This window comes from Eleutherodactylus coqui, chromosome 3 (assembly GCF_035609145.1).
Source record: "Eleutherodactylus coqui strain aEleCoq1 chromosome 3, aEleCoq1.hap1, whole genome shotgun sequence".
NCBI classification, from domain to species: Eukaryota; Metazoa; Chordata; class Amphibia; order Anura; family Eleutherodactylidae; genus Eleutherodactylus; species Eleutherodactylus coqui.
The window spans coordinates 136,683,324-136,946,439 of NC_089839.1; the positions used below are offsets into that span (position 1 = coordinate 136,683,324).

Sequence of the window (263,116 nt, forward strand, 5' to 3'; positions counted from 1 at the left end):
TGGGTCTGTGTGTGCTGGGTGTAGTAGTTCTACAAATAAATACGCAGCCAGCTAAGTGTTACAGCAGGCTTGCGCCAAATTATTTCCTGGCTGTGAAATCACCGCTCTGTTGCAGTTAATAACAGTGCAACACTCTGCAGTTCTGTGACACACTCCAGGGACAGAATTGTGGAGGCAGGGCCAGAAGACATATATTATTGATTGAATATACGCAGTGGGCCTTTTCTAAAAAATATTGGGCAAAAAATCTATTTGGCCTGCCTGTCACTGTGCTCAGTGTTCTGGGTCCGTGTGTGCTGGGTGTAGTACTTCAACAAAATCATACGCAGCCAGCTAAGTGTTACAGCAGGCTTGCGCCAAATTATTTCCTGGCTGTGAAAGCACCGCTCTGTTGCAGTTAATAACAGTGCAACACTCTGCAGTTCTGTGACACACACATCAGGGACAGAATTGTGTAGGCAGGGACAGAAGACATATATTATAGATTGAATATACGCAGTGGGCCTTTTCTAAAAAATATTGGGCAAAAAATCTATTTGGCCTGCCTGTCACTGTGCTCAGTGTTCTGGGTCTGTGTGTGCTGGGTGTAGTAGTTCTACAAATAAATACGCAGCCAGCTAAGTGTTACAGCAGGCTTGCGCCAAATTATTTCCTGGCGTTCCGTAAGCGAAGTCAGCCTCCAACCACAGGCCAATAAGCGGCACATTTAATTACAGCGTTCTGTTTCTGCATTACTGGTAATACAGCATGCTGAGGGGTAGGGGTAGGCCTAGAGGACATGGGCGCGGCCGAGGACGCGGAGGCCCTAGTCCGGGTGTGGGCACAGGCCGAGCTCCTGATCCAGGTGTATCGCAGCCGACTGCTGCGGGATTAGGAGAGAGGCACGTTTCTGGCGTCCCCACATTCATAGCACATTTAATGGGTCCACGCGGTAGACCTTTATTAGAAAATGAGCAGTGTGAGCAGGTCCTGTCGTGGATGGCAGAAAGTGCTTCCAGCAACCTATCGTCCACCCACAGTTCTGCGCCGTCCACTGCTGCAACTCAGAATCCTCTGGCTGCTGCTCCTCCTTCCTCCCAGCCTCCTCACTCCATGAAAATGAGACATTCTGAGGAGCGGGCAGACTCCCAGGAACTGTTCTCGGGCCCCTGCTCAGATTGGGCAGCAGTGGTTCCTCTCCCACCAGAGGAGTTTATCGTGACTGATGCCCAAACATTGCAAAGTTCCCGGGGTCCGGGGGATGAGGCTGGGGACTTCCGGCAACTGTCTCAAGACCTTTCAGTGGGTGAGGAGGCCGATGACGATGAGACACAGTTGTCTATCAGTGAGGTAGTAGTAAGGGCATTAAGTCCGAGGGAGAAGTGCACCGAGGATTCGGAGGAAGAGCAGCAGGACAATGAGGTGACTGACTCCACCTGGTTAGCTACGCCTACTGAGGACAGGTCTTCAGAGGGGGAGGCAAGGGCAGCAGCAGGGCAGGTTGCAAGAGGTAGTGCGGTGGCCAGGGGTAGAGGCAGGGCCAGACCGAATAATCCACCAACTGTTTCCCAAAGCGCCCCCTCGCGCCATGCCACCCTGCAGAGGCCGAGGTGCTCAAAGGTCTGGCAGTTTTTCACTGAGAGTGCAGACGACCGACGAACAGTGGTGTGCAACCTTTGTCGCGCCAAGATCAGCCAGGGAGCCACCACCACCAGCCTCACCACCACCAGCATGCGCAGACATATGATGGCCAAACACCTCACAAGGTGGGACGAAGGCTGTTCAGCGCCTCCGGTTTGCACCGCTGCCTCTCCCCCTGTTCCCCAACCTGCCACTGAGATCCAACCCCGCTCTGAGGACACAGGCACTACCGTCTCCTGGCCTGCACCCACACCCTCACCTCCGCTGTCCTCGGCCCCATCCACCAATGTCTCTCAGCGCACCGTCCAGCCATCGCTAGCGCAAGTGTTTGAGCGCAAGCGCAAGTACGCCGCCACGCACCCGCACGCTCAAGCGTTAAACGTGCACGTAGCCAAATTTATCAGCCTGGAGATGCTGCCGTATAGGGTTGTGGAAAAGGAGTCCTTCAAAAGTATGATGGCGGCGGCGGCCCCGCGCTACTCAGTTCCCAGTCGCCACTATTTTTCCCGATGTGCCGTCCCAGCCCTGCACGACCACGTCTCCCGCAACATTGTACGCGCCCTCACCAACGCGGTTACTGCCAAGGTCCACTTAACAACGGACACGTGGACAAGCACAGGCGGGCAGGGCCACTACATCTCCCTGACGGCACATTGGGTGAATTTAGTGGAGGCTGGGACAGAGTCAGAGCCTGGGACCGCTCACGTCCTACCCACCCCCCGAATTGCGGGCCACAGCTCGGTGGTGGTATCTGCGGTGGTGTATGCTTCCTCCACTAAAGCACCCTCCTCCTCCTCCAACGCAACCTCTGTCTCGCAATCAAGATGTGTCAGCAGCAGCAGCACGTCGCCAGCAGTCGGTGTCGCGCGGCGTGGCAGCACAGCGGTGGGCAAGCGTCAGCAAGCCGTGCTGAAACTACTCAGCTTAGGAGATAAGAGGCACACGGCCCACGAACTGCTGCAGGGTCTGACAGAGCAGATCGACCGCTGGCTTGCGCCGCTGAGCCTCCAACCGGGCATGGTCGTGTGTGACAATGGCCGTAACCTGGTGGCGGCTCTGCAGCTTGGCAGCCTCACGCACGTGCCATGCCTGGCCCACGTCTTTAATTTGGTGGTTCAGCGCTTTCTGAAAAGCTACCCACGCTTGTCAGACCTGCTCGGAAAGGTGCGCCGGCTCTGCGCACATTTCTGCAAGTCCCACACGGACGCTGCCACCCTGCGCACCCTGCAACATCGGTTTAATCTGCCAGTGCACCGACTGCTGTGCGACGTGCCCACACGGTGGAACTCTACGCTCCACATGTTGGCTAGGCTCTATGAGCAGCGTAGAGCTATAGTGGAATACCAACTCCAACATGGGCGGCGCAGTGGGAGTCAGCCTCCTCAATTATTTTCAGAAGAGTGGGCCTGGTTGGCAGACATCTGCCAGGTCCTTGGAAAGTTTGAGGAGTCTACCCAGGTGGTGAGCGGCGATGCTGCAATCATTAGCGTCACCATTCCTCTGCTATGCCTCTTGAGAAGTTCCCTGCAAAGCATAAAGGCAGACGCTTTGCGCTCGGAAACAGAGCCGGGGGAAGACAGTATGTCACTGGATAGTCAGAGCACCCTCCTGTCTATATCTCAGCGCGGTGAGGAGGAGGAGGAGGAAGATGAGGAGGAGGGGGAAGAGACAGCTTGGCCCACTGGTGAGGGTACACATGCTGCTGGCCTGTCATCCTTTCAGCGTGTATGGCCTGAGGAGGAGGAGGAGGAGGAGGATCCTGAAAGTGATCTTCCTAGTGAGGACAGTCATGTGTTGCGTACGGGTACCCTGGCACACATGGCTGACTTCATGTTAGAATGCCTTTCTCGTGACCCTCGCGTTACACGCATTCTGGCCACTACGGATTACTGGGTGTACACACTGCTCGACCCACGGTATAAGGAGAACCTTTCCACTCTCATACCCGAAGAGGAAAGGGGTTCGAGAGTGTTGCTATACCACAGGTATAAACTGGCGGACAAACTGATGGTAAAATTCCCATACGACAGCGCTAGTGGCCGAAGGCGCAGTTCCGAGGGCCAGGTAGCAGGGGAGGCGCGGAGATCAGGCAGCATGTACAGCACAGGCAGTGCAACACTCTTTAAGGCCCTTGACTGCTTTATGGCTCCCCAGCAAGACTGTGTCACCGCTCCCCAGTCACGGCTGAGTCGGCGGGAGCACTGTAAAAGGATGGTGAGGGAGTACGTAGCCGATCGCACGACCGTCCTCCGTGACGCCTCTGCCCCCTACAACTACTGGGTGTCGAAGCTGGACACGTGGCCTGAACTCGCGCTGTATGCCCTGGAGGTGCTTGCTTGTCCTGCGGCTAGCGTCTTGTCAGAGAGGGTGTTTAGTGCGGCTCGGGGAATCATCACAGATAAGCGTACCCGCCTGTCAACCGACAGTGCCGACAGGCTAACACTCATCAAGATGAACAAAGCCTGGATTTCCCCAGACTTCTCTTCTCCACCAGCGGACAGCAGCGATACCTAAACAATACGTAGGCTGCACCCGCGGATGGAAGCATCGTTCTGTATCCCCATCAAAAACGGGGACCTTTTCGCTTCATCAATCTGTGTATAATATTCCTCCTCCTCCTCCTGCTCCTCCTCCTGAAACCTCACATAATCACGCCGAACGGGCAATTTTTCTTGGGCCCACAAGGCTCAGTCATATAATTTTTCTAAACAATTTTTATACGTTTCAATGCTCATCAAAGCGTTGAAACTTTCACCTCAACCAATTTTTATTTTAACTGGGCTGCCTCCTGGCCTAGTTACCAATTAAGTCACATTAACCAAAGCGATTAATGGGTTTCACCTGCCCTCTTGGTTGGGCATGGGCAATTTTTCTGATGTACATTTGTACTGTTGATACACCAATTTTTGGGGGCCCTCGTCTACAGTGTAATCAAATTAATTTTTAGCCCACCTGCATTACAGCTGACGTTACATCAGCTGTGTTGGGCACTGCAATGGGATGTATTTATGTACCGCCGGTGGGTTCCAGGGAGCCACCCATGCTGTGGGTCCACAGGGAGTTGTAAATGCATCTGTGTCCACTTCTAAAGAACCCCAGTCTGACTGGGGCATGCAGTGTGGGCCGAAGCCCACCTGCATTAAACATGACATTATTACCTCAGCTGTGATGGGCAATGCAATGGGATATTTTTATGTACCGCCGGTGGCTTCCTGGCACCCACCCATGCTGTGGGTCCACAGGGAGTTGTAAATGCATCTGTGTCCACTTCTAAAGAACCCCAGTCTGACTGGGGCATGCAGTGTGGGCCGAAGCCCACCTGCATTAAACATGACATTATTACCTCAGCTGTGATGGGCAATGCAATGGGATATTTTTATGTACTGCCGGTGGGTTCCAGGGAGCCACCCATGCTGTGGGTCCACAGGGAGTTGTAAATGCATTTGTGTCCACTTCTAAAGAACCCCAGTCTGACTGGGGCATGCAGTGTGGGCCAAAGCCCACCTGCATTAAACATGACATTATTACCTCAGCTGTGATGGGCAATGCAATGGGATATTTTTATGTACCGCCGGTGGCTTCCTGGCACCCACCCATGCTGTGGGTCCACAGGGAGTTGTAAATGCATCTGTGTCCACTTCTAAAGAACCCCAGTCTGACTGGGGCATGCAGTGTGGGCCGAAGCCCACCTGCATTAAACATGACATTATTACCTCAGCTGTGATGGGCAATGCAATGGGATATTTTTATGTACCGCCGGTGGGTTCCAGGGAGCCACCCATGCTGTGGGTCCACAGGGAGTTGTAAATGCATCTGTGTCCACTTCTAAAGAACCCCAGTCTGACTGGGGCATGCAGTGTGGGCCGAAGCCCACCTGCATTAAACATGACATTATTACCTCAGCTGTGATGGGCAATGCAATGGGATATTTTTATGTACCGCCGGTGGCTTCCTGGCACCCACCCATGCTGTGGGTCCACAGGGAGTTGTAAATGCATCTGTGTCCACTTCTAAAGAACCCCAGTGTGACTGGGGCATGCAGTGTGGGCCGAAGCCCACCTGCATTTAATCGGACGTTACCTCAGCTGTGATGGGCAATGCAATGGGATATTTTTATGTACCGCCGGTGGGTTCCAGGGAGCCACCCATGCTGTGGGTCCACAGGGAGTTGTAAATGCATCTGTGTCCACTTCTAAAGAACCCCAGTCTGACTGGGGCATGCAGTGTGGGCCGAAGCCCACCTGCATTAAGCATGACATTATTACCTCAGCTGTGATGGGCAATGCAATGGGATATTTTTATGTACCGCCGGTGGCTTCCTGGCACCCACCCATGCTGTGGGTCCACAGGGAGTTGTAAATGCATCTGTGTCCACTTCTAAAGAACCCCAGTCTGACTGGGGCATGCAGTGTGGGCCGAAGCCCACCTGCATTAAACATGACATTATTACCTCAGCTGTGATGGGCAATGCAATGGGATACATTAATGTACAGCCGGTGGGTTCCAGGGAGCCACCCATGCTGTGGGTGCACACGGAATTCCCATTGCGGAGTTGTACCTGCCTGTGACTATTTATAAAAAACCGCGGTCTGACTGGAGCATGCAGACACCTTGACAGAATGAATAGTGTGTGGCACATAGGTTCCCCATTGCTATGCCCACGTGTGCAGCTCCAGATGGAGGTGGCACAGGATTGGATTTCTCATTGCTTCTGTATAGCATTGTGGACTATCGCCCCGCCACTTTTAAAGAGGGTCGCTGCCTAGCCGTGCCAACCCTCTGCAGTGTGTGCCTGCGGTTCCTCATGGCAGATGCACTTATAAATAGACATGAGTGTGGCGTGGCATGAGGGCAGCTGAAGGCTGCGCAGGGACAATTTGGTGTGCGCTGTGGACACTGGGTCGTGCGGGGGGGTTGGGCAGCATGTAACCCAGGAGAAGTGGCAGCGGAGTGTCATGCAGGCAGTGATTGTGCTTTGTTGGAGGTTGTGTGGTGCTTAGCTAAGGTATCCATTGCTAATGAGGGCTTTTCAGAAGTAAAAGTTGTTGGGGGGGCGGGGCCCACTCTTGCCGCTATTGTGGCTTAATAGTGGGACCTGTGAACTTGAGATGCAGCCCAACATGTAGCCCCTCGCCTGCCCTATCCATTGCTGTGTTGTTCCCATCACTTTCTTGAATTGCCCAGATTTTCACAAATGAAAACCTTAGCGAGCATCGGCGATATACAAAAATGCTCGGGTCGCCCATTGACTTCAATGGGGTTCGTTACTTGAAACGAACCCTCGAGCATCGCGAAAAGTTCGTCTCGAGTAACGAGTACCCGAGCATTTTGGTGCTCGCTCATCTCTAATATATATATATATATATATACATACACACACACACTTATGACAAGGCACAGACATGGATGTGACTAATTTGCACTTAAAAGAATACGACAATAGGATGAGTTGAGAAATAAATAGATTCTTAAATATTCCACTAAATGTGAAGGTTTTATTGTCCCAGAATTAGTGTTAGGTGGTCACTAGGCCAGAGTATTAATTCTACTATAGATTTCTCATACTTCCCAGTCACGCATGAATTGAAGAATTTAGGCTTATGTTGAAAGTGTCAAAAGTTGTTAAAGGTTTGTACTCCCAAATTCTTCTATAGCTTTGTGATTTGAAATTGCCTTTTAATATGGCAACCTGCCTATGTTCTATGTTGTGTCCGCGACTAGAGAAATGTTCAGCCACAGGTAATTCTGTCTTTCTCTCTTTAATTGTGTAGCAATGAGATCTCCTGGCTTTCCATTTTTCTCCTGTTTCTACAACATAAAGCCCCGCCAACAGGACATTTACTGCACATGATCAGGTACACAACATTGGACGAGGAACATGTAAATGTCCCTGGGATCTTATAGTCCTGCTGTGTGTTGGGGATTTGTATCCTGTCCTCAGTCAGTTCATGTGAGCAGGTCTTGCAGCACCTTACATTGCAGGGATAGATTCCTTTTTTTGTGTCGGAGGGCAATGCACTCCTGATTATAAAGTTCCTCAAATTTGGAGGTTGCCTGTAAAACAGAAGGGCATGGTCCTGGAATATAGTTTTCAGACGGTCATAGTTGTGAAGAAAGAATGTATCGGCTCTTTCATCCTATTTCTTTTTGGAGATTTTTCCTCTCTACAAATCGGTGGCATTGAAAGAGTTAACCCCCATTACGGGTTGGAGATCATCATCACAAGCTTCTTGATAGAGAGGCATTTTGGAGGCATATTTTGAAAACCTATGAACCTCATGGTATGAACGACCGACTAGACTTTTTATTGCACTATTAGTTATTTATTTTTCTTTTGTTTCCTTGTAATTGTATTTTGCCCCTGGTGTCATGTGTTCTTCTTTCAAGTACCCCATTAGTTGTCTATTGTGATATATGTGTTACTCACATGTGCCTTTATTTCCATGATTAAGGGCAACATGCTTGCCTGAAACATGTAAGACGGCACATGCTGTCTGTTTAATAAAGACTGAAAGTTTTTAACCCAACGCTGGACTTTCTCCATTTTCCTGTGTAACTTAGCCAATAGGAATGTTCCGGAGAGAAGAGAGCAGAGGAAAGCTAAGGCTCTTTTCACATCTACTTCGGAAGCTCCATTCAGAGCCTCTTGGGTAGATACCGTATGAAGTGTTGGACAAAAAATTCATGCATACAGGACTTTTGCATCCGGTAAAAATGCCAGACATGAGCAGGAACCAAATGGTTCCTATTATAGTCAATGGGGTCTATTCAGCACAGTTTAGTTCCATTACAAGATGGGCCTGTTCATCTAGGGGATTCTGCTTTCCTGCTTGCATAATGTAATCTCAAGCACAAAAGTAAATTTAGCCTAAGTTGTCACTGTCAGATCTGAATGAAAAGTAATTCTACAGCTTACTATATATAGTGATATGTAGAAGCAGCAGAACCCAAACGCTACAAAATTTTTAATTAATCGTAACGCAAAAATTATTTTCAGTCCAAAATACATACATTTAAATTTTAAAAAATGCCCCCAAAGGTGTCCACAGCCTTTAAAGGGGTTGTCCCGCGGCAGCAAGTGGGTCTATACACTTCTGTATGGCCATATTAATGCACTTTGTAATGTACATTGTGCATTAATTATGAGCCATACAGAAGTTATAAAAAGTTTTTTACTTACCTGCTCCGTTGCTAGCGTCCTCGTTCCCATGGAGCCGACTAATTTTCGCCCTCCGATGGCCAAATTAGCCGCGCTTGCGCAGTCCGGGTCTTCTGCTCTCTTCAATGGAGCCGCTCGTGCAGAATGCCGGCTCCGTGTAGCTCCGCCCCGTCACGTGCCGATTCCAGCCAATCAGGAGGCTGGAATCGGCAATGGACCGCACAGAAGAGCTGCGGTCCACGGAGGGAGCAGACCCCGGCGGCCATCTTCAGCAGGTAAGTATGAAGACGCCGGACCGCCGGGATTCAGGTAAGCACTCTCCGTTTGTTTTTTTTAACCCCTGCATCGGGGTTGTCTCGCGCCGAACGGGGGGGGGGGGGTTAAAAAAAAAAAAAACCCGTTTCGGCGCGGGACAACCCCTTTAAGTCATATTGAAAATTATCTTGACTTAAAAAAATCTCTGTGTTTACACTTCCTATACAATATGTCTCCAAGGTTACAAATTTGTTGTCTTCACCTACAGAACTGGCAAAGACTGAATATTTTGCACACAATTATCTGCAAACTGCAGAACATTATGCCAGAAAATCGCAGGAGACCAGACATTTCTCAGATACTCATCCATCTCAAACAGCATGGAAAATTATTAGTCAGATTGTATTCTTTCCTAATTCTGTTCTTTGATCTAAACAATAACTGAACTACTTGCCAAAGTCTGTATGTTTTAAGCATTTACATGATTGGCTAAGAAGATATTTTAATTAACAAGTAGGTTTACAAGGGTCCACAACATAGTGACAGCTAGTAGGTAGAGTTTTATTAGATGCGTACAAGATAGTTCTCAGCATTTGTGTATCTTGAACAGGAAAGTCCAGCTCCTGGATATAATTTCTTACCAGAACATGTTTCTTCTTAAATCACTATATTATATTTCTGATACTACTATAATCAAGTAAAATGCACAAACTAATTGTAAATTATTTCATGATCATTTACCCAGGAGACAACTATGTCCCACTAGGTGGCTGGAGATAATAAGATTATTGTTGCAGCAGTGCTGGGATCGCTGCTGGGTTGACGGAGTCTGGTGCGGGTTTTAGACATGGTTCTGCACCTTCTGGCTTAGTAAGTGTGACGCAATGTGCTCACATCTGTGGATGATTAGCTGGCTATTTAGCTGGGATAGAGAGGAAGCTAAGGTGCTGTAAATTGTCATTTGCTCGTGCAGGCCCGCATCTATTGACGCAATCAGTCTGCCGTGTTAGGCAGGGCTCTCTTCCTCGTTCATTACGTATTTAGGGAAAGACTTCCCATTTATTATTTGTCATTTTGTTTTGGCCGCCGCACTGTGAGCAAGTATTGTGCACATCCGCAGTTGCTGGTCCAGCACACCCTATGCAGATGTAACAGAATTTACAGCCATACTTACTCGGTGGGATATTGTGTACCTTTGTGAGGACGAATCCCATTGAGGTGTTAACTAGTCAGCTGAAGGTGCTGACACTGGAGGTTGCTAAAATAAAACAGCAGCAACCCATTTTGAGGGCTTCTATTAAAGAGCCTAAGATCGATCTTCCGGATTTTTTTCCTGGAGATACGATAAAATTTGTTTGCTTCAAAGAGTCCTGCAAACTTTATTTCAGGTTACGCCCCCTGTCCTCGGGTGACGAGCTTCAGAGAGTGGGAATCATTATTTCTAGGTTGAAGGGTGCCCCCCAGGCATGGGCTTTTTCTTTGCTCCCCTCCTCTGAAGCTTTGTCCTTTGTGGATCATTTTTTTGAGGCCTTGTGATGACCCCGATAGGGTCTCACTGGCAGAAGGGAAGCTCAGAGGCTTGCGTCAGGGAGATTCTCCTATTGAGGAGTTCTGCGACGAATTTCGCTGCTGGGCGACAGAGACTAATTGGAATGACCCAGCGTTGCGGAGTCAGTTTTATTGCAATTTAGCGAACGATATTAAGGACCTTTTGGTGGGGGATCGCGTGCCTCAAAGCCTTGATGCAGCAATGTCTTTAGCTAATACGGTAGGAAGATGAATTAGGGAAAGGCATAAGGAGCTTTCCCATACCCTTGCTTCCTGGCCTATGGCTGGGAAAGAACCCATGTAACGGGGTTCATCAGTTGACAAAGTGGAAAAGGGGTCAAGGCAGAGGGCAGTGTTTCCACTGCAACCAGACTGAACATTTCCTACAAAATTGTCCTCTCCATAACTCTCAGCCAGGAAGACTAGGTAGTCTGAAGGTTAGAGGTGAGACCCCACTAGATCCAATGATTGCTCTGATGTCGTCCTCCAGGCTGGTTCTTTCTGCTGAGATTCTCACTGAGGGTGGTATTGATCCAATCAAGGTCTTCTTGGATTGTGGAGCTGGTGTCAACCTTATTCATTAAAAGACAGGCAAGCGTTGAGGGTTGGAGGTAAAACCTCTAAATTACCCCATCCCCGTCTCTGGTATTGATGCCTCTCCATTGTCCCAGGGTTGTCTGAGGTTTTGTGTCCTAAACCTTTGTCTGAAGTTAAACAATTTTTACAGACAGATACGGAGATGCCAGAGAGACAAAAAAAAAAATTATTTTAGAAGGAATACAATTCATTAAAAAAAAAATTATTTTACTTATAATAATCAATTTTTTATTTTAAAAAAAGGGACCGCTATGGGGACCAGATTTGCCGCAGCGTACGCAAATTTATTTATGGGAGCTTTTGAGAAAAACATTTTAACTCCTGAATATAAAATTTCATTGTAGGTTTATAGATGACATCTTTTTAATATGGAAAGGAGATGAAAAAGGATTGGTGAATTTTATAACAGATTTAAATACAAATAATTGGGGTTTAGAATTTTCAGGGAAACATGATTCCTCTAAAGCTATTTTTTTAGATGTAGAAGTTAACATCAGGGGAGGAAAGATTAAGACTAGAGATGAGCGAACGTACTCGTCCGAGCTTGATATTCGTGCGAATATTAGGGTGTTCGGGATGCTCGTTACTCGTAACGAGTACCACGCGGTGTTCTGGTTACTTTCAGTTTCCTCTCTGAGACGTTAGCGCGCTTTTCTGGCCAATTGAAAGACAGGGAAGGCATTACAACTTCCCCCTGTGACGTTCAAGCCCTATACCACCCCCCTGCTGTGAGTGGCTGGGGCGATCAGATGTCACCCGAGTATAAAAGTCGGCCCCTCCCGCGGCTCGCCTCAGATGCCGTGTGAGTTAGTGAGGGAAAGTGCTGTTCTATTGGAGTTGCTGTAGGGAGAGTGTTTGTAGTGAGTGTAGGCTTCAAGAACCCCAACGGTCCTTCTTAGGGCCACATCTACGTGTGTGCAAGCTGCTGTTAGCAGAGCATTGCACCCGGTATTAGGGACAGAAGTGGTGCTTAGGCAGGGAGAGTGTTAGGAGTGAGTGTAGCCTTCAAGAACCTCAACGGTCCTTTCTAGGGCCAAATTTAACCGTGTGCAGTACTGTGCTGGCTGCTGTTAGCAGTGTTGCATATTTTTTTTTTTTCAAAAAATCGTCTGTGCAGAGCATTGCACCCTCCATTGATACTACAGGGACAGAATTGTGTAGGCAGGGCCACAACACAGTTATTGTTCATTGAATATCCGCAGTGGGGCCCTCCCTTTGCAAAAAAGCGAAAAAATTATATTTGGCCTGCCTGTGTCAGTCCTAAGGTCTCCGTGTACGTGTGTGCTGCGTGGAGAACGTACAAAAATCAAACGCAACCAGCTACGGTTTACTGCAGGCTTGCGCCATTGTCTTTCCTGACTGGCAAATACCTGCTCTGCCAGAGTTAATAACTCTGCTACACTAAAGTTGTGTGACACTTTTTCAGGGCCACACCACAGTTATTAAACGTATTGTTCATTGAATATCCGCAGTGGGGCCCTCCCTTTGCAAAAAAGCGAAAAAATTATATTTGGCCTGCCTGTGTCAGTCCTAAGGTCTCCGTGTACGTGTGTGCTGCGTGGAGAACGTACAAAAATCAAACGCAACCAGCTACGGTTTACTGCAGGCTTGCGCCATTGTCTTTCCTGACTGGCAAATACCTGCTCTGCCAGAGTTAATAACTCTGCTACACTAAAGTTGTGTGACACTTTTTCAGGGCCACACCACAGTTATTAAACGTATTGTTCATTGAATATCCGCAGTGGGGCCCTCCCTTTGCAAAAAAGCGAAAAAATTATATTTGGCCTGCCTGTGTCAGTCCTAAGGTCTCCGTGTACGTGTGTGCTGCGTGGAGAACGTACAAAAATCAAACGCAACCAGCTACGGTTTACTGCAGGCTTGCGCCATTGTCTTTCCTGACTGGCAAATACCTGCTCTGCCAGAGTTAATAACTCTGCTACACTAAAGTTGTGTGACACTTTTTCAGGGCCACACCACAGTTATAAAACTTATTGTTCATTGAATATACGCAGTAGGGCCTTCCCTTTGCAAAAAAGCGAAAAAATTATATTTCGCTTGCCTGTGTCAGTCCTAAGGTCTCCGTGTACGTGTGTGCTGCGTGGAGAACGTACAAAAATCAAACGCAACCAGCTACGGTTTACTGCAGGCTTGCGCCATTGTCTTTCCTGACTGGCAAATACCTGCTCTGCCAGAGTTAATAACTCTGCTACACTAAAGTTGTGTGACACTTTTTCAGGGCCACACCACAGTTATAAAAGTTATTGTTCATTGAATATACGCAGTAGGGCCTTTCCTTTGCAAAAAAGCGAAAAAATTATATTTGGCCCGCAGGCTTGCGCCAATTTATTTCCTGCCTGGGAAATCAAATCACTGGTAATACAGCATGCTGAGGGGTAGGGGTAGGCCTAGAGGACGTGGACGCGGCCGAGGACGCGGAGGGCCAAGTGAGGGTGTGGGCACAGGCCGAGCTTCTGATCCAGGTGTGTCGCAGCCGACTGCTGCGCAATTAGGAGAGAGGCACGTTTCTGGCGTCCCCACATTCATCGCCCAATTAATGGGTCCACGCGGGAGACCTTTATTAGAAAATGAGCAGTGTGAGCAGGTCCTGTCCTGGATGGCAGAAAGTGCTTCGAGCAAGCTATCATCCACCCACAGTTCTGCGCCGTCCAGTGCTGCAAATCCGAATCCTCTGTCTGCTGCTCCTCCTTCCTCCCAGCCTCCTCACTCCACTACAATGACACATGCTCAGGAGCGGGAACACTCCCAGGAACTTTTCTCGGGCCCCTGCTCAGATTGGGCAGCAGTGGTTCCTCTACCACCAGAGGAGTTTATCGTCACTGATGCCCAACCATTGGAAAGTTCCCGGGGTCCGGGGGATGAGGCTGGGGACTTCCGGCAACTGTCTCAAGACCTTTCAGTGGGTGAGGAGGACGATGACGATGAGACACAGTTGTCTTGCAGTGAGGTAGTAGTAAGGGCAGTAAGTCCGAGGGAGCAGCGCACAGAGGATTCGGAGGAAGAGCAGCAGGACGATGAGGTGACTGACCCCACCTGGTGTGCAACGCCTACACAGGACAGGTCTTCAGAGGGGGAGGCACGGGCAGCAGCAGGGCAGGTTGCAAGAGGCAGTGCGGTGGCCAGGGGTAGAGGCAGGGCCAGATCGAATAATCCACCAAGTATTTCCCAAAGCGCCCCCTCGCGCCATGCCACCCTGCAGAGGCCGAGGTGCTCTAAGGTCTGGCAGTTTTTCACAGAGACGCCTGACGACCGACGAACAGTGGTGTGCAACCTTTGTCGCACCAAGATCAGCCGGGGAGCCACCACCAACAGCCTGACCACCATCAGCATGCGCAGACATATGATGGCCAAGCACCCCACAAGGTGGGACGAAGGCCGTTCACCGCCTCCGGTTTGCACCGCTGCCTCTCCCCCTGTGCCCCAACCTGCCACTGAGATACAACCCCCCTCTCAGGACACAGGCACGACCGTCTCATGGCCTGCACCCACACCCTCACCTCCGCTGTCCTCGGCCCAATCCAGCAATGTCTCGCACCGTCCAGCCGTCGATAGCGCAACTGTTGGAGCGCAAGCGCAAGTACGCCGCCACGCACCCGCACGCTCAATCGTTAACCGTCCACATAGCCAAATTTATCAGCCTTGAGATGCTGCCGTATAGGGTTGTGGAAACGGAGTCCTTCAAAGCTATGATGGCGGCGGCGGCCCCGCGCTACTCAGTTCCCAGTCGCCACTACTTTTCCCGATGTGCCGTCCCAGCCCTGCACGACCACGTCTCCCGCAACATTGTACGCGCCCTCACCAATGCGGTTAGTGGCAAGGTCCACTTAACTACGGACACGTGGACAAGCACAGGCGGCCAGGGCGACTACATCTCCCTGACGGCACATTGGGTGAATTTAGTGGAGGCTGGGACAGAGTCAGAGCCTGGGACCGCTCACGTCCTACCCACCCCCAGAATTGCGGGCCCCAGCTCGGTGGTGGTATGTTCGGCGGTGTATGCTTCTTCCACTAAAGCACCCTCCTCCTCCTCCTCCTCAACCTCTGTCTCGCAATCTAGATGTGTCAGCAGCAGCAGGACGTCGCCAGCAGTCGGTGTCGCACGGCGTGGCAGCACAGCGGTGGGCAAGCGTCAGCAGGCCATGCTGAAACTACTCAGCTTAGGAGATAGGAGGCACACGGCCCACGAACTGCTGCAGGGTCTGACAGAGCAGACCGACCGTTGGCTTGCGCCGCTGAGCCTCCAACCGGGCATGGTCGTGTGTGACAACGGCCGTAACCTGGTGGCGGCTCTGCAGCTCGGCAGCCTCACGCACGTGCCATGCCTGGCCCACGTCTTTAATTTGGTGGTTCAGCGCTTTCTGAAAAGCTACCCACGCTTGTCAGACCTGCTCGTAAAGGTGCGCCGGCTCTGCGCACATTTCCGCAAGTCCCACACGGACGCTGCCACCCTGCGCACCCTGCAACATCGGTTTAATCTGCCAGTGCACCGACTGCTGTGCGACGTGCCCACACGGTGGAACTCTATGCTCCACATGTTGGCTAGGCTCTATGAGCAGCGTAGAGCTATAGTGGAATACCAACTCCAACATGGGCGGCGCAGTGGGAGTCAGCCTCCTCAATTCTTTTCAGAAGAGTGGGACTGGTTGGCAGACATCTGCCAGGTCCTTCGAAACTTTGAGCAGTCTACCCAGGTGGTGAGCGGCGATGCTGCAATCATTAGCGTCACCATTCCTCTGCTATGCCTCTTGAGAAGTTCCCTGCAAACCATAAAGGCAGCCGCTTTGCGCTCGGAAACCGAGCCGGGGGAAGACAGTATGTCACTGGATAGTCAGAGCACCCTCCTGTCTATATCTCAGCGCGTTCAGGAGGAGGAGGAGGAGCATGAGGAGGATGAGGAGGAGGGGGAAGAGACAGCTTGGCCCACTGCTAACGGTACCCATGCTGCTTGCCTGTCATCATTTCAGCGTGTATGGCCTGAGGAGGAGGAGGAGGAGGAGGATCCTGAAAGTGATCTTCCTAGTGCGGACAGCCATGTGTTGCGTACAGGTACCCTGGCACACATGGCTGACTTCATGTTAGGATGCCTTTCTCGTGACCCTCGCATTCAACGCATTCTGGCCACTACGGATTACTGGGTGTACACACTGCTCGACCCACGCTATAAGGAGAACCTTCCCACTCTCATTCCCGAAGAGGAAAGGGGTTCGAGAGTGTTGCTATACCACAGGACCCTGGTGGACAAGCTGATGGAAAAATTCCCATCCGACAGCGCTAGTGGCAGAAGGTGCAGTTCCGAGGGCCAGGTAGCAGGGGAGGTGCGTAGATCGAGCAGCATGTACAGCCCAGGCAGTGCAACAGTCTTTAAGGGCCTGGCCAGCTTTATGGCTCCCCAGCAAGACTGTGTCACCGCTCCCCAGTCAAGGCTGAGTCGGCGGGAGCACTGTAAAAGGATGGTGAGGGAGTACGTAGCCGATCGCACGACCATCCTCGGTGACGCCTCTGCCCCCTACAACTACTGGGTGTCGAAGCTGGACACGTGGCCTGAACTAGCGCTGTATGCCCTGGAGGTGCTTGCTTGTCCTGCGGCTAGCGTCTTGTCGGAGAGGGTGTTTAGTGCGGCTGGGGGAATCATCACAGATAAGCGTACCCGCCTGTCAACCGACAGTGCCGACAGGCTAACACTCATCAAGATGAACAAAGCCTGGATTTCCGCAGACTTCTGTTCTCCACCAGCGGACAGCAGCGATACGTAAGCAATACGTAGGCTGCACCCGCGGATGGAAGCTACGTTCTCTCTCACCATCCAAAACGGGGACATTTCTGCTTCATCAATCTGTGTCTAATATTCCTCCTCCTCCTCCTGCTCCTCCTCCTGAAACCTCACGTAATCACGCTGAACGGGCAATTTTTCTTAGGGCCACAAGGCTCACTCATCTAATTTTTCTAAACAATTTTTATATGTTTCAATGCTCTTAAAAGCGTTGAAACTTTAACTTGAACCAATTTTTCGTTAAACTGGGCTGCCTCCAGGCCTAGTTACCACTTAAGCCACATTAACCAAAGCGATTAATGGGTTTCACCTGTCATCTTGGTTGGGCATGGCCAATTTTTACTGAGGTACATTAGTACTGTTGGTACACCAATTTTTTGGGGCCCTCACCTACAGTGTAATCATAGCAATTTGTATGTTCTTCGCCTGCACTCATGGTACAGAAGTGTGTGTGGGGTTGGCCTACACTTTAGCTACATAAATGTAACTTGGGCCTTGCCTATACTAAGGCTACTGAAATGGAACTAAGACTGCGCTCCCACTATACTGCTGCTTCAGAATTGTTACTGGGGCCTCTCTTGAGTGCTACTATTGCTGACATGGAACGAAGACTGCGCTCCCGCTATACTGCTGCTTCGGAATTGTTACTGGGGCCTGTCTTGAGTGCTACTATTGCTGACATGGAACGAAGACTGCGCTCCTCCTATAATGCTGCTAGTGATATGTTAGTGGGGCCTGTCCTAATGCTACGGCTGAAATGTTACGAATTCTGGGCTCTGCCTATACCGCTGCTAATGGTATGTCTCTGGGGTGTGGAAACAGAGGCTTCCCAAAGACATGATGGCGGCGAGGCCATTTCCCACCAACGCGGTTACTGTTAAGGTGCATATAACCACGGACACGTGGAGAGGACACGTAGTGCCTCAAAAACATCCCCCTCCTCCTCCAACAGGGAAAACATTCTTGGCAAATGCCTTTGCATTGGTTCGTCTGGTGGCAGTCCAAGAATTTCACCTTTACCGACACTACAAGAGAGCCCCCCCACCATCCCCCCGCCACGGCCCACTTAATCCTGGCCACATTCCGAAAACCAACAAAATAAAACCGCGCTACTAGGTCCGCAGTCACCACCACATTACCACCAACGCGGTTACTGTTAAGGTGCATATAACCACGGACACGTGGAGAGGACACGTAGTGCCTCAAAAACATCCCCCTCCTCCTCCAACAGGGAAAACATTCTTGGCAAATGCCTTTGCATTGGTTCGTCTGGTGGCAGTCCAAGAATTTCACCTTTACCGACACTACAAGAGAGCCCCCCCACCATCCCCCCGCCACGGCCCACTTAATCCTGGCCACATTCCGAAAACCAACAAAATAAAACCGCGCTACTAGGTCCGCAGTCACCACCACATTACCACCAACGCGGTTACTGTTAAGGTGCATATAACCACGGACACGTGGAGAGGACACGTAGTGCCTCAAAAACATCCCCCTCCTCCTCCAACAGGGAAAACATTCTTGGCAAATGCCTTTGCATTGGTTCGTCTGGTGGCAGTCCAAGAATTTCACCTTTACCGACACTACAAGAGAGCCCCCCCACCATCCCCCCGCCACGGCCCACTTAATCCTGGCCACATTCCGAAAACCAACAAAATAAAACCGCGCTACTAGGTCCGCAGTCACCACCACATTACCACCAACGCGGTTACTGTTAAGGTACATATTACCAGTCTGACTGGGGCATGCAGACACCTTGACAGAATGAATAGTGTGTGGCACATAGGTTCCCCATTGCTATGCCCACGTGTGCAGCTCCTGATGGCGGTGGAACAGGATTCTATTTCTCATTGCTTCTGTACAGCATTGTGGGCTATCGCCCCGCCCCTTTTAAAGAGGGTCGCTGCCTAGCCGTGCCAACCCCTCTGCAGTGTGTGCCTGCGGTTCCTCCTCATGGCAGACGCACTTCTAAATAGACATGAGGGTGGTGTGGCATGAGGGCAGCTGAAGGCTGCGCAGGGACACTTTGGTGTGCGCTGTGGGGGGCAGGGGGGGCGGTTGGTCAGCATGTAACCCAGGAGAAGTGGCAGTGGAGTGTCATCCAGGCAGTGATTGTGCTTTGTTGTAGCTAGTGTGGTGCTTAGCAAAGGTATGCCATGCTAATGAGGGCTTTTCAGAAGTAAAAGTTTTTGGGAGGGGGGGGGGCCCACTCTTGCCGCTATTGTGGCTTAATAGTGGGACCTGTGAACTTGAGATGCAGCCCAACACGTAGCCCCTCGCCTGCCCTATCCGTTGCTGTGTCGTTCCCATCACTTTGTTGAATTGCCTAGATTTTCACACATGAAAACCTTAGCGAGCATCGGCGAAATACAAAAATGCTCGGGTCGCCCATTGACTTCAATGGGGTTCGTTATTCGAAACGAACCCTCGAGCATCGCGAAAAGTTCGTTCCGAGTAACGAGCACCCGAGCATTTTGGTGCTCGCTCATCTCTAATTAAGACTCAAACATTTTTTAAAAAAACTGATACGAACAGTTCTGTTAATTTTAAAAGCTGCCATGCAAGATGTTGGAAAACCAACATCCCCTATGGACAATTCGCTAATTTTAAACAAAATTGCACGGATATAGAGACATATAAAAAACAGGCTCTGGTTCTAAAGAAACGATTTAAAGAAAAACAATATCCATTTCACCTAGTTGAAGCAGCTTATCAGAAGGCACTCCAAAACATCGAAAAAGGACAATTGAAAGAAAAAAAGAAAGAGATGCTGATAGAATCTAGGTTCATAACCAAGTATAATTCTCAACATAAAGAAATAAAAAACATTATTAATAGACATTGGAATATTATTAAAGAAGATCCTTTTTTGAAGGCTACCCTACCGCAGAATCCGATTATCACTTTTAGAAGAAATAAAAACATCAAGGATTATGTAGCTTAGAGATGAGCGAGCACTAAAATGCTCGGGTGCTCGTTACTCGGGACGAAATTATCGCGATGCTCGAGGGTTCGTTTCGAGTAACGAACCCCATTGAAGTCAATGGGCGACCCGAGCATTTTTGTATATCGCCGATGCTCGCTAAGGTTTTCATTTGTGAAAATCTGGGCAATTCAAGAAAGTGATGGGAACGACACAGCAATGGATAGGGCAGGCGAGGGGCTACATGTTGGGCTGCATCTCAAGTTCCCAGCTCCCACTATTAAGCCACAATAGCGGCAAGAGTGGGCCCCCCCCCTCCCAACAATTTTTACTTCTGAAAAGCCCTCATTAGCAATGCATACCTTAGCTAAGCACCACACTACCTCCAACAAAGCACAATCACTGCCTGCATGACACTCCACTGCCACTTCTCCTGGGTTACATGCTGCCCAACCCCCCCCCCCCCCCGCGCAAGCGCGATGCAGTGTCCACAGCGCACACCAAAGTGTCCCTGCGCAGCCTTCAGCTGCACTCATGCCACACCACCCTCATGTCTATTTATAAGTGCGTCTGCCATGAGGAGGAACCGCAGGCACACACTGCAGAGGGTTGGCACGGCTAGGCAGCGACCCTCTTTAAAAGGGGCGGGGCGATAGCCCACAATGCTGTACAGAAGCAATGAGAAATAGAATCCTGTGCCACCGCCATCAGGAGCTACACACATGGGCATAGCAATGGGAAACCTATGTGCCACACACTATTCATTCTGTCAACGTGTCTGCATGCCCCAGTCAGACCGCGGTTTTTTATAAATAGTCACAGGCAGGTACAACTCCGCAATGGGAATTCCGTGTGCACCCACAGCATGGGTGGCTCCCTGGAACCCACAGGCGGTACATAATTGTATCCCATTGCATTGCCCATCACAGCTGAGGTAATGTCGTGCTTAATGCAGGTGGGCTTCGGCCCACACTGCATGCCCCAGTCAGACTGGGGTTCTTTAGTAGTGGACACATGCAGTTACAACTCCGTGTGGACCGACAGCATGGGTGGGTGCCTGGAAGCCACCGGTGGTACATAAATATATCCCATTGCATTGCCCATCACAGCTGAGGTAATGTCGTGCTTAATGCAGGTGGGCTTCGGCCCACACTGCATGCCCCAGTCAGACTGGGGTTCTTTAGAAGTGGACACATGCAGTTACAACCCCCTGTGGACCCACGGCATGGGTGGCTCCCTGGAACCCACCGGCGGTACATAAATATATCCCATTGCAGTGCCCAACACAGCTGATGTAATGTCAGCTGTAATGCAGGTGGGCTAAAAATTAATTTGATTACACTGTAGGCGAGGGCCCCCAAAAATTGGTGTACCAACAGTACTAATGTACCTGAGAAAAATTGCCCATGCCCAACCAAGAGGGCAGGTGAAACCCATTAATCGCTTTGGTTAATGTGGCTTAATTGGTAACTAGGCCTGGAGGCAGCCCAGTTAAAATAAAAATTGGTTCAGGTGAAAGTTTCAACGCTTTAATGAGCATTGATACGTATAAAAATTGTTTACTAAAATTATAAGACTGAGCCTTGTGGGCCTAAGAAAAATTGCCCGTTCGGCGTGATTACGTGAGGTTTCAGGAGGAGGAGCAGGAGGAGGAGGATGAATAGAATACACAGATTGATGAAGCTAAAAGGTCCATGTTTTTGATGGTGAGAGAGAACACTGCTTCCATCTGCGGGTGCAGCCTACGTATTGTTTAGGTATCGCTGCTGTCCGCTGGTGGAGAAGAGAAGTCTGGGGCAATCCAGGCTTTGTTCATCTTGATGAGTGTAAGCCTGTTGGCACTGTCGGTTGACAGGTGGGTACGCTTATCCGTGATGATTTCCCCAGCCACACTAAACACACTCTCTGACGAGACGCTAGCCGCAGGACAAGCAAGCACCTCCAGAGCATACAGCGCGAGTTCAGGCCACGTGTCCAGCTTCGACACCCAGTAGTTGTAGGGGGCAGAGGCATCACCAAGGACGGTCGTGCGATCGGCTACGTTCTCCCTCACCATCCTTTTACAGTGCTCCCGCCAACTCAGCCTTGACTGGGGACCGGTGACACAGTCTTGCTGGGGAGCTTGAAAGCTGGCAAAGGCCTTGGATAATGGTCCCCTGCCTGCGCTGTACATGCTGCCTGATCTCTGCGCCTCCCCTGCTACCTGGCCCTCTGAAGTGCGCCTTCGGCCACTAGCTCTGTCGGATGGAAAGTTTACCATCAGTTTGTCCACCAGCGCCCTGTGGTATAGCATCATTCTCAAACCCCTTTCCTCTTCGGGAATGAGAGTGGAAAGGTTCTCCTTATACCGTGGGTCGAGCAGTGTGTACACCCAGTAATCCGTAGTGGCCAGAATGCGTGTAACGCGAGGGTCACGAGAAAGGCATACTAACATGAAGTCAGCCATGTGTGCCAGGGTACCTGTACGCAACACATGGCTGTCCTCACTAGGAAGATCACTTTCAGGATCCTCCTCCTCCTCCTCCTACTCCTCCTCTGGCCATACACGCTGAAAGGATGACAGGCAAGCAGCATGTGTATCCTCAGCAGTGGGCCAAGCTGTCTCTTCCCCCTCGTCCTCATGCTCCTCCCCCTCCTCCTCCTCCTCCTCCTCTAGCCATACACGCTGAAAGGATGACAGGCAAGCAGCATGTGTACCCTCAGCAGTGGGCCAAGCTGTCTCTTCCCCCTCCTCCTCCTCCTCCTCAACGCACTGAGATATAGACATGAGGGTGCTCTGACTATCCAGCGACATACTGTCTTCCCCCGCCTCCGTTTCCGAGTGCAAAGCGTCTGCCTTTATGCTTTGCAGGGAACTTCTCAAGAGGCATAGCAGAGGAATGGTGACGCTAATGATTGCAGCATCCCCGCTCAGCATGTGGGTAGACTCCTCAAAGTTTCCAAGGACCTGGCAGATGTCTGCCAACCAGGCCCACTCTTCTGTAAATAATTGAGGAGGCTGACTCCCACTACGCCGTCCATGTTGGAGTTGGTATTCCGCAATAGCTCTACTCTGCTCATAGAGCCTGGCCAACATGTGGAGCATAGAGTTGCAGGGTACGCAGGGTGGCAGCGTCCGTCTTGGAGTTGCGGAAATGTGCGCTGACCCGGCGCACCTTTCCGAGCAGGTATGACAAGTGTGGGTAGCTTTTCAGAAAGCGCTAAACCACCAAATTAAAGACATGGGCCAGGCATGGCACGTGCGTGAGGCTGCCGAGCTGCAGAGTCTCCACCAGATTACGGCCGTTGTCACACACGACCATGCCCGGTTGGAGGCTCAGCGGCGCAAGCCAGCGGTCGGTCTGCTCTGTCAGACCCTGCAGCAGTTCGTGGGCCGTGTGCCTCTTCTCTCCTAAGCTGAGTAGTTTCAGCACGGCCTGCTGACGCTTGCCCACCCCTGTGCTGTGCTGCCGTGCCGCGCGACACCGACTGCTGGCGACATGCTGCTGCTGACACATCTTGATTGCGAGACAGAGGTTGCGTAGGAGGAGGGTGGTTTAGTGGAGGAAGCATACACCGCCACAGATACCACCACCGAGCTGGGGCACGCAATTCGGGGGGTGGGTAGGACGTGAGCGGTCCCAGGCTCTGACTCTGTCCCAGCCTCCACTAAATTCACCCAATGTGCCGTCAGGGAGATATAGTGGCCCTGCCCGCCTGTGCTTGTCCACGTGTCTGTTGTTAAGTGGACCTTGGCAGTAACCGCGTTGGTGAGGGCGCGTACAATGTTGCGGGAGACGTGGTCGTGCAGGGCTGGGACGGCACATCGGGAAAAGTAGTGGCAACTGGGAACCGAGTAGCGTGGGGCCGCCGCCGCCATCATGCTTTTGAAAGCCTCCGTTTCCACAAGCCTATACGGCAGCATCTCCAGGCTGATGAATTTGGCAATGTGCACATTTAACGCTTGAGCGTGCGGGTGCGTGGCGGCGTACTTGCGCTCGCGCTCAAACAGTGGCGCTAGCGACGTCTGGACGCTGCGCTGAGAGACATTGCTGGATGGGGCCGAGGACAGCGGAGGTGAGGGTGTGGGTGCAGGCCAGGAGACGGTAGTGCCTGTGTCCTCAGAGGGGGGATGGATTTCAGTGGCAGGTTGGGGCACAGGGGGAGAGGCAGTGGTGCAAACCGGAGGTGGTGAACGGCCTTCGTCCCACCTTGTGGGGTGCTTGGCCATCATATGCCTGCGCATGCTGGTGGTGGTGGCTCCCCAGCTGATCTTGGCGCGACAAAGGTCATCTCTGTGAAAAACTGCCACACTGTAGAGCATCTTGACCTCTGCAGGGTGGCATGGCGCGAGGGAGCGCTTTGGGAAACAGTTGGTGGATTATTCGGTCTGGCCCTGCCTCTACCCCTGGCCACCGCACTGGCTCGGCCTGTGCCCACACCCTGACTTGGGCCTCCGCGTCCTCGCCCGTGTCCACGTCCTATAGGCCTACCCCTACCCCTCAGCATGGTGTATTACCAGTAGTGCAGAAACAGAACGCTGTAATTAAATGTGCCGCTTATTGGCCTGTGGTTGGAGGCTGACTTCGCTTATGGAACGCCAGGAAATAATTTTGCGCAAGCCTGCTGTAACACTTAGCTGGCTGCGTATGAATTAGGAGGACTACTACACCCAGCAGAGACCCAGAACACTGAGGACAGTCACAGGCAGCCCAAATAGATTTTTTTCCCCAAATGTTTTTGCAAAGGCCCACTGCCTATATTCAATAAATATATCTCTTCTCTCTCTGCGTCACCGCTGCTGGCCCTGGAGTATGTCAAATAACTGCAGAGTGTTGCACTGTGGACTGGAATACAGCGGTGATTTAACAGCCAACACAGAGCCAGGAAAGAATTTTGCGCAAGCCTGCTGTAACACTTAGCTGGCTGCGTATGAATTAGGAGGACAACTACCCCCAGCAGAGACCCAGTACACTGAGGACAGTCACAGGCAGCCCAAATAGATTTTTGTTTCCTCAAATGTTTTTGCAAAGGCCCACTGCCTATATTCAATAAATATATCTCTTCTCTCTCTGCGTCACCGCTACTGGCCCTGGAGTATGTCAAATAACTGCAGAGTGTTGCACTGTGGACTGGAATACAGCGGTGATTTAACAGCCAACACAGAGCCAGGAAAGAATTTTGCGCAAGCCTGCTGTAATACTTAGCTGGCTGCATATGAATTAGGAGGACAACTACCCCCAGCAGAGACCCAGTACACTGAGGACAGTCACAGGCGGCCAAATAGATTTTTTTCTCCAAATGTTTTTGCAAAGGCCCACTGCCTATATTCAATAAATATGTCTTCTGTCCCTGCCTCACAATATATGTCTTCTGTCCCTGCCTAACCACCACTTCTGGCCCTGGAGTATTACTGCAGGGCGCAATGCTCTGCACGGCCGATATACAAAAAAAAAAAAAAGTGCAACACTGCAAAAAGCAGCCTCCACAGTACTGCACACGGTTAGATGTGGCCCTAAGAAGGACCGTTGGGGTTCTTGAAGCCTAAAATACTCCTAACGCTCTCCCTATAGCAACTCCACCAAGACAGCACTTTCCCTAAAGTATGTCAGAACGCATCTGTGACGAGCCGCGGGAGGGGCCGATTTTTATACTCGGGTGACACCTGATCTCGCCAGCCACTCACTGCAGGGGGGTGGTATAGGGCTTGAACGTCGCAGGGGGAAGTTGTAATGCCTTCCCTGTCTTTCTATTGGCCAGAAAAGCGCGCTAACGTCTCAGAGATGAAAGTGAAAGTAACTCGAACATCGCGTGGTACTCGTCACGAGTAACGAGCATCTCGAACACGCTAATACTCGAACGAGTATCAAGCTCAGACGAGTACGTTCGCTAATCTCTAATGCAGCTCCATCTCGTCCACATTCCAAAATTATAGGATGCTCAGGAGAAAGAAAGGGAGGTAATTTTTTGACAAAAAAACCTTTACGAGGTTCATATAGATGCGGTATTGGGACCTGTAAATGTTGTCAAAACATTGTCCATGGCAGAAAAGAAATAGATATGGGGAAGGGAAGAACACCACATATTTTAAAAAAATATATGAATTGTAGTACCACCTACATAATATATCTTATAGAGTGTCCTTGCGGACTTAGATATGTGGGCCGCACGATTAATGCACTGAGAACCAGCTTAAATAAATATAGAACTAATATAAAAAATGGATTTTTAAACCATAGTGTGGCGAAACATTTTTTAAATTATCATAACAAAGATTTTACATTGTTGAAAATTACACCGCTAGAAAATGTACAATCAGGGCTATTTTCAGTTTTAAAAAATCGGGAGATGTACTGGATATTTAAATTGGGAACCTTGAGACCGAGTGGTTTGAATGAAACTTTAGAGAAAATTTAAAATTATGTGTATGTATATGAATCATTTATGTATATTATTGATGTTATAACAGTATCTATTGAATTGTATATTAATTTGGATAGAAATTTTAAAAGTTTAATTAGCTAATTTTTAATACATACCGTATATACCGGCGTATAAGACGACTTTTGAACCCCGAAAAATCTGCTCTGCAGTCGGGGGTCGTCTTATGCGCCGGTAATACAAAAAAAAAAAGTGTAAAAAAAAAAAATTTTATTACTCACCTCCCACGGCGTTCTGTCGCGCTCCGGCAGGATGTCGCTCGCTCCGGCAGGCTGTCGCTCGCTCCTCGTCCCCGCCGCAGCATAGCTTTCTGAATGCGGGGCTTGAAATCCCCGCTTCCAGAAAGCTAATACACACGCCGGCAGCCATGACAGCATTGAATGGCTGTGATTGGCTAAAGCACACGTGGCTTCAGCCAATCACACTATTCAATGACATCATTGAATGGCTGTGATTGGCTGAAGGCGCACGTGTTAGCAATCACACCCATTCAATGATGTCATTGAATAGTGTGATTGGCTGAAGCCACGTGTGCTTTAGCCAATCACAGCCATTCAATGATGTCATGGCTGCCGGCGTGTGTATTAGCTTTCTGGAAGCGGGGATTTCAAGCCCCACATTCAGAAAGCTATGCTGCGGCGGGGACGAGGAGCGAGCGACAGCCCGCCGGAGCGAGCGACATCCTGCCGGAGCGCGACAGAACGCCGTGGGAGGTGAGTAATAAAATTTTTTTTTTTTTCTCCACTGAATACCGGCGTATAAGGTGACAGTTGGGGGGTCGTCTTATACGCCCCGTCGCCTTATACGCCGGTATATACGGTATGTAATTAGCACATAAGATCAATTATTTTAGTTTGCTAGGATTAAATATTAGTTTAGATTAGGACTTTGGGGATATGTTAGAATAGAAGATAGGAGAGAGCAATATATAATTATTTTAATGAGTTTATTCAAATAAGATTAATGGATGTTGTTATTAATATAGCGGAGTTTATAAAAAATCATATTTTAAGTATATATTATAGGTGGAAGTTTTATAAGATCCTGTTAATACATGGTAGGGCGAAGCTGCACTGTACGATCCAACGTAGCGTTCCAGAGTGATAGGCACCGGCTGGACCTACACTATAAGAAGCGTGATGGCGTGGAGACGCAGGGATGTATCCCAGAGTTCCGTACATCACGTGATGTGATGACGGTAACTGGGAGCGCCGATGCGGCACGCCGGGACGCTCCGCTTCACACGTAATGACGTATCTGGGATTTCAAAACGTAGCGATGTGCATCCAGATGGGATGACGTCGCACGTAGTACTAACCGGAGTCGCATTCTATGACGATGAGAATGCGCCGATAATCCACCGCTCCCTCCTCCCCCTAAGGGGATTGAGAAGGAGGAACACCGGGATTTACCAGGTAAAGACACTATATATATCCACTGTTTTAACTGTTTTATATGACTTGATAAGGGTACATTGTGTACCGAAACGCGTTGTCATATTGCTGGCTTGAATAAATACAAAAGAAGAAACCTTTTGGGCTGAAAGGAAAATTCTTTGGTGGCTGCATAGAGGTGTTGGAATTAGGACAGGGAACATTGGATACCATAACCCCCTCCTCCAAAGTAAGTCTCCTTTATTTGGAGGAATATTTTTACGTCTTTTAAGTAGGCTCTGTGAGCGCAGGAAAGAATTTTTACTAAATAACCATTTCTTTGTCTAAAGATTGGATTATTTCACACTGAAGTTATCACCTTGTATGTGATGGAATCCCGGCGCAAATAGTCTTTGGTTTGCCCTCGTTGTGGTTGCATATTCCTATGGTAGACTTGGAGAGGGAAGACATTGTTAAGGGGAGCTCTTACTGTAGTGAGTGCTGTATTTCGGTAGAAGTATCTTCTGTACAAGCCAATTTACCTGAATATTTGTCTGACTTTGCTGATGTGCTTTCACAAGAAGGGGCAGACAAATTACCATGTCACAGAAAAGGGGACTGTTCTATTGAACTCATTCTGGACTGTAAATTGCCCAAAAGTCGCATATACAGTCTAAGCGCACCCGAGAGACAGTCCGTAAAGGATTATATTCAGGGCAGTTTAAAGAAAAGACATATTCATCCCTCAAATTCTCTGTTAGCCACTGAGTTTTTCTATGTTACGAAAAAGGATGGGGGTTTGCAACCCTGTCTGGATTTTAGAGAGCTAAACAAGATCACTAAGCGTAAACCATAACCCATTGCCTCTTATTCCTGATCTGTTTGCCCAGTTGAATGGTGCCAACTGGTTTTCCAAGTTATATCTACGAGGGGCATATAACTTGATTCGGATCAAGGAGGGAGATGAATGGAAAACAGCATTTAACACCCCAGAGGGGCATTTTAAGAGCTTGGTGATGCCGTTTGGGTTAACAAATGCGCCTGCCGTTTTTCAGTCTTTCATTAATGAAGTCCTGTATAAATTTATTGGGCGCTTCGTCCTTGTATATCTTGCCGATATTTAAAAAATTTTTTGCGGATTTGGAGACACACATTGCCCATGTTTGTCAGGTCCTTCAGGCTATATGTGATAACAGTTTGTTCGTGAAAAGGGGAAAATGTGTTTTTTCCATTAAGGAGATCGCCTTTCTAGGACACAATATTACCCCGAGTGGTTTCAGGATGGACCTGGAGAAGGTCCGGGAGATATAAGACTGGGTGTTACCTGAGAATGTGAAGGTGCTCAAGAGGTTTTTGGGGTTCACAAATTATTATCTGAAGTTTATCAAAGGATTTTCGGTTTTGGTTAAACCATTGACAGATATGACTAGCTTCCTGCAGTCCTCAGGAGATCACTTCCTGGTCATGGGATTCATAAATCCCACCTCCACAAAGCGATGGCTGTGATTGGTTCTTTGAGCGCTGCATTGATTGGCTGAGCCAAAGCATTTGAAGAACCAATCACAGCCATCATGTCGTTGATGCGGGATTTATGAATTGGCTGAGCCGTGGCTCAGCCAATTCAAAAATCCCGCCTCCATTACACGATGGCTGTGATTGGTTCTTCGAGCGCTGCTCAGCCAATCAATGCAGCGCTCAAAGAACCAATGGGATGGCTGTGATTGGTTCTTTGAGCACTACATTGATTGGCTAATCAGTGCTCAAAGAACCAATCCTAGTTCTTGCTTCATAGAGGTGGGATTTATGTATTGGCAGTATTGTAGGGCTCATCATCTCTAGTGAGGTACTACAGCGGGCAGTACTGGAGTGGTCACCATTACTAGTGGAGTACCACAGGGGTCAGTATTGGAGGGGTTACCATTACTAGTGGGGTACCACAGGGGGCAGTATTGGATGGCTCACCATTACTAGTGGGGTACCACAGGGAGCAGTATTGGAGATGTCACCGTTATTAGTGGGATACCACAGGGGACAGTATTGGGCCCTATTCTTTTTAATATATTTATTAATGACATGGTAGAAGGATTGTGCAGTAAAATATCAATATCTGCAGATGATACAAAACTATGTAAAGATATTAATACTAGAGAGGATGCAATGAGATTGCAAGAGGATCTAGATAAGTTGAGGGCAGAAAAGTGGTAAATGAGCTACACGCTGAGCCCGCAATGCCATTGGGCCTCCCCTCCCTCTCAGCTGTTTGCAATGGGAGGGGGCGGGATGGGGTTGTAGCTAAGCTCCACCCCGCCCCCTCCCATTGCAAACAGCTGAAATGGAGGAGGGAGGAGGAGAAAAGAGGGAGGGAGTTTAGCAGTCACGCTGCTAAATTCCCTCCCACCTCCCTTACCCTGGAGCTGTCATTGGCTCCCATAGGAGCCCATACAGGGGCCGACGTATTCCGGCCCGAAAAATAGTTCCAGGACTACCCTTGCGGGTCGGCGTGAAAGCGCTTGGCGCTATAATGGCCCGCCCGACTGCTTTCAAGCCGTGGTAATGTGGCCATGTGATGTGATGCATTAGAATCCAGTGCATCAGATCGTAGTGTATATTGGTGGCTGTGAAAACGGCGGGCAATATACGGTCGTGTGAAAGAGGCCTAAATGGGAAATTACTGACATGGAAAATGGGGAACACTGACATGGAAAAGGACTTGAGGATTTTAATTAACTGTATACTTAACTGACGCAACCAGTGTCAGGCAGCTGCTGCCAAGGCAAATAGGATAATGGGGTGCATCAAAAGAGGTCTAGGGACACATGATGAGAATGAGTACAAAGATGGGCAACTAAAGTAATACATAGAATGGGCGGACTACAATACCCAGAGAGGTTATCAAAATTGGGATTATTTAGTTTAAAAAAAAAAATGTCTGAGGGGCACTCTAATAACCATAATTAGATATATCAGGGGTCTGTACAGAGATCTCTCCCATCATCTATTTATACCCAGGACTGTAACAAGGGGGCAGTCTCATAACTATGTATAGATATATCAGGGGTCAGTGCAGAGATCTCTCCCATCATCTATTATACCCAGGACTGTAACAAGGGGACACTCTAATAACTATGTATAGATATATCAGGGGTCTGTACAGAGATCTCTCCCATCATCTATTTATACCCAGGATAAGCTGGTCTCACATGACCGGATTTGAATTGCGGATTCCACGAGCATATGATCTGCGGTAATACGCAGATAAATCAAATGCATTGAATTACACAGTTCCACTCACATTAGTGTGTCGGAACTGTGTAAACCACTGGGGGAAAATAAGACGCAGCATGTTCTATTTTACCACGGATATTCATGGCATAGAGCCCATTGTTCTCTATGGTCGTCATGGATATACCTTCAGCTCATATGCAATTACATTACGCTTTGGCGGCGAGTATCCGTGTCATCGTTAAGCGACGGCATGGAAAATATAAACCATAAAAAAGGTGTACTGCGCATGACTGCCTGTGTGAGTACGCAGTCATACGCAGTACAATCTTGCGGCTGTGCTTGTGGTCACGGCTAGGCTTATAGCTGGAATCCACTGCAGGCCTCCACAAGCAGATTCCGCTTACAGCCGTGTGAACCCAGTCTTATTGAGAGTTGTTAAAATCCCAACAGGAAAGACATACAATGGAGCAACAATCTGACGCAGCAGCTCTTAGTCATAGCATATAAAACATTGCGCACTCATTTGCTTATACAGAAACAGACAACCAATAAACAAACAAAAAGTAATTATGTGACTAAGCAGAAAAACGGGAGAAAAAAGAGAGAAATCCCCTGGCAATTAACCCTCAGTAGTGCAAAATCAGCTTAGATCTTTTGTTTAAACCAAAAGGGGTGCTGATTTTCAACTGAAAACTCCAGTATGTTTCTGTAACCTTAGATGGTGGTCACCTCCCCTGATGGTACGACTGACCCGTTCAGCGTGCATAGATGAAAAATTGCCAGCATGTGTGTTGAAAAAAATGTGTGATTTTTTTTTCTTGCTGTCTTCTGCAATTGATTCCAGTTAAGGGCTCCTGCACACTTGCGTTTTTCTTGCGCGTTTTTTTCACGCGATTTTCAATGGGACTTTCTAATGTTAAAAACGCATCGCAAGTTGGTGCTTTGCAATTGTTGTGTGTTGCGTTTCTAACATTAGAAAGTCTTATTGACAGTCGCGTGAAAAAAAAAGCAGCGATATCGCGTGAAAAAATGTACAAGAAAAACGCAAGTGTGCAGGAGCCCTTAGCCTGTGCATCCTGCTGGTAAACTGGTTCATTTTCTCTATACTATTCAGATGATGTTGCAGAACTTGAAGAGGGCTATGTACGCATGGCATCCCAGAAATATTGCTATAGTAAAATGCATTTACATGGAGAAATGGTCTAAAAGTTCTCCTCAATGTTAGGCCAATCTTGTATGCAGCTGCAGAAAATATTTGGTGGAGGAAATTACTGCTAAAGGCGGATATACATGCTATTAAATTTAAAGGTTCACTTACGTATTTCCCTCCTCTGTGGAAGTTTACTGTTCCTGTTTTATTAGTGTAGTTGGATTGTGGTTATCTATAATGACTAAATGGTGACTTTGATAACAATCAGACCACATTTTATTAGTTAGCAATGGAGAAATCCAGGTAGTTCTAGAGGATTCACTGAATTTCTCTTGCATCTATTGTTAATACTTTAACACTGTATATCCTGACAACCTCTGTTACCAATTTATGCATAATTTTAAATTACATAAAATGGTCTGGTGTCACAATGCCGGTCCAAGCCACATGATCACAGTAATTCGGCACAGGTGTCTTGTCACTGCAGTAATTACCTTTTGTGTCATATGTCTGATATTCCTCAGAGTTCCCTGTCATTGCAGGGGTTCCTAGGGTGTCCTATGTTGGAGATCCTTTAGTGTTTTATTCACCCTGGTTGGCCAATCAACCGTAATGGAAATTTATATATTCCAGTCTTTCTCTTGCAGAGTGCTGATTATACATCTGATGTTGGTGAAGTTTGGTCTGGTTCATGTCCTCCTTGGTTCAATCATCCTGTCAGATAAGTTGCTGGTGTACTTCTTTTATATGGTGGTGTTATATCTGCCATATATACTGTAAACCGAGATTATACAAATGATATACCAAAAAGAAAATGGTGAACACATTCCTGTACTTTACTTTAATGTAGATAAAATAGTTTTAAAAATAAAGAGCTATACTTTTTTTTCCTTTTTCCTTTTTGTACACACATTAAATGGTGAAAAAGGGTATTAAAAAATCGCCCTATACGTGACGGAAAAAATGCAGGAAAAATCTTTTTGACAGGCCAGAAAAAATTAACACAGCTACTACATGAGTAAAATCGCTAAAAAGTGTCCGATTCTTTAGGACCAAAAAACACTGGTCTTTAAAGGGTTAAGATGACTTCCCCAGTCTACTAATTAATAGTAATAAATCAGAAGCTGTGACATAAGCTAGTGTAAAATTTGTGTTTTGCTCAACAGCTGTGTCATAAAAACACTTACATCTGGTTTTCCATAAGTTAGGTAAATTGGCAGTGTGAGACCATACTGTGTTTTAAGTGTGGAACATATGAGGCATGTTTATGGTTTGAACTGTTTCTTTCATTTCCAGTTGACAAAACACAATTATTACACTGAAGATAAAAATTAATAAAAGATTCTTTTTTTAAAGATTATTTGCACCACTGATGATAATATTTTTTGTAACTTCATCAATGTAGTACGGGACAGTGCTGTAAAAGGGCTTGGACCACCACCGACCTCCAACATTTCCTAAACTCAAGGCACTATAGTAAGCAAAACAGAAAATGACTTCACATCAAGGTAAAAGGAAATCTCTACCATTATTGTTATTATTAAAGGGGTTTTCCAGGGAAATACTATAGATGACCTGTCCTTGGAAAACCCCTTTAAGATTCTTTTCATTTGGTTTACTGATGTCTTCCTTTTGTTTGTAACTGTGTTTGATATAATAAAAAGCTAAAAATATATATTTTTAAAACCATATTGATAGAATGGTGTTGCACAACACAACCTGAAAAAGTTCAAGGGGTGCATAAATAAAGTTTACAACATTTCCAAATTTATCCAAACCTACACCACATTAGAAAAAAGAATTGACAATGAAATAATATCAGTTTCTCTCTGCCAAGAAATTTGTTGAGACTTTTCTAGTGATTTACACTGTATGAGTGCATACACAACATATTTGGTACACCACAAATATTTAGTAAAAATGAATATTTAATAACTATTGCAATCACTGCACTATGGAAGAGGCAACTGAAAAATATTGTTTGTAAAACACATTCATTAGATAAGCCCATATGTACACTGAATGGTCACTTTATTGTGGACACCCATCTGGTAGCAGGTCACACCTTCAATGCAGGCAGCTTGGATATGGACTTCCCAAACCTAAGGTGGTGTTTATTTTGTTGAACTTATAGTGCAGCTGTGATGGAAGCATGCCATGACAGTACCCTCTTCCAGACCCTCTACTATTAGAGGGATAACATTTATTGATCAGTTAGGGAACACTGATGTTTTCTTGTGGTTCCCATGATCTGTCCTCAAGAAAAAATCTTGCCCCTTTTCTTTTTAACATCAAGAATCTCTTGAATTAGATATTCTTCTTCAGTGACAGTAGACAGAGATGAGGAAACAGATGGTTTGGGATAGCAGTTGAGAATTAGAGGCTTGAGGAGAGATACATGGAAGAAGTTAGGGAAAGTGGGGGCTGAATTTAAAAGAGGCTATCTTGAGTCGGATGTTCTTAGAGGAAAGTCATATATGATCTCCAGGTGAGTATTTCTTGTCTGTGGTCCTTTTCATACGGTCTGAAGCAGAAGAGAGCAAAGCCCTGGTTTGGTGCAAAATCTTAAAAAACTATGATGTCAGTGATTGGCAGCGGGCTTATCTGCAGAAGCGATAATAGGCAAAGGTATACAAGGGTGCTGAGTTTATATGATGTAAATCACATGTGTAGAGCCAGTAGATTGGTTGGTGTGGTTGTTATGGGAAAACTCAGCCCAAGGAAGGAGAGTGATCCAATTGTCCTGCTGAGAGGATGCAACATGACAGAGATATAATTCCAGAAAAATTAGTGCGCTCGATCTGACCATTAAACTGATGGTGGTAAGCTGAGGAGAAATCAAGCTTGACATCCAATAGATGACAAAGGACTCACAAGAAGCACAAAGTAAATTGTACTATTCTATCCGAAACAAGGCCCTGTATTACAGTGAGCTCAACAAAATAACCGTCCGAAACCAGTACGCTCTTCCTCTCATCCCCGACCTCCTCAATCAGGTTTCCGGGGTCCAGTGATTCTCTAAGCTCGACCGGTGGGGAGTTTATAATCTAATCCATATACGGGAAGGGGATGAGTGGAAGACAGCCTTTATTACACCTCTTGACCACTTTGAATACCTTGTTATTCCTCTTGGGTTATGTAATGCACCAGCTATTTTCCAAGGGTTTATGAATTCCATTTTCCAGGATATCATGGGCCTGTTCATAGTGGTATACCTGACTGACATCCTGAGTTTCTTTCCTGACTGGGAGACACACGGTGTCTATTTACAAACCGTGCTGACCCACCTTAGGGCTAACAAATTTTTCGCTAAATTTGAGGAATGTGTTTTCGGTGTCCAGAGAATAGTGTTCTTGGGGTACATCTTTACACTATGCGATATTCAGATGGATCTGGTAAAGGTGAAAGCAATCACGGAATGGGCTCAGTCAGTCACCTTAAAAGCCCTACAGCACTTCCTTGTGTTCTTTAACTACTATCGCAAGTTTATTAAGAACTTCTCTGTGGTAGCTAAGCCTTTAACGGATCTCACCAGAAAGAGGGCTGATGTGAGTAACTGGTCTCCTGATGCGCTTGCGGCCTTCTCTACCCTGAAGGCTGCCTTCTCTTCTGCGCCCGTCCTCGTCCAGTCTGAACTGTTCTGTCCGTTTGTGGTGGAGGTAGACACCTCTGAGTGTGGAGTTGGTGCGGTACTGTCTCAAGGTCCCTCCACATTCACGAACCTTAGGCTTTGTGCCTACTTTTCCAAGAAGTTCTTGTCTATCAAACAAATTTACGACATAGGCAACCGAGGATTACTAGCTATTAAGTGGGTGTTTGAGGAATGGAGACACTTTTTGGAAGGAGCATTCCATCAGATCACTGTTCTCACAGATCATAAAAACCTCATTTATCTAGACTCTGTTAAAAGGTTGAATGCTCTGCAAGCCCACTGGGCCTTGTTCTTTTCTTGGTTCAACTTTGTGATGACTTACAGACTCGGCTCTAAAAATGTTAAGGCGGATGCCTTGTCTAGGAGTTTTGGTACCCCAGAACCGTCAGAGTCTGAGCCTGAGAGTATTCTCTCCCCCGGGGTGGTTCTCGCTCCTGTCTCCTCTGATCTTTCACCTCTTATACATGCTGCTCAATAATCGGCCCCTGAAGCCCTTCCGAAAGGCAAACTGTTTGTCCCTTTGTCCTTGAGATTGAAGGTGTTAGAGAAGATGCATAGTTCAGTCCCAGCTGGTCACCCCCGTATCAGGGGTACCCAGGAACTACTATTCAGGATTTATTGGTGGCCTCGTATGGCCAGGGATGTCCAGTCATTTGTGTCGACATGTCTGGTTTGCGCCAGGGGTAAGAGTCTCAGGAAATGTCCTGAGGGTCCTCTTCTCCCTGTGCCCGTTTGCTCTAGGCCATGGTCCCATCTGTCCATGGACTTTATAACAGATCTACCCCTCTCGCAGGGGAACATGACCATTTGGGTCATAGTTGATCGTTTTTCTAAGATGGCACATTTTGTTCCTCTATGCAAATTACCTGATGCCAAGCAATTATCTGAACTGTTTATTAGGGAAATTGTTCGGCTACACGGAATTCCCAGTGGCTTATAAATTATCCCTTTCTGGGTCTTGAAAGTTGCATAATGTCCTCCACAAAAGTTTACTGAAAAAATATGTGACCCCGATATTGCCCGCCCGTAACCTGCCCCCTCCTATGCTGGTGCAAGGGAAATTGGAGTACCAAATAGAAAAGATTATTGATGCCAAACGGGGTTTGGTTTAGTATTTGGTCCACTGGAGAGGGTTTGCCCTGAGGATAGGATGTGGGTCCCTGCCAGGGACGTTCATGCTCCACGTCTGGTCTGACTATTCCACAGGGGCTTCCCTCTCAAGCCTGCTCCTGGGCATGGGAGTCCAGTGTCCCCTTGTAGAAGGGGGGAAATACTGTCAGCACCGGCAGATCTCAGATCTCTAGGGCTCTGTGTCTGCACCACTGGTCCTGTCACCCTGGCTGCCGGGGTACGGTGCAGTCGAGTCCTGGTCCTTTTGACTCCCCCTGGGCGCACACTCCCGTGCTCAGGGGGCAGCGTCTAGGTAATCGGGTTGCTGGGGATGCGGCGGATGCCGTGCTGCACCGCTTCCCTGTTGCCATGACACCCTGATTAGCATGCTCTGCACTTGCTGCTGAATGTTTGGTCTCCAGCTACCCCTGCATTATTTGGAATGTTGCCCTGATTCTGACTTGCTTGTCTTGGACTTGATTTCGCCTGACCCCTTGTACTGCGTTTCTTCCTGTTGCAGACCCAGATTATCTGACCTGCCTTTGTGTTTGTTTGTCCTCAGTATTTGTCTGTGAGTCTGACTCCTGCCCCGCATCCCTAGTTAGGCTAGGGACTGTCGCCCAGTTGTCGCCCTGGGGCTTAGCCTTGGGGGGCAAGTAGGTAGGGACAGGGGTTGCGGGTAGTTTCAGGGACTTCCACCCACCCGGACCCCAGTTCCCTGACAAAAGGTACAACAAATGCAATGCATTTTGGCAACTGGTGGTCACCTTTTTCAAGTATAACCAATAATAGCACTGAGTACAATGTAAATAGATACATCAACTACATTGCACAGATAAGGTGGGAGGAGTTAAAGGGGGAGGAGAAAATTTACAATCCAATCAGTACCTTTATCAAATAAACTCAGGGAGGAGTCTTGTCATGGTGCCCAAGTGACGTGCTTTTCTATTATAGATGGAGTCTCGCATGTTGTCCAAAAAAAAGTACTTAGGACAGTGCAGGCATGTGTAGGAGAGATCTACACGAATCTCCTGTGATATGCTGGCATCACGCTGCCGGATATCATAGGGCGATGACATCCATAGGTTATAGACATTTGTTGTACCTTTACTTCCCTTTTATGAAATAAATCTTTCATTACTATAATTCTCTGGTGAAGCCGCTGTTGGTACTTCCAAGGACGGGGTTTCTAGGTGTAGCTCCCCCTTCTTTTCTAGTAAGTACTTTTCTTTATTTTTATACGTATTTTACGAGCGCAGGTATTTTTAATTACTACTTCATTTGACTATAGGTTATTGAATGGATTAAGCAAACATTCCAACAAATGCCTCCATTCTTCCAGGGTGAGTTTGATAGCAAGTAATACTCTATTACCTATCAGATAATTTCACTCAGTGGAGGTGAAAAATGTAGAAAAGAAACCACAGGTAATATTTTTTTCCTTTCGCCTTCTTTTGGTACAAGAGAGCTCCTGCTCCCAGGGAGAAAGTGTCAACTTCAAGGTAAAAAGGTTTTAAGGTATTTGTGTGGTGAAGAATGGGAGTTTAAGTTGGATAAAGGCCTCTACATCCTCATGTGACTGCTTCTTGGGTTTGGCCTCCAGACAAGTCATAGTAGAAAATAAAGCAATCAGGGTGGAGAAATGTGGAATAAATTGACAATAGTAGTTTATAAAACCCAGAAAACACTGAATGGCTTTTAGACTGAGAGGTTTTGGCCAACTCAAAACGAATGATAACTTCTCTTGATCCATGGTGAGACCTTGGAACCAAGATGTATCCTAAAAAAGGCAGATTAGTCTGTTCAAAGAGTCATTTTTCCAATTTGGAATAGAGGTTGTTCTGACGAAGTCACTGCAGAATAGTCTTCATATGCTTGCAGTCAGAGGTGATGTCACTGGAAAAGACCAGGGTGCCATCCAGGTAGACTATAACTGAAGAATAAAGAAGAATTCGAAACACATCATTCACAAATTCCTGGAATACGAATGGAGCATTAAATAGTCCAAAAGACATTATCGTATACTCATGCTGTCCACCCCTAGTATTAAAAACAATCTTCCATTCATCTCCTTCTCACATCCTAATGATGTTATAGGCTTCGCAAAGGTCTAACTTTGTGAATATGATAGCACCTTGAAGTCTATCAAACAGTTCAGATGTTATTGGTAGCAGATTGTTATTGTTTATTGTAACAGCATTTATGTCTTTGTAATCAATGCATAACCAAAGTGTTACATCTTTCTATTTCATGAAGAAGAACTCCACATCTGCTGGAGAAGAAGATTTCAGTATAAAACCACATTCATAGTAACAAAGTACATTAGGAGAAAAAAACAAAACATATGTCTGTCCCATTCAGCCGGTTCCCTTCCCACCCCCCCAGTGTTGCTCCAGAGGAGGGCAAAAAAACCCCCAATGAGGTAGAAGCCAATTTTTCTGATTTTAAAGGGAAAAAATTCTTTCCCGACACCAAACTAGTGATCAGAATAATCCCCAGATCACCGACCCTTCTGAATAACCAATGATATCACATGTAATATTATAACACTCAAGAAAGGCATCCAGACCGCTCTAGTACTCTTTTATCAAGTTCATCATCAGTACGTCCTCAGGCAGAGAGTTCCATAGTCTCACTGCTCTTAGAGTAAAGAATAGAAATGAGCGGGCATACACGTTAAGGGCAGATACTCGAGCGAGTACCTTTTCGAGTACCTGCCTGCTCGTTAGAAAAGATTCGGGTGCCAGCGGGGAAGAGCGGGGGGCAACGGGGGGGAGATCTCTCTCTCTTCCCCCCTCCCCTCTGCTCCCCCCTGCTCACCCCCGCAACCCACCGCTCACCCCCGCCGGCACCCGAATCTTTTCTGACAAGAAGGCAGGTACTCGAAAAGGACGATACTCGCTCGAGTATCTGCCCTTAAAGAGTATGCTCGCTCATCTCTAGTAAAGAACCTCCTTCTGTGTCAGTGTAGAACCATTTTTAAATGTAGTCTGACATGGCTTGGGTCTCTGACAGAGATAACAGGTTTACTGGATCTTTGGATGGTAATGCTTCAAGAAGCAGGTTGATGGACCAGTCATACATTCAATGTGGAGGCAGAGTCTCAGCCTCCCTTTTATTACGAAACATGTTTGCCACATGGCATATTGAGAAAGAAGGCCTGGAAGTTCAGAAGGAACTGTTAACCTCAGGATTTGAGCTACAGTATGTAGACAGTGGGCGTAGCTATAAGTACTCCAACGATGCAGTGGCAACCTGATAACATCAGACAGGAGGCCCCCATCAACAAAAGTAAAGAACAATGGCTTTTTCAAGGGTAGTGTATGTATCCTGTACTTGTCGACTGAGGATTGGTGGATGAAGCCTCCAGCAGCACTGAAGTCCAGGTAAGCCTTCATGGAAAACTGTGAGTCTCCACATGTCAGAGATTCAGGGAGTAGAAACTTTGGAGAGGACTCAGTGTCACCTAGGGCAGCCTCTCCCACTGATCCTAAGTGGTGGAGTTTCCTGGCTTCTTTTCGCATGATGCCTCACGTTGATGTTCCCTGAAGCGAATGTTGATTCTGGAGGCTAGGATCATGAGGCCCTTCAGAGATGAGGGTTGTTCTCTGCCTGCTAATCCATCCTTAATTCTGCTGTTGACCCCTCATAAAATGCAGCTTGGAGTGCCTGGTCATTCCATTCTAATTCTGCGGTCAGCGAACGTTACTGTATAGCATACTGGCTTATGGTCAGAGATTCCTGGCGGAGACAAAGTGCAGAGGCAGCAGAAGAAACTCGACTAGGTTCCTCAAAAACAGTCTGGAATGAGGTCAGGAAAGACTGGAGGCTGGAGGTTGTGGAACTGTTGGACTTCCATAATGGTGTTGCCTAGATCTTCACCGGATAGCAGGGAGATGATAAATGCGTTTTTGCTACGTTCATTAGGAAAGTGGGCTGGCTTAAGATCAAGATGTATCAAACATTGATTCAGAAATTCTCAGCAGGACTTGGAATCTTCATAATGGCGTGATGGTAGCAGTAACTGTAGTTCAGTGTTTGGGGCAGAAGACAGAGACGTACTCAGATGAGTAGATAGCTGGCTGGAAAGCTGGGTGACTAATTGTGTTGCAACTTTGCTAGCAGCTTTAATTGCAGCTTCAGTAGACTGCATAGATTCCAGAGCATCCAAACGAGTTGCAAGATTCAGGGAACTTGATCCAGGAATGCGCAATCGCAGCTGGATCAAGTGTGGTACTTGCAACACCAGCAGGATTCATGGCCTAAACAAATTGTCAGACAGACAGATGTGGATCCACCTTGTTGCCCACTGCTTTAGCTTTGGGCTCTTTGAGGTGGCAGCACCTGTGGAATCCCAGTTTGTACTCTTGGCACCTCCAGGGGGGATTCTGGCTTTGCTACAGGGTCCCCAAGCCGTTACACACGGTCCCGGGTAATGTGGCTGCTGACACTGCACTGGGTCAAGGCACGATACTTGAAGGTCTGAACAGGAGCATAGTGGAGAAACAGGCTGGAGTCATGCCTGGCAGCGCAGGTGCAGTAATGAGGTCCAGGCTGAAAGTCAGGGTATGTAGCAGGCAATAATGAAGTCCAGAATACAGAGCTGAGGTCAGGGACCACAGAAGTCAGAATAGTCAAAGTCAGACAAGAGTTAGAACCAGAACAAACACAAACTGGGGCTTTGGCACAAATGACAGTATGAGACCTAAAGCTTATGCTTAGGCCTAATAGGCAAAGTAACATGTCAGACATGGAGGCCTTTGTCAGGCTTCTGGCTGCCTTCTGGCTTACCTTGCAATCACACTATGGGGTAGTGATGGGTGACACAGGGATCCCTTTCCACCTGTAATCTGCTTAAATGCTGTAGTTGCTATTGATTGTGGCATATAAGGGGTTAAACTGCGAGGATCTGAAGTTTCTCCGCCACTGGCGGTTAGAGCAGGAGCCTGGCTGTCAGTAGTCATTAAAAAGAGTTCTTAAAAAGCATTGCCTTAAAAGGATGTATATTCAGATTAAAAGCCGATTAGTGAGGACAGTAAAGACATATTGGCTGTCACTAAGGGGTTAAGGCAGTGTTCAGGGGTCACTGGATCTATCAGACCCCCCTGCCTCTGGATGATAAGGCACAGACATCTTCCAGCAAGATTTTATTTCACTGAAAACTGCATCTTTTAGTCCAAAAAATACAGTAGTCCTTCTTGGCTATAATCCTTTTTTGCTGTCCTACTCAGACATCTATTCTAGAAATATCCCAGGAGAGTAACAGAGAGTCTATTCAAGGTTAATTTGTGAGTGATTCATTCTCTGTCTACATGTACATTACAATTTTGTACAGAGGCATTTATAATAGCTTTTCAAGCAGAGTATTAATATTTTGTGGAATTATGCTTTTGGGGATTTCAAACTTTTGGCAACTTTTATTGAGAATTATTTATCCAAGAATTAGACTGATCATGCATTAGCTGGAGACCAGGGCATCATAGCTAGCGTGTGATGCTAGAAACATGTTCTATTTTTCACAGCCTTGGCTAATACTACAGATTTCTCAATCATTAGGCAATGACAACCTTTGAATGTCTCTTGGCTGCTATATTTGTTAGAAACCGTATATATTCTTTGCATACTTTTCACTTTCACTACTAGCAATTGGTATATAAAACAATTGATACTGAACTGCCTTCATCCATTTTATTATACAGTATGTTCTGATGGATCCCCAGCTGTAAGATCTGATGTACATCAAAGTCAGGTGCTCGTTTTATTGAACACATCATATAATTGGTACATAGGCATATACCATACATCATTGGTATATAATGACAATTGGTCTAGTTTCAGGATGCAAACTCGTCTCATAACTCCGTTTACAGTTCTTATTGTCCATTTTGCACTCTTCAAACATCTTTGAGACATCAACAAAATGTTTTCCAAACAATAAACCTGTCTGCGTTAGTTTTTATTTAGATTGCATGGTTAATATATATAATTAGATATATTGCAAAGTGGTGTAGACATCCAACCATGGACCCCATATTTTGCTAAATTTAGTTGGCCATCCTTTGTTTTGGTAGATTACCTTTTCATAAGGTATCGATTATTTTTTTCCATCCCGTAATGGAAGGGTATTCGGTGGCCATCCATTTTAGAGCAAACGCCTTCCGAGCTAAAAATAATACCTCCCTCATAAAGATTCGTAGGTGGTGAGGCCATTGTTCTCCATCTAATAAGCTAAATAATGCTGCTTTAGGATCTAGAGTGAGTTTGTATGGGGAAGGCAAGAGCGTAGACAAATGTTACCACTGCAGCCCAGAAATCTCTGATATGCGTGCAGTCCCATATCATGTGCCAAAAGTCAACATTAGGCTGATGACATCTATACACTCTGATGTCGGGGTTCTGCCCATTTTATGTAGTCGTATGGCTGTAAGGTAAGATTGGTGTATTATATACAGTTGTATCAGTCTGTTATTCACTGCCGGGTATACTTTTAGATGGGATTCCAGTATATCTTGCCAATCATCCGGTGTTTGCTCTGGAATGAGAGCTTGCCATTTATTTTGAATTGGTAATGAATTATAGCCAATTTTAGTTGATAACAGATGTGTATATCGCACAGATATCAATCCTTTTGGGCGTTGGGATCGAAAAATTTCTATGATGGAATATTTAGAGACCTGGATTGTAGTGGCAGGAAATTGGGCGCTTGCTGCATGTCGCAATTGGAAATACCTAAACAGCTGCAAGTGAGATGTTTGCAATTCATCTCATAGTTGCGTGTAAGAGATAAACATATTAGCCCTATACGTTAGGGTTATGACTTTTTTCAAATGTTTTCAAATTTGAAAGCCTGTGGTGGCAAATGATGACTTTTAGCATATAACGCTCAGACAATTTTTTTATTTTGTTAAATTGTAAAAAAACCTGTACACCTAACGAGATGTTGTTTTAGCCTGAAGCATGAAATCTGAAAATAAAATACATATCATTAGACATGAGAATTGTGAGTTGACGATGCTAACAATATTTACACCAATTTTACATAATAAACTGAATTTAGAGTATCACTATCCAGCACTTATCCATTTTCCGTGACTCATTATTTAAACTTTGCACATGACCTAGTAACCTTGCTGACAGAAATTCTTGTATTCAAGCTTGCATTAACCATTTCCTAGTGAATAGGCTTCTTTTCTTTATTATGTTTTACAATTTATAAACTATTATTTGTTGTGATTTGCCGTATATGGCAAAAATTAAATGATATTGGGTGCAGGAGGTTTTTACATGACCAAAAGAAAAAAACACTGGAAAACTAACATATGGGCAAAAGTTCATGAAATGCAACATCAGGAAAATTAATATTTTGAAAAAAGTTAAAAAGTCAAAACCCTACTATACATGTCTCCTAATGTTGTTAATCCAAGTCTTATCTAGTAATGAGGATCTGGCACTAAGCCAATCACCGGGAGTGTGGGATTATTCCATATTGGGGTTCCGCCATAGCACCCTCAAAGCGTTGATTGGATTTGGCCAGTCGCCAAACAACAATGGCTAATTTATGTAATGGGAGTAGATCTGCGGCTTTAGTGTATTCCAGTTTTTTTTAGGTAGCTTATTAAATTTTTTCCATTTACCATTTCAGCTAGGTAGTAATCTGTTATGGAAAGTTCTTCATTTAAGAACCATGACCTCCGGTTCCTCAACTGTCCTGTGCTGTAATTGAGTTTGAGATCTGGGAGGGCCATGCCTGTCTCGTCCCTGGGTTTCTGCAAGTTAGATAGTTTCACCTTTGCATGGGATGAGCCCTAAATAAAGTGGTGAGTATACAGTTGTTAGATTAGAAAAAATGTAGCGTGATCTTGACTGGCATATGCTGCATGATGTATAAGCATTTGGGCTGTATTACCATTTTGATGAGATTTATTCTCGCCACAGAGAGGGGTAATCTAGACCAGAGTTTAAGGTTAGTTTTAATTAGATCTTGTAGTGGGTCAATGGTTTCAGCCAAGATATGTTCGTGATCACGTACCATCATTATACCTAGATATTTAAATTTGGATACCACTGGCAATTTGTATCAGTTAAAGGAGATGTCCCGAGGCAGCAAGTGGGTCTATACACTTCTGTATGGCCATATTAATGCACTTTGTAATGTACATTGTGCATTAATTATGAGCCATACAGAAGTTATAAAAAGTTTTATACTTACCTGCTCCGTTGCTGGCGTCCTCGTCTCCATGGTGCCGACTAATTTTTGCCCTCCGATGGCCAAATTAGCCGCGCTTGCGCAGTCCGGGTCTTCTCCTCTTCTCTATGGGGCTCCGTGTAGCTCCGTGTAGCTCCGCCCCGTCACGTGCCGATTCCAGCCAATCAGGAGGCTGGAATCGGCAATGGACCGCACAGAAGCCCTGCGGTCCATGAAGACAGAGGATCCCGGCGGCCATCTTCAGCAGGTGAGTATGAAGACGCCGGACCGCCGGGATTCAGGTAAGCGCTGTGCGGGTGGTTTTTTTAACCCCTGCATCGGGGTTGTCTCGCGCCGAACGCGGGGGGGGGTTTAAAAAAAAAAAACCCGTTTCGGCGCGGGACATCTCCTTTAATGCAAGGGTCTATTAATGGGTCTTGGGCGGTAAACAATATTGCAGATTTTTGCCAGTTGATGTACAGGCTAGAGTATTGGGTGAATGCGTTAATAATATTCATGGCGTGGGGAAGGGATTTGTCTGGGTTCTGAAGAAAAAGAATCATACCATCTGCATATAGTTCTATTACACCCTGCTGTCCTCCCCATTCGATACCCATGACAGCAGGGGTTTTCCTTAGTCGGATAGCCAAGGCTTCAATAGCCAGTGAAAACAAGGCAGGGGATAATGGGCATCCCTGTCTAGTAGCCCTTGAGAGAGGAAAATTGTTAGAGGGGATGCTATTTACTTTAATGTTAGCTTTGGGGGATTTATATATAAGTTTGATCCATTTTTGGAACTGTGGGTCGAGTCCGAAGTGATGAAGGGAAGGTTCTACAAAGCTCCATTCCAGGGAGTCAAATGCTTTCTTGATATCCAGTGAGGCTAGGGCCCATGGCATATCATACTTCCTGCCAATTTGGATGGCTGTCTGTACTCTGCGTATGTTAATAGTTGTAGACTTGCCAGGCATGAAGCTTGTTTGATCTGGATGGATAAGTGCTAGAATAACTTGTTTGAGCCTGGTGGCTAGAATCTTAGTTTGTATTTTGTAGTCTACATTGACTAGGGATATTGGGCGGTATGTGCCGCAATCCAGAGGGTCTTTGACTGGCTTTTGTAGTACTATAATAGTGGCGTCATAATAGGAGGAGGGAAGGGATTTTTTTTTCCCAAAGCCTGTTGCAGAGTATCACATAATAGAGAGGAGAGTTGTTCTATGTATTTTTGATAAATTTCTATCGGGAGACAGCCTGGTCCCGGGGACTTGTTTGTAGACAAATCTAGAATTGCTTGCCGTACTTCCTCTAATGTAATTGCTGCATCTAAAAGATTTATTTGGTCTGTTGGAAATGTTGGAAATGAGAGATCGGCTAGGTATTCAAGAACCTCAGATACATAATTTTTGCTAATAGATCTGTACAGGTCAGAATAGTATTCTTGAAATCTGTCTATAATGGCCTACTCCTCCGGGAGTTCTATACCTTGTATGTTTTGGATTTTAAGGACTGTATTAGTCTGATTGTCTTGTTCGATTAAATTGATGGCTCGATTGATTCCCAATTCAAAGTATCGTTGCTTATTAAAGAATAGTTTCCGTTTAGTTTTGGTGTATATCTGGTGTTTATATAGTTTCGTTAGACAAAGCCAGCTTATTTTATTGACTTCAGTGGGATGAGATATGTACTATTTTTCAGCTTCTGCCACTTTTAATAAGGAGTCTGCCTGAGATGTACTTTTTTGATATATGATATAGTAGATCTAAGGCAACCCCAAAGGTATGCTTTGAGAGAGTCCCATTTGAGGGTATGTGGGATCATGTCCCTATTAATTTAAGCCAAAAGGGATGCAACTTCCAAATAGGTATTATGGTTTGTATCGAATTGTATATGCAGTCTGATAGGAGTATGATCTGAAATGTCCCATGGACCATGAGCAATGGATGCTACATGAATAGCCAATGCTGGTGTACTAAATATATAATCTAGCTGTGACAAAGAGTCTTTCTCAATGGTGTGGCAGGTATATTCTCTGGCCTCAGGGTGTTTTAGATGCCGTAGGTCAATCCACCCCACTCTGTCCACAAGCTGTCGCAACATAGAGACGCATCCCCCGGTAGGCCGCAAACTGTTTTGAAATCTGTCCACAAGTGGATCCATTACATTGTTGAAATCTCCCATACAGAGCATATCCGCTAGGGGACATTAGTGCGCAAACGCAATGGCTGCTTGCAGAACATACGTGCCACCGTTTTGCAGGTTATATATACATAGGACAACCTGTGGCCTAGTATTCACCCCCGCATATATAAATATAAATTTACCTTCCTGGTCTCTGAGGGTAATGATAGGATTCCACTTCACTGATCTATGGACCAGTAGCGAGATCCCCTTGGAAAATAAGGTGTAGATTGAGTGGCAGGACCATTGCTCCTAGGGTTATTTTGAGAAGAACCACCCTATCTACCGTGAGAAGCGTCTCCTGCAACCCAATGATATGTGAGCCAGGTGCAGACGCTTTTAGTATAACAAATAACTTTATTTTGATACTCACACTGATGCACATCAAGCTTGATGCTTGCTGTCACTTTTAGGGGCACACAACGCTTGGTGGTTACAAGCACACTAGTTGGAATATTGCAATTAAATGGATTGCGATTACAGAACATCAACTCTTATCAGAGCCTGAAGAACAGTGTGCCACACTACTAGTACTCCAAAGGACAAGTTTATGCCTAAGATGACTTCTGACTGTCACATGAACGTTCTACGCCACTGTGGTTCTTTTGGTTACTGCTATTTTCCCTTCCACAGACTACCCCATCTAGCAATTACTTATGGCAGTGTTTCCTAATGCCAGTTCTTAAGACACCCCAACAGATCATGTTGCAGGATATATTCTATAGTAAGAACACCTATGGCAATATCGGAGGCACTGACAATAATTACATCACCTGTACAATACTGAGGAAATCGTGAATACATGACCTGTTGGGTGGCTGTGAGGACTGGAGTTGAGAACAACTGACTTATGGGGTTACACTAGCCACTCGTTTATGATGTCTTACGTCACAGTGGGTTCCAGTGTCCACTAGGCTGCTACCATTCACTGAATTACTTCCTGACCACCCAAACGGTATGAGTCTTTATAATATTGTGACACCGTGTCTTTGAGAGCACTCCTTACACACACAAACTGTAGCAACAACTGTACTGGCACTTTCCTTGACTTGGCGCTTAAATTGCATATCTCTTCACAGCATAGTGCTACAGCTCTCGTCATCACAGTAGGGGTTAGGCTCTTAGCACAATGGCCCTCACTGACATCTTATTCTTCTGCAAGCTGGCATCCTGGAAACCATATTCGTAATGTCAACTACTCTGACACAGTACAGTGGCACAACCGCGTGCCATCGTCCATCAGCTCATAGCAAAAACTGGATAACCGCTGCGCGTACTCTGAGAGGTACATTCTCATACTGTATGAACATAAGAGAGCAACATAAAAACAGCATAAGCATTTCTTAAAGGCACATATGTACAATATTATGTATGAGCGGGTAGTTTAGGTTGATGATTTGACCCTCTTACACTGTTCCTTGTATCGAAGTATCTTTGATAGACAGTAAAACATGAATGCTTGAATCTGGGTATTTCTGTAGGCTGGTGGCACTTTGTTCTAACTAAGCCTAGTATTGAAAGATAAGATGACATCTGTCTGACAATATGCACAGCTGCATGTTGAAGAAATCAAACAACATGTATAAATTGCACTTCAAAAATAAATTGAGACACTGCCTAATGATTCCTGGGCGCTAACAACCATTCTTAGCAGCACAGCTGTTAAAATTGCAGTGGGGGAGGAGGAAGACATAATTCCTGGTGGCCATCTTGAATTCAGAGTGACCTACTCCTTCTATGCCACTGCAGACACATGAACCACTGTAAGGAAACTGGGAGCTAAGCTGCCTGTAGCCACCACTGTACAAGATCTCTGTGACGCTCTTTGTTGTTGTGGAGTGGGACCCAACCATGAAGCTGTGCGCCTCTCATTACTCTTGGCTTTGAGCCTTGAAGCTCTGGGACTCAATGCAGAGGGAATACTCTGTGTCACCACTAATTCTCCAATTGTGCTTACTGGAACCTTCTGAGGTATAAAGTATTCAGAATTTCACTGTTTTGTTCCAGTCTGGGACCATTTTGCTGACATTTACCTAGCTGCTTGCAGCTCTCTTTTACTTCAAATTCCCCATAAGAGGCGCTCCTAAAAGTGAAAAACCCTGGGACCAGCAATGAACCCCTTTAAGGCTATCTCTGCAGCAGAAAAGCTGAAAGAACTTGCTCGTGAAAGGCCACCTCAGGAACATGTCCTTCAGCCGGTGGCTTAGAGGAGCTCTCTAGCAGGGAATACAAAAGGTTTGCCCTGATTTGAACACCAAACCTGAGATGATTCTTAAACACGTCTCAGACCAACTTCTTCATGGTATATCTACATGTCACATTTCTCTGACTGAAAAATTAGAAGAGGTTCGAATTGATGTTGGTCTCCTACGTCAAGACTAGAGATGAGCGAGCACCAAAATGCTCGGGTGCTCGTTACTCGAGTCGAACTTTCAGTGATGCTCGAGAGTTCGTTTCGAGTAACGAACCCCATTGAAGTCAATGGGCAACTCGAGCATTTTTGTATATCGCCGATGCTCGCTAAGGTTTTCATTTGTGAAAACCTGGGAAATTCAAGAAAGTGATGGGAACGACACAGAAACGGATAGGGCAGGCGAGGGGCTACATGTTGGGCTGCATCTCAAGTTGCCACAATAGTGGCAAGAGTGAGACCCCCCCCCCCCGCACTGTCAGCATAAAGATCGTTCTCCTCTGCCACAGCTGTTACAGCTGTGGCAGAGAAGAACGATGTTAGCCCATTGAATTCAATGGAGCCGGCAATACAGCTTGCTCCATTGAAAGCAATGGGCTGCCGGCGATCGCGGGATGAATTGTCGGGAAGGGGTTAAATATATAAGCCCTTCCCTGCAATTCATCCAGAAATGTGTAAAAATTAAAAAAATATATACTTACCTTGTCCCGGCAGAACGATGTTAGCCCATTGAATTCAATGGAGCTGGCAATACAGCTGGCTCCATTGAAAGCAATGGGGTGCCGGCGATCGCGGGATGAATTGTCGGGAAGGGGTTAAATATATAAGCCCTTCCCTGCAATTCATCCAGAAATGTGTAAAAATAAAAAATATATATATACTCACCTGGTCCCGGCAGACGGAGTTCAGCGCGGCCAGCGGCAGTCATCCTGAACTGCTCTGAACAGCTGTGAGTAGTATTCAGCAGCCGGGGATTTAAAATCCCCGCCTGCTGAATAAGCTGCCTCTAATTGGTCACAGCCTGACCAATCAGAGGCAGATTCCACTCACACACCCATTCATGAATTTATGAATGGGTGAGTGACTGCTGCCTCTCATCTGATTGGTCCCGCTGGCTCATAAATTGGCAGAACTCATATTTTACGCCCTTGTCTCTAGGTGGTGGAATAATTGGAGATGTACTTCTATACCTTAAAATAGCAATAATACAACATATCTTGTTGTAGGGTGCTGATGAGCTTATAGAAACGGCACTTTCTCTATGTCAACACCTTAGATGCCATGGTCACTATTGACACTGGCACCTAAGGTTTTTCTGTTGGGATCACATGATAAGAGGTCAACTTTATTCATTATCAATCAGTCTCTTAGTGCCTAAGACAAGCAACCCTCTAGGCATCAGGAATGAACAGTGCATAGTGCAGCAATCTTCCTCAGAAGTGTCATTATTTGGCTATTAATTGTTTATTCTCGTACTATAGCTGATGGTTACTGTATCTACCTGTCCATTCAATGGATCAAATTATTAAACTAATAGCCCATTTAGACACGATTATCGCTCAAAATTAGTTCAAAATAAGACATCAGAACCCTAGAACCTGTGACACTAGAACCCTAGAACCAGCGACTCTAGAACCTGCAACTCTAGAACCTGCGACTCTAGAACCCTAGAACCTGCGACTCTAGAACCCTAGAACCTACGGCTCTAGAACTTGCGACTTTACAACCTGCGACTTTAGAACCCTAGAACCTGCGACTCTAGAACCCTAGAACCTGCAACTCTAGAACCCTAGAAACCGCGACTCTAGAACCCTAGAACCTGCGACTCTAGAACCCTAGAACCTGCGACTCTAGAACTTGCGACTTTAGAACCTGCGACTTTAGAACCCTAGAACCTGCGACTTTAGAACTCTAGAACCTGCGACTCTAGAACCCTAGAACCTGCGACTCTAGAACCTGCGACTCTAGAACCCTAGAACCTGCGACTCTAGAACCCTAGAACCTGCGACTCTAGAACCCTAGAACCTGCGACTCTAGAACCCTAGAACCTGCGACTCTAGAACTCTAGAGCCTGCGACTCTAGAACTTGCGACTCTAGAGCCTTTGAACCTGCGACTCTAGAACCCTAGAAACTGTGACTCTAGAACCTGCGACTCTAGAACTTGCGACTTTAGAACCTGCGACTTTAGAACCCTAGAACCTGCGACTCTAGAACCCTAGAAACTGTGACTCTAGAACCTGCGACTCTAGAACCTGCGACTATAGAACCCTAGAACCTGCGACTCTAGAACCTGCGACTCTAGAACCTTTGAACCTGCGACTCTAGAACCCTAGAACCTGCGACTCTAGAGCCTGCGACTCTAGAACTTGCGACTTTAGAACCTGCGACTTTAGAACCCTAGAACCTGCGACTCTAGAACCCTAGAACCTGCGACTCTAGAACCCTAGAAACTGCGGCTCTAGAATCCTAGAACCTGCGACTAGAACCTGCGACTCTAGAACCCTAGAACCTGCTACTCTAGAACCCTAGAACATGCTACTCTAGAACCTGCGACTCTAGAGCCTTTGAACCTGCGACTCTAGAACCCTAGAAACTGTGACTCTAGAACCCTAGAACCTGCGACTCTAGTACCCTAGAACCTGCTACTCTAGAACCTGCGACTCTAGAACCTTTGAACCTGCGACTCTAGAACCCTAGAACCTGCGACTCTAGAACCTGCGACTCTAGAACCTGCAACTCTGGAACCTGTGATTCTAGAACCCTAAAACCTGCGATTCTAGAACCTGCGACTTTAGTACTTGCGACTCTAGAACCCTAGAACCTGTGACTTTAGAACCTTAGAGCCAGCAACTCTAGAACCAGCGACTCTAGAACCCTAGAACCTGCGACTCTAGAACCCTAGAACCTGTGACTCTAGAACTCTAGAACCTGCAACACTAGAACCCGCGACTCTAGAACCATAGAACCGGCAACTCTAGTACTTGCGATTCTAAAACCTGCGACTCTAGAAACTGCAACTCCAGAACACTAGAACCTGTGACTCTAGAACCTTAGAACCTATGACTCTAGTTACTATGACTCTAGAACATACAACTCTAAAACCCTAGAACCTGCGACAATAGAACCCTAGACCTTGTGACTCTAGAACCCTAGAACCTTCGACTCTAGAACCTATGACTTCAGAACCTGCGACTCTAGAACTCCAGAACCTATGACTCTAAAGCTCCAGAACCTATGGCTCTAGAGTACTAGAGCCTATGACTCTAGAACCTACGACTCTAGAACCCTTGAACCTGCAACTCTAGAACCTACGATTCTAGAACCTGCAACCTTAGAACATGCAACTCTAGAACCCTAGAACCTACAATTCAAGAACCCTAGAACCCGCAACTCTAGAACTTTAGAACCCGCAATCCTAGAACACACAACTCTAGAACCCTAGAACCTGCGACTCTAGAACCTACAGCTCCTAGAACCTGTGACTCTAGAACCCTTAAACCTATGACTCTATAATGAATCCAGAGCCTTAGAACATAGGACTCTAGAACCCACGACTCTAGATCCTGCGACTCTAGAACCCTAGTGATTGGATTAAGTATGATGATTTTATTTATTTATTTTCCTATACATGTAGACACTTGTCATCAGGATTCCTGCCCTCAGCCAACAAAATAGTGAAGCATTTCTCCTGACAAGTCTCAGAGTTGTCAGTGCCGGTTGTCAGTGCCAGGATAGACCGAGGTTGAAGCGGAAGCTGCTGCTATGACCCCTGTTTAGTGGCAGGTGCTTGTAATTGCTGGCACAGCTCTCACTGAAATCAATTGGAGCTGTGCTTGTAATGCCCGCTGCCTTGGGGTCACACTGGACTCTGCCCTCTCCTTTACCCCCCCCCCCCACATCCAATCTCTGGCCCGAACATACCACCTGCACCTCAGAAATATTGCTAAAATCCAGCGGTTACTCACCCCGGACATGCTAAAGACACTCGAGGTTGCCCTCATCCACTCCCGACTCAGCTATTGCAACTCCCTATTCATCGGCCTTCCCTGCACCAGACTTGCTCCACTCCAATCCATACTAAATGTGGCAGCTAGGCTAATTTTTCTATCCAGACATTACTCAAATACCTCTGCACTATGCCAGTTACTGCATTGGCTGCCAATCCACCACAGAACTAAATTTAAACTCCTTAACCTCACCCACAAAGCTCTGCATGGCGCTGCGCCACCATACACCTTCTGTCCGTACACCACCCAGCCCACTCACTACGATCCGCTAACACATTCAGACTAAACACCCCTCTAATATGAACCTCACATGCTCGCCTACAGGACTTCACCAGAGCAGCACCCATCCTCTGGAACGCTCTACCCCAAGGCATCCGGACAATTCCCAATGCACAAAATTTCAGACACGCCTTAAAAACGCCCCTCTTCAGGGAGGCATACCAAATCCCCTGACCTAGTCCCCTACCCCTCCCTATGGCTCCCCACCCTGCCTAACACATAGAATGCCTACCCCTGCACCCTCCTACTGCCCCACCCTGTTTGCTTTCTAATAACTGATTTCCACATGTTATTCCCTACTGCCTGTGTTCCCCATGCCTCGATCCCCCTCCTTTGTACCTCCTGTACCACTCCCACCCCATTTGTTTCAAACTGATTGTACCTCACATTGTAATTGTTGTATTGTTTGCATTTCTACCATGCTTGAGAGGGCAGTGGAATAAGTTGGCACTATACAAATAAATATTATTATTATTAATTGCTGGCTGGGCTTACATTGATTTCAATTGCGTCTGCAATTATGAGTCTCGGCCACTACACAGGGGTCGGAGCAGCTGCTTCCACTCCAACCTCGGTGTAGCCCAGCACTAACAACCGACGATGCCTAGAGGGTTAAGTTGTATTTAGGTGATAATGTAAGGGAATGAAAACTAGACATGGAAATAAAGTAATAAAAAAACTATTTAATATAAAATCAAATTAAAAATGTTTTAGAGGGCTGGTAAGGGACATGTGAATCTTTTTGCCCAGTGGTCCAGACCATTTTCAGTTACAATCAGCGAGAAAATGAATTATAGAAAAAATAATCAAAGAAATCTTCAGAAACACTCATATTTATTCTGTTAATAGTGAGTACTGTAAAAGATTTAGGATTGATTGCCAAAGAAAAATAAGCCTTGATGGAATTGTTTTGTATTGCTTCATTTAATGTTCTTACCTAAAAGTACATTGTATACAGTTCATTCTTTAACATGTTGTACTATGAAAAAAATGTTCTTAAATTACACAAAATTAGTCTGGTTAATTTAGGAAGAAGTATTATAAGACAGTGACTTAACACAGGACTCTTCTGCTCTGAGAAAAATGCTGAATTATATTCTTGCTAAAATATTTAATTAATTCATTATAATTAGAGATGAGCGAGCACCAAAATGCTCGGGTGCTCGTTACTCAGAACGAACTTTTCGCGATGCTCGAGGGTTCGTTTCGAATAACGAACCCCATTGAAGTCAATGGGCGACCTGAGCATTTTTGTATTTCGCCGATGCTCGCTAAGGTTTTCATGTGTGAAAATCTGGGCAATTCAAGAAAGTGATGGGAACGACACAGCAACGGATAGGGCAGGCGAGGGGCTACGTGTTGGGCTGCATCTCAAGTTCACAGGTCCCACTATTAAGCCACAATAGCGGCAAGAGTGGGGCCACCCCCCTCCCAAAAACTTTTACTTCTGAAAAGCCCTCATTAGCATGGCATACCTTTGCTAAGCACCACACTAGCTACAACAAAGCACAATCACTGCCTGGATGACACTCCGCTGCCACTTCTCCTGGCTTACATGCTGACCAACCGCCCCCCTCCCCCCCACAGCGCACACCAAAGTGTCCCTGCGCAGCCTTCAGCTGCCCTAATGCCACACCACCCTCATGTCTATTTAGAAGTGCGTCTGCCATGAGGAGGAACCGCAGGCACACACTGCAGAGGGGTTGGCACGGCTAGGCAGCGACCCTCTTTAAAAGGGGCGGGGCGATAGCCCACAATGCTGTACAGAAGCAATGAGAAATAGAATCCTGTGCCACCGCCATCAGGAGCTGCACACGTGGGCATAGCAATGGGGAACCTATGTGCCACACACTATTCATTCTGTCAAGGTGTCTGCATGCCCCAGTCAGACTGGTAATATGTACCTTAACAGTAACCGCGTTGGTGGTAATGTGGTGGTGACTGCGGACCTAGTAGCACGGTTTTATTTTGTTGGTTTTCGGAATGTGGCCAGGATTAAGTGGGCCGTGGCGGGGGGATGATGGGGGGGCTCTCTTGTAGTGTCGGTAAGGGTGAAATTCTTGGACTGGCACCAGACGAACCAATGCAAAGGCATTTGCCAAGAATGTTTTCCCTGTTGGAGGAGGAGGGGGATGTTTTTGAGGCACTACGTGTCCTCTCCACGTGTCTGTGGTTATATGCACCTTAACAGTAACCGCGTTGGTGGTAATGTGGTGGTGACTGCGGACCTAGTAGCGCGGTTTTATTTTGTTGGTTTTCGGAATGTGGCCAGGATTAAGTGGGCCGTGGCGGGGGGATGGTGGGGGGGCTCTCTTGTAGTGTCGGTAAAGGTGAAATTCTTGGACTGGCACCAGACGAACCAATGCAAAGGCATTTGCCAAGAATGTTTTCCCTGTTGGAGGAGGAGGGGGATGTTTTTGAGGCACTACGTGTCCTCTCCACGTGTCTGTGGTTATATGCACCTTAACAGTAACCGCGTTGGTGGTAATGTGGTGGTGACTGCGGACCTAGTAGCGCAATTTTATTTTGTTGGTTTTCGGAATGTGGCCAGGATTAAGTGGGCCGTGGCGGGGGGATGGTGGGGGGGCTCTCTTGTAGTGTCGGTAAAGGTGAAATTCTTGGACTGGCACCAGACGAACCAATGCAAAGGCATTTGCCAAGAATGTTTTCCCTGTTGGAGGAGGAGGAGGATGTTTTTGAGGCACTACGTGTCCTCTCCACATGTCCGTGGTTATATGCAGCTTAACAGTAACCGCGTTGGTGGGAAATGGCCTCGCCGCCATCATGTCTTTGGGAAGCCTCTGTTTCCACACCCCAGAGACATACCATTAGCAGCGGTATAGGCAGAGCCCAGAATTCGTAACATTTCAGCCGTAGCATTAGGACAGGCCCCACTAACATATCACTAGCAGCATTATAGCGGGAGCGCAGTCTTCGTTCCATGTCAGCAATAGTAGCACTCAAGACAGGCCCCAGTAACAATTCCGAAGCAGCAGTATAGCGGGAGCGCAGTCTTCGTTCCATGTCAGTAATAGTAGCACTCAAGACAGGCCCCAGTAACAATTCCGAAGCAGCAGTATAGTGGGAGCGCAGTCTTAGTTCCATTTCAGTAGCTGCAGTATAGCCAAGGCCCAAGTTACATTTATGTAGCTAAAGTGTAGGCCAACCCCACACACACTTCTGTACCATGAGTGCAGGCGAAGAACATACAAATTGCTATGATTACACTGTAGGTGAGGGCCCCCAAAAATTGGTGTACCAACAGTACTAATGTACCTCAGTAAAAATTGGCCATGCCCAACCAAGATGGCAGGTGAAACCCATTAATCGCTTTGGTTAATGTGGCTTAAGTGGTAACTAGGCCTGGAGGCAGCCCAGTTTAACGAAAAATTGGTTCAAGTTAAAGTTTCAACGCTTTTAAGAGCATTGAAACATATAAAAATTGTTTCGAAAAATTAGATGAGTGAGCCTTGTGGCCCTAAGAAAAATTGCCCGTTCAGCGTGATTACGTGAGGTTTCAGGAGGAGGAGCAGGAGGAGGAGGAGGAATATTAGACACAGATTGATGAAGCAGAAATGTCCCCGTTTTGGATGGTGAGAGAGAACGCAGCTTCCATCCGCGGGTGCAGCCTACGTATTGCTTACGTATCGCTGCTGTCCGCTGGTGGAGAAGAGAAGTCTGGGGAAATCCAGGCTTTGTTCATCTTGATGAGTGTTAGCCTGTCGGCACTGTCGGTTGACAGGCGGGTACGCTTATCTGTGATGATTCCCCCAGCTGCACTAAACACCCTCTCCGACAAGACGCTAGCCGCAGGACAAGCAAGCACCTCCAGGGCATACAGCGCGAGTTCAGGCCACGTGTCCAGCTTCGAGACCCAGTAGTTGTAGGTGGCAGAGGCGTCACGGAGGACGGTCGTGCGATCCGCTACGTACTCCCTCACCATCCTTTTACAGTGCTCCCGCCGACTCAGCCTTGACTGGGGAGCGGTGACACAGTCTTGGTGGGGAGCCATAAAGCTGTCCAGGCCCTTAAAGACTGTTGCACTGCCTGGGCTGTACATGCTGCTCGATCTCCGCACCTCCCCTGCTACCTGGCCCTCGGAACTGCGCCTTCTGCCACTAGCGCTGTCAGATGGGAATTTTACCATCAGCTTGTCCGCCAGGGTCCTGTGGTATAGCAACACTCTCGAACCCCTTTCCTCCTCGGGAATGAGACTGGGAAGGTTCTCCTTATAGCGTGGGTCGAGCAGTGTGTACACCCAGTAATCCGTAGTGGCCAGAATGCGTGCAACGCGAGGGTCACGAGAAAGGCATCCTAACATGAAGTCAGCCATGTGTGCCAGGGTACCCGTACGCAACACATGGCTGTCTTCACTAGGAAGATCACTTTCAGGATCCTCCTCCTCCTCATCCTCCTCAGGCCATACACGCTGAAAGGATGACAGGCAAGCAGCAGGGGCTCCGTCAGCAGTGGGCCAAGCTGTCTATTCCACCTCCTCCTCATCCTCCTCATGCTCCTCCTCCTCCTCCTCCTGAATGCGCTGAGATATAGACAGGAGGGTGCTCTGACTATCCAGCGGCATACTGTCTTCCCCCGCCTCCGTTTCTGAGCGCAAAGCGGCTGCCTTTATGGTTTGCAGGGAACTTCTCAAGATGCATAGCAGAGGAATGGTGACGCTAATGATTGCAGCATCGCCGCTCACCACCTGGGTAGACTGCTCAAAGTTTCGAAGGACCTAGCAGATGTCTGCCAACCAGGCCCACTCTTCTGAAAAGAATTGAGGAGGCTGACTCCCACTGCGCCGCCCATGTTGGAGTTGGTATTCCACGATAGCTCTACGCTGCTCATAGAGCCTGGCCAACATGTGGAGCGTAGAGTTCCACCGTGTGGGCACGTCGCACAGCAGTCGGTGCACTGGCAGATTAAACCGATGTTGCAGGGTGCGCAGGGTGGCAGCGTCCGTGTGGGACTTGCGGAAATGTGCGCAGAGCCGGCGCACCTTTACGAGCAGGTCTGACAAGCATGGGTAGCTTTTCAGAAAGCGCTGAACCACCAAATTAAAGACATGGGCCAGGCATGGCACGTGCGTGAGGCTGCCGAGCTGCAGAGCCGCCACCAGGTTACGGCCGTTGTCACACACGACCATGCCCGGTTGGAGGCTCAGCGGCGCAAGCCAACGGTCGGTCTGCTCTGTCAGACCCTGCAGCAGTTCGTGGGCCGTGTGCCTCCTATCTCCTAAGCTGAGTAGTTTCAGCACGGCCTGCTGACGCTTGCCCACCGCTGTGCTGCCACGCCGCGCGACACTGACTGCTGGCGACGTTCTGCTGCTGCTGACACATCTAGATTGCGAGACAGAGGTTGAGGAGGAGGAGGAGGAGGAGGGTGCTTTAGTGGACAAAGCATACACCGCCGAACATACCAGCACCGAGCTGGGGCCCGCAATTCTGGGGGTGGGTAGGACGTGAGCGGTCCCAGGCTCTGACTCTGTCCCAGCCTCCACTAAATTCACCCAATGTGCCGTCAGGGAGATGTAGTGGCCCTGCCCGCCTGTGCTTGTCCACGTGTCCGTAGTTAAGTGGACCTTGCCACTAACCGCATTGGTGAGGGCGCGTACAATGTTGCGGGAGACGTGGTCGTGCAAGGCTGGGACGGCACATGGGGAAAAGTAGTGGCGACTGGGAACTGAGTAGCGCGGGGCCGCCGCCGCCATCATAGCTTTGAAAGCCTCCGTTTCCACAACCCTATACGGCAGCATCTCAAGGCTGATAAATTTGGCGATGTGGACGGTTAACGATTGAGCGTGCGGGTGCGTGGCGGCGTACTTGCGCTTGCGCTCCAACACTTGCGCTAGCGACGGCTGGACTGTGCGGTGCGAGACATTGCTGGATGGGGCCGAGGACAGCGGAGGTGAGGGTGTGGGTGCAGGCCAGGAGACGGTAGTGCCTGTGTCCTGAGAGGGGGGTTGGATCTCAGTGGCAGGTTGGGGCACAGGGGGAGAGGCAGCGGTGCAAACCGGAGGCGGTGAACAGCCTTCGTCCCACCTTGTGGGGTGCTTGGCCATCATATGTCTGCGCATGCTGGTGGTGGTGAGGCTGTTGGTGGTGGCTCCCCGGCTGATCTTGGCGCGACAAAGGTTGCACACCACTGTTCGTCGGTCCTCAGGCGTCTCTGTGAAAAATTGCCAGACCTTTGAGCACCTCGGCCTCTGCAGGGTGGCATGGCGCGAGGGGGCGCTTTGGGAAACAGTTGGTGGATTATTCAGTCTGGCCCTGCCTCTACCCCTGGACACCGCACTGCCTCTTGCAACCTGCCCTGCTGCTGCCTCCCCCTCTGAAGACCTGTCCTGAGTAGGCGTTGCACACCAGGTGGGGTCAGTCACCTCATCGTCCAGCTGCTCTTCCTCCGAATCCTCTGTGTGCTCCTCCCTCGCACTTACTGCCCTTACTACTACCTCACTGCAAGACAACTGTGTCTCATCGTCATCGTCCTCCTCACCCACTGAAAGGTCTTGAGACAGTTGGCAGAAGTCCCCAGCCTCATCCCCCGGACCCCGGGAACTTTCCAATGGTTGGGCATCAGTGACGATAAACTCCTCTGGTGGGAGAGGAACCACTGCTGCCCAATCTGAGCAGGGGCCCGAGAACAGTTCCTGAGAGTCTTCCCGCTCCTGAGCATGTGTCATTGTAGTGGAGTGAGGAGGCTGGGAGGAAGGAGGAGCAGCAGACAGAGGATTCAGATTTGCAGCACTGGACGGCGCAGAACTCTGGCTGGATGATAGCTTGCTGGAAGCACTTTCTGCCATCCAGGACAGGACCTGCTCACACTGCTCATTTTCTAATAAAGGTCTCCCGCGTGGACCCATTAATTGTGCGATGAATGTGGGGACGCCAGAAACGTGCCTCTCTCCTAATCACGCAGCAGTCGGCTGCGACACACCTGGATCAGGAGCTCGGCCTGTGCCCACACCCTCACTTGGGCCTACGCGTCCTCGGCCGCGTCCAAGTCCTCTAGCCCTACCCCTACCCCTCAGCATGCTGTATTACCAGTGATTTCACAGCCAGGAAATAAATTGGCGCAAGCCTGCAGGCCAAATAGAATTTTTTCCCTGCTTTTTACAAGGAACACCCACACTGCGTGTATTCAATGAATACTAAGTTTAATAACTGTGTTGTGGCCCTGCCAATTTGTCCCAGAACTGCAGTGATGCAAAGTAATTCGCTACCTACAGCAGATCAGGGATTTCCCATGCAGGAAAAAAATTGCCGCACGCCTGCGCTTAAACGTAGCTGACTGCGTCTGATTTTTTCTGAACGTTCAGCGCACAGCACACACGTACACAGAGCCCTGAGTACTGTAAGAGGCAGGCCAAATAGAATTTTTTTCCTGCTTTTTACAAGGAACACCCACACTGCGTGTATTCAATGAATACTAAGTTTAATAACTGTGTTGTGGCCCTGCCAATTTGTCCCAGAACTGCAGTGATGCAAAGTAATTCGCTACCTACAGCAGATCAGGGATTTCCCATGCAGGAAAAAAATTGCCGCACGCCTGCGATAAAACGTAGCTGACTGCGTCTGATTTTTTCTGAACGTTCAGCGCACAGCACACACGTACACAGAGCCCTGAGTACTGTAAGAGGCAGGCCAAATAGAATTTTTTCCCTGCTTTTTACAAGGAACACCCACACTGCGTGTATTCAATGAATACTAAGTTTAATAACTGTGTTGTGGCCCTGCCAATTTGTCCCAGAACTGCAGCGATGCAAAGTAATTCGCTACCTACAGCAGATCAGGGATTTCCCATGCAGGAAAAAAATTGCCGCACGCCTGCGGTAAAATGTAGCTGACTGCGTCTGATTTTTTCTGAACGTTCAGCGCACAGCACACACGTACACAGAGCCCTGAGTACTGTAAGAGGCAGGCCAAATAGAATTTTTTCCCTGCTTTTTACAAGGAACACCCACACTGCGTGTATTCAATGAATACTAAGTTTAATAACTGTGTTGTGGCCCTGCCAATTTGTCCCAGAACTGCAGTGATGCAAAGTAATTCGCTACCTACAGCAGATCAGGGATTTCCCATGCAGGAAAAAAATTGCCGCACGCCTGCGGTAAAACGTAGCTGACTGCGTCTGATTTTTTCTGAACGTTCAGCGCACAGCACACACGTACACAGAGCCCTGAGTACTGTAAGAGGCAGGCCAAATAGAATTTTTTCCCTGCTTTTTACAAGGAACACCCACACTGCGTGTATTCAATGAATACTAAGTTTAATAACTGTGTTGTGGCCCTGCCAATCTGTCCCAGAACTGCAGTGATGCAAAGTAATTCGCTACCTACAGCAGATCAGGGATTTCCCATGCAGGAAAAAAATTGCCGCACGCCTGCGGTTAAACGTAGCTGACTGCGTCTGATTTTTTCTGAACGTTCAGCGCACAGCACACACGTACACAGAGCCCTGAGTACTGTAAGAGGCAGGCCAAATAGAATTTTTTCCCTGCTTTTTACAAGGAACACCCACACTGCGTGTATTCAATGAATAATGTATGTCTTCTGGCCCTGCCTACACAATTCTATCCCTGTAGTATTAATGCCGGGTGCAATGCTCTGCACAGCCGGTTTTGAGAAGAAAAAAAAAAAAAAAGCAACACTGCTAACAGCAGCCTGGACAGTACTGCACACGGATAGATGTGGCCCTAGAAAGGACCGTTGGGGTTCTTGAAGCCTACACTAACTCCTAACACTCTCCCTGCCTAACCCCCACTTCTGTCCCTATTGCAGGGCGCAATGCTCTGCAGATCCAATTTTGGAAAAAAAAAAAAGAAAAATACTGTGCTAACACAGTACTGCACACTAGTAGATGTGGCCCTAAGAAGGGCCGTTGGGGTTCTTGAAGCCTACACTAACTCCTAACGCTCTCCCTACAGCAGCTCCAGCACGATAGTACTTTCCCTCAGCTAAGTCACAAGGCATGTGTGGCGAGCCGCGGGAGGGGCCGATTTTTATACTCGGGTGACATCAGATCTCCCCAGCCACTCACAGCAGGGGGGTGGTATAGGGCTTGAACGTCACAGGGGGAAGTTGTAATGCCTTCCCTGTCTTTCAATTGGCCAGAAAAGCGCGCTAACGTCTCAGAGAGGAAACTGAAAGTAACCGGAACACCGCGTGGTACTCATTACGAGTAACGAGCATCCCGAACACCCTAATATTCGCACGAATATCAAGCTCGGACGAGTACGTTCGCTCATCTCTAATTATAATTTAAACCTTACCGCAAGGTTTAGACTGGATTTTCACTACCTTACAGCGCTGTATTTGGCTGCTATAATGCCAATAGCATATAACTTTAATTTAATGCCATACTTCAGCACCAAGAAAACTTGATATATGGCAATAGTGTCTGTAACCAACATGTGCAACAAAAGAGGTCTAGGGGCACATGACGAGAGCATTGTTCTTCCTCTTTACAAGTCACTGTTCAGACCACACAGGAAATATTGTAGATTGTTTGGGGCGCCGGTACTCAAGAAGGACATATCAGAACTTGAGCAGGCTCAAAGGTGGGCAACTAAAGTAATAAATGGAATTGGTGGACTACAATACCCAAAGATGCTATCCAAATTGACGTTATTTAGTTAAGAAAAAAGACATCTGAGGGGCAACCTAATGACTATGTACTGTATGAATAAATCAGGGGTCAGAGATCTCTGCATCATTTACTTATACCCCAGACTGTAACCGGGGGGGGGGGGGGGGGCGCTCTAATAACTATGTACAGAAGTATCAGGGGACAATACAGAGATCTCTCCCATCATCTATTATATCCAGGACTGTAGCAAGGGGGCATTCTAATAACTATGTATAGATATATCAGTACAGAGATCTCTTTCATCATCTATAATACACAGGACTGTAACAAGGGGATGCTCTAATAACTATGTATAAATATATCAGGGGTCAGTACAGAGATCTCTCCCATCGTCTATATATACCCAGGACTGTAACAAAGTGGTGCTCTAATAACTATGCATAGATCTATCAGGGGATATCAGAGGACAATACAGAGATCTCTCCTATGATCATAGGAGAGATCTCTGTAGTGTATCTCTGTATTGTATATATACCCAAGACTGTAACAAGGGGGCGTTCTAATAACTATGTATAAAGATATCAGGAGTAAGTAGATAGATCTCTCTCATCAACTATTTATACCCGGGACTGTAACAAGGGGGCACTCTAATAACTATGTATAAATATATCAGCGGTCAGTACAGAGATCTCTCCCATCATCTATTTGTACCCCGGACAGTGACTGTAACAAGGAGGCGCTCTAATAACTATGTATAGATATATCATGGGTCAATACAGAGATCTCTCCCATCATCTGTTTAAACCCTGGACTGTGACTGTAACAAGTGGGCATCCTCTACGTCTAGAGGGAAAAAAGTTTCTGCACCAACATAATGGGGGGTTCTTTACTGTAAGAGCAATGAGACTTTGGAACTCTCTGCCTGAGGACGTGGTGATGGTGAATCCGATAATAGGGTATAAGAGGGGCCTGGATGACTTTCTTGACCATTACAATATTACATGTTATATCACTGATTACTGCAGAAGGGTCCGTGATCTGGGGATTATTGTGATTGCCAGATTAGAGTTGGGAAGGAATTTTTTTCGCTTAGAGGGTGAAAAATGGCTTCTACATAAGGCCTCATGTCCACAGGGAAAATCAGGCCCACTACGGATTCTTCATGGAGAATCCATAGCGGGTCCCTCCTGCCCCGCGGACATGAGCGCTGAAAATAAGAATAAACTTACCCGCAGCGGACCGGGCAGGTCTTCTCTTCTTCACGGCCGGATCTTCTTTCTTCGGCCGGCGAATGTACTCGGCACGCCGGCAGCGGGTAAGTTATTCTTATTTTAGGTCTCCCGCGGATCTGAACGGCTTCCATAGGCTTCAATAGAAGCCTGCGGGAGCCGTCCCCGCGGGAGACCCGCACGAAAATGGAGCATGTCACGTTTTTTTTTCATGCTCCATTTTTAAAATTCACTTTTATTGACCATCCGCGGGTATTTACCCGCGGGTGGTCAATGCATCCCTATGGGATGCGGATCCGCATGCGGGTGATCCGCTGCGGATTTAAAATCCTATTTTGCCCGGGGACATGAGGCCTAAGGATTTTTTTACCTTCCTCTGGATCTACATTGAGGTGGGGGATAATAGGCTGAAATGGACGGACTGGACATATGTCTTTTTTCATCCTTACGTGTTATGTTAATATGAGTGTTTTGTGTCTCCTGAATATAATCTGAGTATTTAGAGTTGTCCAATGCCTGGTGCATAGATATAATATTGCTGGTACCTATATTATATTAAGTAGTTATTGAACTGTCTGATGATTTAGGTTCATTCTATTTTTTAGAATGAGCTGAATTTATTTCGATCTTGGCTCAGTATTTTTCAGTACTTTCCTTTAGTACTGTAGCTTGTTCCCAATATGTTAATATAGAATAATAATTGCTTTGGCTTTTTGTGAACTGGCTGAATGCTAAACGACACACTTAAAACTATTTATTTTATAACGAGCCCTGATGAAATACAGATTTTAGCTTCCATTTTGAAACTTTTCAAACAACACATCAGATGATTAAAAAATCTTTGAAGGGTTAGCCTGAGATAAAATAATCTTCTAAAACCTTACTTCATAATCCATGGACGAGATGAGAGGACAGTCCTGCAAAATTTTATATTACCAGTAGCTGATAATACCCAGGTTCGCCTGAGTCAATTTGATAAAGGTGGTTTACGTGTTGTTCGCACGGAAAATTTTATGCAGTCATGGTTGCTTTAGAGAAACCAAGGAATAAAATATGCATACACATAGAATCTCCTCAGGCTGCATGTACCGATGTCCCTCTGCAGAATGTGCCAATCCTCTCACTCTACTCACTTTTTACCCTTAAAGGTAAATCCCCTTTTTATTCAAAATTACCCCCTGACTGGAGGTTGCAGCCCCTTCTTAGCCTTAAAATAATGCTCCATTCCTGAGGTTCATGCCTGCTTTCTTCTGCTCAGTAAATGCACATAGAGGTGACTTAGCTTCTTTTTAGTATACACACATAGAGGAGCATTAAATTATCCTCAGTATACGCACGTAGAGGTGAGGTAGATTCTACTCAGTATACAAATCATTTCCTTAGGCTTTAAGGTTTCTGAGAAAAGAACTCTCTCATGTTTCACAGATTTTTTCACACTTAGAATTGATTATTGAAGTTGTGACACTTTTACTTTTCTTATTTAGAATGTAAAGAATGGACGTGGCAAATTTCATGTTTGTGAGGTTCAGATGTGTGTTATTAGTTACATTACATAGGGGGTCACTTACTTTTGCACTTAGAATTGAATAATCAAGTTGTGACCCCTTTACTTTTCCTATTTAGGACTTAAAGAATGCTTGTGCCAAATTTCAAGATTGTACGACACAGGGGAGGATACATAACATAGGGTCTCCTTTACTTTTCCTATTTAGTACCTAAAGAATGGCTGTGCCAAATTTAACTTTGTACGACATCGGGAAGTTAGAGAATTAGATTAGATACATTAGGGGTGCACTTACTTTTGCACTTAGCATTGAATAATCAAGTTGTGACCTCTTTACTTTTCCTAGTTAGGACCTAAAGAATGGTTGTGATAAATGTCATGTTTGTACAACACCGGGGAGTTCAGGAATTAGATTAAGTACAGTACATAGGGGTGCTAATACTTTTACACATAGCATTGAATAATTGAGTTGCGACCCCTTTACTTTTCCTATTTTGGACATAATCTATGCTTGTGCCAAATTTCATGTTTGTATAACACCAGGAAGTTAGAGAATTAGTGGCGAGTCAGTGAGTCAGTCAATCAGTCAATTGCCTTTAGATATATATAGATTTGTGTTATAGTGAATGGTAACTGAGCACCTCTTATTTACAATACTTCTAGAAAAAAAAAACAGTTAGCCAGAATATTTTCACACTTTGATTTTTATTATTTGCATTACAACTAATCAAATTATCTCAATCACTTATTCATTCTTGAAAACCTTTCTGATCCCTTCAGGTTTGCAGCTAAGCACTTGCTGATCTTGCAACTTTATTGATATGGTTTTTGCTTTAAACAAATGCATTTTGTGCATATAAATGACAAGCTTTATGCTGTTCTGCAATTTATGCTACAAATGAACAAAGAGAATCTATGTATTAGCTGTATTACCTGCTTCTGTGATCCTTTTGGCCAGTCATCATGGCAGTCTACTACAAACAGGAGATAAGCTACCTATTATTTAGGCAAATCACCCTCTGTCCCATCAGCACATATTGCTAATTGACAGAGGTTCCTTCTGAAAACAGTGCTGTTGGGACTAGTTTGTTCTATATTTACAAGTTATATGGATCTCATTTATTACTCTTTACTCTAGCTCTCCATTAAAAAGATTTTTAGCTCATACCAAACTTAAAAATGGGCCCTATTCTGGTGCTGGATTTTGCCAGTGACACACAGTAAGAGTCTGGTGTTGGTTCTCACCTCCACAGTTTTCCATTTCCATTGGGCCAGTTCCTAAGTTCCTCGTTTCTTCACAAGGCAGCGCTCATGGAGAGGAGAATCCGGCATAGCTCTCTCACATGGTCTGTCTCTATAGTAAGTATGTTCTTGGGTGCAGAGTTTGTCCCATACTACATGGTAGAAGGCTGAACTACAATAACTACAATGTAGTGGTGTAATATTATCACATCATTCGAAACCATAGAGGGCATAAAAACCCTAAACAGAGTAATGTCACATATAGCAGATTGTAAAATCATCTATCAGTCATGGTTGGCTTACTGAAAATTTTGCAGCAGTGCCCCAAAATTGCAAGCTACACCTCAGCAGCATATTTACTACAATCTTTACAAAACTAAGATTGAACTAATCTTGTGTGGAGATTGTACAGAAGCAGAAGAGCCCTCTGTCTTTTATACTAATTTTGCTACATTGATATATTTCATATATGCATTAAAATTCAGATCAGCAAACTGTTTGCTACAGTGTAAAACAGGCATAGGTCTGCCAGTATAAACTATGTTTATTTCCATTGACTTCTAAAACAAATTAAATGTTATTTATTTCCAAAGTCATTCAGTGAAATCCGTCATTAACGTTTTTTACCCCAGGGGTAAACCTCTAAAAGACATACACTGATCCAAGATATTTAAAGACTGAATTCTAAAATATAACGACTTATTTCTAAAGTTCACCATAGATATAATTATCCAGCCATAAATGGAGAAGTCTAAAACTACTAATTATACACTTTATTGTAAAAAATTTTACCCAGCCAATTAAAATTTGCTCCATTAGGCAGAACAAGCATGCAATTTGCTTTACATTATATGTAGGCTTCTCTATGGTTTTTAACAAAGAGAAATGTAAAGTACTACATCTGGGCAAGAAAAATTTAAAAACCGCACACAGAATGGGAGAAATTCAGCTACGCAGCAGCACATGTGAAAAAGACTTGGGTATACTAATAGATCACAGACTTAACATGAGTCAACAGTGTGATGCAGCAGCAAAAAAGGCAAACACAATTCTGGGATGTATTAAGATAAGCATTGAGTCTAGATCATGTGAGGTAATTATCCCCCTCTACTCTTCCTTAGTCAGACCTCATCTGGAATACTGTGTACAATTCTGGTAACCCCAATTTAAATAAGACATAGACAAACTGGAGCAAGCTCAGAGAAGAGCTACCAGGATGGTGAGCGGTCTGCAAACCATCTCCTTTGAGGAACAATTAAAGGATCTGGGGATGTTTAGCCTGCAAAAAAGAAGGCTGGGAGGATATTTAATAGCTGTCTACAAATATGTGAAGGGCTGTCACAGTGCAGAGGGAGCAGCCCTATTCTCATCTGCACAAGGAAAGACTAGAAGCAATGGGATGAAACTGAAAGGGATGAGACACAGACTAGATATTAGTGAGGGTGACCAATAAGTAAACAGGTTGCCACGGGAGGGTGAGTTTCTTCAATGGAGATCTTCAGAGGCTGGACAGACATCTGTCTGGGATGATTTAGTGATCCTGCATTGAGGAGGAATTTGGTCTCGATGACTCTGGAGGTCCCTTCCAACTCTACCATTCTATGATTCTTTAACAACTAGTATCCCTTAGGGAATAATATTAATATTCTGGTTCCTGGAGGACAAATCTTTTAGTGCATGGCCATATGACATGCTTGGAACATACAATCCTACCCCCAGTTTATGGCTCTAAGGGTATTGTAGAGGATTAGAAAAACATGACTGTTCTCTTATGGAAACACTGCTACACCTCTCAGTGGGTTATGAATGTATTGCAAATCAGCTGCATTGCAGTAAAAGGAGCTTAGCTGCAACACCGCACAACCTATGGACACATGTGGCGCTGGTCTTGGTAAAAGCAGCTTTTTCAGTCATGTACAAATATTTTAATTAAATTGCAGTATCAGATTTCACAACTTGCTGAATTAGACATTACTAGGAACCAATCACCACTGAGTTATTGGCTGAGTTGTAATACCACAAACAACCTGTGGACAGTTGTAGCAACATTTTTGGAAGCAGGTGCCACACATGTATTTCCAATCCTTTGAATATAGGTGCTGTGCCAGATTTTACAACTAGCTTAAATATCCCTAAGAACTAATCATTATTGAGGTATTGACAACCTTCATTAATGCATTAGGCTTGAATCGGGCAATAATACAATGCTGTAGCATTCATACTGCATTATGTACTGCATACTTAAAACAAGGAGAACCTACATTGATTGTGAGGTAAATAAGTGTATACTATATCTACAGGTTTACATGTTACCATTGAAGTTAAGATGTTCATTCTATAATCAGTAATTTACCGCCTTTCACAAATCATGTTGCATCTCGATGTTCATTCTTCTTACTTTATCTTAGAAGCTGTAAGGTGACACAAATACAGTGATCTTTGAGACATGTTTCGCTTGGAACATGCGGTCTAAGTACTCAGACATGTCCACGTCTACTTCTATTGTTTGGGGTCCTTGAAGGCTTTGAACAAGTATTAGTTCTCCTGTCTGTCGATCTGATCTTTGCATGACAAAGTTCCCTCTGCTGTTTCCTCCTACTATTCCAAATCTCAGGCTGTCCGGTCCGGGTCTTCCTGGCGCTGATGCTGTTGCCATACGGAAAAGTGAGACCGGTGTGGGAATATTTGAAGGCAAGGACAGATAATGGAAAGAAATTGTCTTTGGTACATGATGACATGACCTGCTGTCCATTGGACAAGGATTTCGTTCACATTGGCTGTAAAGGAAAAATTAAGCTCTATTAAAATGATTCAATAATATCAAATGAGCAAAAATATCTAAATGAGGGGAACTGTATATCTATCAGAAATGGGTACACAACACCTAAAAACAAGAGACAATTAACTCTTGGACAGAAATCCATAGAGAGCATGAACGCCATCTGAAAAAGTAAGGATATCAGTACTGCAACTAAAGCCAGACTAGTCAAAGCAATGACTGTGTCTTGCCCACAGATACCTATGCTGCAAGACTTAGGTAATCAAGAATACAGACAAAAGAAAGATCAATGCCTTGGAGAAGACGGTTGCACAGCCCACGGACAGCAAGAATCGTCAACAAAAGTCAAAGCCAAAGACCTCGCTAGAAGCCAAAATTACCAAGCAAGAACTATCCTACTTTGGCCGCATCATAAACACAGCAATACAGTTGAGAAGACACTCATGTGAGGAATGGTCAGTAAAAGTAGGATGAAAGGCTGCCAAAGAACTTATTGGATTCACAGTGTCAAATCTTACACCAAAATGAGCACGAGTGAGGGAGAATGCTCTGTATATTGGAGAATGAACGACAAAATTACATCAAATGGCTCTTGATTAAATGAACAACTGAATTGATATATATATAATCTTGAAGAATCCGCAGCATTCCCAAATAGATCAGATGCAACAGTGTTTATTCACCAAAAGTGACATTTCAGTCCTCTTCCTTGGACTTTTGTCAAACTAGTGTTTGCTGGAAAGCAACCACACCCTTATTAATAATTGCAGTGCAAAAGCCATAAACCAGTAAAACCTTGGTCACAAATTGAGGATATATAGTGATAGACAAATAGGAAAGAGAGAAAGAGTGGGTGTGGCAATAAGGGTCAAAACAAGCCACTAAATAATTTAAGGTAAAAAAAAACTATCACATCAACTATGTGGACAAGGTCTACCACCTCTCTAACTGCAACGGATGTCCCTGTGAGTGTTCAAAGAGCCAGAGTGCATCAGGGAGGCTACAACTATGAATACAGAGCACATTGCAATTAAAATACATCTTTTGGATAGCCAATAATACCAAATATTGTAGTACTCATGAAGAATAAAATATACTTGTATCTCCACTCAATGTTAATGATGTCAGTGGTAACTGCTTGCAGGATCACCCTTGTCAGGGCAGGAGTCCTGCTGGTCAGACAGGGTCTGTATGAACCACAGTGTGATAACAGGGTTAATTTTCTATTGTGCCTCTTTCCTCACATGGACCTGCTCCACATCCTTGCCGTTTACCCGTGATTGTTTTCTCCTGTGTTGCTGACATTTTTTCAGATTTCTCTTATTAAATGACTAAGGCCAGCTTCACACGGACGTAAGCGCAATTACGTGTCTCTTAGCGCAATGTTTTTGTGCTATGAACGAGGCTTTTTTTGCATGTATATTGGCGTATTTTACTGTACTTTTTTTGCCCCCAAGTCATGTTCATTTGCATACTGCAAACAAACGCCCCAAAGGAATTGGCTAATTGGTTCCAGATGTGTTCTTTTTCCAGCACAATTACGCAGTGTTTCACACATTTCCTTGCATATTGCGTGTGGATTTGCACCCCCCTCCCCCACCAATTGACTTGTATGTGGACCTCTGGTGTACAAATAAGCAGAAAAATAGAACATGTTCTATAGTTTTTTGTGCGGCTGAAAATGCGCACATAAAATATGTCCATGAGGACAAAACTATTGAAATCAATGGGCTCTATTTACTGCGTAGTGCATGTGCAAACACGTCTCTGTGAAGCCGGCTTTAAGGAGTTTTTTATGTACTTCTATTAGTTATATTTAATGGTAATTAGTCTGTGATTTCATCTACTAATATGAGATTCTGCATTATATTGCTTAGTTATTTTATAGCTCTTATAAGATGCCCCATTTTGCACTTGTATTTTATATTCCTTATTGATGGGTATAATATTCTATAACATGGGGTTTCATGGCTACACATGTACTTAGTATGTAATTTATGTTACATGCCTTGACATGTCACTTATATGCACTAAGAATGTGCCCTTTGCACACATCTATTTGATAACACCTAATCCTAGTGTTTTGGATTCCTCTCTTTCAAGCTTCCATTATGTATTGCTTTTATTAACTTTTTCAGTGTCAATACAAAATCAGTGTTTTATATTAGTTACGGTCGTATCTTACTCCATGTTTTATGTATGTTAGGAGATTTAGGCATTGTATGTTGGTTATAGCTGTTGTTTACAATGTGCCTAGTCATATTATTGCAATATTGCATTCTTTATCTTGGATTTCCAATGTTCTGCTTCTTTTCCCAACAGTTTCTGTAGCCCCATCATTCTGCAACAATAGTGTCTATGTGACATTAGAGTAACTCTAATCTGCAGTAATATTACAGGTTTCTGGTATTTTAGGATTCCATGAGAATTAATGACCTTCTGCTTAGTCATGTTAAGCTTTCTGTACTTACATGGACGATGTCTTCACATAGCTGATATTCCCGTTGGGTTTTGGACACTCAGGGAAGACACACTGAAATCCACCGGCAGTGTTTATGCACATGGAGTGCCTGGAGCAGTTGTGCAGTACTAAAGTACACTCATCTATATCTAAAAGAGTAGAGCGAAAATATACTGTCATGTTAAAGTAAGTTTAAAATATTGATCATTACAGTAAGAAATTAAGATCTAATAATGAAAACTCAGGAAGTTAAACATACTATAGCATTAACCCATTTACTGCCAAAGATGTAAGAGATTTCATTATTTTAAAGGTTTGTCTCCACCAGAGCTTAGATCTAATAAAAAGCATAAAGTGATCTTCCAGGCCTGGAGAAACAAAGATGGTCACACCAGCTTCTCTGACTGCCTGATGCACACTGTTCACTAGTATTCATCATTAGTCTGAGACACTACACCTGCTTTGATTAAACAGTGCTGACCAGTCAGAGCAGCATGTTGTGTCATAGACTACTATTACATGCTGTGCACAATGTTCATCAGGTAGTCAAAGAAGCAGTTTGGCCATCTTTGTTTCTCCTGGATTGGAGGGTTGCTTCAATAGTCTAACTGCAATATTCAGGTCACAGAATTCATTTGAATTTGGGTAGCAGACTTAAAAGTTTTGCTTCCTGGCTCCATTTCTGTAAGTCTCCAGTGACTCCAGGGAAAGACAATAACCCTATTTTATCAATCTGGTAATACTGTATTTGTCCTCTGATTGTGACATTTAAGGGATCTTTTTACCTACTACAGGGGGAGAATGTGAGCAGTTCCAGATCTAATCACCTCCCTGTGCCTAATCAGGACATTTGTCAGAATGGATGTTTACCAGCATCTGGATCCCTGATACTTTTGGTCTATACAGTTCAGATGATTTTGGTGAAGATATATTCAATGGAAGGATACACTGCACTCTGACGTGTGATGAAGGATTAAAGGGGTATTCCCATCTCAGAATTCCTATTTCAATATGTTTGAAATAGCAAAACAATGCCCTCACCCATAATGGGTTCATTTCTTAAATGCTCCGTTCTCCAAATATTGTAAATATTGATTCTAGAGATGAGCGAGCACCAAAATGCTCGGGTGCTCGTTACTCGAGACGAACTTTTCGCGATGCTCGAGGGTTCGTTTCGAGTAATGAACCCCATTGAAGTCAATGGGCGACCCGAGCATTTTTGTATATCGCCGATGCTCGCTAAGGTTTTCGTTTGTGAAAATCTGGGCAATTCAAGAAAGTGATGGGAACGACACAGCAACGGATAGGGCAGGCGAGGGGCTACATGTTGGGCTGCATCAGTGCTGAGCCAATCAGGGGGCAGGTCTGACTCACACCCCCTTCACACCCACTGCAGGACGGCCACGCGGAACTCTGGCTGCCGGGAGCAGGTCAGTATATATATATTTTTTAGTTTAACACTTTTCTGGATGAATTGCAGGGAAGGGCTTATATATTTAAGCCCTTCCTGACAATTCATCCCGCGCACGCCGGCAGCCCATTGCTTTCAATGGAGTCGGCTGTATTGCCGGCTCCATTGAATTCAATGGGCAAACATCGTTCTTCTCTGCCACAGCTGCTACAGCTGTGGCAGAGAAGAATGATTTGTCTTCTATATGTTCTCAATGGGGTCGGCGCTGCTGCCGCCGGCCCCATTGAGCGCATATAGAGAAGAAGGACCGTTGGGGTTCTTGAAGCCTAAAATCACTCCTAACACTCTCCCTATAGCAGCTCCGGCATCAACAGCACTTTCCCTGAACTATGTCAGAATGCATCTGTGGCGAGCCGCGGGCCGGCAGATTTTAATACTCGGGTGACACCTAATCTCGCCAGCCACTCACTGCAGGGGGGTGGTATAGGGCTTGAACGTCGCAGGGGGAAGTTGTAGTGCCTTCCCTGTCTTTCTATTGGCCAGAAAAGCGCGCAAATTTCTCAGGGAAGAAAATGAAAGTAACTCGAACATCGCGTGGTACTCGTTACGAGTAACGAGCATCTCGAACACCCTAATACTCGAACGAGTATCAAGCTCGGACGAGTATGCTCGCTCATCTCTAATTGATTCCTCTGCCCTTGGGTTGTTTTCTGCCTGTTGCAAGGGAAACAGACCACCTCTTCTATGGAAGGAAATAGCAGAGGAGGCAGGCGCTTGCACACTTCTTTCATCTAAATCTGATATCTGGGATCTCAGGAGCACATGTGCAATAGCTTTTAATCCGACCATCAGCAACTGTTATGCTCTGCTTCTTCTTTCCATAGAAGAGATGGTCAGTTTTCCTGACAGGAAGAAGTAGACAAGAAGAGGACTGAGGAATCAACAGCTGCAATATCTGGGGAACGGAGCACTTTTGAAATAGATATCTTATGCGTGAATACATTGTTTTGTGATTTCAAACTCATTGAAATAGGATTCCAGAAATAGGAAAATCCCTTTCAGATCCCCATGATGACCTCAATAAGAAAGAAGGACTCTGTTGGAAGCACTGGACAATCAGAGCAAAGTGTAATTCATTAGTCTAACGATGCACCACCAGTGCTCATTGGGCACAGGGTAGTCGAAGAATAGCTGCAGCCATGTTGAAGAAATGAAAAGGGGCCCAGGAAGCAATGGATTGGCTGTTAAGAGAAAAAAGGGCAGCAGCTAATATAACTCCACCCCGCATTAGTTTGAACTAAAAATTGGTGCAATATAAATATATATATGTTTAGATGTTTTTTTGTTTTTTTTTAGAAATCTGACGTAACTGTAAGTGCCAAAATCTGCATTTAATTATAATTGAGATAGTGAATCAAGGCTTACCGAGTGAAAAGATGGCACCTGGATAGCATATGGGAAAAAGGCAAGCTGGCAAAGGCAGTGTGCTGTTCAGAGCAATGTACTGTGGGGAAATCTTGGGTCCTGGCATTCATGTAGATGTTACTTTGACATGTACCAAATTCTTAAATATTGTAACTGTCCAAGTACGCCTCTTCATGACAAACAGTATACCCCCATCACAATGGCCTCTGTCAGCAGGATAATGCACCCTGTCACACCAGTGGTTTGAGAAACCTGAAAAGACTTCAAGGAGCTAACTTAGATTCCAAATTCCCTAGACCTCATTCCAATCAGGCATCTGTGAAATGTACTGGAAAAACAAGTCCAATCCATGGAGACCCCACCGTGCAACTTATAGGACTTCAGGAAGCCACTGCTAATGTCTTGGTGCCAGATGCCACAGAGCACCTTCATAGATCTTGTGGAGTCAAAACATTAACAGGTCACAGCTGTTTTGGTGGCACAAGGGGAACCCACACAATATCAGGCAGGTGCTTCTAATGCTATTGGTAATCGATTTAAGTCTCAGCACACTTGAAATAAAGCTTCTACTCAGGATAACAATTACTAAATACACTGTGCATACTTAATGTAATATTTTAAGAGTTAGGTGGGGTGGAGTAGTGAATTCTTTTATGTTGGTTCCCCATGTTTATTGGGTTCATATTGAACAATCTTTTGTTTAAGAGTGGTACCTTTAAGGAGGGGTCAGATTTTGTTGAGCACATGCTGAAGAGTACCACATGCTAAGGGCGGGGCCTAGAGCTCTAGGAAGCCGCAGTGAAGCAGAGAAAGTGCATTGTGAGGTTGAACTTAGACAGTTCTGGGATTGAGTATGAAAGAGAGTCCCCGATTTCAGTGAACTTTTGCTACATGAGAAATAGTAAGCCTCTGCAGTATTAGCTCGGAGGACTGTTGGAATTATACGAAGAATAAGCGTAAAAGTGAATGCAGTACCGAGACTATTTTCAGCCAGAGCATCACCACCCCGAGACCCCCCTGAAGTAAAGAGACTGTGTTATTTTATTTGCTCTGTGTTACCCTGCTGGAATTTGAGAGTAAAGAGCAAGTTCTACAGGAAACATGTGGTCCTCAGGTATTTGACCTGGAAGTTACAAGAGCTGCAACTCCACTGTGTACCAGGTAGGATGTACTATGGGCCTACCACATCCTCCCCACTGGACTCCGGTCTAGACAGCTTTCTTGTTAACCCTCTCAGAGAGCTGCCCTTGGGTATAGTAATGCCCAATCTAGCTAAGAAGGCCCTCCGATAGGAAGCCTTCGGTATCGATCATCGGTACCTGTTCTAAACTTTCCAAAAGCAAAAGGTCAGACTGTTCTGAATGGGCTCTGGGTCTAATTAATTTACATCTTAATACTGCCTGCCATCTGGTTGATACTTATAACTACATGCAAAGTAGCCCAGTTTATGCAGTAGTGTCACATAGCTAAGTTACTGAAAAAATGCATATCTGCTACTTGTAGTATATTTATAAAATGGCTATTAAAGCTATTTTTTGATGCTCCAAGATGTGGTCATACTCTAATTCCAAAACTAACAAGTATGAACCAGAAAAAGTACACAACTATCTGTGAATACAGTCTCTCATGAAATGTTTCACCTCCAGTAATAGAAGAGACTGTGTAGACCTGCCAAGTGCAGTAATGAAATTATAAAATAATGTTAATTCACAATAATCATTTACGCCAGAGGCACATTTGACATTATTAAATTGTGAGTGCAGGTATTCCTATCTGAGGTTAATGAAATCATCCATGGCAATGTCAACTGGAAACTTTTCATATTAATTTAATTATACGATTCAGATAATTGTTTACAGGATGGACAAGTTAAAACTAGAGACTGTAACATCGGGTAATAACTTTTGTTGACTGCAGCGTTCCAAATTATACATTTTGGATAACTTTTCAACATTGACTTAATCTTTAGGTTCAACTTTGGCAATTCCCTAATATAGTATTACTATAGGAATTCACATGATGGATTTTGCTGATGATTTAATGTGGAATTTGCGTTGATTCCATGCAGATTCCATAACGAAATCCAATCAAATATATTGATTCACATTCATTCTCGGATCTCAAGAAGAAAAGGATGTTCTGGATTTTTCGTTTGAACACCTTGACCCCAATGAGTTAAACAAAGTTCAGGAGAAAATATGATATTTATTATAGTTTCCATGTTCATTCCCTCTGCATCATATCTGGATCCTTGTTGGTTCATACAACTAAAACATATGTACTAGGTATTATACAAGAAGTTCTAGAAAGCCCAATAACCGCACGGCATTATATCTAGCATATACACAAATATTGTATATTATATTTAATCTATTTATCATGTTGTTTATATATTGTACCATTATTTAATTGATCCGGTTATATATGATTCTAGTTCTGTATATATATATGAGACACTAACTACTCAGTAGTGTAATTTATTCCAATTCAATAAGAGGTATCCTTTATTTTTTATTTTCTGATGAATTTACGTAACAACTTGATTATACCAAATTATATATTCGTGAGAGGTCGAGACAGTGATCCTGTCAATTTTCCACCTGCATGAAGAAGATTGTTCATATAAGAACTAAACCATTTACAGTACATTGCAGTAGCTAAGATTATATGTACCCATGAAATATTAAGATATTAAATATTTTAGCCTAAATACTATCTCTTAACAAGCATATTTTTAACTATTATAGGTATTATATCACATTATATCACTACTGTAACGATTTATTTCATTACCCTGTTAGATTCCATATTATTCATAGAAATTGTATATGTGGCATTGGAGTGAGGTACTAAGTGCTTAACACTAATAAAGTTGTAAAAATCCTGTTCATCAGCATATGGAATGCATGTTAGCGTTCCATTGATGAGTATCAATTTTAAATCCGTGTAATAGAAAACAGAAGTGACGTCACATTTTGGCTTGTGTTCCTCGTTAATAGAGATGAGCGAGCCTACTCGGCCATGCCCCTTTTTCGCGCAAGTACCGCAATTTTCGAGTACTTCCGTACTCGGGGGAAAAGATTCGGGGGGCGCCGTGGGTGAGTGGGGGGTTGCAGCGGGGAGTGGGGGGGGGGGAGGGAGAGAGAGAGGGCTCCCCCCTGTTCCCCGCTGCTACCCCCCGCGCCACCACGCCTCCCCCCGCCCCCCGAATCTTTTCACCTGAGTACTGAAGTACTCGAAAATCGCGGTGCTCGATCGAGTAAATACTCAAAATGAGTAGATTCGCTCATCTCTACTCGTTAAGTTTACTACATGCAGGATAGCCCGATTACATTGCACATCTACATGCGTATTGGTGGCAGCAGAAGTGAAAATCTCGAGCAGAAATCTGCATTAAGTGCTTATTTACACGAGCATATATTGGCCGTCCTTTTCACGACCGGCTGATATATGATTCTATCTTTGCAGTCCCCCCCTTCCCTCCCCCTCACCAGCTCTCTGCTTCTCTCCTCTCCTCCGAGCGGTTTGCAATGGGATTGGGCAGGATAGGGGCTTCTTTCCCACGAGCGTATATTAGCCCCCCACTTTCACGACCGGCCAATATACGCTGTGATCTGATACATTGGATTCCAATGCATCAGATCACATAACCGTATTCTTGTGACATAAAAGCGCCCAACCGGCCAATATAGCATCGGGTGTTTTTACGTCGGGCCCAAAAGATAGTCCTGGAACTATCTTTTGGGCCAGAATACGTTGACCGCTGCATGGGCTCCTATGGGAGCTCATGACAGTAGCCAGAGGTGGAAGGGAGTTTAGCAGCGTGGCTACTAAACTCCCTCCCTGTGCTCTTCTCCCCGCTCGCATTTTGCAATGGAAGGGGGCAGGATGGAGCTAGGCACCACCCTGTCCCACCTCCCATTGCTGGCTGTGGACAAGGGGTGGGGCAGGGGCAGAGCTAGGCTCCCACCCCCGCCCCTTGTCCGCAGCCAGAAATGGGAGGAGGTGGGATGGGGTGGCACTGGCCTGCCCCCTCCCACTGCAAAGAGTGAGTGGGGAGGAGAGCAGAGATGAGCCTGCAAGGGGGAGGGAGGGGAAAGGGTGACGGCATGGTAGTCTCGGCGTGTGAACGGGCGCACAAACGTTAGATTTGTGCGCCCGTTCAGGAGCTTTAATGCCAAAGATGGTAGCATATATCGACCGACCATGAAAACGGCAGCCGATATACGCTCATGGGAAAGAAGCCTCAAGGTGTGAATTTCTGCTGTGGTTTTCCATTGCAATCCACAATGCTAAAAGAAGCAATTTTGATAATGTTATTTTAAGTGATTTCCTAATACATGCTAGAATTCACCAAATAGGATCCAATCCTTAAACAGTTCACAAACTTGATAGATCTTACATCCAAGAAATGATTCATTGTAGAAACTGGCAAAAGAGCTTATGAATAATTACCTAAGGTTCCATATTTTCAAAGGAAAAATTCAAGCAAAAATTCATGGAAATGAATTTCCGCTCAACTTTTTGTCACTTCTGCCCATAAACACAGATATGTACGCCGCTCTTACCTTCACAATTTCTCCCATCACTAAGGGTCTTATATCCTGTAGGGCAGGTGCAGCGGTAAGATCCAGGAGTGTTAATGCAAGCATGGACACAAAGGCGGATTGTTCCTTCTGCCTTGTACAGCTCGCATTCATTAACATCTACAAGAAAGCACATTCAGAAATGCTAACATATCTCAACTGTCTGTACTGCAATTTATAGTATGCAGACCTATACTGTAAGGAACAATTAAATTGCACATGTAGTTTATAAGTAATGATTACATGCTTGATTCTATAGCAAAAAATATTGTTTGTAGTTAAAGAGACTGTTGCCATCTTTTTGTAACTGGCTCTGAGGGCAGCACAAGGTAGTGCCAATCTTAGTCTACAGTAGTCCTAGATATTCATTAGTTGCAGGCTAGCCACATCCACCCTGTCCTTTGACCAATGATTGACAGCTCTCTGCTTATTAGGCCCCCTGTCCATGGGCGTCGCGGTATCCTGCGGCGAATCACAGCCGCGGGAGCCGCCGCCCAGGAGCAGGAGCCGGCAGACGGTTCTCCGCAGGTCAGCCTATCTGACAGATAGGCTGATGACGGAGAATCAGGGCAATTTGCAGCATGCTGCGAATTGCCGGCCTTGAGTGGAGAATCGCAATGATTCTCCGCTCGTGGATACGGGGCCAGCGCTTTCTATAGCAACGCTATGGAAAGCTTCAGCCGGAGTGATTCGCTGGCGATTTACCACCGGCGAAATCACTGCCGTGGACAGGGGGCCTTACTGTGCATGGAGAGAGAGCTGTCAATAATTGGGTGGAGGGTGGGGTGGGTGGGGTTAGGCTGCAGCTCATAAATATGCAGGACTACTTCTGCGTCCGGCTGCTGCTTATAAAATGCAAGTTTCTCCAAAACTCCTGCACAGATCTACACAGCGCACATATCACTGGAATCAGTGTGACAGGCGTTACCCTATGCTGCTCTCAGTAAGGGCTGCAAAAAGATGGTGACAGCCTCTTTAAATAGAGCCCATAATTAGAAACATTTTTGTATTTACACTTATTAAAAAAATGATTATATCCTCAGATGTTCCAGGACTAATATTAGAATAGCGCCACCTGCCAAGAATCCAACTATGATGGGTGCATAGGATGTAGTCGCACCTGGGCTATGCAACCTCAGAGGTCCCATAAGGTTTCTCTTCCTTATATAAGGAGACCAGTATTATGAACAAAGCTAATAGTTGGGGGGCCCGGTTACAGAATTTGCATTGGGGTCCAGCAGCTTCATGTTATGAGGTTCTGCGCTGGCATTTCATGCACATGGAAAAAAGTAGGCTCTGCTCTATTTTTCTTCATTTTTGTGTAGCAAAAGTCCCATAGAAGTTTATGGGAGATGTGAAAATACACAAGGGAAAGGATGTGACACACTGCCAAACACAGGGAAAAGAACACGACTGGATCTCATTATGTTTAAATAGATGACCTATGAAATCCACGGAAAAGATGTGTCATGTGCATGTGTGAACTGGTCATGCCTGTGCAAAAAGTACAGTACTATGCGCAGACACATGCGCAACACACAGATTATGTACCTCTTCAAACCTCGTTCATCCACAAATACGCTGCGCTGTGAAGCCATTATTACACACACAAAAAAACTAAAAAAGGTCCAATAGATTTCTAATTTCTTCCTGCGTAGATACGCAGTGCATGTGCATGTACTGTATAATGCGGATTTACTGATTCCCATTGGCTTCAATGGGCTATTTCAGTCTGTGATGTGGACCAAAATAGGAAATACTGCATTTTTTTTCACATGTGTAAATACACACGTGAAAAACACCAGTCTAAATACCCCAAGGCAAATCAATGAGGTTTCAGCACTGCACGTTACGTGCATAAAAAATAAGCGCTCAATACGCTGCATTAATACACCCATGTGTTCTTAGACAAATTAAGTTAGCATTTTAAAAGGGTTTGCTGGGACAAAAACAAAAAGTTAAAAGGGTTTTAAGTGAATAGAAATTGAATACTCACCTATCTCTGCCACTCCCTCTCCAGCGCTGCAGATCCAGTGCCCACCACATGGAACCCGGAAAAAGCGCCGAGTGGTCATGTACTGATCACTGTACACATGACCACTCAACCACTCACAGGCTTCACTGCTGATTCTTTGATGGCCATTGATGTATGTTAGTGGCTGAGCAGTCATGTGTACAACTAACAGCACATGACTGCCTGCTGCTTCTTCCAGGTTCCATGCTGTGGGCATCGGGGCTGCAGTGTTGGATGGGGAGAGGCCAGGATAGGTGAGTATTCAATTTTTATTAATTTTAAACCCTTTTAATACTTTTTTTTACTCCCAGAAAAACCCTTTAATGAGATATGTGAAAGAGGCTCATTTGTCTGTGGTCCAGAAATTCAATCTTCTGCCAGTGGGGCACATATGTTGAACCCACTGGTGGATTAACTAGATCACAGACACTGGACTGTTCACACAAATGTGCCATAACTATAGTTAGCAGCATCAATTTTCTGTGTCCAGCGTCGCTGCTCCAACTCTCCCTGCTCATCTATGCACACCTAGTGCCCATGACAAGAAATGTCCCCTTTTATGTTCCACAGTAATAATGCCCTCATTTATCCCCACACAGTAATCATTCCCCTATCACCCCTCACAAGGTAGTAATGCCCACTTCATGCCCTGGATACATAATAGAGCCCCATCCATGCCCCCACAAATTAATAGGGCCTCCTTTGTCCCCACGCCAGGTAACAGTGCTCTCTTTATGACCCCACAAAGTAATAGAGTCCACTCTGTTCCTTCTCAAATGCAGCCTCCTCTATGCCTCCAAAGCATTATACAGCCCCCTCTGAGCCCGCAAAGTAAAAGAGCCCCCGTCTGGTTAGTCACACAGCAGAAGCTGTATTCCAGGCATTGCAGCCTCCCCCTTTACTGCATTCACTATACTGAGAGCAGGAGAGGACAGAAGAAGGCATGTGCAGGAAGGGCTGTGATGATGATACAATGTCAGAAATAATTGTTTCCCTGCATACATGACTGGCAACCTGTAAACATGGTACGGTGGTTTGGGCGGCCATGGGTTTATCAGCAGCTTTGGGTTCCAAGTGGCCACTGAAGCTATTATAATCCGCCACTGGCTGCACCTCTAGTTGTCCAGTATTAACAGATAGACGTCTTCATTAAGATTCCCTGTGTAAAGTAGTGACAAACACCCTAATTATAGCAGTCTGTCATTGGTTTTCTTGCGGTAATTTCCATAAAGTCACAATTTGTTAGGTGCAGCATGAGACAAACATAGAGTCCTCAGACATGAACAGCTTCTCCCACTACTGATTGACAGCTTTCCCCCTTTTACTGTCCATAGGGAGAAAGCTGTCAATCAATAGCAGGGGAAGCATATAATTGAGATTACTTCTCTACTCACACTACACCTATTAAAGTGTGATTTTATGGAAATTACTGCAAGAGAAGCCATAAGTGACACACCTCTATAATCAGGGTGTTTGTTGCTACTTTCTGTTGCCCTCAGAAAGAATATAAACCTGGCTGGTTGAATCCCTGTAAAGAAGAACTGTACATTTTTTTCTTCTGACATGCTATATATAGCTGTACCTTTATACATGCATTTTCTTTTCATTTTGTAGATATACTAAAATGTTTTAATTACCTTGACATAAACTGTTTTCTGGAGTGCCACTCATCTGAAAGCCAGGGTCACAACTACAGTGCTGACTGTTGTCTACTCTGGTACAGCTGGCTTTGCGGCTTAATGCAGCATCATTGACTACTGGCCCATCGGATGGTACTAAAAAGAAAAGTGGAAAGAAAAATTAATTTTAAAGGATTGCATACGATTAGAAAAACATGGCATCTTTCTTCTAAAAACAGATCCACTCTTGTCCCTGGGTTGTGTTTGGTATTGCAGCTCAGCCACATTCAAGTGAATGGTACTGAGCTGCAATACTAGATATAGTTTGAGGACAAGAGTGAAGCTGTTTCTGGAAGAAAGCAACCATATTTTTTATCTTGTAATCCCTTCTCGGGATACATTGGGGTCGGGCCAGAAGCCACTGCTCTAACCATTGTGTTACTGCAGGCACGACTCAGCTGAGCTGCAGACCCCTGCCAATCAACTATGGGTGATCTATCCTGAGGATAGGGCATCAGTAGCATTTTCCCCACAAAACCCCTTGAAGAACAGAGTAATCCAAGTGAATAATAGTATAATTCCAAATAAGCAATGTTCCTTTCCAGTAAACGCCCATAATGCTAGCTCCGGCTAACTAAATCCTAGATTGTTAATGCTTAAACTACAATAAGTAATGATTATAGAATCATAGAATGGTAGAGTTGGAAGGGACCTCCAGAGTCATCTGGTCAAACCCCCTGCTCAGTGCAGGATTCACTAAATCATCCCAGACATATTTGTCCAGCCTTTGTTTGAACACTTCCATTGAAGGAGAACTCACCACCTCCCGTGGTAACCTGTTCCACTCATTGATCACCCTCACTGTCAGAAAGTTTTTTCTAATATCTAATATGTGTCTCCTCCCTTTCATCCCATTGCTTTTAGTCTTTACTTGTGCAAATGAGAATAGGGCTGATCCTTCTGTACTGTGACAGACAGCTATTAAGTCTCCTCTCAGCCTTCTCTTCTGCAAGCTAAACATTCCCAGATCCTTTAACCGTTCCTCATAGGACATGATTTGCAGACCGCTCACCATCTTGGTTACTCTTCTCTGAACTTGCTCCAGTTTGTCTATGTCTTTTTTTAAAGTGGGGTGCCCAGAACTGGACATAGTATTCCAGATGAGATCTGACTAAGGAAGAGTAGAGGGGGATAATTACCTCACGTGATCTAGACTCTATGCTTTTCTTAATACATCCAGGAATTGAGTTTGCCTTTTTGGCTGCTACATCACATTGTTGACTCATGTTCAGTCTATGATCTATTAGTATACCCAAGTCTTTTTCACATGTGCTGCTGCTTAGCCCAATCCCTTCCTTTTTGTATGTGTTTTTTTTTTTTCATTTTTCTTCCCCAGATGTAGGACTTTGCATTTCTCCTTGTTAAATACCAATCTGTTAGCCGCCACCCACTCTTCAAGCTTTTCTACATCTTTTTGAACACTCTCACTCTATTCCCTAGTGTTAGCTATCCCTCCTAGCTTTGTGTCATCAGCAAATGTAATCAGTTTCCCATCAATTCCCTCCTCCAGATCATTTTTAAAATTGTTGAGCAACACTGGGCCTAGGACAGAGCCTTGAGGTACCCCACTTGATACATTCTACCACTTGGATGTGCAGCCATTAATGACCACTCTTTGAGTATGATCACTGAGCCAGTTGTGAATCCACCTAACAGTTGCCTTGTCAATCCCATATTTGTTCATTTTTTCAATAAGTATTGTGTTTCCCCAAAAATAAGACCTAGTAGAGGTTTTGCTGCAGTGCTAAATATAAGGCCTCCCCGAAAGTAAGACCTAGCTCTTTCCCTGCTGTGTGAGTCTGCTGTGATGAGCTCCCCTTGGTGGTCGGAAGCTGCAATACCGTCCCTGCTGTACAAGTGGTCCATGAACTGCTGTGGGTGATCGTTACAGTCTCAAGACAGTGTGTGGTAGCCAGGTACTTTACAGCCCTTATTTTTTGCGGTCCTGTGTGTAAGTCAGCCAACCAGTGAGTCACTTTGATTCTTTAGGGGGTGATCGTTACAGTATCCAGACAGTGTGTACATGGAAATAATGGTAGTAACAACAAACTCTTGATAGGATTCACAGTGTATCTGGTTATGCTGGTTTGTGATGATAACTACTGTACAGTATATAATAAACGTTCATTTTTTTTTGTTCAACAATAAATGTGAATTCTTCTTCATGGAAAAATAAGACATCCCCTGAAAATAAGACCTAGCACATCTTTGGAAGCAAAAATTAATATAAGACACTGTCTTATTTTCTGGGAAACGGTAGATACTTTGTCAAATGCTTTACTAAAGTCAAGGTATACTAAATCCACCACATTTCCCTGATCAATCCAGTTGGTGATTTTGTCATAGAAGGAAATTAGATTAGTCTGGCATGACTTGTTTGTAACAAACCCATGCTGGCTCTGGTTAATTACTCCATTTTTATCCAAGTACTTGCATACATGCTGTTTAATAATTTGTTCAAAAATCTTTCCCGGTATAGAAGTCGGGTTCACAGGCCTGTAGTTTCCTGGATCCACTTTCTTCCCTTTTTTGAAGATAGGGACAACATTTGCCCTTTTCCAATCTTCTGGTACTTCTCCTGTTCTCCAGAAATTTTGAAAGATTATGGCGAGTGGTTCAGGGAAGATCAGTTGATGTTACATCTACTTTATGTTTCATGATAACAATGTTAGGAAAATGGTCTTAAAGATATTGTGCAGCAATCAGCTCTGTTGCACCCAAAGAACAGACAAGTAATGTTACAGAAAGTAACCTCAAAAGTTAGCACTACAGATGAGCGAGCATACTCGCTAAGGACAATTGCTCGATCGAGCATTATCCTTAGCGAGTATCTCCCCGCTCGGGAGAAAAGGTTCGGCTGCCAGCGCAGGTGACAGGTGAGTTGCGGCAGTCAGCAGGGGGGAGCGGGAAGGGGGAGAGAGGAAGAGAGAGATCTCCCCTCCGTTCCTCCCCGCTCTTCCCCGCAGCTCCCCGCCCGCCGCCGGCAGCTGAATCTTTGCTCCCGAGCGGGCAGGTACTCGCTAAGGGCAATGCTCGATCGAGCAATTGCCCTTAGCGAGTATACTCGCTCATCTCTAGTTAGCACTCTTATATGGTATACTCTCAGAATGTCTCTTTTAATCAGTACAGTCCATAAACCGGACTCGTATACCCAGAGTTTGCACAAGGCTCAATGTTGTATGGCGCAGAGTGCTAAGGCAGCAGAAATGCAGTCCTAAGCTCTTGCTCACGACCTGAAGGTTGCAAATTCAATCCCTACATGTTAATCCTAACTCTTCCTTGGGCAGCCAGTATTTGTTTCCGCAGCACAACATCCCCAGATTTTCTCTTGTAATGACTCCTTCATCCACCATCCTGAGCTGGCAGCTCCTTACCAAATATTCCAAACCTGGCCAGCAGTTGTCGAGGGTGGTGCGACAACAGGCTGAAGATGGCACAGTGGTGAACAGACGGCGATGCAGGCCAGATAATTTAATCAAAATATACTTTTATTGATGTGACACCGGTTTACTATTTCTGTTCTGCTGGGAGCTCGGTACTTGAACATTGCATAAAACTTTAACCAGCATTCCACGATAAGAAAATGTGTCAACTCTCAGAACAGCAATGCAGCTCCATCTTTCTGGTCACTGTCCTTCAAACTTGTGTTGCATACTTCATTTCCGGAAGTCCGCAGCACACACTAACATCGCGGCCTCAATCCACAATACATGCCATCTGCATGTACTGCAGACCATCATCTACACATACTTTCAGAGCTCTACCTACTCAAGGACTCTACACATCATGGCTGCATAAGGTACATTAAATGAACCCACACTAAAGCGATCCTTCACCATATTATAGCTTTTCTATTGCGCCTAGTGCCTCCATAATGTGCCCTGCCATACTGGTGCATAGCATTAACCCCACAAAAGCAGTACACCATGTTAACCCCCACATTACCAGTGCACATATCAGCACATAATCACCAGTCACGTACATCCTTTTTATTTCTCCATAGTCTTTATAAAATGGTAGGCTACGTTTCGGGCCATAATGAGCCTTTATAAAGCTTGATAAAGGCTCATTATGGTCTGAAACGTAGCCTACCATTTTATAAAGACTATGGAGGAATAAAAACGGTTGCTTTTTTAATATTTACTCCGGTTTATGCTGCCACTACTTCTAATTTCTTCTGGACTGCATGAGGTCGTTTGACTCTAACCTACTATATTGGCGGTCATCTGCTTTCCACCTCACTCTGAGGAGGTATATCTTGTGAGTGCTGCTGTATACCTTTTCTTTCTCACGTACATCCGTCACAGTACATAAATGATGTCAAGTGTAGGCACACTTAGTCACTAAAGGCCGTCTCACACATCTGGTAGCTTTCGATCTTCCGGATCTAATTCACCATCATCTACTTCAGGACTGTGTCTCTGCAGGAAGGGAGCCTCCCTCTCCTTCTACGTTGTCTGTGTCTTTTTTTGTCACTCTCAATTCACCTGCTTTGGCTCCATCATCCGAGCCCTTTTGACGCCTCTTATTACTGTGCTGCTCCCGCAGCATGGGGAGAGCGCACCAGTCACACTGCTCTCATGTTCTCCCTTATGTCTGCTAGGCCTCTGCTGAGTGCTGCGAAGCACACGCTACTCTTATGTCCACTCTTATGTATGCTGGGCATCTGCTGGGTGCTGCAGGGCACACACTGCTCTCATGTTCTCCCTTATGTCTGCTAGGCCTCTGCTGAGTGCTGTGGAGCACATGTTGCTCTTATGTATGTTGAGCCTCTGCTGGGTGCAGTGGAGCACATAGTGCTCTTATGTCCACTCTTCTGTCTGCTAGGCCTCTGCTGGGTGCAGCGGAGCACACACTGCTCTCATGTCCTCTCTTATGCCTGCTAGGCCTCTCCTGGGTGCAGCGTAGCACATGCTGCTCTCATATACTCTCTTATGTCTGCTAGGCCCCTTTTTGTTCCAGTAATGCAGTTTTGCCTTTTTATATTAGGCCCACAGACCCGCTAGTAACCTTACATAACCAGGCAATGTGGGTGGGTTTAGTCCAGCATTATTGCGTATGGAGGAGGCTGCTCAAATGTCTTTCTCCACATACACAGCCTCTAGGAGGCTTCTACAAAGTGGTGCTGCACAGCATCTGCATCACGTGGCTGTCAGCCATAGAATCTGGGCGGCTGTGCTGTTTACATTCTATAAGTTTATTATTATTATTATTATCTGGCTGAGCGCTGTGACTAATCACAGACAGCCCTCAGCTATCATTTAATGGCTAATGGCTGCCTGTGATGGGCTGAGCGCACAGCCAATGAGACCAGCGCTTTCTGGAGGCGGGGATTTTTCAATCCCCGGCCTCCAGAACACAGAAGACAACTGCCTGGGCAGGAGAGAAGAGCCAGACGGTTCTTCTAGCTGAGTATATATATCTTTTTTTTTTTACCGTGGGGATGAAGGAATCCTCTGCCATAGCTGTCACAGCTGTGGCAGAAGTCCGCGATGCACTCCCTATGTCATCAATGGGGCTGGGGCTGCTGCCGCCGGCCCCTTTAAAACACTGAGCGATATCGCAGATTTATTCTCTCTCTTCCTTGCGACACTTCTGGTAGGCACTAACCACTTCATACCAGCAACACTCCATAAGACCTGTTGTTTTGGAGATAGTCTGCCTAGTTGTTTAGTCATTAAACAATGAAGTTGAAAAGCATAATTAAGTTGATGAACTGACTGTTCGTTGACTTTCTTCTATACCCTAACCTATGACACATGCCATTGTTGCGAGATAATCAATGTTATTCACTTCAACTATTACTAATGTTATTACTGATTGGTGTATATTACTTCATTGTATATCCATAAATATTTTATACCTGTTGGTATTTTAATCTGGCAGTTGGTTCCTCTCCAATCTGGAGGACAATTGCATTTGTATTGACTGGTTGCTTCCACACATGAACCTCCATTTAGACAGGGTTGGCTACTGCAAGGCCTGATATCTAAAAAATATGAGTCAGTGTCATGTTAGTAAAGAGGTCAGCAGAGACACACTAATGAGTATTGGAATGCTGTGCTTATTTTGATTCTTATTCATGTACATATTTCACAATGGAGAATATAAGAAGCATCAATGTTACAATAAAAGACATAACAAAAACATAGTGCTGGAATGAAAGAGGAACTGTCATGAGAAAGGATCATCGTGAATGGCTACTTGGCTCTGCTACCAGGCCCTAACTCTATCCCCGTGTTTTTGTATACTCAAGTTTCTTCTCTCTGACATTTTTTACATAGTTGCTGGTCACGGTGCACTCAATGTGCCAAGTAGACAATCCCCACCGCTCACTCTCAGTTGGTGACGTCAGAATGTCAACCAGGCTTGTTGAGCTTGCTTTAAGTGTTTTAACTTAAGAGAGCCACAATTAAAAGCAAAAAGTGAACAGACAAGTGGAGAACAGTATATTGTAATCCATGGACTATCTCCCTCCATTTAAGAGGCAAAAAGGAACACAGTATGTTTGCCTTCTGATAAGCTCACTCTACATATGAACTCTGTAAATCCATTGGCATATATACTAGACTATGCTCTTCTTTCCTTGTTGTCCAAGATGATGGGTATTTTGACTTCAAATATTCTTCTCATTGGTAAAGTTGTCAAATTTTAGAGATTGTAGTTTATGGATATTATTAAATAATAAGCAATAATTGATTCTAGCACTTTATTTGCACATACCCTACTACAGAGTAAGAGAAGCAACAGTAGACATTTATAGAGATAAAATCAAGACTGTGGAAAAAGGGGATGGGACTTGTTATTTGTGTCGTGACGCCTCAAATGGCTGTTGTGCCAGCCCAAAGCACTATCGTGATGCCACAAAGCACTATGGTGAGCTCTAATTTTCTCTGTATTTCCTTGTATTTATATCTCCCTTTCTTCATATTTACATCTCTTTTAATTTATTTTTTTTATTCACTGTCAAAGCGGTCTCTCCTTCTCAATTACTCATAATTTTCTCAGATTTCTCTCTTTCTCTTTGTCTTTGTCACGACTGATCTCTGTCTCTTTTCACTTCTCTCTCCTGCCTGGCACTTTCTTTTCTCCTGTGGGGCGCTACTTTCTTTCTGGCGCTCTCTCTTTGCCTGGTGTGTCTCACTGGCTCATCCACCAACTGACTCCCGTCACCTAACCAGTTTGTCTGCATTTTTTCTATCTTGTGCAGCTGGCTAGTAAACTAACTGTAAATTACCTGTTGCTAGATTACCTGTTGTGCAAACTGATTAAACCCTATTATATTACCAGTCCCCATAACTAAACAGGGCTATGTAGTTTCCAGACCACATCTGTATAGCACAATGCTATATTCTGCAGTGCTTTCAGTTAGTTTGTTTATTACCCCCCCAGCAAGCTGGGTACTCATTTTATCAACCTTCAAGGATGGAAGTCAGCCTTGAGCCGGCTACCTGAACCACGTGGGGATTTAATCCACAACCTTCAGGTGAGTGAGAGTTTAGGACTGCATTCTGCTGCCTTGACACTCTGTGCCACACAAGGCACCATATTTGGATATTTCAATTACAACACAGGAGTTTGGCTTCACTAAAAGCAAAGTCTGGTTAACTTGAAAATGGAACAAGTGGCTTGCTGGGATTGTAATCATTGCTTGATTCCAGACACTAGAGAAATGTCTTGTAACTTAAATTGACTTTGAGACAATAAAATAAAAAAAAGCATATACAGTACTATACTAAAGTATAATAGATTCCACAGATGAGCCCAATAAAATTATGCAGAATTTAGAAGGATTTACATTTGACATTAGAGCGGTAATAAATATATTTATAAGACCCTATTCTACCCTTAAATTGAATTTTATTTGATTGTAAAATTTAAAGTACACACTACACTACCAGTCAAAAGTTTTAATACACCTCACTTTTTCCAGTTTATATTGATATTTATACAGTTTAATGTCTCAAATGTACTTTGAAATGAAAGCATAGAACAATTGAACAAGTTAAGATGAATAAAAATAATGGAATAACTTTGTTTCACCAAATTAAATCCAGATTTCTGACTCTTCCCAACCGCCGCCTCTAGCTGATATAACAGCTTTACACCATCGAGGCTTTCATTCTACAACTGCATACAGATATTGTTCAGAAATTTCTTCCCAACCTTGTTGCAGAAGTTCTCACAAAAGTGTTGCACTTGTAGATTGATTTGCTTTTACCCTTCTGTTCAGTTTGTCCCAAACAAGCTCAATGGGGTTTAAGTTTGGAGCTTGTGCAGGCCATTCCATTCTTTGAAGCCTGCCGACTTCTTCTTGTCTTCTTTAGTAGTTCTGACATAACCTTGAAGTATGTTTGGAATCATTGCTTTGCTGTAATATGAACCACTGACCAGCTAAACGTACACCAGAGGGTATTGCATGGCATATCAAAATGACATAGTAGCCTTTCTTGTCCAGTGTGCCAGCCACGCTGTGCAAGTTGCCAACTCTGGATCCAGGGAAAGAGTCCCAGACCATTACGCTTCTTCCTTCATGTTTGACAGTTGGTGTGACATACTCAACGGCACACAAAAATCCTGAGTGATGCACCAAAGATGTCAAATTTTAATTCTTCAGTCCATAAGACCTTCCTCCACTCTTCAGTAGTCCACTGGAGGTGCTGCTTGGCCCAGGCAAATCTTTTATTACGTTTTGCAATCTTAGCAGTGGCTTTCTTACTGATACTTTATCTGTCAGACCTGCAGTTAGAACTCTTCTCTTCCCAGTTGAAATGGAAACTTGTTTATTTTTTGCTGCATTAACTTGTGCTTGAAGATTTTGTGCTGTGAGGCGCCAATCAAGCAAACTGTTGACTCTCAAAAACTTGTCAACAGATTATGAAGTCAACTTTAGTCTACCAGACTCTGTCAGAGTTTCCTCCAGTTTCCAAGTGCCTTCTTTCCACCAGTTTCCTAAGAAACTGTACTGACTGCCACCTTGGCTTCTTTGGTAACTTCTCTGTAGGACAGGCCTACACTTCTAAGGATTATAATTGTCTGTGTGTCTGTCTTCTTTGGTTAATTGCCATTTTCTTGCCATTATAATAGCAATGTGATCTGTTCTGAAGAACAAAACTGTCCAAATTCCAGTTCGTTTTGTAATGCAGTCTGTTCCAACACTGGTTAAAATCAGAGGGTTTGAACGTAATCTACAAAAGTTGAGACATCTGTGGGAATAGTTAGCACCCAATTTCAAACCATAATTTGTGTTCTGTGCTGCAGAGAAGCCATCCTTGATGTGTTCCCTGAGAAAAGCCCTTTGGTTAAAATCATAAATTCAGACTATTTGCGTTTTAGTTTACAATTTCATAATATTTTTTGTTTTTAATTTACTTTCAACCTGTCAACCATTTCACATTATTTGAACTGTGTTAATGTAAAAAATAACTGGAAAAAAAATTGAGTTGTATTTAAACCTTTGATTGGTAGTGTACAAGCAACACATTGGAAATACAGTAAAAATCAGCCGAGTTACTAAACTTTGTGATTTGTAGATTACATTCTGGTATTAGTCTCATTGGCATACTAACTCACCTAAGCAAAAGTCAACAGTGGATAAAAACATGGTAGTTAGTAATCCCTGGAAATAAAAATGCAAATAGCTCTCTGTCAGAACCAGCAATTCTCGCGGCCGCCGTGCCCGCACCACAGGTCATGCCACCCGGGTTACAGGAGTGCGGCGTAGGGGAGCCCCGGTTCTAGTAATCTCCCCGGGCCGCTGTAAAACTGGTCACCGCCGGGTTGCTAGGGAGGCAGCAGGTGCTTTTCTATTTACTTGACTACCAAGCTGCTTCCTTGGTAACTCTTTTCAGCAAGGCGGGGGCGTGTCCCCAGTACCTCCTTGATTGCCCTGCTGCTGTCAGGCTCCCCGCCCCAATCAGCTGCTGGGGCGGGAGCTCTGACAGCATTTAAAAGTGTGTGTTTTCCTTCCAGCCCTTGCCAGTGTTAGTTTGGTTCTCCAGCTGCACCCACGTTTATTTTGACTGCTCTTGTTACCCCGGCTTTTCTGACTTCTGCTTTTGGACTTTTACTACGTTTTGCCTTCCCCTCTGTACTGCGTACCCTCCTGTTGCCGACCCGGATTGTCTGACCATTCTACTGTTTGTTTGTCTTCAGTGTCTGTTTGTCTTCCCGTGTCCCGCTTCCCTAGTGAGGGTAGGGACCGCCGCCCAGTTGTCGCCCTGGGGGTTAGCCCAGGGGGGCAAGTAGGCAGGGACAGGGGTTGCAGGATTTCTCAGGGACCCCCATATCCCGGACACTGTCCTGACAGTAACACTGGCCGAAGGAAGGTCAGACCCTTGTATCCACCCGGCAACTTTGAACCCCTCGATGGAGGCTGTGGCGCCCTTAGCAAACCAGGTCCAGGTCCTTACGAACCTTGCCCAGGACCTAACTGCCCGCTTGCAGCTACAGGAACAAGTGGCGGCTGCAGGTCCCATGCAGCCCCCTTCCGCTCCAGGAGCGATGTCAGAACCTCGAGCCACGCTTCCGGATTGCTTCTCCGGAGAGAGGGATCAGTTTTTTGCATTTAGAGAGAGCTGCAAGCTCTACTTTGATCTCCGACCCCACTCCTCTGGTACTGAGTACCAGAAAGTGGGAATTGTAATTACCCGCCTGAGGGGAGAGCCCCAAAATTGGGCCTTCTCGTTACCAGCTGGCTCTCCCGCCCAACTATCCCTTGCCGCCTTTTTTTCCGCCTTGGGCCAAATTTATGACGAACCCGACCGGGCCGGCTACGCAGTCTCCAAGCTTCTGGCCCTGCGCCAGGGTTGCAATATGGTGGAGGACTACTGTTCCCAATTCCGCCAACATTGTACGGAATCCGGGTGGAATGATGCCGCCTAAAAAGACTTATTTTTGGGGGCGTGGCTTGGAGAGGCACAGAGACGGCAGTAATTCTTTAATCTCCTCTCGGTAACAGGCACTTCCAGCTACCCACAGCAAATACCGGAGAGAAAAAAGCAAAAGAACAGTTAGGGGAACTAACCAGGATGTCAGCGATGTCCAGGAGGAGAGCTTCCAAGCCGGCGCTGACAAGATTAGAGACATTCTTTGCAGCGTGCGGGCCCCCCTCTGTAATGGCCACGGAGGAGTCACTGCCTGCTGACCTCTCAGACACGGAGCAGAACGCCGGCGGCTGGGCTGCACAGGAGGGAGGAATGAATGGAATTTTCACCAGAAGCTCAGATAAAACAAGCAGCAGCCCTCAGAGAGACACAACTACACCAAGACCAACAAAAGAAAGGTCAGTGTACAGGGGGAGAGATGCAGGCAATGGAACCCCTGCTCCTAAGATGGTGCCGAGCACGTTATCAGAAAAAGGCAGATCTCCCACTGGTAGTCCAGAAAAGCAGAAACAAAAAATGTCCCAAGCTGAGGAAAATGAATCAGAGGCTGAATATACATATGAGAAAGGGGGAGAAGGAGGTCTGGATAATCTTGCAGCCTCAAACAAGCCAGTGACTGAGCTATATATAAAAGAGGCAGTTATGGCATTGAGAGATACCATACAAGCTGACATTCTAACATTAACCTCAAAAGTCAATTCTTCAATTCAGGAAATCAACAATAAAATAGAAAAAAATAGCCAAAAAATGGAGGAGATGGTGGGTTCGCACAACTCGCTAATTGACGCCCACTACGAGTTGGAAGAAAAAGTCACCAAATTACAACTCAAGTTAACTGATTTAAAAGACAGAAATAGACGCAACAACGTCAAAATACGGGGAATACCCGAAAACATTCCCAACGCAGAAATTTCAAACTACATCACACGTTTTATGCAAACTCTGCTTCCTAATACGCCAATTCAAGATCTTAAAATAGACAGAGCTTACAGACTGCCGTGTCCGAAGTTTCTTAAAGAAGAATATCCTAGAGACGTCATAGCACGTATTCATTATTTCAGCACTAAAGAATCCCTAATGAATGCAGCAAGAAAATTACAACCCCTGCCAAGCCCATACTCTGAGCTGCACCTTTTTGTTGACCTGTCACAAGCTACCCTAGAAATAAGAAGAAGCTTTGCAGCAATCACTACCTCCCTAAGAAAAGCTAACATTCCTTATAAATGGGGATTCCCTACAAAGATTATCGTCATTAAAGATGGCGTACACCACATCCTCCAAGACCCCAAATCTGCAATTGGCGTCCTGAAGTCCTGGGGAATCACACCTCAAGAACCGCCCCCTGCAAGCATGAATACAGAAGCAAGAAAACGCCAACAAAAAGCTAACCGCGGGTCTCCCCCCTGGAATGATCCACAAGAGACCCTCTCCGCTGAACATAAAATATAACCACATGAAGTGCCTGCTCGAGATAGCCGGACTTTCCCCCCCACTGAATATGCAAGTTCCATCTTGCCTTGTCTTTTTCAAAATGTTCGTTTTTTCTACCCTCTTTAAATCGAACTTTGTGTCCAAAGCACTACTGCCTATCAGCTTAGCACAAAAAGAGGACTTTGTTTGTTTCTTCTGTTGTTTTGTTTCCACAGGCACCTACGTATATCAAGTTCTCCCAAGCCCACAACATTACCGCTACCCTTCATCAACATGGCGGTGAAGTTCTTATCGATCAACGCCAACGGCTTGAACTCGCCATTTAAAAGACGCTCCGCATGGAGGGAGGCAATTCTACACAATGCGGACATTGTATGTATGCAGGAGACTCATTTATTAGAGGAAGATAGGAATAGAATGTCTCATAGAATGTTTCCACAGATTGTACATGCATGTGCACGGAAAAAACGAGCAGGAGTGATGGTGGCATTCAGGGACAGGGTGTCATTTACAATTGATAAACAAATATGTGATCCAAAGGGACGTTTTTTAATTCTAGTGGGCTCCCTCAAAAACAAACAAATAACTATAGTTAATGCATATGCACCAAACTCAAAACAAATTAACTTTCTCAATAAATTTTTAAAAAAAATAAACCAAGTGGCACAAGGCCCAATACTGATAAATGGTGACTTTAACTTAGTTCCGGATAGGGATCTTGACACCACAAACCCCAAAGTCAAAAGGAATGCTACTTTAAGGGAATGGCTATATAGAAATGCGCTATATGGCACTTTTCGGTGCCTCAATGCCTCCGCAAAGGAATATTCATACTACTCACCAAGACATAGAACTTTCTCTCGCATAGATTTATGCTTGGTTGAGAAAAAGCTGCTCGCCTCAATCTCAAAAGTGGAGATTGGCACAGCCACTTGGTCTGACCATGCTCCAATTATCACAACACTGAATATTGGGGGCTTTGAACAACCGAATAAATCCTGGAGGAACAACACCTATTTAATGAGCATACCAAAATACAGAGAGGAAATACAAATCGCCCTACAAGAATATTTTAAATTTAACGCCACCCCACAAATAGACCCAGTGGTCGTGTGGAATGCCCACAAGGCATACATGAGGGGAATCTTAATAAAACCTGGCTCTAAATACAAAAAAGAAAAAAACAAAAAAAACAGATGAGATTCTTGCCCAGATATGCCTCAAAGAGTCTGAACTCAAAAAATCTCCAGACCAAAATACGCACGCAGAGCTGCATAAATTGAGACTAGCCCTACGTAAAACACTACTAGGGTCTTCGATAGAGAAATAACCGCGCAACGAGCGAACATTTACACACCAATCAACAAACCTTCCAAATGGATGGCTAACCTAATTTAAAAAAAAACCATAAAAGCAAATATACCCTATATCTGGAATCACCAAGATAAACAAAAACTATCACACCCGAAACAAATAGCAGACAACTTTTGCTCTTATTATAGCAATCTGTATAATCTGAAAGACGACCCTCAAACAAACCAACCAAATAGTGAATCAATTAAAACATTTTTACAAATGGTCAATTTGCCGTCATTGAAACCATCACAGGCTGACCTTGTGGACGTACCACTATCCACTTCGGAAATAACCGACACAATATCTTCCTTAAAAAACCAGAAAACCCTCAGGGCCAGACGGATATTCAGCAGAATATTACAAATCCTTTATAACAACACTCTTACCACATATTACCAACATGTTTAATATCACCAAAGAGAGAGGCAAATTCCCCGAAGAGATGCTACAAGCAACAATTGTAGTGCTGCCAAAACCTGGTAAAGAGCCAAACACACCAACAAATTTTCGACCCATATCCCTACTCAACATCGATGTTAAGATATATGCTAAATCACTCGCCCGTAGAATGTTGGAAATACTCCCAGATATAATACATTACGACCAAATGGGATTCGTGAAGGGGAGGCAGGCCTCGGACGGCACGAGAAAAATCTTAAATTTAATACATTCAATAGAAACCTCTAAGATGCCATCAATCATGCTGGCCTTGGACGCCGAAAAGGCGTTTGATAGAGTCCACTGGGAATATATCTTTGAAACACTTAAAAAATTTGGCTTTGGCGAAAAAACGATCTGTGCTGTCCGGGCCTTGTACTCATCCCCTACAGCAACAGTGTTGGTGGATGGCACTATGTCAAACCCCTTGGCGATTTCCAATGGTACGAGGCAAGGCTGCCCACTATCGCCTATCCTATATGTCTTAGCCATAGAACCACTGGCAGAACTAATCCGCACAACCCCAGAAATAAGAGGCATTTCAGTGAACCATAGACAATATAAAATAGGACTTTTTGAGGACGACGTGATCCTAACACTTTCCCGACCCCTGGAGTCGCTGAGGTCCGCTTGCAAAATACTAAACCTATTCAGCAAAGTGTCACTATATAAACTGAACGTAGATAAGTCGCTCGTCCTTGGATTGGGTGTATCCACAAGCCTAGAAAATGCAATAAGAGCGGAGTTCCCCTTTGAGTGGAAGAAAAAGGGTATACCCTACTTAGGGATAACCTTAACACCAACTATTAAAAATATAGAACATGAAAACTATCCTAAACTACTCATCTCTACTCAAAAAGAAATCGACCATCTGTCTAAACTGAATCTATCATGGTTCGGCAAGATCATGTCCTATAAAATGAAAATCCTCCCACTAATCCTATACTATTTTAGAGCTCTACCGCTACTCATATCCAATTCTACGATTAACAAACTCCAAAAACAACTAAGCAACTTTATATGGGGCGGTATACGACCACGACTAACATTATCAATAGTAGCGTTACACCGCAAAAACGGAGGGACGGGCATTCCCAATCTATAGGCATACCATGAAGCTATCATACTAAACCAAACCAGACAACTAAACACAAAAGACAATATGGTAGGGTGGCCCAACATAGAAAAAAGTTACTTAAAAGATATATCTGGACAAGCAATACTATGTGCAACTGCGGTGGATTGCCTGTCGTTCCCAAAAATCACAGAACCCCAGCTTAGAAATATCTCTCCTACTACACAGGCCTCGATACATGTTTGGAAAGAATTTTCAAAAAAAAAACAAGTTTATCTGAAAAAACAGACACTCCTCTAATACCTATTGAGACATTAAATCTTTTCCTGCCAAATCTTGACATGCGAACGTGGAAAACCAGAGGTGTAGGTTGGCTAAACGACCTAACATCTTCAAACGAAATCAAAAGCTTTGAAGATCTAAGTTCTAAATACTGTCTCGCCCAGAATGAAATATTCACATATCTCAGAATTGGCTCCCTCCTAAAAGAAAAACCCATCCATAAATCAAAACTCCCCATTACACTTATTAAAAAAATTACCACAAACCCACCAAGGGGTAAATCTGAGACAAGATCATATTACGATATGTTAACCAACAATACAATACTGACAAAAAAATCATACATGTCAAGTTGGGAACTTGAACTCAAAGAAAAAATACCCCTGGATTCGTGGTCCAGCGCATTTACCTTAATGTCCAAATCGACTATGGGAATTAACATACTAGAAGTCCAGACCAAAATCAATCTGAGGTGGTACTATACCCCATCGCTATTATACAACAGATCAAACCTAGGGGACGGTCTGTGTTGGAGGGAATGCGGCCATAGAGGCACACTGTCTCATATTTTTTGGTCCTGTCCAAAACTAAAACAATTTTGGAGTAAAATAATCAACCTTCTACAAACTCTACTAAAATGCCGAATCCCCAACGAATCCAAATTGATTGTCTTACTATTAGGTATGGAAAACCTTCCAAAACAAACAAGGTACATACTAACACATTCTCTAATGACAGCAAAATCTATAATAGCAAAATACTGGAAAAACCCACTACCCCCAGACATAGACGAATTCAAGAGGCGTATGAATGAACAATATGTATTCGAGAAATGGTTGGCGTTCCGTAACAAAAATACTAAACGTTTTGAAGAGACTTGGGACTTATGGAAAGAACTTTCTTAAAGATAAAGATAGAATTGATCAGATACGTGGATGCCTTGTTGGATAGTTTGTAGAATGTAGAAATATTTTAGGCAGTTACTATATGTAATTACATGTCACCCACAGGACCATAGCGGATCACCGTTAAAATAGATGTCATAGACACTAATTCATGGCAATACCATAGTTATAATGTTTTTATTGTAAACAGAATTTAAAACTCATGTTATCCACATAAACATCAAATGTAAACTAAGCCACTTTAGTGGCCCCACTACATAGATGTAATGTGATGTTATGTTTTGGTGTTATGTAAAACTTGTTAAAATATATCTACAAAAGCACCAAATGAATATTGAGCCATCTGGTTGGCCTTTACTGTATGGATGCCAAATGGTGCTCGGTTTTGATGCTATGTAAATCTGTCAAAAATTCAATAAAAATTTAATAAAGGAAAAAAAAAGACTTATTTTTGGCCGGTCTGTCTGAGGGTCTTAAAGGGGTTGTCCCGCGCCGAAACGGGTTTTTTTTTTTTTAACCCCCCCCCCCCCCCCCCCCCGTTCGGCGCGAGACAACCCCGATGCAGGGGTTAAAAAAACAACCCGCACAGCGCTTACCTGAATCCCGGCGGTCCGGCGTCTTCATACTTACCTGCTGAAGATGGCCGCCGGGATCCTCTGTCTCCGTGGACCGCAGGGCTTCTGTGCGGTCCATTGCCGATTCCAGCCTCCTGATTGGCTGGAATCGGCACGTGATGGGGCGGAGCTACACGGGGCCGGCATTCTACACGAGCGGCCCCATAGAAGACTGCAGAAGACCCGGACTGCGCAAGCGCGGCTAATTTGACCATCGGAGGGCGAAAATTACTCAGCTCCATGGGAACGAGGACGCCAGCAACGGAGCAGGTAAGTATAAAGCTTTTTATAACTTCTGTATGGCTCATAATTAATGCACAATGTACATTACAAAGTGCATTATTATGGCCATACAGAAGTGTATAGACCCACTTGCTGCCGCGGGACAACCCCTTTAAGGACCTACTCGTGGCCCACCAGGAGCCAAGAACCCTGGAGCAAGCCATGTCGCTGGCTATTCGGGCCGACCGCCGTTTGAGGGCCAGACACGCCGCTCGGACCACTCCACTCCCCGCGCCCACTTCTTCTACGGACTCGACTTTTTCACCTCCCACCACCGAGCCAATGGAGCTGGGAGCCATGAACCCCAAGCAGCGACGGGAATATCGCCTGAAGAAGAATCTCTGCTTCTACTGTGGGGAGCCGGGTCACCGCATTGCAACCTGCGCCAAGAAGCCACGGCAGGAAAAACGTCCGCTCCTAGGCAGTTGTCGGGAGGACTGTCTAGGAGCCAAGGTACTCCCTGTGTTGTCCAAGATGTTATTGCCCTGCACCCTAGAATTCCATTCTTTCCACCGTACTGGGCAAGCCTTCGTTGATTCTGGGGCTGCTGCAAATTTTGTTAATTTTAATTTCGTTGCTCAACTGTCCAGTGTTTTGATACGCTTAGAGACTCCGATTTTTGTTTCAGGAGTAGACTCCACTCCATTGCAGGCAGGGGTAGTTAATCTGGTTACCCCTGAGGTAAGGTTTACTATAGGAGCCCTACATATTGAAACCTGCACATTTCTGGTGATGCGAGATTTGTCTGTGGACGTCGTCCTAGGTCTCCCCTGGCTTCGGGAGCACAATCCGGTAGTAAATTGGGGCACGTTGGAACTGGTAAAGTGGGGTCCCCGCTGTGCCAACCACCTATGTCCGGTGGGGGTGGGTATCTCCACCTGCGAGGGGGTTCCCTTACCAGATTACCTCTCCGAGTTCTCGGACGTGTTCTCCAAGCAATTATCTGAAGCCCTGCCCCCTCATAGAGAATGGGACTGTAAAATTGATTTGATTCCTGGGGCCAAACTTCCCAAGGGCCGCATTTATAATGTTACGGTTCCAGAGAGAGAATCCATGAGGGACTATATCCAGGACAGCTTGGCCAAGAGGCACATACGGCCCTCAGAATCCCCGGTGGGTGCCGGGTTTTTCTTCGTCGAGAAAAAGGATGGGGGTCTCTGGCCCTGCATAGATTATAGAGAGCTAAATAAAATCACAGTCAGAAACCAGTATGCTCTTCCACTCATTTCTGACCTCCTCAACCAGGTCGCTGGTGCCCAATGGTTTTCTAAACTTGACCTCAGGGGAGCGTACAACCTCATTCGCATTCGGGAGGGGGATGAGTGGAAAACCGCCTTCAATACGCCTCTCGGTCATTTTGAATACCTAGTAATGCCTTTTGGATTGTGTAACGCCCCCCACCATTTTTCAGGGGTACATGAATTCTGTGTTTCAGGATATCATGGGGGTGTTCGTTGTTGTATATCTAGACGACATTCTAGTTTTTTCCTCCGACTTGCCAAGTCACCGTACGCATGTTCAGACCGTACTAGCTCGACTCAGACGTAACAAGCTGTTTGCTAAGCTTGAGAAATGCGTTTTTTGGGTACAAAAGATATCATTCCTAGGGTATATCATCACGCCATGCGACTTCCAGATAGATCCTGGGAAGGTGAAAGCCATCACGGAGTGGGCCCGGCCAGGTACCTTGAAAGCTCTTCAACGCTTCCTCGGCTTCGCCAATTACTATCGCAAGTTCATTTAAGACTTCTCCGTGGTGGCTAAACCTTTAACGGACCTCACCAGAAAGGGAGCAGATGTGAGTACCTGGTCTTCTGATGCTCTTAGGGCCTTCAATACCCTAAAGGTGGCGTTCTCTTCAGCGCCCGTCCTAGTACAGCCGGATCTCTCCTGCCCGTTTGTTGTGGAGGTAGATGCCTCAGAGTTTGGTGTGGGAGCGGTACTGTCCCAAGGTCCCTCCACACTCACTAACCTTAGACCGTGTACCTATTTTTCTAGAAAGTTCTCTTCCACCGAACGGAACTACGACATAGGCAACCGGGAATTGCTGGCTATTAAGTGGGCTTTCGAGGAGTGGAGGCATTTTTTGGAAGGAGCTCGTAACCAGATCACGGTACTCACAGACCATAAAAACCTCACCTATTTAGATTCCGCTAAGAGGTTAAATGCTCGGCAAGCCCACTGGGCCTTGTTTTTCTCTCGATTCAATTTTGTTGTTACCTATAGACCTGGCTCTAAGAATGTCAAAGCAGACGCCCTGTCTAGGTGTTTTGGTTGCCCGGAACCTTCCGAGTCTGAGCCTGAGAGTATTCTCTCCCCTGGGGTGGTCCTTGCTGCTGTCTCCTCCGACCTTTCACCTCTCATACACGCCGCTCAACAATCCGCCCCTGAAGCCCTTCCGGAAGGCAAATTTTTGGTCCGTTGTCACTGAGATTGAAAGTGTTAGAGGAGACACATGCTTCAGTCCTAGCTGGACACCCCAGTATCAGGGGTACTCTAGAGTTAGTATCCAGACTCTATTGGTGGCCGCATATGGCCAGGGATGTACGGTTATTTGTGTCCGCGTGCCCGGTTTGCGCAAGGGGGAAGAATCTCAGGAGACGTCCTGAGGGTCCTCTTCTTCCCTTGCCCATTCCGTCTAGGCCATGGTCCCATTTGTCAATGGATTTTATTACTGATCTGCCATCCTCGCTGGGGAATACGGTCATTTGGGTCATAGTTGACTGTTTCTCTAAAATGTCACATTTCGTTCCGCTTTGCAAGTTGCCTAACGCCAAACTTCTGTCTGAAATGTTCATCAAGGAGATTGTTCGGCTACATGGGATCCCCGAGGATATTGTGTCTGATAGAGGGGTACAGTTTGTCGCTCGCTTCTGGTGAGCCTTTTGTAAAAATCTAAATGTTAATTTGTCTTTTTCCTCCGCCTTCCATTCCGAGAGTAACGGACAAACGGAACGGATGAATCAAGAACTTATCCAGTACCTGCGACTTTTTGTCTCTGATAACCAGTTTCAGTGGGCCAACTACCTACCTCTCGCCGAATTTGCTATTAACAACCATGTTAACTCGGCGTCCCAATTGTCACCTTTTTTTGTAACTATGGGTTCCACCCCTGGTTCTCGCTTTCTACTCCTTTTGTCTCGAACAATCTGGCCGCTGACACATCCTCTGAGGAACTGTGCACAGTTTGGGCCCAGGTTCGTAAGAACCTTCAGGGTTCCCAAGAGAAACTACGTAAATACTCCAAGAAAAGATGTACTATCTCGGCACCTTTTGTGGTCGAGGAGCAAGTTTTATTGTCATCCAAGAATCTTAGACTTAAGGTTCCCTCCCTGAAACTTTCTCCTCGGTTCATTGGCCCATTTACTGTGTCACAGGTTATCAACCCGGTGTTGTATAAGTTGTCACTTCCGGACTCCTGGAAGGTCCACAAGGTTTTTCATAAAAGCTTGCTTTAAAAGTACGTGACTCCAGTTCTACCCACCCAGAACCCGCCCCCTCCTTCTTTGGTACAGGGGGAACTGGAGTATGAAGTAGAAAGGCTTGTTGACACCCGACGGGTTAGAGGTGTGCTGCAGTACCTGGTCCACTGGAGAGGATTTGGCCCTGAGGATAGGACATGGGTCCCTGCCAGGGATGTTCATGCGCCACGCCTAGTCCAATCATTCCACAGGGCTTTCCCGCTCAAGCCCGCTCCTGGCCATGGGGGTCCGGTGTCACCCCGTAGAAGGGGGGTACTGTCAGAACCAGCAATTCTCACGGCCGCCGTGCCTGCACCACCGGTCATACCACCTGGGTTACAGGAGTGCGGCGTAGGGGAGCCCCGGTTCTAGTAATCTCCCCGGGCCGCTGTAAAACTGGTCACCGCCGGGTTGCTAGGGAGGCAGCAGGTGCTTCTCTAGTTACTTGACTACCTAGCTGGCTTCCCTGGTAATGGTCTGTTCTGCAAGGCTGGGGGCGTGTCCCCAGCACCTCCTTGATTGCCCTGCTGCTGTCAGGCTCCCCGCCCCAATCAGCTGCTGGGGCGGGAGCTCTGACAGCATTTAAAAGTGTGTGTTTTCCTTCCAGCCCTTGACAGTGTTAGTTTGGTTCTCCAGCTGCACCCGCGTTTATTTTGACTGCTCTTGTTACCCCGGCTTTTCTGCTTTTGGACTTTGACTACGTTTTGCCTTCCCCTCTGTACTGCGTACCCTCCTGTTGCCGACCCGGATTGTCGGACCATTCTACCGTTTGTTTGTCTTCAGTGTCTGTTTGTCTTCCCATGTCCCGCTTCCCTAGTGAGGGTAGGGACTGCTGCCCAGTTGTCGCCCTGGGGGTTAGCCCAGGGGGGCAAGTAGGCAGGGACAGGGGTTGCGGGATTTCTCAGGGACCCCCATATCCCGGACACTGTCCTGACACTCTCATTTTGCTAATTCTATTCAGAAGTTAGACATTACAGTGAAATCGTATCCAGTGTATCTCATACAAACAATCAGGTGCCTTGGTCATGTTGACAATTTTGGAAAAACCGAAATAGCTTTACTTTCTTCAGAAGTTCTCTGGAGTTAATACGCAAGTCATGTTCTAAAGCTGCTTCTCAAATAAGACTTACAAGGTAGCTAAGCAAATATTCTCATTTTCTACCCTGTGGATGAGAGCATAATTATTATTTCCTGGTCCTTTTATAGTACCAATGTATTTTGAGTCCCTGTTCCTGGTGGGGCTCACAATCTAATTTCCCTATCACAAATATAAGCGTAGTGGCCATTATGCCAAATAACCTAACGGCATGTTTTTGGGGCGTGGGAGAAAACCAGAGGAAAGTCATGCAAACTTGAGGGAAAAGACAATCTCACAAATATTGCCCCTGGTTAAATTTGACCCTAAGACACCAGTACTACAATGCTAACCAAAGCACCTCCATAGTGACTCATGGTCCGTGAAGTTTCCCACTTTCTTGCTTATTTTTCCTGAAAAAAAGTAATTTCAAATAATATTAAAAACATTTTTGCTAATACAAAATATAAACCCTGCAAAAATAAAAAAAATGCATTCCAGCAATAATACTTAATGGGGCAGATTTATTCCCATTTACACACAAAGATAATCTTTCAAACGACTGAAAGATTGAAAGTTTTAGCAATCGTTTTGCATAAAGTACTATGGGCAAAAATGTCCATTAATACTTCATCAGCTTCATTTGCATGCAAATGAGCCTCCAGAGCTGCTTGCAGAACTCAGCAGATGGTCTAAGCTCTGCAGCTAACTCCATTGTTCTGGCATGGGCTGCTAAGAGAAAACAATGTAATCTCTAGGTCCCGTGGAGATAATAGCCTGTGGTCTGTTTTCTTTTAAGGGCTGCATAAAGAATACAATGTTATCTCCTCTCCCAGTGGAGAACACAGCTTGCGGTCTGAATATTGGTTTTTAAGCTCACCTAAAAATCATCATTCGGACAAAAAGTGCACAATGGCAGCATTTATATGCAACAATTCATCTGCCATTGTTTTAACTTATTTTGAACGATAATCGTTGCATGCAAATGGGCCTTTAAACATTGTAAACTTAAACTAGACAGTCTGAAAATATATCAAATTTACCAGATTAACTGTGTCACCTTGCTGACTGAGATTCAAAATGTTTTTAAAACACATAATTATATTATTATATAATATACACCAGTTTTTTGTGCAAAATAAGCCAATAATGTGGTGTATTCAGCTTAATATATCTCCTCCATTATGTATAGAATATGCATTTTCTCATGCATTTCTACTCAGTGAAGAATTCGTAAAATTTCATGCTTTTATGGCCCAAAACTTGTACTAAAGATATTTTCCTTTACAAATCAAGTCTTAGAACTTGTGGGTTAAACAGAGTTCACCTGGCAACAACCTGTTTCCACTTTTAGCATCTAAAAAGTATCAAATTAACATCTGTAAAATACATTATTGGGATATTATATCTTTGTTTCGGATGCCCAAAAATACTATATTTGACATTTAACAGCATATTATATTCCATTATTGTTACTTATGTCCGAGGAATGTCTATACAAAAAAAGTCAATGAATGCCACATGGCAAGACATTCTCTGGGTCTGCCAAGAAACTGATTCACCCTGCCATCAATAGCATAGTCTAAATAACTAAGGACAAGCAGACCTTGAAGTTACAATGTGTCCTTTAAATTGCTTCAGCACATATACTGATCTTCGTCTCTTTGTAGACGGGGTTGCTTGCAGGTGGGCAGCCATCGGTTTCATGTGTCAGAGAAGAAATTAGGTAACACTTTCAAAATGAGACCATGAAGTAAGGCATGTACAGGTGGAAAGTCTGTAGACAATGCAAGCTTCTTGTGGTGCAGAGTGTTAAGGCAGCAGTATGTAGTCCAAAACTCTCACTTAGTGACCTGAAGCTTTCAAGTTCATTCTCCGCGTGTTTCAGGTAGCCAGCTCAAGATTGACTCAGCCTTCCATCCTTTTGAGGTCGGTAAAATCAGTATCTAGCTTGCTAGGGGGTAATAAATAAATTACTTGAAAGCGCTGTGGAATAAGTTGGTGCCATAAAAATAACAAGTCCCTCTTAAGCAACAGTAGAGCTTTGTGTTTGGTAATTACTTTTTCTTCTTTTATACTATGAGGCCTTAGTCAGAGGGGCGTTTTTTCGTGCGATTTGCGGATCGCATGACAGATGGGCGTCCGCAAATCGCGTGACCGGTGCGCGCAAGTCGCCCGCAAATCGCCAGAAAATCTGCTCCTAGCCGCGTTTCATTAGAAACGGGCCGGAGCTGTCCAGCGCATTGCATTCAATGGAGACGGCAATAGAGCCGCCTCCATTTAAAGCAATGCGCTGCGGGCGAGCCCGGGATGAATTGTCGGTAAGGGCTTAAATATATAAGCCCTTCCCTGCAATTCATCCTAAAATGTGTTAAAATAAAAAAAAATTGTATACTCACCTTCTCCTGGCAGCCGGAGCTCCGCGCGGCCGTCCTGCAGTGGGTGTGAAGGGGGTGTGTCAGACCTGCCCCCTGATTGGCTCAGCGCTGAGCCAATCAGAGGCATGCCTCACTCACACCTATTCATGAATTCATGAATGGATGTGAGTCAGACCTGCCCCTGATTGGCTCAGCGCTGAGAGGCAGCAGTCACTCACCCATTCATGAATTCATGAATGGGTGTGTGAGTGAAACCGGCCTCTGATTGGTCAGGGCTGTGACCAATCTGAGGCAGATCATTCAGCAGGCGGGGATTTTAAAGCCCCGCCGGCTGAATAGTGCCGAGAAGCAGTTTAGGAGAACTGACAGCGGCCGCGGCTGGACTCCGGCTGCAGCGGAAAGGTGGGTATACAATTTTTTTTATTTTAACACATTTTAGGATGAATTGCAGGGAAGGGCTTATATATTTAACCCCTTCCCGACAATTCACCCCGCGCACGCCGGCAGCCCATTGCTTTCAATGGAGCGGCTGTATTGCCGCTCCATTGAATTCAATGGGCAAACATCGTTCTTCTCTGCCACAGCTGTTACAGCTGTGGCAGAGAAGAATGATTTGTCTTCTATATGTTCTCAATGGGGTCGGCGCTGCTGCCGCCGGCCCCATTGAGCGCATATACAGAAGAGAACAAGAATAATGCTGTAAGAGAACTATGTACAAAGTTTGTGCAATGAGCTGAAGTCAGCAGAAGTAACTCAAGTGGGTATTCTCACTCAGGCCTAGTCACGATGGTGGCTACTCTACATAGAATGTTGACTCGCACAGTAGACAGACTTTCACAAAGGTGCTTGGTGACAGCAACAGGTACAAGTACAACGTGATGTCAGTGCCCCTGAATATAACGGTGAAATAAAGAATCCAGATCAAAGAGCTTTAGTAAAACCAGAGGCACACAGTTTTTACTGACTCTTGCAAAATGACAGATTAAAATTCACTTGAAAGATTTGGCAGGCAGTAGAAACTTTAACAGTTCTTCTCTTACACATGAAACAACAGATTAGGCTTCCTGAACTCTCTCATGGAAGATCGTTGCAGCGCTGGGCAGTTATTTGTGGAGGAATGGAGGCATGAGACAGGGATATGGTTGCACAGGGTATGCCCTGACTCAGATGCCTTCTGGGAGAGTGGAAAAAGACTCTCCTGTGGCCAGCTCCACAACTTGAATTTCCCAGGCACTGCTTGACTTGGTCCAGTGTACCTTAGGCTCAACCTGACTTGCACTCAGACTTCCAATACTCTCTTTCCTTCTCTCCCCCAGACTGCTGCTAGACCTTGCCAGCTCTCCCACCAACCAATCCTGAGCTAAAGGAAATTCCCAATATCCAATCCCAGGGCTGGTTAAGGGTGATTGACATGGGACAGAGTGAGTTAGGGTTAATTGTGCTCAGTCTTACCCAGGTTAGTCAGAGAAGACACCAGACATTGACCTTTTTATGACCTGTCTAGGCCAATACACATAAGTTAACCCAATTGACAGTACACACACACACACACACACACACACACATACATATATATATATATATATATATATATATATATATATATATATATATATATATATATACAGTTAGGGCCAGAAATATTTGGACAGTAACACAAGTTTTGTTATTTTAGCTGTTTACAAAAACATGTTCAGAAATACAATTATATATATAATATGGGCTGAAAGTGCACACTCCCAGCTGCAATATGAGAGTTTCCACATCCAAATCGGAGAAAGGGTTTAGGAATCATAGCTCTGTAATGCATAGCCTCCTCTTTTTCAAGGGACCAAAAGTAATTGGACAATGGACTCTAAGGGCTGCAATTAACTCAGAAGGCGTCTCCCTCGTTAACCTGTAATCAATTAAGTAGTTAAAAGGTCTGGGGTTGATTCCAGGTGTGTGGTTTTGGATTTGGAAGCTGTTGCTGTGACCAGACAACATGCGGTCAAAGGAACTCTCAATTGAGGTGAAGCAGAACATCCTGAGGCTGAAAAAAAAGAAAAAATCCATCAGAGATAGCAGACATGCTTGGAGTAGCAAAATCAACAGTCGGGTACATTCTAAGAAAAAAGGAATTCACTGGTGAGCTTGGGAACTCAAAAAGGCCTGGGCGTCCACGGAAGACAACGGTGGTGGATGATCGCCGCATACTTTCTTTGGTGAAGAAGAACCCGTTCACAACATCAACTGAAGTCCAGAACACTCTCAGGGAAGTAGGTGTATCTGTCTCTAAGTCAACAGTAAAGAGAAGACTCCATGAAAGTAAATACAAAGGGTTCACATCTAGATGCAAACCATTCATCAATTCCAAAAATAGACAGGCCAGAGTTAAATTTGCCGAAAAACACCTCAAGAAGCCAGCCCAGTTCTGGAAAAGTATTCTATGGACAGATGAGACAAAGATCAACCTGTACCAGAATGATGGGAAGAAAAAAGTTTGGAGAAGAAAGGGAACGGCACATGATCCAAGGCACACCACATCCTCTGTAAAACATGGTGGAGGCAACGTGATGGCATGGGCATGCATGGCTTTCAATGGCACTGGGTCACTTGTGTTTATGGATGACATAACAGCAGACAAGAGTAGCCGGATGAATTCTGAAGTGTACCGGGATATACTTTCAGCCCAGATTCAGCCAAATGCTGCAAAGTTGATTGGACAGCGCTTCACAGTACAGATGGACAATGACCCCAAGCATACAGCCAAAGCTACCCAGGAGTTCATGAGTGCAAAAAAGTGGAACATTCTGCAATGGCCAAGTCAATCACCAGATATATATATACACACACACCAAACGAGGCAGCTAGATGCGTGCTGTAGGGCCCCTTTAGTTTGTACATCATCTCTTTTTCAGTTGTATAATTCCTTATTTTGTGGCATTTGGTATGCGTGCCATACACAACATGCCCATTATCCTTGCCAATATTCTGATGTACATTTTAATTTTATGTTTATCAAAACTGTTAATTAAAAGAGATTTACAAAAAAAGAAATAACCATAAAAGCTATGTAACTTAAAGGAAGGGATTGCATCAACACCTAAAAGGGGTATTGTCATTAATCCCTTAAGACGCCTGTCCACAGGCGTTGCATTTTAACACAAGTGGATTTCTGCTGCGGGAGAACACTTAAAGTCACAGTTATTTTCCACAATAAAGCAATAATTATGATATTTATAATCCGTGTGCGGATTATCGCCACGGATTATCGCCGCGGATAACGCAATGAAGAATTGCCCGTGGACAGGAGGCCTTAAGGACCAAGCACGGTAAATATACAGCGCTTGACCTTGGGCTCTAATCGTAGCTGATAGTGAAAATATGTAACGAGATTTAAACAATGCAATGAAGCAGCAGGCTGGAGGATCTCGTAAACGCAAGGTGTCCTCTGTCAGAGCAAAGCTGCAGGGTCCTAGCAGATCCTGATCAGCTCTGTTAGTGACTACTATCACACTAGGAGGATGTTTTCCCCTGTAACTCCGATGGACGCCCCAGCAACAGTAGAAAAGTATGAAATTAAAAAAGAAAACGACAATGTGAATGACCCCCAGAGGTATTATATTTGACATCATGGTGGTCATAGATGGTAAAAAAAATGGTTACAAAAATAAGTTTAAAAAAAAATTTAAAATAAAATAAAGATATATTTAAGAAAACAACCCACCACCGACACCAATCAAAACCATTGCCATATGCGCTCTGTAATCCTAAACTGTACAAATGATACATTAACCCCTTGAGTGGCAGGTTTCCTACCACCCTGTCGTGCCCACCAGGGCAGGTTTTTTAAAATGGTCTAATCATTGAATTTCAACTAGTTTTGCAGTTGCGTCTCAAGAGCCATAACTTTTTCATTTTTCCATTGACATGGCCATATAAGGGCTTGTTTTTTGCGGGACAAGTTGTGATTTTTTAAACAGGGGGGAGGAAAAAAAGAAATGGAGGAAAAAAGAAAAAAAGGGGCCATGTCATTAAGGGGTTAAATAATGTATTAAATTCCTTCTCTCGGTCATTACGACGCATGGATACCACATGTGTGATTATATTTTTGATTTTTTACAAAGTAAAGGGAGACAAGTGTTTTTTTAATAATTTTTTTTACTTTTATTTTTTTTTATTTTTTTTAAATTTATTTTTATTTTTTGTCCCTTTAGGGGACTTCCACAGGGACCCATCAGGACCCCTGATCACATTCCGGGGGTCCGATGGTGACAGCCCTTTACATGCTGCAGTGACAACCCTTTACATGCTGCAGTCACATAGACTGCCGCATGTAAAGGGTTAACACAGCAGAGATCGGAGGTTTTCTCTAATCTCTGCTGTAAGAGCTGGTACCTAGCTGTCCTCTGACAGCCAAACACCAAGCTCTCCCTACCACAGAGACCATCAGCTTGCTTCTGACAAGCCGATGGTCTCTATGGCAACTTGTAAACAAAGCAGGACATTGCCGACATGTCGGCAATATCTTCTGCTGGTTTTTCAAAGCCCTTGCTTTGTTCTCTGTGGGTCTGTGCAGGCAGAGCACACTGTCACAGCTTGTGGCAGTGTGCTCTGCAGCTCCCATAGTAATACATAGCCCGGGGGATGAGACTGGGGACTTCCGGCAACTGTCTCAAGAGCTTTCAGTGGGTGAGGAGGACGATGACGATGAGACACAGTTGTCTATCAGTGAGGTAGTAAGTAAGGGCAGTAAGTCCGAGGGAGGAGCGCACAGAGGATTCGGAGGAAGAGAAGCTGGACGATGAGGTGACTGACCCCACCTGGGGTGCTAAGCCTACTGAGGACAGGTCTTCAGAGGGGGAGGCAAGTGCAGCAGCAGGGCAGGTTGGAAGAGGCAGTGCGGTGGCTAGGGGTAGAGGCAGGGCCAGACTGAATAATCCACCAACTGTTTCCCAAAGCGCCCCCTCGCGCCATGCCACCCTGCAGAGGCCGAGGTGCTCAAAGGTCTGGCAGTTTTTCACTGAGAGTGCAGATGACCGACGAACTGTGGTGTGCATGGTTTGTCGGGCCAAGATCAGCCGGGGAGCCACCACCACCAGCCTCACCACCACCAGCATGCGCAGGCATATGATGGCCAAGCACCCCACAAGGTGGGACGAAGGCCATTCACCGCCTCCAGTTTGCACCACTGACTCTCCCCCTATGCCCCAACCTGCCACTGAGATCCAACCCCCCTCTCAGGACACAGGCACGACCGTCTCCCGGCCTGCACCCACACCCTCACCTCCGCTGTCCTCGGCCCCATCCAGCAATGTCTCTCAGCGCAGCGTCCAGACGTCGATAGCGCAACTGTTTGAGCGCAAGCGCAAGTACGCCGCCACGCACCCGCACGCTCAAGCGATAAACGTGCACATAGCCAAATTGATCAGCCTGGAGCTGCTGCCGTATAGGCTTGTGGAAACGGAGGCTTTCAAAAACATGATGGCGGCGGCCCCGCGCTACTCGGTTCCCAGTCGCCACTACTTTTCCCGATGTGCCGTCCCAGCTCTGCATGACCACGTCTCCCGCAACATTGCACGCGCCCTCACCAACGCGGTTACTGCCAAGGTCCACTTAACAACGGACACGTGGACAAGCACAGACGGGCAGGGCCACTATATCTCCCTGACGGCACATTGGGTGAATTTAGTGGAGGCTGGGACCGAGTCAGAGCCTGGGACCGCTCACGTCCTACCCACCCCCAGAATTGCGGGCCCCAGCTCGGTGGTGGTATCTGCGGCGGTGTATGCTTCCTCCACTAAACCACCCTCCTCCTCCTCCTACGCAACCTCTGTCTCGCAATCAAGATGTGTCAGCAGCAGCACGTCGCCAGCAGTCGGTGTCGCGTGGCGTGGCAGCACAGCGGTGGGCAAGCGTCAGCAGGCGATGCTGAAACTACTCAGCTTAGGAGAGAAGAGGCACATGGCCCACGAACTGCTGCAGGGTCTGACAGAGCAGACCGACCGCTGGCTTTCGCCGCTGAGCCTCCAACCGGGCATGGTCGTGTGTGACAACGGCCATAAGCTGGTGGCAGCTCTGCAGCTCGGCAGCCTCACGCACGTGCCATGCCTGGCCCACGTCTGGTGGTTCAGCGCTTTCTGAAAAGCTACCCACGCTTGTCAGACCTGCTCGGAAAGGTGCGCCGGCTCAGCGCACATTTCCGCAAGTCCAAGATGGACGCTGCCACCCTGCGGACCCTGCAACATCGGTTTATTCTGCCAGTGCACCGACTGCTGTGCGACGTGCCCACACGGTGGAACTCTACGCTCCACATGTTGGCCAGACTCTATGAGCAGCGTAGAGCTATAGTGGAATACCAACTCCAACATGGGCGGCGTAGTGGGCGTCAGCCTCCTCAATTCTTTACAGAAGAGTGTGCCTGGTTGGCAGACATCTGCCAGGTCCTTGGAAACTTTGAGGAGTCTCCCCAGATGGTGACTGGCGATGCTGCAATCATTAGCGTCACCATTCCTCTGCTATGCCTCTTGAGAAGTTCCCTGCAAAGCATAAAGGCAGACGCTTTGCGCTCGGAAACGGAGGCAGGGGAAGATAGTATGTCGCTGGATAGTCAGAGCACCCTCATGTCTATATCTCAGCGCATTGAGGAGGAGGAGGGGGAGGAGCATGAGGAGGAGGGGGAAGAGACAGCTTGGCCCACTGCTGAGGGTACCCATGCTGCTTGCCTGTCATCCTTTCAGCGTGTATGGCCTGAGGAGGAGGATCCTGAAAGTGATCTTCCTAGTGAGGACAGCCATGTGTTGCGTACAGGTACCCTGGCACACATGGCTGACTTCATGTTAGGATGCCTTTCTCGTGACCCTCGCGTTACACGCATTCTGGCCACTACGGATTACTGGGTGTACACACTGCTCGACCCACTGTATAAGGAGAACCTTATCACTCTCATACCCGAAGAGGAAAGGGGTTCGAGAGTGATGCTATACCACAGGACCCTGGCGGACAAACTGATGGTAAAATTCCCATCCGACAGCGCTAGTGGCAGAAGACGCAGTTCCGAGGGCCAGGTAGCAAGGGAGGCGCGGAGATCAGGCAGCATGTACAGCACAGGCAGGGGAACACTCTCCAAGGCCTTTGACAGCTTTATGGCCCCCCAGCAAGACTGTGTCACCACTCCTCAGTCAAGGCTGAGTCGGCGGGAGCACTGTAAAAGGATGGTGAGGGAGTACGTAGCCGATCGCACGACCGTCCTCTGTGACGCCTCTGCCCCCTACAACTACTGGGTGTCGAAGCAGGACACGTGGCCTGAACTCGCGCTGTATGCCCTGGAGGTGCTTGCTTGTCCTGCGGCTAGCGCCTTGTCAGAGAGGGTGTTTAGTGCAGCTGGGGGAATCATCACGGATAAGCATACCCGCCTGTCAACCGGCAGTGCCGACAGGCTTACACTCATAAAGATGGCCAAAGCCTGGATTTCCCCAGACTTCTCTTCTCCACCAGCGGACAGCAGCGGTACCTAAACAATACGTAGGCTGCACCCGCGGATGGAAGCATCGTTCTCTATCACCATCAAAAACGGGGACCTTTTAGCTTCATCAATCTGTGTATTATATTTATCCTCCTGCTCCTCCTCCTGAAACCTCACGTAATCACGCCAAACGGGCAATTTTTCTTAGGCCCACAAGGCTCAGTCATATTACTTTAGTAAACAATGTTTATACGTTTCAATTCTCATTAAAGCGTTGAAACTTGCACCTGAACCAATTTTTATTTTAACTGGGCTGCCTAAAGGCCTGTTACAAATTAAGCCACATTAACCAAAGCGATTAATGGGTTTCACCTGCCCTCTTGGTTGGGCATGGGCAATTTTTCTGAGGTACATTAGTACTGTTGGTACACCAATTTTTTGGGGCCCTCGCCTACATTGTAATCCTAGTAATTTTTAGCCCACCTGCATTAAAGCTGACGTTACTTCGGCTGTGCTGGGCACTGCAATGGGATATATTTATGTACCGCCGGTGGGTTCCAGGGAGCCACCCATGCTTTGTGTCCACAGGGACTTCACATTAGGGATTTGTACCTGCCAGTGTCTATTTATTAAAAACCCCAGTGTGACTGGGGCATGCAGTGTGGGCCGAAGCCCACCTGCATTTAATCTGACGTTAGCTCTGCTGTCCAGGGCACTGCAATGGGATACATTTATGTACAGCCGGTGGGTTCCAGGGAGCCACCCATGCTGTGGGTGCACACGGAATTCCCATTGCGGAGTTGTACCTGCCTGTAACTATTTATAAAAAACCCCAGTCTGACTGGGGCATGCAGACACCTTGACAGAATGAATAGTGTGTGGCACATGGGTTCCCCATTGATATGCCCACGTGTGCAGCTCCTGATGGAGGTGGCACAGGATTGGATTTCTCATTGCTTCTGTACAGCATTGTGGGCTATCGCCCCGCCCCTTTTAAAGAGGGTTGCTGCCTGGCCCTGCCAACCCTCTGCAGTGTGTGCCTCCGGTTCCTCCTCATGGCAGACGCACTTATAAATAGACATGAGGGTGGTGTGGCTATGAGGCCAGCGTGTGGCATGAGGGCAGCTGAAGGCTGCGCAGGGACACTTTGGTGTGCGCTGTGGACACTGGGTCGTGCGCGGGGGGGGGGGGGGGGGGGGTTGGGCAGCATGTAACCCAGGAGAAGTGGCAGCGGAGTGTCATGCAGGCAGTGATTGTGCTTTGTTGGAGGTAGTGTGGTGCTTAGCTAAGGTATGCCTTGCTAATGAGGGTTTTTCAGAAGTAAAAATTGTTGGGAGGGGGAGGGGCCCACTCTTGCCGCTATTGTGGCTTAATAGTGGGACCTGAGAACTTGAGATGCAGCCCAACATGTAGCCCCTCGCCTGCCCTATCCGTTTCTGTGTCGTTCCCATCACTTTCTTGAATTTCCCACAAATGAAAACCTTAGCGAGCATCGGCGATATACAAAAATGCTCGAGTCGCCCATTGACTTCAATGGGGTTCGTTACTCGAAACGAACCCTCGAGCATCGCGAAAAGTTCGTCTCGAGTAACGAGCACCCGAGCATTTTGGTGCTCGCTCCTCTCTAATACATACACATCATAGTGCTTGTCTCTTGTCTGAATGTCTCTTTACACAGTAACCACGATGAAAGTGATCACTGCTGGGAAATATTCCAGAAGTAGACTTACAGGGGTTGTCTCGCGCCGAAACGTTTTTTTTTTTTTTTTTGCATAGGCCCCCTGTTCGGCGCAGGACAAACCCAAGGGATGTGTTAAAATAAAATAAAAAATATTACTTACCTGAATCCCCACTCTGCGACTTCTTCCTTCTTCCTACTTCTTCTTTCTCCAAGATGGCCGCCGGGATCTTCACCCACGATGCACCGCGGGTCTTCTCCCCTGGTGCATCTTGGGCTCTGTGCGGTCCATTGCCTATTCCAGCCTCCTGATTGGCTGGAATCGGCACACGTGATGGGGCGGAGCTACTCGATGACGCGTAGAAGGGGGCGGAGCCAGAACGCCGCTCGTGCCCGGACCGAAGACAAGGAGAAGACCCTTCTGCACAAGCGCGTCTAAAAAAGCAAGACGACCCCGAAATTAGATGGAGCCATGGAGACGGGGACGCCAGCAACGGAGCAGGTAAGTGAATAACTTCTGTATGGCTCATATTTAATGCACAATGTATATTACAAAGTGCATTAATATGGCCATACAGAAGTGCTGAACCCCACTTGCTTTCGCGAGACAACCCCTTTAAGTCGCCTGCACACGAACAGACGTTTGCTGCAGAATCCACGGTGGGGTTTGCACCGCGGATCCGCAGCAAATACCATCCATAGCATGCTACGGGAAATTGATTCTTCCTGCACACTTGTGGAAACCAATTGCGGTCTATATGCATTTAACATTACACGTCATCACCTAGAGACGGTGCGGGAAAAATAAGCATTAAAAAAAAAATCTGTACTGAGCGTGTAGTGGCCCAGTACATGCTTTCCTGGCCCCCTCCATAATATCATACGTCATGTCTTATGTTGGTGCACTGTGCAAATCTGTCTAGTCATTCTGTTATGTGTATTGCACAGCTGCAGCGCGTAATGGGTTAAGTGTCTGCAAAGCCAGGAGACTGTCTGAAAATGTATCAGTTTATGTCCTGTCACATGGTGTGAGTGAGAGTATAAATGTGAGTGTTTGAGAATGGGAAAAGGTCCATGCCTTCTGGGTTCATGATGAAGAGTGGCGGCTGCATAAGGGTAACTTCAGAAGGATGGAAGAAGAGGAGAGGTTCCCTGGACTGCCTGATCTAAAATGAGAGAGGAGTGAGTGCCAATTGGAGAGAGAGTGTGAGAGTGAAGTTAGTGGAGTTTTCCCCAAGGGCCAGTGCAGAGGTACTCTTCTTCAGTTGTTCACACTCAGGCGTCCTGAAGTCTGGGCCTGCCGAGTGGAGGTACTCTTTGTCAATTGTTCACGCCCAAGCGTCCTGAAGTCTATGACCGCTTAGTGGGGGTACACGTCTTCAATTGTTCACGCATGGGCGTTCTCAAGCCTGGGATCGCCGTGTGGAAGTACTCCAATTTAAGTCTGTCTAAAGCCTGTGCTTGGAAGATTGTCTACTTTGCCGTGTACTGCTGAAGTTTGTTTAAATAAAGTTGATCAAGGCCCTGACCGTTCCCAGGGTCCTGAGGTACGTAATATCTGTCTGTCGCACTTTTATTCTTCGCCAAAGGTCATTCCGGTGTGTATCAAAACTGTGACGTCACCTGTGACAACAACTATCTCTGTTTTACCGTTTATTGGGCATCCCTCTCCTAGGGGTGTCCAGAAGAGGCCCAGCGCTGCCCTGGCTGAGGCTACGTGCGTCCCTCCGGGTGACAAGCCAGCATCTTACCCTCTAAGCTCCTCAACGTATGCCCTGTGTCCGGGGTCAACTTACGGGATGCTGCAAGCATGTTTGACGGCAGCCATCCGCAGTACAGATGAAGAGGAAAAGAGACAGGTACATGAGGACGTCTGCTGCTGTCAGGGTCGTATTCCGCTGTGGGCAGGTGGCCTTATCCTACATATAATAAAGTGTATTATATGTAGGATAAGGACATAAAGATGACAGTGTGTCTCCTAAAGACACAGTGACATCTGCTGCTGGGCAGGAACTATAGGGGCTCCGTATAGAGAGCAGAGAACATATAACTCCACTGATAGTGATGTCATAGCTTCAGCTTCTATCTCCAGTTACAAGTGTTATGGGTTCATTTTCTGATGTGGTTGAAAACTTTGTCTGTGTCCTTATTTCTACACAAAAGATTACCTGAACAAGACTGAAGACAATGACAAGAAGAGCAACTGAGTGCAGAAGACACAGGCGGGCCTTGAATAAAAAAAGGAAACAGACTAAAGAGGTGTTGTTCACAGGGTGCAACAAATGGCCATGGCAGCCCAATAAAAAAAAAACCTGGTAGGGAGCGCCACTCTACGATGACTGGTATTAGCAAATAATGTTTTTTTACACATTATTTACTAAGACGGGTATATTTTATTCTAAAGCAAGAGGATAGTTAGAGTGATTTACACCAAATTTATTAAAAGGCGTATGCCTCTTAATTGGGTTAGCCATTTCTAGATTTTTGGAAGGATTTCAATCATAATTGTAAATTCTCATAATCAGTTAAGGTTCATATTAGGCTAGGTACACACTACCGTATTTTGGGGCCGTGTGCCAGCAGTGTAATTCAACAACTCCTTTATAGCCCATGAGGCTATACACATGGCCATTTTTTCACATGGACCGATACTTTGCATTAAAAAACGAATCGGTCATTTTCAGATGAGAAATAGGACATGCCAATTCATGTGAATGCGCTGACTCCATGTATATCAGACAGCAAATGGACAGATATCCGTGTGCTGTCTGACATGAGATGTGTCCGAGACTGTATCGACGCAAATCGCAGTTACAGCTACTGTGCACCTAACCTTGGGGTTGCAAGACCCAGAAGTCCACACCTCCGCAGTGAACTGAAATTATATCACCTTATGGGTAGGGCCTTTTTAACCATTAGACAAACTAGGCAAACTGCCTAAAGCCCAGAAACAAGGAGGGCCAGAGAAGATGTTGTTTAACAATAAACATTAAATCTTTGGAAATTGAGATTGTTAGAAGTCTGGTCACATAAACCATCGCTTTTTCAGATTCATATTTTGCGGCTTCCCACATGTAAGCATAATGCACCACTGAATTATCTGTGTGTGAGTCTATGAGAACAGAATACAAGGAAAGTAATGTTGTATTGAATAGTCACAATAAATCAGTTCAGTGAGAAAGAGTTAAGGATACCTGCACTTTTAGGTGGCTTTTCAGAATAAGCTGCTGTGTCTACATGAGACATACCACTAGACCTGACCATTTTATAACTTGTATCCTGCGTTTATCACCGGTTTGTCCTCTGCAGACTGATTTCTAATTCTCAGTTCTCTCTGAGCTGGTTGCAACAGCTGCTGTTATGTCTTCTATATATGGAGAAAACAGGATTTATTCTTCGCTAATTCTCTATAGCACACACAGAGATTTTACATCAGCATGGGGGACAGTGTACAGCTGTATTGAGCAGTGGAGGTGTGATTTTAGTATCTGTCAAACACAGTAATTCACTCAATAATGCAGTTATAGTTCTGTCTATCGAGGTGAAATTAGCTGTAAAGATTTTTTATTATATAATGCTACATTTGTTCTTGTAGCGGTCACTGAAGGGTAAATGACCCTCCCATGGTTATCCACTTATCTGCATGGTGTCTGTCATAGTAAAGGGGTTGTCTGTGATGAAACAACCCCTTTAGGAAAAAAATAAGATGGTTGTAAAGGTGAAGCTATCAGGGGTTGGGAGGTAGCAGTCACAGCTCTAGGAGGACCTGTAGGCCCCTAAAGTAACACACCGCTAGCACTTTATATAATGACAAAGGCTTATAATGCTAATTACGCAGTGCTACATGCTAATCATGTTATACACTACACAGGTATTACTGTACATATTAATACCTGATCTTTTTAGTGCATAAATACCCAATATGATCACTTTGAATCAAAGGACAGCCCAGTGTAGTTCAGAGAGCTTGTATTCCCCACGTCTCACCTCCTCCTAGCCATCCTCTATAAAAGGTGGAAGAGCCCTGTAAGCAGGACTGGCCTGTGCAGATTTAACCCCCCCCCCCCCCACCACCACCCCTGGTGTAACTGCCATGCAAGTATTACCCCCTCACTGGAGATAATATCCTCGCAGGTGTTATGTCACTTCCTTTGCCAGGTACAATCTCTCTCTCCTGCCCCCATATATAATCTCTTTCCCAGGTATCATGTCTCCTTTTACCCTCCAAAGTATTATTTTACCCTCATTTCTCCCCTCCCTTCAGGTATTATATATTACTCTTCATAGGCAGGCATAATCTCCCCCCCCCCCCCTCCCCATCCAGTATTATACCACCCATCTCCAGCATTACCTAGGAACATGAAAGCTGGTAAATAACAATAAGCTTTGGGCCAGCTGCATTCAACCGGGTTTGAATTGCAGAATCCGCAATAGTCTCCCACGCGGACGATCCGCGGCATTCTGCACCAATTCAAACCAATAGAGCATTCGCATGTCTGCTCAAACGAGCAGACAGCAACTGCGATTTTCTGCTTGCGGAAAAAAAATCGCAGCATGCTCTGTTTTTGCACGGTCCATGCCATCCGGACCATCCACAGTACAGAAGAGAAGACCTAATGATAGGTACACGCGAATGTCATCCGGGCACAGGGTAGGATTCCGCTGCAGGGTTGTTGGGAGTGCAGGCGGATGGCGAAGCTGTAGAGGCTGTTGAAGTGCAAGGAAATGTGGAGGCTGTGAAGCACAGTGGGGAAAGTGGGGCCTGTAGATTGTCAGGGAATGTGAAGGCTTTTGTTGTATTTCAGTTACAATTTTTAAATGCTGCAAACCATCAGTGACAAAACAAACTTCATGTTAAGCCACATCACCTTATACCTTGGCTGATATTTTTTGGTGAGAAGGAGAACCCTAGTCAACCCCCTTTTTTATCTCAAAGGTCCTTATTAAAATCATATATCACATAATTCAGACTAACTTCTTTTCACAGCTCTTCAGTAGTAACGTAATTATAATCCAGACAGGTTTGCCGCCACAGGCTGTGCCATATGAAATTAAAATGAAAGAGCTCATGATACCAGTACAAAAATATGAAGAAATAGCATCACAGAAATATAAACATGTCTTAGAGAAGCCTAAACACTAAGATTACAGTTGATTGTGACACAGGCACAATGCTGGCGAAGAGTAAGGTAATGTAGATACAGTATGTGGACTACTGCTACTTCCTTGCTGTGCAGACTCCATGTGGAGGCAATGACTTGTAAAGTGAAGGGGTCAGACGGTCCCCAAAACTCATTGTTAATGCAAAAAAACTCATGACTTGCACAACACTGATTGGTGGATGTACTTCTTTGTTGATGGACCACCTTGCAATTTTTTCTACACACTACTGGATCTACTAAGGATATGAATACAGTAGTTAATTCAAAATAGTGGTGGTCTTTAACACACTATCTATTGATCAAAAATATGAAAATATAATTTTGATTGTTCAGTAATACTAAAAAGGGGAATCACAAATACTGCAATTTTTGCAAACATTTATCAAACATAATTATCACTTTTCTAGCTCTAAATAAAACATTAATAAAATGTCATTACAAGAACCTTTGCAATGAGGGGCATTCTCCGTCCAGCTTCCATTGTGCTGACATAGTCTGCTGCTTGCACCAATGAGCTGGTATCCAGAATCACATGTATAATGGACCTCATGGTCTGCAAGATATTTGGAACCAAATTTTCTGCCATTCTCAGGAGCTTCCAGCGGAGGACAAGAGGCTGAGAAGAATACAAAGCAATAGATAAATAGTTATATTTATGTGTTTTCATAAAGTTGGTGTTGCTTTTCTCTTTGTTCTGTATTTAGGCTTCTAGGGTTTTTTTATTTGCAGTATGTGGCCTACATTTTCTAACAGTGTCTTTATTAAAGAAACTGTTGGCCAAAACTTTAAAGATTTGGCTTTTTGTGTCATGCCGTCTAGTATTATTAACTAATAAGGTGTAATGTAGCTTTTCAGGTCACTGAATAACTTTCTGTGTAATTGGGGTCTTTTAGTATACTAAGCTTGAAATTCACTCTTCAGACAGACTGTCGTCAGAGCAGATAACATAAAACATGCCAATAATATTTCAAAACATTTTGATTGGATTATTAACAGCTTTGAGATTGTTTGGAAGGCCAACATAACACAGTATCCGGCCAATATCCCAAAGAGTTTGGTTGACATTATGCCTCAGCAATTACAAGTAGGATGTGTTGGTTTCTTAATAGAGATCTGTACAGTCAGGCAAAAATTGGCTCCTTGTAGCTGTCCAGTACATTAACCTCTTCAGTGGCAGGTTTATTATTACCATGTCATGCCTCACAGGGCAGGTTTTCTAAATAAGTCAACAATGAAATTTAACCACTTAAGTGATACGTTTTTTTAGTTATTTATGGGTTAAAAAATTTCACTTTTTTATTAGCAATTTTAAGTCTATGACTTTTTCTGAACTTGGGAGTATAATGTTTTAGAAAATATTTAGTATAGTTTAGGAGATATGATGCTACAGCCGCCGGCCCCATTGAAAGCAATGGGATGCAGGCAACCCCAGCAGTGATATTTGGGGAAGGGCTTGAACTAAAAGCACTTCCCTGAAAATCATTCCTAGCTCATGTCAAAAATAAATATACTCACCTCTCCAAATGGTACCCTAAAAATCCTCACTAGCTTGTGTAAATCTTAAAAAAAATCTTCTCCCCATCTGTCGGGGTCTGGTGGGTCTTGCTGCTTGTCTCCCTGGCTTCCCTGGCTAGCTTGTGTAAAAAATAAATAATATATACACTCACCTCTCCAAATGGTACTCCAAAAATCCTCCCTAACTTGTGTAAAAATTAAAAAAATATATATACTCACCTGTCCTTCCCTGTCAGGGTCCGGCGGGTCTTGATGCTCGTCTCCCTGCACTGCTCGGAAGATGTTTCAGCCGGCAGGGATTTAAAATCCCCACTGGCTGAAAGCAATGTGTCTGATTGGCTGAGCGCTCATCCAACCACAGGCAGCGATCGCCCATTCATTTAATTCAATAAATGGCCCAGTGTTGCCTGTGATTGGCTGAGCGCTGTGACCAGACCCCTACAGCGGTGGAGAGGTAAGTATATATTTTTTAAAAATTTTTACACACGTTTAAGATGATTTTCGTAGAAGGGCTTATATTTCAAGGTCCCCCCGAAAATGATCGCCGCGGGGAGTCCCCTCATCACTGAACACTGTAAGGTATGCTTTGAATCATAGTCCTATTAGAAGGTCCAATTATGCCCAAGCTTCTGTTACCTCACAGGATTTCTAGGATTTCTTTATTCTTGAGCGAATCCATATTGCCCTCCACATACTGCAGGTTTTCAATGCCAGAGGTAGCAGTGTTGCCTGAAAGCATCACTAAAGCTTTAACTGTAGGCATGGTGTTCTTTTCAGTGTATGCGTCATACTTCCTCCTTCAGACATACCATACATCCATAGGGCCAAGAAGTTTGAGTTTTGTTTTAGCACTCCATAGAACAGAATCCCAAAACTTCTGAGGGTTATTTATATCATTTGGCATATTGAAGGTGACTTTTCGTGTACTTTCCGGTCAGTAGAGATGTTCATCTTGGATTTTGGGCATGAAGACCTCCAGCATTTAGTGTATGCCTCACTGTTCAAGCTGAAACCTTAAAGCCTGCTACTACTAAATCTTGCTGCAGCTCTTTTGTTGTCACTCAGGGGTTTCTGACCACCTGCCTCCCCAGGAACCTGGTGGTACTGTGTTTCCCCCAAATAAGACCCGGTCTTATATTAATTTTTGCCCCAAAAGAGGCACTGGGTCTTATTTTCAGGGGTGTCTTATACTTACCTAGCAGCTGCCGTTCGGGTCCCACCCGCTGGGCTGTGGCATTCCTGCAGACTTCCTTGTAGTCCTCAATGCCGACGGAGCATCTCTTTCTGGTAACAAGGCTTGAATACCCTGCATCCAGCAAGCGATTGCTTTGATTGGTTCAGGAGCACTGCCTCAGCCAATCAAAGCCAGCGCTCGATGAACCAATTGCAGTCATTTAATGATATCATTCAATGAATGGCAGTGATTGGTTCAGAAGTGCCGCATGAGCCAATCAGAGCTGGCGCTCAATGAACCAATAAGAGCAATCGCTTGCTGGAGGCAGAGTATTCAAGCCCCATCACCAGCAAGAGATGCTACATCGGCATTGAGGACTGTACAGAAGCCTGCAGGAGCGCCACAGCCCAGCGCAGGGGGCTGCGGGGAACCTGAATAGCAACTGCTAGGTGAGTATTGTTTTTTTTTCATGTAGTGTAGCTAGAACTTATTTTCAGGGTAGAGCTGATATTTCAAGCCTTCCCCTGAAAATCAGGGAAGGGCTTATTATTGGGGTATGTCTTATTTTCGGGGAAACACGGTAGCATGTGATAGTGTCCTTTTTCTGGTATACCCAGAGAGTGTAACCAATGTTCCCTTAACTTTGAACATGCAAACGATACTTCCAACTATATCTGTAGGAACATTTAGCACCTTTGCAATCTTTTTGCATGCTTTTCCCTGTTTGAGCAAGACAGTAATCTTTTCTCTTAACTTTTTTAGACCACCCTCTAGATTAAGAGCCCATTTACACTGAACGACTATTGAGCACTTAAGTGCCCAATAGTGGTCCCAACAATCTTTGCTGCTGAGCTTTCCTATAGGAGTGATAATCGCTTACTATACATGCCAGAGATCTCTTATGGCCGCCCACCACTATGCAGAGTATACAGGCAGTACTTCATAGACGAAGGACTACCTATTTACATAAGCCGATTGGACGTTTTTTATGTCTACGCAAAATGAACAACGAATGATAAACAATTGATCATTTATTGCTCAGCCACTGGCCGTGTTTACACTGAATGTTATCGTTAAGTTTTGCAATGTTTGTAATGTTTAAATCGTGATCACGCAAAATCGCGATTTCGCGGTAAATTGCAATTTTGCATGGCCGCGATTTTAAAATTACAAGTCCCATAGACCCCTGCAGAAAAAGAAAAACGCTGCGGATTTTGCAGTAAAAAAAAAAAATCTGTAGTGAGTAGTCACCCTAAAAGGGCCCTTGGCCATATTTCTACCATGCAATCAAGCATCAGTCAGCAAAGCCTTAGCCAGTCCAGGTATTTGATGTGTTTTATCTCAAGCACACCTAATACAACTAATGAAGCCCTTGATTAGTTGCATCAGGTGTTCATAAGACAACACCTGATTGGCAAATGTGTGCTACTATGAACGATTTTTTTCAAGGGGTTGAAGAACTCTGAGACTGCAGTAGTCATTAAAAATTGTATTTTGTGTTGAATATATATCTTGAGTAATCACTTGTTTTATTAGTTGTGCTGAGCTTTTTAAATTGCTCTTATTCAATAGTTTTTTTTGCCAGTAGCTGAAAGTTTGTAAACTTTTCAATTTGCAATTGAAGGAAAATGATTTTGATTACAACTATATTTACCTAATTGATTCTGCTGCATTCCCAATCCTTATGGTACCAATCCTTCTTGCTTCCAAACTGGTGGGTGTGTGTAATGTCAACTTAGAATTGCAGTCGCCATAAATTAAGGGAAAAGTACCTGGTTAATATAGATAAAATCTGTCTATTTAAAACCCAGAGTTATTACGCACCTATAATGTCCATGTAGTGTATAAACTGATATCTTCCTCTGTAGTAGAGGAGCCTTTGCCCCCTTTTTAGGCTCTAGGGCCTTGATGTGACTGCCACCTCTGCATCCCCTACTGGTATCACTTTGGACAAATCTTAGTATATGCAGCTATACTTCTGGCCAATACATTATATGTTGCATATCCTATTGTTTAGCACTAACCTGGCTGTGGGTCTGGTCCGCCTTTGTTGACAGCGTTTTGCAAATTATTTAGTCTGCTTTTCATTATACGGATTCCTTCTGCAAATCTTGTTTCTTGACCCTTTAAGAATTGTTGCATTTGCTTGATGACAGTCAGGATCTGCTGTTTGTTGGGACAGTTCTAAGAGTAAAAACAGTTTAGTAAATAAATTGCTATATCACATCACCTTTATATTTTGTGAATTGAAACATTGTAATTGTTAAATCAGGAAAAAGAATTTATTATTGAAAAAAGCTATATTTTTTAACCTAATCAATTGTTCTGCTCTGGAATCAACATAAAGTTCACTGGAGGTCCCTGTTTAGGGCATCCAGGAAGAAAAGGGGCGGCCTCGAGAGCTGTAAGAATATTTTTTGACTTTGTATTCCCTAAACTCCTCTAGCACATCGGTCTCCAGCCAGCTGGGGAATGTAGGGAGGTGTCTGATCTGTCCACACTTGCCAGGTACCCACCTCTGTCACTACTGATAGCTTCAGTGCAGGGGCGTAACTATAGGGGATGCAGGGGATGCAGTTGCACCCGGGCCCAGGAGCGATAGGGGGCCCATAAGGCTTCTCTTTTCTGTACAGGGAGCCCAGTACTATGACTAAAGCATTATAGTTGAGGCCCCATTACAGATTTTGCATCAGGTCCAGAAGCTTCAAGTTACGCCTCTGCTTCAGTGCTTCCCTGGCCACACACATTCAGGAGAGAGCTGTTCTTCAGGAGACACAGCTACAGATCTCCTGTCTCCTTCTCCTCCCTCCTCTATGCATGCTGCTCCCAAGCGACACCCGCTTGTGTTGATTGGTGTTGAACAGCATCAGTCTTCAGCTTCCCGCCAATCAGAGCTCACTACTGAGACCCCCAATGATCCTTTGAGCAGGGGTTGCATTGTACTTGTCCTCCTCACCATGGGTTTACTGCACCCCATGCAGGGAAGAGAAGAATGAATGGAGTGGTGGTCACACATTTGCAGTGCAGTTCCATTCGCTTTCAATGGGTTTATGGGAGAAAGCCTAGTACAAGTGCATGGCTATTTTCGTCAGCCCCACTGAAATGAATATAGCAGCGTCTGCATATAAGTAGCTATTGCTGCTTTAGATGTGGCATCACAGTGGATACTAGAAGCAACCTACAGTGATGGGAGAGAAAGACACAGGACCATTGTTCTCATCGGTGCAGGTTTCAGCGGTAAGACCCTCACTGACCAGACTTCTATCCCTTATCCTGTGGATAGGTGAAAAGTCTATCTTGATACAATACTTTAACCCTTTCCAATCCACTGTCTGACATCTAAAGACATTCTGATTGAAAGCTGTAAAGCTTCCAATGTTGGAAGACGTCTTGCAGGGTATTCTTACTGTATATTACTGGCCGCTCTGTTGTCAGGGGCCTCTCCAGCATGTTCAATACCGTAGTGCTGGCTCTAGGCAGCAGGTGGCACCATTGTATAATGGTAGAAGGAGAAAAACCCCTAGGAAACCCTGAATCCAAAATTGGATTGCAAAGGGTTAAAGGCTTTTTTCAGTTGTAAACTAGAGATGGCCTATCAATAGGATAGGCCATCATTAGTAGCTCCATAGGAGGCTACCGCCCCAAATCCCCGCTGATCAGCTGTTTACTAGGCCAGTGTGTTTGTGCAATGAGCTGATTTCTGTAGGAAGAAGACAGCTCCATTCTCACTGCAGTAACCAGGTTTGATATTACAGACTCTTTGCCTGTAATAGCAAGTCTGGCCACTGCAGTGGGAACGGAGCTGTCCAGCAGAAATCAGCTCAGTGTATGAGTGCATCAGTCTAGCAAACAGCAGATCAGTTGACTCCTGCTGATCTACTATTGATGGGCTATCCATACGATAAGCCATCAATAGTTTACAGTTGGACAACCCCTTTAAAGGAGTTGCCTCTAGCTCAGATTCTGAAATTCCTGACAGGAAAAGTTGCGTGTAACCATACAACAATGTATTATAAATGGTGATCCATGTAAAGCATAGCAGGGTTCTCCACAACCATTGAAATGTAACGGGTTAACTGTACACACTGCAGCAGATGTGACATAATAACTTGATTCTCTGTCAGTACTATTACGACGACACCATATAGTTTTATTTCCTATATTACTTTTGAACAATAAAACATCTTCTGCCACCATAACTTTTTTACTGTTGATGATCTTGCTCTTTGCGAGATGACCTTTGGTTTCTACTGGTACCATTTTGGAATACATACAGCTTTTTGATTGCTTTTTATTTTTTATTTTTTCTTGAAAATTGGATACTAAAAAAAAAGCAGAATTCTGGCATTGTGTTTTTTTCTCTGATAGCATTCACTATGCAGGATAAACAATGCATTATTTTAACAGACTGGACTTTTAGGGATGCAGTAATACCAAGTATGTGTTGGGGTTTTTTGCTTTCATTTTCTTACTACAACCATGGGAAATGTGTTTTTTTTAAACTTTTAATAATTTTTATGTAATAATTATAAAAACATTACTTAATGTATTTTTACTTTTTTTTTAGTCCCATAAGGGTATTTGAGCTTGCGATTATTTGATCGCTTATACAATACACAGCTATGGCTCATTATTGCCATATATTGTATTTCTGCTTGTCTCAGTAGGCAGAAATACATGGCAGCTCTGGAAACCTTCATAGCGCTCCTGGCTGCCATGACACCCAAACAGCACCGCGTATTTGCCATGAGAAATATTGATCACAGCATTTAAGGGCTTAACGGCAGGGATCAGTGTTACCGCTAATCTCACCAGTCTTGTGCTGTAAATGTATGACATTTCACGCTAACCCCCTCCTGCCCGTAATGTGCATGTACTTCATGGGGTGGGAAGGAGTTAATAAGGGTGTATTCAAGCTCAGTGCCTAGGGCAGCATGAGTTGTAAATACGGCCTTGGTTCCACCAGCTTATTTCAAAGTACCTTGTAGGTAACTAAAGGTTTGGTATCACTGAAATAACCCATGGGATATACAAATAGACATCTGCCTCATATTTCATGTATAGTTTATCAATCAGCATTTAGTTCCTCTACATCCCAAACTAGACATCTACCAGCAGCAAATGCCTTATAATTATACTTTAATGGGGCCCTCTGCTTTCGGAACAAATGTTGGTCAAAGATCAGAATTGGGTATATTACCTGCATTTCTTTCCTGCCGTACCCCTGATTCACCAATGCCAGGCCCTGTTTTGGGCTGTCCAAGATGGCTGCAACAATTTTCTACCTATCTAATGCACACTGTGCACTGCTGTCTAATTGGCCAGTGCTGATTACATGAGCAGCTTCGGTCAATCAGAGAACAGGTATAGTAGATTAGTAGTCTAATACTACCAATGCACTGTGGGAGTCAGGTAGTCTGAAGATTGCATCATGCATCTTGGATGGCCAAAAACAGGACCTAGTGTGGTGTCCCAGCGACCACCTAGACACGAGGCACGCGCTGTAGAGCTGGGAGGGTAGAATTGGCACTTGTCATGGTGGCTCTTACCAGACTCCTCCCTGGAGGGACGCACGCAACCTCGGCCCAAGTACCACTAGGTCTCTTCCTGGCAACACTGGGACAGCAATTACCAAATAAGGGCTTCTACCCACTATCATTTTTTTTAACGCTGCGATATCGCTGTGTTTTTTTTCTTAATGGGACTTTCTGATGTTAAAATCGAATTGCACAAAAATCACAAAAGCACAAACTTACCATTTTTGTGCGATTTTAACATTAGAAAGTCCCATTGAAAAAAACAGCAATATCGCAGTATCCGACAGTGGTCTTGAGGTCAGGGAGGAGACTCAGGATTAGAGATGAGCGAACGTGTTCTTAACGAGCACTTACGCACCCGGACACCGGCTTTTCCGAGGACTTCAGTGTTCGCGCGTAAAGATTCGGGGGGCGCGGGCGGGCGGGGAACAGGGGGGAGCCCTCTCTCCCTCTCCCCCCCACTCCCCGCCACACCCCCCCGCGCTGCCACGGCGACCCCCGAACTTTTTTCGCCCGAGCACGGAATTCCTCGCAAAGTTCGGTGTTCGGGCGAAAAGGGGCGGGGCCGAACACGTTCGCTCATCTCTACTCAGGATGATATCGGTCCTACAGTCCATGTTATCTGTATGGAACAGCTCCTAGAAGAGGAACTCTCCAGGGAAGGATCGGTGTATGATGACTCCACAGACACTCCCTTGACTCAGGACTTAGATCTCTGCACAGCGGACTCCTCTCTTCTCTCTCACTCTCTCTCTCACAAATGGTTCCTGGCATTGGGGACCTCAGGATACTTCTCTTTCTCCTCCATCACTCTTCACCACATGAGGGTTGAGGGTACCCCCATGTGGCCAGCCCTCCACTCCGCTCTCTACCATTGAAGATTATGGACTGACTGAAGAAGAGCACATCTTTCTCTCAAACACTCATAGTGTCTAGCTTACCACGTGACAGGACATAAATTAATACTTTTCCAGACATATCCCAGTCACTCTCAGACATTTACCTCTCATATGCTGCAGCTGTGCAATACACATAGCAAGAGACTAGACAGTTTGCACAGTGAAGAACAACTGCAAGTAATATACCCCACCACCCCCTGCCCTGGGACAATATTTTTGTATGAAACTGGAGGATCGCTTTAAGGAATCACATTTGGATTTCTTTGGTGCACTAAGTACGTACACGCAATACATGCTGAATGTAATTACAGAAGTATATCCTTAAGGGCTTCCACCTACTGGCGTTTTCTTTTTTTTTTAACGCTGCGATATTGCTGCATTTTTTTAATGGGGCTTTCTAATGTTAAATTTGCATCGCACAAAAATCGCGAAAGCACAAACTTGCGATTTTTGGCTGATGCGATTTTAACATTAGAAAGTCCCATTGAAAAAAACGCAGCGATATCGCAGTTTTAAAAAAAACGCTAATGGGTAGAAGCTTCAATTCCTGGACTTCAGTGCCTTTATGAACATTACTAGGGGACCAGAGCCTAATTACACAACCAATAGCTGGTTTAGAGCAGTAGTAGGACACACATCCACTTTGGCTCTCCATAAGCTACAATGGGGCAGACCCACTCAAGGAGGGGCCCCGGAAGTACTAGCTTCAATACATGCTGGCGCTTACGTGAGTTAAAACTTTTTATGCTATAAATGTTGGGGATGAATTTTATTATTGTATGCTTGATAAAGTCGCTGGTAAGAGCGACGAAGTGCGTTGCATCTGAATAAAGAAAGGTGGTTTATTACGGAGATCCTTTCGGTGGTCTATCTTCTGGAGCGCTGAGTGACTTTTTTATCTTCATCTGCATTATTGCCAATGAGAATACAACTAACCCTAAACTGTTCTTCAGTTGTATAAATAGTAAGATTAATACTGAAAGTGTTGTCCCTTTAATAAATAATGTAAGAGAAATTGTAGAGGGTTGTTAAATAGTTTTTTTTCTCCTGTGTTCACAGTATTCACAGAGGAAAATGAAATATTAGATGAGATGCAGAGTGATAAAGTAAACTCTCCGCTAAATATCATCAGTCTAACCCAGGAAGAAGGTGCAAAAAGATTAAAATAGGGTCCCAATGGCAAACACCCCTGGGTTCAAAGGAAATTAAGTAATGGGATACGCAGACCCTTGTTTCTTATATATAAGGACGCAATAGTGACAGGTCTGTTCCACTGGATTGGCGTATCGCCAATGTGATGCCGATATTCAAAAGGGGTCAAAAAGTGAACCTGGAGACTACAGGTTGGTAAGTGTTACTTCTATTGTGGGTGAAATGTTTGAAGGATTTCTAGGAGATGCTATCCTGGAGTACTTGAAGGAAAGCAGCATGGGTTTATGAAAGATCATTCCTGTCAAGCCAACCTGATCGGCTTCTATGAGGAGGTAAGTTCTAGACTGGACCGGGGAGAGTTATTGGATCTTGTGTATCTGGACTTATGCAAAGTGTTTGATTCTGTGCCGCATAAAAGGTTGGTATATGAAATGAGAATGCTTGGTTTGGGTGAGACAGTGTGTAACCGGTCAGTGATAGAAAGCAGAGGGTGGTTATAAATGGTACATACTCTGATTGGGTCACCGTTACTAGTGGGGTACCACAAGGGGGAGGACTGGAGGGGTTACTAATGGGGTACCACAGGGGTCGGTTTTGGGCCCTATTCTTTTTAATATATTTAATAATTACCTAATAGAAAGATCGTACATTAAAATAGCAATGTTTGCAGATGATACAAAACTAGGGGCCTTGTAACTGTCACTGTCATAGGTCAGGGGGCTGACACTGTTAAGAGGGTCCCATGGCAGATCCTTCATGTTATCATATTTAGGTGACATAGGCACAGCAGTTTACATTAATTTACTGTCACTCTGTAGTCTCACTTTTATTGATACCTTATCACTCAAGAGGTACATTCTCAAAAAAGTCAAGATATCACATCTTGTATCCAAGCTAGAGGCAGCCCAACAGGGTTCTAAAGCCTCTATGCCTTCCCGTATCTCATCATGTGTCCAAGCTAGAGGCGGCTCAACGGGGTACTAGAGCCTCCATGTTCGATCGTATCACATTTTGTATGCAAGCTAGAGGTGGTACAACAGACTACTAGAACCTCCATGCCCACCCTTATCACATCTTGTATATAAGCTAGAGGTGACCCAACAGGCTACTGGAGCCTTTATGCCCATCTGTATCACATCTCGTATTCAAGCCAGAGAAGGCCCAACAGGGTACTAAAGCCTCCATGCCCGCCTGTATCACATTTTGTATCCTAGCTAGAGAGGGCCCAACAGGGTACTAGAGCCTCCATACCCGTATCACATCTTGTATCCAAGCTAGAGGCAGTGCTACAGGGTACTAGAGCCTCCATACCCGTATCACATCTTGTATCCAAGCTCAAGGGGCTACAACAGGGTACTGGAGCCTCCCTACAAAAGGATCAGTACTCCACAACAAATTACGCTTTTGCTCTGATACTGTAATCACTTGTTTATATCAACATTAAAATTACATGGAGAAAATTTCCTTCCACCCGACAACTTCTAGGGAAGGGACTGTTTATTTTTCTGGAGTGTATTTTCAGAAAAAGTATAGTACATACTCAAAAGGTTCCCAAATCTTGTTTTATGAAATAGCTTTACTTTGCAAAACCTGTTTATCATATAAATAGCTGCTATTAAATATGTTTGTTGTTGGGATTTGTTAAAATGACAAATTGAGTGTTGAGGTTATGCGAGGTGACACCCCTGTACCTCCTTGTTATCCATTAGAGTGACATAAGGTTGCTTTTAGGACACTTTTTGTATAAATTGGGGATTATGTTCTTTTAGGTATTATTTTATTTTCCTTTTTTTAGCGTGATTTATCATATAAGTAGAAGATGTTATATCATAAATTCATAAAGATTCTTTTCTTTTCAGTATGTTTTTCCAAACCAAAAATACACAGCCAAAAAGCCGTTTTAATCATTTGCTGGATGAGTCATATGAATCATAGTAAAAGTTGTTGAAGTTCCATTGAATTGCAGCCAAGAGAACGTTTATTGGACTGCATCACTTTTTTCTAGAAAGTTAAACAAATCGCTAGTAAAACTATCTTGGTAATACGGTTTACACTGTTTATGATCATTATTTAAAGTGTGTTTTATGTTTTTTCTTTTAACAGATTAAGGTTATTATTTCTATAATAAGAAGTTCTACAATTTTCCCGTGTACCTTCCGTGTTTAACTGTATCACGATTTCAGCATCTTTGCTCACACTCATTCAATAAGAAGCTTTAAGGAACATCCACATGGGATGAACTGTTGTAGAAACCAAATATGTTACATGTGGACATGTGGCAGTATATTCTGGTGCGGATACACCACAGATTTACCACATTTGAAACGCATGAAATCCATCTGGAAAACGATACATTTAAACTGTGGATTTTTACGCAGTGTGTGAATAGACATATCAAAGCATGAGCAAGTACAATGGCGGACAGCTAAAGTAATAAACGGAATGGGCAGACTACAATACTCAGAAAGGTTATCAAAAATGGGGTTATTTAGTTTAGAAAAAATACAGCTGAGGGAGCAACCTAATAACTATGTATAGATATATCAGGGGTCAGTACAGAGATCTCTCCCATTATCTATTTATACCCAGGACTGTAACAAGGGAGCGATTTAATAACTATGTATAGATATATCAGGGGACAATACAGAGATCTCTCCCATCATCTATTTATAGCCAGGACTGTAATAAGGGGGCGATCTAATAACTATGTATAGATTTATCAGAGGACAATACAGAGATTTCTTCCATCATCTATTTATACACACGTCTGTGACAAGCGGGCGCTCTAATAACTGTATAAATATATCAGGGGTCAGTACAGAGATCTCTCTCATCATCTATTTATACGCAGAAATCTAACAACAGGGCGTGCTAATAACTATGTATAACATATCAGGGGAAAATACAGAGATCTCTCCCATCATCTATTTATACCCAGGACTGTGACTGTAACAAGGAGGCACCGTCTACGTCTAGAGAAAAGAAGGTTTCTACACCAACATAGAAGGGGGTTCTTTACTGTAATAATTAGTATTATCGTGCTGATCCAGAGAGTAATGCTATCATGTATTTTTTTTTACTGCATGATGAACGCCATTAAATGAAAGCCCAAAAAACAATGGTAGAATTTTTGTTACTTTTTAATGGCATCCCCCCCACCCCTCACCCACAAAAAAAAAAATTATAAAAGTTTTACAACACAAGATTTAAAAATGTGATTCTACATGCGAACATGATGCGTGTTTGCTTTAAAAATGCATTACATCTATGTACTTGCATTTTTCAAGCATGTGAAAAAGTCACAACTGATTGCAATAGTTTTAAATGGTAAAAACTGCACGGCACTCACATGCAAATCATATGACATGTGATTGTTATGTGACTTTTTAAAAGCTCCTATAACAAATAATTGGTGATTCCTTGGAAGGAATCACCCAAAAATAGGGCTTGCAGCAATTTTTCAATCTCATAGCATCGCTCCAAGAGAAAAATCGCTCATATGAATTAACACATTGAAATCAAAGTGTTGTTAACATGCATGGGATTCTCCATATTGACATCGAATGAAACTTGCACATGAAACTCTCCCCTGTGAATACATCCTTAAAGCCCTTTTACACGCAACGACTATTGCTCAAAGTTCGTCCAAACATCCGAATATGAGCGATAATCGTTACATGTAAATGTGGGCATCGTGCAGTTTTCGCTTGAACGATGGACTTCTATTCACTTAAAATCCATCGTTCAGCCGCTGAAATACTGAGCAAATACCTCCATTTGAATATATTTTGCTTATCCTTCAATAGACTGCAAGAAGTTCTTCTCGAGGTATGTTTATACTAGCTGGGAGGAGAACAATGGAATGTGCAGGCAGCTGTTTGCACAGCTGGGCATGTGTTTAAACACACACTGCGTTCTGCAAACAACTCCCAGAGGTCCTTTTACATGCAAATGAAGATGATAAAGTGTTAATGGCCATTAACACTTTATGCAAATAGATGGCTAAATCTTTCAATCTTTCATTTGTTCCCAAGATTATCTTTGCAAAGGGGCCTTTATTCAACACACACTTTACATAATAATGCAAAAACTTCAGTCAAAACCTGACTGTCTAGCCTCTGACATAGGCAATATCCCTTATGGCCCATTTACGCAGGTTTAATATTGTGTGATTAATCGTTACACCAAGCGCCCAGCAGCCGTTCCAGAAATAATAATTCCTGGGCTTTTACATAGGAGGACCAGATCATTGCTCAGTGAATGGAGGCGGAGCAGCTGGGGTTTGTTCCGGCCCACTTGCCTCCATTTCTAGTAGATAGAACGATCATCATTGGATTTTCATGCATGTATGACCCGAACGACAAACAAATTGTCTTTCATTGTTCAGATCATGCAGGCATTTACACCGAACGATTCATTTAGATTCCTGCGATCCAGTGACTTCGATGGCCTGAACTGTTTGTATCGGAGACCGAAGCGATTGCAAGAAGCCTCTATAGAAAGTGGTGCAGTTTTAGGACTTTTTTTTTGGCACCCAGGGATGTCTGAAACTCTGTAGGTGGACTGCAGGGTGTTTGGCCAGGGTGCAGGAAGCTTTCAGAAAGCAACTGAGAGAAGCAACAAGAAGCTCAAGCTGCCAAAGAGAGTGACAGCCTGCCCTGACTTAATAGTGTTGAAAGAGCATTGCACCCGTATCTGAGAGAAGTAACAGTCTTCCTATAGGATAAAGCTTGGGTCTGGTCCCCTTAAGGAAGTGTGCGCACACTAAAAGCTAGCAGCTAATGTAGTTTCTGAACCTGGACTGATGCCAGAGGCTTCCGTTAGTGACATCACAACAGTGTCTGCTGCACGTGTGGTTACATCATTCACAAGGGACAGACAGCGGGCTGCATCTGGATTAGTGCGTATAGCCTGTCCTTTACAGTAACTTATTTTTACATAATAGGCGCTGGGCTTGATTATAGTGAAAGAGAATCACTGGTTCTGGGTAAAGCATTAGTTCAGCAGTGTGGTTAATGTCATGGTATTCTTGACCTATCTTCAATGAGAAAAGCCAGCCTCCTACTGTACACTGATGAAGGGCAAATACCCTGAAACAGCTGTCTGTACATGGAGTCTGGCTTTGCTTTTAATTCCCATTCATTGTTACAAGGCTTGCATAAAGAGTCTAACTTTGGCTTGAAGGAATGCTGCCTTCCAATAGGTGGCACTGTGGGGGTATTATTCTATCTCCCTTATTTGCATATTACCCAGAGGAGCATGAATGGCCTTTTGAGTCTCCTCACTCACCGTCTAGGTGCTCTCCCTAAAGAGAAAAGATAGCATTAATGAGAAAGGTATAACATGACGGTTAAACTAAGTGTCTTGTACCTGCCATAACTTCTAATTTTCATTGTTCTAAAATGAAACTGTTATTTTATTCTTTGGACTGGACTGGTCTTCTTGTTCAGAATTGTTCATAACATGGTACAAGCTCCTGCCTGTCTCTTCCCAGGTTGGGGAAATTTCTGAGAGGTACACCTTCTTTTTGTTCTATGTCTTTGTTCCAGTCAAAAAGACTGAAACAAAATGGAACTGAAGCAGACTGAAAGCAAATTGAAAGTCTTCAGTATTTTTAAAAACCCATTGAAATCAAAGGGGAAAAAAATCATCAGTTCTTTTCAGGATTACATCCTCCAAAAACTGAGCAGTCTGTCTCGTAGACCCTGAACTGAGCCCTAATGCAGGGTGGTTTCATATCTGCAGCAGAACCTCAGGCATGCTGGGTGGAAAGTGGGCAATGGGGTCCAACAAGCGCTGTTCAGTTCTGTCCTGAGACAGAACCATTCAGCCACGGGGATTTCCTTATCCTGCTTCCTGAACAGAGCAGAACAGCAGAATCCTCAGCGCAGGTGTGAAAGCACCCTTGCTTTGTGACGATTTAAAAAGTTGGAGAGGAGGGCTACAAAGTTATCCACCGTTGAATTCCTCATCCTCATATGCAGAAGAAGCTAGGAAAACAAGAGCAAGTAATTGTTGCATCCTCTAGGGCTCGTTCACATGGGCAACACAGTCCTGCGATTTTGTCTCATTGCAACAATGCTACAAATCGCATGTATGTGAAGCCAATGCTTTCCTATGGGTTACTTCACACATGCAATGTTTTGTAGCATGCAACAACCCGACACAAAAACCTCATGGGTACGGCGATATGCCCGCGACTTGTGAGGTTTTGTAGCCCATGTTTCCCTATGGAGCCTTCCTCTCTGTTGCATCGCATAGCACAAAAACGCGATTTTCGTGCAGTGCGATGCAACTTTGACAGTTGGAAATCCTACTGTCAAAGCCTAAACTAAGACCTAGCTGCAGGAAAAATTAAAAAAAAAAAACAGTGAAGAGCTGTCAGCCCGGCTACGTCTTCTCCCCAGATCCTGGCACTGCTTCTCTTCATCATCTTCTGTCCGGGGATTGAAAAATCCCCGCCTCTTGAAAGCGCTGGCTGTGATTGGCTGATCCTTAGCCAATCATAGCAAGCGCTCGATGAACCAATCACAGCCATTCATCGAGTACTGGCTGTGACTGGCTAAATGGCAGTCAATCACAGCCAACGCTTCCAGGAAGCGGGGATTTTTCAATCCCCGGCCAGAAGAAGACAACCAGTGCCAGAGACTCAAGGAAAAGCTGCAGGGGAGCCGTGGACAGCGCTTATAGGTGATGTATACTTTTTTAAAAGAAAAATTTCTTCAGCTACGGCTTGTTTTCAGGGTAGGGCTTATATATCTCCTTCCTGAAAATCCTTGCATGTGGTACTACAAAGTTGCGTTATCACTGTGAGAAACCGCTGTGATATCGCACAGACCAACAATGCGATGTCGCTACGATTTTCTCATGGCAATGCCCTGTCGCCCATGTGAACAAGGCCCTATTCACCAATACATACTTACATATCCCGCAATTCTTACTGAAGTCTTTTCAAACTTGAAAGATAAATGAGCCAAAACATTTCTGGATGTGTAAAGGTATTTCAGCAAAAAGGGGAATTAGCATTTTATACGGTCACCTTATACGGTCACCTTATGAACATAGACTTTGCCTCTCAACACTTCAAAATAACACTAAAATACAGTATATTATTATATGTGATGTTATCATTGAGAATAAACTGCAATATTGGCTGCATCTTGCATGTTGTGTTACCATTATTAACTACAGAAGAAAAATACGGAGAAATCCATTACAGTTTTACAATATGTTACATATTTCAGTTCTGGGTGGTCGTTGCCATATGGAGAATCACAAGATTGGCAAAAAAGAAAGCAGAGTGGGATAATACATTTGTTCAATATGAATTAGCTCATCTCTTTCACGGCTCATGACTGTAACTCCCAAGCCATATGCATTTTTTTATCTTCATCTTGTAAATCCTAAGGTTGGACACACATGTTTCAATACCAGAATTGTGTAAGTGCTTCAACATTGAAGTGTGTGTGGTCACAACACCATCCCCCATGGTAAAAGTTCTTCATCTGTGATCTGGTCAAGTCTGTAATACATAGTTCTATCTTAGGCAGATATATAAATGATGAGAGTTGTGGCGTGATTAGATGATCAGGAGGCCGGCCACTATCATCCCCCCCCCCCATCCTGGTGCTGTTTTCTCCTTCCTTAGTCGGACAATGGGCCCCCAGAAGGAATTTTACTGGCACCCCCGTACTACACTAACAAATATTTGTCAGTACCCATGCACAGCAATGTCACCAAGGATCAAGTCTGGGGATGCCCACAAGTAGTTGGCTGATTATGTTTTCTTTTCTGCTTTTCTTTTACTGTTTTTATTCTATAATGGGACTTTTGATTTTTTTTTCTGTACACTACCCTCCATAAGTGTAGAAAAAAAACATTGTAAAGAGCAAATCACTACCAAAAACATCCTCTGGGAGGACCAAAAAACTTAGAGGTATTCCGGCGATTCAAGGTGAAAGTTATGTGCTTTATAAGGCAATAACATGTATGTTTGTAACATATTGTTATAACTTGCAATATTCCTTTACGTCTGATCTTCCCCCACTTAGTTCTCCATTGGTGTCCAGTGGTTACGACTGGATCTGCTGTTTTACTGGTTGGGCATGCTCAGTGCCTGCAAATTCTGCAATGACGACACAGTTTGTACAGTCATGAATGTGTGTTCATTAGTAACTGGCAGTAGGGCATTGTGGGAGATGTAGTTTTTGCACTTCCTTGTGGAGTGCAAATAATGATGTGGAAATCTGAAGCTCGCTGGAAAACTGTGGTGATGTAGGGCAGGAAAAAAATGTACTGGAATACAGGGTTATGGGTTTGTTCATACATAGCACAAATGATGGTTTGTACTTCGCGGAAAAATCTCCTACAAAATACACAGCATTTCCACATCCATCGATGTGGATTTTGACTGAGTATCAGCTGCAGATCCAGCCAATTTCAGCCTGCAACGCTGATCCTCACAACCTACTTAAGCCCGTACTGCAGCTCACATCTTTCACCCAGCAACTGCTTCTTCGCTCTTCGCCCTTCGCCACCTCTGTTGGCCAGGTGATGCACCCACTTCCATAGTATTTCCACTACATGTGAATATGCTCTAAAAGCTGACCCGCCACATGCTGAGAGTATGCAAGGCTGTCACACAGCAAAGGGTAGATATTGCAAGAAGTCCAAAATATGAAGTTATTCACAGATTTCAAGAGTCAGACAGAAGATTGAGTGGGTTTTGTTTTGGTTTCTATGTTCAATAATTATGTACATCCCAAAGCAGCAATATTCTTTACTATTTATTCCCAGTTTTACAGAATGCGTTCTGCGGAACGTCCTGCATTTTATTCTGTAGGCTTTAATTGTGTAATTCCATCTCCTGTATGTGAAAAATCTGTAACAACAATCCTACAAGATGTCCTTAATAGAGATGAGCGAGCACCAAAATGCTCGGGTGCTCGTTACTCGGGACGAAATTATCGCGATGCTCGAGGGTTCGTTTCGAGTAACGAACCCCATTGAAGTAAATGGGCGACTCGAGCATTTTTGTATATCGCCGATGCTCGCTAAGGTTTCCATTTGTGAAAATCTGGGCAATTCAAGAAAGTGATGGGAACGACACAGCAACGGATAGGGCAGGCGAGGGGCTATATGTTGGGCTGCATCTCAAGTTCCCAGGTCCCACTATTAAGCCACAATAGCGGCCAAACCCCCCCCCCCCCCCCCAACAGCTTTTACTTCTGAAAAGCCCTCATTAGCAATGCATACCTTAGCTAAGCACCACACTACCTCCAACAAAGCACAATCACTGCCTGCATGACACTCCGCTGCCACTTCTCCTGGGTTACATGCTGCCCAACCCCCCCCCCCCCGCGCACGACGCAGTGTCCACAGCGCACACCAAAGTGTCCCTGCGCAGCCTTCAGCTGCACTCAAGCCACACCACCCGCATGTCTATTTATAAGTGCATCTGCCATGAGGAGGAACCGCAGGCACACACTGCAGAGGGTTGGCACGGCTAGGCAGCGACCCTCTTTAAAAGGGGCGGGGCGATAGCCCACAATGCTGTACAGAAGCAATGAGAAATATAATCCTGTGCCACCGCCATCAGGAGCTGCACACGTGGGCATAGCAATGGGGAACCTATGTGCCACACACTATTCATTCTGTCAAGGTGTCTGCATGCCCCAGTCAGACCGCGTTTTTTTATAAATAGTCACAGGCAGGTAGAACTAAGCAATGGGAATTCCGTGTGCACCCACAGCATGGGTGGCTCCCTGGAACCCACCGGCTGTACATTAATGTATCCTATTGCAGTGCCCATCACAGCTGAGGTAACGTCCGATTAAATGCAGGTCAGCTTCGGCCCACACTGCATGCCCCAACCTGACCGGGGTTTTTAATTCATAGACACAGGCAGGTACAACTCCCTATTGTGAAGTCCGTGTGGACCCACAGCATGGGTAGGTGCCAGGAAGCCACCGGCGGTACATAAATATATCCCATTGCATTGCCCATCACAGCTGAGGTAATGTCATGTTTAATGCAGGTGGGCTTCGGCCCACACTGCATGCCCCAGTCAGACTGGGGTTCTGTAGAAGTGGACACATGCAGTTACAACTCCCTGTGGACCCACAGCATGGGTGGCTCCCTGGAACCCACCGGCTGTACATAAATGTATCCCATTGCAGTGCCCATCACAGCTGAGGTAACGTCCGATTAAATGCAGGTGGGCTTCGGCCCACACTGCATGCCCCAGTCACACTGGGGTTCTTTAGAAGTGGACACATGCAGTTACAACTCCGTGTGGACCGACAGCATGGGTGGGTGCCAGGAAGCCACCGGCGGTACATAAATATATCCCATTGCATTGCCCATCACAGCTGAGGTAATGTCATTTTTAATGCAGGTGGGCTTCGGCCCACCCTGCATGCCCCAGTCAGACTGGGGTTCTTTAGAAGTGGACACATGCAGTTACAACTCCCTGTGGACCCACAGCATGCGTGGCTCCCTGGAACCCACCGGCGGTACATAAATATATCCCATTGCAATGCCCAGCACAGCTGATGTAGCGTCAGCTTTAATGCAGGTGGGCAAAAAATTAATTGGATTACACTGTAGGCGAGGGCCCCAAAAAATTGGTGTACCAACAGTACTAATGTACGTCAGAAAAATTGCCCATGCCCAACCAAGAGGGCAGGTGAAACCCATTAATCGCTTTGGTTAATGTGGCTTAATTTGTAACTAGGCCTGGAGGCAGCCCTGTTAAAATAAAAATTGGTTCAGGTGAAAGTTTCAACGCTTTAATGAGGATTGAAACGTATAAAAATTGTTTACAAAAATTATATGACTGAGCCTTGTGGGCCTAAGAATAATTGCCCGTTCGGCGTGATTACGTCAGGTTTCAGGAGGAGGAGCAGGAGGAGGAGGATGAATATTATACACAGATTGATGAAGCTAAAAGGTCCACGTTTTTGATGGTGATAGAGAACAATGCTTCCATCTGCGGGTGCAGCCTACGTATTGTTTAGGTATCGCTGCTGTCCGCTGGTGGAGAAGAGAAGTCTGGGGAAATCCAGGCTTTGTTCATCTTGATGAGTGTAAGCCTGTCGGCACTGTAGGTTGACAGGCAGGTACGCTTATCTGTGATGATTCCCCCAGCCGCACTAAACACCCTCTCTGACAAGACGCTAGCCGCAGGACAAGCAAGCATCTCCAGGGCATACAGCGCGAGTTCAGGCCACGTGTCCAGCTTCGACACCCAGTAGTTGTAGGGGGCAGAGGCGTCACGGAGGACAGTCGTGCGATCGGCTACGTACTCCCTCACCATCCTTTTACAGTGCTCCCGCCGACTCAGCCTTGACTGGGGAGCGGTGACACAGTCTTGCTGGGGAGCCAGAAAGCTGTCAAAGGCCTTAGAGAGTGTTCCCCTGCCTGTGCTGTACATGCTGCCTGATCTCTGCGCCTCCCCTGCTACCTGGCCTTCGGAACTGCGCCTTAGGCCACTAGTACTGTCGGATGGGAATTTTACCATCAGTTTGTCCGCCAGGGTCCTGTGGTATAGCATCACTCTCGAACCCCTTTCCTCTTCGGGTATGAGAGTGGAAAGGTTCTCCTTATACCGTGGGTCGAGCAGTGTGTACACCCAGTAATCCGTAGTGGCCAGAATGCGTGTAACGCGAGGGTCACGAGAAAGGCATCCTAACATGAAGTCAGCCATGTGTGCCAGGGTACCTGTATGCAACACATGGCTGTCCTCACTAGGAAGATCACTTTCAGGATCCTCCTCCTACTCCTCCTCAGGCCATACACGCTGAAAGGATGACAGGCAAGCAGCATGGGTACCCTCAGCAGTGGGCCAAGCTGTCTCTTCCCCCTCCTCCTCATCCTCCTCATGCTCCTCCTCCTCCTCCTCAACGCACTAAGATATAGACAGGAGGGTGCTCTGACTATCCAGCGACATACTGTCTTCCCCCGCCTCTGTTTCCGAGCGCAAAGCGTCTGCCTTTATGCTTTGCAGGGAACTTTTCAAGAGGCATAGCAGAGGAATGGTGACGCTAATGATTGCAGCATTGCCGCTCACCATCTGGGTAGACTCCTCAAAGTTTCCAAGGACCTGGCAGATGTCTGCCAACCAGGCCCACTCTTCTGTAAAGAATTAAGGAGGCTGACTCCCACTGCGCCGCCCATGTTGGAGTTGGTATTCCACTATAGCTCTACGCTGCTCATAGAGCCTGGACAACATGTGGAGCATAGAGTTCCACCGTGTGGGCACGTCGCACTGGCAGATGAAACCGATGTTGCAGGGTGCGCAGGGTGGCAGCGTCCGTGTGGGACTTGTGGAAATGTGCGCAGAGCCGGCGCACCTTTCCGAGCAGGTCTGACAAGCGTGGGTAGCTTTTCAGAAAGCGCTGAACCACCAAATTAAAGATGTGGGCCAGGCATGGCACGTGCGTGAGGCTGCCGAGCTGCAGAGCTGCCACCAGGTTACGGCCGTTGTCACACACAACCATGCCCGGTTGGAGGCTCAGCGGCACAAGCCAGTGGTCGGTCTGCTCTGTCAGACCCTGCAGCAGTTCGTGGGCCGTGTGCCTCTTCTCTCCTAAGCTGAGTAGTTTCAGCACGGCCTGCTGACGCTTGCCCACCGCTGTGCTGCCGTCCCGCGCGACACCGACTGCTGGCGACGTGCTGCTGCTGACACATCTTGATTGCAAGACAGAGGTTGCGTAGGAGGAGGAGGAGGAGGAGGAGGGTGGTTTAGTGGAGGAAACATACACCGCCGCAGATACCACCACCGAGCTGGGGCCCGCAATTCTGGAGGTGGGTAGGACGTGAGCGGTCCCAGGCTCTGACTCGGTCCCAGCCTCCACTAAATTCACCCAATGTGCCGTCAGGGAGATATAGTGGCCCTGCCCGTCTGTGCTTGTCCACGTGTCCGTTGTTAAGTGGACCTTGGCAGTAACCGCGTTGGTGAGGGCGCGTGCAATGTTGCGGGAGACGTGGTCGTGCAGGGCTGGGACTGCACATCGGGAAAAGTAGTGGCGACTGGGAACTGAGTAGCGCAGGGCCGCTGCCGCCATCATACCTTTGAAGGACTCCGTTTCCACAACCCTATACGGCAGCATCTCCAGGCTGATAAATTTGGCTATGTGCACGTTTAACGCTTGAGCGTGCGGGTGCGTGGCGGCGTACTTGCGCTTGCGCTCCAACACTTGCGCTAGTGACGGCTGGACGGTGCGCTAAGAGACATTGGTGGATGGGGCCGAGCACAGCGGAGGTGAGGGTGTGAGTGCAGGCCAGGAGACGGTAGTGCCTGTGTCCTGAGAGGGGGGTTGGATCTCAGTGGCAGGTTGGGGCACAGGGGGAGAGGCAGCAGTGCTAACCGGAGGCGGTGAACAGCCTTCGTCCCACCTTGTGGGGTGCTTGGCCATCATATGTCTGCGCATGCTGGTGGTGGTGAGGCTGGTGGTGGTGGCTCCCCGGCTGATCTTGGCGCGACAAAGGTTGCACACCACTGTTCGTCGGTCGTCTGCACTCTCAGTGAAAAACTGCCAGACCTTTGAGCACCTCGGCCTCTGCAGGGTGGCATGGCGCGAGGGGGCGCTTTGGGAAACAGTTGGTGGATTATTCGGTCTGGCCCTGCCTCTACCCCTGGCCACCGCACTGCCTCTTCCAACCTGCCCTGCTGCTGCACTTGCCTCCCCCTCTGAAGACCGGTCCTCAGTAGGCGTAGCAAACCAGGTGGGGTCAGTCACCTCATCGTCCTGCTGCTCTTCCTCCGAATCCTCTGTGCGCTCCTCCCTCGTACTTACTCCAATTACTACTACCTGAGTGATAGACAACTGTGTCTCATCGTCATTGTCCTCCTCACCCACTGAAAGCTCTTGAGACAGTTGCCGGAAGTCCCCAGCCTCATCCCCCGGACCCCGGGAACTTTCCAAAGGTTGGGCATCGGTCGCGACAAACTCCTCCAGTGGGAGAGGATTCAGAACCATTGCTGCCCATTCTGGGCAGGGGCACGAGAACAGTTCCTGGGAGTCTGCCTGCTCCTTAGAATGTGTCATTGTAATGAAGTGAGGAGGCTGGGAGGAAGGAGGAGCAGCAGCCAGAGGATTCAGAATTGCAGCAGTGGATGGCGCAGAATTCTGGGTGGTCGATAGATTGCTGGATGCACTTTCTGCCATCCACGACAGGACCTGCTCACACTGCTCATTTTCTATTAAAGGTCTACCGCGTGGACTCATTAATTGTTAGATGAATGTGGGGACGCCAGAAACGTGCCTCTCTCCTAATCCCGCAGCAGTCGGCTGCGATACACCTGGATCAGGAGCTCGGCCTGTGCCCACATCCTGACTTGGGCCTCCGCGTCCTCGCCCGCGTCCACGTCCTCTAGGCCTACCCCTACCCCTCAGCATGCTGTATTACCAGTAGTGCAGAAACAGAACGCTGTAATTAAATGTGCCGCTTATTGGCCTGTGGTTGGAGGCTGACGTCCCTTATGGAACGCACAGCAGAGCCAGGACACAATTTTTCGCACGCCTGTAGTGAGACATAGGTGTGTATGACTGAGCTAGTGGAATTCACAGCGCAGAAGCAGTCAAGTGGCCAAAGGCCAGTAGTAGGCCTTAAGTATTTTGCTTCTATTTTTTTAAAATGCTGAGCTGATACAGCAGACAGATACTGTAGGCAGCGTATAATATTATGTATACTGTTTCCCTCTGGCGGGATCACAGCGCTGATGTAACCGAGACAGCAGATCCAGGAAACAATTTTGCGCAAGCCTGCTGTAACGCTTAGCTGCGTATTAATTAGGACTACTACCCCCAGCAGACAGATACTGTAGGCAGCGTATAATATTATGTATACTCTTTCCCTCTGGCGGGATGACGGCGATCATGTAACAGAGACAGCAGATCCAGGAAACAATTTTGCGCAAGCCTGCTGTAACGCTTATCTGCGTATTAATTAGGACTACTACCCCCAGCAGATAGATACTGTAGGCAGCGTATAATATTATGTATACTCTTTCCCTCTGGCGGGATGACGGCGATCATGTAACAGAGACAGCAGATCCAGGAAACAATTTTGCGCAAGCCTGCTGTAACGCTTAGCTGCGTATTAATTAGGACTACTACCCCCAGCAGATAGATACTGTAGGCAGTGTATAATATTATGTATACTCTTTCCCTCTGGCGGGATGACGGCGATCATGTAACAGAGACAGCAGATCCAGGAAACAATTTTGCGCAAGCCTGCTGTAACGCTTAGCTGCGTATTAATTAGGACTACTACCCCCAGCAGATAGATACTGTAGGCAGCGTATAATATTATGTATACTCTTTCCCTCTGGCGGGATGACGGCGATCATGTTACAGAGACAGCAGATCCAGGAAACAATTTTGTGCAAGCCTGCTGTAACGCTTAGCTGCGTATTAATTAGGACTACTACCCCCAGCAGATAGATACTGTAGGCAGCGTATAATATTATGTATACTCTTTCCCTCTGGCGGGATGACAGCGATCATGTAACAGAGACAGCAGATCCAGGAAACAATTTTGCGCAAGCCTGCTGTAACGCTTAGCTGCATATTAATTAGGACTACTACCCCCAGCAGACACGCAGTAAACTGAAGACGGTCACAGGCAGCCCAAACAGTATTTTTCCCCAATTTTTTGGAAAAAGCCCACTGCCTATATAGCCTGAATATCTCTTTCCCTGCCTCACCAGTACTGGCCCTATACTCTGTACAATGACTGCAGACTGCGGACGCAATGCTCTGCACGGCCGATATACAAAAAAAAAAATTGTGCAACACTGCTAAAAGCAGCCTCAACAGTACTGCACATGGTCAGATGTGGCCCTAAGAAGGACCGTTGGGGTTCTTGAAGCCTAAAATAACTCCTAACCCTCTCCCTATAGCAGCTCCGGCACCAGCAGCACTTTCCCTGACCTCTGTCAGAATGCATCTGTGGCGAGCCGCGGGAGGGGCCGATTTATATACTCGGGTGACACCTGATCTCGCTAGCCACTCACTGCAGGGGGGTGGTATAGGGCTTGAACGTCGCAGGGGGAAGTTGTAATGCCTTCCCTGTCTTTCTATTGGCCAGAAAAACGCGCTAACGTCTCAGAGATGAAAGTGAAAGTAACTCGAACATCGCGTCCTACTCGCCTCTAGTAACGAGCATCTCGAACACGCTAATACTCGAACGAGTATCAAGCTCGGACGAGTACGTTCGCTCATCTCTAGTCCTTAACCCTTTCCAATCCAATTTGTATCTCCGTTATCCTAGGGGGCTTACTTTTTCTGCCGTTATACAACGGCGCTATCTGCTGGCTAAAGCCTGTAATGCATGAGGTGACCAGTGGATAGGCTCCGACAGCAGAGAGGCTGGCTATATACAGTAAGAGAACCCTGATGGACGTCTTCCAACATCAGAGCTGTACAGCCTCAAATCATAATGTCTTCAGAGGTCAGACAGTGGATTGGAAAGGGTTAATTACACAGCATAAAGCTTTTCCGCTGCAGAATTTAATCTTGCGGTTTTGAAATAAAGATGATAGGATTTTAACAGGCGCAGAATTCAAGCTCAATAACATTGTGAGGCAGAAATGTCTGCGCGGACAAATTCCATCCCGTGAGAAAGATCCCTAAAAACTCCAAAATAGTGGATCTCTTTGATCAAAACTGTATAAAGGAGTATTCATCATTGGATTCTTAGATTACTCCCAGAGTAATCCATGACATCACAGAGTGAATCATGTAACCTGCTAGAGTGCTCATGCTTAGCCCAGGCTTACACAGCCGTAAGCAGAATCCACTTGCGGAGGACCGAAGCAGATTCCAGTTATAAGCCCAGCTGTGACACTGCATACGGCCGCAAAATTGTACTGTGCATGACCGCTTACTTTTATAGGTGGTCGTACACAGTACACTTTTTTTTGTCTATATTTCCCGTGCCATTGCTTAGCGACACGTGGATACCCGCTTCCAATATACCATGTAATTGCGCATGGGCTGCAGGCATATCTGCGACCATAGAGAACAATGAACTATACATTGCGGATATCTGCTATAAAATAGAACGTGCTGCGTTTTATTTTCTCCACGCGGATTACACAATTCCGACACACAAATGTGATCGGAACTGCGTATTTCAATACATTTGATTGATCCGCGTATTACCACGGATCATGCGCTTGCAGAATCCGCAATTTAAATCTAATTGTGTGAGACTGGCATTAGGCAGATGCAATGATGAACAAATTCAGCACCAGCCATATCATACATCATGTGATCAGACGCTTGAAGCAGATGTAACAAGTTATAGCAAATTATTTTTCCATTAATAACAGCTCTTGTTCTAATATCTGCAATGAACCAACAAAATACTTTACCTACTCCATGCTTTAGTCTAAACTCCTATGATCAATGTATAAATGCTTCTATTATCAGTCTATAAATGCTTCTATCATCAGTCTATACATCCTTCTATCATCAGTCCTATATTTTGCCTGAAATATGCTGCTCATTCCCATAGACTCCTATGGGAGCCTATGAGAGGCATCAGAAAAGGGAATGGGGAGGGAGTGTAGCAGCGGCTTGCGTTACTAAAGTCCTTCCCCCTCTCCTTGCCGGCAGCTCCCATAGGCTGGGGCGGAAAGTAGGAGGGAGTTCCGCACACTAGCTCTGCTAAACTCCCTCCTCCCTTCCCTTGCTGGCAGCTGCAGCGCTAGCCCCATTGAAAGCAATTTGAGAATATCGCGATCCTCTGCCGAAGCTGTCACATCTGTGACAGCTGTGGCAGGGGACTCTTTCGTCTATGCGGGGAATCCCATCATCACTGAACACAGTGACAGTGCTGTCACAGTGTTCAGTGATGAGGGGACTTCCCGTGGGGATATTTTACACGCAGCATGGAACATTGCCGCTGCACGTATGTCTTTTTTTTTTGCAGGTGCGAGTATTTCTGTAAAAGACGGACATTTGAACACTACATAAGGAACCAATGGTTCTATCAGACGTGCTTTTCTTTGCTCACATAGGCGTGTGCAAAAAAAACGCTCGGCTGACGTCGCCAACACAGGAAAAAATTTAGAGTTGTCTATTTTTAAATTTAGTTTTATTGGAGTTAAAAAGCTTAAAAGAAAATTCTCATTTATAGTTTAGTTTCAAAATTAGTATATTTACGCTGAAATAAAGTACGGAAAAAGGTACTTCATTTTATTTAGGACATTTTGATATATAATTTTTATAGTTTGGGATTACAGGGCACATATGCGGTTTTGGTTGGCGTCAGCTTTGGGCTATTTTCTTTTTATATATTTTTTTTTTGTTGTTTTTTTTTATCATCTATCTTCCCCATGATGTCATATAAGACCTCTGGGGTTCATTTACATGGTCTTTTTTTAAATTTAATACTTTTCCACTGTAGCTAGGCCATCCATAGGAACAGCATCCATAGGAGTCCCAGTTACAGGAAAAACATCCCCTTGTAGTGACATCAGTCACTAACAGAGCTGATCAGGATCTCCCAGGACCCTGCAGCTCTGCTCAAACAGGGGGCACCCGGCGATCATGTGATTTCGCACAGCGGAACTAACACTTCCACTTTCACTCTTTAGTATATAGCGCTCATTGAGCACTATGTAGCCTGAAAGGAGACGGCACAAGCAGTTAAAAAACACTTCTACTTTCTCCTTTCGGTCCTCGGTTGTGTCTGACAGCCAAGGACCAGACCTGCTCCTGCTTCATTGCTGGAGTGGGATCTTTAATTCTGCACTGTATCTTTGCTATCACCTGGGATTAAAGCCTAGCGCTGTATATTTATGGTGCTTGGTACTTAAAGGGTTAAATAGGAATTTAAAAATATGACTGTCATTAATTAAATCCTCCTTGATCTGAAATTAAAGAAGGGAATTTCAGCTCCTGATTGCTAGCGCTGATAAACTAATTTACATGTGATTTACTACAGTCTATAGCCTAGAAATGGCTATTGTATATCAGGAACAAAAATGTAATTATAAAGTCATATCTAGATGGTTCGCAATGCCGGATAGTCTAAGGAACCTTTCACATGGGCCAGAATAGGCCACAAAATCGTTGCTGTATATGCTGTCCCCGAATGTGACATGAAAATCTGCACTGCTAATAACAGATTTTAATGTGGAATTGCTGTCAGAATTCTGCTATTTTCAATTCCTCACAGAAATCCAAACGTTAGCAGTGCAGCTTTTGTGGCTTAATATTCCACAGGAGGACATATTTCACAACCCTGCTGCTGAACATTCCATCCTGCATGAAAGAGCCCTTAAGACCATTTATTCTGTAGATGTTCTGGAAATGCATGCAAACCTAGACTCCGAAATTAGATGGCCTTGGCCATTTCCCCAGCCATATTGAAGAAGGATGATACAAAACGGCAAAGACGTCCGTTCTTTTCTTTATGTCTTTCTGATGTATTGTTGTATTGGAAGCCAAGTATATTATTTTTCCACCACTGAAATGCTCCCCATACCAACTGCAAGACCAGATAGATGTTTGACCCCGTAGAGTCACTATCATGGAAATAAAACCACTTGTATTCCTTGATGTAAATACAGGAAGAGGTAAAGTCATTTTACAGTGCAAGTATTCCACCAGCCAGTTTACCAAATGTCAGTGAGATATTGGGATTAATGGCGAACACTCATGAATTTTGAGTGATTAAAAGCCCTCCCATACACATTAGATTTCAGTCATTTGAACCCGCTGACTTTAGTGGGACTGTTGAATGTGTATGGAGGCCTCTCAACATTCCCCTAACAAATGATGTTGGGGTAAAGAAAGCTGAATTTCAATGCTTGATCCTTTTGCTACCCCTGGAGATAAGCCAACACCAAAGCTGGCTGGCTGTGGCTTTCTCCCAAAACACATGAATGCTTGGCCGAACTGAGCGCTCATGTGTTATGGAGGCTCTCAGCCATACAGTCATCCAACAGCCACTGAAGGTTTATGGGAGCATTTAGGCTCAATTCTAGAAGATAAAATAATTTCTTCTCTACTAAATTTTCTCAACTGTAAAGTTTGTCCACTGTCTGTATGTACTATACTAGCCGATACACATGGCTTCACCCAAGTTAATTTGATACCGGTGTTTACATGTTGATCACATGGCAAATTTTATGAAGTCATGGTTACTTTAGAGAAACCGAGTAATAAAATATGTATATACATAGAGGAGCATTAGATTCTCCTCAGACTGCATGTACTGATGTTCCTCTGCAGAATGTGCCACCCCTCCCACTCTCCTCACTTTTTTACCCTTAAAGGTAACACCCCTTTTTATTTAAATTTACCCCCAGACTGGAGGTTGCAGCCACTTCTTAGCCATACTCCATTCCTGCAGTCTATGGCCGCTTTCTGCTCTGTAAATGCACACTGAGGTGACTCAGATTCTTTTTAGTTTATACACAAAGAGGAGCGCTTTATTGTCCATGGGCGTTGCAATATACCGCCACAGGAGCCGCCACAGGGGAGCATTATGTCACCTCAATTTTCCACAATAAGCTTATCATTATGGTAGGTTTATCGCAGAATGCTGCAATTTTTATACGCGAGTGGAAAATCACTGTGATTTTCCGCTCATGTACATCGGGGTGCGCTTTCCATAGTTATCCTATGGAAAGCGTTCATTGCAGAATATGCTGGTGCTATATAAATAAAGATTATTATTGCGTTACCCGTGTGAGGATTATCGCAGCGGGTAACACAGTGAAATATCGCCCGGGCTAAGGTTTCTGAGAAAAAAATTATGTCATGTACCGCTGATTTTTTCATGCTTTGAATTGATTATTGAAGTTGCAACCTATTTAGGACCTAAAGAATGCTTGTGCCAAATTTCACTCTTGTATGACACTGGGAAGCTACATAACATAGGGGTCATTTACTTTTGCATTAGAATTGAATAATCAAGTTGCAACTCGTTTATGTTCCCTATTTAGGACTTAAAGAATGGTCATGCCAAATTTCATGTTTGTATAACACCAGGAAGTTAGAGACTTAGATTAGGTACATTACATAGGTGGGCCAATACTTTTGCACTTAGTATTGAATAATCAAGTTGTGACATTTCTCCTTTTCCTATGTAGGGCTTAAAGAATGGTCATGCCAAATTTCATGTTTCTATGACACCGGGAAGTTAGATAATTAGATTAGGTACATTACATTGGGGGTCACTTACTTTTGCACTTAGAATTGAATATTTGAGTTGTGAACCCTTTACTTTTTCTATTTAGGACTTAACAAATGGTCGATAAAATTTCAAGTATGTACGAAACTGGGAAGATAGAGAATTGGTGGCGAGCCAGTCAGTCAGTGAGGGCTTTTACCTTTATATATATAGATAACCAATGGAAATACCACTGTATGATTATTATGGGATTCTACCACTGCATTTTCTAAATGTTTTACTCCTAAAGTCATTCACAAAGCCGCTTTTTATACATATGCAAGTTTCTGCTATGAGACAAGTCATTAAATTAATGAACATACGAGTGGCGTTGCATGTACACTAGTAACCATTCTTCGGCTTTGCCTCACTAGCATGTTTGTGAAATTAGAGGTGACCAACATGTTTATTATGGATTTGACTTGCAACTTTTAAAATCACAGTACTGGCAGAAAACTTTAAACAGCCTTTGTCATTTTTTAGGAAAGTAACTGATTGACCAGGAAATACAGAAAAACAAGTTTGGATCAGCGGATTCTACATATCTGGTTACATTTAACAGCAATAACATGTCCTGGAATGGTAATGTTTGCCCGGTGATATTTAGGGATTCCATGGAAATGATCAAACATGCATTAGAGGGATTCTGTTGTTTTGCTATGTGACTGGCCCAAACAAGTTTTCTATATCCCAAACTATTTCATTATGTTACATGTTTTCTATGTCTGTCTTCCTCTAAATACATTGCATACTTAAACTGTCAACTTATTTAACACTTTGAAAATAGTAACAAATAATTGTATACAATAGCATGCACTGGAGGGGGATTGCCCCCACAGCAACATCAAATGAGGACCCTCCTTGTACACCCCCTTTTGAACAATAGACCCAGACTTCTGTCTGTGCAAATTAGGATAGCAAGATTTCTTAGCACCAGGTGCTATTTGTCTGTCTCCAGCTTTTAACTAATCATATGCCAAAGTCTGTATGGTATATAGTACATTAAAACATGGTGCTTGACCAGTAAAGTGTGATCCTAATGCACTAGGTGCCCTGTCTACATTTTTAGCCTAACAGGTACAAAAAAGGTTAAAAAGTAGGTATGGGGCGCAACCTGGGAAGATATATGGGTACACAAGGAAGATTTTGCTTAAGTTCTCTGTTTATTGTAAAACTATCATATATACATGTTTCGAAGCTGTCAAGCCTCTTCCTCAGTATTTCCTCGGGACATATGTCAGAAGTGGGGAGTAGCATTCGGACATCATGCCCAGAAGGGAGCTAAGCAAAATCTTTTTCGTGTCCTCATATAAGTTCTCAGGTTGCTTTTCATACACAGTTTTTTAACCTTTTTGGTACCTGTTCTTTACATGTCCATTCCACCTTGAAGGTTGTAACCGTTACTTGAGGTTGGCTGCACCTGTTGTACAAAGAATTCTCTCCTATTAAGGACTCAGTTCACACATCCCTACAAAGGCTACAGATCACATGTCCTTTTTCTTATTTTGAGTTGCTCCACCTCCTTTTTCTATACAGTCTACCTATTTAGCATAGGAACCAAGAGAGAGAGAAGCCCTGTGATTCTAATGCACTAGTTGCCCCTCTCTATCTTCTTAGCTTTGAGAAGTCCGAGTGGCATTCACTCACGTTTTTTTTTTAACCTAAAACCATGTTCTTCCTGCCATAAAATAGCAAAAAATATTTGAGAATATGGTACACCGAGCACACAAAAAGCAACCCAGCAGGGTAAGGTGGATCAAAGATGCGGCACCACAAAAGGAATCTGAACCCTGACTCCAATAGAATTCACAGAAAATATAGAATTTGTGGCAGCATACATATGGTACAAGTAAAATCAATTTCCTTATTACTCTATGTTTAAAAGCAGGCGGTGTTTCGACCTTGCAGTTAGTATGTGAGTGTTTGCTATTTTATGGCACGAGGACAATGGTTTTAGGTTAAAAAAAACTCTTGAACAACCTCTTCAATAACATAAACTTGGAGCATAATAGTTCCCTAGTTGAGTAGTGTATAATATAAGTATATGTGTATAATATCCTCAGATCTTAAACTACAATAGGAAATAGACTTAACTCCAAAATTCCAATATGCATTTGAGTTGCAAGAAAAACACTGATTATTGGAAAAAAGTAAATTTTCTTTAACACTTTACATTGTGAAAAGTTTCAAAGTGTAATGTAAAACTCACAAATCTACGAACCCATCATATGTGTTTAGAACTTGTTGGACTGGCTTGTCTAATAGTGTTTTGGGCAACTGATAAAGATTGACAAATCTCTGAACAGATGCCATTAAATCTTTGTGGTATGCAATGCTGTCGCATTTGGAGAATCAATGCCATGCAGAGCAAAACCATTATAGACCTTGTCTTCTCAGCACACGTGCAAAAGTACAAAAATGGGAATGGAAGTCGGTTGTCTGGAAAACAGACATTGGAAACTGAAGTCACATTTCCTTGCACTGGTTTGGATTGTTTAACTGTCTGGAAATAAAGTATAAATTTATCGGACTGGATTTATGAAGAAATAGTTCTGCAAGGAAAGATAAATGATCTATAGTTAATCAAGACAACTCAGGTATGAAATGTATGTGATGCATTGCAATTCTGAAATCTAAAAGGATTCAAACAAGTATCAGTATTTAAAAAGACACTGCTGTCTTTTAATAGATGCAGAATAGAAAAGTGGGTGGAGCGAAACCTATGTGGCAGGAGTGGTCCAAAGAAAAGACAAGGACCATATGGGTTAGAAGAGTACAAGTTATTATGGAGGTGCGGCGCAGCTCTCCAGAGGCAATCAAATGAAATTTAATTTGCTTCTCCATTGCTGACCGCTGTGCCATCCACTGGTATCCTCGTATTCTTGCCCAGCTGGTGGGACCTCACGTTTATCAGGTTCCCAACTGTATATAATCCAGCTGAACTGATAAAGGTGCCTCAGCCCAAAACACGTATTTTAATGCTGGTTGCCTAACTCACCAATAAAGGAGAACTTTAACCTAATTGTTCCAGTAATTTGATTGCCTCTGGAGATCTGTGCAGAACCTCCAGTTTTTTGTCTCTCCTGATTTCAAAAAATGTCAGCCTATGATTATCTCTCATTAAAGGGAACCTGTCACATATAAGTCACTGAGGGAAAGGGGAATTTGGGTCAAAAGTAAGCCTCATGTTAGGGGATGTGGCCATGTACGACCCCTCCCATTTATTATAATGTATGCCAGAAACTGATGTTCAATGTAGCAGAAACCTATGCCAGCTGCAAGCTAGTGCACAGAGGTTCCACCAGATACAGCAAATGTATTAAAAGGCTTGTCACAGGAATGCCAGTGAACTTGTTGCTAAGACCAGCATATGCGCCCCAATGTAAAATTGCCCTTATATTTCCACAGACTTGTACAAACTCTGCATATCTAAACACATTCTTGATCTCTGGCTGTAATTGTTGTTTTTTTTTGCACAGTGACGTCAGTTATTGAGTGAGAGTTGCCTTGAGTTTCACAATGGGAGGCAATTGAATTAATATTTTACATGATGTGTCCCTTTGCAACAAGCTGGAGTCAGCAGATGTAACTCGAGCGGTTTGTCATACCTTAGGCCTAGTCATGGTGGTGGCTACTCTGCATGGAACAAAGGTCCGTGCAGTAGATGAATCACATAATGGTGGCTAAAAAAAACTGTAGTCAAAGCTCATGTGATACCAGTGCCTCCGAGTATCAAGTAATGAAAAAAAAATAAAGAATCCAGACTCAAAAAACTTTGGTAAAACCAGAGGCACACAGTTTATTGGGCACTTGAAATATTATGAAACAGTTCACACGTTGCAGATGTTACTAAAAATGACAACTTCAGTAGATTTGCTGGAAACACGCATAAGAGGCATTGATTTCTTAACTCTCTCTCTCTCTATTGGGGAAGATGCGCCTGCCAGTCTAAGTTATCTGGTGGCCGCTTTAGACGGTTGTTTGTGTAGGAATGGAGGGAAGCTAACGGTCTCTCACTTGCTTTACTAAATGTGCCAACGTCTGACCTGTAATATCCACTCACAATCTCTAGGCCTGTCCTCCTTCCCACATCCACGGAGTCTGCCCTGGCTTGTTTCCACAATTAGGCAGGGATGATGAAGATTCTCTAGTGGCTGGCTCCATGTCTAGTCTTTCACCCTTTTTCTCAGAGGATTCCCCAGCTAAACCCAGGCTGGACTCTACTTAAATGTAGCTCAAACTGATTTCCCGGTAGCATAGGGGAAGATTCTGGAGAGCAAAGCAAGAACTGTGAGAAGTTACAGTAGGCATCTTGAGGAAATGTCAAGGAGCCAATGGGCCAACATTTTCCACACGAGTGCCGTGCTGAAAGATGCTCTCGCACTGCGAAAGATTCCACACTGACACACCCAAAGGTATGAGTGGGCTGAGTCAGAGACAATTCCCTTCACACCTGCCTGGTAATTAATTGTATCGCACTATAAAATCACGAGAGAAAATCAGGAACACATGTGATGCGATGTTAGAATTTTAGCGAGAAAATCGCATCTCTGACATGAGAAAATCGCAGGCGCATACAGCTACAGCGATGCGATTTTCTCGCACCCAAATCACTATTGCCCGTGTGGAAGAGGGCTTAAGCTCACGTTAAAATCATCGTTCAGCTAAAGAGAGTGAACAATGGCAGTGTTTACACGCTACAATTATCACTTATATGTAGAGATGAGCGAACGTACTCGTCCGAGCTTGATACTCGTTCGAGTATTAGCGTGTTCGAGATGCTCGTTACTCGTAACGAGTACCACGCGATGTTCGGGTTACTTTCACTTTCATCTCAGAGACGTTAGCGCGCATTTCTGGCCAATTGAAAGACAGGGAAGGCATTACAACTTCCCCCTGTGACGTTCAAGCCCTATACCACCCCCCTGCAGTGAGTGGCTGGCGAGATCAGGTGTCACCCGAGTATAAAAATCGGCCCCTCCCGCGGCTCGCCACAGATGCATTCTGACAGAGATCAGGGACAGTGCTATCTTGTTGGAGCTGCTATAGGGAGAGTGTTAGGAGTATTTTAGGCTTCAAGAACCCCAACGGTCCTTCTTAGGGCCACATCTAACCGTGTGCAGTACTGTGGAGGCTGCTTTTTGCAGTGTTGCACATTTTTTTTTTGGTATATCGGCCGTGCAGAGCATTGCGCTCTGCAGTAATACTCCAGGGCCAGAAGCGCTTAGGCAGGGACAGAAGACATATTATTGATTGAATATAGGCAGTGGGCCTGCAAAATTATTTCCTGGCTCTGTCTGGGCTCTGAAATCACCGCTGTGTTGCAGTTCACAGTGCAACACTCTGCAGTTCTGTGACATGCCCTAGGGCCAGAAGTGCTTAGGCAGGGACAGAAGACATATTATTGATTGAATATAGGCAGTGGGCCTTTGCAAAAAAATGTGTGGGAAAAAATCTATTTGGGCTGCCTGTGAGTGTCCTCAGTGTTCTGGGTCTGTGCTGGGTGTAGTAGTTCTCCAAATTCATACGCAGCCAGCTAAGTGTTACAGCAGGCTTGCGCAAAATTATTTCCTGGCTCTGTCTGGGCTCTGAAATCACCGCTGTGTTGCAGTTCACAGTGCAACACTCTGCAGTTCTGTGACATACCCTAGGGCCAGAAGTGCTTAGGCAGGGACAGAAGACATATTATTGATTGAATATAGGCAGTGGGCCTTTGCAAAAAAATTTGTGGGAAAAAATCTATTTGGGCTGCCTGTGAGTGTCCTCAGTGTTCTGGGTCTGTGCTGGGTGTAGTAGTTCTCCAAATTCATACACAGCCAGCTAAGTGTTACAGCAGGCTTGCGCAAAATTATTTCCTGGCTCTGTCTGGGCTCTGAAATCACCGCTGTGTTGCAGTTCACAGTGCAACACTCTGCAGTTCTGTGACATACCCTAGGGCCAGAAGTGCTTAGGCAGGGACAGAAGACATATTATTGATTGAATATAGGCAGTGGGCCTTTGCAAAAAAATTTGTGGGAAAAAATCTATTTGGGCTGCCTGTGAGTGTCCTCAGTGTTCTGGGTCTGTGCTGGGTGTAGTAGTTCTCCAAATTCATACACAGCCAGCTAAGTGTTACAGCAGGCTTGCGCAAAATTATTTCCTGGCTCTGTCTGGGCTCTGAAATCACCGCTGTGTTGCAGTTCACAGTGCAACACTCTGCAGTTCTGTGACATACCCTAGGGCCAGAAGTGCTTAGGCAGGGACAGAAGACATATTATTGATTGAATATAGGCAGTGGGCCTTTGCAAAAAAATTTGTGGGAAAAAATCTATTTGGGCTGCCTGTGAGTGTCCTCAGTGTTCTGGGTCTGTGCTGGGTGTAGTAGTTCTCCAAATTCATACGCAGCCAGCTAAGTGTTACAGCAGGCTTGCGCAAAATTATTTCCTGGCTCTGTCTGGGCTCTGAAATCACCGCTGTGTTGCAGTTCACAGTGCAACACTCTGCAGTTCTGTGACATACCCTAGGGCCAGAAGTGCTTAGGCAGGGACAGAAGACATATTATTGATTGAATATAGGCAGTGGGCCTTTGCAAAAAAATTTGTGGGAAAAAATCTATTTGGGCTGCCTGTGAGTGTCCTCAGTGTTCTGGGTCTGTGATGGGTGTAGTAGTTCTCCAAATTCATACGCAGCCAGCTAAGTGTTACAGCAGGCTTGCGCAAAATTATTTCCTGGCGTTCCGTAAGCGAAGTCTGCCTCCAACCACAGGCCAATAAGCGGCACATTTAATTACAGCGTTCTGTTTCTGCATTACTGGTAATACAGCATGCTGAGGGGCAGGGGTAGGCCTAGAGGACGTGGACGCGGCTGAGGACGCGGAGGCCCAAGTCAGGGTGTTGGCACAGGCCGAGCTCCTGATCCAGGTGTATCGCAGCCGACTGCTGCGGGATTAGGAGAGAGGCACGTGGCGTCCCCACATTCATCACACAATTAATGGGTCCACGTGGTAGACCTTTATTAGAAAATGAGCAGTGTGAGCAGGTCCTGTCGTGGATGGCAGAAAGTGCTTCCTGCAATCTATCGTCCACCCACAGTTCTGCGCCGTCCACTGCTGCAACTCAGAATCCTCTGGCTGCTGCTCCTCCTTCCTCCCAGCCTCCTCACTCCATTACAGTGAGACATTCTGAGGAGCGGGCAGACTCCCAGGAACTGTTCTCAGGCCCCTGCTCAGATTGGGCAGCAGTGGTTCCTCTCCCACCAGAGGAGTTTATCGTGACTGATGCCCAACCATTGGAAAGTTCCCGGGGTCCGGGGGATGAGGCTGGGGACTTCCGCCAACTGTCTCAAGACCTTTCAGTGGGTGGTGAGGACGATGACGTTGAGACACAGTTGTCTATCAGTGAGGTAGTAGTAAGGGCAGTAAGTCCGAGGGAGGAGCGCACAGAGGATTCGGAGGAAGAGCAGCAGGACAATGAGGTGACTGACCCCACCTGGTTTGCTACGCCTACTGAGGACAGGTCTTCAGAGGGGGAGGCAAGGGCAGCAGCAGGGCAGGTTGCAAGAGGCAGTGCGGTGTCCAGGGGTAGAGGCAGGGCCAGACCGAATAATCCACCAACTGTTTCCCAAAGCGCCCCCTCGCGCCATGCCACCCTGCAGAGGCCGAGGTGCTCAAAGGTCTGGCAGTTTTTCACTGAGAGTGCAGACGACCGACGAACAGTGGTGTGCAACGTTTGTCGCGCCAAGATCAGCCGGGGAGCCACCACCACCAGCCTCACCACCACCAGCATGCGCAGACATATGATGGCCAAGCACCCCACAAGGTGGGACGAAGGCCGTTCACCGCCTCCGGTTTGCACCGCTGCCTCTCCCCCTGTGCCCCAACCTGCCACTGAGATCCAACCCCGCTCTGAGGACACAGGCACTACCGTCTCCTGGCCTGCACCCACACCCTCACCTCCGCTGTCCTCGGCCCCATCCACCAATGTCTCTCAGCGCACCGTCCAGCCGTCGCTAGCGCAAGTGTTTGAGCGCAAGCGCAAGTACGCCGCCATGCACCCGCACGCTCAAGCGTTAAACGTGCACATAGCCAAATTTATCAGCCTGGAGATGCTGCCATATAGGGTTGTGGAAACGGAGTCCTTCAAAAGTATGATGGCGGCAGCGGCCCCGCGCTACTCAGTTCCCAGTCGCCACTACTTTTCCCGATGTGCCGTCCCAGCCCTGCACGACCACGTCTCCCGCAACATTGTACGCGCCCTCACCAACGCGGTTACTGGCAAGGTCCACTTAACAACGGACACGTGGACAAACACAGGTGGGCAGGGCCACTATATCTCCCTGACGGCACATTGGGTGAATTTAGTGGAGGCTGGGACCGAGTCAGAGCCTGGGACCGCTCACGTCCTACCCACCCCCAGAATTGCGGGCCCCAGCTCAGTGGTGGTATCTGCGGCGGTGTATGCTTCCTCCACTAAAGCACCCTCCTCCACCTCCTCCAACGCAACCTCTGTCTCGCAATCAAGATGTGTCAGCAGCAGCAGCACGTCGCCAGCAGTCGCTGTCGTGCGGCGTGGCAGCACAGCGGTGGGCAAGCGTCATCAGGCCGTGCTGAAACTACCCAGCTTAGGAGATAAGAGGCACACGGCCCACGAACTGCTGCAGGGTCTGACAGAGCAGACCGACCGCTGGCTTGCGCCGCTGAGCCTCCAACCGGGCATGGTCGTGTGTGACAACGGCCGTAACCTGGTGGCGGCTCTGCAGCTCGGCAGCCTCACGCACGTGCCATGCCTGGCCCACATCTTTAATTTGGTGGTTCAGCGCTTTCTGAAAAGCTACCCACGCTTGTCAGACCTGCTTGGAAAGGTGCGCCGGCTCTGCGCAGATTTCCGCAAGTCCCACACGGACGCTGCCACCCTGCGCACCCTGCAACATCGGTTTAATCTGCCAGTGCACCGACTGCTGTGAGACGTGCCCACACGGTGGAACTCTACGCTCCACATGTTGGCCAGGCTCTATGAGCAGCGTAGAGCTATAGTGGAATACCAACTCCAACATGGGCGGCGCAGTGGGAGTCAGCCTCCTCAATTCTTTACAGAAGAGTGGGCCTGGTTGGCAGACATCTGCCAGGTCCTTGGAAAGTTTGAGGAGTCTACCCAGGTGGTGAGCGGCGATGCTGCAATCATTAGCGTCACCATTCCTCTGCTATGCCTCTTGAGAAGTTCCCTGCAAAGCATAAAGGCAGACGCTTTGCGCTCGGAAACAGAGCCGGGGGAAGACAGTATGTCGCTGGATAGTCAGAGCACCCTCCTGTCTATATCTCAGCGCAGTGAGGAGGAGGAGGAGGAGGAAGATGAGGAGGAGGGGGAAGAGACAGCTTGGCCCACTGCTGAGGGTACACATGCTGCTTGCCTGTCATCCTTTCAGCGTGTATGGCCTGAGGAGGAGGAGGAGGAGGAGGAGGATCCTGAAAGGAGGATCCTGAAAGTGATCTTCCTAGTGAGGACAGCCATGTGTTGCGTACAGGTACCCTGGCACACATGGCTGACTTCATGTTAGGATGCCTTTCTCGTGACCCTCGCGTTACATGCATTCTGGCCACTACGGATTACTGGGTGTACACACTGCTTGACCCACGGTATAAGGAGAACCTTTCCACTCTCATACCCGAAGAGGAAAGGGGTTCGAGAGTGATGCTATACTACAGGACCCTGGCGGACAAACTGATGGTAAAATTCCCATCCGACAGCGCTAGTGGCCGAAGGCGCAGTTACGAGGTCCAGGTAGCAGGGGAGGCGCTAAGATCAGGCAGCATGTACAGCACAGGCAGGGGCCCTTGACAGCTTTATGGCTCCCCAGCAAGACTGTGTCACCGCTCCCCAGTCAAGGCTGAGTTGGCGATCGCACGACCGTCCTCGGTGACGCCTCTGCCCCCTACAACTACTGGGTGTCGAAGCTGGACACGTGGCCTGAACTCGCGCTGTATGCCCTGGAGGTGCTTGCTTGTCCTGCGGCTAGCGTCTTGTCAGAGAGGGTGTTTAGTGCGGCTGGGGGAATCATCACAGATAAGCGTACCCGCCTGTCAACCGACAGTGCCGACAGGCTTACACTCATCAAGATGAACAAAGCGTGGATTTCCCCAGACTTCTCTTCTCCACCAGCGGACAGCAGCGATACCTAAGCAATACGTAGGCTGCACCCGCGGATGGAAGCATCGTTCTCTATCCCCATCAAAAACAGGGACCTTTTTGCTTCATCAATCTGTGTATAATATTCCTCCTCCTCCTCCTGCTCCTCCTCCTGAAACCTCACATAATCACGCCGAACGGGCAATTTTTCTTAGGCCCACAAGGCTCAGTCATATAATTTTTGTAAACAATTTTTATACGTTTCAATTCTCATTAAAGCGTTGAAACTTTCATCTCAACCAATTTTTATTTTAACTGGGCTGCCTCCAGGCCTAGTTACCAATTAAGCCACATTAACCAAAGCGATTAATGGGTTTCACCTGCCCTCTTGGTTGGGCATAGGCAATTTTTCTGAGGTACATTAGTACTGTTGGTACACCAATTTTTGGGGGCCCTCCCCTACAGTGTAATCAAATGAATTTTTAGCCCACCTGCATTACAGCTGACGTTACATCAGCTGTGTTGGGCACTGAAATGAGATATATTTATGTACCGCCGGTGGGTTCCAGGGAGCCACCCATGCTGTGGGTCCACAGGGAGTTGTAACTGCATGTGTCCACTTCTAAAGAACCCCAGTCTGACTGGGGCATGCAGTGTGGGCCGAAGCCAACCTGCATTAAACATGAGATTATTACCTCAGCTGTGATGGGCAATGCAATGGGATATATTTATGTACCGCCGGTGGCTTCCTGGCACCCACCCATGCTGTGGGTCCACAGGGAGTTGTAACTGCATGTGTCCACTTCTAAAGAACCCCAGTCTGACTGGGGCATGCAGTGTGGGCCGAAGCCCACCTGCATTAAACATGACATTATTACCTCAGCTGTGATGGGCAATGCAATGGGATATATTTATGTACCGCCGTTGGTTCCAGGGAGCCACCCATGCCGTGGGTCCACAGGGAGTTGTAACTGCATGTGTCCACTTCTAAAGAACCCCAGTCTGACTGGGGCATGCAGTGTGGGCCGAAGCCCACCTGCATTAAACATGACATTATTACCTCAGCTGTGATGGGCAATGCAATGGGATATATTTATGTACCGCCAGTGGGTTCCAGGGAGCCACCCATGCCGTGGGTCCACAGGGAGTTGTAACTGCATGTGTCCACTTCTAAAGAACCCCAGTCTGACTGGGGCATGCAGTGTGGGCCGAAGCCCACCTGCATTAAACATGACATTATTACCTCAGCTGTGATGGGCAATGCAATGGGATATATTTATGTACCGCCGGTGGCTTCCTGGCCCCCACCCATGCTGTGGGTCCACAGGGAGTTGTAACTGTATCTGCCCACTTCTAAAGAACCCCAGTCTGACTGGGGCATGCAGTGTGGGCCGAAGCCCACCTGCATTTAATCTGATGTTAGCTCTGCTGTCCAGGGCACTGCAATGGGATACATTTATGTACAGCCGGTGGGTTCCAGGGAGCCACCCATGCTGTGGGTGCACACGGAATTCCCATTGCGGAGTTGTACCTGCCTGTGACTATTTATAAAAAAACGCGGTCTGACTGGGGCATGCAGACACCTTGACAGAATGATTAGTGTGTGGCACATAGGTTCCCCATTGCTATGCCCACGTGTGCAGCTCCAGATGGAGGTGGCACAGGATTGGATTTCTCATTGCTTATGTACAGCATTGTGGACTATCGCCCCGCCCCTTTTAAAGAGGGTCGCTGCCTAGCCGTGCCAACCCTCTGCAGTGTGTGCCTGCGGTTCCTCTGGCAGACGCACTTATAAATAGACATGAGGGTGGCGTGGCATGAGGGCAGCTGAAGGCTGGGCAGGAACAGTTTGGTGTGCGCTGTGGACACTGGGTCGTGGGGGGGGGGGTTGGTCAGCATGTAACCCAGGAGAAGTGGCAGTGGAGTGTCATGCAGGCAGTGATTGTGCTTTGTTGGAGGTAGTGTGGTGCTTAGCTAAGGTATGCATTGCTAATGAGGGCTTTTCAGAAGTAAAAATTGTTGGCGGGGGGGGGCCACTCTTGCCGCTATTGTGGCTTAATAGTGGGACCTGGGAACTTGAGATGCAGCCCAACATGTAGCCCCTCGCCTGCCCTATCCGTTGCTGTGTCGTTCCCATCACTTTCTTGAATTGCCCAGATTTTCACAAACGAAAACCTTAGCGAGCATCGGCGATATACACAAATGCTCGGGTCGCCCATTGACTTCAATGGGGTTCGCAATTCGAAACGAACCCTCGAGCATCGAGAAAAGTTCGTCTCGAGTAACGAGCACCCGAGCATTTTGGTGCTCGCTCATCTCTACTTATATGCCATCGTTTGAACGAATTTTGAGCCATAATCGTTGCGTGTAAATGGGCCTTTACTCTAAAGCTCCTCTGTACAAAATAAATTATTCTGATAATAGGATTATTTTAAGTATCCATTACTAAATTGTGCTAGCATTACACAGAAAATAGAACTCAATTTCAGCCGTGCAAAAAAACAACACAGCAAGCTCTACTTTTCTGCGTCTTTGCCCACCAAGGGAAGTTAATGGGGGATGACAAAATGCGCGCACAACACGTAAGAAGATGTGTGATATGCTGGTTACTTATACTAAATTAGGCATTTTAATCAGTAGGTCTTTGTTTACTGTGTGCAAATGAACATGCCTTGTGGCATGAAAAGTCCAGTAAAATACGCTGATATGCGTGCAAAAAAGCCTCGTTCAGTGTGCTAAGAAGCTGCGTTTAGGCATCATATGCACGTGTAAAGGGGGCCCTATGCTGTTTGTTGTGGCTCCAAGTATGGTGCTGCACTTTAGTTGCTCAGGCAACAACATAGAAAATTATAAACTTAACATTTCCATAGTATGAGATGTCTAAAATCATATTAACACTTTTTGTGAAGTTGAGTATAAATATATTGCTTTGGTAAACAACAATTTCATTTGGGAGTGATTGTATACACTTTAATCGGATTACTGTCCGGGAAATCTGCTTTTGAGTATATCAGGGCAAACTACCTTTTTTTTTTTTAAGTGAACTATCCCTGTTAGAATCCTTCAAAGTATAACTGCTTTAGTTGTCTTCTACATGCTGCCCATTATTTTAAATATCATCATTAGTTAGTATAGAAAGGAATGCGTTGCCTAATATATTTGAAAGCCAAATTACCACCACTGATGACATGATGTTGATTAAAAGGGTAATTGCAAAATTTTTCCATGCAACAATAGCGCTTTGTAAGGTGAAGGTCATAAACATATTGGAGCTCCCCTTAGTTACTATATACACAGAATTCTGGTAACAGAAGAAAGACTTATAGCATTATAGGAGAATATCTTCATTAACTTATAGCACAACGGGTTTCAGTGGGACCTCATTTGATTTAAGAGGTTGTGACAAATGTTATTTAGAAGCTTAAACTAATACTTGTGAGAGACTTGAGAAAGTTGGACTCCGATTATGAGGCAGGAAAAAGTATCTATTGAAGATAAATTGTGAAGACAGGGAGCTTAGTCTCTGATCCAGTGATGTCATAAATTTTAAGTTTGGGCTTTAAATACGCCAATACTAATCACATTCAGCCATATGATGCTGATTAAGACTTGGAGAATATTGTATTTTCTGAATGGTGAAAAAATGTGACACTTTACTAGGAAGATTTGAAGTCAAAGGCCATGGAAACAAACTGGATATAACCGCATCGCACTCAGACAAAAAGATGACTTAAGTTATGTATAACATTCATCACCTTATACTATCTGCTATCACGGCCAACAGTATGCGGACAACTCCTTCTACATTACTTCAGTAGGTTCAGTTATTTTTTGGCTACAACTAAGAAGAGAGGATGTCTAACAGCACTGGTTTATGTAGTGCTGCCTCACTTTTGCCCTTTTCTGCTGTTTCAATTGGCTGGTGGTTGACACCCGTCCTGTGCATTGGTTAGGTGAGGCCAAGAAGAAGAGACATACAGATCTAAGAAAAGCAGTAAGTGCACACCTTTTTAAATCATTTTTAGCTACACTTACGGCTAATAGGTGAATAAAACAAATTAAGATATATGATGCTCAAACCGCAAGAGAAGAGTAAAGCCCCAAATATCCTGATCCAGAGTTGCTTGTTGACCCCCTACCCCTGGCTCCAAATACAAGCCTCCCCCTAGCTGCACTTCTGGCTCCATATATCATCGCAATAGCTACTAACCATATTAAAGAGAATGGCAGATGAGGGTCCTTTTTGCATGGAAAGACTTCTTTAAGTACAACTTTTTGTATTGATTCAGAAAAAAATCTGAAGATCCTGGGCTTTAACCCTGTTTTTAATCAGACACAGCTTTTATATGATTTGAAGTGTGGGAAAAATATGTTTCTGTGTGAAGGTTAGCCCAATAATAACATAACATGGAATGTAAAAATAGTGCCACGTATAACAAAAATAGTTTCATCTGTGCTATCTGATCTCGCTCCCTTTCTTTCGTACGCCCACTACTGAATAATAGCAATTTCACAATTGTGATATATGGCTAGAAATGTGTGAAAAAAAGTGTGTTAATTTTAGCCCAATAATAATAAAAGAATTGAATTAATTGGATATTTTTGTTTTGCAAATAATTAAAATATCACTAAATTATTAAATGTCATCTATTCATAATCTGAAAGTCTCCCTGAGGAATATTTATAATGTTTAACTAGTTTTCACTCGAATTTTCCTTTTAAGGGGTAAACAACTTTTACAACTGGCTTTTTATACTGGCTTTTACAACTGATGATATAACCTCTTAAAAGATCATCAGTAGTTGATCAATGAGGATCCGCCACTTGTCTGGCTGTCAGCTGCTGTCCCAACCATCTGATGGACAGAGATTCCAAGCAGCGGATCCCTGTCTATCAACTGATGACCTGTCCAGAGGATAGTTCATCAAGTTGTGAAATCCTGGTATACCCCTTTAAGAGTTCATGCACATAGTTGTGTCATTGCGCTATACCACCTAGTTATATGGAGATGTAATAGTGCACCAATAGACTTGTAGGGGTTTGTATACTCCTACAAGAATAAAATCCAGTCGTCCTCCATGAGGTGCCGAATCGTAGAGTTGTTTTTACCTAGAAACACTGTGGGAGATTTATGAAGCTGTCTAAAAGAAAAACTCTTTGTTGCCCATCGCAACCAATCACAGTCCAGCGCTCACTTTTTATAGGGCACTTGGAAGATGAAAGCTGAACTGTGATTAGTTGCTATGGTCAACAAAGACCCTTTTTTAAGGTAGTTTTCATAAATCTGCCCCATTGTTTTATAAGGAGATTAACCTTATGCTATGGAAGCTTATGGAGTACTACTGTATAGTGCAACATGCAGACTCTGTGTGTTTTTGCATTATGGCTCTGCGACGAGCACAGGGTCTAAGTCCACTCCTTCCAGTGTGTGTGGCTGTTCTAACACTGAGGCTGGGAAACTCATAATACTCCTGAGGTTCCACTAGAGGCAGATTGTGCCAAAGTAACATTTGCCTTTTGCCTATCCTCTTGACTCAATGTGGATCTCTTTGAAGCTACTCCCTGCCGCTGTCTGCTCTACCTATGCAGCCATCTTAGGGTAGCTCCAGTCACTTGGTGTGGATGCTATTTGCACCTTGGAAGGTACACATGGCCACTACATCAGTATTTTTTTAGGGAGGCCCAAATATTAACGGCTGTGAATATGCAGAATGTATGATGCGCAATACTCTACACACACAAAAGTGTGGTACCAAGTAATCAAGTCCTTATTTGAAAGGGGTACAGTCTCTTTTGGGAACCGCTCAACCTATAATAGCAGTAATGACAACAGTACAATTTGCATTTTCAACACCAGTAAACCACTCACGCAGGTTGACTTGCAAGCACTGAGCATGTATGACTAGTAGAACAGCGGATCATACAGGTCATAACCACTGGATGCCAATGGAGAACTAAGCAGCTTTGTAAAACAAGTTATAACATTACATTACAAAATTACACATTATCACTAGAGATGAGCGAGCATGCTCGTCCGAGCTTGATGCTTGTTCGAGCATTAGCATACTCGAGAGTACTCGTTACTCGAGCGAGCACCAAGCGGTGTTTGAGAAAATTACACCCTCTCCTACCCACATGTTTAGCGGCTTTTTTAGCCAATGAACATGCAGGGAAGGCTTTGGCAACTCCTGCTATGATGTGCCAACCCTGTGCACGTCTATAGCAGAGACTGGGGGCTAAATCAGGTGACCTAGGAGCCTAAAAACTCAGGTCACCTGATGCTCCCCTCACACGGAGGCTGGATTAGCTGAGGGACAGAGCAGCTGTGAATGAGAGAGAGTGGTAGTGTAGGTTAGAAGGAGCGTTTAGGCAGAGATCCATATCAACAGTCCTTTTTAGGACTACAACTCCACTTTTGTGCATCAGCAGTTTGGCTGCCTGGGACCAGTAGTGCACACAAATCATTCACAAGCATCCCGGTTGTATACTGCATACTGTTACCGGTTCTATACAGTATACTGCTACTGGTGTACACAGACTATATAGGAACTAACAAAACTCCTCTCATTTTTCATTTTTTTATTTGTTTTTGGCTTAAACAGTACGCAAAATCCCCTGTGTGTGTGTCCTGTCGATCCACACTATATAACCAGACTGTACGAAGTTTACACTGTCTTTTTTGGGCTTAAAGCGTACGCAATATACCCCTGGGTGTGTCCTGTCGATCCACACTATATAACCAGACTGTACGAAGTTTACACTGTCTTTTTTTTGCTTAAAGCGTACGCCAAATCCCCCTGTGTGTGTCCTGTCGATCCACACTATATAACAAGACTGTACGCAGTTTACACTGTCTATTTTGGGCTTAAAGCATACGCAATATACCCCTGGGTGTGTTCTGTCGATCCACACTATGTAACAAGACTGTACGCTGTTTGCACTGTCTATTTTTGGCTAAAAGCGTACGCAAAATCCCCCTGTGTGTGACCTGTTGATCCACACTATATAACAAGACTGTGCGAAGTTTACACTGTCTATTTTGGGCTTAAAGCGTACAAAATATACCCCTGGGTGTGTCCTGTCGATCCACACTATATAGCAAGACTGTACACAGTTTACACTGTCTAGTTTTGGCTTAACACAGTTTGCGTAGCATTTTGACATAGTGCATTATACAATGTGATCAAGACTAGGAGTAAGGGTCGAGGACGTGGATGTGGGCACCCGAATGAGGGTGTGTGCAGAGGTCCTGGGTGGGGTGAAACAGTGCCTGCTGCTGAGGGAGAAGTAGAATGCCGCGTATCTACGCTCCCTAGCTTTATCTCACAGTTTACAGGTCCGCATGGTAAACCATTATTAAAACCACAGCAGTGCGATGACATGGATAGCGGATAGCGTTTCCAGTAATTTATCCACCACCCAGTCTTCCAAGCAGTCCACTCACGCTAGCCAAGGGACTGGACCTGTGAATCCTCACACTGATCCTCCTTCCTCTCAGCCTGGTCACACCAGGAAAAGGAGAGATTTAAAACAGGCATACTCATAGGAACTGTTCTCAGGTCCCTTCCCTGAGTCGGAAAAAAACGGTTCATGAGCCACCTGAGGAGTTTGTCGTGACCGATGCCCAAAATTTGGACCTTTCACAGTCTCAGGGTGATGAGGGTGGGGACTTCCAAGTAGTGTCTCAAGAGGTATTTGTTGATGATGATGATGAGACACAGTTGTCTGTCAGTGAAGTTGTTGTTAGGGCAGTAAGTCTGAGGGAGGAGCAGACTGAGGGGTCAGATGAAGAGCTGGTGGATGATAAGGTGACTGACCCGACCTGGGTTGGTAAGCCTACTGAAGACATGGCTTCAGAGGGGTAGGCAAGTGCAGCACCAGAACAGGTTGGCAGAGGCAGTGGGGTGGCCAGAGGGAGAAGCAGGGCAAGAGCAAGTAATCCACCAACTGTTTCCCACAGCCCCTCCTCGCGACAAGCTCCCGTGCAAAGGGCTAGGTGTTCGAAGGTCTGGAGGTTTTTCAATGAGAGAGCAGACAACCGAAAAACAGTGGTGTGCAACCTATACCAAGATCAGCAGGGGATCCACCACTACCAGCCTGGCAACCACCAGCATGTGCAGACATATGATAGCTAAGCAACCAACGAGGTGGAACAAAGGCCATTCACCGTCTTCGGGTCACACCACTGCCACAGTGTCACATGCTGGCACTGAGATGCAATCCCCCTCCCAGGATGCAGGCACGAGCGTCTCCCGCCCTGCACCCACCCCTTCACCTGCATGGCTCTCCACTGCCTCCACCAATGTGTTCCAGCGCAGCGTTCAGGTGTCCATAACACAAACATTAGAGCGCAAGTGCAAATATGCAGCCACCCACCCGCATGCACAATCGCTAAACATGCATATCTCCAAACTGCTGAGCCTGGAGATGCTGCCATATAGACTGGTAGAAACTGAGGCTTTCCGCAAACTTCATGTCGGCAGCCGTCCCCCGCTACTCTGTCCCCAGTCGCGCCTATTTTTCCCGCTGTGCCATCCCTGCCCTCCACCAGCACGTGTCACGGAATATCAACCATGCCCTCACCAATGCGGTTACTGGGAAGGTCCACTTAACCACCAAAACGTGGACAAGTGCTGCTGGGCAGGGACACTACATCTCCATGATGGCACATTGGGTTAACCTGGTGGAGGCTGAGACTGAGTCTGACCCTGGGTCCGCTCACGTGCTACCCACACCAAGGATTGCAGGTCCTACCTCGGTCATGGTTTCTCAGGCTTATTATGCCACCCCCACCAACCCTCCTCTTCCTCCTCCTCCTCCACCTCTCAATTACCATCAGTGAGCATGTCGCCTCCAGTCGGTAGCTCGAGACGCTGCAGCACTGCCGTGGGGAAGTGTCAGCAGGCCGTGCTGAAATTCCTGAACTTAGGTGACAAGAGGCACACCGCCCAAGATCTGCTACAGGGTTTGACGGAGTAAACAGATCTATGGCTTTCGCCGCTGAACCTCCAACCAGGCATGGTCGTGTGTGACAATAGGCGTAACCTGGTGGCGGCTCTGCAACTTGGCAGACTAAGACACGTGCCATGCCTGGCCCACGTGTTCAGTCTGGTGGTTCAGTGCTTTCTTAAAAAGTACCCCAATTTGTCTGAGCTGCTCAGGAAGGTGCGTTGCGTGTGCGCACATTTCAGAAAGTCCACCACAGATGCTGCCACCCTCATGACACTGCAACCTCGCTTCCAGCTGCCAGTGCACCGACTGTTGTGCGACGTGCTGAAATTCAACTTTGCACATGTTGGCCAGGGTTTACAAGCAGCGTAGAGCCATTGTTGAATACCAGTTGCAACATGCCCGTCGGAGTGGTAGTCAGCCTCTGCAGTTATTTACAGAGGAGTGGGCATGGATGTCTGACATCTGTCAGCTGTTAGGAAACTTTGAGGTGTCAATACAAATGGTGAGCGGCGATGCGGAACAGGAGATGGGGAGTGACAATACGTCGCTTGATAGCCAGACCACCCTCAGGTCTGTTTCTCAGCACATATTGGAGGAGGAGGAGGAGGAGGGGGAAGAGACTGCTGCCCACACTTCAGAGGGTACCCATACTACGTCCTTCACATCTGTTCAGCTTGTATGGGCTAAAGAGGAGGAGGAGGAGACTGAGAGTCATCCTCCTAGTGAGGACAGCAATGTGTTGTGTACTGGCACACATGGCTGACTTCATATTAAGCTGCCTTTCCCGTGACCCTTGTGTTAGACGCATTCTGGCCAACATGGATTACTGGGTGTTCACCCTTCTAGACCCACGGTATAAGGAGAACCTTTCCACTCTCATTCCCGAAGAGGAAAGGAGTATGAAAGTGATGCAATACCACAAGGCCCTGGTGAAAAAGATGATACTAAACTTCCCATCTGACAACGCTAACCATAGAGGATGTAGTTCAGTGGGCAAAATAGCAGGTGAGACAAGGGGAATAGGCAGCATGTCCATCGCAGGCAGAAGAACACTCTCCAAGGCCTTTGCCAGTTTTGCCTGTGTCACCACTCCCCAGTCTAGGCTGAGTAGGAGGGAACAGTGTAAAAAGATGGTGGGGGAGTACATAGCTGACCATACCAACGTCCTCCGTGATCCCTCTGCTCTATACAACTATTGGGTGTCAAAGCTGGACATGTGGCACGAACTTGCACTGTATGCCCCGGAGGTGCTGTCCCGCCCTGCCGCTAGCGTGTTATCAGAGAGGGTGTTTCGTCCTGTTGGGGGGATTATCACAGATAAGCGTACCCACCTGTCAACTGACAGCACCGAAAGGCTTACACTCATTAAGATGAACAAAGCCTGGATTTCCCCAGACTTCTCTTCTCCACCGGTGGAAAGCAGCTTAACATAAAGTATCTTTAAGCTGGAATTGGAGAACCATGCACCCTCAATCACCCCAAAAAAGGGTAGAAGTAGCTTGGTCTATCCTTCTCTGATCTTCCTCCTCCTCCTCCTCCTCCTCCTAAACCAGCATGTCAGCACGCTGAACAGCCAATTCTTCAGAGGGCCAAAAGGCTCTGTAAGAACTATTTTTTTCGGAGGGCTGCTTCCAGGCTCTGTCAAAACATTTTTATTCTGAAGGCTGCCCACAATTTTGAAGAGGTTCACCACTAGAGTTCAGCAAACGTTCATATGCCCAGAGTCCACAAATGTATCCCAGCGCAGTGTCCAGCTATCTGACACTGAGACAGAATGAATTGTCCTGGTTTGACCACTCTAATTTCTTCATAGTACATGCTGTTTTTCCCTGGGCACTGGTTAAAAAGCCTATCGGGGAGAGGCAGGGGCTGGGACAGGCGGTAGCTTGCCTGTTGGTGGACCACCACCTGGATCCCATTAAAGGGGTTCTGACATCAAAAAAAAAAAATTGTACTCACCTTGCCTGGCCTGGCCCGATCGCCAGGCATGTCCCCTCCAGCCGGCATCTTCTTCTGTGCCTTTAAAGCAGAGCAGGAGCGGTCAAAAAGACCGCTTCCTGCTCTGGTCCGTCCGTCAGGCACTTCCGAGGTGAACGGACGGACCACCCACAGCAAGCACGTCACTCGCAGTGCTTGCTGTGGGCGGCCTGTCCGTCCTGCTGAACTCCGGAGTGCTGCGCATGCGCAGTGGAGACGCAGCCCGTCCTGACTCCTGTCAGAGGGCACCTCTCCACTGCGCATGCGCGCGATCCCGAAGCGGCGCGGCTCGTGCAGACAGAAGAGGAGGAACAGCGCCTGCCGGGAGATGACCCCCCCCCCCCCCCCGATGTCAACAACAACAGAAGAACAGGTAAGAATTATCTTTTTATGCTTTAGCAGCCATTAAACCATGGGTCCATTAGGCACACCAGGGAACAATGGCTGCTAAAGCATAAAAAAATTATTTGTGTCAGAACCCCTTTAAGCAAGTACGAGTTCTATGTTAAAAATAATTTCAGGGGTTCACCTGCACTCTGGGTAAACAAACCTTTCAGAGGCTCGCCTATACTCTTGGTACGCAAATTTTTCAGGGGTTCTCCTATACTCTTGGTAAAGCAATTGTTTCAGGGGTTCGCCTATACTCTTCGTAAACAAATCTTTCAGGTGTTCACCTATACTCTTGGTAAACAAATACCCTGCACTCTCGCTCAAAAAATCTTTCAGGTTCTCACCTGCAATCTTGGTAAAAAAATTTATTCTTTTTAAAATGGGTTGTCTTCTTCATTAAAAATGTAGAAGTACTGGCCTCTGAGTCCCTCCTATGCTGGCGTTTGTGGCTAATGGGATGGCACTTACAATCTTACATTAATTTGTCTGCGATTTGTCAGCTATGAAGCACAATTTTAAAAGGGTCACACGGCGTACGAAAATGCATCCCAGCGCAGTATCCATCTTTGGCCACTAATTCCTTTACAGTTCATGCTGTCTTTCCCTGGGGCACTGGTTAAAAAGGCTATCAGGGAGAGGCAGGGGCTGGGACAGGCGGTAGCTTGCCTGTCGGTGGACCGCCACCTGAATCCCATTAAGCAAGTATGAGATGTCGCTCAAAAAATCGTTTCGTTTTTTACCTGCACTCTTGGTAAACAAATCTTTCAAGGGTGCACCTATACTCTTGGTAAACAAATCCTTTTAGGGGTTCACCCATACTCTTGGTAAACAAATCTTTCAGGATTTCACCTGCACTCTTGGTAAATAAATCTTTCAGGGGTTCAACTACACTCTTAATAAACAAATCTTTCAAAGGTTCTCCTATACTCTTGGTGAACAAATCTTTCAGGGGTTCACCTGCACTCTGGGTAAAAAAAATCTTTTGTATTACAATGGGTTGTTGAATTGTGGAGATGTGTAGACGTACTGGCATCTGGGTCCCCTTTATGCCCAACGTTTGTGGCTCATGAAATTTTGTGACGGAGGTGGAATTGGATTGGAATTATGATCATACGTTAATTTATCAGTGATTCTCATTAGCATTGTGGGCTATCGCCCACAATTTCAGAGAAGGTCACTGCCAGGCCCTGCCAACCCTCTGCAGTGTGTCTCTCCTGTTCCTCCTTATCCAATACGCACTTATAAATAGACATAAGGGTGGTGTGGCTATAAAGGGACCGTGTGGCATGAGGACAGCTGAATGCAGCGCTGGGAAAAATTTCCGTACACTGTGGCCTACTGAGTAGGCAAAGGGGGGAGCCTTACCCGGTCTGGGATGGGGACAGCTGGACGCTGCGCTGGAAAAAATTTCAGTACGCTGTGGACTACTGAATAGGCAAAGGGGTGCACCTTACCCTGTCTGGGATGGGGACAGGTGGACGCTGCGCTGGAAAAAATTTCAGTATGCTGTGGACTACTGAGTACGTGAAGGAGTGGGCCTTACCCCGTCTAGGATGGGGACAGCTAGAGGCTGCGCTGGGAAAAATTTCAGTATGCTGTGGACTACTGAGTAGGCGAAAGGGTGCGCCTTACCCCGTTTGGGATGGGGACAGCTGGACGCTGCGCTGGAAAAAATTTCAGTACACTGTGAACAAAGGCTCGTGCCTGCATCCTGGGGGCGATTGGACAGCAATCCCAGCATGTAACACAGAAGAAGAGGCAGTGGTGTCACCCGCTTAGGGGGGGGTGACCACCAGGCTCTTGCCGACAATTTGGCTTAATAGTGCAACCTATGAGCCTCAGATGCATCCATGCATTCTGCCCCTGCTGTTCCCTATCCATTTCTGTGCTGTTTCCATCACTTTCTGATGTTTTCAGGTGAATCACACACCCTCCCCTATGCAGAGCATCGGTCACCTTGAAAAATGCTCGAGTCTCCCATTTCCCCCCTTCAATGGGGTTCGTTACTTGAAACAAGCTCTCGAGCATTAAAAAACGTTCGACTCGAGTAACGAACACCTGAGCATTTTGGTGTTTGCTCATCTCTAATTATTACCTATTTAACTTTCACTTCGCTGGAATACCCTCTTAAGTGCAAATATGGAGATTGCCCCTTTTACATACTGATGCAGAATACTGACCAAATACCAAAAGGTACAGTAACTGTGGTCAGTACGAAGAACTGGCGAATAACTTATTATTCCAATGACTTTACAAAGGATGAGGGGGCATTCTTTATGTGTGGAGGAAAGGAGTTTTAGATATCTATATGGGAAATTACAATCAGAGCAATCAAAATATGGCATGCCTATCATGGTAGGTAGTAATAGTAGATACTCTGTTAGCATTTTAAAAAAAGCTAGATGCTTGTCTAAAAACAAATGGCATTTAGGGTTATAATTAATCTAGCAAATACTGATGTGCACTCTTTGTCAAAAAAAGTCATGACCTAGAAGGGATTGTCATTGTGCTGTAAAATTTGGCATGCATTGCCTTAATAACTCATCTCCCTCTACCTCAACATTCTCTGTCCAATACCTTCAAATAACTTCTTTCTCAATACCATTTGGTAGATTCTTGGCAACAGTTAAACCCGACCACTAGAGACTTTACCCACTTCTCAGCACCCCACTCTATATATTCGAGAATAGATCATATATTACCCCCCCCCCCCTTTACTTTCTGTCACAAATAACAAACTCCAAAATGCTGCCAGTCCGCTGGTCTGACCACAGTCCAGTTTCAATTACATGCTGTTCCTTAATGTCAAAAACAACTAAAATTAGCCTGGTCCCTAAATGATTGTCTTTTGACTATCCCTGAGATTATATCCTCACTAAATACGCCAATAGAAGAGTATTTGCGGTACAGATAAGTGTTATTAGTTACATTACATAGGAGTGCACTTACTTTTGCACTTAGAATTGAATAATCAAGTTGCGACCCCTTTATTTTTCCTATTTAGGACCTAAAGAATGGTTGTGCCAAATTTCATGTTTGTACGATATCGGGAAGTTAGAGAATTAGTGGCGAGTTAGTGAGTGAGCGAGCGAGTAACTGAGTGGGTCAATCAGTGAGGGCTTTCATCTTTATAGATATATAGAGAGATAATAAACCTTCTGCACACCTGGCTCGCAGACTCCATTCAAATCCCTACGGCAAACCCTTTTTATAAGCTTTTCATGGCATTATCAATGCAAACTCACTTACTATAGGCTTGGAATTTAAGCACATTCTAACTAAACTTTATTCTCAATCACCCCCCCCCCCCTTGCCTGATCGAGTAGCTTCATATTTTTAAGACATAACACTCCCCACATCGAACAAAGCTTTTCTAGAACAGCGGTCCTCAAAAATCACCCCAGATGAGATAACTACTGCTATTAAAACTCTTAAAACTAATAAATGCCTGGGTCCTGGACACAGTTCCATATCATAAAAAGTGTTCTCTAATGCTGAGCATTCACCTTGCTATTTTAATGCCATGCAAGAAGGACACCCAGTGGGTAATTTTTCCCTATTGGCAGCTGTCTCTGATTCCTAAACTAGAGACTCATTAGATAAACAAAACTACAGGCTGTGCTGGTGGGGACCTGTGGGGCCCTTGGGGTGAAGCAATTCTTCCCCAGGCCCCATTGGCTCCTGTCTATTTCTGGTAAAGTTTGTCCCCATCATGGTATTTAACATACTTCCAATCAACGCTAAATGCTTAAATTCGCCCTTTAAAAGGTCAAAGTTGTGGAAGGTGTGAGTGAAGAAACAATACTGGTGTTTAGGTGATGTTATACAATTAATTTTGACAGACAGTGGGATAAAATTATCAAACTTATCTTTTATTAATTAAAACCAGTGGATACACATTTCGGGGTAGGCCCCTTCATCAGTTAACTGGGTAAGACATCACTCTGGGGAATGTGTGTTAACTAATAACAAACATTTGAAACGCACAAACATGAAGTTTGCCATGACCATTTTTTTACGTCCGAAATAGGAAAAGTAAAGGGGTCACAACTTCAATACTTAATTCTAAGCGTAAAAAACTGTGAAAATCCACGATACATGACATAGTTATTTTCTCAGTAACCATAAAGTTAGGGAAATGATTTGTATACTGAGGAGAATCTACCTTGCCTCTATGTGTATATACTGAGAAAAATCTACCTCACCTCTATGTGTATATACTGAGGAGAATCTAATGTTTCTCTATGTGTATATAATAAGGAGAATCTAATTGACATCTGTGTGTCTATACTGAGAATAATATAACTGACCTCTATGTGTATATACTGAAAGGCTGTAAAGTACATAAGGAAGTGGCCATGGACTGCAGGGATGGAGCATGTCTTTAAGGCTAAGAAAGGGCTGCAACCTCCAGTCTGGGGGTAAATTTAAATAAAAGGGGACGTTACCTTTAATGGTAAAAAGTGGCACATTCTGTAGAAGGAAATCGGTACATGCAGCCTGAGAAGAATCTAATGCTTCTCTATGTGTATACATATTTTATTCCTCGGTTCCTCTGAAGTAACCATGACTTCATAAAATTTTCCGTGTGAACAACAGGTAAACACCTGTACCACATTAACTCGAATAAACCTGGGTATATCAGCTAGTTATAATATATGTACTATTTATGCTGTGAGCTATCACAGTAATTGAATTGTCACATTCTGTCCCTGCTTATTCAGATGTCATTTCATCTTGTGTATGTTTTTAAATTGTTATTTTATATTTATAGAAATAAAGTTTGATACTTTTTATTCAGCTGTAAGTGCTGACCTACTTATTTGATTTTGCATATTGCTATAGAGCACTTCTGTTTATTCAGAGTTATGCTTTTTTGATATATTCTCGATATGAGCAACCCTAAATCTGTCCAAACATATTTACAAAATCATTACCCATACAAATGGTCCGATTGACATATTTTATATCTGGGAATCACGATAACTTTTCCCATATCCAAATTGGGACGTAATAATTTCAAAGCTCTATTAACAAACTTAGAAAAAGACATTAAAAATGATTAGTGATCATACATTTATAGGGTCCTGAGGGACCTTTGTGCTATTGTTTATTTTATAATATTAGCAAAACAATAATAATAACTGTTTAAGCATAAAAAATATCAGCGTTTATTCGTCTCTTGGGTGTATAGCTATTGTCAAAATGTTACTACTCCCAAAAATCTTATATTTGTTCCGTAATCTCCCCATAGTTGTACTCCACAGCATTTTAAATAGAATTCAAAGTTTGCTAAGGCGTTTCATATGGCAGAATCAAAGAGCACGAATCTCATTCACTTTACTGTTTCTCCAACCCTCACAAGTTACCTTGTGCTATCCCTGTATAAAGAATTACTACTATGGCACAGTTCTTAATCAACTAAAAGGTTGATGGACAGATGACCCTTCCAAACGCTGGGTCAAAATTGAATGCAGTATTACTCCATATCATAAACTGTCAAATCTTTTGTGGGTCTCCAGATTAAATGAAATATTTTCTACATTTACATCTTTTATGATAGTGGGAAAAAATGTCTCTAACATTGAAGTTTGTTTCTCCACGGATCACTAAAATACCCTTGGAAGTGATACAATTACACTGACCAGCCCAAAAAATATTTTGGAATGTTTCCTTAACTTCATGAGTCAAATCTTACTAATTATGGGATAAAACAAATATGACAAAGAAAATTTTTTATTAACTCTAGTTTCTGTGATATAGAATAGGTGGAAGTATGTTATTTTCACGGATTAGGAGAAAATGATACATTTTAATTACATATGCTAACAACATTGAAAGTGCATTTGAAATTTTTTTTAATGACAGTTACATTCTAAGTAGAGATGAGCGAACATACTAGTTTCGGGTGTTTTTGCACTCGAGCACCGCTTTTTCCTAGTAACTGACTACTCGGACGAAAACATTCAGGGGGCGCCGGGGGCAGGGGGTGGCGTGGTGGAGCGGGGATAGCAGTGGGGAACAGGGGGGAGCTCTCTCTCTCTCCCCACTCCCCTCTGCAACCCACCCATTCACCCCCGGCGCCCCCCGAATCTTTTCGTCCGAGTAGTCAGTTACTCGGAAAACGCAGTGCTCGAGTGCAAAAACATCCGAAAAGAGTACGTTCACTCATCTCTAATACTAAGATTTCTAAATTGATGGAAGAATTCCTGGCAGGTGGTTTGGTGTGAAGAGAATCATGTGGTGACATCATGAGATCGTTTTCTTTTGGCTTGCCTCTTGTAAGTGAGTTCCAGAGCATCCCTACAAACAGACCAGCAGTAATCCGCAAGCATTGCTTCATTCCAATGGCCCTGATATCTTTGTTCCATTATAGAAACATCCTGGTGGAATTTTTCTCCGTGTTCATCACTGACAGCTCCACAACCAGGAGGGAAAAAGTCTAGGTGGGAGTGGAAAAAATGCATTTTAAGGGACATGTTGCATCCGAGTTGATGGTATTTTTCCAGCAGAACTGTCACCAACTGAGTGTAGTTATCATCTCTTTCATTGCCTGAGAATCCATGAATAACTCCCTTTAAGGCTTCTTTTTCTTTTCCCTCCAAAAAGGGGTCAAACGCAGGATACTTTACAAGCTGTCACATTTGTGGCCCAACAAAAAACCCTTCCTTAACATTTGCATCACTCAATCTAGGAAATTTGTCTCTTAAGTACTTAAATGCCTGTCCTTCCTGGTTCATACCTTTGACAATTTTTTTCATTAAACCCAGCCTTATATGAAGGGGTGGAAGAAGAACATGCTTTGGGTCCACAAAAGGCTCGGTAACAACATTTTTCTCGGTAGAGTCAAGATTTCTGCAGGCCAGTCCACTTAAATGTAATGTGATTTCCTATCCCTACTGTTCCACATACATAAAAGCAACAGTATTTAGTGTAGCCCAGTTTAATTACTAAGAGCACAGCGATGACTTTTAGATCGCCATAGATTTTACACTTGTGTTCAGCATATTTGATTGAGTCGAGGAGGGCTGGCATGTTTGCATAAGTCTCCTTCATGTGAACTGTATGACCAACAGGAATAGAAGGAAGATGGTTGCCGTTGTGATGTAATACAGCTTTCAAACTAAGCTTGGAGGAGTCTATGAATAGCCTCCATTAAGTTTGATCATGGTTCAAATTCAAACATTTCATCAATCCATTAACATCGCAGCAAAAAAACTGACTGTTTTTCTTCTCAAAAAAAGGAAGCAGATCCTCTGACATTCTCTGTACTGTGAGACCCTGACATCACGTTGGAGAAGATTCCATTGCTGTAGTCTTGACCCTAGAAGTTCTGCCTTCTCCTTTGACAAGTCAAGGTCTCGAATGAGATCACACAATTCCGCTTGACTCGGTCTGTGTGGTGTATCATCTTTTATCCCAAAGTCAGGGTCATGGGATGTGGAAGGCTTGTTGGGTTCTTCTTTTTCCACACTTTTTTTCATTTTTTACTTCAAGCTCATAATGTTGGGGTGGAGTAGGAACTGGAAAACTATCTGAATGTGAAATAGGTTGAATAGCAGATGGAAGATTCAGGTATTGAACTGTTCCTGTTTTCTTCATTGGCAATCCTGCCTTTATAGGTGGAGTCAAGCAGAAATGGCAGTCATCTGTATGGTTTGTAGGCTCCCGCCAAACCATAGGTACAGCAAAAGCCATAGATCATTTTTTATTTTTTAACCATTCTCGTAGTTTAACTGAACAAGAGTTGCAACATATATGTTGAGTCCATGACTTATCCTGGTACCCTACCTTGATACTAAAATAATAATGATAGGGAATCTTCACAAGAGGCATCAGATTGCGTATCTGTGATGAAAATGTTATTTTACTACAAATGTAACAAAAATTATTCACTAAATTTACACATTTTTGTGGCATTTTGATACAGCAAATTTTACACTTCAAAAGCACTCCAAAACCAGAAATTCTGAAAAAAAGAAAAACAGAAACAATATGAAACTCAGTCATAGCAACAATTATTATGTTTATATTGTGTTGTGTTATGTCAGTTGAGAGGGGGGACAACTCTTCCCCCTCAAAAAATTCTCACAAAATAAAAATATAAACTCTTAAAAAGGACATGTCACTATATCTCTAAAGCAAGAGCTAATCGGGGCATTTTATAGTGATTTTTGAATTCAGCAGATGGAAATACATAAGAATACACTAATTTTGAGCCTGAAACAAAATCATCTTTGGGCAGTGTTGTTAATTCCAGACACAAATTTTAGTCCCTAGCGCACCAGGGGGTATCTCCAAGCTAGAAGATTTACTTGTAGGTCAGACACTAAATCTACTGATCTACATAGCTTACTCTAGCTACCTTATAAAGAATTCTATAAATACCTTCAATTGAGGCACTTTATATCCTCAATGGGGCCCTTAGAAATTACTCCATTCTTAAAGTATGAATCCTGCCTGTTTGATCACAGAACACGCAAGGGAGGTATTTCAAGAGCTTATTCTTCATTATCAGATCACATCACAGTATCCGTTCTACCATTCCAAATGAGATGGGAGAGGGATCTCCAGGAGTCTTTTAGTGAGGATGAGTGGTTGAGGGCTTTCCAGCTTAACCTGAAAAACTACCATTGCATAAATCATCTAGAGACAAATAGGAAGCTTCCATATAGATGGTTTTTGACCCCCTACCACCTTGCTAAGATGTCAGCACAACACTCTACCATCTGCTGGAGATGCAATAGACAAACTGGATCAATGATGCACATCTGGTGGTCATGTCATCTCATTAGACCGGTGTGGGATCAAGTAAACCAAGCATGCTCAATACTGGAAGCTAATCTCAGTTGGGGCGCAGGTATAGTGCTCTTATCATTGGGGACGGATGATTATAACACTGACGATCTAATTACTTCACAAATTTTTACAGCAACCAGAACATTTAGAGCTGGAAAATGGAAAAGCTCTGTTACCCCTTCCTTCACTGAGATTTTCTTGATGGTTCAATGTAGCTGTTTGATGGAACATTTAATCGCAACCAGACTTGGTCATCTTGAGAAACTTTGATACCATTCAGTGAGATGCTTCAGATTTTCTGGTTACACATGCTGATTCCACTCTAATTGATAAGCATTAGGGATATGTAGGGTTGATGGATCATTAACCATACGAATAAGCTAACTCTTCACAATAGTGCAGCTGATGTGTGTGATTTTTCTTCCTCCTCTTTTCTTCCCCTTTGGAAGGGAACAGGGGGGAGAGCCCATTACTGACTAGCATCCATCCCCCGTTTTTTCTTCCACTTTAGGTATTGTTTAGTTGTTAGGTATTGTCATACTGTCTCTTTTTTTCTCTCTGTTATTTTTTTACGCATATAAGTCCACACTTGATGTGCATGATCGCCACCAATAACCAACATTGAGGCTACCACAGAAACTCAATACACATGTGGATCTCTGCAACTATTTATCTCCAGCAACCTCCTACATGCTATATTGCAGATCACAGTGAATGTTTCTCTTCATTTTAGCTATCTGCACGACAGGACTACCATTACTAAATATGGACATGGAGGTCATCTCACACCAACTTGTATTCAATATATTTCTATAGTATAACATTTTCATGCTTATTAATACATTTATGCATGCATTTCTGTGCAAAACCCAATAAGATATTTGTTAAAGAGATAAATAAAACTGCTGCTCAATTTCTCTAGCTTCATGCTTAAATACTGCTCTCCCCTTGATGATTAGAAGGGATCAGGTAGGGTCTGTTTGAGGCCACCAGGCCCCTGACAACATCCATCAAATCACCTATCTCACACGCATTTGTCATTCTAGGGGCATTACTGCCATGTTGCTTTCCCTAGTCATATAAAAAGCATTTGATACCTTGATCTGGCCATACCTGTTCTCGATACTTAAACATTGGAAATTCCCTACTGAGTTTCTCACATGGTTACAAGTGTTATATACCTTGCCCAAGGCTTTTGTTCTCTATAAATGTTTCTGTTCAGGTACCATTCTCAGGGGCACACGACAGGGTTATTCTTTATGCTCTTTTCTTTCTGTTTCAGCTAAGGAACCAATAGCCATCAAAATACAAAATAACCCAGATATCAGAAGGGTTGTGATTGTGTCGCTCCACTATAAAATCTGTATGTTCGCTGACAATATCCTACTGTTGATGTCCTCTCCCCACACTTCGATTCCCAATCTACTGGTAGAACTCTCCTACCCTACATAGGTGTAGAACGAAAGGAGGTCAAGGCATTACAAATGTCCTTAAATATTACCAAGCACTCCAAATAGCTCAACTAGCTCTTGTGTCTCCCTTTGGCTACCTCTAGAGCCCCCTGAAATCTATCCTCTTACAATTCTGTGTACCCCACCAGTACACAGACCTCTTATGACTAACATCATCACAAGACATTTTCTCTAAATCTGGCACTCCATTAAATATTCAGGTGGCCTGATCTCCCCACATTTACCTCTCCTGCCTTTTTTGAAAAATACTTTATTCTATCCTGGAAACACCTTCCTCAACACTTTACAAGCCTGGACAAATAATATCTTATTAGGTATGAGCGAGCACCCAAATGCTTGGGTGCTCGTTGCTTGAGTTGAACGTTTCGTAATGCTCGAGTGCTCGTTTCGAGTAACGAACTCCATTGAAGTCAATGGGAGGCTCGAGCATTTTTCAAGGTGACTGATGCTCTGCATCAGGGAGGTTGTGTGAATCACCTGAAAACATCACAAAGTCGTGGAAACACCACAGAAACGGATAGAGAACAGCAGAGGCAGCATGCATGGGTGCATCTGAGGCTCATAGGTTGCACTATTAAGCCAAATTGGGAGCAAAAGCCTAGCGGTCACCCCCCTAACAATTTAGTTGGGACAGACCATAAGCAGCAAGGCACATGTGCAGGCACATCTTAGCTAAGCACCAAACTAGGTGCAACGAAGGCCAATCCCCGCCTGCGGGTAATACATCTGCCTCTTCTCCTGTGTTACATGCTGGCATTGCTGTCCAATCCCCCGCACAAGCCTGCGTCCACAGCAAATTCACATTTTTCCCTGCGCAGCATTCAGCTGCCCTTATGCCACATGCTCACTTGATAGCCACACCACTCTCATGTCTATTTATAAGTGTGTCTTGGATGAGTAGGAACCGGAGACACACACTGCAGAGGGTTGGCAGGGCCTGGCAGCGACCCTCTTAAAAAAAGTGGGCGATAGCCCACAATGCTGATGAGAGTTGCTGATTAATTAACGTACGATCATAATTCCAATCCTGTGCCACCTCCATCACAAAATTGTCTAGAGCAACAAACGTGGGCATAAAGGGTACTCAGATGCCAGTACTTCTACACATCTCCACAATACAGCAACGCATACTAAAACCAAAGATTGGTTTGAAGCAGGTGGTGTCGCCCAATTAGCCACCACAGGTATACAGTGACCCTGTGAAAGTCTCATTAAATCAGTTCCGCTTCCTGTAAATGCTCCAATCCAGTATCTCGGGTAACTGTGGTAAGTTATAACACGAGAGATAATACATGGCAACCAGTGCTGAACCCCAGGGATGCGTTCATTTATCAGACCTAAACCAATCTGGCTGTTTACCACTCAAGGCATTATATGTCAGCGGACAGCCAAACACAGGCAGTGTACAATGAGTTGACCTGTTATACAACCGGGAAGCTTGCGAAAGCCTAGTGCGCACTACTAGGCACAACAAACGTGGGCATAAAGCAAATTCAGAAGCTAGTACTTCTAAGCATGCACCAAATGTAGCAACCTTTTTTTTAAAATAAAAGATTTCTTTTAAGCAGGAGGTCTTCCAAAAGTTGTCACCACAGCAATACAGTGACCCTGTGAAAGTCTCATTAAATCAGTTACGGTTCCTTTGATCGCTCCACGGACAGCATCAAGTATGAAGAAATTTGAGTGGCCAAACATGGCAGAGTTGCACCCCATCCAGGACCTTGGCCTCTGCCCACACCCTCAAAAAACGTGGGCATAAAGTGGACTCGGACTAGTACATCTAAGCATCTGCACAATTCAACAACCCTTTCGAATATAAAAGATTTCTTTCAAGCAGGAGGTGTTGCAAAAGTTGCCACCACAGGTAAACAGTGACCCTGTGAAATCAGTTACGCTTCTTTTGATTGGTCCAAACCAGTGTCTCAGATAACTGTGGTAACACGAGAGCTAATACATAGCGATCAGTGCTGACCCCCAGCGATGCGTGCGTCTATCAGACCCAAACCAAACCGGCAGTTTACCACTCAGGGTATTTAAAGCGGACTCGGATGCTAGTATTTCTGTGAAAGTCTCATTAAATCAGTTACAGTTCCTTTCATCGCTCCAAAGACAGCATGAAACATGAAGAAATTCTAGTGGCCAAACCTCGCACAGTTGCACCCCACCCAGGACCTTGGCCTCGGCCCATACCCTCAACAAACGTGGGCATAAAGTGGACTCGGATGCTAGTTCTTCTGTGAAAGTCTAATTAAATCTGTTACGGTTCCTTTCATCGCTCCAAAGACTGCATGAAACATGAAGAAATTCCAGTGGCCAAACCTGGCACGGGGGTTCTAGCACCCTGTTGGGCTGCCTCTAGCTTGGATACAAGATGAGATATAGGCAGGCATGGAGGTTCGAGTACCCTGATGTATCGCCTCTAGCTTTGATAGTGTGATACGGGCTGGCATGGAGGTTCTAGTACCCTGTTGGGCTGCCTCTAGCTTGGATACAAGATGTGATACAGGCAGGCATGGAGGCTCTAGTACACTGTTGGGACTACCTCTAGCTAGGATACAAGATGTGATATGAGCTGGCATGGAGGCATAAAGTTTCCATATGGTATCCTGTGGCAAGGTGCTCCATGTTTGCTGTAACTAAGCCTTTAGATCATGCAATCTCATAGGCTGTCAAAGTTGGCATCCCAGATGGTCTCATACATGTTCAATTAGCAATAAATCTAGCGACTGGGTAGTCACAGAAGTGTGACAATGTTGTGGGGGCTTCCTGTGACCCCCTTGTGTGTGTCGCCAAGCATTATATTGCTGGAAAATGCCTCTTGGAAGCTGCCATGAGAGGAACACATAAGGCTGCAGGATGTCCTGTACATACCGCTGAGCTGTCATTGTCCCTCATATCACTACTGGGGGTGACTGACTGTCATATGCGATGGCCCCCCAGACCATCACACCAGCAGTGGGCAGTATGCTGCTCCACAACAAAGGCAGAATTCAGGCTCTCATCTAAGGTCTCCAGACATGAATATGGCTGTTGTCAGTGTCCAAACTAAACCTGGATTCAAACGGAGACGACGGTGGGTGTCAAAGACAGTACATGTAATGTTCCTTCAGCCAAGAGCCTGGAAATAGTTCCGACAGACACAGGGGCCTGCAACGATGGCGCCATCTGTCTCTGGATGGCAGACAATGAAACAGTTGGAGCTGCTTATGCTTGTTGGACGATCAAACAATCCTCTCTACCAGTTGTTTGTCAAGGGTGTCTTGAGCCCGGTTGCCTTGTGTGCCCTCATGCATCCACTGGTCCCAACACTTCCTAATAGTATGGTCAGAATGGCCCAGGTGTGGGATAATTTGTCACTACGACCATCCAGCTTCTCACATTCCAGTAGTGCACCCCCTCTCAGACTGTGGTAACTGGGTGAAATCTCTTCTTGTCATAGAGGCGTCTAGTGGTCAACAAGCTCTACACAAGCGGAAGAAGAGGTCACTACACACAAGGAGCCTCTGAAAGCCTTTTATAAGGCTCTGAAAACCGTTTGTCTAATCACACCACAACTCTAATATATCTGGCTGAGATGTAACTGGGTTTTGCAGCACACAATTTCTTCTAGGGGCCATGAAGATGAAGATTCTATAGCTACTGAGCATGAACACCTAAAATGCTAAATCATTAGAAATGAAAAGAATTTAGCACTGTGCTGTTCCACTCAAAATTAAGGACCATCATTTGCCGTATTACAAGTTTCTCTAATTCCTGATTCTCATTTAAACCACACAATCTTTTTTTCTATTTGTCCCAATGACTTAACCTTTTTTATGTGTTCTTGCTCAGTAGTTATAGGATCCTATTAGTGGAATGTCAGGTTATGATAAAAGAAGTATTATTTCTTTCACAGTGACTAGTCATTAGACACCAATAGCTAGGAAAATCCTGTTATCACTGCATTAATCTGATACTACCGTGGTAGACTAACAGAATTCTACTGTAAAATAGCTTTGCATATTTAAAATGCATCTACGTACAGAGGGGTCCTCAGCGATGCTCTCAGGATTAGTCCTCTGTCTCAGAACTAAGTGCATATTAGGAATATTGAAGAGGAAATGCCTAAAGCTCCGAGCAATTTGCTTCTTGCTAAGAAATTACTGCAAATATTCAACTTTTAGCAGAAATGTGAGCATATTTGAATGAAGGTGATGTGAAAGAGAAGTTCAGCTGAGTTGCTTGGTATGCTGTAATGCACCTTCATAATAAGCCCTCTGTTGAAGAGCTATGTTTAACTTGCTCACTATGCAGTTTGCCAAGAGGCCATAATAAACATCAACCTGTAAAAAGGCACTACAGTTTGCTACAGTCCTGAAAGCCAGCCTTTCCAATGCAATCATCATGCACTCTTTCCCCGCTGGAAGGATGTAGTGACATAAAACTGACCGCTCTGCATTTTGGAGCCAATGAGTCTATTGTTCACTGATTTCCACCCTCAGAGCAGTTTCATGTAACCATATTTCTGGATTTGCATAATTAAGAACTACAATATGTCTGTATGATGGATCGTATTGCATCATGACGTCACCAGCATTTTTAGGAAGGCATTTTCCAACCATATACACTGAGTGCCCATTTAGTACCACGTTGGGCCTCCCTTGGCCTGTGACAGTTCATCATGACATAGATTCAATGTGTTGTAATTATTCCACAAGAATATTGGCCCCTGCAGTCGCTACAAATTATATAGACGTGCTGATATATTTTGAACAGGCAGCAGAAACAGTTTATCAATTCATGTTTCTTATGCCAAATTCTGACCCATCAGTACGGTGCAAACAGAAATCCAAATTCATCCAATCAAGCGATATTTTTCAACAGTTCAGTGATACAATTTTTGTATTTTTTTCCACACTGGAGTCTCGCCTGTTTCTCTTACACAGCAATGACACTGGAACTTGTCGTATGTTGGCCCATCTGTGCCAAAGAACGATGGGTTCTGTGTTTGGACACATTAGCTGTATTCAGCTGTAATTTGCTTGACTGTGCACTGCCTGCCCAACAGAACAATTCTTGCCATCCTTTCCTTCACCAACAGTATGTCCTTTTTCTGGATGTTTTTTTTTTTTTAAACACACCGTTCTCTGTACATTTTCAACATCTTTTTGAAATACCGACGCGGCTTGTCTAGCACAGATGACCATGCCTCGTTCAAAGTCACTGAGATCGCTCAAATTTCCTATTATAATGTGAATTGACATTTTTAATTCTACAGATAACTTGCTCACTTGATTTTATTCTGCATTCTGGGGTCTTGCGTGCAATTCCCATACAGGTACATTCTACTTGTGAAAGGGCAGGTATCTCTAAAAAAAGTGCCCATTCCGTGTGTAGTGGCCTGAAACACCTATATCTGTCCCCTCCATAATTTTCATACATGTCATGTCTTTTATGTGGATGCACTGGGCAAAGTGTCTTGTCTGCTCTTATGTGTATTGCACAGCTGCAGTATGTAAGAGCTTAATGTCTGAAAGTAGCTGGGACATGTCTGGAAAAAGTAACAAGTTTGTCTAGTCACGTGGTGTTAGGTTGGCTTGTCTTCTATTATCTTCCAGGGTTGAGAAAGGAGTGAGGGTGTCGGCCACATGGGGGTACCTTCAGCCCTCATGTGGTGAAGTGATGGAAGCAGAAGAAAGGTATCCTGATGTTCCAATTCCTAGGAATCACCTGTGAGGAGTGTGAGAAAGGAGTAAAGGAGCCTGCTGTGCAGTGTCTACTTCAAGAATACTGAGTGTGTGTCAGCAGAGTGTTGTGTTCCCCTCCAGAGTTTTTCAGAGTCTCAGAGTGTGTGTGCCCAGGAGCGGAGCGTTACAGATACCTTAGATTGTAGGTCTGGTTTTATCCCTCCATGACCGTTTACTGAAAAGCTGTCTTTCCTGCACATGTGAGTAAGCTGTATTGTCTTCAAGTATACAGTAAAGTTCACCGAACACTGGCGGTTCCCAGTGATTGAGTTTACAAGTTCAAGTAGAGCATGTGGACTCTCTTTATTCTACCGCCGGAGAATTAACAGTGTGAAGGAACGGTGGTGTCATGTGTGACAAATCATCTAGTCCACTACACTTATTCAAGTTGCCAGGAAGGGGCCTGGCGGTGCCTTTGCCCAGGTTCCATGCATCCCTCTGGGGAGGAGTCTGGTAGAGCCACCGTGACAAGTGACACCTCTACCCCTGCCAGCTCCTCAGAGTGGGCTTCGTGTCTCGGTCGCCATGGGGCACCACACGTATAATAACAATTTTCTATGAAAATAGACAATATTGCATTTTTAATAGACAATATGTACTTTATACACTCTTGTATAGATTAACATTAGCTCCATATTATGGACGAAAAGTACAGATGCATGTGTGATCAGGCATCACCTTGGATTTAATAGATTTCTAACTTTCTACACAATAATAGAACTGCTCAATGACCTACTGCCTATTGGTGTTATGTTCCTAAATGAAGACAATATATAGAGTTTAATCTTTTCTTTTAACATTTTGGTTAATTGTGAATCATTCCATAAGAAATAGTGCCAAGTGTATGGATTCATACATTTAAATCCAGGTGACAACTGACTGGCCTCAATGTAATTTCTAAGAGCTTAGACATACGGTCGATTTTCATATCCATATTTGCAACAGACTGCACACTGACCCATTACCGTCAATAGGGCTATGTAAATGTGTACTTTTTTAGATGGACCATTATTGAAAGATCACAATGTCCTATTTTAATCTGATTTCTTGGACATCAGTCACCAATTCAAATCAATGTTTTGCTTTATTTAAAGGAGCACACAAAAATGATATCCATGTGTGCTTCAATTTTCACTGATGATGTAATATCCTAAGATGTAATTCATCTGGACCTGGAGACTTCATGTAGTTAGCTAAGTGTTCCCTCACCATCTCTCTGCTTACAAACAGCCTGGATGCTCTTATTCCCCCAATAGCTCAGGGAAGATCAGTTGTTACATTTTCATCCTGAAAACATCCTATAGCATCTTTGACTTTTCTTTTGCTTTTGACATATCCCCCAAATCTTTTTTTTATTGCTTTTGGCAACTCTTGCAAACCTCAAGCCATTTCTTCTTTCCTGGAAGTACAGTACATAAATATTTTATAGAACCATCCCTGTATTTCCTTACGGCTATTTCTGAAGAAAGGGCTGCGAAACGTGTTATTTGTGCTTGTTAAAATGCAAATAATAAAGAAGAAATTGGGTTAATTCCTTTGCTTTTATGTGCTTCACATTACAAGGGTTGCGCCCACAGTCCAACATTTTCTCCTTTTTACAATTACGCATTTCTATGCCCCATTACCTATGGTGACAGTTATTGGACTGGTAGCACCCTATTAACTATTCTACAAAAAACTATTCTGAATATTAGGATCACATCCCTAGTAGGAGTCGCTCCACCCTTCTCTTCTCTTCAATTCATTATTAGCTTTAGCCTTTCTGACACTGCATTATATTCTCCTTTAGATATTCCCCTCTTTCCATTGGCTAAACATATTTTTTTTCCTTTTTAGCATGTGTCTAAGTTGTGTTCATCCATGCTCGTCTCTTTAAATGCTTCCCATTCTTCCTTCTTTCATACATTGGTTATGGAATCTTTGTAACTACTCAGATATGATTGGAATGAATGAAATTTTAATAAAAGTATTCAAGGAAAGGAATGTAGGATATACACTACTGGAATTTGAAAATATCTCAGCATACTGCTGAAAAGAGAAGTTTTGTTGAGCGCTGTCTGTTTTATATATTCTATAACATTAACCCCTTAGTGACTGAGCTTTTTTTTTCATTTCTATTTTCGTTTTTTCCTCCCCCCTTGTAAAAAATGTTAAGTCCTTTATTTATCCATCGACGTAGCTGTATGAAGGCTTGTTTTTTGCGGCCCGAGTTGTATTTTTCAGTGGTACTATTTAATGTACCATATAATGTACTGAAAACCATCTTTAAAAAATTCTAAGTAGAGAGAAATAGAAAAAAAATGAAATTCCGCCACTATTGGTGCACCTTGTTTCTATGGCTCACAAACTGCAACAAACATGGCATGATAACTTTGTTCTATGGGTCAGTTCGATTACTTCAACACCAAACTTTATATATATATATATATATATATATATATATATATATATATATATATATATATATATATATATATAAATAATTTTTTTTTTGCTGTACTACTGGTATTTTTTTTTCAAAGATATTTAATTTTTTAAAATTATTTTCTGCTGCCAATTCTGCACGCATTAGCTTTTTTGTTTTTCAGTCGACATAGTTCTACAAGGGCTAATTTTTTTGCGAGACGTCCTGTAGTTTGCATTGGTATCATTTTGGAATACATAGGACTGTTTAATTGCTTTTTATTGCATTTTTCTTGGCCACAGGATGACCAAAAAAGTGCATTTCTGGCGGTTTTTATTTTTTTCTGATGACGTTCATCGTGCGGGGTAAATAATGCATTATTTTGATAGATCGGACTTTTACGGACACGTATATTTGTTTTATTATTTAGAATCTTTTATTATAAATATGGCAAAAGGGGGGTGATTTACAGTGTTATTACTTTTTTTTATTTTTGCAATTAATAAAACTTTATTGATCTTGTTTTTACTGTTTTTTAAGTCCCCCCAGGGGACCATAACTTGTGATACTTTGAGCGCACCTGCAGTAGGATGTAATGCTACAGCATTACATCATACTGCAATCTGATAGGCAGTCTACCAAGCCACCCCTTGGGGAAGGCTTGATAGGCATTCTACCATGACAGCCATGGGGCCTTTCAGAAGGCCCCCAGCTCCCATGAAACCCGCACGGCTCCCTGTGCTGTCATTGTGAGGGACCCTACGGGACCGCTGAACATCGAAAATTGATAGTGGCATTTAATGGGTTAACAACCCCGCTTAGCCACGCGGCCCATTGCAGCTGTTGCCACCAGGTGTCAGCTGTAAGAAACAGCCAACATCCGGGATGTATGAAGGGAGGTCACACCGTGATTGCTCTTTATACACGTCCTGCATCTCCAGGACGTAAAAACACTATAAGGCCGTCAAAAATGGAATGTGTCACCTCCCATGAGCCCTGTGAAATATAGAAATGGGCACACAGAAGAGGTGTTGTGTTTAAAGGTGCAATTTTTGCCTAGGTACTAAAAATGTTTTCCAGTTCTCAGGTATATCCAGGACTTACAATGCAGCCAAATAATGTTACAACCAGACAGTGACAAGAATATATGAAGAACATATCAACACAAATCGGAAACACAAATGTAAGACTAGGGACTCACCAACAAATGACCGAAACACAATGGTAACAGTAATGACATGATGATGAAAATTATGACATAAAATGGAATAGGTGGTGATGGAAACAAATACAATCTCACTAAACCCAACCCTAGTTTTCCCTAAGTATTTCTATAATATATTCCTGATGCTGACCCTAACACCAGACATCCCTGTCCCTGGGCAACCTTCAAATATCACTAATGGTCACACTGACCATGAGAAACAAATGAAAGGACATTTAGAACCCAGAGACAAGAAAACCAAATACAACTAGAAGCAGACACCACAGGTACAAATTGGGAATAGACAAACAAGCTGCAAGGCTGGGAGCAAGTACTGCATTGGAAACAACCACAGTAACAAACAATAGATATAACAAAAGTTTAACTTGACACTCAGTACATTAGGAAAAGGTTCTGTGCCAGTTTATCTGTATTTTTAATAGCTTTTGTTGTGATGAAATAACTGTGATAACTTGCTGCAACAAGTTAGTTTAAACTTTACTACATCTGTATACAATAAACATGAGTAAATTAGGCAGAAACTAGATGTATACAAGGAATATTGAATTTCAACAGACACAGCTATGCTATCACAAACCCCACACTGCAAGAGCCAACAAAATTTCAAGTGAAGATAACCAATGAGGAACTCTGGGCTACAGCAGTAGTCAGTTGACTCACTGTAATGGAATAGCTGTGGGATAGTTGCATAGCATCTGCCCCAACAGCAAACGTAGAAACCAGGAGCTAACCATGTAGCAAGAGAATTCCTGCAGATCATAACATGAAGTGGTAATCTGACTCTCAGGTATAGCTATAACTATGAGCTGGGTTGTTGCATGAAATATTCAAGTATGCTGCATGCATTATGTGTTACAGGGATAACCATGGATATCCTATGATATTTTTCATTTGTTCTCTTGTTATTTTTTAAATTCTCCTGTTGGTTTAAAAAAATAACTTGGAAATACCCTTAGGGCAGCTTCAGACGACCGTATATCGGCCGAGTATTCACGCCGGCCGATATACGCTGTCTCTCTCTGTAGGAGGAGGAAGCTGGAAGAGCTGGAAGCAGTGCTCTGAGCTCCCGACCCCTCTCCGCCCCTCTGCACTATTTGCAATGAGAGGAGGCGGGACGGGGGTGGGGCTAAATTCTGAGAATTAGCTCCGCCCCATTCCACCTCCCCTCATTGCAAATAGTGCAGAGGGGATGGAGAGGGGGCGGGAGCTCAGAGCACTGCTCCCGACTCTTCCAGCCTCCTTCCCCTGCAGAGAGAGACGCCGTATATTGGCCGGCGTGAATACCCGGCCGATATACAGTCGTCTGAATAAGCCCTTAATGTAGATATTTTCCCAATGCCACAATACTATAACATAAGTTCACAGCTATGATCCGTCTGCTTCTAGATTGCTTGTAGCAGGGTGCTAGAAGTGTTTAACCAAGTTGTACTTGACAGAACAGTAAACAACTGTTTCTACTGCACATCTGTGGAGGAGGAGGAAAGAGAGGGGTGGAGCAAAACCGTACAGTTGTGTTTGTTGGGAACAATGATACTACATAAGGGGTGAAGAGAGTGAAGTGGTACCTTCAATAGGGGAGGTGCTGCCTGACTAGATGACGCACCACCTGGGTGGGCGTGACAGAGTAAGAGCATAGGACTAAAAACTAGCAGTGGAGAAGGCGCAACACTCCAGGTTAAAGCAAGTAGGAAGTGACCAGAGGTGTGGAAAACTTCTCCTTTTATTTAATAAAGTACATGATCAGCTAATGATCATAAGCTAATCACATACTTTATTAAATAAAAGAAGTTTTCCACACCTCTGGTCACTTCCTATTTGCTTTAACCTGGAGTGTTGCGCCTTCTCCACTTCCAGTTTTTTAGTCCTATTCTTTACTGCACATCTGTCACTTTTGTGAACTACAGAAATAATACAGTTACCATATGCGATAACCTAAAAAGCACTGCGATGGCATGAAACTCGTTTGAACACATTATTGTATTGTTACAAAAATGCAAATATTTAGTACAAGTATAACAATATCTCAGCTATTTACATAGTCCCCTAATTTTCTATATTCTACAAAGGGAATATGTGAGCTAGAACTTGCTGTCCAATAGGTGGTACTGCATCTTTCTTATTTGCATATTTCCCAGAGGAGCATGCACTTTCTAGGTGCTCTCCTTAAGGAGGAACGATACTCTTCCTGACCCAAATCTACAGGCCTCTCACTACCCAAACTAGAAAACTACTGCACACTGAGGAGCAAAACCCCCAAAACAGCTGTATGTGTATGGTTATTCTGGCTTTAACTTACAATTCTCAGTCATTGTTATAAGGCTTGTCTAAAGAGTCTAATACTGACTTGTAGGGATGCTACCTTCCAATAGGTGATGCTGCAGAGGTATTGTTCCATCTTCCTAATTTGCATATGTTCAAAATGCAAGCATCATATTATGCGGTAGGAGGAGCCGAGCAAACTGATTTATAGTTTTATGGGGAAAGATTCAGTAGAACTTGTATTTTATTTATTTATATCTCTGTACATTCCTAGCTAAACAGTCCAGTGGGCGTAGTTATCAGTGATTGACAGATATGTATGAGTGTACATAGAGGGGTAGTTGTCAGTCACTGATAGGACCATCTATTGGAGTGTTCAGCTAAGAATGAACAGAGATATGAAGTATTATAAATACGAGTAAGGCCGCCTGCATGTGGGATCCCACAGCAGAATCCGACCCTGTGCTCTGTGTACCTGTCTGCTGTCTTCTAATCTATGCTGCGGATGCGCCGTCTGGTACGCTGGTGCCCATGTGCAGTAGAGATTGTGCCGCGCCGTTGCTAGGCGATGACACGGATCCCACAATCTTTCTGCAATGATGACTGTGGAAGGGTCATGGGGCGCATGGCTTCCATTGACTTAAAGTCACACAGAATCGCAGCATGCTAGTGTAGAGGAAATCACGTTTTGCCAGAGCATGCTACGAGTGGCATTTGCTGCGGAATCTAGAGGCGGACAACCGCTCCAGATTCTGCAATGCAAATCTGCCCGTGTGCAGATGGCCTTCGGCTGCTTTCACACCTGCATTAGGGACAGTTCAGAGTTTCCTTTTTCTGTTCCATTTTTGCAGGAGGAGAGAAACTGAAATAAAATGTAAAAAAATGTATCAGTTTTTTCTTCCCCATTGTCTAACAAAAACAAAAAAATGAAAAAAGCAAACAGAAAGGCTTTTGTTTGCTTCCATTCCATGAACTTTCCCTGTTTTGGGCAGAAAAATAACGCTGCAGACTGTGCGATTTTCTTATCCTGATAGAACGTAAACCTTAAAAAACCCCATTGAAAATAATGGGGAATAAAGAATCATTTTTTTTCCATTTTATTAAAGTTTCTCTCAGTAAGACGGAATCTCTGAACTGACCCTAACGCAGGTGTGAAAGCAGCCGAACTGTTTTATTAATTCATATCTTTGTTCATTCCTAGCTGAACAGTCCAATGGGCGGTCTTATCAGTGATTGACAGCTACCCCTAACGCAGGTGTGAAAGCAGCCTTATGCTGAATCTTTCCCCATAAACGTATATATCAGTCTGCTCAGCATCTCCTGCTCTACAACATGATGTGTGCAGTTTGGACAGCGTGTTCTTAGTTCCTTTTAAGTAGCAACAAGGATGGAGATTCATCTTTAACAGAAAAGAAATTGTACCACAAAAATGAAGCGCTAAGCTTTTGGACAAAATTATGATGACCAAGTTTGTAAACGGAGACCAACAGATGTAGCAATGGTTAACATGACAGGTGCCCTGCAATAGTACGATTTATAGCATTGTAGTATACAGAAGTTATAAAAAAAGTAAAAATAGTGTTTGCTAGATCTGTATTTTTACATCCATTTCCCATGTTGATCTACTGTTCTGTGTTAGCAGCCACTATATTTTTATAAATCTGCAGCTTTATATTTATGTTTCTTGGATAAATGTACTTTATATGGATTTCAGAAGCAAATCTCTTACCTGAGCCGACATAGACTCCTGAAAGCCGGTAAAACAAAGGAACAGAAGTATCCAGTACTGTAATCCAGGGGTCATCCTGACAAGCTGCAATTAGACTGGATACTAATAAAAACACAGAGATCCTCTTCTCTGCCTTCTCTGCCCTGTGAACTTTCCTCTAGCAGATGTCTTCAAGGCACAAGCGAATATTTGAATGAGGCAGCATGTCGACTGGTATAGCAAAGTCAGAACTGCATGTTAATGAAGCTGAAAGAGTAGCAAGCCAGGCTGAGTGCAAACTGACTACACCGCAAGCAGCTTTCTCCAACTGTTGACACCTAAGTTGCTGCTTGTACCTTACTGGGTTATTCTCTCTCCCTCCCACATTTTGCTCAACTAAATTGAAAGGTGGAGAAAGGATGTCTCATAGAAAGAAGTGGCTGGGATCTGACAATACCAAAGCAACTTACTACGTCTCATTCAGCCTGACAAAACTTGGAATTCTTGCATGTTAAGAGCTGGGATGTGGTAATTCACAGGATCAGACTCTGCTGAGCTCGGGCTATTTCATCAGAATGCAAAGAACACAATGAATGGTCTCCAAGTGAAGTGATTTTATATTTGGTTCAGCACCATGTAGTGCTTTACATGGGGAAAAGCAATGTCCGGCAAGATGGAAATAGCTTAGAATGATGAGTTTTCTTTAATATATTGTATAATATAATATTGCTTATAAAGACAGAGAAACAAGTCAGAGCCGGCATAGAATGAGGGTGACAGGGGCTGTAAATCCTAAACTTCTGGGAATTACTTTCTGCCGGTTTCAATGTTTCTGAAAAATGAATGTGTGTTATTTTTGTTGGTAACTTTGTAAAGATGGTTGTTATTAGCAATTCAGTTGTTCACAACCCTCGGCAAGTTCTCTCCATGTTTTTCAGTTTTACACCACTTCTTGCAGTTATTTATTCTCCATGCCAGTATTATCTCTGACAGTATCAGCCATCGTGTTCTTTCGCGGCCAGGTCTTCTTTTGCTGCTGATCTGCTCAAGCATTAACAATTTCTCTAATGACTCTGCTCGCATTATATGGCCAAAATCTGTGAGCCTGAGTCAGGCCGTCTTGCCCTTCGTGAGCCTGAGCCTGGTCATCTTGTTCTCCGTGAGCCTGAGCCCTGTTTTCTTGTTCTCCGTGAACCTGTCCTCCATCAGCCCAGCCATCTTGTCATTCATGACCCTGAGCCAGATCATTTTGTCTTCCATGAGCCTGAGCCCGGTCATCTTGGCCTTCGTTAACCTGAGTCTGGTCATCTGGGCCTCTGTGAGCCTGAGCCCTTTCAGTTTCATCCCATTGCTTCTAGTCTTTCTTTGTGCAAGTGAGAATAGGGCTGATCCCTCTGCACTGTGACAGCCCTTCAGATATTTGTAGCCTCCCCTCAGCCTTCTTTTTTGCAAGCTAAGCATTCCCAGATCCTTTAACCGTTCTTCATAGGACATGCTTTGCAGACCGCTCACAATCTTGGTGACTCTTCTCTGAACTTGTTCCAGTTTGTTCATGTCTTTTTTAAAGTGGGGTGCCCAGAACTGGACACAGTATTCTAGATGAGGTCTGACTAAGGAAGAGTAGAGGGGGATAATTACCTCACGTGATCTGGACTCTATGCTTCTCTTATTACATCCCAGAATTGTGTTTGCCTTTTTGCCTGCTGCATCACATTGTTGACTCATGTTCAGTCTATGATCTATTAGTATGCCCAAGTCTTTTTCACATGTGCTGCTTAGCTTAATTCCTCCCATTCTGTATGTGTTTTTTTCATTTAAATACCATTTAAATACCAATATTGTTAAATACCATTCTGTGAGTCGCTGCCCACTGTGCAAGCTTTTCTAGATCTTTTTGAATACTCTCTCTCTCTTAGTATAGTTTTGGATAATTCGTTCCAAAGGACTGGTGCTGCTCTGGAGAAGTTTTGGAGGCTGGAATGAGAGGTTTGAGTTAAAGGGGCACCTAATCTGATTTAGTTAGCGGAGCGGGCTGGGTGGTGGATTGAGATGAGGGATGTAATGTAGGGCGGCGCGGTGGTGTGGAGGGCTTTGTGGATGAGGTTAGTGAGTTTGAATTGAATTCTGTGTTTGATGGGCAGCCAGTGCAGTGGTATATATATATATATATATATATATATATATATATATACACACGCACTGTCACGTAGGGTGAGACCGGACACATGGCATATGCTGAGGAGCTGGAAGGGTAAGATGCTGGTTTGTCATGGCGGCACTTACCACGCTCCCCCCCCCCCCCCCCCCGAGGGACACACGTAGCCAAGGCCAGGGCAGTGCTGGGCCTCTTCCGGACATTTCCAGTATGGGGATGCCCAATAAACATCAGGACAGGTGAAAGGGTTGTCACAGGGGATGCCACCATTCCAGCATCTACCGGCATGAACATCGGCGAGGGAATAAATGAGCCACAGACAGTGATAGAGTACCTCAGGTCCCCGGGAACGGTCAGGGCCTGGAATAACTTTACTGGGCAATAACTTCAAACGGTACAAGGCAAAAATCTGCAGTATTCAGAGTGCAGGCAAGATGATTGTGTGTGTGTGTGTGTGTGTGTGTGTGTGTGTATATACACATACAAACAGATTTGCCAATGAGTACCTCCACTCAGCGGTCCCAGACTTCAGGACGCTTGGGTGTGAACAGTTGAAGAAAGGGGGGCTAAAGGTGCTAAAGGTGCCCCCATGTGACTCTGTGCTTTTCTCTCTCAGACGGAAGCTGATGGAAACCTTGAACACCTGTTCCTGCTCTCAAGCACTGACACTTATGCCTTCACTTATACCACATGACAGGATAGAATTGTTGCATTTACAGGCAGACAGCTCACACTTTGCAGACGTTAACCTCCCATTTGCTGCAGCTGTGCAATACACATACCAGGATGACAAGACATTTTGCACAGTGCATCAACACAAGACATTTCACATATGACATTTATGGAGGGGGGGCCAGGAAAGCACGTGCTGAGCCACTACTTATATATAGGGGTTTTCCAGGCTTTTTTCCCTATGAATGACCTAACCTTAAGATTAATGAAAGATCGGCAGGGTCCTGGCACCCCCACGGATGAACTGTTTCCCAGAGCCAATATGTCCCATTGAAATGCATGAGACTGATCCTGCAGTGCAAATTCTGGGCCTCTGCACAGTGTATGTAGTTGTGCTACCCTGTTTCCCTGAAAATAAGACATTCCCTGAAAATAAGACATAGCACGATTTTCCAGAATTTTTGAGGATGCAAAATGATTTTTCAGGCTTTTTGAGAATGCTTGAAATATAAGCCCTACTCCAAAATTAAGCCCTGCTAACAGTTAATGAAAAGAGTCAATTTAAATAGTGTCCAGGCAGCTATACATGTAAAAAAGTTAAACCCTTTTGAACAAAAATTAATATAAGACACGGTCTTAGTTTTGGGGAAACACGGTAGTTCCTGCATGCAGGGACTCTGCAAAACAGCTGATTGGTAGGGGTACTGGACTACTGTAGATCTTTCATTAATGATCTACCCTTGGGATAAGTCATCAATAAAAACAAAACAGCCCGGAAAACCCTTATAAATCATCATTGGCATACATAGAAGAAAGTGGCCACCAGAAAGAGGCTCAATTTTGCCCCCCAAGACCAAAAGGCTTGGTGTTAGCTTGCTTCTTCTCACTTTTTCCGTGTCCCTTGGTACTCATCAGGTACCGTAAACTGGCCAGACAGCAAGGTATAGTTTATAATGATCGATTTACTGGTTCAGTAAATGATACTTTTAAGAGGAATCCATCAGCTAATTTGAGCCCTATGAGCTAAGCTTATGGGCTCAAGGTAGGTGACCCGCTGAATCTGGAAATGTAAGTTTTATACTCATATTCCCCAATTTCTGCGCATTGAACAGTGTGCTAACTCGTTGTCCCTATTGTAAATTTAGAATGGGATGACTACTTAGTGCACTGCATCGGCCCGTTTGAGTGCCGCCACTGGGGGAAAGTAAGTATACAACTGACTCAGCTTAACTTATAGGGCTCAAAGTAGTTGAACGCTTCTTTAAAGGGCTGGACTACAGCAAACTCCAATGAAGCTCATGCATATTCATATATGCACACTCTGCCCACTATCCTTCTTCCTCTAGCTGCTGATTGACAGGTTTCCCTATATGTGTGGTAAAACAGAAGGACCTGCCTATTAGCATTCGGAGGGAGGAGAAAGGCATAGGGAGTGTGCATATATCAATATGTATGAGCTTCATTGGATTTACCTTCAGTCCAGTCCTGCAAATCTTTAAAAGTAAGATTTGCAGAGCCACTAAAACAGTGTAAATGACAGGCTGCTGAAATCAGCAATTCTGTCGTCATAGTCTGCAGCCTGATGGAGGGCAGAGATAATTTGATTGTAGAAGCCAGAAGTGAGACTGAATCCTGGGAGATCAAAGAAAATGACAGAAGGGCAAAGCACAGACCATTATAACTGCCTGAACCTATTCCCTGTTGATGGTGGGTAATGTACAGTGGGGTCCCATGGTTACTTATCTACTACTTGAATGTTCTGAGCAGGCTTCCATCTATGAAACAAGAAATACGTACTGTACAATAACTAGTGCATTACATTCAGTAGCCGGCCTAGAAGCAAATTCTGTAGCAGCCGCTGACTGCTGTACAAGCCAAGGAAGGCTTTAGCTCACTCCATGTCTACGTAAGGCCAATCAATGAAACAAGACAAGTGTGCAAAGGCTTCCTGCAAATTTGTATCTAAGTGGATAGTACCAGTGTACTAGTGCATAAATAAAACACCCTGAAATAGCAACACAAAACAACCTTCTCACAGAACACATAAAAATTACCAAAAACCTGAGCTTTTTTTAGGAAGCATGATGAAACGGAGTCCACACACTATGGAGGAATTAGTTGCTCACATGTTCTCCTTTTAAGTATATCCAGACTGAATTATGAAAGCATTCATTGGAACCCAGTATTTTGGCACCCCCTGCTGGCAGACATGATAATTCTATATCCTTTAATAGAGCAATTCCCGAATATATCTCTTCATATTCCCTATTGTATATTGTTTCTCTTTGGAGGCAGCCATCTTTAGGACTTTACCAAGATCAGAATCACTTTGTCCTTCTCACTCTTGTGAAACTAGCCCCAAGAAAATCAAAGGGATTGTCGAGGGACCCAGAATCCTTACACAAACTATAGGAAGCTTCACTTGGCACCTGCTCATGTGGCATGGACCCGCTCTGTGCCATCGTTGCAGGGGATTGGCTGCTCATCTTAAGAACTAAATTGGGGCCCTAAACAAATGGAAATGTTTACATTCAAGTACAAATATTTTATGAGAACATACATGGATTTAGAGAGAAAAAAGCGACAATGGTGTCCATAACATATAAGCTGTGAGCAGGAGCCGTAGTACTGAACTGGATGAAAAGGAATTGGGATGGATTGAACGTAGAGGGCAAAATTTCAGTTAATGTGTTCTTTTGCCTTAGGCTACCTACAAACAGGTGAGTGCAATATCAGGCCAAGAAACGTTTCCGATACCATTTTACTTGCAGATGCAAGGCAATTTTCGGGTAAAATCATTTTTCGTCTCTTGTTAAATTTAGAGAAAATCACGCACAAATCTCAAACGAATATAAACATATACATGAGCACTTTTTTCCCTGCTTCGCATTGTGGTATGGAAAAACATCGTGACATGTCGTATCTTTGGGCGTTCCCTCAGAACACATTGCCCATTGTTTTCAATAGGGCTAAAAAAAACATTGCACAGGAAAGACATGCTGATCTTTTGGCACGACTGAAAGCCCTGTCATAGGATCGCTACTTCCCTAAAGGGATGGAAGGTGTATTTTTAGATACATCTCGCATCCGCAGGGACATTGCACATCCCCGAGCGCGATGTCGTGCTTGCCTATGTGAAATTAGCCTTTGGGCTCTTTCCCACGAGCGCTTATACGGCGACGGTGTTTTTACGTCTGCTCCGTATAGGCACCTCAATGGGTGGTTTTCCGCAATCGCGGCCAATGTTTTTTCGTCTATTCACACGACCGCGAGCGTCATTTTTAGCGAAAAAAAAGACGCCGCACCCCGGAAAACCCTCGCTCTGCCAAAATCCTCGCGATGCCTTCCAGAGCCTTTACAGAGGCATCTGTAAGCTTTTTGCTGCGTTGGACACTGCAAAAATGCCTTTCCCTTCCTTATCTTTCCCTGCTCCCATAGGAGTCTATAGGATCGGCCGGCGTATATTGGCCAAAACATACTTCCAGAACTGTTTTGGCTGAGCGTATATATGCCGGCTGCGTATATGTTCTATTTTTCACGCTGCCGGTGTATTTACGCGCCGTATATTCGCCAATGTGAATGGCTGTATTGGAAACCAATGCTTCACATGGGTAGCTTATATGCACCCGGGCGTGAAAACGCAGCGTATATGCGCTTGTGGAAATAAAGCCTTCATTAAAAAAAGGGTACTATCGCTTTAAATGTATTGAAATATTATTGCGCCTTCGATTGGCTGATGCTTCTTTAAATAGGAATACCTCTGAGACACATGACTGTGCTCTGAGGAAGACACAGGTTTGAAACGTGGCAAAAATTTTCCATTTTGGATCGCGATCCATTGCCTCCAAGCTTGGATTGTATAGTCTGGATGGTTGGATCTTGTCTTTTAGACTTCGGGCTCATTTATATGGGTGGATAGCCATGTTGGCAGTGTCCTGTGCTGGATTGGTACCGCATTGCAGGTCTCTGCTTGTAAACTCCCATGGGAGGACGTGACAAAAAATTGGTGCATTTTAGCTAAGTATTATGCGGCTAGTCCAGCATGGCTGTATTTGGAGACAACTTGTGTAACTAACGATCAGTTGAATTTTATCCACCAGCAGGATAGATGTCGATTTCCTCTGGTGCAGAACTCTGAAACGGTAAAGGCAGTAGCTGCTGTTCGTATTGCCCAATTGCCAGCCGGTACATAGAACTTCCTGATCTGATCAGATATTTGCTTTATTAATTATATGGACTCTGGGCCGTTTTTCAGCTAGGAGGCATTGGACAATATATGAATGTTGAAGTGTGTTCATGTATAAACCCGATTTTGCTTTTCAGGTCTATTTTTTCGATTATGAATTTGAGCATGCTGATAGTATTCTGAAATCACTTTTACATCTACACTAATGTGCAAATGTTTTAGGCAGGTGTGGACAAAATGCTGCAAAGTACGCTTTTAAAAATAGAAATCTAAAAAATTAACAAAATGCCAAGCAAATGGACAAAATAGAAATCAGCATTTAGTGTGACCGCTGTTTACCTTCAAAACAGCATCAATTCTTCTAGGTACACTTGCACACAGTTTTTGAAGCTCAGCAAACATCGAAGAGAACTAAGCACAGATGTTCTGTAGATATGAGCTTCCTCGAATCCTTCTGTCTCTTCATGTAACCCAAAGAGACCGGATAATGTGAGATCTGGACTCTTTGGAGACCATTTCATCACTTCCAGGACTCCTTGTTCTTATTTACACCAAAGATACTTCCTAATTACATTGAGTGGTTGTTCTGCTGTAGAATAAATTTGGAGCCAACCATATGGCTCCCTGATGGTATTGGGTGATGGATACGTATGTCTGGATTTCTCAGCATTGAGGACACCATTAATCCTGATGCAGCCCAAAACTTGTAAGGAACGTCCACCATGCATCACTGCTGCCTGCAGATACTCAATAATGTACCGCTCTCCAGCATGCTGCACTGCTGCCTGCACACACTATTGCATCACTCTCCACCATGCTTCACTGCTGCCTGCAGACACTCATCATTGCACCGCTCTGCACCATGCTTCACTGGTGGCTCTAGACATTCATTATTGTACCGCTCTCCACTATGCTTCACTGGTGGCTGTAGACATTCATTATTATACCACTCTCCAGCCCTTCCGTGAACAAACTGGCCTCTGTTTCAGACAAATATTTCACATTTTGAATCATCAGTCCAGAGCTCCTGCTGCCATTTTTCTGCACCCCAGTTCTTATGTTTTTGTGCATCGTTGAATCATTGGGCCTTGTTTCTACTTTGAATATATGGCCTTTTGGCTGAAAATCTTCCATGAATACCAATTTTGGACAGATTTCTCCAAACAGTAGATGGATGTACCTGGGGCACACCGGTTTCTGCCAGTTCTGAGCTGATCACACAGCTGGCCAACTTCCAATTTTGAAGGGAAGTGAACTGCATTAATTTTCCTTGGCTGAACACTGCTTATACAGTGCTTACTTAATGCTGCCTGTTTCTTTGTGCTTTTACAAAAGAGCTTAAAACAGCACATACCAAAACCCCAGGCTGCTGTGAAATCTGTGCCTGGGAGAGACATAGGTGATGGAATATAACTACCTTGTATCTTGTTACCATGCTCAGGCTTGGCATATGACCTGTGACATAAAACGGTCTTCCACGACTTCACTTTTGTAGCAGAGCTTCACTGTTCCACACTTAGTTTTAAGATACTACACCGCTGTTTGTTTCAATTATTGACTGTTTTAACCTACGTATGAGGATGATTAAAATCGCTAGCACCAGTTTGGTATAATTGGCTAATTACTTGACAATAATCCTATAAAACTGTACCTAAAAGAGTTGATGCCATTTTAAAGGCCAAGGGCGGTCACACTAAATATTGATTTGATATACATTTCCCTTTTGTTCATTCATGTTTGAAAGCATTCTCACGTTGCAACATTTTTTCCACACCTGCTTAAAACTTTTGCCCAGGACTGTATGTAAAGTAATATCTACAAATTCTAGTATGATTGTGGTCATGACGTTACTCTCAACTTTTCTAATAAATTGTTCTTTTTAAACAGGTTGATCGATAAAAATATTAAATTCTTTATCAAACTCAAGTGCCCGTTTCCTCCATTTTGCCCTTTTTCCTATTTTATCTATTGCATTCTGAATTTTTCATAACCAGGTACAAATAAAACAATGTTTAAAATGCACCGACTTAACACGACCTCAGGAAATGTTCATAGAGGTTTCCTCTTTGCAGATCCATGTTGGATTTTTCTGGCATGCTCTGCAATAGATCCAGGGCTGAGCTTTGGAGTTCTACTGTGAATTTACATGCACATCCATACTTCGATTTCGCCTCATCCAATAGACAAACCTGCATGCGACCGCCCGACCTGTAAATTGTTTTTGTCACATGAATTTTAAAATCCATGCTTACAATTATCCATGCTGTATGAATTATGGTGCAGATTACCACTTAGTGCAATGGGATGTAAAAATGGCGTAGACCCGATGCCAAATACAACACAGTGTGATAGGAATGTACCGTATTTTTCCACGCACCCCTAGTTTTCCCTCCCAAAACTCAGGAAAAAAAAATGTCAAACATAGAATAGTACACACGTTTATGTAGTGCTGTTCTATGTTTAGACATCACTAAAAGTCCCCGTTACACTCACCAGCTGACCTGTCATCGCTGCCGGTAGGTTCTCTGCAGCTCTCCCCTTCACTTCCCGTTTACAGATTGCTATGGGGACCAAGCAAAGGAGACTGCAGACTCGGCCAGCCAGCGCTGATAGGACATGGCTGGCAAGTATACAGTGGTTTTATGTGTGTGAGGGACAGCGTCGGGCATACTGACCTAGCTGCTGCTCTCCCTTTCTGAGCTGCTGCTCTGTACTTTGCCGGCATATTAGTGCAAGTTTTCGCCGTATTGCTTCCGATGAAAACTTACACTATAAATGTTGGCATCCCGTGTATAAGATGCAGGGGTTTCTTTTTTGACAAAAAAAAAAAAAAAAAGAAGTGTAAAAAAAAAAGCATTTTATACCCAGAAAAATACGGTAAGCCCAGCTTCACATGGGCAAGAAATTTGCATGAGATTTGTGCGTTGTGAAACGTACACATATGAACCCCATGAGCGATACAATGCTGGAAACAAAGCAGGGCATGTTCTAACTTGTGTATGCTCTTGCATCAAAGTCCCATTTACTTCAATGGGAGAACTCCACGATAATCTGCCGCACTGGAGGATCCCTGCATCCCCGAAGTGATGAAAGGCTGTTTTCCCATGAAAACCCATTGTATCCTCAGGGGTTTCACATGGTGGGTAGCGCGATATTGGGGCGGGATTCGCAGCTTATTACGCTCACCCACGTGAAGTTAGCCTAAGGGTTCAAAGAACAGAAGGGTCTATAAAAAGTGCAAGTTTGGACTTAAGAACACAACTACAAACCTTAGAAACACCGTTTTATTCAAAGTCAGAACAAGTTTTAAGGCACAGTAACACAGACGTACGTTTCAAGTAAAGAAATTCCTTCAGAATCAACATGCCCATCTCTCACGCCCATAAAAGGGGTATATATCCCCACCTTGGTCCTGCCGCATCTAGGCTCCAATAGGTGGTTAAGGTTATGGAAACAGCTGTTTCAGTCACTCTCCATTCCTTAACACTTGCCCATCTCTTGCAGCCTAAAATACAAATAGGAGAGCGGCGGGTGTAACCCTTTAAGGAAAACACATTTCGGTAGGAAAAGGATTTCCACTTGGTTTTAAAAAAACATCAAAAACGGCATAAAACAATTGTTTCTTCCATGGTCATAGTGCAGGTAGAATACAGAACGGCCGGCATCTTTGTGGTCTAGTAAATTAAAAGAATGAATGTATGTGTGCACCGCTACCAACAAATACATGTACGGAATCACTTCTGCTGTACATCTCACTTATAGGTCTTACCGTATCAGGGATTTGGGATTAGATTTCTTTTGTAGAATATGACGGTCCATAAAGCTTAATGTTCAGGGTGTTCATGATTTGATGAACTGGTATATAAATAAAATGTATAGTAGTGTTGTATTTACACACGGCATTGGGTCTTTTTCCAAAGTGAATTTTTCTTGTGTGAACATAACGTAAAGGATCTGATTTTAGGTCTCTTATATGGTTTACAGACTGTAGCAAAAAAGCATATAGAAATGCAATGCATATAAAGTGTCAGGGCCAAATATAAAAACTAGTAAAAAGGAAAATCAATGGATTGAATGAAAACTGAGTTCTGCAATCTAAACGATAGCTATAGGCAGTTTGCTTGCACTATTATATTCCCCACGGGACCACAACTGAATGAAGTCCATTAAATTTGAGTAAAGAAAACACTATTTGATTTAGAAGTTTGCCACTTTCAAGGTGGAGCCTGAAGCTCCGGATTACATTGTGGTCTTTGCAGTTAATCAGGTATTCATCAATAGAGCACTGCCTCATTATCCATACCCCAATACATCTACCCAGCCAAACACTGCCATAAAAGTTATCCAGGTTTGGGCACTTTGGACGTTCTCTGTAAATAAAAGCTGCTGTTGGGACTCAACGAGAAAGTACTTAAAAAAAAAAACACGCATAACTTGGCTTTCCTTCAATTTTATGAAATCTGTTTGGAAATCTTACTATAAAGCCCTGAAATAGCAGCAACAATGTAGACGCCCATTTAAATTTAAGCTCCATAATAAAACGAATAATATCTGCGTGCGAAATAGAGAATACTGAGAGAAATCTAAACACGAAAAGCAAAAAAAAAACCCAAAACCTTCATTGATAATATTCACATTGACAAACTAAAACCATGCAGACCCATTTAGCTATATCTATGCCGAGGAGAAAGATGTCAAGTGTACTTATTGCTTTTGTAAGAATAAAAGCAGCTGGTGACACTGCAAGCAAAACACAGGGGGGGGGGGGGGGGGGGGGGGCAGGCCGCTGCATCTGGCTTACAAAAGTTTGTTCAAACTTTATTCACAAAACTCATTTTCCATAAATAGAAAGGCGCTGAAAAACTTTATTAGCATGGGATCATAGCTGTTCTGTTGCAAAATATATACACGTATATGTATCTGCATATTTATAAACACGCAATGTGCATCACAAAAATGTATGCATATTAGAAAAGAAGGTCCCTCCCTTGGTCCTCGCTCGCAATACTTTTGCCACGTGCCCAGAATGTGCTTTTTGTATTTTAAGGCAAAGAATATGAACAAATGATAAATTAAGATGTAAGCAAACAAATAAATAAGAGCCCATTTGCATAACGGTACTGCAGGATGGAAGAACGTTATTAAAAAAAGTGCCTCAACTTGATCATGGAAATTTATGACTTCACACCATGTACAGCAAAGGACATCTACATCCTGTCTCATTGGGGGATTGGAGCAACATAAGTGATTGTTATGGAACATGAGATACTATCTGAAGACTCTTCCCAAGCATGAAATCATGTAGGAGATATGGAGAGTTCACACATGTCAAGACTGGAAATTTTCTAATTATCCAAAAAAAAAAAAAAAAGTTTTTGTGGAAACGAAAAAAATTTAAACTTGTGAGGAATCTTCACATTTGCTTTGCTGTAGAATAATCCTCCCATAGAATAGAATTATTTAGTCAATGGTAAGAATAAGAAAAAAGTCTCTTAGAATTGAATAGTATTAACACACCAAACATTAGTTAACTCTTTAAACTCTTCAACACTGAAGTAGTCGCTACCAATGCTGGCGCCGTGGTGGAGCAGTTCACAGTTCGGAGATGAGAAGTTCTCTCTCGGCATGTCACTCTGTTTTAGACATTTCATATTTGGTCATCACAATCTCCTGCGTGTCGAGAAGAGCAGAATTAGTATGGCAACATTATTTTGATCACAAGGTACAACAGCGATCTGGCTGATCAGTCTGACTTACCTCATCAGAGTCCAGCAATACCGGAAGTGCTCTGAAAAAAAAAAGAAATAGAAAAAAAAAAAAAAAAGATTTATAGTTTAGTCACCCCTTAAACTAGTGTGACATCATAGATTGACTGCGTTAAGACACGATAACATACTGTACAGTTACATCATGGTGATGGCCCTGGTGCAGGAGCAGTGTGATCACTAACGGCCAGGCTCCCTTCTAGGATTGAAGGTAGATCTGATCCCAGATGTGTAACCTCTGTATGCCAGGGTCAACTGCAGCCATGACATCCAGATGGTTACCCAGAGGATGAGGGCGCCCTCTATCCCCACCGTTACCTTGAGAACACAACTGCAGGGTGCTGATGGATTGTTATAGCAGGTCTTCCAGGCTTATGTCTATGAGGCCATGCGAAAGGCACAGCCTTATAAATCATACTGATAGACAAATTCAAGTTATGACTGTTGGAATGCACCAACATTATTTTTAACCATGAAATGCTATTGTGCAAAAGTAGTTAAAGTGTGCACCATTTGGCATCCATGTAGTAGTACAGGCCCAAAGAATAAAGCAAACACACTGGTAATGCAGCATGAATGGTGCAAAGTTAATAGCAGAAGTTCTGTTCTTTTTCTACCCCCTAGAAAGACTTTGGGGTTTTATAACTTATTGGTAATCTTCTACAGAGTGATACCACTGAAAAATACACCTCCCCCCTTCCCAAAAAAAAACAAAAAACCCAAGACTCTCCACGATTCTGCCAACAAAAAAAGTAAAAAATATCCCTTAAGAGCTATGGCTCTCTGAATGTGGCAATTAAAGAAACAAACAAAAAAAAACAAAAAAACACACACACGAGAAATTTCCTGAGAACCTTATTGCCGAAACAGGCTCTTAGGGTTTTGCATTTAAATTGAATTTTAAGCAAGAAATGAAGTAATATTGCAGCACTGCATGAGTGGAATAAACATCCCTTTCTAACTGAGTGCAGCGCAGTGCTCAGAAACATTTAGCCTAGGAGCTATTGATAACTACATGAGGGCAGTGCAGCTAAAATCACTCTGGACCGACAACCATTTCAGTTGTTACTTTTTTGTACCCCAACCTATAACAGATTATTCATACCAACCCTCAAGACCCTCTAAAACTGATTTGACAAGCGAAAAGTAATTTAAAGGGGTTGTCCCGCGAAAGCAAGTGGGGTTATACACTTCTGTATGGCCATATTAATGCACTTTGTAATATAAATCGTGCATTAAATATGAGCCATACAGAAGTTATTCACTTACCTGTTCCGTTGCTAGCGTCCCCGTCTCCATGGTGCCGTCTAATTTCAGCGTCTAATTGCCCGATTAGACGCGCTTGCGCAGTCCGGTCTTCTCCCTGGTGAATGGGGCCGCTCGTGCCGGAGAGCTGGTCCTCGTAGCTCCGCCCCGTCACGTGTGCCGATTCCAGCCAATCAGGAGGCTGGAATCGGCAATGGACCACACAGAGCCCACGGTGCACCATGGGAGAAGACCCGCGGTGCATCATGGGTGAAGATCCCGGCGGCCATCTTGCTAAGGTAAGGAAGAAGTCGCCGCAGCGCGGGGATTCGGGTAAGTACTAAACGTTTTTTTTTTTTAAACACATGCATTGGGTTTGTCTCGCGCCGAACGGGGGGCCTATTGAATAAAAAAAAAAAAACCCTTTTCGGCGCGGGACAACCCCTTTAAGCAAAAAAAGGAAAGTTTATACAATAATCTTAAATACTTTCTATATCAACTTCATGATTTTCAACATCTCTGCTCGCAGTCACTCCGCCTTCATTATATAAGTGCAAGGTCATATAGCGAGACAGATGTAGTAACTGCTCCGTCTTGTACCCGTGTCCATCACATGACCGCGATACAATTTTTTATTTTCTTTTTATACTTGAAATAATGAAGGCTTCTATTCCATGCCAGCAAACAGAGATCTTCAAAATGAGTAAAGGGTATAGAATTTTTCTAAAAAAATATTCTGTCTTTCATTACATTATGAATAACGGCAATATTGGTTTAAGAAAAAGACAACTCCTCACAAGGTGACTTGCTCCAGTCATAAAGCTCTTAATCTGATCATTTGTCTCCTTAGACTGCTGAGTAAACCCAGAGTCTCCCTACAGCAAACACTTTAGCGGCTTTGATTTAATAAAATACTTTTAGAAGAGTATTATGAGAAAGACAAGATCCAGTTCAATAAGCAATAGAGAAGGGCAGAAATGATAATTACACGTCAGCAAAAGAAGATGGGATGTTTTCTTCCACCCACTTTAAGTCTTCATCCTAAGAAGGAAGATGAAAGAAATAAAGCAGCTTTATTAAAATGAGTGCAAGTGTAAATCCACAAAAATGAGGTTTTGTCCTACTGACAACCATGTGGCCTGCTAGCAGCACTTCTCAGGCATGTATGCTCTGAGCATGTCAGTTAAAAACCATAGCTACAATGCAAATGGGCAAATTGAGCCTTACAGATACACAGAATCACATCTACGAAACCCAACCCAGTGAGACATAAAAATTAGAAGTTGGCCAACCACTTTTTAAAAGGGGTGTAGGAATGACATTATATTGATAAGAGTAAATGCATTTTACCCTTACAGCTTAGGACTTTATTTTTTACAGCACCGTCCCTCCAGGGTCACATACCTCTCCATCAGCAACCATGTTATGGACAGGAGCTCTATGCTGGCGGGAGGGTAGTGTGTGTGTGTGTGTGTGTGTGTGTGTGTGGGGGGGGGGGGCTGGTAGTCGGATGTCGCTCTCTCCTTGAGCAACACCATAAAAATTTGATGGCATATTTACTCCTCCTATCAATATAATGTTGTTCCTGCACCTCTAGAAATCAGCAGAAAGTAGCCAACGCCTTTAATGGTGTAATGCAGTGATAACATTATGGAGTTTATGAAGGGAAGGGGACTTATGTTGCGTTTAGACGGAACGATTCTTCACAAAAATTGGTAAAAGTAACTAAAAAGTGAATAATCATTTAAAATGCAAGCCAATGACTGCACAAACGAGAATCGTGTGCTCCTTGTTAGTCATTCAGTTTCAGCCGGCATAAAAACCAGTTTACTTGTCTAGCAGTTTAAACACTGATGGTTCACATAGGGATGTGGAAAACTGCCCGATTAGTCGACAACTGCACGATTCTCAGCGAGAAACAGGCCACCCGAGCGTAAACGAGCTGGTGATGATGAGGTCACCAGCTTGTTCGCGTGGGCAAATGAGAATCAGGAGATTCTCACCCAGTGAAAAAGGCCATCAGTCATAGTTAAATGCTAACCTAAAGGAGGTTCCTATTGTGTAAACGAGGTGACAGCCAATAGTTTCCAGATTCCTAAACCACAACCAGGGTACCTAGCATCCTCGAATAGACTAGGAACATTTCTATCTCTTGCCTTGATAATCTGATGAGCGTTAGTTAACCCATTGATTCATCAATAGCCAGGCAGTCAGCATATATCCATTTTCATAAACCACAATCTAAGAGTAAGCGGGTATTCAGCTGGTTACTCACAGCACTTGCAGCATTAGGCTTGGCCGCCCCGTTGAGCTCACTCTTTGTTCCTCTGAGCTTCATACCTTCGGCTACAAAGAAAGCAACAGGAAGGTTATTAATTGTTCAGATAGTTTGTATTCACTACCCCTCGCTGATGTAGAATATGTTAGCTCACCTAAGTGATCTGTTACAAGGAACTCTTCCACTTCATCATCTGAATCATCTATGAGAGGAGTGAATGCATACCTGCAAGCGAAGAGCAGACATACACGGCGCATTCAGGTTAAACAAAACCTGGCCCTAACATCAGAATACATAAAATATACTAATTAGTTTTTAGAAGTTGACTGGACCTGATCTAGCGCCAGACTCTCCATAGAAAGCAGGTGCACAGCTTAGGGTGCTTGAGCAAGAAGTTGTTTGCACAAGTAAATGAGGTCACACTTTGCTCATTCGCTAGGGGGCTTGGCTTCAACTCCGGCAATTGTTTTTTTTTTTACAGGATCATTTAATCTCTGTAGAATGAGAACTACTGAACGACCAGTATTTAAACTGAACAATTAGTGAACGAGCCAATGATGAATTTCATGATTGCATGAAATGAATAAGTAGTGAACAAATTATTGTTCATCGTTCATCCGTTGGCCACATTTACACTGAACAATTACCATTCAAATGCAGACGATCCAGCAATTTTTTAAAATGATAAGTGTTCCATGTAAAAGCACTGTTAGAGAAGTACTAGAATTTACTCATATCAGCAATTAATTCCCCAGCATACTTCTATTCCTCACACCACTCCCATGAAAATAGGCAGCAATTCATTAAGAATGCATGGCTGACTTGGCGAAAACGTGCAAGTCTTCTGAATGCTGGGAGGGAAGAACGCCGCTGCCAGAGCAGCCCATCTCCCTGAGAACGTCTGCCGTCAGGCGGCCGCCATGCACATTAGATGATCTGTGTGTTCGGCTGCTCAAAATCTAATGTGTATGGTGGCCTTAGTACACCGTTCAAGGCCAATACAAGAAACAGTTGTCTACCTTTGGTTGTTTGCAGATGGTCTCCACAGAAACATGATAACCAATAATACAACGGAGAACAGGAATCTCCAAAAACCGTCATCCACCCAGAGCTCCATCCAGTCCTGAGAGAAGATATCAAAACAATGTTAATACATATACACACACAGTTGGCCAACAGGGTCATGGCTTTTACCATGAGGTCATTGAGATAGGGGATGGCCACCATCCCCTTGACAATAGAAGACCATATAACAAACAAAAGATCATTGGAGTGACAGAAGAAAAGAAACATACTGGAGCATGTCCAGTATCTTTGGGGCTTAACCTCCCCTAATGCCCCCCCCCCCCCCCCTTTTAGTTTTTTCCTCCCCACTTATAAAAAATTGTAGCTCCTTTATTTATCCATTGACATCGCTGCATGAGGGCTTGTTTTTTGCAGGACGAGTTGTATTTTTCAATGATGCTATTTACTGGACCATATAATGTACTGAAAAGCTTTTTAAAAAATTCTAAGCGGAGTAAAATGAAAAAAAACCACTAACATTCCGCCATCTTTCAGTGCGTCTTGTTTCTACGGCGCACAAACTGCCACAAAAATGACCTGATAACTTTATTCTATGGGTTAGTATGATTACTACGATACCAAAGCTATCTAGTTTTTTTTGCTGCACTACATTTATTTTTTTTCCACAGACATTTCATTTTTAAAAATTATTTTCTGCTGACATCTTCTGCACGAAAAAACTTTTTACTTTTTCCATCGACAGTTATGCGAGGGCTCATTTTCTGCGGGATGTCCTGTAGTTTACGTTGGTACAATTTTGGAATACATACGACTTTTTGATTGCTTTTTATTGCATTTTTTCTGGTAGACGAGGTGACTGAAAAAGTGCACATCTCGCACATTCCCCCCCCCCCGGACAACTTTTACCGTGCGTGGTAAATAACATGCTACTTTGATAGATTGGACTTTTACGGACGCAGCGATACCATATATGTACTTTTGTTTTAGGATTAAGATTTTTTTTTTATTATCTATAAGGCAAAAGTGGGGTGATTTAAACTATCACTTTAAAAAAAAAAAAAAAGTTAAAATTTAAAGGGTTAATAGCTGCGATCGGCTGTGTGGCCGATTGCAGCTATTGCCCGCAGGTGTCAGCTGCAATAAACAGCCGACGCTCTGCTGTATGAAGAGAGGTCGTCCCGCCATCTCCCTACATACATTGACTGCCAATACAGGCCATCAAAAGGTGTATCGGCGGTCGTTAAGGGGCTAAGGACATGGCCTATTTTGAGTTTCAGGATGCAACGCTTTTTTGTGGATTTGCGCCTCCACGTTTCAAAAGCCATAAGTTTTTTATTTTTCCAATGGCATGGCCGTATGAGGGCTTGTTTTATGCGGAACGAGCTGTAGTTTCTAATGGTATGATTTTGGGGTACAAAAGGCTTTTGGGTTAGTTTTGTGTTTTTTAGGAGGCATTTTGGCAGTCAGGACATAAACTGACGCCCTGTGTTGTTAAGGAAAGCGGGTTTTTTTCCATAGTGAAGTGGTGTACAATCTTCAGTTCAACTGTGAACTTTTTATTAACATAAAAGCAGCACACAAAGAAGGTATAATGCCCCCCACAGAGGAGAAGTACATTTGTTTGACTATATGGGACCCTGCTGAAGACCATACTATTATAGTGCTACACGTATTGTTGGGAAGCTCCAAGAATCATTATATGGTTGCATATTTATATGAACTAATTGTATCTGTCTCATACTTACAGATGGACAATCTGCCAATCTGAACTTTTTAGTTGTCCAAGCCATAAATACTACAGAAGCTATGGGAAAAGATGTCACAAATTAGAATAGAGTTGCTATTTTAAACCATAAATACATGCAGAATGGGTAAAACTTACCTAATATAGCAAAAATCAAGGTGTTGGTAAAGTGTCTATATAATGAATATTTCACTGCATTCTTTCTTAATTTTAGCGTCTTCATTGTTTGCGCCAGACTTACAAATATGTATATATGGGCTAAGGAAAAGAGGACTATCACATCTAAAGGCTCATTCACACGATCATGTCCGGCAGCGTTTTACCGGTCTGTGTGAGCCGGCAGAGACTGCGTATGGCAGCGAGTGCACTGCGCATGACAGCATATCGCATGCACAGTGTGACTGTCTTTTTGTTTAAATTCCTTGTTCTGTTTCATAGCGGGGTTGTCTATGAATTGCCACCCATACACAATGTATAACATAAGGACAGCTTTGCTAACGCTGCATGGTAGGCGGAGAAATACAGCTTGCTGGGATCTTTTTCTTGTGCGTATAGACATGCTAATGTGAACAGATCAATGAAAGTCTATTATTTTCATTGACTCCATTCACCACGTGTCACGCGGCCGTAATAGGAGCCAAATACGGTCACATGAACGAGTCCTAAAGGCATATCAGAGACTAGAGAGACACTAATAAATTATCTATCTATCTATAACTCTCATTATCAAGCATGGATTTACAAGGAAATCAAAACTCACATAGTTTCTCTGCAGCTTGGTATTTTACATCGCCCTACTCATAATCAGAAGTTAGATACTAGAGAATTGCTGTCTGGGCAATAACCCAGATTACAAGAGCGGAATGTTACACGTTACCTGGACTAAAGGAATATCACTGTACTAGTCGCCCCTTAAGGATCTGACCAATTCCAATCTAGAAGATAAACTTTTGTTTTTGTTCTTTGCATTTACCATATGAGGCTTTGTTTTTTGGCAGAACAAGTGTAGATGACATGCTTTGGTACATATAAATTAAAATTTTTATAGAATGTAGAAAAAAAAAACAAATTTTCTAGTGTTTTTTCCCCACACACAGTACACACAAATCATAAGTTATGCTGAAAAAAAATTATTGCATAGGTTATGGTTGTGACAATACCAAATAAGTGCATATCATTCCGTGTCTTATCACTTTTAATTAAGAACATGTATTGCTAAATATATATATTTTTTAACCAATACTGTCCTAACAGGGGCTACAGACACAGCCGCAGGGTCTTCCAGGCAGAGCTGGCCAGGATACACCTGGGTCAGTGCCGAAGCCGCTGCTCCAACCGGTGTAGTGGCTGGCGCTTGTAACTGCAAGCACAAGCAATGGGACCCCAACCTGCAATTACAAGCACAGTTTCCACTGAATTCAATTTAAAGCTGTGCCTGCAATTACAAGCAGCGAGTTCAGCTCCGGCCCCGGTGTTTCCCAGCAGGCACTTCAAGTACAATAAATACAATAAAGACAGGTGTGCATTTTATTTTCCTACAGTGACTTGAGTCTTTACGGTAAAGGATATCCACCAGCACAACGCGGAGTCCAGTAGAGCCAGAGGGATACTTGCCAGCAACACCAAATCCGATTCTTTTGTCTGGAATATAATGTAAATTAAAGTCAATCATATTCACTCCATTAATATTAGGCCTCTTTCACACGGGTGACAGTGATATAGCAACTGTGCTCTGCGCGATATCGCAACTTTGTAGCTCTCTTTTGCTGGGATTTTCAGGGGGAGGGAGCTCGAAATATAAACCCTACCAAAAAAATAAGCCCTGGCTGCATCAAAAAGGCCTCCAAAACAATACATTACCTAACAGGCGCTGTCTGCTCCGCCGTACTTCTTCTCCGACAGCTCAGCAGCACTCGTTTGTAGTTTTCGGCCAACGCTTCCTGGTCAGGGGGTTTGAAAAATCACACCTCCAGGAAGTGTTGGCTTTGATTAATTCTCGATCGCCGCAGTGCTCAATGAACCAATCACAGCCATTCAATGCGATAGCTGTGATTGGTTCACCGAGCGCTGCAGCGATTGGTTCATGAACGGCGTGGCTCAACCAATCGCTGCAGCGCTTCCTGAAGGTGGGATTTTTGACTCCCCTGTCCAGAAAGTGCTGACTGAAGACAACAAACAGGTTTGGCGGAAGTGCCAGAGAAAAAGTGCAGCGGAGCAGACAGCGCCTGTTAGGTAATGTATTTTTTTTTTTTTTATGTAGCTAGGGCTTATTTTAGGGACAAACAGAAGGCCTTCATACTGTAAAAGTTGCATCGCACGAAAGCCACGATTTTGTGTGATACAACACAAAAGGAAGGCTCCATAGGGAAACAAGTGATACAAAACAGTGCAAATCGCGGCAATATTTAGCATGCCGCAATTTTATTTTTCTCGCAATGTGGCAGCCTACAAAACGTTGCTAATGTAAAGGAACCCATTGTAAAGCATGGGCTTCACATATATGCCATTTGTAGCACTGTTGCATAGTGAGAAAATCACGCGATTTTGTCCCCTGTGTGAAAGCAGCCTTAGAGGCAGGAAGTCCAACCTGACATATCTGTGTAGCAATCACCTCTCTCATAAAAGAATGTAGACAACTATGAATAAAAAATGTAAATTCCAACTGAACAATTCTCGAAAACTAGAGACACTAGTTATAAGGTGTGAACACCAAGGCTTGTACACTGCAGGCATAACACAAGGGTACGGCAGAAGTGGGTTAAGGGCAGGAAGGAGAAGTTTTACGTTTAGCTTTATTTTTATCCACTTTTAGCTAAAAAAAAAAAAAAAAAAGGGGATAAAAAAAGCATTGCCACAAAAACCTGTATGAAACCACCTCATTAGTGAAAGTGACCCATGCAAAACTTATACCCAACTGAAGTATAAAGAGAAAAACATTTACCCCAATGACTCTCATTACTCCTTCAACAGTAGCGAATACCAGATAGAGAACGCCCATTCCAACCACACGATGCATGACGGCTCCTAGTCGTGGCCTGACCAAGCAAACAAATGGCAATTCAATATGCAATAAAATGCAGCACAGTGTTTAAAAGTGTTAGGGCTCTCTCACTTGCGCTTTTCACTGCGACATTTTGAACGCTGCGGTAATGGTGGTATAACGCTCCCATTGGTTTTAATGGGGCCTTGTAGACATACGCTTGATTGCGGCGCTTTGTAGAGCTGCAATTTTCGAGTGGTCTGCTCTATTTTGCCATGTTTAGTGCACCTCATCACCTATCACAATGAAGGGGTGAGCTAACACCAGTCACCTGCGTCTGAAAATGAAAGTAAAATCGTTGCAATCGAAATTGTGATGTTTTGCTGAGCGTATGTGTGAGAGTGGCCTCAAAAAGTACTTCAAAGATGTTTTTCGGACACAGAATATTGCTGATTAGATAGCACTATCGGAATAAATTTGTGTCATCCTAGCTCTGATGCATCCATACATTTCGAATGCTTGCGTCAGGTGACACCAGTCTGACTACTGATCCAGCGCTTGCTTTTCTGTGCAGACCAGAAGTCAGTCTCCGCTCTGTGGAGGACTTCCAGTAAACTACAGGATTACACCAGCGTTTCTCTCAACTGGGAGCTCTCAGCCCCACCCACCCCGTCACCAGGCCACACCCATCCCATCACCAGGTCACACCCACTTTGTCCCTCTTTGCATACCGATGACTGCAGCTTCATGCACAAACTGAGCCTGAATCCTGGTACATTTGGGTTAATTACTCTCTCCTCTAGGAGCTACAGAAAGGCCCTGCAGATTTCTATGGATACTGTCATTACTCTGTATAACATTAAGCTTGTATGAAGCAGTAACAGTCATGTGCATTAGATTTTAGAGTAATAGATGCAATAAGTTAACGAAAATATATATATAAATATATCACTTACTTTACTATTCCATATCCCAAGCTGACAATGGTCACCAATAACCGAGCTAGCGTTCTTTTAACAGCAGAAACCAACTCTGCAAATATGAGCAGACCAGGAGCTATAGAGAAGAAAGTAGCCAGAATAATATTACATATTCCAATTCACAATGACAAACATAAAAACACAAGGCCCTCCTAACTTACAGGACACTCCGGTGCTGTTTATATTTTGATATTCGGCATAAAATACAGCTTTTTCCAACATTCCTAGGAAAATAACGGCAGCGATCCAAAACTGGATTCTCAGCAGATCCTTCCAATAGCAGGCAGACCAGACGAACCACATCAGTCCAAACACTATGTACATAATGCACATCACCATGTAGAACTGCAGAGACAAAAGGCATACTGTCATCTCTTGACACGAGGATGGACGACCAAGAGGGCCGCTCCTTACCAGAGCAAGGCGTGAAATTACAGGACACAGGGCAAAAGTTAGCATGCAGGAGAAAAGGTATTTTCTCACCCGAGTTGTAGCTCACAGAAAAGTTATAAGTGATCAACAGCGATAAGGGTTTTTTTTTTAAGGATTTGTGAATCCTTATTGTCTTAATGGAGTCACAAAGTATCAGCATGTTAAAGCTCACAGCAGTGCGGAATACTTTCTTCGCCGCTAGCAATTCAAATATCTTAGGCAATATGTGGTGCCCTGGACAGCGCCTCTATGCGTCTTGACCTGATGGACCTATATTGCTTCACAGCTGGTGCTAGTTGAAGCAGTCAGAGTGGTGTAGAAAGAGGGAACTCCGTCCCTTTGCAAGGACATCATATGAGAGCACGCATGAAATAAAGGCTGGGGAGCCAGGTGGGCCCCCAGAACAATTAACAGTGGACATGGAGAGAAAGAGAAAAAATTCCTGCACTCAGGGTAACCTCAGGGAACACCCTGTCAAGAAGCCCATACGTGGGTATGGTCAAGTGCATTGACTTATGAATTGAGTTGAAGAGACTTGTTGGTGATGGCTTGAAAAAGTGGAGTTTTATTAAACAGGACGAAGTAGCACAACGCGTTTCAGAGCCCTCACGGCTCCCTTCTCAAGCACAATACCACCCATCAGACGCTGCTCCTGTTGCACTACTTTGTCCTGTTTAATAAAACTCCACTTTTTCAAGTCATCACCGACAAGTCTTTTCACCTCATTTCATAAGTCATTGCACTTGACCATACCCGTGTATGGGCTTCTTGACAAGGTGTTCCCTCCTGAGGTTACCCTGAGCACAGGATTTTTTTCTCTTTCTTTTCATTTCAATTGTTAATTCAAATATCTTCATCCTTATTGAAACAGGATCTATTGCTCCATGTTATCTGTCAATTCAAGCTGGGAAAAGCAGGTTGACTGCAAAGTTCTTTAGTAGGTAATATGTGCCATCATGATCACTGCCTCATCCCACATACAGGAGGTCCGGAAAGTTTTCAGACCCTTTCATAGTTTTTTTATTTACATTTTGTGGTCTTGTGTGTAAATACACAACGCTTGGTCCTGAGCTTTAGGGCTAATGCCCAAGGACGGATTTCCACCGCGTGTAACACAGCGGAAGTATAGTGTTGACACACTTCCCCACCCATGTGTCATATGACACTGCCCAATCAACTGAATTTCCCACAGGTGACTCCAATCAGCATGAGGAAACATCTCAGAGAGAAGGGAGCCCGCCCCACAGAGCTAAATTTCAAGTGTCTGAAAACTTATGTCAATGCAAAAAGGTTAGTTTTTAATATAAAAACATTTACAAAGATTTCTCCCATCCTGTTGTCACATTTTCATTGTGGGGTATCAAGTGCAGAATGAGGCCTTAGTCAGACGGGCGTTTTTTCGCGCGATTTGCGCATGCGATTCGCGCATATATAGAACCAATGGTTCGCTATGGTATCGGTCACATGTCCGCTTTTTATGCGGATATGCGATAAATTATAGGACACGATTCGCAGATCGCGCCTATCTGCGTTCGGCGTTTTATGTGCGCACCAAAATCATTTACTGCAGCTAGCTGCGTTTTTTTCGCCGGCCAGTCTAAGTTTCATGCGCATTTTGATGCGCACGGCGATTTTACTCCGGTCAGACGGGCGTTTTGCTGTGACGATTAACGCGGCTAGGTGCAGATTTTTGCCGCGATTTTTCGCCCCCGGTCACGCGATTTGTGCATGCGCATCCGACATGCGATCCGCAAATCGCGCGAAAAAACGCCCGTCTGACTAAGGCCTGAGAAAGACTTGCACAAGGCCAGAACATAAAGCACAAAAAAAAAGGGGGGGGGGGGGCGTCTGAAGACTTTCAGATCCCACTGTAACTCCAACTCAGAGAACCTTTTCTACTGTAAGCTGTATACTACTTGTTTAGTGCTCCAAGTGAATACTTACTATCATCAATGGCCACTCTGAAGCAGAGATGTACCCGTGGGGGCCTTCCATTGAGGTAGACACTGTCAGGAGGGAACCAGAAGGCATATCCATTACTGCACACCTTCCTATCACACAGTCACACTATAAGGGCTCGTTCACACGATCGCACAGTATAGCCGCCCACAGAAAGCGCTTCTATAGGAACCGATGGCTTCTTATAAAAGCGTTCACATGAAAAAATGCTAGACGCGCTAAATTCGCGCCCCTAACAAAGATAGGACATGTGACTGCAATCTAAGCTCTGTGGTGTGAGAAAAGTTAGGACCTCACCTCTCCTTGGTGCGTGCTTTCCACAGACTCCTATGGGAACGGAAAAGCACAGATCATGTGAACGGGCTACTTCAAGAAGCTGGAATTAACCTGTTCACGTGATCTTTAGTGCAGTATAGCCGCAATGTATGCACGTGACTATACAGCGCGCCCACAGCACTTGTGTGAATGAGCCCGAAGCTAGAGAGGTCCCATATGTTGAGATTTCTCTTTGCTATTTCCTAGATAAATCTACCCCAATGTGTTTCCATTGCCGATATAGAGTTTATCACGAAGACCTAACAAAATAGTAAACCTAAGAAACGGAAATGCATGAAAAGTATATTCTGTCAATGACATAATACTAATAATGTTATCAGTAAAGCCCAAGGGCCTATGTACCCAGCTGAGCCTGTGTTATGGCCACATAAACCGACTGAGTGCATGTCAATTCACAGGAATCTCTCATTGAATGCTCTATTCTTGTGCGTGAAAGAGGACCAAAATGGCGCATGCAGTGATTTTTTTCTCTCTTTTTAACATGAACTATATATCCATGTGAAAAATGCATGTGTGACTAGCCTAATTGGCTATTAAGAGTCTGTGTTCTGTCCTTATGAATGCTAATGGACACGCAGGCAGCATTAAGACATGAATCCATTCATAAAGGTATAGATACTCTAGCAAAAAAGTATCCTTTGGGACATGAGGGTTTTTTTAATCACAATGTCTGAAGGCAGCGAAGGGGTAGAACGCTTTACATTTTGTACTTTGTTCTATCGCATATAACAAGTAGAGATGAGCGAACGTGCTCGTTTAGGACAATTACTCGATCAAGCATCGCTTTTTTCGAGTAACTGCCTACTCAGGCGAAAAGTTTCGGGGGGCGGCGGGATGGAGCGGGGCGTAGAAGGGAGGAGCAAAGCAAGGAGGAGCCCCCCCCCGAATCTTTTCGCCCGATTAGGCAGTCACTCGATCGAGTAATTGCTCTAAACGAGCACGTTCGCTCATCTCTAATAACAAGTCATCCAATTTCACTTGATACCTGTTAAACTCCATTTTGAATCCTTTGGATCTGAACTCAAGTGCACCGCAAAGGCGTAGGGTCCATCTTGCCAAACTTGTGCCACAACATCCAGATGCTGAAGACAGATAGGAAAGAGTTAATAAAGCACCACAAATGCCAAAAATTATATTGAAGATCTAATTGAAATGCACTTTAAACATTCTAGAAAGATCTGCTTTATTGTCAAATCCCAGGATAATGTGTGCAATGCCATAACATTGCTGCTGGAAAGCCACAGGGCGCTTTTACATAGAACGGCCTGTCAGGTGCCAGAAGCTCAACGGGTTGTGCCAGCGATAGTCGTTCCTGTGCTCTTACACAGCAACAGTCATTGCTGAGTGAATGGAAGTGGAGTGGGCGCCAGGGATCGCCCTGGTCCGTCGGCCTCAATTCACAGTAAGCAGGCAGTCGCTCACAGATGAAAGTCTGACTGTTTGCATTGGCCTATCCATGCAGAAACTGAATGACGAACGAGAAGTAAACAAATTCTCATTTGTGGTTTAGGTAGGGCGTTCACCCACACTGAACTGGATCAGGGGAATCGGAACGATTAGCCACAGACAGCAAATCCTAAAATTATTTTGCTAGTTACGGAAGCCAATCTGCTGACATTACTAAGGGAATGCCCCAACAGGGATTCACGCAGGGGGTAGAGGACGTTCCCTGCTTTGTGATGCCATAGCGTTAACGGCCAAGATATGCATTTTCTGCCACTGATGCAGGGTGATGGATGTCAATCCCTATATACTACCGGCTCCTAGTGCCTACCACTTCACTGGCCAAACAGGGGGGGGGGGGGGGGCCTTCTGCTCAGTAACATGACCAGCATTTCTAACTGGAAAACTACAGTTCCCTGCAGCACCTGCTTCACGCTCTTGGCTGTCAGCATCTCCACCCTCTACTCATTTACCAGTAACGCCACCCCTGCACTAAAAGGGTAAAGGTGCTCATTATTGCTGGCAGATCTGCCTTGGCATGTTACCCCACACCAGACCCTTCCCCGTATGTCCCTCCACTTACATGAATTTGATAAGTGTCACCTTCCGCAACTACTTCTTAAGCATGGCAAGGCCTGAGCAACTGTGCCAGCACTACCCACAAATGTACAGAACAAAGTCACAACCAAACTGTGGGTCTACTGACCAGAACTCAAAGCATCATAAATGCCTCCAATGCTGCAAGATCCGATCAGCAGACCCATATAGTCTGGCTGGGACACTTGTCCATAGTATTACAGGGGTGCCTTGTTGTAATATAGAACATTTTTTAGGTCGTATCACCTATCCCTAACCATAATATAGAGAGAAAATTATAACAGACTAGCTGATATACCCGGCTTCGCCAGAGTTAACTTGGTACCAGTGTTTACCTGTTTGCATGGTATATTTTTATGAAATCATGGTTACTTCAGAGGAACCAAGGAATAAAATATGTATACACATAGAGCGTTAGAGTCTCTTCAGACTGCATGTACCAATGTCCCTCTGCAGAATGTGCCACCCCTCCCACTATCCTCAATTTTTACCTTTAAAGGTAACGCCCCTTTTTATTCAAACTTACCCCCAGACTGCAGGTTGCAGCCCCTTCTTAGCCTTAAAGACATGCTTCATCCCTGCAGTCTATGGCTGCTTCCTTATTTACTTTACAGCCTTTTAGTACATGCACACAGAGGTCAGTTATATTCTCCTCAGTATATACACAGAGATAAGGTAGGTTTCTCCTCAGTACACGTACACACACACACACACACACACACACACACACACACGTCAGTAAGATTGTTGTGCCAAATTTCGCACTTGTACGACATCGGGAAGTTAGAGAATTAGTGGAGAGTCAGTCAGTGAGGGCTTTCACATACATACATATTCATAAATTGTGCTTTACGATCCCCTAAGAATCGTAACAGCGAGCCGAATTCATCAAAGCCACGTTCTATTATTTCTCAATTACTGCACTTTACAGGCGAGTTTTGTGCTACAAAGTAATGAGAAAAATAAATTGGTGCATTTTACTCCTCTTTTTCACAGTCCATTACAACTGTACAAGCATGTTTTAAAAAAAAAAAAAAAAAGCATTCAAACACAAATTTGGCACCCTCCTTTCGCCACAGTCTCGTTACACTGTATAAATCATCTTACCTTTGAATTGGAAAGTGGAGTTTTCTGAAAAACACGAAAAAAAACAAAAAAAAAACCTTTATTGCTAAATAGTGCCAACTCTAGTCTGTGATGGATAGTCATAAAACATGCATTACACGCCACTAAAAAGGGGTGGACTACATGTAAAAACTAAACCACAAAACATGCAAAGCTCCATATTTTGCATTTGTGTATACAAATATATATTGTTTGTATACACAAATACAAAACTTTATACAGCTTTTATTTATTTTTTTTCTATCGCCGAAATTGTGCTGTCCCAGAGAGTAAGGCCTCATGTCCACGGGCAAAAGAAGAATTAAAATCCGCAGCAGATTTTAACTCTTCTCCTGCCCGCGGATCCGCACCCCATAGGGATGCATTGACCACCCACGGGTAGATAAATACCCGCGGATGGTCAATAAAAGTGATTTAAAAAAAAAATGGAGCATGAAAAAATCTGGACCATGCTCCATTTTCGTGCGGGTCTCCCGCGGGGACAGCTCCCGCGGGCTTTTATTGAAGACTATGGAAGCCGTCCAGATCCGCGGGAGACCGAAAATAAGAATTAACTCACCCGCAGCGGGCCGGGAGGGTCTTCTCTTCCTCACGGTCGGATTTTTCTTGCTTCGGCTTGGTGGATGTGCCCGGCGCATGCGTGTGGCACCCCGGCGACATGCCGCCGGCGTGCTGAGTTCATCCGCCGGCCAAAAAAGAAGATCTGGCCGTGAGGAAGAGAAGACCCTCCCGGCCCGCTGCGGGTGAGTTAATTCTTTTAAATTCCTATTTTAAGCGCTCATGTCCGCGGGGCAGGAGGGTCCCGCTACGGATTCTCCATGGAGAATCCGTAGCGGGCCTGATTTTCCCCGTTGACATGAGGCCTAAATGTATTAAACTGTTTTGCATGCTGAAGGCTATAAATCCCCCCCCAAAAAAAACATGGCGGAATTTTTCCCCCCAATCCCCATAAAAAAATAAAAAAAGGTTTCAAATATATTATATAAACCCCAAACATGTCCTGCTAAAAACAAGCCCCCATACAGACATATTAATTGAAAAATTAAAATTTATGGCTGTAGAAGAAATATGAACAATTAGTTGGTCATTAAGATGCAAACAGGCTTTGGTACTAAGGGGTTAAGTGGTCACGGAAATACTGCAACCCTTTCATTTGGCCGATTAGTGGGGTCCCACAGTTTGGATGCCCAGGATAAGCCATTAAAGTTAAAGTCTTGGAGAAACCATTTAAGGAAGCAGCTCGCTCTCACAGATGGCCCCAATCGGAAAAGCTAATTAAAAGGGGTTTTCCAGGCAGCACGTCCTGCAATTCTAAGCACTGGCCACTACACAGGAGTTAGAGCAGTGGCTTTTGCTCCGACCCACTGCGTACCAGAGAACTGCCTGTAAAAATTCTTTAACTCTTTAGATGCCATTGCTGAGTACAGCATCTACGAGCAACTGGCTGGAGAGTATGGCCTCTCTGGTTCTCGACCCCCACGATGCAATCGCTACCAGTAGAAGTACAATATACTGCAATACAGAAGTATTTCAGTATACTGTACAAGTGATCAGAAAACCACAAGTTCAAGGCTTATAAAAAAAAAAAATACATACTGTATTAAGTATTAAAACAAAATGTAAAATATTAAGTGCAGAGAAAAATCTTGAAAGAAAAGTTGATGATGTAACTGCGTATGGGATCGATAATCACCTGCAGGCGTAAAAGATAAATCTGTAAAGCTTAGGATGGGAAAGAAACGCAGAGATGGAAATCACCACCATCAGATTTACATTTCAGAAGACTTACATCACGCAGAGTGTATGAATGAAGTTGCGGGTCACAAGTAAAGGTTTCTGAGTTTTCTTCAATTTTCTCAGAAGAATCTTTATTTAGTAGAAGTTCCTATAAAATAGAACATAAATGTCACTTCAGATCTACAGAACGAACATATACGGGTCCAACAATCAGGAAGACCTGAAGCTGCACACATTGTAGAACACAGATATGGTCGGCCGATAATGCTCTGAAAAAGGTCCCAGAAACAATGCTGCAGCTGATGACGTACATCCGCCAAGGGCCACGTTCCTACTGTTCAGCTTGCCATCAGCTGGATCCAAGCGGGATGCAACAGGCTGGTTTCAGGTGACAATCTGACATTCTGTTCTTCACTGCATTCTGCACACAGGATCAGTCAGTTCAGTCGACTACCTTGAATAATGGAAGATTCTTCATATGAAGGATCACAGGGTCAATTAACTGCATAGTAGCTGATCTTAGGGTGGCTTTGCTCGGACTTACAAGCCACAGTCGTCCCAATGACTTATCACACAGGAGTGATAGTTCAGTGAATGGAGGCGGAATGCACCAGAAATTTCATCCAGCCGCCCACTACCATTCACTGTGAGCAGGCCGATCTCCAAAGAGGACTTCCTTCCTGTTCACACTGAGTGAGAACTCGCTCACTAGTTGCATCGTTTCAGTAATCTAAAAGCGACTGCCAAGTGATTTCTCGCTCAGTACGCTGTAGGATCCTGTGTTTACGCTGGACAACTAACGTTGAAAAATTGTGCATTTAAGTCATTTTTCAGCCGACAGCTGTCCGATGTAAAGCCAACTTTTAATGGTTTGTGCCATGGTAGAATATTATTCCTGAGCGCTTTAGCTCAGCTATCTCCCACTGATATGAATGTAGCCGGGGTGCACATGTGCAACTGCCGACGTACCGAAGTCCCGTTCTTGGAACCCCAACCAATCTGGAGGGTAACCCCCATCCCATGGTTTGGACAGAGTAAAAGTGCAAAAAGAAAAAAAAAATTTTCTTGTACAAGATGGTGTGCGCCATCAGACCAATGGAAGCAATTGTTTTTGCTGGTAAGAAACGTACCTTAATACTCAACATATGAAGTTATACAACAGCTATTTCAGGCAGACTTCATTTCTGAGGACTCTAGCCACTGACCCTCAGCTAGCTTATCCTTATCGGAGTTTCAAGAGAACTTCTTTCATTCTTCCACCTACTATGTTAATGGGATTATTTGCAGATCGCATTATTTTACAGCTGCAGTTTAAGCCTGGTTTAGACACAATGATTATGCGACTTTTGAGCCACAATCATTGTGTGCCTTTACAGCTCAAGGTGATCGCTCAAATGTTGAGCGATCATCTTGTGCTCTGAGCGGGGGGTGCAGAAGACAAGCGTGGCCACTTGTCTTCTGCATCCAGCTGTTCTCTGCTCGGAGTGCCCGGCTGTTGTACAGCCGAGCGCTCCGAACGGGGTATGCAGAACACAGCTGAACCGCTGTTTTCTTCATACCCCACTGTTCATAGAGCGCTCAGTTGGTATACAGCTGTGCGCTACGTGTAGAGTATGAACAACACACTTGGACCGCTGTGTTCTTCATACCCCGCCTGTGTTCAGGGAGCGGGATACAGCTGAAAGAATAGTATCAGCTGTATCCCGCTGTGAACTTCTGATAAGGCTGATCGTGGTCTTTCAGCATGCTGAAAGACAACGGCCAGCGACTGCTTAGCGAAAACTGCATGATGTCAGTGCAGTTAGACAACAATTATCGCTCAAAAGACGGCTTTTGAGCGAATTTCGAGCGATAATCGTTGTGTCTAAATGGGCCTCAACTCTGGTTTCCTCACCATTTCTCATTTGTGCTACAGAAGGCGATATTTTGTAATTATTTGCACAGGAATGCTGGAACAGAAGAAAAATCAAAATAGCCAAAATTTCTAAATAGATTTGTTTTTTTTGTTAATATTGAGCTAATAGAAATGACCCCTTTTGGTGTTCCTCCGATTTGGCTTATCATTTGGTTTATTCTTTACTTGTACATGTGAACACTTACTTTAAAGGTGGTGAATTCATTGTAGCACTTGTGGTACTTCAGGTACCACTCCACGGTCATCTTTATGGGGGGGCTTCCGCACTCTATTTTTTCAACTGTTAAAGGAAAGTGAACAACTGTTACCAAAAAACACTTACGAAATTCCAGATCCACTAATGCTGCGGTCAAGACTATGTTCTCACTTGTGTTCTGCGAGATCTACCATACAAGGCACGCCAAATGCGTCCGGTGGGCCGCACTGACTTCTAATGGGTTTCGTCAGAATTTTGTGGCAGTGTGCGCCTCCACGCAGCACTATTCGTCCTGTTACATACGCTTTTGTGTATACATTCGTATACAGGCGAGCAGCGAGACAAAGCCGAACATAACGGTGAAGGTCAGCCCATGTGCAACACTTCATTCTGTGACTAAGAGCACCGTTCCGCGCCAAATTTAACCTCTTAATGTCAAAGAATGTACAGTTTCTTTCTTGCAATATGGTGTTGGCTGTTTCTTACTGGCAACAGCTTAGCTCCGCATGAACACTGATTGCAGCCGTTAACCTTCTAAGGCCGCCTGCACACGGGCACGCACGTATTACGCGGGGGAATCCCGCATGGAATCCACCTGAGCCCACTGCCGTCGACCCTGCTTACCGGTCATTTCTTCTGTACTGCGGATGTGCCGCCGGCGCACATGCGCAGAAGTTTTCCCAGCACAGTCGCTAGGCGATGTCGCGGATTTCCCAATGCTCATTGTGGACGGGCCACGGGATGGACGGCTTCCATTGACGTCAATGGATGCAGCCTGTGCTTAGCCGGCTCTAAAATAGAGCATGCTGCGATTTTATTTTCGGCACATCGTGTCCGCAAATAACGTCCGCATGTGTGCGTGCAGCAGAGGAATCCTCATGCACATCTATGGGCAAATTGAGCAGTAATTCAATTTGCCCCGTGTTCATGAGGCCTAAATGTTGCTGTCAGTACTGACAGCGGCAGTTTAATTCCCCAAAGTTTGGAGGTCACGAACAAATCCCTCCCCCCCCCCCCCGCAATGGGATTACTAGGTGCCGTTCGGTTGCCATGGCAGCTTGGGGCCTTCTGAAGGCCCTCAGCACTGTCATGGCCGATCTACCGAGCCATGACTGTGGCGGGGTAGGATGCCTGTCAGATCGTGCTATAATGTAATCATGCTAGTCTATTATACTATACTGCAGGAGCGATCAAACAATTGCAAGTTCAAGTCCCCTGTGGGGACTAAAAAATAAAAGCGTAGAAATAAGTAAAAAAAAAAAAAAAAAAGTTATTAGAAAACATACGAGCACAAAATAATTTTATTTTTCTCCAAAGAGATTTTATATATTAATTTTTCTTTTTAGGCCTCCTGCCCACGGGTGATATTTTACCGTGATAATTCGCACTCAGGTAACGTAATGTACGCTTTCCATAGGATAACTATGGAAAGCGCAGCCCGATGTACACAACTGGAAAATAGCGGTGATTTTCTGCTCGCGTATGAAAATTGCAGCATGCCGTGATGAACCCATCATAATGGAAGGTTCATCACGAAAAAAATCACAGTGAGATAATGTTCTCCTGCGGTGGCTCCTGCAATGCCTGTGGACAGACGGCCTTAAAATAGGACTGATCCATAAGATAAAGTTATGTCATTTTATATGCAGTTTACACCATAAAAACAAACAAACAAAAAAAGTCTCACCTCGTCTTATCCACTTCAGCTTGCAGCATATATTTCACATGTAGGAGTATACTCACATACTTCATTAACCACTCGATCTGGTGGTATTTATACGTAATGCAGAATCAAACAGGTGGGAACTTGAAGTGTCGTGAATAAAAACTCCTTTTATTATAATCCGTGCATATAAAAATCACGGGCCCAGAGGACTAGTTTCAGCTCCTCATGAGCCTTGATCATGCCACGGTTTTTTCTAGCGAGTGAAAATCCACGATGCAAAGCTGTCCGTTTAGGGACAACTGCGGATCCCCATAGAAGTATATTGGCTGTGGTCAGGGGCGGACAATATGCTTAAAATACCGTGGCAGAAATTCCGCCCGTGTGCAGGCACCCTAAGGCCGCCTGTATACGGGCAGAAATCCCACGGCGGGATTTCCTGCGGGATTTCCGCCACTAAAAGCCTGCATAGGAGTGCATTACAATACGCACTCCTATGCAGACAGCCGCGGTTTGGCCGCGCGAAATGTCGCGCGGCAAACAAACCACGGCATGTCCTATTTCGCAGAGCCTCGTGCAGAAACGTCACTCACCCGGCCGCCGGCTCCGGTCTGCGCATGCGCCGGCGGCCCGGCAGCCGGCACATGAAAGAGCCGGGGGCCGCCAGGCGCGGGTGAGTACGCACTCCTCCTTGCAGGCGCTGGGGTCGGGTCCCGCGGCGAGAATTCTCGCCACCGGATCCGACCCGCCCGTCTGCAGGCGGCCTAAGAGGTTAAAACAGGTTTATTTTGAAACACAGACGTATTTCAAAATAAAAACTGTACACAGTGGCTCTTTGTACTCTGAGGCAATCCTCATTAAGCCCGAGGTTACTGGTAAGGAGGCCCAACATTCTCAAATATTTGTTAAAATGGAAAAAAGAACAATGAAATATTTGATGACATCACAGGAATTGTGTTTAGGGCTTTCAGAGAACAATAGCCCTCCGTGATCAGCAGGAAGACCATCTGTTGATCATCAGCCACTTCTACGCCTTGATGATGGTTCCATGTACAGTCCCATACCGCCACCGCCATTCCCATGTGTTAGGGGTTGTAAAATGCTGTTACGTGTCCCTCTTTGGCGTAGGTCATATCAACAACCATAAAAGTTTTGATAGCAGGTTGTGGAGTGCTATATCTTCTCACACACTTGTTTTTCTATTGGTATAGCAAGTAGGACAGAAAAAAATGGTAATAAAATAACGAAATACGCGGTACTTACAGTTCAGATGGACGGCTGTGCGGTTGAACAATATTTTTCGGAATAAGAGAGGCTCACCCCCCTAAAAAGAGAGACAGGATTTTGAAACCACTTTACTGAACAGCGCCCTTCTACAGAAGTCTGTCAGCTAAATCTGCCCTACCAACCTAATATACTGATGCATTTGCGCAGCCATAACACTGTCATATACCGCCCCCTTTCTTGCTGCTTGAGGCCTCCAGCTCGTTCCACCTGCGCAGCACTGTGTGATCGATCACATGTGCTGTGATTTGGTTCCAGCCAAAACATGTTATTCCTTTACGACATCCCATATTTTTATAGACTGTGAACGATGACTGATGAGCAATAATTCGTTCATGTCATGCAGACATAATCCTCATAGGCTAATCTTTTGGTTTAAACACTGCTCAGAGAGAACTGAACCACGGCATGTGTGTTTAAACGGACCACCCGAGCGAATGATTATCACTACGTGTAAAAGTACTCCAAGCTCAAATTCCACATGCAAGAGGCCATCAGTGAATTCTGGCTGTGAGCCCAGACGGCGACCCTGCATACCTTCATTAACCTACTGTGGATGACCGTGGAGGCTCGCAGGTGCTCATACAAATAACCAAAAAAACCCTGTTTTGTGTATGTCCCGCGTCATCGCTAAGCGATAACGCGGATACCCGCAGCCCATCTGCAATGTTAATGTATATGGGCGGTGGGTCGGATGGTCTCCGTTGATATCAATGGAGGCCGTCCACGTGGATTCTGGGGCAGAATGCAGCGATTTTCCTTCCGCTTGCGGAGTTCGCAATTTGTAGCTACCCTTTGTAGCTGACCTTTCAATGCCCACATTTTACTGCGCATCGTCGGTCAATACAAATCTGCCCGTGTGAACCCAGCCTTAGATGGCGCGGTCCTCTGCAGCTGTGGCATCTAAGCAATTAGTCAGAAGAAGCCGTCTCCTTGCAAATCAGCAACCGCGCCACACGACTGCAACCAGGGTGCTGATGGGTAGTCATGGAAGCCCGCAGCCTAGTGAAGGAGCCCAGTTGTGTTAGATTCAGTATTCCTATTAGGTCCTAACACAGGCAGCACCTAATAGAATGCATGTTAGTGTCAACCATAGTAACCCATGCTATTAAAACAATGCGCTATTTTATCCGGTATGGCGAGCTGTAGAATGAAACATACTAGAATTGCTGCTTTTTCTTCATCTGCCTACCAAGGTGTGGAATAAAAACTCATAGTCGGTCCCAATAAAAAGGACAGGTAGTCCTGCAGAAGACGCCCTGACACAGCGCAACGGAAAGATAAAGATATTATAAGCCTTTAAACATGGCGACAAACAAATTATTAAGAAGAGCTGCGGCCTTAAGAACTTCGCAAAAAAAAAAAAGTTCCTTAATTCTCCTTACACCAGGCTCACACAACCGTGCGGTACAATGCTACGTAACAATCACAGCGGAGGCAGCGGACTACATATTGTCACATTTTTGCTTGCGCACGAACAGCATATTGTACGGACGCTGTCCTACACCTGCTTCCTGGTTTCTCTTTAAGCTTTTAACTCATGTTTCCTAGCAACACGTGTAAAAACCGCCGGACAGACGCAGTGTAATTGCGTAATCTACTGCATTCCAAAAAGCACACAGAGCACAATAGAGACGTACGCACATAATATGCGGTAAAATAGAACATGCTGCATTCTTCTTTACGCACGAAATACAGGCAAGTGAGAATGGATCAGTGAAAATCAATGCGATTAAATGACGCTGGTGTGCGCCCGCCCTTAGGGCGTATTTGCATGGGTGATTTTTTAGCGGAACTCCTTGTGAGGCGCCAAGAAAAAAAAACATAACCCAATGCCGCTATCTTTGGGTGATCTTGTTTCTAGTGTACACACTGCAGCACAAAATTCCACGGCAGCTTTATTCTGAGGGCCGGTACGATTACGACTACACCAAATTTATATAGTTTTATTTTTGTTGTACTACTTTTAAAAAATAAAAGTATTTTCTGCCGCCATCTTCTGACCACCATACTGTTTTCTTTTTGCGCCGATTTAGTTGTGCGAAGGCTTATTTTCTGCAGGACGTCCTGTAGTTTCTACTGGTACCATTTCAGAGTCCATGTGACTATCGTTTTAGGTAATTTTTTCCTTAGAGACAGCATGAACAAAAATGCGCAATTCTGGCGGTGCTTTTTTCTGACGACATTCACCACTTGGGATAAATAACACTTTGATAGATCAGACTTTTATGCCTGTCACTTTGTTCATATGTAGCGAAGTTGGTAACTCGAACGTTTGCAAGTAGGGGACCGTTATATATTTTATGTTCCGTCTCCCTGCGGACTTGAACTTGTGATCATCTGATCGCTCATACAGTGTAATGCAATACCATAGTATTACATTATACTGCATTTTGACAGGCAGTCCTGTGGCCTTCAGAAAGTGCCCAACTGCCATTGCAACCGAACGTCACCCCATGATCACATTGCAGGGGGGCTATTTGGGACCCCTGTACCATCAGGGCACTTGAACAGCTGCGTTAGCGCTGATTGCGGTTGTTACAGGCGGGGCGCCCGCTATCACAGATCAGCTTGCAATATAGGTCCATAACAACCCTGCATACCCAGACCAAAAAGGTCCGCCCAAGGGTGATAAGGGGTTAATACTGCAGCGGGGGCACCAAGGCCGCCTGAACAAGAGGGGTACCTGGGCTACATCTACAGCGAGAGACATATAATAGGGCGCACCAGCGATGGGGACACTGTGGGGGTCACCAATCAGCTCTGTGTAGGGGCGCCGCGCCCTCACTCACACGGGCGATTGCGATTTTGGTCAATTCTCGCTGCACGTGTGCGTTTTTGATCTTATGATTGTTTTTATGTCTGTTTTGCATCCATATTCACTGCACTTGTCTCCCGCGCAAAAACAAAAGAAACAAGTAGAGCGGCCCAATGCATTCCACTTTTTCCCCCACCGTCTTCCAGGAACCGCGGTGAATACGCCGCTACGTTCCGTTTTACTGTGGTTTTTACGCTCCCATATACTTTCACGGGCGGTTTTAGTCCTTGAGGACACCAGAGGAGGTCACGGGGCCATTTTTTTTGGTTTACGTGCCTAAACCCCCCCCCCCCCCCCCCACATACGAATACACCAATTTTAGGCCGGTTTCAAACGAGCGCATTAGAGGCGTACAATACGGACGTGTGTCCGTCCTGTGTGAACGCAAAGTATTATATGGCCCTGCGATGCTCCGCGGTCAGATCAGTAAACCCCGCGGTCAGGTCAGTAAACCCTACCGTCAGGCTATGGTGTGTACGTCCGTATTATGGACGCAGCAGAATCGCGCACGTATTATGCTCATCTGAATCCGCCAAAACTCAATGCTTCCTTATTCAGTCTGCAAAAACGTGGATGGGATACGGAGAGAACGCCCCCTGTGGGACACGTTTACACTCACAGCTAATTGGTGGGACTACAAGTCCCAGCTCATCAGCCGACCCCTGCTGCCACCACCGGGGTGACAGGACGCCCGCGGGTCACCTCCCAGCCGGCTGCACTTACACTGCTGATCGGGACGCTCCAGATGCCCGGCTCCGGCACCGCCTCCACCTCACACAGGCTCCGCCACAGATACACGATCATCAGGGGAAGCAGGCGAGCGATGTGGCCGGCCACCATATTGGATGCGCCTGCTCTTCCTCCGGAGTGACGCTCGGTGACTGCTCCCCGTGCCAACCCGGAGCCTGCTCACCTGGCCGGCTGTGACATCACGGCTGTACCTGGAGGAGGACAGTTTCCTGAACGCCCCTTGGTCGTGGCCACATTGTATACACACTTCTGGTTTCTACACACACTTCTATTTACAGGGGAGGACATTTGTGTCTGTAGCTAAGACAAAGCTGTCTCTGTTCTGGCCGGGTAGCCGCCATGTTTTCGGAGACCGAGTACTGGTTATAGTCTACGGTATTATCGCCGGACGTGCGGAGCTGGTAGAGGCGTCACTGGTGTGTTGGCTCTCTTGTGTATGATACTTGAAGCGCGAGAAGTCATCAGCGCTGTGGAGGAATGTGACGGCTGTGTGCGGCAGGGGGCGCTGCTGTAATAAGACAGACATAAGAACTAGTGCCACGAGATGAACACAGTGGCGACCAATGAGGTTGCGGCTCATGTATTACAAAAATTCTTTATTAAATGAGAGCTGCAATGTAATTGGTTGTTATCGCCATGACGCTTTTCTGTTTTGCAACGTTTGGAATCTCATCATAAAAGGTCTATCAGTTGGGAAACAGTATCCCAACCGTATGTGTGCTGAATGTGCTTTCTCTTTGATATCAGTCATATCGTTTACAGGCAGTCAAAAAAAATGACACATTGCAGAAAGATAGAGCAAGCCACGATGTTTTATCTCCTCAACATCGCATCAGTGAAAACATCGCAGATGGGAATGAAACCATTGGAAATCATTGGTTTCATATTCTGCTATTTTACTGACTATCACAGCAGGCAAAAATCGTACGATCTTCTCGCCCATAAGAAACCATCCTTAATAGAGATGAGTACTTACGCACCCGAGTACCGCCATTTTCGAGTACTTCTGTACTCGCGCGTAAAGATTCGGGGGGGCGTCGGGGGCAGGGAGAGGTGCGGGGGGTAGCAGCGGGGAACAGGGGGGAGCCCTCTCTCTCTCCCTCTCCCCCCCACTCCCCGCCGCAACCCCCCGCGCCGCCACGGCGCCCCCCGAATTTTTTCGCCCGAGTACGGAAGTACTCGAAAATCGCGGTACTCGGGCGAAAAAGGGGCGGGGCCGAGCATGTTCGCTCATCTCTAATCCTTAACCCTTTCCAATCCACTTTCTGACGACATTATGATTTAAGGCTGTACAGGTCCGATGTTGGAAGATATCAGTCAGGGTTCTCTTACTGTATATTGCCAGCCTCTCTTCTGTCGGAGCCTATCCAACGTGTCACCTCATGCAGTACTGGCTTTAGCTAGCAGATGGCGCCGTTGTATAACAGCAGAAAAAGAGTAAGCCCCCTAGGAAAACCAGGATACAAATTGGATTGGAAAGGGTTAATCTCCCATGTATTCCTGTGGAGGCTTCTTTTTATCGCATCGCACTGCTGCAAACGCGCATTGTGACGAAATGCAGTTTTAACATTACAAAATCCCATTAAATCTTGCAATAAAAAAAATTGCGAGATTTGATCGTGGGCGGCAGCGAGTTTATTCTAAAAAAAAAAGCATTGCTGATGCTCACAAATCACAGTGAAAAGATACGATTTTTCCATGATTTTTTCATGGCAAAATCGCGATAGCCTGTGTGGAATTAGCCTTAGTGTATCCTCCATCTACTTTTGAACAGAAATAGAAAGTATCAGAGAAAATGTATGCGCCAATTAACTAAACCTTCTTGGGACAACTGTTTAGGCCAGGTACATGTTCATCCCTAAACATCTGGCCGAAGCTAAATACTAAATGACTGTTGCTGTACTTTGGTACATAGGGTAAGCATTATGGCTTTTTAATTTTGAACTGTGCCATTTACATGTAATGGTGTTCAGCCTTAATTCATCTGTCTTGGTTCATTAGATGCAAAATATGCCATCTAGTGGTAAATGGATTATATTACTGGAGTTGTTACGTTAATTTTGCCATTCTTTGCCATTCAGTTTACAATTTGTAAATTGTTTCTAGTACTATTGTACTGTGACTAATGATTATATATATATATATATATATATATATATATATATATATATATATATATTACTATATGAATTTACAATCCCAATTTTGAAAAAAAGTGTAAAGCTGTGTAAAATATAAATAAATGTATAGAACACAAGAATGTAATGATTGGGAAATTTTATATAACCATATTTAATTCACAATAGAACACATCAGAAGGTGAAAGGGAGACCCTTTCCCATGCATTTTAAAAAAATAACTAATTTAGAAATTGATGGCAGCAACACATCTCACAAAAGTTGGGGCAGGGCCATGTCTACCATTGTGTATCATCCTCTCTTCTTTATACAACAGTTTAGAAACGTCTGAGAAGTGAGGTATATCACCGAGGCAGCCAAGTTCCCGTTGAAGAAATATATTTCACCTTAGGGAACCACAAGAAATATAAAATATAACGTTTATTAGTTAGATAAAAAGAAAAAGAAAATATTGTGCGATATAAAATGATAGAATAGATCTATGCTGATATAATAATAAGACTAGGAGGTCTCATATGTATACTGATTGCTTTCTTAAAGTCCAGATATTCCCTTTAAGAAAGAAATCTTATATGACCCATTGGGAACTCTATGTGATACATAAACTCTCTCTCCCTTCTAAGTTGGTGGGAATTGGTTTAAATCAATTCTCCTATTATCCAGTGTATCAGATAATATAGTCGAAGGGGAGATGTGTGGATGTTGACAGGGATTACTAAGTTCCCCAATCACAGATGGAAGTGTCAACTGGGATCCTATATCCCCAAATTCAATGAAGTATGTATTCACTTTGAGATATATAGAATCCTAGGGTTATATATCAGGCTGGAACAAATGAATAAGTCACCACAATAGATGATTTGTAAATCCTGGGTTCCTATTTTATGGTAACCCACATATACCTACAATTATCAAGGGATGGATACACATCCCAAAGTCCAATGGTGCATATTCAAACGGATGGCTTATGAATTTATAGAGCAATGCGCGGTATGCCCTAGATGACAGGTATAGCCAAAAGGCAAAGTTCTGGCCATCCAAAGTCTATGTAACAAAGATCAAAAGTTTTTTCTTTGATTCATATAGAGAACTCCTTTCAGAGGAAAAAAATATACTGATCTGAGATATAACTACAGATCATATATATTACTCTGAGATATAACTTCAGATCATTTTGCTGTTAGTATAAGTGACTTCTGTCATATTACTGCAGGGGTACACTTAAAGTTTTTTATGTGTGCCAAGCAGTAAAATACCTATGTGATTATTGTGGCAAAAAGCCAAGTACTGATATTAATCACATTAGGCAAAAACCTTTTGCATCAAATCACTGCTGGGGTGCACTTTAAGATTTTTATATGTGCACAGCAGCAGAGTCCCTAAGTGATTAGTTTGGCACAAAGCCAACCACTGATAATAATCACTTTAGGCAGAAAGCTCTTTCTCCATCTACGCGTTTCTGCTGTCAGAGACTATCTGGCAGCGTCATCAGGATGGATTTTATGCTAGAGACAGGATATTAAAGCCACACAGCATCGTGGCTGATGAAAGATCTGCACAGCCCGGTGGCTGTGGAAAGAATGAGCATAGATGGTAACTGAACCTCTAGATGAGGTTTATATTACCCAAGGCACGCCTCCCAAGCAAGGGGATTGGCTCTAGTGCCTTCAATCAGCTAGCAGTAGAGATGAGCGAGCATACTCGTCCGAGCTTGATGCTCGTTCGAGTATTAGGGTGCTCGAGATGCTCGTTACTTGAGACGAGCACCACGCGGTACTCATCTCGATTAAACGAGCACTGACCATTGAATTCAATGGAGCCGGCAATACAGCCGGCTCTATTGAAAGCAATGGGCTGCCGGCGTACGCGGGATGAATTGTCGGGAAGAGCTTAAATATATAAGCCCTTCCCTGCAATTCATCTAGAAATGTGTAAAAATAAAAAATATATATATACTCACCTGGTCCCGGCAGAACGATGTTAGCCCATTGAATTCAATGGAGCCGGCAATACAGCCGACTCCATTGAAAGCAATGGGCTGCCGGCGATCGCGGGATGAATTGTCGGGAAGGGGTTAAATATATAAGCCCTTCCCTGCAATTCATCCAGAAATGTGTAAAAATAAAAAATATATATATACTTACCGGGTCCCGGCAGACGGAGTTCAGCGCGGCAGGCTGCAGTTCTCCTGAACTGCTCTGAACAGCTGTGAGTAGTATTCAGCAGCCGGGGATTTAAAATCCCCGCCTGCTGAATGAGATGCCTCTGACTGGTCACAGCCTGACCAATCAGAGGCATCCCTCACTCACACCCATTCATGAATTCATGAATGGGTGAGTGAGGGCTGCCTCTGATTGGCCTCTTGCCGCTATTGTGGCTTAATAGTGGGACCTGGGAACTTGAGATACAGCCCAAAATGTAGCTCCTCGCCTGCCCTATTCGTTTCTATGTCGTTTCCATCACTTTCTTGTGTTTTGCAGATTTTCACAAATGAAAACCTTAGCGAGCATCGGCGATATACAAAAATGCTCGAGTCACCCATTGACTTCAATGGGGTTCGTTACTTGAAACGAACTCTCGAGCATCACTGAAAGTTCGACTCGAGTAACGAGCACCCGAGCATTTTGGTGCTCGCTCATCTCTAGCTAGCAGCATTGCCACACACCTCCTGGAGAGGCAGCGGCCATGAAGGACACAGTGCCTTTACCTCATGCAGATGGGCGATTAGTTAGCAAAGTTTTATGGAGACAAATCAGTTTAAATGATGATCAATGTCTTTTATCAAGGACAAGAACAGCTCTATAAGATGCAAATGCCAATACCAGCACAGGCTGATGTAGATGGACTTATCAAAAGAGGGTCATATTCAGACAGTGGAGATACATAATTAAATTAAATGCATCTCTCATCAGATACACTGAGAGATGCATCTGCCAGTACCAGTGCAGGCTGATGTGAATGGAACTATCAAATGAGGGTCATGTCCTGGCAGTAGAGATACATAATTAAATTAAATGCATCTCTCATCAGATACACTGAGAGATGCATCTGCCAGTACCAGTGCAGGCTGATGTGAATGGAACTATCAAATGAGGGTCATGTCCAGGCAGTAGAGATACATAATTAAATTAATGCATCTCTCATCAGATACACTGAGAGATGCATCATTACACATCTATGGTGATTCAATGTATCAAGTCATGATTATAGATGTATTGTTTGATGCACAATACTGATACATCAATTAAAGTAATCATGATATATTTGATCAATTAGTTATAACAATAGAAGGTATTACATGATCAATTGATTAGATATTAGAAAACCATATATCAGAGATCTATAATTGGACTGAATACATTTTTCATCAAATACACATCACTTATTGCCTGTGTGGATTTTGTATATCAAGTCATGATTACAGATATAATTATTTGATGCACGATAATAGCACAGCAATTTCAGATAATCGTGATACATTTTTTCGAGCAGTCATGACAATAGAAAGCATTACACAGTCGATTGAATAGATATTGGAGAACCATATATCAGAAATCGACAGAGTCGACCCCTGGTATAGGTCGATGTTGGATCTCTGGACTGTAATCTTATTTTTACAGGGCTGTAATGCAAAACATTGCTCTCAGTCCATCATTCTATGTAGTAATGGCCCACATATGAAAACACTCTATGCCTGTATTTGAATTAGCTTTGCATCTCAGTTGGTTAGAATGAGGGAAACGCATCAAATAAATGATGAGAATGATTGGCATTCATTTAGACCTCTTGGGACAATTGAGTCGAGTCTGTAGATCCATTGACTTTCCTTTTGTAGTAATCTACGGTCTCGATTACCTCGTCTTCCATTGTCTCTGAGTATTTCAATGCCCTGAAATTTCAGAACATTAGGGTCATTTTGATGGTATTCCTTGACGTGTGTTGCTAGGCTAGTCTGTTCCCCTCGATCTACGTTCCCAATATGGGCCAACAGCCGTCGACGCAGCTGTTGGGTGGTTTTGGCCACGTAGTCGAGGGGACATGGGCAAGTTGCCTTGTATACAACACATTGAGACCTACAATTGATGAAATCACGGATAGTGTATATCTTCCCAGTTGATGCGCTTATAAAGGTGCTACCTCTTTGTATGAATTTACATGCCTTGCACCCAGCACATGAAAAGCAACCCTTAGGTAAATCGGATGCTAACCAGGTCTGGGACTGTGGGTTAGATCTAAGATGGCTGTGCACTAAGCGATCACCTAGATTTCTTCCTCTTTTATACGTGATCAGAGGTCTTTCCGGTATATATTCTAGTAGGTCTGTATCACGTCGAAGTATATGCCAGAATTTCTCCAGAATCATTCGTACCTCCCTGGCATGATCATCAAAGGTACCAATGATTCGGACTTTTGTTTCCCCCGGTAAGAGCTGTTTCTTTTGAAGGAGTTCTTCTCTTCGCTTATTTTTCACAAATTCGTTAGCTTGTGTTATTACTGAATTTGGGTAACCTCTGTCTTTAAAGCGCAAGGACATTTCTCTAGATTTAGACTGGAATTCTATGTCAGAGGAACAATTTCTCTTGACCCGAATCATTTGGCCCTTAGGTATTCCACGCTTCAGAGCTGTTGGGTGATGACTCTCCCAATGCAGTAATGTGTTGGTTGCAGTACTTTTTCGATGGACCGTAGTCTCCAGGGAGCCGTCTTCCATTTTACTGATTTTCAGATCAAGAAAGGTAATTGTCGTAGGGTTGATTTCTGCCGTTAGGAATAGATTTAGACTGTTCTGGTTCAGATGTTGAACAAAATTGTGGAAGCCCTCCATTGAGCCCGTCCATAAAATGAGGATATCGTCTATATAGCGAATCCATAACTCTATAGATGGTAACCACTCTTCGTTTGTCTCACAAAAAACGAGGGTTTCCTCCCACCAGCCCAGGTATAAATTGGCATAGCTGGGGGCACAAGGGCTCCCCATAGCCGTACCCCTGAGCTGGTGGAAGTACTTCCCCTCGAATAAAAAATAATTTTTGGTGAGCACAAACGAGAGGAATTCCAGGAGCATGGAATCATGTGCTCTAAACTGGGTTCCTCTTTGTTTGAGGAAAAAGCTAACCGCTTCCAAGCCCCCTTTGTGTGGTATGCAACTGTACAATGATTCGACATCCAAACTAGCTAGTTTGGTGTCAGGGGAGAGGGTTAAACCATCGAGTTTTTTAAGGACGTCTGTGGTGTAATATATATATTACTATATGAATTTACAATCCCAATTTTGAAAAAAAGTGTAAAGCTGTGTAAAATATAAATAAATGTATAGAAAAAAAGAATGTAATGATTGGGAAATTTTATATAACCATATTTTATTCACAATAGAACACATCAGAAGGTGAAAGGGAGACCCTTTTCCATGCATTTAAAAAAAATAACTAATTTAGAAATTGATGGCAGCAACACATCTCACAAAAGTTGGGGCAGGGCCATGTCTAACATTGTGTAGCATCCCCTCTTCTTTATACAACAGTTTATAAACGTCTGAGAAGTGAGGGGACCAAATGCTGGAGTGTTGGGACAGGAATGTTGTAATGTTGAAATGTTTGGCCCAATGAAGATGCCAGCATTTCTAGATTGTGTTGATATTGTTTTTCTTTGTATGATACAGCCTTAACTTGCCTTTGTGGATTGCATGGCAAACTGTGTTCATAGACAACAATTACTGGAAGTATTGCTGAGCCCATGCAGTGATTCGCATTACAGAATCATGTCTGTTTTTAATGCAGTGACATCCTAGGGCCCATAGACCTCAAGCATCCAAAACTGACCGTTTGCCTCGTCTTTTGCGCACAAGTTTCTCCAGATTCTCTGGATCGTTTGATAAAAATATGTACTGCAGATAGTGGGGTATTCATAGTCTTCACAATTTTATGTGACAGGAAAAAACAGAACAAGTACAGACAAACAATGGCTACATAGGGAACAAACCAAAGCACCGGAGCAGGCCAACTGCTCAAATGTCACAGAAAATTAATCAGCAACTCCCAGGCAGCAAGAGCGGGATCTTATAGGGAGGAGGGAGAAGCCGATTGGCTGACAGAAATGTCAATCACCAGCACACCTCTCAGACACTAGCAGGACTAATTAACCTGGACTAGTAAGCATCAAGGCTGTTAACCCTGGCTAGTCTGCATAGAACCTACAGAAACTAGGTGTGCTGGCAAATAATTAACCGTGTGCTGACTGAGACGTGACAGCTATTCCACTGAGTACAAGAAAGGAATTGTGGAGGACTCCCAGGGTGAAAATCTTACTGCTTATTGCAAAGAAAAGATGTTTGATCCCCGAATGTTCTGAAAATGGTGAGCAGAGTACAATAACCTCAGCAAACAGTTGCGCAAGGAAATGCTAAGCGCAACTGTGGATCAGGTCAGTAACCATTATTTCCTGAGCTGGGAGACATGATTTGTGAGTGGATTGCTGACAGGAGAGCGAATGCTTTGGGTGTATGTGGGGGCTGCATTCAAACAAACGTATATCGGCTCTGTTTTCACGCCGAGCCGATATACATTGTCCTCATGTGCAGGGGGGGGGGGGGAGGATGGAAGAGCCAGAAGCAGTGCTCTGAGCTCCCGCCCCTCCCCACCCCCTCTCCACTATTTGCAATGAAAGGAGGTGGGACAGGGGCGGGGCTAAGTGCGCTTAATTAGCCCCGCCCCTGTCCCGCCTCTCCTCATTGCAAATAGTGCAGAGGGGCGGAGAGGAGGCAGAGAGGGGGCGGGAGCTCAGTTCCTGCTCCTGGCTCTTCCATCCTCCCCTTCCCCTGCAGATGAGGACAACGTATATCGGCTCGGCCTGAAAACCGAGCCGATATACAGTCGTGTGAATGCAGCCTGAGGCTGATATTAAAGAATTTGCTCTTGTAATTGCCCCACAATTAGAAATATCCACAGAAGAATTCAAAGCACCACAGCACTGGCTGGACAGATTCCTTCAGAGATGTGCACTGTCTCTAAGAAAATCGACAACACTGTTTAAGCTGGAAGATGCTAAAGTTATAAACGTGCGCTAGCATTCAAGTCCCTTGTTGATGGCATCGACTTTTCTAAATACAAACATTCCAACATGATTTCTATGGATGAAATGGCAGTGTTCATGGGGCAAGGATCTCAAGCGACCATTGATCAGTGGGGTGCCTCCTCAATCTACATTCCCTCCACCGGTTATGAAAGTGCGCATGTTACCTGTATTTTGGCAATTCTTTGGGATGGAAATAAAGCTCTACCCCTAATCATAAGTAAGAGAAAGAAGGATGAGATTGAACAGATTTTGGGCATTTATATTCTTGAAACTGAAAAAGCCTGGTGCACACAAGCCGTTTATAAGGAAGTGGGTCAAATTAATGCTCCCGCTTGTTTTGCGAGGCGGCCAAAGATGTCTTCTATTCTGGGATTTAGCCAGCACACTCCGCGCTAAAGACATGAAGAAGTTCCTTCACAAGAGAAAAATAGATCAAATAATGATTCCCGCAGGAATGACTGCCTATCTCCAGACTCTGGATATTGCAATAAACAAGCCATTCAAGGAACATTTGTGCATGGAAATTAGTGACTACATTGAAGACAGAATGAAGAGAAATCAGCGTGGAAACTTTGTGAAGCCTGGACTGCAAGGGGTTGGGACTTGGGTGAAGAATTCACGGGACAAAATCACTGACAGTTGCGTTACAAATGCGCTACAAGCAGGCTACATGGACAAGAGGTGCTTGTTTAAGGACTAGCTATTGTTAGATATCAGAAAAGGGGGCCAATGGTTCTAAAGGAAATAGAGTCACAAGAAGTTCACAATGGAAGTTGTTCTCAGAGTTTGGAGAGTTGTGATGGTGTTTCAGAAGATGAGGACATGACTGTCTGAAAAAAATGTTGATTTTTGTTCATGAATATCGCTAAATGTAGATTGTTTTACATGGAAAAAAGAAATATAATCACAAGAAATTCAGGGTTTGGAGAGTTATGATGTTGTTACAGAATGTGATGACATGACTATATTTCAATAAATGTTGTTTTTTTGTTGTTTTTTTTGTTCAAGAATAAATGTAGATTATTCATAGAAAAATAAGACATCCCCTGAAAATAAGCCCTAGTGCATCTTTTGGAGATAAATTTAATATAAGACCCTGTCTTATTTGGGGGGAAACAGGGTAATAGAGAATTGGCCTTCCTTAGTACCACTTACTTTTCCAGCCTTTTGTTACCCCTGTCCCAACATTTGTAAGATGTGTTGCTGCCACCAATATCCAAATTAGTATATTTTTAATGAAATGGAAACATTTCTCCCTTTACCCTCCTGATATGTCTTCTATGTTCTGTTGTGATAAAATGTTTATATGAGATTACCAAATCATTATATTCTTTTTTTTTTCTTTACAATTAATTTTACATTTTACACAACGTCCAAACCTTTTTGGAATCGGGTTGTACAGTGCAGCCATCCAGCTTTCTTTGGTACTTTTCTATTTTCTACTCAATTTGAATATTTCAGAGATTTGCAGCATTCCGTACACATGGCTTTGTTATTTTTTATAATTAATTTATTTTCCTTTTCTTAAAATACCTGCATTGGCATTTAGTTTAGTCAATAGAGATGGATTTAAAAACCGACTGATTTCCATTTTTTCACACATTTTTCAATCCTTTTAGATGAGTTGTAGAGAAAAATACTGAAACAAGCTACTAAGGGCTCAAACAGATGGGCGTGTTTTAGTCCCTTTGTGTGGCACTGAAACGCACAATAACGAGATCAAATCATTGTTTTCATTGGTTTCGTTTTGACTTGCAGCATTCTCACTTGATAATACTATGAATGAGAAAAGATAGGAGTTACCCTGTCTTTTCTCATGTGTAGTATTCACATATGAGAATCCTGCTAGTCAAAACGAAACCATTGAAATCAATTAAAACAATAATATGGAGTTTGAATAGTTAAAAAAAAACATAGTTAATGCACTAATATGCTCCGTAGTGGCAAGCGTATTAGTGCATTCGCCCATGTGTTTTTAAAGCTTACCCTTCGTCTCTTTGCCTGTTTTTCTAATGAGTTCTCTTCTCTTTGAAGACACTGTAGCATATAGAGTATTGTACCATTAGTGCTCCCTGCTAGAGTTGTTCTTTAACCAAATGTGATACACTTCCCAATGTAAAGGATGCTGACTGGTTTGCAATATTTTACAGCATGAAAGCTTAAACATATGAACGTGTTTTTCTTCCGTTATGTGGCAGTTTCAGACAGTTGTATGCATAACTATGCTTGTCACTACGGAGCTACACCTGGTTAGTTTTAACTCACTTTTGAGTGGAAGGATGACCTCCAAACTCCTTTTTTCTCCCTGCTGGTGAAGCCTGGGAGCGGAAAGGACCTCGCTACCCTGAAGGCTTGATGAATTACTGTATACTCTGCTGCCCTCCTGGCACACGTCTTCCTCCTCCTCCTCAGACTCACTGCAGACTCTCCTACGACTCTCTCCTAACTCCTCCTTCACTTCCTCTCTCTTCCCGCACTTTAGCTGCTCCACTCCACCTCAGCATACTGTCTTTATGGAGTGTTTCCTGCCCTGGGCCCTCCCACCAATCAGTGGAGGCATGACATATAGCCAATAGGCAACCAGCTATTGCCAGCCCTAAGCTTGTAGCTTAGTAATAAGGGGGAAACAAGGTTTCTTCAATGTACGGCATGTTACCATGCAGCGCGGCGCGGGGTCCCGCGGTCAGAGCGCGCGGCTCCGGCTTCGGCGTCTTGGAGCTGTGACGTCAGGGCTCTCCCGGCGACGTGGGGCGGCCGGTGTGCGGCGGTGTGGGCGGGTCCGCCCGTAGGGCGCCGCCCGCACCCCTTACTCTCTCTTGTATTGTGAGTGGGGGAGTTGGCTCCTCCCACTCTCTGCCCATGGCCAGAGTTTTGCAGTTATAAGGCTGGCAGTGACTGGAGCTCACTGCCAGTTATTGGTTCTGTCAGCTCCTTGTTAGTGCTGTCTGCAGTTCCCTCCAGTCAGTCTGCTAGTCTGCTCGTCAGCTTCCTTTCCCTAGCTCTGTCTAGTGCTCAGCATTTTCCTGTTTGGTAATTCCATCTGCCTTCCTTGTCAGCACTCTGTCCCCCGGTAGTTAGTTCCAGCTAGGTAGTCGCCAGGTCCCTAGCCAGAGTAGGGACCGCCACCCAGTTGTCCACCTGGGGTTAGCCAGGACGAGGCAAGTAGGCAGGGACAGTGGGGTGCGGTAAGTTCAGGGCACCCCATCTGGCGCTCGGGGGTCAGAGTGCCATAATACGGCACCTTCTATGCTTCAGGGAAGCACATAGACAGGTGTGACAGGACAAATGCAAGTGTGACTATTCTGGAGGACCCTCTGGGCCACTACACTGCATTCAAAGATCCCCAACATTCTTATTTTTTTGTCAATGGTGCTGTGTGAGAGGTTTTTTGTGGGATGAGTTGTACTTTTTAATAGTACCATTTGTTAATCTTCTGTTTTTGGTAAGACAAGATTGGCAAACTTTTCTGTTTTTATGATTTTATTGTTTTCTTTTTCCCATGGTGTGCACCATGTGGGTTAAATAATGTGCCAATTTTTTTTGCCTTGGTCAGGCCTCGGTCAAACGAGCGGGCAATGTTCATATGCCCATCGCATGAAACATTGCCTGTTCACTAGAGCTGCTGCACTTGGAGAAGCACAGCTGCTCCAGGAGGAGAGAGAAGAAGCCCCACAGGGCTTTGGGATTTCCCCAAAGCATGGAGAATGAGCGGAGCCATGGGGGGTTTCCCCATAGCATGGAGAGGCGGAGCGGGGTGAAGAGTTAAAGGGGTTGTCCCGCGCCGAAACGTTTTTTTTTTTTTTTTTTTAACACCCCCCCCCCCCCGTTCGGCGCGAGACAACCCCGATGCAGGGGTTAAAAAAACAAACCGCTCAGCGCTTACCTGAATCCCGGCGGTCCGGCGTCTTCATACTTACCTGCTGAAGATGGCCGCCGGGGTCTGCTCCCTCCATGGACCGCAGCTCTTCTGTGCGGTCCATTGCCGATTCCAGCCTCCTGATTGGCTGGAATCGGCACGTGACGGGGCGGAGCTACACGGAGCCGGCATTCTGCACGAGCGGCTCCATTGAAGAGAGCAGAAGACCCGGACTGCGCAAGCGCGGCTAATTTGGCCATCGGAGGGCAAAAATTAGTCGGCTCCATGGGAACGAGGACGCTAGCAACGGAGCAGGTAAGTATAAAACTTTTTATAACTTCTGTATGGCTCATAATTAATGCACAATGTACATTACAAAGTGCATTAATATGGCCATACAGAAGTGTATAGACCCACTTGCTGCCGCGGGACAACCCCTTTAATCCCCTATTGCTCCGCTCTCTATCTCTTACTATGGGGAAATCCCCCATAGGTCCGCTCACTCTCCCTTCTCTGGGAAGATACCCCATAGCTCTGCTAAATCTTCCTGCTATGGGGAAATCCCGAGGAATATCCCCATAGCGGAGAGTGAGAGAGTGTGCCTTGAAAGAGTGGGCGGGGCTATTGGCATTCTCACAGAGAATCTCTATAGCAAATCATAGGGGCTAGGGCCTAGAGGGTGATCCGACTGTGGGGGTATATATATATATATTGCCTTATGTTTTTTTTATGCTTTATACCTATATGCAAGTTCTATTCAATTCCAAATGAAAAAAACTTATATGTCGCCTTACATCAGATATTCCAAGAGGCCTTGCCAGGCGAAGACAAAAACGTATCTTGAACAAAATGTATCTTAAACACAGCAAAGAAGAACCAGACATGAAGGCCGCATGTACTTGGCCGTTTTCCCAGAAGTGCCGTATCAAGATGTTCAAATGTACATAATTTTCACTGTCTTAGGCCAGAAATCCGGACTTCCCATACATGGAGAATGCATGCTTGGCCGTTTTCTTAGAATTGAGTGGGTGATTCTTTGCACTGGAGTTAATTAAATACGTGATTTTCTGTACAAGCCAGAGGCGCCTCACTGTCTAGGGCCGGAAATCCGGACTTCCCATATATGGTTATAAGCCCATCACCCCTTGTTGGTGATGGGACAAAAGGGTATAAGAGCTCATGTAATCTGTAATAAAACACAGCCGAGAGCCATGTCCCGTGTGAGAAACTATACCAGACCTCCCTGTGTGGTGTTTTCTTCTTATCGCCGGCAGCGGGCAAGTGGGGTGGGCCCGATTGGTGCTGTACTTAGAATATTTTATTACCCTGATACGACTAGCCCCACCCCCTCCTCCCACGCTCTCGGGGGAAGCCCTCGGGGAAGCTGTGTAACCTTGGGCCCCTCTCTCTCTCCCCGCAATAGGGAAATCTCTTGTGAAGAGAGGTGGAGGAGTCCCCTACTGCCCTCTGCTGCTGGGGAATTGCTCAGCAGGGGGGCAGGAGGAATACCCTACTGCTTACAGTGGGACATTAAAAAGGTGCTACTGGCCACAAGATCTGGCCACATCCGCATGCGGAATTTGCTATCTTTGAGCAAAATTCTTGTAAGGATTCTAAGGCAGAAAATCATTTATGCTTCAAGAAATGATATGTCAGTTCTTGACAAGGAAATGCTCGTTTTGCATCAGGATTCCGGCTACAGATTTTGCCCATTGACAGAGCAAAATCTGTGTGTGGATCCACGATAAATATCACAGCAAGGTGTGGCCTGACCAGCAGTGGGAACGGACGCCATTTTAGGAGTTTAAGCGTGAGGGCAACTCCCCAGGGATTTCCTACTTTCCTGAGAGACCCCTAAGATCTGAGGTCACTACTACTGATACCACCAGACCGGGAGCTACAGATTGAGACCTTCTGTGGGTCTTTCCTTGGAAGTTAAGGAGTGCAGCCTACCTTCTCAGATGCATCCCCGGGCTGGAGTTCGGGGAAAAGCCGGTCAGAAGTGAGCGTGGCGGTCCGGCCGCTGTCGGATCCCATGACTGTTTACAGCAAGCTCTGGCTGGGAGAAAGAAAGAAGGAGATGCAGCTGCTAGAGGGTGAAGGCCAGGTGGTGAGGAGACAATGCCGGAGGGGAGGTGACAGGGTCTCAGGCCTGCCTGCAGTCATCAGGAGGATGGAGGCTGCCGAGAATAGTACGACAGGAGCTGAGGAAGCGGGAAGCTTCATCTGGACTGGGGGCCTCCAGTGTGAGTGCTCACTCCCAATATATATAAATGGGCAGCAGCACACTCCAAATAACCCACAAAGAGGGGGAGCCACACAAAAGTTGGTGCAAGACTTCAGTGCTGGGTCCAGACTTACTGACCCAAAAGGATATATTTACCAATTAGTATGCTGTGGTTAAGTCAGCACTCCAAGATCTTTCCTGGATAGATAAAAAAAACTTTTATTCCTCCATGTAAAAGCTGCGACGCTTCGACCTCGTACACTTGACAAAGACCTTCTAAAGTTCGAAAACCGCCCTAAAGAGCTGTTACAGGGTTTGACAGAGCAGACAGATCTGTGGCTTTCGCCACTGAAACTCCAACCAGGCATGGCCGTGTGTGACAATGGGCGTAACCTGGGGGTGGCTCTGCAGCTTGGCAGACTAACACATGTGCCTGGCCCACGTGTTCAATCTGGTGGTTCAGCGCTTTCTTAAAAACTACCCCAGTTTGTCTGAGCTGCTCAGCAAGGTGCATTGCATGTGCGCACATTTCAGAAAGTCCACCACAGATGCTGCCACCCTCAGGACACTTCAACATTGCTTCCAGCTGCCAGTACACTGACTGTTGTGCGACGTGCCCATGCACTGGAATTCAACTTTGCACATGTTGGCCAGGGTTTATGAGCAGCGTAGAGCCATTGTTGAATACCAGCTGTAACATGCCCATCAGAGTGGTAGTCAGCCTCCGCACTTCTTCACAGAGGAGTGGGCATGGATGTCTGACATCTGTCAGGTGTTAGGAAACTTTGAGGAGTCAACACAAATGGTGAGCGGCAATGCCGCCATTATCAGCGTAACCATCCCGCTGCTTTGCATGCGGAGGTCGATGCTAAGCATTAAGGCCGATGCTTTGCAGATAGAACAGGAGATGGGGGATGAAAATATGTCGCTTGATATCCAGACCACCCTCAGGTCTGTTTCTCAGCGCGTATTAGAGGGGGGAGGAGGAGGAGGAGGAGGGGGAAGAGACTGCTGCCCACACTGCAGAGGGTACCCATGCTACTTCCTTCACATCTGTTCAGCGTGTATGGGCTAAAGAGGAGGAAGAGACTGAGAGTCATCCTCCTAGTGAGGACAGTGATGTGTTGCGTACTGGGACTTTGGCACACATGGCTGACTTCATGTTAAGCTGCCTTTTCTGTGACCCTTGTGTGAGACGCATTATGGCCAACATGGATTACTGGGGGTTCACCCTTCTCGACTGATGGTATAAGGAGAACCTTTCCACTCTCATTCTTGAAGAGGAAAGGAGTACGAGAGTGATGCAATACCACAGGGCCCTGGTGGAAAAGCTGATACTAAACTTCCCATCTGACAACGCTAGTGGTAGAGGACGTAGTCCAGTGGGCCAACTAGCAAGGAAGATGGGGGGGAACAGGCAGCATGTCCAGCGCAGGCAGGGGACCACTCTCCAAGGCCTTTGCCAGTTTTATGGAACCCCAGCCAGACTGTGTCACCACTCCCCAGTCTAGGCTGAGTAGGACGGAACAGTGTAAAAAGATGGTGAGGGAGTACAAAGCCGACTATACCAGCATCCTCCGTGATCCCTCTGCTCCATACAACTATTGGGTGTCAAAGCTGGACACATGGCACGAACTTGTGCTGTATGCCTTGGAGGTGCTGGCCTGTCCTGCCGCTAGCGTCGTCTCAGAGAGGGTGTTTAGTGCTGCTGGGGGGATTATCACAGATAACTGACAGCGCCAACAGGCTTACACTTATTAAGATGAACAAATCCTGGATTTCCCCAGACATCTCTTCTCCACTGGTGGAAAGCAGCGTAACATAAAGTATCTTTCAGCTGGAACTGAAGAGCCATGCACCCTCTATCAACCCTAAAAAGGGTAGAAGTAGCTTGGTCTATCCTTCTCTGATCTTCCTCCTCCTGAGAAGGAAATATATATATGCTTGTAGGTAGAAAAGAAAACACTGGAATATATACATTTACACAGATATAGTTATGTGCCTTTCTTTTTATATGTATACTAACTTTATTCTCATATGTACTAACTCTATGAAAAACTTAATACTTCGCCTTATATCAGATATGCCAAGAGGCCTTGCAAGGCGAAGACAAAATGTACAGCAAAGAAGAACCAGACACAAGGCCGCGTGTACTTGGCCGTTTCCCCAGAAGCGCCATATCTAGATGAAGACCGTTCAACTATGCATCTGAACTTTCACTGTCTCAGGTCGGAAATCCGGACTTCCCATATATGGTTATGCTGTGAATTTTAGCCAATGAGCCCATCACCCATTTCTAGTGATGAGACCAAAGGGTATAAGATCTCATGTAATCTGTAATAAAGGCGCAGCGCAGTCATGTCCCCGTGTGAGGAACTATACCAGACCTCCGTGTGTGTGGTGTCTCTTCTTTACCGCCGGCAACGGGGCAAGTGGGGTGGGCCTGATTGGTGCTGTACTTAGAAATTTTCCCTGACACTCATCTTAAACCAGCATGTCTGCACACTGAACAGCCAATTCTTCAGAGGGCCAAAAGGCTCTGTAAAAACTATTTTTTTCTGAGGGCTGCCTTCAAGCTCTGTCAAAACAATTTTTTCTGAGGGCTACCTTCAGGTTCTCACCCATAATTTTGAAGAGGTTAACCACTAGAGTTCAGCAAACATGCTGGTTCCAGCTTCATACGCCCACAGAGTCAACAAATGTCTCCCAGCGCAGTGTCCAGCTATCTGACACCGAGATAGAATGAATTGTCCTGGTTGGGCCACTCAAATTTCTTCATAGTACATGCTGTCTTTCCCTGGGGCACTGGTTAAAAAGCCCCTTGGTGAGAGGCAGGGGCTGGGACAGGCGGTAGCTTGCCTGTCGGTGGACCGCCACCTGGATCCCATTATGCAAGTACGAGCTCTATGTTTAAAAAATATTTCAGGGGTTTACCTGCATACTGGGTAAACAAATCTTTCAGGGGCACACCTATACTCTTGGTAAACAAATCCTTTTAGGGGTTCGCCTATACTCTTGGTACACAAATCTTTCAGGGTTTCACTTGCAGTCTTGGTAAACAAATCTTTCAGAGGGTTCAACTACACTCTTAATAAACAAATCTTTCAAGGGTTCACCTATACTCTTGATAAACAAATCTTTCAAGGGTTCACCTGCACTCTGGGTAAAAATTTTTTTGTTTTAGAATGGGTTGTTGAATTGTGGAGATCTGTAGAAGTACTGGCATCTGAGTCCTCTTTATACCCATGTGTGTGGCTCATGAAATTTTGTGACGGAGGTGACATGGGATTGGAATTATGATCATAAATTAATTTATCAGCAATTCCCAAGAGAGGCGGCAGACGGGAGGCTACGGTGCAGTGACTGAGTGTGTCCCAGCTCCGTCTCAGCACTTTGAGAAAACGTGTCAAAGACTACAGCTCTTTCCAATTAGCCCTGACAAGATGTTCATCATGACGTTTTGCAAGGGCTTATTTTACCACCATCGGCGCTATTAGGGGAATCAGGCCTGCTCCTTGCGCCTTCCTGGAACCGGCACTTGGCCTGGACCACCCAGGATTTTCCTCATACCGGTTCTCTGACACTCTCTTTGCCCTGCCTCACGGCCAGGGATGTTCCATCGAAATCGGCCTCCGCCACCATGTTTTTGGGCGTCCCCTGGAGCACAGAGGTTTGGCCCTACTACGTGGCTCTGCCCCAAAGGAACGCGGCAGAGGGGCGGCTGCGGCGGGTTGACTCGAGTGTGCGCATCCCCACTCCTTCTCAGTGCTTTGAGAAAATAGGTCAAAGACCGCCAGCTCTCGCCCAGTACTCCCGGACAAAGGCGTGTTGACCCAAAACCCCAGGACGAGAGAAGAGGGCTGCTCCTCTCTCGTGTGCCGTTCTACGGGGCAGCATCGGTCCATCGGATGTCAGGAGCCAGAAGGACCAGCCTACAGTGTCGCCAAGCTCCCGTCAGCAAAGTAGGTGAAAGGGTGTGCCTTACCCCGTCTGGAATGGGGAGAGCTGGACGCTGCGCTGGGAAAAATTTCAGTACGCTGTGGACGCAGGCTTGTGCCTGCGTCCTGGGGGGGATTGGACAGCAATGCCAGCATGTAACATAGGAGGTGGTTGGCCTTCGTTCCACCTAGTGTGGTGCTTAGCTAAGATGTGCCAGTGCGTGTGCCTTGCTGATTATGGTCTTGCCCAACTAAATTGTTAGGGGGGTGACCACCAGGCTCTTGCCCACAATTTGGCTTAATAATGCGACCTGTGGGCCTCAGATGCATCCATGCATGCTGCCCCTGCTGTTCCATATCCATTTCTGTGGTGTTTCCATCACTTTCTGATGTTTTCAGGTGAATCACACACCCTCGCCTATGCAGAGCATGGGTCACCTAGAAAAATGCTTGAGTCTCCCATTGACTTCAAGGGGGTTCATTACTCGAAACAAGCTCTCGAGCATTACAAAAATTTTGGTTTGAGTAACGAGCACCCGAGTATTTTGGTGCTCACTCATCTCTAATCAGCACCCTTTGACTTGCATTCAGATTCTGAAGGAATTATGACTAAGGCCAAAAGCAAAATACCAAAGACCCTATCTAGAGGTACCAGATATGCTTGCATCTCAATCTCAAACAGACCCTCCTTCCTGGATTGGCCTCCCAGAGCCCATCGGAACCTGAGGTTGTAAATGGGACTTGAGGTTGTAGATTACTACTGACCATTCTGCTTTGCTAGAGCAGATGAAGAAGATCTTTAAAACCGAACTGTCCGCTGCTGTGAGAGAATTCTCTGACCAAATCCAAAATCTGGGTCAGAGGACGGACGAGTTTAAAAAAAAAAGGCAGATGACATTATAGATACTATGGAGGCAGACCGTAGCCATGTGGCAGATCTGGAAGCTAAAATTGAACTGCTAAATATGAGGACCTGGAGAATACTTCTCAACGCTCCAATATCTAGATACGAGGGCTCCCGGAGTCCCTTACGGCCTTGAAAGAAACTACAATTAACCTATTTTCAGCAATACTGCCGCAAATTGACCAGACCTCTCTGAGGATTGATCAGTTGCTGATGGCAGCCAGGAATCTCACACCATTGCCGGGAATGTCATATTCGGTTCAGCTGTATGTTGATATAGCTCCTTTGACACTAGCGAAGCCGAGAAACTTCAGGCCGATTTGAGCTCAATCAATATTAGATATAAGTGGGGTTTCCTGATTGCACTCCTCTTTCAACACCATGGGCAGTCATATTCAGTCAGATCCATGGAGGAAGCAAACAGAGCTTTGGAGAGAACACAGATTCGGGTGGAGAGACCCCAGGAAGTTGAACATTCACACCCTCATCCTAGACAAACTTGGATCCCGCCACGTTCCCTGCGAATTAGGTCTGAACCCTCTACCCAAGACTCTGGAGCTGGTTAGTCCAGTTCATCATAGAGGACAATGATATACAGCTCTTCTCTTGATCGGGAGTAGTGGTTTGGGGAAAAGTAGGCAGGCGGGATGGTGGTCTTCAAAGGTTATAGCCATTCTACTGATGTTCAATTTGATCGGAGTGGTGGTGTGGTGCGTCCTGTAGATTAGTCTGTGGGAACCCACTGCCATGCCGTTTATGAGTGTTTGACTACGTTAATTAATGTGACACTAAGTGCTAGTCCAACTGTGGATTGATAGCTGCTGGGTAGTTCAATGATGGTCAGCTCCCTGATAGGAAAGTCCAATTTCATACTTGTTCACAAAGGTCTCAGGACCGTGTTTATCGTAGTTTTTGTTCCCTCGTGCAATATCTCCGTGCAATAGGTGGAGAGGAGTTGCATCATTCTTCCGTTTGTATGCTATTTTCTTTTTACTAACGTTACAGGTTGCCAGCTTACAGGTCAGGTTAGAGGACAACTACAGGGAAAGCTGGAGGTCTTGGGAGGAGACGCTAAAGCACGCCTAGTATAGGCCATCTTATGGTATCTTTAATATCTCCCATAATGTAAGGGGGTTTAATTCCCCAAGTAAAAGAATAAAGGCTTTCCTGACATATGCAAAACACAAGCCAGATGTAATCTGTGTCCAGGAGACCCATTTTTCTCACAACTCTGCCCCCAGATATTTTAATCAACACTATTTTAGACACTTTATGGCTACGGCCCCTAAAAAACAGAGGTGTTTCGACATAGTTGCATAATTCATTCCCCCTTCAAGTTGAACTGATAGAAAGTGATCAAGAAGGGAGATTTTTATAATTTTGGGCAAATTACATGACCAACCCTTGGCCATAATTAATATGTATGCCCCCTCAGAGAATCCCTGGCCCATTATGAGAGCAGTTACTAAGAAGCTTTTGCTTTACCACAATATAAGTTATAATTTTCCCTTTAGCTCAACTCTAGATAGATCAGGTAATAACCTAGAAAGATTCTCAGTAACACAGTGGTGGAAGTGGGAGATTAAATTGTCTCAGCTGAGGCTAGCAGATAGCTTGCGGGAGATTCATGGTAACGAGAGCAGTTACACTTCTCAGCGGTGAGTCGACACTCGATTATATTTTGGTATCCACATCCCTCCTACCCCACCTAACAACCACCAGACATTACCCATGTGTCTGGTCAGATAATGACTTTATACTGTCTGAGATTAACTGCGATATAGCTCCGGGAAATATATATTTAGATGGCGTTTGAATGAGGCTCTTTTTCAGGACCCTATCATTTCTGATCAAATTCCAATCAGATCTCTGAGTTTTTTGGTCTGAACACTAGCTCAGAGATGCGGCCTCAATGGGTTTGGTTGTCCCATAAGGCATATATTCGAGGACAACCTTTACGGTTGTCCTCCGAGAGGAAAAAAGAGAAATCGCAAGATTTCCTGACTCTGGAAAGGAGGCTGTTTTTGTTGGAAAATTATAATCAACGCATTTCCTCACGGGCAACAACCAAAGACATCAGAGATAATAAGTTGCAGCTTAACACCCTTTTGTCAGAAAAGGTGTAATGGGCACTCCATTGGACTAGATTCAAATATTACAAATGTGCAAACAAACCAGATTTTCATTAGCAGCAAAATTGCTAGTTACACAAAGGCTGAACTTGGTATTTAAGCTATATACACCCCCAAACACCACTACCATGAACTTCGATAAGATTTATAACACGTTTGCTAACTTTTACGCATCTTTATACAAGGAACATAGGGTGTTGGGGAGAGTATGGGGCGCGAATTCATGGAGTCCCTCCCGATACCCACCATTTCCCAAGAACAAAGGGAGTTTCTGATGCCATTGATAAATGGAAACTGGGGAATGCCCCGGGCCTGGACCGCCTTACAGCCATTTATTCCAAAAATACAAGGACATATTAATCAAACCCCTGCAGAGCATGCTTCAGATCTTGATGAGTGGAGATGTCCCGCCACAAGAATTCCAAAATTTTAACTTAACGGTGATCCCCAAAGCCAATAAGCACCCTCTTTCTCCTAAGGAGTATAGACTCCTCTCTCTCTTGAATATAAACTATAAAATATTCACGCCTATTCTGGTGACCCACCCAAACCAGTTTCTTCCTAAATTGTCCATAAAGACCAGATGGGGTTCATCCCCCATAGACAAGCCCTGGATAATATTAGAAAAGTTTTAAATATTATTGATCAGGCACAAAAGAGTAACACTCCCCTGACTCTCTTAGCCTTAGATATTGAGAAGGCATTTGACTCCCTGTCATGGGATTACTTATTCTTTGTATTACAGCAAATGGTGTTTGGAAGGGCATTCACACAGGCCCTTAGGTCCCTTTACTCCTCTCTTTCCACTCTTTTAAAACCCCCTACTAATAAAGAAACTCCCATTTCAATTAGACGGGGTACACGTCAGGGGTGTCCCCTCTCACCAGCACTTTGCGCTTTAGCGATGGAACTTTTGGCTTCTGCAATTCGTCAGAATCCCAATATAAAAGGAGTTAGCCTGGGGAAGTGGAATACAAACTAAGCTTATTTGCAGATGATCTTTTGTTCACATTCACCCATCCGCTGACATCTTTGCCAAATTTGATGAGATTGCTTGATAACTGGACAGTTCTCATGGGATTAAAAGTAAACTCTGATAAAAGCAATATTGTCTACGTTAATATATCACCCTCTGCAACAAAATTTGTGGAATTGAATTTCAGCTTTCAACACCAGGCCCACTATAGCCATTATTTGGGCGTTATAAAGAGTGGACAAGGAAGTGGTCAAGTTAAGTGGAATTATCCTCCCTTCATATGGAAGCTCTCTTCAGAGTCACTTAAGTGGGAAGACCCAATGTTGTCTTGGGTAGGAAGGATTCATGCTGTCCAAATGAATCTGCTTCCTTGTATATTATATCTCTTTCAAATCTTGCCTATTTCAGTTCCCAAGGGGGTATAAAATAATTTTCAGAAACTTATTTTAAAATTTTTTTGGCCCAATAAATGCCCTAGAATTAAAAATAGCATAATGTATTACCATAAAAGACAAGGGGGTCTTTTTGTCCCGAATTTAATGAAGTATTACACAACTGCTAGAACTACCCAACGGATTGAGACTCTGGGGGGAGATGGAGCCCCGCTGTGGGTGGATCTAAAGGCATTGAGAATAGCCCTACACACACCTCCAGACCGGATATGGTCAAATGGACCTATGGTAGCTAACCTGTATAGCATTAACCCGCTTATTTATTATTCACTGCATATTTTGAGGAACATTTGCTTTAAATATAATCTTTCTACTAACCCATCTAGGTTGTTACCTCTGATACCAAATGTGAGATTCCCACCAAGCTTGGACATAGTTCATTTCCAGTGGTGGAAAATTAATGAAGTAACTAGCCTCCACCATTTTGTAGAGCGTTCCCACCTGCTAACAGAGCAAATCAAATTGAAAAACTCCTCCTGCTGCCACCTGGACATGCTTCTACAAGAACCAGGGACGACTTTACTACAAACTCACCTGGACTACAGGTGCCAAGTGGGTTAAACCCCCCCTTTATGTTAGGAATCCCGCTTGGCACCAGGTAAGCTAACCATCTGCTATTCATTTAGGATCCGCTTGGTGCTTTCCCATTTATGTCTCTATACACCTGCTAACAGTGGCCCAATTCCAGGCCAAATTTCATCCTCCCCTATCTGAGAATTATCGGGTCAATCAAGTCTTCCAATTTCTATATTCACTACAGCTACCACAAGTTCTTCCAGACATGACTATGTTTGAAAGACTGTGTTTGCGAGATCACATGACAAAAGGCACTCTGTCTTTAATTTATAGTATCCTGAATAATCCAACAGAGGAAAGCAGATTCCCTGTTATGACAAAATAGGAGACGGATTTAGACATTAACATGTCAGTGGAAAGATGGTGCAATTTCTGTGAAACAGTCTCTAAGGGTAGTTATCAGGGTACCTTAATGGAAACATCCTTAACCACTTGGTACCAGTCAGATTGAACAAATTGTACCCAACATCTTCAGCCCTATGTTTTAGGGAATGTACGGAGGTGAGAACTCAGCTACACCTTTGGTGGACCTGTCCTGAGGTGGCTAGGCTCTGGTTTTAGGTGCATAGGCTACTGCATAGATTATTTATAGGCCCATTTCAAAAATTTCCTTCAGTGTTTCTCATAAGAGAACGTCAGCCACAGGGTAAATATCAAGTACATAAATTGATTCAGATTATCTGTATGGCGACCAGAGTTCATATTGTAGCCAGATGGAAAAAGCCACATCTTTCTTTTCAAGACATGATGAATAGAATTTCGCAGATTGCGTTATACGAAAGGCTACATACTATAGGGTTAGACATGTTAGAAAGATATGGGCAGATGTGGAGACCCTGGATACAGCTAGTATTCTGGGATTCCGGCACACCCTCCTGTCGACTTAGAGTGACCTGGTGTACCGGTTCTAGTATAAACTTGTTGAATAGATTTGACCATTTTATAATATATAAAAAAAAAAATTTAAAGAAATGACAATCTTAGTATGGTTCAGTTAAATTTTATTGTTGTTAGTTATAATATCAAGT

The 263,116-nt window shown here is 44.7% G+C and overlaps 2 protein-coding genes across 4 annotated transcripts; both read right to left on the minus strand.

The window, feature by feature from the left end:
* Positions 1-66,667: 66,667 nt before the first annotated feature.
* On the minus strand, positions 66,668-198,932 carry FBLN7 (fibulin 7). Of its 3 annotated transcripts, none has more exons than XM_066596126.1 (8): positions 198,554-198,932; positions 126,762-126,921; positions 122,488-122,664; positions 89,442-89,567; positions 83,537-83,674; positions 79,868-80,005; positions 72,474-72,612; positions 66,668-70,000 (listed from the first exon to the last, which is right to left on the minus strand). In XM_066596126.1, exons 1-8 carry the CDS (start codon positions 198,626-198,628, stop codon positions 69,628-69,630), a joined length of 1,326 nt encoding a protein of 441 aa, XP_066452223.1. In that variant the 5' UTR covers positions 198,629-198,932; the 3' UTR covers positions 66,668-69,627. The 3 variants fall into 3 exon arrangements, with proteins under 3 accessions (XP_066452223.1, XP_066452224.1, XP_066452225.1); XM_066596127.1 differs by having other exon boundaries at positions 122,494-122,664; positions 198,554-198,930; XM_066596128.1 differs by lacking the exon at positions 89,442-89,567 and having other exon boundaries at positions 122,494-122,664; positions 198,554-198,931.
* Positions 198,933-210,315: 11,383 nt separating this feature from the next.
* On the minus strand, positions 210,316-238,065 carry TMEM87B (transmembrane protein 87B). The gene is made up of 19 exons (XM_066596130.1): positions 237,792-238,065; positions 234,230-234,290; positions 231,293-231,387; positions 229,245-229,340; positions 227,438-227,461; positions 225,276-225,372; positions 223,940-224,001; positions 221,725-221,908; positions 221,540-221,639; positions 220,545-220,638; positions 219,169-219,244; positions 217,742-217,846; positions 217,605-217,663; positions 215,853-215,956; positions 214,988-215,058; positions 214,831-214,901; positions 213,544-213,596; positions 211,303-211,333; positions 210,316-211,215 (listed from the first exon to the last, which is right to left on the minus strand). The coding sequence occupies exons 1-19, from the start codon at positions 237,906-237,908 to the stop codon at positions 211,174-211,176; spliced, it is 1,542 nt and encodes a 513-aa protein (XP_066452227.1). The 5' UTR covers positions 237,909-238,065; the 3' UTR covers positions 210,316-211,173.
* Between the last annotated feature and the right edge of the window lie 25,051 nt (positions 238,066-263,116).

Excerpts from the sequence above, each read along its gene's own strand:
- FBLN7 (XM_066596126.1), bottom strand. The coding sequence starts at position 198,628 with ATGACCCCTGGATTACAGTACTGGATACTTCTGTTCCTTTGTTTTACC. Across the intron at positions 126,922-198,553 it reads AGGAGTCTATGTCGGCTCAG|AACTGTCCCAACAAACAGCA; the intron begins GTAAGAGATTTG and ends TTTTACTCTTAG. Across the intron at positions 122,665-126,761 it reads CGGACCAGACCCACAGCCAG|CCTCTTGTCCTCCGCTGGAA; the intron begins GTTAGTGCTAAA and ends TATTCTTCTCAG.
- TMEM87B (XM_066596130.1), bottom strand. The coding sequence starts at position 237,908 with ATGGTGGCCGGCCACATCGCTCGCCTGCTTCCCCTGATGATCGTGTAT. Across the intron at positions 229,341-231,292 it reads ATGAATTCACCACCTTTAAA|GAACTTCTACTAAATAAAGA; the intron begins GTAAGTGTTCAC and ends TCTATTTTATAG. Across the intron at positions 214,902-214,987 it reads CCTTGTAACAGATCACTTAG|CCGAAGGTATGAAGCTCAGA; the intron begins GTGAGCTAACAT and ends CTTTCTTTGTAG.